The 248,565-nt window shown below is 41.2% G+C and overlaps 4 protein-coding genes and 1 non-coding gene across 18 annotated transcripts; 4 read left to right on the forward strand and 1 right to left on the reverse strand.

The window, feature by feature from the left end:
- Positions 1-22,618: 22,618 nt before the first annotated feature.
- LSM6 (LSM6 homolog, U6 small nuclear RNA and mRNA degradation associated) lies at positions 22,619-28,461 on the forward strand. The gene is made up of 4 exons (XM_065688183.1): positions 22,619-22,727; positions 23,917-24,029; positions 27,422-27,535; positions 28,198-28,461. Exons 2-4 carry the CDS (start codon positions 23,936-23,938, stop codon positions 28,230-28,232), a joined length of 243 nt encoding a protein of 80 aa, XP_065544255.1. The 5' UTR covers positions 22,619-22,727; positions 23,917-23,935; the 3' UTR covers positions 28,233-28,461.
- A 7,873-nt stretch (positions 28,462-36,334) lies between these two features.
- On the forward strand, positions 36,335-46,244 carry REELD1 (reeler domain containing 1). 3 transcript variants are annotated; one of them, XM_065665198.1, is made up of 7 exons: positions 36,335-36,422; positions 37,977-38,194; positions 39,099-39,321; positions 40,927-41,081; positions 41,784-42,072; positions 42,731-42,794; positions 45,175-46,244. In XM_065665198.1, exons 2-7 carry the CDS (start codon positions 37,978-37,980, stop codon positions 45,757-45,759), a joined length of 1,533 nt encoding a protein of 510 aa, XP_065521270.1. In that variant the 5' UTR covers positions 36,335-36,422; position 37,977; the 3' UTR covers positions 45,760-46,244. The 3 variants fall into 3 exon arrangements, with proteins under 3 accessions (XP_065521270.1, XP_065521268.1, XP_065521271.1); XM_065665196.1 differs by lacking the exons at positions 36,335-36,422; positions 37,977-38,194 and adding an exon at positions 38,651-38,666; XM_065665199.1 differs by lacking the exons at positions 36,335-36,422; positions 37,977-38,194 and adding an exon at positions 38,895-38,967.
- A 9,617-nt stretch (positions 46,245-55,861) lies between these two features.
- Positions 55,862-198,755, reverse strand: SLC10A7 (solute carrier family 10 member 7). 12 transcript variants are annotated; one of them, XM_065688235.1, is made up of 14 exons: positions 198,184-198,252; positions 196,735-196,880; positions 194,301-194,383; positions 189,006-189,142; positions 184,055-184,130; positions 148,017-148,055; positions 104,113-104,148; positions 95,129-95,212; positions 88,483-88,563; positions 84,160-84,325; positions 81,065-81,116; positions 79,464-79,537; positions 62,677-62,822; positions 55,862-59,321 (listed from the first exon to the last, which is right to left on the reverse strand). In XM_065688235.1, the coding sequence occupies exons 4-14, from the start codon at positions 189,122-189,124 to the stop codon at positions 59,277-59,279; spliced, it is 918 nt and encodes a 305-aa protein (XP_065544307.1). In that variant the 5' UTR covers positions 189,125-189,142; positions 194,301-194,383; positions 196,735-196,880; positions 198,184-198,252; the 3' UTR covers positions 55,862-59,276. The 12 variants fall into 12 exon arrangements, 8 of the variants coding, with proteins under 8 accessions (XP_065544307.1, XP_065544315.1, XP_065544267.1 ...); XM_065688243.1 differs by lacking the exons at positions 196,735-196,880; positions 198,184-198,252 and adding an exon at positions 198,437-198,755; XM_065688195.1 differs by lacking the exon at positions 196,735-196,880 and having other exon boundaries at positions 198,184-198,401.
- Positions 198,756-213,519: 14,764 nt separating this feature from the next.
- Positions 213,520-213,603, forward strand: TRNAL-CAG (transfer RNA leucine (anticodon CAG)). The gene has a single exon. It is a non-coding gene; the product is annotated as a tRNA-Leu (tRNA).
- Positions 213,604-227,493: 13,890 nt separating this feature from the next.
- Positions 227,494-229,193, forward strand: POU4F2 (POU class 4 homeobox 2). The gene is made up of 2 exons (XM_065665200.1): positions 227,494-227,790; positions 228,252-229,193. The coding sequence occupies exons 1-2, from the start codon at positions 227,494-227,496 to the stop codon at positions 229,191-229,193; spliced, it is 1,239 nt and encodes a 412-aa protein (XP_065521272.1).
- The last annotated feature ends 19,372 nt before the right edge of the window (positions 229,194-248,565 follow it).

Consider the following 248,565-nt stretch of genomic DNA (forward strand, 5'->3'; position numbering starts at 1 on the left):
TTGTGTCTGGCTGAGCTTGTTTGCTCTCAGAGGCTGGTATTTAAAGCAGGGGTGGTCCTGGGCTGCTGAGTTTCAGTGCCTCGGCTTCTTCCAAATCATGACTTTGTCCTTACATGTCTTTTGTAGAATGGCCTGCAGTCAGGATAGCACTGGCTGGCCAAGCTGCAATGCTTCATACTTTTCTCTTTCTGTGGTCAGCTTTGCTGGCTGACAGCCAACCGTCTTGTTCATATCTGCCCTCTCAGGGCTTGAAGACGTCCAGTTTACACTTTGGACATCATCAAGGAAAGTAGTCATAAACTCTAGCAATAAATTCTCCTTTTTTAATTTAAGGCCAGAGCCAGAATTTATTATATGGGCTGTATTATAAAATGGGGTGTTATAAAAAAGGATGTTAACTCTCTTGTATCTGAGGTACCTGGGACTAAATCTCCCCTAAATGAAGAAGTAGCTGCCTGAAATGAAAAGTATCTCTAAATCCCAGCAAAATCTGTTCAAGAGTAGAGACCTTGCTCCTTTGAAAAATTAATCTCCACCTAGCAGAGGGCCGCTGCATCTAAGTTCAGTGCAACTCCATTGCTCTCCTGTTGGCAAAAGGTATTCAGTATTCATACAACCAGAAATGCTGCACCTAACATAAGGTTTTGAACTGCACATCAGGGGCCAGGCATCAAGAAGTTAGGTAACATAATGCCAAACTTTTTCTTAGATGTAGATTAGCCTCCCTAGAGGATACACAAAAGCATCTAAAATATTAGGAAAACAAGTGTCACTGATGGTAATTTGTGATCTTAAGTCCTCTAAATGTTTTTGACCATCTTCCCATTTTTACTCACTTGCAATTGCGCCATGTGAAAAATAAATCTTTGCATTTGCAGAGCAAGCATTTATTTCTAACTCTCAAAGCTCCTTCCAAAGCTCAGTATAAACATTATTAGCTTGATTTTATAGCTGTCCTAAGCGGAGAGATAGGGACCGTTTACAAATGAGGTTCTATCAAGGATGTAGGCGTAACTTATGATACTAGTTTTCTGTTCCTGGCACTGCCACAGGCTTCTCTAGTGACCCTTGGCAAGACGTTCAGTTACCTCACTGGAAAACAGGGATAATGGAATGGGTCTGACCTTTTGGAAATGGTATGAACACAATCCTCATAATTCTTGCGGAGGATGGAGAATTTCAGTGGAAGAATCAAGGCACGAGTCCTGGGCCTAGCCCTGTACCTCAGGACCATTTTGGAAGAGAATGGCCATCAGTTATATCCTAGAGGTCTCTTTCAGTTTTCAAGGACATTTTTAAAACTTTTTTTTCTTCTTTTTTTTTTTTTTCCCCAGAGCTTGAAACCATCAGAGCAAAGCCCACCTTTTTTCACTGTTTTTGTATAAATGAAGACACACCTACTTATAAAAATAGCCACCATTTCTTTAAAAATCACTATCTTTGCCCTTTAAGCATGTCTTACATTTCAATCAGTAGTGGTGTAATATTCAGGAATACAAAGAAATAGGAAGTGCTTAGGAAAAAGATTAAACCAGCAATCTTGAGGCCCTTAATCTGACAATCTATCCCCTCAAATAATGCAAAAGTTTCAGATCACATTTTACTTGTTGATATATTTTACCCCAGAAGCTGAAAATATGACCATGTTCTTTTTCCTTACAATTGTCAAAAGGGATCATAGAATATGAAGAATAACAAGTTGTTCTGCATGTCAAACTGAAAAGAAAGACTGAATTTGTAGTGTGATTGATTAAAAAGCTGTGGCTACAGTTCTAGAAGAATGTTGGTTTTTTTCCTTTAAGTCAAAGTGAATTTTTGTTGACACAACTAGGACTGGCCATATTGATCAAATCAAAGGTCCATGCTACCAGGCACCTTTCCTCCAGCAGAAGCCAATAGAAAATGCCTTAGGAAGGGAATAAGAAGGGGCAAACATAAGTGACACATGCTCAGTATACTCCTATAGTTTCTAGTGATCTATGATTCTGGGATTTTTTCTTCAGTAGAGTTAGTATCTGCACCTTTGAAAGTCCCTGATAGGTTTTTCCTCGCATGAAGTTGTCTGATTACATTTTCAGTATTAAAAAAAAGTGAGATTCACAAAATACTGTAGCAGTGAGTACCATAATTTAATGACAGGTTATGTGAAATAACCCTATCATGATCTTTCTAGATTTCAGCTACATATCATGTGCCGGTATTCCTCTTCCTGCTAAATCCAGCAGAAAAATTCCATTGATATTAGGGTGTGCGAGATTGGTCTCAGAAGTACCCACTACTACTATAAAAGCAATAAATATGTTTTAATTGAAGCCAATCTATCTTCCTCAAAAATCTGGTTTAAGGGATTTATATGGCAAGACTGCAGAAGCAGTGAGCTACCCTTTTCAAGTAATGGAGGAAATAAATAGAATGAGATAAGTAGAAAATCTCACACTAACTTTACTGAATTTTTGCAGAAACAATCTGCTCTGCTTTCAGTGCGGACACAGAAATGTTGCAGCCAACATAATTTAAAAAACTGAGATAAGTATGTTTGTTAGGGGAGGGGATAATAGAGCTTTCTATTAATGGAAAGTAGTCCGGCTGCAGCCTGAACTGTCGTGTCTTCCCTCCCCATAATCATGGCATTAATTACTTCATAGGTCAAATTATGTTTCTGTTTGAAAGAGTTTGGCCGCCTACGTGAATCAGGGCATGCATATTTAGATCTACTGTATCCTCTAGCACGGGCTTTTATTCTTGTTTGCTGCATGCCGGCTGCTAATTTCGCTTTTTGCTGAAGATGGCCCTCTTTTTTTTTCACTCGTGTACAATGGTAGTCTGGTTCCAAAATATACAGAACAAGCACATATTAACTGAATCTGAGGGCAACTATAGTATCTCCTTTGGCCATATGGACAGGATTTTTCTTCAAAATAAAAAGGCCAAAATGTGACTGGAACAATGCCCAAAGGGGAGAATAAAGACAGACATTGAAAGGTGAGCTCACTAGATTTATAATAGCAGGGGACACTATCATCCTTCCCAGCCAGCTACCCAGTTAGCAGTAATGCTTATATCACAAGAAAGGCCCAGGAGATTCTTCTTTAGAAAATAATGGATACAGCTATTAATAAACGGGGGAAGCTGCAGCAATCCACTTCAGATATTGGTAATAAATTACAATCTTCAGATATGAGATTACATAATCCAGGCAGGCAATCAGAAAAGCACTCGGGTTTTTTCTGTGTGTATTGCTGTTATTTAGAGGAGCTGCTCAGAAAAATTTTAAGGAATTAGTGTGCTTCTGTCCAAAAAGAACCAAACAGCCAAAGCCAAGGGCTTTGAACAAAAATACTGCTGATCATTTAAGCATATGAAGAACCTGGATAAGACTCAGGGCTCACAAAGAAGTTGCTGCTGCTTGTGTTAACCAGATCCCACTGTTTGTGGGAACAGCTTGTGAAATGATTTTGAATGTATCAGAAGACACAGAGAAAACATCAGCATACTGTAACACATAGCAGGGCTTGTTCAGTCGATGAAAGCCCTTTCACAGTGGGCATTAGTATCACCTCTACAAGAGCCAGTAGTGACGCAGCAGCCTACCCACCAAAAACTATACGAAGACAAGCAGTCTGGGTCTCAGAAAGTTTTAGAGGATTATCTTATCGCCATGTGCAAACAGAGGTAGGAATCTTGTTGTCCAAAACTTAAAATAAGAAGCACAATGGGAAGACAGGAAATAAGCCTGAAAATCCCAAGATTGCTAACCCTAAACACATTTAAAATACCACAAGCTTGTTTAAAGAATTACTGTACTTCAGAGCCCTGTGATATTTCAGTCTCCTGGCTTGTCTGCTGGTGTTGAGATAAATGGATTCAGTGTTTTGACATTCTTCTCAGTCACAGAGGTTAGGCATTTATTTGTTTGTATAATGATAGCAAATACCCTCGTACTACCACAGCTATGGGAGCTGAGAGTTGTAGAAGCTCTTAAAAATCATGACCTTGCAATAAGATTGTGAGTGTTGCCATGAGTGAACTCCAAAGACATTTCTGAACCCTGTACAAGCTCGCTCCCTTCTGGCTCGTGCCTGAGCATATAGTACAAGAAATCCCACTAAAGCCAACAGAAGTTAAAATCCCCTTTACTTGAGGTGCTTGGTGCTTTGCAGGATCAGAGCATAAGCAAGGCTTATAAATTAATACAATCAGAGTGATTTTTTTCTTTAACTGCACCTTTTTAACTGTGTAGCAATCTTCAACACCACCGTTTAAGAGAAGTCTGACTTTAAGAGGATAAGCATAATACAGCAAATTTGAAAAATTCCCTGATTCCCCGGCACCACACATTCAAGTCTCGGGGTCACGGAACCTTTCACCTTTCTCAGATAGATAAGATGACTACTGCAATATTTAATACAAGATAAGCCACACAAGCATTTGACTTGATTTGACCTCTCAGACAGCTTACAGACCCAAGAGTTTGTGAAACCTGAACCTCTGCAAGGAAATGGATATTTCTGCATTCTCCTGCAACTCCAGGAAGTGGTGTCTTTGGAAACATGAAATACAAAACGTGCTAAAAGCTGTTAGACAGCAATACTCCTGAACACATTTCTTTAGCTGTATTCTCTACTATCAGTGGTCAAAGCTTATATTCACCCAGGTGCACTACCAGGCTGAGCTCTAGGCATCTGTACAACTACAAAGCTCCATTCCAGAAGTAGCAGCACATAAGAGGTAAATGGCAAGTACACCAGACAGCTCTACTAGGCCAGACCAAGGGCCACCTCACCCAGTGCCCTGTCCTCAGCAGTGGCCAAAGGCAGATGCCTAGAAAGCAGAGTAATAACAGAGCTAATTAGTCCTCGTTATTGGCACGCATGCTGCCAGAGACTGCTTGGGCCTCTGACAATTTATGATACAGCCTTCCCATGAGCCATGGGTGGTTTCCGCCTGTTTAACAACCATGTCCTCACTCCTCTGAGCTTTCATCACCCACCAAACCTGTGCCAAACAGCACCACAGAGCTTGCCTAGGTATTACATGAAGAATTGCCACCTCTTCTATGCTCTGACCTGCCACACGCAGCCCTCCTTTGATACTAGCTCATGTATAGAAACAGCGAACAGCCAACCCTTATTCTCTCCTTGAGCCAGTCACGGCTTTACAGACAGCTGATACATCCTCTCTCTACCACCCCTTTTCCAGACCAAAATGTCTTGTCTTGATGGCGGGTGTCTACCACTGGCTGTCTCCGATGGTTCTTGGGGGTATTCTCCGGCAGGAGGTGGCACCACGGGACACTCAGGGCGCTGGCAACTGCTGACTGAGGCAGCGCCCTGCTGGTGTTGGCCAGTTATCCCCCAGCTGCCATGGTGGCCAGGCAACCCCTGTGCTGGTGGCAGGAGCCCCCCATGACACCCCTTCACACAGCAGTTAGGAACCAGCCAGAACAAATCCCCCTCGGCAGCTAGGGCTGCGCAGGGCAGGCCTCCCTCCCAGCAGCGGATCAGGGTGGCTATGCCGGAGACGGAGGCCAATCACAGCTGCAGGAGGCAGCTGCCCCAGCTAGTGGGAAGCGCTGGGGGACACAGGGGCTGTGCCTGGGCAAGGAGGTGGTGGCAGAATGGCTGTCCCGCGCCAGCTGGTGGGCTCCTCGGAGAAGCCAAGGTGAGAGCTGGCACCCAGGAAGCCAGCAGAAGCCTTGGGTAGGAAGAAAAGAGGCACGCCATGAGCAGCCAGTATAGACAGACCCCAGGCTGGCTGCCTGCTGCCTTGGGAAGTCATGGGCTGTGCACCTGCAAGGTACTGGTAAGGTAACAAGGACCATAGTCCTTGCTCAGAAATTGTTTTGCATCCCCCACTTGCATTACATCAGCTTCACCCATGACACTTCCTTTTCTAACAATCACTCGTGTAATTTGCATTGTATTTGTTTTTCATTTGCTACTCAGCAATGAGCTGATACTTTCATTAATGATGCACTATAAACCTAAGATCCTGCTTCTAAGTGACAATGGGCAGCTCAGAAACAATTATTTTGTATGGAAAGTCTAGATGGGTTTGTAGAGGTATATCACTCTATTTGCACGTAACTTGGTGGTATGGCAAACACCCTTCCTGTTTGGTCGGACAGATATACAAGCATAAAGTTATTTTCTTCATTAGAAAACATGACCAGAGAAGAAAGATAGCTGAGAATATCCATCTCACACAATAGTCCTGATGGTATTTTGGGTATAACAAAAGCTCTGATCCACCAGAGAAGTTGGTCAGAAGACAGCGAGCTGCAGGTGGGCAGAAGGACAGCCACAGGCCTGGCCATGCTCCCTTGACTCTCTTACTCTCCCTTAATCAGCTGGCTGGGAGTCCTTAAATTTTCATACAGCTTCTGTACAAGTGTTTCTACTCACATGAAATACATACAGCTTCCTAGTACATTAACCCCGTCTTCCCATGTGACAAGATTTCTAGTAGTGGCTACTGTCACAAAAGAAAGCAATCAATGCCTGAAGAGAGGTACTTACAGCTTGCCTGCCAGCTTAGTTCAGGCTACAGTACTTCTGATGTACCAGCAGATGCTGTCATTCGTATTATTGTGTCATCCAAATCTGCTCTGAAAAAGGTTCTTACCTGTTGGTAAGGACATAAGTGGCTCCTCTACAGCTGAGGCTCTGGTAGTGCTACATGTAAACTGGCAATAGTGGAAAATTCCCCAGTGCAGACAATTTAAGACAGCCAGAGAAATAATCAGCCAAATATCAATAAGCTTTTGCAAAGCATTCCTATTTCAGAAGCAGTAATTCCTTACAAAAATATTTCCATTTCTTCTTTTGTGCTTCAGGGTGCACTACAAGTGCCTCTGAAACTCCAGGATAAAGATTTTTGTCTTAATCTGAGCATTCTCTAAATAGCAATGGTATTTTGAAATTGCCTGTAAATTGTCAGAAACTTGGGTATTTCCCCCCTTTCTGCTGTAGCATCAACAGAAACTATAGACGACAACAATTCAGACTGCATAGTTGGAACTGAGATTCTCATGCTAACCCAGTATTAAACAACAGAGACATGTGTATTGTTTAGAATGATTTATGAGAGCTTCTGGAGAAGCCAGGACCACTTCAAACCACTTTGAGTAATAAGAAAAAAAATCACTACTAAATAATTTTAGGAAAAATACTGGATGTAAATCAATTAAGAATTTTGATATGTTCTTAACGCTATACTTACCTGATAAAAAAACTTAGAAAATCTTTCATTTCCACTATTATTGGATTTGTTTATACAAATAGATTAATTCCTGTTCCAACTCAATTTATCCCATTGACAAGCTTGTAAAGTGTTTAAACTTGTCAATGGCATAAATGAGTGGTTTCCAAGCTGTGGTGCATGCACAGGTAGTTGTGTTTAAGCTACTTCTGGGTGGTATATGATGTAAAGTTGCCACTGGCAATGGATGGACCCTCTAAGACTGTAGTCTCCAAAGTAGGATGCACACAAGACCACCCATGAGGGTGCAGGGAGAAATAGTTTTTGTGTACCATTAATAAATATTTAAAAAAATGTTATTTCATCTATTTCATCTTTTACTTATCCTTTTTCTTATTTCTATTTTGTGTATGTTTTATAATGTACATAATGTATTAGCACATATATATAATTCATAAATAAATTATTATACATATACTGGGAGTACATGCTCAGAATTTTTTTCTGATAGGGGCACATGATCCAAAGATTTTGGAGACCACCTTTTTATGGATCAGTCCCTAAATGCTCAAAGTGGGTCCCATGATTTGACAATTCTTCCCTACAGAAATTGGCACAAAGACCACTGAAATAAATAGAAGCCTTTCCAGAAACTTCACATGGGTTTGGATCAGGCCCATAAGAGTTACAGCATGTAAGTGCTCCATCCCTGGCGGTGTTCAAGGCCAGGTTGGATGAAGCCTTGGGTGGGATGGTTTAGTGTAAGGTGTCCCTGCCTATGGCAGGGGGGTTGGAACTAGATGATCTTGAGGTCCTTTCCAACCCTAACTATTCTATGATTCTATGATTCTGTCATGGATTTGGTTTATTGTTGACAGCTATGTTAGGGTGGCATTGATCAGCACAAGTTTCTTGCTGACCACAGAGCCAGAGATTTAACAGGAGCTGCGCTTATACCTGATGCCAATCACACTGCCCGTCAAGCAGTTCAAAACCACCTTCTTTTCTCAGATCTGAATGATTAAGAAGGGCTCCTGAAACATAGCTGTTGCTGCTGCTGCACTCTAGAAGTGTTGCAGTGTAATGAAATTTCACATTGTACTGGATGCAAAAAGATGACTGATGCTTCCAGATCATCTTTAATTGAATAAAACACATGGTTATTAATAATATTTAATTATAGAGGATATAATTGAAATTACATTAGCTCTAGAAGAATGTGCAAATATAAAATCAGGGCAACATTTTAGCACTGACTCACTACTCCTCCACTTTTGTTAGTATGATCAATAGGACATTGACTGATGGGTCTGCACTGGACTGTTCTCTAGGTACTGGCACACTTGTACTATGGCTGCTGCTGTAATTTCAATCTATACACAAGGGAGGGACTCAGATGATTTCACAGGGTGCAGAGGGGCTCATTCGTTAGTCTGGCCTCATGAAAGCTTACTCTACTGCAAACATGTTACAGGCTACACCTATTTTAATGTAATTAAAAGACTGAATAAATCAATGTGTAGCAAGTACCCCCCTTTATATATGCACTAATTTTAGTCCCTACAAGACAGCTTTCCTTAGTGTCAGGTCACAACATCTGGTTAGCCTTTCAGTACTGCAGAGGCAGAAGAAGTTGGTAGCCTGAATAGCCCAGTGGCTACAAGGGCTCTATGGCACCACCAAGCTCTCGTAGCTGTGCCTGCTGCTCAACAGACCTGCTTGTTTCCACGCTCCTGGCAGAGCAGGCAGCGCCACTCTCAGCTGTCCTGCCTTAAAGATCACTGCTATTGTTAGTGTGGTAAAGAGCCCCTGTCACTGCCTCCAAGTGCTTTACAATGCCAACATATTTTCTTAGGGTAAGTCCCATTATGTGCTTTTTATAAAAGGCGAAGCCAAGTCACAAAATGTTTAGGTAGCTTATCCAAGATTACAAAGCAGCATTGAAGTGGTAATTCGTACGTAACTCTTAGGGAAAGCAGCATATTTCACCAAATCATGCTGTGTCCCAACCATAAATAATGATACCTGGATTCAGCACTCTCAGATCTGCTAGCTATTCTGTCCCTGACTGATGGCTAATGGAATGAACTGCTTTTATCCCCCCAAACCTGAAGAGAAATACAGTATATTTCAAGCTTATTTTATGAGTGAGCCCATTGTGGAACAGATAACAAGGTTGTGGTTCCCAGGAAATTTTTCATTATAATCTGAAATAGGCAATTTTCTAATGAATATAATATTTAAAAATAGAAGCTCCAAGGGAGAAAGACTGGTAAAAGCAGTCTTGCTTTTCACCACGCAGGACAGGACTAGCAAACTCATATATCCCTGTTCACAGCCAACAGCTCCCCCTCCCAAAGCGTTTGGCCTTGCACTTTAGGTAGGGTGAGGTTGTTGCGGCTTTTGAAGGTAGTCTGTCAGACAGAGACAGGGGGACCCCAACACACAGTGCACTCACTATCCAGGTTCATACATTACCTCTTCACCGGCAGCATCCCAATTCTACAGTTCACAGTGGTGAACAAGAAGAAAGGCACAAAGCCTACTGTACACCTCCAGTACACCTCCATAAGGTTTATGTTTATATGAATGTGTTTACTATTTTCGGTTTATAGTCTGTAGCATGTCAACAGGAGATAAAAAGGAAAGATGGCTGAGGAATTAAATTATCTATATTGCTGAGCAAGCCTATTTCAGTCCACTGTCGTTTAAATTCGCCACCTGACATGGTAAGGTAGAAAAGGTTATGTTACTCTTCAGCTCAAAATGCACCTGTCTGGGAAGCCCTAACATCCCTCATTAAAAGGGATAGTGCATGACCTAGCATTGAGGTTAATACTAATATGCACCCCTGGAGCCATGACTGTGGTCCTCATTACCATTATACTCTGAATGTTGTTCTAAACACTGGCACCCTAATTGATAAACAGACTCGGCCAGTTTCAGACCTCAGAGACAAGTGGCTAAAGTTGGAGATAGCTATCCCTTGAAATGGACAAGGAGAGAAAATGTCTATTTTTTCTGCATTAGGTGTCTGCAGAACTTTAATCAATCTTCATGTGATCCCCATAGTTCACAGATAGAGCTACAGTGCTTGAAGGAAATAGGTTATCTTTTCCCACTGTGAGCTGCTATTTCTGACGAGCATTTGATGCGAGCCTGAACTAACCATGCAATCTGAATTTGAAAGGACCATTAACCAGGAAAAATTAAGAAAATACTTAGAAATGACTGAGCTCGGATGGCCAGTTTTCCAGCTATGACCTTTAATTCTCCATAAAGAGAAGGTGCCTTAGAAAGTCAAACATTCTCACCAATCTGGTTATTTAAACAGAATGGTGAATGATACTGTGTGTGTGGAAAGAATCCAAAACCAGTCTGGGTGGAAGAAAAAAACTGCAGTTATAACCCAGCCTTTTTTAAAGAAGAAAAATTAATATTTAAAGCACATGGTATATTATTTCATCAATCTTACACAGTGCAACTAGTCTAAATATGTAATTGTACCAACCATATATATAAACAAACTGTGAATGAAACCTATTTTTCTCAAAAAAAAATCTATCAGAATACTCAACATATATATATGTACGAAAGATATATATATATATATTTAGGGAGAGAGTGTAAGCATGCAAACAAGGTCTTAAACAACTTGTAAGCCACCACATTAAGTTATTTATACAAGACTAAACCATCAAAAACTCAGCTCAGGCTTCATTTCAGGGGTGTATAGAGTCCAAATGGGTTCATTCATATCAAACTGCCTGAATAAGGTACACATATCCTCAGCGACAACTTTCAACACAATACGTGCTTGCTGGCACTGAATGTTTGCCAGAGCACACAGATGAGTTGAACTTCATGCACCACATATCAATGAACTAGTACTTACATTCACAGGAAAATAAAATTTGCTTTACAGAAGTGTTGTTCCCTTACACTACCTAAATTTTGTGAAATGAACAGATTTGTTACCCATCTGAGGGTACAATCCTTATTCTCTGAAAGGAATCACGTAACTGCTGAATACATGAAGAATATTACTACCTTCTGAGTGAAAAAGACGCTAACAACAACAAAACAAATCACTTATCAGGTATAGGTTTAAACCCAAGGCTTTTTAAAGCAGGAATTTATGAGTTCCTAGTCCAATATGTATTTATTAAAATTGTATTATCATAGCACCTAATGACCCAGGTCACTGGCCACCACACTCTTACACTTGCCATTGTATAAGCACACATCGAAGCAAAGTGCATTCCCCAGACAGTTTACAATTCAGTTATAAACAAAGATACAAGAGGCTCATAGCATGGAAAGCACGAACAAACAATAAGATTGGTTAATGTAATGCAATAGATTGAAAAATGTTGCTTTGATGTGGCTCTTCTTCCACATTTTGTCCTTCAAACAGTTATTAAAAATAGCTAAAATACCTGAATTTCTTTCCTAATAATACTTTCCCAGGTGACCATATGCCACAGGGATGCTACACAATCAGAAATGGGAAAAATGCCAAAGATCTTAAGGGGAATGAGTCATGAAGCAGTGAGACATGTTCTAAAAATATTTACAAATCCTTAGTTAGGAACAAAAGGGGATGCTGCAAATAACACTTCTTGGGCAACAGGATTCTTTGTGTGGACAAATAGCACATGTGACTTAACAAATAGCAAGCTTTTCAGTTGAGACCAATTTTCAAAGTGCTTATGAATGTCTCTCTCCTGAATTTCTTCCTCAATTTTCTATCATGAGTCTTACACGTGGAGGAAGAACAAACTTAATCGGGGCAACTGTAAGCCTTTCATCAATTCAATTATCCGTTAAAGGACTCACTCATTGAACTTAGCCATGAAATGTTAGAGTTGCAGGGCTGCTCCTGTCTATCAGCTTGTGTCCCTGAATTCTTTGTACCCTTAGGGATGTTTCATCTTTTGAGAAATGTGACAGTCTGCCTTTTGAGACTGCCCTCGGCACAGCTCCATTACCAATATATTGACAGATATAAGGTAGCATGGAAAGTGAAGCAGTTCACACCTCGTGTCAAGCTGCTTTTGTCTTCAGACACAGGATCTTTAAAAACTACTACAAGACTTTTCAAACCCTTAACTTACATTAACAGCATCTGATTTTAACTTTTGCCCAGGGATCTACGGATCTATAGCAGTATCACCTCACACTTATTTTCCCAGCATCTTTACTTTTTGGAAAATATAATTAGAATATATTATCGTATCTCCAAGCATACACAGGGCTTATCTCTGAAATGTTCCTTTGCTGTCAGAAGAACAGGCTCAGAATGGGGAGAAGGATTCACTGATACTGCCAGTATTTCTGACATTTGCAACTGAAATGTGAGTTGATTATTTCTATACGTAAATTTGAACTTGCAGTTTCTCTTCCCTCCATTTTGAAGAGGGATGAAGAGAGACAGTCGTTTCAGAGTAAATTAAAACCAAACACGTCACTTCTAACAACATACTCGTTTATAAAAATTAAATTCAAAATAATGCAGGACTAGCGGTGGAACATTACAGACATCTTCATGAGGTCAGCCATCATTTCTGATTTTGCAGGACACACAGATATGCAGCTGTACTGATAGCAACACTTCTTTTGGGGGATAACACTATACAAATTGGCCAACACTGGGATTTTCTCCTTGTTTTGCCTTATGTGAATATTATTGTCCTAGTGCCCTGGTACCTCAGCTAGGAAACATGATGGTTCAGATACTGCTGAAAAGCATTTTCTCTTAAAATAAAGGCTTCTGCAAAGATAGTAGAAAACAACAAAATTATTTTTTATGTTGTTCTTTTTGTCCCTGAATTCCTTCAAGATGTTCCTTTAAGATGCTTGTTCCTTTAACATGAAAATGCCAAAATACCAAAAGACATGATATTCAAAGTTAATTGTCTTGAATTTCAGTTTAGAGGAAGTAAATCTCCTGAGAGATAGATAGATAGACAGACAGATAGACAGACAGCCAGACAGATGGAAGCCCACATACTCTAATTTCCTGTCTTTAACCAAAGTCACCAGCCTAATGCTAACACAAGGTATTTACTGGACCTTAAGATTTCTTGCCATTTTATGGCACTTTCATCTTATGTTCTTGCATACAAGGTTTAAGAATGGTGCAGCTTCAGGATTACATGATAAAATTTTTTAGTCAGTAGTTGGAAGCACATTTAAGAAGGGACTTAAGAAATGCACATTGTACATCAGCCTTTAAAATCACCGACAAATATTTCCTAGTCAAAGTAGTAAATACTTGGCCTAATGTAGAATGAAAGACCCAGGGTTTGGTACTGGGTTGCTGTCCTTTCTATCAGTGAAGTAATCATGTATCCAGCTAATGGTAGACTATGTTGCTGTCAATATCACTTTGAAGTTATTAGGTCCAATCAATGCTGGATAAAAGGAAAAATGGTGGTCAACAGGCAATCTAGCTTTCAGTTTATCACTCCCTTGAGGATTTTCATTATCCTTTCTTTTTTTGTTCTCAAGGTTAGCTCTAGCTAGACTATTTCCAGCTTCAACTTCCTGGAGATAATGCACATCCACAATAGCCTTGCTCCTCCAACATCAGTGTGCCCTTCCACCTGAGTAAGCAGAGTCTCGTCTTTTTTCTATTCTTTGTGACCTTTTCTTGGGTTAAAAGGTCACTCCTGAAGCAGACAGGTTTCACTTCTTATGGTGATTGCAGTGCAGAAAGCAGGCTTCTACCTTGTTAGAAGTGACATCACTGTACATTAAAGACATCATATCTCCTCTCATATTAAAATGCCTGTCAGTTCTGCTGCTCGCAGACTGTAAATCTGCCACAGTATCCTGTGCTTGGGAGCTTTCATTATGAAAATATGGAAGATAAGCAATCTGCTTTGCTGTCAAAAGGAAAAAGTAGTCTGATAGTAATGAGGTTACTTTAAAAATAAACACACACTTTCTTAAACATGGATTATTTAATGTGGGGCAATTTTTGAAAGCGATCCCTTTTTTCCAATTCCTAAAAAAAATAAATAAAAGAAATCAAGCTTAAATGACAGTATGAGTCAAGCATGAACAGACAGTCATATAGAATTTATTAATGCATAGATTTTGCATTTGCTCATGCAGTAAATCATTAGGTTTTCCCTTTGACTTTGGCCCTCCAGCCTTGAGGGAAATAACATATGAGAATTTAACCTGGTTTCCATCCTTATACCATATAGATACAAAAAGACTTTGTATGTTCTGCAAGAAAGTAACAACATTCAGCTCTTATGCATATGACTTTAGAAAATATAGACAGTAGAAAAATACCTCCTAAACAGCAGAGAAAATAATAATTACTGATAATTTTCTCATCCTAATATCATTATGTTATTACATAATTATATTATGATATTATATATTAATATATATCATCTCTCATCATAATGGCATCCTTAGGATACTGATAATACCTTGCTATTATATAAAGTTTTCATCCATTGATCTGAAAGCACTTTAGATATATAATTCTCCTTGTTTAACAGGAGAGAAACTGAGACACAGAGAGGTGAGATGACCTGTCTTAACATTGAGAGCAGCTCAGCAACAGAAGTGAGAACAGATCCTACATCTCCAGACTGGCTGGTCCGACACTTGACTTGCTTATTTCAAAGTGGAAATTTGCATCATTTACTGGTGTACCCCTGAATTGTTCACACAGCATGTGATTATTTGTTCATTAATGGGCTAAAATTACCACAGGTATTTATTATTTAAAAGTTAATAAATCTCCTTAACCATTTTGTGCAAATTCCCCATTCCCCTGCTATGCCCCATTTCCATTAGAATTTCCTTGAATTGAGGAAACTTCAGCATAGTATGTGTATTTCAAATTTCACCTTCCAAATGACATACTCTGTTGTTGATACTCTGAATGAGGAGCTGAAATGAGTAGCTCAAGAGTTATTTATGGACGATGAAGCCCTTCACCTCCAAGGCATTGATTTTAATGTCTGAACCCTACATCCAGAGATAGAAATATATATTTAGGCTGTGCTGTGTGCATTATGTGAAATCAATTGGCAGTGTCAGTGTCATAAAAAAGAAAAAAAGAATCATACCAAAACAAAATCATTTGGATGAGGAAGGCAAATGTATAGGAAAAATGTAGTAGCTGTGAAGATAACATGGTTGGGATATGGTCTGATGAGGCGAGACCAGAGGATTCCACATATGTCATGGAGGAAATCAGAGCATGTGTCACTCTGTGGAGCTGGACATGAAATGAAACAAGAAAACAAAGAAAAGAAATTCATGGTATGAGCACAGCTTGCTTCTTCACTTTCCAGCTTCTCCTGAATATGGAGGGTATTTTCTTCCTGTTTTTTTTTTTTTTTTGTTGAATGAAGTCCTCTGTTTATGCAGATCAGAGCAGAGTGAAGTCATGAGAGCTGTAGTTCTTCAATGATCCAAGTCATAAGGACTTATAACCCATTTTACAGCAATGTTGCCAACTCCCTCCTAGCCACAGAAGCCTGCAAGGACTACTGATCAGGCTTTTGTATCATCTTTCTTCTCAGAAGAGTCTTTTGAACCTTTTCAGTTTCACAGCCACAAGTCTTGTCTATACTGCATGCTTTCTTAGCATTCTCTACTGTTCTTAGCACCCATGCAGGTCCACTGGCAGTAGCAAGGGTGCAATTTTGATGACAGGTGGTCTGGATTGCTACAGGCCCTTTACGCTACTGCCCTCTAAATCTTCTAGGTAGGATTAGATGAGTAAGAAAACATAGGCGTTGGTTTTGCCCTAGAGCTCCTACAATTCTTAGGACTAGTGGAGCTGCACTGATAGCACAGATGGCAGCTTTGCCTGAAAGCCAAAGAACGGACCACGGAACAGTGAGTCAGTCGCCCTGCATCATTCCCCTTTCCTAGAAGATAATATTCATCCATACCCCTTACCACAGATCTGGAACAGTTAGTACATAACCTTCAGTATTGTTTTATATAATCTTTCCAGCAATATATTTTTTTTTCTTGTAAAAACAGTCAGAACTAAAGTATATAGGAATATTTTCCTGCATGTGTGAACACCAGGAAATCAGATCTGAACATCACATTTGAGGTTATACTACCTTTGAAACTTTTATATCAGTCACAGGCCCTGGTGACTGGATCACAGTCAGTGATACTATACTGACAGATCTATATTTATAGATAGAATTCTTATTTTGGCTAGGGTATCCATTGGAATTATACTAAAGCTAAAAAGAGAGCTGTATGATATATTGTTATAATTAACTTTTCACTTAATATGAACCTTTATGATTTTGTTCTATTCCTAACAAAACTGTTTATCTCACATATATACAGCTTCTAGTCCTCCCTTTTGATTTTACATATTTTTATTGCTATGTTATGAAATAATCACATTCCAGTTTGTTCCCTTAACCTCAGAAATAATTATTCTGTAGCAAATGGCCAAGAATCAGGGCCATTGGAAAACAGCATCTCACAAATGCTCTTCAAGTGACCTAACATTGACATTAAATCACATTTTGCTTCTAAAGAAATTAACCTCTCTAGTTAGTAAAGGCACAGAAAGAACAGAGTGATTATGCCACAGTCTCCATTATTTTAAATACTTAATTGTTTCACTTCCTGGATTAACATGAAGTTAAATATTTATATTTAAAATTACTGAAACCAGGAATATTTGAGATTTCATACATGTATCTTCCCTATTTTTCCTCCACTTAAAAATATTTTATACTAATAAACCCAACTTCTTCCATCTAATCAAATTTCTGCTAATTGAATGCGGGAACTGAGCCACTGAGGATGCAATTCACCCAAGGTCGCCCTGGAAGCCTCTGGCAGAGGCATATGGGAACCCAGGTATTCCAAATTACAATGAACACCATCATTTTTGCCCATTTCCAGTATTCTCACAACAGTAATGGGTATCAGCAGAGTAAACATTGACTTTATAGTCTCCACATATGCCTTCCAGTCTGGCTAATATCCAGGAAGGTGCTCCTCACATAGGCAAACTCAGCTATCTGCATACTGTACAAATACACAACAGCAAAAAACCCTAAAGGTTTGCAAGCCCAGAGCTTGAAACCTTGATCTCTTTTTTCATGTCGTCATTTCCCAGTATTTTTTCTTAGTATATGTCAGCAAACGCTTTGAATTTCACAGTTATCTACACTTCTTTTTTATGTAATGTTGTGGCCTGTGTCAATAAAACTCAATTTGCTACTATTACAACTATTACTTAGATTGTGCTAGCTGCTCCACACAATGAAGTAGCACTGCTGGGTTCAGGCTTATGTCTTACAATTTCTCCAGGACTGAAATGTGTGGATAGAAAAAAACCTACTCAATTTATTTTGGGCTTGATCCCTAATCCGCTTCTGGCTGAAATCCATGGAAAGGCTCTTGGGATCTTTCTGAGGAGAGGCAAACACAAAATTTCCCTGTAAATGAAATATCTGTGGAGGGTCAGATAAATGGGAAAACTGGGTTGAGAGGGCAGAAGTCAGGTGATGGGAGATCCAGTCAGTTCCCAAAAAAGACTTCATTGTCCTATGAGTCAGATTACACTTCTTCCCCTGAGCATCAGCTGAAGCCTTAATTGGAAAGGGTCAGAGAGGGACAGAAAGGTGGCTGAACACTTTTTAATCTTCCTTCTTCACTGCATTTCAGAGCACGGTATGGACTGTTTTTACCCTACTACAGATTAAAGCTGCCTCATGTTTACTTCATATCCCCAGCTCTGTATCAGAAGGATTTCGTGTGAGCTGGGAACTAACTTTGCAGATGCTTCACACCAGCAGGTCAGTTTAAAGTAACTGCCTCAGCCCATGTCTGTGCTTAAACTTGACACCAGAGTTTTCAACCTTGAAGTACTGAATCAGCATCATCGAACTGGCTATGGAAAAGTTTGCATTGAGATGTCATCTGGAATTGATATTCCACACTGGAAAAAATAGAGAATGTGTGTTTCTTTGGTGTAAATATTTTAGAAAGTCTAAACACAAAAGGCTGTGTCCAATTCCATCATATTTTGGGTAGACTCTAGCCAAGCATTGAAAAAAAAAACCCAACTGGAGCTTCCAAACATTACTTAATAGAAAGCACAATTTTCACATGGTTTGTCAAACTGTATTTTAACTGGAGAGAAAGTAGGAGAGACAAACATGTGACAAAAGGTAATCACATCACTTAATCCATGAACATCCCAAGGTGGCAAGCACAATGTAAGAACTCGAAGACAGAGTTTTATTAAGCTCTTCTATCTAAAATCTGTAGCACAAACCCAATATTTTTTGATTAAGGTCCAATTTAAAAATGCATTAACTTTTTAATTGAGAACATGGCTGGGAATCAGCAGTTCTGATGATCTTAGCATAGCAGGGGAAATGATGTTGGCTAACTAAGCCTTCATTTAAGTGGAAAAAAATCTTTGCTTTTTTACTTGTGGGCACAGATAGACTATCATTCAAATCCTGAAAGTCTTGAACTCTCCCATCCAAATGCATGCAAAGCAGGATGTCAAACCTCTTAAGGCTCAGGAAAAATCTTGTCCCTTCAGGAAGCCAAGGAGAGCACTCCCAGGAACCTGCAGGGATTTAAGTGAACTCTGTAGGCTTCTGTCGATCTTCCTTTTCTTTACTATGGACTTGAAAGACTAGGAGCCGAGCTCTCACATCGTTCTCCCCAGCTCCCTGAACACCTGCTGACAGCTCCCTGTTTACCAGGAAGCTTCCAAGGTACCCACTAGCTCCTACTAGACAACAGCCTGGGGCCCACAGCAATGAAGGGAAAGATAATCCCCACTCCTCAGGCACAGGAGTTGTTTCAGGACCTGAAAAATCAAACAAGCCACTCATGTTGTTTAAGCTTTCTTGTCATGGAATCCCATGGGACAGCTGTGGAGAAAGCATGTGTGGTGCCTTCTTGATCCAAAGTGGATGGAAAGGATCTGCAGGCTGAAAGTCTTATCTTGAACCCACTGGAAGAACTCTGGATCAGGGCAGTGTGCTGTTTGTTCCGCAGCCAGGATCCATTGCTGAGGTTTCTAAACCCAAGCTGTGACAACTCTCAATCTAACAGTTATATTTTTGATACCAGCTCATGGAGATGGATTTGTTTTGAGATTTCAGGTGAATTTTGAACAACTCATAGATACAGCTTCAGTACAGAGAAGTAAATCACGCAACTTCCACCAGCTTCAGTGGGAGCTGAACCTCATGTTCCACCTCTCAAACTCCAGAAGTGGTAACATCATGCTTACTTCAGGGCCCCCAGGAAACCTGCAATAACAGTGCTAATCTTGAACTGCAGAGCTTCTCCACCTCGACAGTCTTTCATGGAGGCTGACAGCTCCTTCTGCCCCCACATACTCAGAGGCTCTGAAAAAGGTAAGTTTCCCCAGATGTGAAACTCATTCTTGGCCTCTTACTTTACTGCATAATTTTCAGTGACTTTTTGCCCCTTTTCTTTCTAATCTAGGAAGGCACCAGATTTTATTGTTAAAATCATGGGGTACACTGTGAGTGTGCCCGGAATGGGTTTGTCCTCTCTGACACAGTTTTCAGGTGAGGACTATTTATTACAGCTTGGGTTTTTTTCCTTCTGCTGGTTGTAACCGGGGATTAATTAGGATGAATTCAAAATCGGCCACAGACATTCTTTTGTCATCTCGATTGTTGTTCTTCTGTATTTAACTTACGTAAATGTGTGCACTTCACAAGAAGCAGAAAAACTGGGCACTCCTTTTAACACATTCTTCTGTACCACACATAGCCACCTCGCCCTATGGAAATTTTTGTATTTCAAGTAGCTGGGAGAGAAAAACCTTCCTAACTTCCTTGAAGTGGGCTTTACTGCATTAAAGAAAGAGAGAGACTGTCAAATCCTGTTTCATTTTTAAAGTTAACTGTGAGGTTTTAATTAGGTCCTCTGAACAAGCAATCTGTGATGCTTAATGGTTGAGAGTTAGCAATTGTACACGATCCACTGACTCCCATCATTAAGTTCAGTTGACAAAGGCCAACACAACTCTTTACTTTTTAACTTTGTCACCATTTATGTTTGAGGTGAAGATGTTAATATGGAAATTTTGTGAGCTGGGAATGACTACGAACTCTATCATTGTAAGTTACGACCTTTCATCTAAGGCCGAATGTAAAGGCAATTGCAATTGTTCTATGACTCAAGGCCAGCACACAGCAGATGTATGAAATTTGGAGTGTTAGACATAAACTTTTATTACCAAATTATAAATAATTTCTACCACTTACAATGTTCACCTTTCAAGTTCATTGTGATTAAAACGCAAGGGCAGCATCTTGCTGATTTCGATGAGTTATACAGCTGAAAAAGCTCTGTCATAGCACACTATGAAAGGATAAAGCAAAGCAGTATTTAAAAGAACCTGCTGATAACAAGGTATGTGATATTTTAGATCAAAATCCTTTTTCCATCTAGATGACAAACAAACAGAATCATTAGCTAATGAAGCCTTATTTTCACTCTTGAAGCTTTGTAATCTTTAAGGAGTTCACTGAATGTGGATTACTTAAATCCTTTGAAGACCACCGTTTCTGAGGTCATTGTGCTTTTGCCACTCTCAAATAACACATTCTTTAGGTTGCCTAATAACAGATGTGGTGACATAATCTTCCTGAATGTACAAGATGGGAATTGTCTTCCCAGGTGCAAATCATGCTACGCCAAAACGCTCAGCAGCATATGCCTTCCTGCATGAAGGTTAATTTACCACTAGGAACAGCATATGAGAATGCTTTTAGGCCTGTGGCAAACCAAGGGCAAATTACCTACGATTTGGGTTCATGATTTGGTCTCAAATAATGAAAGAGGGGAGCTAAGGGTACAAAACTTGCCAATCTCAGTGCCTGTGATTCAAAATAGATGTGTTTGTTAGGTTAATAGGGTAAGAAGCAGGAAAGTAGAACAGTTTTGTTAACTGACATCAAACAACTGAAGTATTCCCACACAGAAAGTATACCTAAGTATATGCCTAAGCTAGGTAAAAAGCAGCCTAGTGAGCAGGAGGCAAAACAGCTCATCAGGTTCTGAAGGCTAGCAAAACAAAACAAACTCTAAAGACAAACTCATGAGAAATAATTCAAAGAGGAAGGCTCCCAAATCACGAAATGTCCCTAGCTGGATTTGGAAATTCATCATAAAAATCTGCTGAGCCAGGTATGAGAAATCTATTTGCCCAACCTTTACCATGGAAATTGGTAATAATGAAAACCAAAATACTCCCTTATCAAAATATAATGCACTGAAGCCAGTGATAGCGGCAGCAATATAAAACTTTGCAAGCCTGCTCGCTGGAGTAACTACTTTCATGCTCCTTTTCAGCTTCAAGTACTGATACAATCAAGTGTACTTGGATGATCCTGATTAATGTGGTGGTTTCTTGGAAACATGGGCACAACATGGCCCAACTTCCCTGGCCATGCCTGCACAGTCAGGTAAGCTAGGTCAGGTTTGCAGGCCTTGCCTCTTAAAGCCTTTTAGCTTAAGCTTTGGGGAAAAAGATGTTACTGGATACGTGTTCAAAAAGAGAAGATAAACGGCTCTGAAAGGAAGACAGAGTACAAATCCAGGTTCTGAAGAGCGATGCTACATTTTCTTCACATCACAAGACTTAAAAATTGCACCAAGATATTAAATCAATAATGGAAGAATGAAAAAATACAGTCCTGAACCTTTCACAACTGATTAACTCCTGTCACAGCACTAAATCGCTTATAGAAAATAGGATGATATTTTCCAAGACATCAGGGGTTAGCTGGGGGAAAGGTGAGAAGATGGGTGAGAAGACAAAAATTGGACTTCTTCTTGTTCCGTATTCTTTCCAGGTGGTATTTGAAAAAAGCCCTTAGCTTCTATGTTCCCTCGTTCCTCTGTAGAACGAATGGAGTGACACCTTCCTGCCCAGCTCTGATAAGGACACCAACACCAGCCGCTGTGAGATGCTCACTTGTTTCTTCCACAAAGCCCATCTGAGACAAGATTTTGAGTGAACAGGATCTCAGTATAGCAGAATACAATTACACATGGGTTGTAAACACATCGATGTTATTCTGTGCGTAAGCCATAAAAAGGGCATCTCCGCGAAGAACCCGGCGTTTAGCTAAGGGAGAGCTGGCTGGTCCCTCAGGTGAGCCTCTCGCACCGCAGCCCGGTGGATGGGGGTCCCGTCATATAGCAGCAGCGCTTCTGCACACCACAGCGCTGAACCACACGGGGTGCCCCGCGCCAGAGAGCGCTCCCGAAGCCCCTGACCCGGGTGCGAAACGCGACCCGACCGACAGCTGCGCAACCCGCACACACCCCCAGCCACCGGCAGCGCCGCCCACAGGCCCGCCCACAGGCCCAGCCCCGCGCGTTCTGAGGCCCGGCGCGGTATGTCCCTGCCGCCGCGCCGTAGCCGGGCCTGTGGTGATTGGGCACTAGCGCAGCGGGCAGCGAGAGCCGGGAAGGGGCGCGGGAGGAGCCGGCGGGTGAGTGCGGGGCGGTCCCGGTCCCGGTCCCGGTCCCGGTCCCGGTCCCGGTCTCGGTCTCGGTCTCGGTCCCGGAGAGGTGACCGGGGATGAGGGTCCCGTGGCGTGCGTACCCCCCGCCCGCATGTGGGGCCGTCTGTTATAGCCGTTGCTGTAAGCCGTGTTGTTAAGCGAGCGACAGTGGAGCTTCGCCTCGCGCGTGGGGCTTTTCTCCGGGGCGTTCAGCGGAGCACGTTTCGCAACGTTTAGGCTGGTTTTGAACCGGCAGCGTTCGCAGCCGCGCGTAACGCCACAGCGTGTGCGCCTTGCGCCGGCGGCGCTGGGGCAGCACCCGCGGGCCGCACCGTGCTTGTTTCCCGGGAGAGCTTCGGGTGTGGGGGGCTGCGCTACCAACCCCGCCGGGCCGGCATCACGGGGCAGGGACAGCGTGTGTCGGTAGGAGACCAGCGGCCGTCCTTGCACGGCCGGAGTAGCTCATTTGCCACAGAAAGCGAGCAGCAACAAGCTGGCGCTGTGTTGGGTGTCAGCACTAACACCGTTTCCTACCGCTGATTTGAAATGCAGAGCGGCTGTTACTTGGACGCAGTGACGTTCAAACAGAAGTTAAGCAATACAGAGAGAGGGGGAGGGTCTCGTTCCAAGACTTCTGAAGGACAGCGTCTTTCAGGCCTGCACATCTGTACACAAGCCTTAATTCTAAGAGTAGTCCAACTTAATTGATTCAGTTGAAGGCATCCTTTCAAATCTATTTGCTCATATGTGTGAGCTGAGATCAAAAATCCTATTGCTGTTCCAGCACAGGCTTCTGTGTATAGAGCACATACTGGCTCCACACTCCACCCCCTAAAGATACGAATACATATTATGGCTTAGCTCTAATTTTAGTAAAACCATTTTAGTGTTCTAGAGATGATGAGACCTTTGGCTCTGTTGGAAGTTTACAAGATGTGCAATGTGACAAACAAGGATTTTTATTAGTAATTCCAGAATTTTTAAAGCTGCCAAAGGGAAAGTTTAATGCTGTGACTCTAGGACAGTCTCTCTACCTCCACCTTTACAGCTTTGCTTTTACCTCATTAGATACTTTCTCCTACTGAAAGCATTAAGAGTCAGGGGACTGCCTGTCTGTACTGTTTAAAGACCATATGTAAGCCTGTTGCTTATCCAAATGTTTTGTCTCACTTTCCAGCTTACTACAGAAGCTAAAGATGAGTCTACGGAAGCAAACCCCCAGTGACTTCCTAAAACAGATCATTGGCAGGCCAGTTGTTGTAAAATTAAATTCTGGAGTTGATTATCGAGGTAAGTTCCTCATCTATCTCACTGAGTACAATAATTGTTTGGGTAGGCTGGAACAGATGCCTTGCATTTGAAAAGCAAAACAGTATGATCCAGAATCTTGGAGTGTGTCAGTTATAGATCTCAGAATGGTGACAAATACAAAATCAGCTCTGGAGAAACTGATGAAAAGGAGGTTAATGGTGGATTTAGAGATTAAAATTACTTAACGAAATCATTAGTGTTCTTAGTCACAGATGGAGACCTAGGATTACTTTGAATTTCTAAACTGATACTTTTAAAGACTGGCTGAAATTAGAATTCCTGAAATGGCCAGGCAGTCCACTTTTCAGTGCTCTGATAGCAACCCTTCTTGGAACTACCTTTTTCTTCACCTTCCCGTTCTCCAATTCCTAGTATAGACCTTGGTCCAGAAAAATCTTCAAACAGTAAACTACTATCAGTCATAAGCCTGTTCATACACAAGGGATGAAACAGTTATTTACATTCTTGGTTGAACAGCTGCCTAGACATGTGTTGGATCAAGACTCACAGAGGTACAGGAGAAAGCTTAGTGTGGCTTTTGCTGCTGTACACCTAGTTCATTTTAACACAGAAGTTTTATTCCAGAACTCTTCAGCCTATCTGTGTACCTTCATGCACTGTATATAGGATTATAGGCTTTAACCAGTAAATAAACTTATCTGTTCAGTGAAATGTCCTGGTCCTACTCCCATTAAGATAAGACTGTTAGCCTGTCCATTTTTCTTGGTAGTATCCACACAATTAAAAATACATATCTCCTGTTTTGCAAAACTTAGACATTTTGTGCTGGAATGACAAATATCATGGTCCTGCTATAGATCACTGCTTCAGATAGGTTTAATTCAATTGGTTCATCTTAGCACTTCCCAAAGGAGACATTTTTTGTGGTGCAACAAGGAATCTTTGTATTAAGACAGTTTTAAATTGTTACTGTTTGCTGACAGCAAGCACTGCTTTCTTATCCTTTCCTGTTCCTCTTTAGTGTCTCTCAGCTGACAGAATTTGCAGTCTGTCATTTGTTTGAGATCCATATTTTCTGAGCACTTGAGGTGAGGTGGGGTGGGTGGCTTATAAACTTCACTGCTTCAGTCTTTGGCCTCTGTAAATTCTTTCTTGCAGGAAAATGTAGTGACAGCACAATAAAGTTAAAGTAACTTACTGAAAGGTACACACCAGGCAGGGCCAAACCAGATTTGGTGTTTGGATGCACTTTCTGTTTTCTTTGAGAACATTGGTAGCCTTTGCTTGGTAAGATCCATTTGTAACTGCTGCAGATAAACTACTCAGCTTTCCCTCCAAAAAACTTAGTTTCATATACCTACAGTCAGACCTGGCAGGAATTGAACCATAGTTCCTTTGAGCATCCTTATTTGGATAAAAAAAATCCTGGATTTTTTTCTCCTCTCCCTTCCATAGTTCCCTCTGCTCTCCTGCTTTCCAGCTTGCTGTGGTCCTGCAGTTAAAAACCTTATAATGCTCTCATTTGGAAATAAACACTCATTTTATTTTGTGTAGAAGTTTGGCCAATATTTGTAAAAGCCAAACATCAAAAAAGCCCCCATCTCAGGCTTTTGTTGCAGATCTATCTAGATTCTCTCTCTAGATTGCTATTTTATGTCTGTATCTCCACCCTCCAAGCCGTGTGTGCAAGCGTGGCCTAATACAACTGTTGATGGGTAACTATAAAATGTCTTTTTGTGCTGCTAAGGGCTGCGTACATCTAAGGGAAGAAGCCCTTGGAAAGTAATCAGTGACAAATGAACAGATATGATTTCTGTGTAGAGATGAAAATGTACATTAAAACATCTCTACATATAGATTAAACAGATAAAATACTAGCCAGGATATGCAATGATAGTATTTAATGCCATTAGTGGCTTAAAAAAAGCTTGAAAATATTGCTTTTATGGACTACTGAATGATAGCTTAAGAAAAATAAACAGTGCAGTTTTAATTTTGGACAAACAGGTTTTGCTCTTATATTGTTACACGGAGCACTGAGGATTAGAGAAAAAGAGTTCTGACTTCTGTTTGGTTTATTTGGTGCATTTTAACTTTGTGAGCAGTCAGTTTTTCCTATGTGTGAAACAGGAAAGAAGAACATAAAGGAAAATAGTTCTTAAACCATTACAAGTTGATGGAAGAACTTTAATTCCCAATTATTTAATGGAAGATATTACAGTAACACTTCTGAAAAATGAGAACGTGTCCTAGAGGAGGATTCTCAGACTGGAGTTCTCCCCCTCCCTGACTACAGCCAATACACTGTATTTCCAGTTTTAATGCCAGGTAAAAGAGTCAGGTGTTTTTCAAACAGAGGAAGAAAGTTTGTAGCAGTATTGTCTGTGTGTAAGACACAGGCAAGATTGAGATAACTAATGCAGCTTTTAAAAAGTGATATGTGCACAAATATCAAATCAGATGGCATTCTCTGAGCAATTCTTTGCATTTGCTAATACCCACATCCAGTTCCTTAGCCGAATAATCCATTTGTTGATCAGGCAAGTTAAATTTGTAGATGGACATGGTTCTGACCTTAAGGGTGGGAGTAGGCACCAAGGAGTAATTTTAAGTGAAAAAATGGCATCATGCTGTCAGCACATAGGAAGTACTGTGTGAACAAGGTGCAGCCTTCCACAGGGGCTGTTGGGAAGTGAGAACATAAATACTTGTCTAAAATCAAGGCTACTCAAATGAGTACTTTCCTGATAAAAAGAATAACTTATATTACACATGGCAGAGATTTCTCCTTTAGTTGCATTGATTAAACAGCATAAGTTTTTTTGTGGTAATATTTCAGTGTCATTAGAAAACCCTTTGTCAGTTGATGATGACATCAAACTTTGTTTACATCAAAACAGAGGCTTGCAGCCAATGTTCTTCCAGATCTTTAGGCATGAAGATAAATACAAAAATGTGTATGGTGTCCTGTATTAAAAGGGCTGGGTTTTTTTAGCTATATCCTTCAGAAGTTTTGATGAAAGCTCAGTTTATATAGCCTTGTCCTTAGGTTATCCAGTTACACTATGTCACAGATTCTTTTCAGGTGTGTGACTTAAAACACAAGTGAGAAGGGACAACTTAAACTTTCAAAGTGGAAATCGTCAATCTTTTGCAAGTTATATCTTAATGATTTCTTTTTAACCCCTACTCTTACGTCATCTGATAAAGTTGCTACTACAGTGCCTGGGGCTCCTCACTCTCAGCTTAGTTCTTTGAAGAATACTCTGTTCTGCTGACTTACCTGGCCAAGCTTGGGCTTTTAGGTTATGAAGATACAGAGTTTTTTCAGTACTATTCAAGCACAGTGCAGTTTTTGTTTATTTTAAAGAATTTTAGTTGATTCATTTTTAAATTGTCACTGTCTTCAGGTGTCCTGGCCTGCCTGGATGGGTATATGAACATAGCTCTGGAACAGACTGAAGAATATGTAAATGGACAATTAAAGAACAAGTATGGGGACGCATTTATCCGAGGAAATAATGGTAACTCCCTCTCCTTATGTTATTGTTCATTAGAAGATTGTGTTTTCATATTCTGATTTTGAGGAATGGCTGAGGGGCAAGCAAGCTGCCTGTAAGAGTATTAGTTTTATGCTTTCTTGGAAACTGTAACTTTTTATAGTTTCTCTTTTCAGTGTCTATGGTTTTCTGCATTCCTGTGGCACTTTTTGCCTCTGAACTTGAAATTCATTTAGAGAAGCAGGCTCTTTTCAAGCCTTCCTTGGAGCTTATTTCCTCCTTTATAGGTAGTTGTTAGCTTTCCCTTAAGTGCTTGGGTTTTCCAGCTTTTGTGGAAAAATCATAGCATTAGTGTCTGACACCTGTAGTTCTGCTGCTTAGAAATTCTCTCATGCCCTCCTTAGTAATGCTGCAGGGTAGCTGGCTTTATTCTTCCTCTGTTCAGCGTGCATTTGCTGGAGTGTAGTTTGGCTATCAATATAATAAATACTGAAGCAAAGTAATACATAATGTGTAAATTTGATAGCATTTTTTTAAGATGGACTTAAGAGTTTCCTGACTTTGTGCTGAATGCGATTTATTACACTGCCATTTTACAAGCCATGGAAATAAGGTATTTTAAATAAACAGCCTTCTGCACATTATTTACCAGGCCCCTCATGTGTGCTGCTTTTTCCTTTTCACAGTATTGTACATAAGTACACAGAAGAGGAGGATGTGAAGATGCCAGAAGGAGGCTGTTTTGTACTTGTGAACCTCTTTGAAACGATGAGCCCTCTTTGATGTGTATTTCATCTGTGGGTTATTAACTACAAAAGTGTTTAATTTTTTTTTTTTTTAAATAAATGTAAACCAGTGTAAACTTCCTGGATATTTTTGTTTCAAAGCACTGCTTGGTTACGCTGCACAGAAAAAAAAAATAAAGCAAGAAGCATGTAATAGTGCCATAAGACTAATTCAACAGCTTGTTGAATTTTTGCTGTTACAGGAATACGGACTGGAAGATAAGCAGGCATGGAGTTATCGCAAATCACAGCCTTGTATTGATGGCAAAACAATGTTTTAACTGATGTTGGGAAGGGAAATTATAATGTTCTGGTGACAGTGACCTGTCAGTTTTGGAAAACACAGGGTCACATTTATATGCCAATCTAGCAGCAGTCATCGGGTAGAGTGTTCATCTGTTCAAGAAATGTTGAACTGCAGACTGAGTCAGGGGATGTACCTGTGACACTTCAACAGTTAGAAGTGGGGGAAGAATTGAATCAAATAGAAGAAAAGCCCCAAGGGTGAAAAGAAAGATCTGTGCCAGCTGAGGAAGTCAGTCACAGGTTAAACATTCTCAGTTGTTATGCCAACACAGTGAGTAGCTGCCACACCTGCCTCTGTACCCCTACCCTACCTCACTCAGCTTGCAGTTACCTTTTCTCCTGCATCTCTACCAAACACAATGGACTTCTACAGTAAAAAGCAATTTTAACTAATACCTAAAGCTACTCCTGAAAACAGAATAGGAATCTAAAAGCTTTTGTAAACATGCCATATGTATTCTCTTCAGACAGTTCATTTTTTCCCATAACTTCACCCCCACCTAGTGCCATCTATATATTCCCTTTCTTTATGTGCTAGCCAGAAAAGACAAGTGCATTAAGCTAATCGTAAAGCGTATGCATTTCAGAGGAGGAACTTCTGTGCAGGCAGTGGAGTCAGAACTTGTTTGTTCATATTTTGCAACAATACTCCCAGATAATCAAAGCCCAGTGAGTTTCATATGAGTTTCACATGGGTATTTATTCCAATTTATATTATCTTTTCTCCTTTTACATGCAGTCAGACAAGGAAAAAACCAACCCTGAATGTTCAGGTATTTGAGTGTTACTACACATAATGTCCAGATACTCAGGATGTTTTCTTATTCTTCAGGGCAAAGTTACAAGGTAATGTAACTCTTAGTGAGGTTATTTAGCCAATACTTTACAGTGAGTTTTCTGACACCCTGCTTTATTCTTTGGGCAGTTTATAGTGCCTCCAGAAACAAAAGTACTCCTACTGCATGGATGAGCACATTGGCCCATTTTTCCCAAGTACCAAATCAAGCAGGGAGCAGTAACACATCAGTTATCCAAGGGAGAGAAATGTGGGTTTTGAAATAAAAATTATAAATAAAAAGAATTCAAAAATATTTTGCAATCAGTAGTTAACCTTTCCACATTAAACACTTCAGAAGCCACTATAGAACACACAAATACAGATGCTACTTTATAATATGCTTCAGTAATTTATCACTTTCTGACAAGGGTTGAAAAGGGTCCAGGATGTAAATACAAATCACCAACATGCTCTTTTCTAAAGAGCATGCATGCAGTTTCTCATTCATCTGTCACCTATATACAGCTGGCAGGTTACTGTGTGCTTTCATTCCTGGAGACTCTATTTTAATTTAAAATGGGGTTAATTTTTTCCCCTCTTCTCCACTTTTCCCTCCTCCTCCTCCATCTACCCACCTATAGCGACACATTTTGCCTAGACTTCTGTTTACTCTCAAGAGTTTGCAACACTAACTTTAACTGCAGTTCTTTTTCTACAGCTTTAGTCACACAACATTTTTCAGTTGTAATCTGCTCCTTCGGATGGTCTGATCACACACTGAACTTAGAAAATGCTACATGGTTTACATGCTAAGCATATGCATACCTTTTATAATGTATGCATATTTTAATGTGATAATACATGGATTTAATATAAATGCGTATATTTTTTAATGTCTAAATTGTGAAGTCACTATTCACACTACTATCTGAGGTATATAGCAAAATTTGCATTAAAGATGAACTGTTGTATATCATACTCCAGTTTCAAAGGTAGCTAAAAACCCTAAGAATTTCCACAATCACTGACTTTTATGTACAAGATTTCACCCTTAATTCAGTTTTCAGCCCCTATGTTTCAGTCAAGCGAACATTTAAGCTTGACTTCAGTTATGTAGCCCAGTATTTGGGTATTTCATTTTGAGCTGGATATAACATTCGTCTTGGATTTGTTTTACTCATCTTTTAGATTTTGTTTTAACTAAGTATATTCTGTAGGATAACATACTAGCTGCAAGCAAATCAGACACTGGTCAGACAGTTCTCAGAATAGCACGTGGAACACTAGTTAAAGTTTAAGGTAAGGCATCCCATTGTGTATATATATATATATATACATGTAGACATCAAAATACAGTGGTGTATTTCACAAACTCTTGATGCTTAAAAATGACTCGACCTGATTCATAAGATCTTTATCCCATTGGGAGATAGATACAAACACTCTTGCAAACAATACATCTTCACACACAAAAAAGTGTATCAGATACTAATGCTCACAGCCTTTGTGTTGCTTCATTTACCATATTCTAATGCTCCTGCCGCGTACCTGTGTATAAAAGTTTTACTTGTGGATCAGGCTCATCTAGATCAGGACTGACAACACAACATTCCTTGAACAACTTACAAGTTCTGATCCATCACTTGTCTTAGAAGAATGCACTCAAAAATAAGTAATCCAAAACTAACCAGCAAAACCTAATTGAATTCCAAAGACAAAAGCTGCATTCACATACATAGTACTTTAATGCAATGAGATCACTTCATGAAACCAAGGCTGTTCAAATGCCACCCCATCCCCACCCTCTTCCACACATTCACTCAGAGACAGACTCTAGGAGGAGCAGTAACTCTGGATTTCCTACATCCCCACATCCAGTGTAAGTTTCTTGCACTTGAAAAGTCAAACTAAGCCACATCTCCTTAAAAAAAAGCCTGGCTGAGAGCAGCAGCACAGCCTAGCCTATAGAAACTAGAGAAAACAAATCTGGAGAAAGGCAGTAAATACTCACTATACAGTGGGACAGCCAGGAGCCAGGTTACTCACTACTAAAGTCTGCAGTGCCCTGGAGTGCCCTATATAAGGGAGCAGAGCATGCTAGAAAAGTTTTTCTTTAAAGGTATACACTGATGACCACTCAGTTTTACAGTTTGTTGTTACCTGCTTCCTAGTTCAAAGGTAATCTAACATAAAAAACTCTTAACATTATTTATTTGAGTTCTATCTTTTTCATGATCCAATGACAAAACAGCTGTCCAGAGCCCTTTTGAGTACAATTGGCTCATTAAGTTCTAAGGCTCTTATTCAGCTCCAAAAAACCAGCTGTGCCCCACAGCTGTAGGTTTCAGCTGTGTCGTTCACAGTAGTCAAGAAAGCATGAAAGTGTTTGCAAAATGGCAGCCTTCAAACATTTGACTGATGGCACCAAAGCAATGCCTGGTCTTTAATGTGCCAACCTGTTTCCATGGCCAGCTCCAGCTCCAACTCCAACTCCTTGTCCATTTTGAAAGCAGACTAGAGCCAGCAGTTTCAAAGGTTCCTGTGCCAAACTGTTCTCCATGGCTGAGAAATGGGACAGGAGGAGGGTTTTCCTGAGCTGCTCTATTGATCCTGCCTGAGGGACCCTTGAACATTTATGACTCAGTGATCCACACAGCAGCTTCAGGCTGGGCTGAGCCGGGCTGCATGCTCAGCATGGCTTTCGGGTCTCCACTAGGCCACACAGACCCCTTGTCTGCAGGACACCTTCATCAGCTCAATGTAACAGCGGAGCTCAGAGGCAACTCCCACTCGGCACCACAATTGCACCACCTGCCTGGCCTTGCCCTTATCTGACAGCTGCAACAAGTTCTCATGAGAAAATCCTTAAGAAAGAGGGTTGTTTTCTTGTAAGGAAATTATCAAATAGCTCAAGTGATGGCAAGGGGGAGCTGCTCTCCATGGATGGGGTTGCATCTGCTCTGTGCGCTGTGGGAAAATCCATCTGGGCTCCATCCGATGCTGCGTGAGTGTGGGGTGCCAGCATCTGAAGGGATGTACAATTGACTTGCTGTTTGTATTCTTCATCTTATTCTGTCTTATTAAAGCAATAATTAAGGTATTTATTGCTGGGCCTTTCTTACTGAGATACAGAAAGAGCCCTGCACCATCTCTCTTTCTTCCCCTCCTCTACCCTTTCCTCTAGCACAGAATCACTGCCCAGGTTGCAGTGATATAAAATAAAGGGTTGTTGGTTTTTTTTAAAGCCTGAATTTGTAAGAGGGGACTCACATTGTATGTCATTCTCAGCAGTAAAATTTGTATCCACTGTCCCACTTCAGTAAGTGTGGTACAAGAATAGCAAGAACAGTCAACTGATTAGAAGTGGAAGGACATGACAGCACTTCTGCCAAACTTCTGCCTGACTAAATGTCAGAGAAACATCCTCTTTTCCCTGGTGTCCCCAAACACAGAGCCACAGACATCACTAGGTCAACTCTGAGATGCCAGTTTGTAGGCATTGTTCTCCATTCTCCCTGTGGGACTACAATGGGTTTTTACCACTCTCCTGCTGTGGGCTTTTAGCCACTCTTCTCACAGACTGCTCTTTGTTCTAAAGATGACATGCAGTCTTATCAAATTAGATGGTGCTGCCAGCTTTACTGGTTTAATGATCAGTTCCTTATGACCTGGACTCAACTAATTGTCGCCACTTTGAGACACTCAATCAACCTACCCACTCTAACTGCCCCCAGACTTTCTTCATAGGACTCAGGTGGCCGCTAGCTGATCAGGAAGGACTTCTAACTCATTATAACCCTTATTATCTTTCAGTAGCAAAGCAGTTCTCAACCTGTCAATGAAGCAACCAGCTTGCTCTTCAGTGTCAGACCTGGATTGCTTACATCCATGCCCATATTGCAAACTGATCTCCACTGTGGCTGCTTCAAGTCTGCTGTCCCTGTTGTGCCCCACTGATGTGGAGATGTAGGAGCAACAAGCAGGAAGGAGAAAGCTTCTGCATCAAAGAGCCTGGGATGTAACTAGGTTTATAACCCTTTTGTGCACTTTATTGATGAAATTTCAGTTATATGTTTTATAGCCTGTTTTAATTATCAAGTTATTACACAGCATGCACAGTTTTTCCTAGTGATATTTTAAAATCCCAACTGTGGGTTTTTTTATTCTAGAAATCCATGATACACAGGCTGCTGAGAAAACAATAGGCAGAGTGTAAGTTGTCTTAAGTCTCCTTCTCCTTGCTAGCTTCCTACTAATGCAGAAATTTATGACAGGAGGGAGGCAAACCTCTCCTAGTGACAGCAGTGCCACATAGCCTTCTTGTGTCTATCTGAGCCCCATCATCAGAGTGATATGCAGAACCTGGCTGAGCTCAAGTGACTGCAGCTGGTCAAAGCTCTGGCCAGAGGAGGCTGAGGCAATGCTGTCCTGGTGGGTGATGCAACCAGAGGCTATGGAGAGGGCTGTATTTCTTACTGGAAACATCTGCCTGTCACTTGGTATTTGAACACACAGTTCAAGGCTGCTCGTAGGTGCATGTGTCACAGTAATGACTGTGACAGGTTTTTTCCATCTCTAAGGAGATGACTGTGACATTTGGTTTGAGTGCAGCTTTGAAGCCACTGAGTTCTTCTGCTAGAAAGCAGGCAGTGAGAATGAACTCTGCATAAGGCTGTATTTCAGATCAGCCCAGCAATTAATGCTGCCTCCAAGTAGTGCCATGCAGTTCTGCTGACTGGGGCTGCTAACCCTGCACACAGCAGCCCCCCAGCAGCCCCTCCTGCCCTGCTCTGCCCTGCCCAGACACCACCACAAGCTTTGAGAGCCAGCAGAGCCAGTTCAGTGCAGCAGTACATCCTGTGCAGTTACAGTTGAGTTGTGTCTGGATCTCATTTGTTTGAAGCTCTTTGCCCTTCTCTCCATAGCTTTGCACAGAGCTCCAGGGAGCACCCAACAGTGCTGTTTCAGGGTCTGCACTCTGCTGCTTTTTCCCCTTTTTCAGATGGCAGCTGGTGGAGAGGTCTTCACTGGAGCTGGCATAATAAGAACATGTGCCCAAATCATGGCAGCAGCTGAAGAAGACCATGCAGGGTTGTTACAACATGCCATGATGCAAAGACTTACTTGGGTGGAATATTGCTTTCAGACCTGGCTGCTGCATCAGAATGGCTGCGATGTGTTTGGTGTTTCCCCTGCAGATTGTCAGAGGTCTGTTGTTTATTACACTGAATTACAAGCAAGTAATAGTTTGGCTTAGAAGCAAGTTAGTAAGGAAAAGCCATTAGAGACCAGTTGGTTTAAGGAAAAGATTACTCACTAATGTAGCATAAAGGTTACTCTCCCTTGTGTATGAAATGCGGGCAATTACAAACTGAAACAGAAGCAGTAATGCAAACTCTTTCTCCCTTCCCCTGCTACTCTCTGCTTCCATTGACAAAAGGAAAGAAAACTGTAAGACTTGCATTATATCCTGAAATTCAGTGACTGTAAGGCATGTTTCAAATGCAGACAGCAGGCTACTGAGAGCTCAGGACCATCAGTTCCCATACTTTCAAACCAGTTAAAGAGATGAAAGTTAGGATGTCAGTGGCAGTACCTCAGTGCCAGCCCAGCATCATTTCACTGCTGAAGTAGTGGCTGTAGAGCAGGACAGGCTGATGGGAATAGCACTAGTGAGTGAGCCTGCCTCCAGTTTTTGGGGGACACCCCAGGCAGAGGTCAGTGTGATATCTGCTCTGCACATACTCCCACACTGGTCAGGCCCCTAAGCAAGATCAAATGTAGGCACCCCTGAAGCTGCACAAAGAAAAAGTGGTGTCACCTATGTGTTGGTGTATCTATCTCCTTCAGTCATGGGACAGGACAGAGCTTTGTGGTATCCTACAGGGACATGAGTGTGAACTCATTCAGCTGTCAGACATACATTTATCTAAGGAGTAGTAGGACAAAAGGGCATAAGCACTCTTTTGCCCCTCCATCAATAGCTTTCCTGCACCACATGGCCAGCCCCGCTCCCAGTGGCCCAGGACATCTGAGACTGCTTTTAGATGGTCTGCTAGCTGAAGAAAGGCCAGCCAGCTGATGGGGCTGTTGCTCTGTTCCTCTATCCCTACTTGAGTCCACAAGCTACCAGCAGTTTGTTCATCGTCTCCTGACGGTGTCTTTAATGATGACAAGAAGTTGAACCCTAATTTCCACCCATTGTGAGCAAGGAGCTGCTGGCAGGGAGAGAAGTGAGCCTGGTGACAATGGCCAGGGTCAGGAGAGACTCCTAATGACCAGAACAGCCTGCAGAGATGAGGTGGATCCCAGGAGAAGCTGGGAAACCCAGGGATAGGATCAGCTCTGTGGCTGAGCACTGGCATGGCTGCAGCCCATCTCAGGCGAGCTGCAGGGAAGTCAGCCTGGAGTTAAAGGCAGCTCATGTGCCAGGAGACAGTCACACATATCAGTTACTGAGTCTCCTGTGCCAGCTCTGGTGGGTTTGTGGGGTGATGAAGGCTCCTCCTGGCAGGGCTGGTCTGTAGGAAGCACCTTCCTGGCCTTTCTAGCAAGATTCTTTTACTGCCAAAATAACTCCCATGTAAGCATGAGAGACAGGACACACTGCTCGGGGGTCATGAACTAGAGGGAGCTGGCTTCGCTTTGCTTTGCAAAGCTTCAGGCGGCAGGGAATGGGGGATGTATGTGGAGAGAAACAGGGCAAACGAGTCTGATCCTCCTGCATCTCTGCACAAACTCCATGGGTTGCTGCTGCCCCCCCCCCCCCCCCAGTTGCTTCGTTTTCGTTAGAGAAGCTTGGAGATGTGGAAAAAAAAACCCAAACCCAAACAAACCAGGGGGTGGGATGTGAGAAGGAAAACTAATATGATTAAGGCAGGATTCAGGCACTGGTGGAGAGCTGCCGTAGGTGGTGGGTATTAGCAGTAACAGCTGCTGCGCTTCCCATTAGAGGAGAAAGTGAAGAAGGTCCCTGAAAGGATGAGTCTCTGGCAGGCTGGGACAGCAGCGGCAGCAAGCCCAGCGGCAGACGTGTCCCGAGGTAAGAGCCAGCAGCACCAGCCCAGGTGGCCCCAGGGAGCACGCTCCTACTCCCTGTGCCTGAGCAGGGAGAAAGGTGCTGGGGTGGGGAGGGGGCAAGGAGGGATGGGAAGCAGGGCACAGCCTGAGAAACACCCATGGGAAAGAGCTGCTGTGCAGGGAGACTTTTGTGAGCTTCAGCAAGAAATCACATTCAGCAAGGGAGGCGCAGGTGTGCCTGAGGAGGAGGCACCCTGCCACTGTGCGGGGACTGGGGTATTTAACAGGACTATTTAGCTTGTGGGAATGTGACTCCCACAGCCACCTTCTGACACATAACTGGTTAGAGTGGCACGATGCTTGGCTGTGGAAGGTTAAACTGCATCCATCTGCTCCCTGCTTCAGGCTGGGCACAAGCTGTTTTGTGTGCAGTGGTGGTTCGTTAGAGTCAGCTAGCGAGTTTCAAAAGCGCTAGAGACGGAGGTGTAAGCTAGACCTCCTCAGCCTCTGTTTTCCTCCGATTTATTTAAATCTACTTATTGAGTAAGCATAATGAGATCTAAGCCAGGAAAAGCTGCATGTTGAAAAGATGTTAGAAAGTGCTACATTAAAAGCAGGACTACCTGCTTACGATATCCATTACAATAAATATGGGGCACTCATCCTTCAGCTTCACTTTCAAAAGTGCATTCTGAAAAATCAGAATAACAATACCCCAACTAATCTGAAAATGTGTTTTGTGCCAGCCAGCAAAGCTGAGAGGTACTAAAGACACAGAATGCCAAATACTAAACTTGGACCTTGCTGAGAAAAGACACTTGCTTTGATTAAAAATTGGAGAATAAGGAGAAATCTTGGCATTAGCCAAAATGGCTGCCTTTTATCTCAGGCTTCCAGTGCTGATTTCAAAGACCTTTCGTCAGCAACAGTGAGCCCTGACCCACAAATACAAGCTGAAATGCTGCTGGTGGTAGAGGATGAGTCCAATGGTCACAAGCAGCCTGGCACTTCCAAGCTGCAGCGTGTGGGCTGCTAAAAGATGCCTCATGCTCCTGCAGGCTGGAGTGAGGGGCAGCCATATCCTGTCCCTGCAGCGACACGGCTCTGTGCCAGCAGGCAGGGAGAACCTCTGTGCTGGGCACCAGCCCCATGAGCCATGGGGCCTGAAGCAGCTCTGAAGGTCTAAGGGTAAATGCTTCCCCCATTGAATAGGTTGTACATTTGGGCTGGGAATGGTGGTGGGTGCTGAGCACAGTCATATGGAGGCTCCTTCTAAATGCTACAAGACTTTTTAGAGCAAATCTTCCCCGGCAGCTCCCTCCATGGGCAACTTTGCAAGAAGTGCATCCTCTTGTAGGGCATTTCCCCCCTGAGTCTCTGCAATTTACTTCAACATGTGAAATGCTGTGGATAGCCAAAGTGGCTCCATGTGCCACAGAGATCACTTATTCTCTTTGGTTAAAGGCTGTGGGAAGGGCAGCTCTGGAGCTCACCTAATTCAAAGGCACCAGATGGGCTTACAAGGCTGTGGAAGCCACTACTTTGAAGTGAACCTGATGGTTGTTTTCCACCATAGGATGGAGGACAGCGGGAGAGCCCACATAGCCATTGTTGGCTGGGCATGCACGACCTTGTGTTTGGTCTCTTACGTGGCTGCCTTCTCGCACGGCGCAAGCCTTTCTGCCTGCACTGACATGATGCCCAGGCACCTGAGAGCACAGCTGCACCGCCCAAACAACTACGTTACCATCCACACCAACATGTCCTTCTACTCCCCAGGTGACAAGGTTCCAGGTAAGGAACAGCTGCTCATTCCTGCATCTGAAAAATATATGATGACTAATGTCAAGTGATGGTATTGATCTTTGTGATGGCTGGGAAGAGGGATAACTGCTCTGAGTGAGCTACACTACCTCTCTCATCATAGAATCAGAATGGTTTGGGTTGGAAGGGACCTTAAAGATCATCTACTTAAAACCCCCTGCCATGGGGAGGAAACAAATGCATTTACAGAAGGATTCCAGTTGCAGTGCTAGGCCTAAGGTTTCTCAGGTGGTGGCTGACTCCAGGTTTTCACCATGCTGCAGACCAGCTGTTTGCTGGAGGCAGCCAGTAGATTTGCATGCTTTGGGTGGGATTCATTTATCTCAACTGTGTCTCAACCATACCGCACCTCACCACATGCAACAGACACCTCCAGAGGGTAAAGTCGCCTTCCCTGCTCTGCACTGCACAAAGGGATCTGAGTGACTTGCTTGACTCTTCGGTATGGTTGGGCAGCATCACTGCTCCTGAGGCAGATGCAGACAGAACTGAGAGGCACTGCTCCTCAGCCAGGCCACTTGCCTGCTCATCCCCATGCAAAACAAAACCCCTCTTAGGGCAGCGCACGAGCCTTTCATGCAGCCTAATGCAATGTGGTTAGCATATAATCAAGGGGAGAGGCGGGAAAGACTCAAGCAAATTTTCCATGCAACTACATACTGCAACTACATACTGCAAAGTCAAAGGTAAAGTCTGGCCTCCTGAATCCAGCATGTCCAAGACAGACCATGAGGACAATGAGAGTAAGATGGTTTTGGTGTTGTTCCACATGGTTTTCTTTTGGTTTCAGTGCTACTACTGGAAATGATGTTGCAAACAGTTCACCCCATAACTATGAGACAAATCCATTTATGTCCTGTGTTTTGTCTTGCAGTGACAGTGAGGAGCACCAGGGATTTTATGGGCTTTTTGCTTCAAGCTCGCAAAGTGTCTAACGATGAAATCACTGGCACGTTCATCTTCATCCCTCCTGGCTCCAAGCTGCTGACTTGCTTTGAAGATGGTGACACTGTCACCCACTCGGACAAGTCACTGAAGAGAAACCTGTCCTTCGTATGGAAAGCACCAGACCAACCCATTGGAGACATCAAGTTTTTGTAAGTACATGTTGGTTCCTAACCAGGATTCATGTCTTCTTGGTTAAAGGCTTGACTTTATTTTTCCATTGTCCAGCACAGTGGTTTATGTATCTTGAACCCCATATAGCTAAATACATATCAAATGCTGCAACAGTATCCCAGCCGGTACATAAATTACTATTTGTATCTGCTGGGCAGTGCTGCTTTTTATTTTCATGTTCACTATTTTCCCAGAATAATCACACTGAAAGATGACAGCCTAAGCACTTAGGAAATAGGAATATTAGGGCACAAAGAGAGAACTGCGATCAGGTTGCATGTCCTTCTACATGACACAGCCCATGGGACTTCCCTGCCTACAGGATAATCTTGCATATCACTTCTGTTTAAAAATGAAATAAAAATGAATGGATTGTTTACATTTTGCTAAATGTAAACAGAATTATTGACAGTAGGAAGAGAGAATGAGCAGTGGGTCAAAACTTGACACCACTGTCCCGAACTACCCAATAATTTAGTTCTGATTTGGAATGAAATTAAAAATCTTCTGTCTGTCTTAAAGCAAGCACATTTCATCTCTTTCATTTTGAAAGAGATGAACTTATAACATTTTGACTTTACAAAACCACTTAGAAGCTGCTTGGCCAGATGCTTGGCTGCTTCCCAAAACATAAACATCCTGGTGAGTGCAGGGGCTTGTGCATCTCATTGTGATTCAACAAAAATTCATTGAAACAGAAATACTGCTGCTTGGCATTTCCAGTTTTTGGCTGTTGTTTTAGATAGGGAAATACTGTTAAAAACAGATAAAACTCAAGCAACCCAATAAACCCAACCCAAATTCAACAACACCTTTTCCTAGCCCCCCACTCTGATCTTTCCTTCACCCTCTGGCTTTTGCTGGTTTCTGGTAGCCTCTCCCTTTTCTCCGTATCACAGCATCTGGAAGAACTCCCTGTTATGTTTAAAAATGCCTTACAAGAATCATCTGGCACAGGAAAACCTAGGTCAGTTTCCTTTCAGCTAGTTCTCTTTCCTTTTAGCTAGTTTGCAGAAGCAGCTGAGCAATCCGAGCTGAAATTCTCCCCAAATCTTCAACTTAAATAGGGCTCTCTGGCTGAATAGTTAAAGGTTGGCCAGTGCAGTTTTGGCATCTGACAGAAAGCAGAGGGTTGGGCAGACCCAAATATCAAAGGGCTGAGAAGAGAGACCTTTTTTTTCCCCTACCTATTCTGCTGTTTGTACAAGTTACATTGACTTGTTTTAATTAGTAAATACCACTGTTGTTTCCCTGCCTACGGAAGATCAGAAGCAGAGCTAGTCCAAGTTTTCCAAATGTGCTTCTATCAACACAGCAAAGATAAAAGCTTTTTTTCCAATAACTGAAGTTCCTACACGGTTTTTCAGCTGATCTTAACTACAAGTGGTGGTTCTTCACCCCACATCTTTCTTTTGGGACCCGGCATCTTTATTTGTAATATGAAAAGTGTGACAGGCTAATCCTTTAGAATTTTGCATCACTTCTGTCTTCAGATCAAACCAGTCTTTGTGATTAGCTAAACAGTCAGATGTTTTATTCATGCCATAGAGTCAGTAAATTCTTGCCTAATTATGTTTTAACAGCATCTCCGTAGTCCAGTCATACTTTGTTTACTGGGCAAAGATTGAATCTGCTGTTGTGGCTCACCGAGGGCAAAACAAAATGCCTGCTGGCAGCAGTGAGAGGCCCGACCCTGTAACTGCTGTAACTCCTTTGCAGGGACCAGCTGACCCCACAGGTATGGCGAGCAAACATACGTGTTTCTTACCGACCGCTTCCCACAGAGTAGTTTTACAGTTTATTGCAGGCAAGCACTGAACACAAATGACCCAAACAAGCTGGAGGGACCCGTTTAACTCCTGTGGCCAAACTCCCTGAAGTGAGGGCATGGGTCAGCGTCTGAGCTGATGGAGTCAGTTCCAAGGAGGGTACCAGAAAGATAAACAGGATTACCAGATATTATGATTTCAATGCAAACCCTAAAATGCAACATACTTTGCCTATAATCTCAGCTCCTGAAGACAAGCAAGCGCAATTCACAATGCTATCTAGATAAAGGAATAAATTCATCTCTAAATCTGACTGCTTTCCTTCAGGTATGTATTTAGCTGTGTTTATGCAGCCTTTGGTTTATGAAATGCCCCAAGAATTTACTTATACCCAAATCAGATGTATTTCTCAGCATTTCTGGCATGGCCCCAAAACTGAGTCCTAATTATTTTACTTGGCCATAATTTAGGCAGCAAGCTTTGCTGCTTTGCTTTCCATCTGGGTTCCCACTTAAAGTTAAGTGACATGAAAACAAAAACCAAAAAAAGTCACTGCTACAATCCTTCCTGGCAAATGCTAGGACTGAGTGGGATTTGAAATAAACAAACCATGGACAATAGGCTTCTGCTCCTCTCACCCTGCTTCTTGTTTGGTTTCCATGCTGGACAAGGTCCCACCTCTCCTGTGGATGCCACTGGCTTCCCCCTGCACACCACAGTGCCTCCTGCCAGCCCCACCAGCACTGCAGCAGCACTGACACCAGAGCCAGATGTTGGCACCCATCCCATTGCTGAGCCGAAGCAGCTGGCCCGGCCCTCGCGGGCTGTGTCCGGTGGGAGCGGTGGGTCCAGCAGCCAGTGGTTGGAGCTGTCCCTCCCCACCCGAGACCCCAGCACCACAGCTGCCATACAAGAGCTCCTGCCCCAGGACAATGCCTCCAGCTACAGCACCCCCAGTGGGTAAGCTAAGTGGTGGGAAGAAATAGGGAAATAGGAAATAGAAAATAGGAAAATATTACTGGTTTCCCTGTGAATGAGTGAGGGTCCATGTTGGAACGTGTCTGTGGCTTGGGGGGAGGAAAGAGAGTATTCGCTTGATGAAATTTTGAGGAGTAATGCTTTGGAGATTGCACATGACAGTGACAGGGAGAAAATATAAAACTCTTAAAAACCAATGCTGGTCCAGCGAAGAACTGGCTGAGTGGCTGAAAACCATGATAAAAGCCATTGACTGCTACAGTATTTTTCTAAAAGCATGTAAAATATTCAATGACATGGTGAACTCAGCAGACTTATTTCTCCATCTGCAGCAAAAAGGAAGAAAAGATTCAAAGCAATTAGGAAATTTGGGCTTGAGGATGTCTGCTCTGAAGTCTTACAGGGTTTGGGCTGCATAAGCTTTCATGCAGCACTTCACACTGTGGGTGAAAACAATGCAGATAGGAATAAAAGATCAGGCATTACTAAGAATACAGCCCCATATGGTCTATGTCGACTGAGAGCATCCCGAGGCAGCTTTAGGGAGCAGCACACTTCTCTGGTTGTGCAGGGGTTCCTGCATGAGCCACAGTGACATGTCTCATCTACTAACCCTGCCTTTCCTCTGTCCATTTCTTAGGGCAGGGAGCACTGCGAGTGCTGCCACCCCACGCTTGTGTTTCATGTGTAAAGAAGATGGGCAGGTAAGCGGCCAGGTTGGGCAGGATGTCTTCTCCAAAGACAGAAGGTTCTAAGAGAAGAGGAGGCTGTCTTCTCTACTGCATTGAAGCATCAAGCAGCCTGTATAAGTCTCACAAGTGACTAAAATTAGACAGAGACTGTTAAGAGGTCTATTTTTTTTTTTACTTGAACTGGGAATTGGCTTTTATAGCTCTTTTGTTTTCATTTTGAGCCTGCTGCCCTGGTTTTTAAAAGTCCCGCTGTAAAAACAATCAAAAATAACTTTTCCATACGTAGACATGACTGCAGGCTGCTGATTGCTTCTGGGCTGGAATATAGTTTTATTCCTGTGGAAGACTGAGATCATAGAATCAGCTAGGTTGGAAAAGACCTTTAAGATCATCACGTCCAACCATTACCTCCGGACTGCCAAGACCACCAGTAAACCATATCACTGTGGGCCTCATCTACAGAGTTTTTAAACACTTCCAGGAGTGGCAATTCCACCACTTCCCTGGGAAGCCTGTTCCAATGCCTGCTTACCCTCCTTGTGAAGAAATTTCTCCTAATATCCAATCTAAACATCCCTGATGCACCTTGAGGCTGTTTCCTCTTGTCCTATCATTTGTTACTTGGGAGAAGAGACCAACCCCCACCTCACTACAACCTCCTTTCAGGTAGTTGTAGATGATGTTCATTTCCAGAGGCTCTGGATAGGTACCACCCATGTTGTTCACCAGAGGTCAAAGGCTTCAGCTTTCCTGGGGATGGCCAAGGAAGCTGTATGCTCTCTGAGGACAGGGTCAGCTCAGGAGGCTGGATGAACCAGAAAGGCAGAGGTGGTGTGGCGTTAGCCACAGGAGTGAGGTGCACTCATCAGGGGCAGCTGGAAGTCCAATATGCAGAGGATGGAGAGAATCAAACCCAAGGAAAATAAAGAACTAGATCTGGGTTGCAGGATGCCACAGGAGGAAGAGAAGTAATCTCACAGAAAATAAAAGAGGAAGGGGCCATGCAGCAGAGAATGAGGTAAGAGGGACTTGTGAGGCAATTCAGTTTTCTATCCCGAAGTCCCAAATCCAGCAGTATATCTTTACAGTATGGCATTTGCATTTGCATGCAATTCTAACTTTGCCAGCCAGCTACTAATTTGCAGTTCAGCCACCGAATGTCTTTTATTTGCCCCTGTACTTTACTAGCACCTTCAGAAAATATCTCTTCCACAAACGACGCTCTGCCCCTCCCCTACTTCGTTTCTCAGCTTGCCAGGGCTCCTACCTCAGCTTTGTGCTCCTGTCACACTGTCTTCCCAGCAAGCTTTAGAAATCACTAGTGATGGTAGAGGGTAAGAGTTTCTCTGGTGTAATTAAGGGATGTGTGAAAGAGCCTGCTGGGCTGGACAGGCTGGAGAGGTTCCAGCTACTGAGGGCCAGATCCAAATCTCAGTGGAGCTAAACAAAAAAACTCCAGCACATTTTGCAGGTTTTGGATGGGGGCTCAGGTGCACAGTGGGAATGGAAAAATTCACTGGGGGCCTCCTAAATTGTATGATTGTTTCACAGTTAGCCCTGGATGATATCTGCAAAGCCTGGGTTGCACAACTGGTGTGAAGCAGCTGTTATTTTGTGACAGATAAAACAAGGTGCATGGCACCAGACAGAGCCCCTAGGAACAGGAGCATGCAAGAACGGTTATTCCCACTAAAATAGGTGGTTAAGCAACACTGAGAGGCAGCAGGTTTCAAACTGGCTGTGTAGACTGAGAAAGCAAGATGGGCTTTGGGAAGAGTTCACAGGTTGTGTCTGACTGCCCCAAAACCACTGATGTCAAAGGCCATCCCAAGTCTCCTGGGTCCCTCTGCTCCACAGTTCAAGCCACAGCCTCAGTAGGGTCATATTGAATCCCTGTGGGCCTAGTGTGACCCTAAACATGAGGCTTGGCCAGGAAGATCTTGCCTGTCCTTTTGGCATGACCCTCACAGGTCATCACTTAAGGTAGGAATTGTTTATTAAGTGATTTTTTTGGGTGATAATGATGCCTGACAAAAATTCCACCACCACCACCACGGTAGTTGCAGACCTTTACTTAGGCAAAGTCATCACCTTCCTCTCCACCTGTGCACTTCACCTCTACTCCTTCAGTCCACTCTGCCTTGGCTCCCTGGGACCAATTCCCAGTGCCTTATCCCTTTCTTGGCTATTCTGATATGGATGGAGCAGGGTTGAATCTGCCTTATTTTCTAAAAGCTACTGAGCAACCAGGGGATGGAGCAGGGTTATTCCAAGGTGAGGGGATACCTCGGTGTGAGAACTAGAGAGCTGAACTGTACCATGATGTACCTAGTAAGAGCCTGATCATCCCCCTTCTCTCACTGCACATCTTGTTATGTTTTTGCTTTCAAAGGCCAATACCATGAATGGGAACATCTTGGAAGCCTCCCACATTGTGACAGCATCTCCTTCTGCCCCACACCTACACACTCACCTGGGTGACGCTGCTGTGACAACAGCCTGGTTTGACAACACTGATGCTGCCAGCAATTTGTCATCAGCTTCAAGGCAAATGGCAGAAAGAAAACTGGCACTACAGCCAGAGGAGGCAGGTGCCAGGAGCAAGGAGGAGGAGGAGGAAGTGGGAGGGAATACCCTGCCATGGGTAACCAGACCAGCTCCTGAGTTTGCTGTTCCTGGGAAAGGGGAAGACCCTGGTAGAGGGACCCGGCTCCTTGCAGCCCAGCTTGGCATCCTCCTGGTCTGCACTGCCGCCCTGGGCCTGGCACTGGCAGCTGCCGTGCGCTGTGTCTGTGCCCAGCACTGCCACAAGCGGACTGAGGTCTCCTTCAGTGAGCCAGATGCCGGTGTCATCACAGTCAGTGAAAACGGGGAGGTGATGCATTTCCGAAAGATCCGGGAGAACAGCTTTGTGCTGGTGCAAGCCGAGTATAACTGGGTCAGCCCCTCGAGCAGCGGGAACAAGACAATCATCTGAACGTCTGCAACTCCAAAAGCTGCTCTTCAGAGGCTGGTGTAGGTGAAAATAGCCTGGCCTGTACAGCACAGGTTATAGGAAGCAGTGGTGTAGTTCCTTTATGTGCTGCCATAGAGGTAGACAAACTCGAAGTGGCCAGCTCAGACAGACGTGTTAGTCGAAAGTATCTAAGCTACAGCTGCTAAGAAAATAGAAGTTGATAGATAGTTCAGTGTGTTACACTTACTGCAATTAATATTGTATATCTGCTCATTAGCTGTCACTGCAGCCATGACATACACTTCCTCTGTTGCCTTAAGGGTGTAGCCAAAAATAGAAATTCTTCCTCCACATTGTAGTACTGCCTCCTGTTTAATCTCAGCAAAAGTTTCTGGTGTTATGTTTCTTTCTAGGAACAAGACACCCCTGATATAAACCCAACCATTCTCAGTAAGGAGCTTACGAGTTTGATTCTGTGCACTTTGTACCTCTCAGATGACAAAATATTTGCCAGTAGATTTTAAGTTTCAATTTGAAAATAAAAAGCAGTAACTCATTAGTGGAGAACATTGATTCAAAAAACACTGAATTGATCTGTGGAAGTGAAACACAGAGTGGCGGACACCAGCTTTTGGGGGAGAAACATGCTTCCTCATCAGGTGCAAATGGAAGAGAACCTTTCCTGTCCATTTGCACCTGATGAGGAAGCTTGTTGAAGCCTGACAGCTGGCATTTACTTAGTCTTTTTCTTCGAGTCAGCTCAGTAACACTCTGTGCAGAAACATGCACTGAGAAGTACCCTTGCCAGGTCACTTTGGAGAACCCCAGCAAAGGCTGCATGGAAAGTTAACAGCATCCTTGTGCTCTGAGTTTGTGCAAACTTCTCTCCAACCATGTGTTTTGGCCTTCAGGAGGCCACTAAAACAGCCCTTGGAAAACATTAAGATACTTGACACCTTTTAAGGAGAGGTAACAACAGCAAGGGTAAAAGTTTGACTGCAGCTTTGAAAGAGACAGAAATGGTCCTGATAGTGATCCTCTTGAGATGTATATTTTAGAGCCCTCCAGAGTGCAAGAATCACTCCTTCTGTAGTCCTTTTCAGGGTCGGGGAGGGGAGCTAAGATGGTCCCCAAGCTACATAATGACTTAAACTTTGGTGCTGCAGCTTATTTTGCAGCCTGAAGCAATCCCCTGTGAGCTAAGCAGGTAATGATGTGACCCCGATGGCTCGCACATCCTTCCTCATGACAACTTTCCTCTCTGTCGGGAGGGCCCTGTGGTCATGTAAAACTGACTGTCTATCTTCATGCTGGACAGTCAGTCAAAGCTCTGCTCTCACATCCTCCCTTACCTTGCCATTGACTCCAGAGGAGACAGGAGGGACATACGTGAGTTCTTCTATTGAAACCCCTTCAGTGGGATGAATGTAGTGCATCTTTTGCTAATGGCACTGTCCATTAGCATTCAGAAAAGAGCTAGTTTCTGACCATACTACTGTGCTGTGATTAGTGACATGATGCTTTGCATTACACACACAGCCAAATTTCTATCAAGTTAACTTCTTGGGCAAAATAAATAACAAACAAAGCATACTCACAAATGCAGCTTGCAGAGATGAGCTTGATGGTCTTAACTATCGCGCTTTGAAGAGAAGGGCTGCTGCACCATGGCCCTTCCATTGCGGAGTAATCAAGGGTAGTGCTGTAACTGGAAAGACAGTAGTTTTAGGACTGAAAAGGATGCTAGATGAAAGGTTTTACGTTCAATAAGATGAGCTTAAGCACTACCTAGTAGGAAGTCCACAGGGTTTTAAGTACAAGTCTAGACATTTCCAATGGCATGCCTCTCTTGTGCAATATGCCTTAGAAAGAAATCATGTTCCTGTAACCCAGTGTAACCAAACTGCATAGCGACTAAAGCAGACTGCATTCAAGTCATTGTTAATGCAGCCAAAAAAATCCTAATTAACTGAGAAAATAGGTCAACAAACTCTTACATATTTAAAGAACTATCACATATTATTTGAAAAAGTTTCCTGTGATGGCATAGCTGTTTATGAATAAATCACAAATACCTATGGCCTCTTCCACTGTCTCTCTAGGCTTAATGTTACCAGACTGCTATAGCTACAAAACCATGACCTTCCTCTACCCAGCCCCTTCCCCATGACCCAGCACCACTTCCTGCCAGGCTGACCAGAGCAGCCTGGAGAGGTTTGATTAAGGTAGCCACACTTCAACAACACTCTGCCTTCTGCCAAACTCTTCCTTCTGTTAAATTTATGCAGCTCCAATATTATTAGCAGTAAAACCAGTAATGGTGAGCTCTGAGGGACACAGCTCCTTTGAATTAGTAATGAGTTTTGCTACTTTGCAGACTTGGCTGAGACCTAAAGTGCTTGGGTTTTTTTTCTTGAATTCTGAATGACGTTTCGTTTATTGTAGTTGCCATGACAAGAGGGATGGGGGTTTTATCTTTTCTTAAGGCTGTTAAAAACATGAGCACTGATTAATTTATTAAAAGGCAAACCATTCAAACACCCCCATTCTTCATTGACATGTCTTGTATGGAAATTCATCTGTGCTCACATTTGGAACAGATTTAGGAGGGGGAAAATAAAAAGACAGGATTAGGAAAAGAAAGGCACAAACCATTCTAATATTTAGTGGAGGGACAAGTGGAAGACTTGCCTCGTTTCCCTTTCTGGGTGCATCACTGTGTTGGTCACAATCATTCTGCTGGAACCAGGGGATAACACTTCCTCCAGCACAGGCCAACCTACAGCTGACTGTGACCGACTTTGGGCTGCAATCCCTCAGCAAAGTGACAGGGCGTTGGGTCACAATTACCAACCAAAGGTGTGGAGAGCAGCCCACATTCAGCGCTAGTGAACACCTATCCTCAGCCTGTCTCCCAACCAACCAAACAGGCATCAAACACAGTTTTTGCAGTGAAAACTGCTATGGCTTAAATCCTCTGCTACCATTACGGTGCTTGAGCTATCCTAACTAAAAGCCAACCAATCAAACAAAACAACTAGAAATAACTAACTTGCATACAGACATGCCCGTTCATCACCCCCTTCCTTGCATGCTCATTTTACCATCTTGTGTCACTGTGATTCCTGCTTTTCCTCTGCTCCACAAAAATATAAATCACTGCCCCTAAACTATCAGTCCTGCATGTTAAACGTGTAATACCATCACTGATTCTTACTGCTTTTCCATGATACCAGAAATCAGTTTGGTTTTGCCCGTCATCAAGTCCTTCCGTAAATCTCTGCTCCAGAGAAGATGTCTTATGCAATGCTACATCTGCTTTATTAGAGCTGCCTGCCCCAACTGCAGTTAGCAGAGAATGGCAGCTCTCCATTAGTGGCACTAAATGTAAAGTGGAGAGGTTGCATTACACAATGTAGCTGCCTCAAAGCTTGGTTAAGTCAAGTCATCACGTATGTTTCCTGTGTTGGTTGAATTGTCACTAGTGAGCAAAAAAAAACAAACGTGGATTGATTTGGTCCCCTCCATAATGGATGACAAGACTCACATGAGAGGCCGCAGGGCCCTGAAGGCCTGGCTATCACAGTCAGCAGGGATGTGCAAGCCCAGGCTCTCAGCAGAGGCAGCACTCTTCTCAGAGCAGCGTGGGATGAGGCCTCAGTTGCTATGGATGCTTGGCTGGGTGGCTTGGCCAACCCTTTCAGCACAGTTCCTGCAACTGCTTAAGACCATACGAACCAAAAGAGGGAAAAGCAGCAAGGCCAGGAACCAAGAGAGTAAAATATTCAGCACCTCCCCCAGCAAACTGGGCATGGGGAGATGACACCTGGGCTGTCTCGCTGAGCAGTGAGGATTCATCCGTACTCCTGACGGTTTGCCTCTTCTTTAGCCAGCTCCATGGTGCAAATCCACTTATATTTAAATAACGAGAAATGCCTGTTAAAGAACGAGGAGATGCTGTAACGATTCCTGCAGCATTCAGCTGCAGGAAGACAGCTGCTTACCAGCAAAATCCAACAAGGTAGTGACCCAACCTGCCCAGCTGGGGAGCAGCAGAACAGCTTCTCACCTCCACCTCCTGGCAAGCCTGACCCCCTCTGCTACCCCCGCCACAGCCGCAAGGCTCACTCCAAAAGTCCTTGTGTCTGGACAACTCAGCAGGGCTCCTTACCTTTCTTTCCCCTCTGTTTTCTCCTGCCAGCCTCTCCAGGGCGCGCCGTCACCTGCGGGATGGCAGGGAAGGATCTGGGGTCTCATGACTGCCCTTGGACCATGAGCTGCTCAGGGATCTTTCCCGCTTCCGTCCTGCCACCAGAATGTTTCCCCTTTACAGGTCTGGTTGCGGCAGCTTTCTTTCCTCATTAGTGCACGTGTGACTCTCTCAATAAGGCATTTTGTTACATGATGTATGAAGGCCCATGTCCCAAACCCCATTTTACTGTATATTCAAGTGCATGTTTTGCTGATTTACAGCTGTTCTAGAGAACATCTCCCTTCCTGAGCAGGGCAGGCTCATAAAGGATATATCAGTTCTGACTAATGATTATTAGTACATCCCAAGGTTATGTACCACAATCAAATAACGCGGAGGAGAGAAGTGAGACTCCAGCTTACTCGGCTGAGGACAAAGATCACAGATAGTCTCTTTCAATCTTCAGATTGCAATATCCATTACAGATTGCCACCTTCTAATGTCAAAGCATAATTTGTCGTCGAGAAAATGTGCTGCTGTTTCAAAGGCGAGTCAAAGAGCACCCTTGCTGTATATCAGTGTTGATGTACATTAGGACGCCATGGCCAGGTACCGAGGACGCGCGGCTGCTGGTGCAGAGGGAAAGGAAACACGACTTGGTGATCGTCATTATGCAAACACAGGGCCCGAAGTGGGAAAACGTTTAACCCAGCCAAGTGAAGTGTCACCAGCGACTCCCGGTGCCCAACGTACCACAGACACTGCCTGTCGGAGGAGTTAACCGCGACCTCCCGGGTCTGCCGGGAGGGCTGAGGGGAGAGAGCCGTTCCAAGCGGAAAGCGCGGCCCCTGCCTTGCGCTTCCGGCCCGGGGCAGGCGGGCAGGACCTCCTGGGGCCGATCCACGCCGACAAGCGGCGGCCGCCTCCTCGCACGCCCTTCCCTTCTCGTTCTAACAGCGAGAGGAAAGCCGGCCCGCACCAGGGCTCCCCCTCGCTCCCCGCCGCCCGCAAGGCCCCACGCCGCCGCCAGGGGGCAGCCTTGCCTCGAAGATGGCGGCGGTGCCCGGGCCCACCGCTTGGTTCACTTGCCCCCGGGACAGGCTCGGGGCGGGTAGCCCAGGCCGCTGCAGCGCAGCATGGGGGATCGGGCCCAGCCAGCCCCGCGGCGGGGACCGGGGTCGCCGGTTCGCCGCCTTCTTCTCCGGGGGACGCAGCGGCGGGCAGGAGGCTGCCCGGGGCGCAGCGCGGCAGGTGCGACCCGGCGCCGCCTCAGGCGGCAGTGCGCTGGGGAGCCCCGGGCCTTGGCTAGCCCAAGGAACCCAGCGGGCCGGGCCTTGGGCACGCACACTGCCAGAGGCGACGTGCAGCAGTTCAACTCCGCTGGCCGCCTCTGGCTCCCCAGAAGACACGGGGCAGCTCACAGGAACACAGGGCAGGGAAATGGCTGAGCAGTTTATAAAGTATACAGCGCAGTTACCTCCGGGCTCCGGCTGCGGGTGAGATGCAGAATCCCCACCAAAGCAAAGGGTGTCGAGAAGGGACAAATCAAATCCTGGAAGCTAAAACCGCACATGCCCCTGTCATTTTCCGAACTGCAAACAACAAGAAGGTCTGAAGCGACCATCAGTCTGAATTTTTCACTTCAAGTCAAAGGGCTGATTTGACTTTAGACTTTCAAAGGACAGCTATCATGATTTTAAAGCAATCATCTGTGAAAGAGATGAATGGCACACTTGGTGATGTGCATGATTTATTTGACAAAGACTATTAGTTCTTTCTGGAGCAAATTAATAGTAATTCTCATCTGTTTGTCACTGGGAATTTAACGTAGGCTAAAAAGTCATGGAGAGTTTTCTTCAGATGGAAGTCCATTCAAAACAGAACGAAAAGAGATGAATTTGAGAACAAAAGCTTTAATAAAGTCTTCTTTAAATGAAAACCACTCACGGCTTGACTGTTAATCAAAAGAACATTACTTACCTTAGCATCACTGAAACCAGAATCTGGCAGCAAGTTTTTTTTTTTCCTCTTTCCTTACAGTGATAATTTATAACAGCTGAATTATTTGCTATAAATACTCTTTTCCTTCTGCTCATGTATTGTGCTGCAAACGTTTTGTTGCTAAGACAATAAACTCCTAAACAGGGGGTTCTGAAAAAGTGTATTCTAATGCATTCCAAGCAGCAGCTATTCAACAAATAACACTATGCCATCTTGACAGACTAGATTTTATTTTCAGTAGTATTGAAAAATACTGAAATTTTTCACTAAATTTATTTCGTAAACATAGAAAGCTGCTGCTTGCAATACAGTGGAGCATATTTATGTATATACCAAAGCTAAAAACTTAAACTGGGATGAATTAGCAGAAAGAGATTGCTTGAGAAAGGAGTGAGCTAGATAAGCAAAATACATTCCTAAATACATGCAAAATATCATGGAACATAGAAGATAATGGTTTAACATGCATCTTGTTACACATGGAGTGCAGTTTTTCTACATGTAATATGCACCTTACTTAAAAAAACAAAAACCTGAAAACAAACTACCTAAAACTCTTCAAAAAACTGGTACCAGCAAAATTTGACTTTTCTTAGTTTTTAAACAATGTCCCAACAGATTCTTTCAAGGAGGTAAATGTGACAGTAGGGCTCTTTATGCCCTTTATAATCAGAGAGGTTACACAACTGTAACACATCACAAATACATGTTACCTGATCAGAAACATAATAAAAGTCAGGCTCCACAGAGTCAGGTTCCCCTGCCTCATGCAAAATCTCACGTATCGCAACTCGACAATGTCTTTATACTTGGAGGGGTCAGAAAGAGGGGAGTTTGGGAGCACAGTGTGGCAAGAACGCCAGTGCCCCTGGGAAGTGCTACTCCCAGGCTGCTGCTCACATAAGCTCCGAGGAGGAGGCTTGGCACTGGCTTGGGGAGAGATCCGTGCACTATGCTCACAGACATTCAAGCTGAAAAGATACAGACTTCCCACATTAACACTCTGTGAGCCACATCAGATAGTCATCATATTAGCTGCTGAAATTGCATCATACTCTTTACTTTTAGTATACTATTACGCCTCTGGGATATATTCTATTTATCAGGAAATTGGACCTAAACAGATGTTTATAGAGGTTTTCTAAATGGGGCTTTAGTCAACTTGCTGTGAGGTACCTGAATGACTCTATGTATGTTTTGGGGAAGGGGCAGAGCAGATGCACAAACTAAATACCGTACATGCATCTTTTTTAGTCCTGAACCACTATTTGGAAATCAGTTAATTTTTCAGACAAACAATGATCTAAAATAGTCAGCTGAAAAAAGGATTATTTTGTCATTTTTATAAATAATAGTATCAAGGTTCTCCCAAAATTTGTCCAAAGCAACATTATTAAACAGAAAAAGCAAGAATGGCTGAAGAACTTGCCAAAATATACAGGTTTGCCAGAGGATCAATAGTGACTACAATGAGTACAGCGCTGAGCTGCAGGACCACATGCATGTGGCTGTTTTCATCCAGGGGAACTGCGAGACCTAACAGAGAACATGAGAACCATAATTTGCATGGGTAATGTTCTTCAGTGGCAGCATGTAAAGCTGACTTCTGCTTCCCCAGGCAGCAGCATCTTGGAAAGCTGCCCTGGTTTCTCGGTCATGGTTATCTTGTCATGCTTCTGTGGGATGGTGTGTCTAAGAAGAGAGCATCTTGTTAGGGATGCTCTCCAAGCAGGTAGGAGCCTCTTGGGGATGACACCAACAGGTTCAGTTAGGGACAGGTAACTGGGAGAAGTTAAAACACAAAAAAGGGGGGAAGGGGGAGGATTTAGGTAGAAGATAGGGGAAAAAAGACATTTTATCACTTATTTAATCAAATGCTGTTGACAAGAAGTGGCAAATCTTACATGGGGAAAATACCAGGAAATAAGATAGAATTTTGTAACACCTTGGGTTTGGGCTGTGTAGCAGACAAAGGACACTGATGGGGAAGAAATCACAAACGCTAAGAAATGGAGGGAGCACAAAACTGCAAAAGCTTTTGTCAATAGAATTTCATACCCAATTATTGTCACAGGACTCTTCAATTTTATTTCCTGCAATTCCTCCGGCAAAAGGCCAGTTCTCATATGACCTCCATAATTCTTTTCAATCTTATCAATGAAATTATCTTTCCTTTGAGGCAGTCCATTTTCTTATCTTTTAAGAGAGATAATTTCCCTTTAAATTTAGAACCATTTCCTAAGAAAACTGACCATAAATAGAAAGTTTTCTTTTACAGAGATACACCAACATCATTATGCTAACATCTGCAAGCCTTTGATATTGTTGCAATTATACTAGATGGAGCTCACCCACACAGGATGCTATCCAAAGAGGCTTTTTTTTTAATTCTTAACTGGGTGAAAAATGGCACCAGCACAGGATCTTTAGGAGATGCATGTCCTCCTCTGTGTGCTGCAGCTGTTGGGTATCTGCTGTCTCTCCAAGCAGGGATCACAAGCAATTTCTAATCTCATGTCTGCTTCTGGGCTGGGCTAGCAACACAGAGTGGATCTGAACCTAGCAGATAGCCTAAGAATTAACAGGTTATACTATTACTTGACAAATCCTGGCGTTGGGATCAGCTCAGTGAGGCTCTTTTCTGTGTAACAGTGCCAAAGGCCTTCGACCTACCTGCCCTCCCTGCTCAAAACTGCTGTCAGTAGGGTAGGTGGCAGGGAGCAGAGCCTGATTCAACAGCAGCTATTGCTCATTTTCTTGTCACTCCCTAGGTCACCGTTGGCAGAAATCCCTGTGGAAATGCATCTAAAAATATTTTGAAAACTTGGCCTCAACTGATGAGAAAATTAAGTGGTGACTCATGCTCCCGTCAGCTCCAGGCTTGATTGCTGCAATTTGATGGACTGAGAAGCTGATATTCCACCGAGTTTGCAATTTGCTTAGGGGAGCAGCTGAGAGGCCTCATTGGCACCAATTGTTTCCAGCACATCTCTCTCATCCTTTTAATCACTAACAAATTTAATTTTACTTCTCACTGAAGATCTCACTCTCCACCTTTCTGGCAAGAGAACAATTCAGTGGCTGCTTTCATGACCTCTGTTACAGCTCTAGATGCCAGCATAAAGCATACGTGTCTGTAGCAGTGCCTTGCACTTGCATCTCCTGGCATTGCTTTCTCTAGTCCTGCACATCTAGAGCCATTGGACAGTCCTTGTCCTTGCTACTCCAGAAGATTACTTACCATCCTGCCGGGAGTTCCCTGCTGAATGACAATTTTACAGGAACTATATGCATAAACTTTGAAGAATTTATTAAAAAATGCCTCCTCAAAGAAGTCACAGTCTAATGAACACAACTGATAATGTGGTTTACGCAAGAAAACAGCAAAGAGGAGACAACCTCCCTCTGCTGACACTGTTCTGATACGATGCTCCTTTGGTCTGGGAGACTGGAGCTGTTCGCGGATAGGACAAAAGAGATTCGGTTTATTAGATACTGGAAAAGGCAGGCCATCAAATCTAAAGTAAAATACTCTTCATTTACTGTCATCATGGCTACATTATTACCAAGCTTTGTTAGAACAATGACAGGACTTTTCAAACAGCTTCCATGGGGAGACCGCTCTGCAACTTAACGACTCTTTAACTGGAGATGTGCAAGTATAACCAAGGGCAGAATTTAGTCTCTTGTCTATTTAACATGTTTGCAAGGGACTGTACGTGTTTCTGGCACTTTATAATAATAGAAATATAAATGCATTTGGCTTATAACAAAATAGAAGAACTATGATTTAGCCCTTTACTGTGTTGTAATCCCCAATGCATCTACATCTATTTAAGTGCAAAATAGTCGATACAGTTTACATATACAATGCTGCGATCATTTCCTCTAAAGGTTCTGTATGAAATTATGATTCAATACAAAACACAATTCAGTGTCTGAAATTTAATTTTTAATGTCAGAATAACATCAAAAAAAAGTAGCTCTTTCTCCATATGCAGTCTTGCAAAAAAATGTATACCAGGGACTCGGTCCTTTCTAGTGATTTCTACATACACAATTGCTCATCTTTTATGCACGTATACACTTGCACATAAGTAAATGTGTTATAGACAGACAATATTTCATCTTGCCTTCTAATCTCCCACTGTCAAGATATTGCCACCAAAAACCTCACACAAATAAAACTAACAGCTCCTCTTTCCCTGACTGCCAGAATAACGCAGGGGACTACTTCTGTAAAACCAAGCTGCTGGATTGCTCTCTGTTTGCTCTGTGAACAAGCACAGCCACACAGCTTCTGCTGAGATTGCCTTTTCTGTCATACAACCTATTCATACTAACTAAAGGATATGTAAGAAAAAGTAGAACCACAATTTTGATTTGATTTGACCACATAAAGAATTATTTACCTTGGACCAATTACTGGGGTCATCAGAAGCTTCTCAATTTAGTGCACAAAAAGGGAAATAAAATGTTTGAGTAACTCAACACAAAGTGCTAAGATTCCCTGTGACTTATGGTGTGCTCTTTTATTGTTTGGGTGTTTTATTCATCTGCTATCATTAGGTAGGATTATAGAGATGCCCAAGATCAGAACTGTTGATGATCAAGAAAATCCTTATGTTTTAACATAGACAAAGGTCTCGCCATCAGTTTCGCCTGATTATTTTCAATACCTCAGATACCTCTCAGTTAACTTTAAAGCCAAGAAGTTGAAAAGATTCAGAACAGTTCTAACTCTCTACTAAAACACTGGAGTTCAATTAATTAAGTTTCAGCTGGTGTTAATTTACAGCATTCTGAGGACTTTCTTTCCTCAAGTTTAGTTCATAAAATATTTCCATACAGTTCAGAGATAATCTTCCAAAAGAACAAGCAAACAGTTCAAAAGCTTACCCACAAAAGAACAAATCATAGGTAACAGAGGTAAAAAGTTGACCTACAGAATAAGTAATTTTCTCTTGGATTTCTAATAACAAAATTGAATTCAAAACCATTCTGTTTATTAAAGACATATAAGCATAATAACAGGTCACAGTTAAACATCTTAACAGTCTTTAAACGTAACAGAATTGATATGCATAATTAAGTTTCATGAAATATGAATTCAAAATATATACTTCAGTTTTGCTTTATGTTCCCTTTAGACCAACACCTCCAACACTTGTAAACGATATTTAGGCTGCCCCAAGCAATCAGAAAGGACTTTGTAAAGGCTTTAACAAAACTCCATTGTAAAAAAAAAGCTCAAAATATTCTTAAATGTAGAAAAAATTTAACAAAGAAAAAAGGATGTGTTCAGTGGAAGCAAGTTGTTGGGTGTACTGAAAATTGGAGATTCAGTACACAGAGGTAGCTCAGTAAGGATACTTGCAGTGTTCTGACTACTTAGCATTGACATGACCACTGTATGCTTGAACTCTTCCTGTGTATCTTAAGAAAGTGAGTGCTCTTGTTGGGCCTGTTTCTTTGCCATTTAAGACCAACAGAAACAGTCATCAATTTCAGTGGGATTGGGATTAAGTCTTTATATAGTCGGGAAATTCAGGTTTATGGAAACAGAACAAAAGAAACTGTCCTGTGTCTGGACTGTCTGCTGCAAGCAGGGTTGGTACGCCCAGGAATGAAAGAATTCATCATGTTGTCACATCATGTACCTTCATTACACAGTCATTTTATTGGTGATGACAATTTTGAATAAGATGATGCTGTCAGCTACCAATAGCTTCTCATGCAGATGACATCAGAGCAGTCTTGCACTGACTGACCATCAGGTAAAGCACTGATGATTGGTACTGGATTACTTTCCCATTGTTCAGAGGAATAACGGACTAGGAATAATAGACTAAGTAAACCAAACACAGTTTTTTCACAAAGGCAAAAGGATATGAATTTCACATGCCTATTATCATACAACAGATCTTTAGCTTATGTAAATGGCTATAGCATTGTTAGAGATATAATAATTTACATTTGCTAAAGATCTGCTCCTAGGTAAACTGTACTCAGCTGCACCATTAACTGCAATGTTAACCATGCCACATGAAACTTCAGCATTTATATTGATCCCAGTTTGACCTATTTCTTAAATTCTTTTTAATAGCTTAATGCAAATTGCCAGCCCAGTTTTTGCAGATGGGTATACCTCAGAACCTGGACTACAGCATGCTTCTGAAATCTTAATCTCCTAAATAAGATGCAGTGCTGGCTAAATGTTTAAATATATGCCTGTGTTCCTTTCTTTTCAACATTCTTATTAGAGATCGTATTTTATATGCTTTTTCTAGATATAAGTTTATTAAAAAGAGTAACATTTCCTTTTCTAAAAAGTGGTGGCTGATTGTCAAATTAGCTAAGATAGCACTTCTGTTACAAAAAGGATCCTTTCAACTGGGGGGGAAAAAAAGTCAACTTTCTTGTCCTCACAAGCTATTATTCATTACCAATACAGCAATATAGAAAACATAGCTTGGCTTACTACAATAAAGGTTCTGTTTCAATATTAGCATCCTAAATTCTGTCACTGCGGGTCTCTGTGCATTGCACCGGGGGAAGGAAAAGAAAAAAGAAAACGAAAAATTTGTGTTCTTCAGGGGTAAATTATAAAAGATCTGCTAGCTGCAAACACAAATACTTCACTCATAACCCAAGCACCAGACCATTTCTTTGAAGAAGCTTATGAGGCATTTAAGATATACAATGGCACAATATCATACAATGGAATTAAAAGAATTTTCTTGAGAAACCATTAACTTTGAAGGAATGTCTAGACAACTGTGTCAACAAATGCAAATAATTCATGCTTCTCAGCTTCTATCCAATGGATGGCCCCATGCTGAGTATACACAAACTCAGAAGAAAAAGGCATGTCACAGTCATATGACTAGGGAGTGTAACAGAGTCACACAGAAATTCAAGTCAATCTCAAAAAAAAGCCTTCAGAAAGCTCTTCCCCAGGGTAAGCCAGCAGTGGGATAAGCTTCTGGTCATTTTGGCTAGTTTAAAACAGAGACTTACAGCTGGTGCACCCTGGCTCAAAGCAGGCGCAATGGAAGAAACAGCTGTTAGTCATGACCATTCACTCGATTAGAAAAATAAAACCTAAAGGATTCCAAAATACTGTACAACCTCTTGTAGTAACCAACAAAGTGGCTTCTGGAAACAATGCGTTTGCCACAAATGCATCTGTAAGGCACTTAACAGGTATCTTTTTAATATATATATATATATAAAAATAAAATATGCACTGAAGCAACAATCACAAATACCCAGTTGTCTCATTTGTCTGTGTGTACAGTATAGTACATATATACATTCACTGTGACACAGGCCATCTCCGTAATTATACCTTCACAGGTGCTTTGGGCTGCCTGGTTAACTTCAGCGCCTGTGAACAGTAAACAAAACAGTCACTTTTTTATATCCTTCAAACACAACCAACAGCACAAGACCAGATTTTTATTTATAAGTGGCAACAAACGCTGTGCGGGCTTATGGAAGGCTGAGTGAGGGGTTGGCATGCAGCTGATGGGCCACTCTGGGATTTGTGATGATGTTTTTATCTCTGCTAGCTCATCACAACCTTCTCATACACAGATAGCCTTAACAGAGGAACCACATATGCTTACAGTGCCAGTGAAGAAAGCTGAGGTGGGTCTCAAATGTCTTTTAGAAAGCAGCAACTTGGAGCCCACCCAAACCACTTGTGGCATAGATACAGGAGCTTCTGATGCACTTTGGGAAACACTGCAGAGAAAATTTCTGCCAACACCTTTGTGTTCCCTGGCCTCCATCCATATGGCTTGAATCCTGCTCAGAGTATAGTCAATGCTGCAGTGGTAGGTGTCATGCACCTCTAATGTTTATACCTTCCTTTCTATGAAAAGGTAAGAATAAGCCAAAAACCATCAATACAGAGGTTATCTTATGCCAGGGGACACCAGATATCTTTGTAACTCTAGTTTACTCTCTCTGAAGAGGAGAGAAACCACACATTTGTGGTTTATTTATTTGGGGTTTAATTGTTAGCAGGGTCCAGCTCTGTGTTCCCCACACGAGTGGCCAACTATGGTAGCTGAACTTTGTATGCAATGTGTGACAGAAGTTCAGCTCAAGCTATAGGTGATCATGCCTCGAGTTTGGCAGGAAGCAGCTTGTCTAACTTTGGAGGCAAATGTGACAGGCTTAAAAGGCGTTAGGTTTTCAGCTGTTCCTGCATCCCGGTATGGTCACTGTAGAGGATGCCTGTTGTTGGTGTGCTCTGCATCAAAAAAGCTCAGTTCTTTCTATGTGGGATGAATTAGACTGAGTGAGGGGGAAATCAGTGAAATTCGCAAATTCCTGAGATTGGGAACCTCTTCTTTCCTTAGCCTTTTGGGCAAAGTGCCCTGACAGGCTGGCATTTGCCTGTTGAGTGAGAGACTTATCATTTCTGGAGGGTTGGCTAAACAAGCAACTTTTAGTCTGAGAGATGTCTGATGGGTCTTCTTATTGTAGATATTAACCTTTAATATTGTACATTTAAAGCTTGTAAGCACTGCTTGAAAAATGCTCCAGCACAAGTATAAACCCTTAAAAGAATCCGAAGCTTTAAAAATAAATAGGCTCTATTCCCCTCAGACACACTGGCTTTCAGAAACACCAGCATTTAACTGTTGTTAAATCTAGCCATCTGAGATTAGTCTTTTAGATATTATTCAGCAAGAGACTTTGGAGAGAGACATCATTCCACATTTTGTTTGGGGAAACAATTTTTTAACTTTGTAGTTTGGCAGATTCTGCTGCCATATTTACAAACTAGAAATACCTTAGTGTAGATGAACCTCTAAATATTTAAATTCAATTTCATACAACCAGATCACATGTACTATCATAATTAAGTAAGAATGTCACTGTAGTTGAGTACTGTGACTGGATAACCGTCTCCCCTGCAAGAGAGATGCCAAAATGAAGCCAAGGTGTTTATAGAAAATAAACATCAAGGGTGATGATGACATGTTTATTTTCAAAGCGGGAGACCATTATCCAGTCACAACATTCACTTCTATTATACTTATTGCAACTGTACCAGACCCAACCTCATTGATTTTTTTTCAAAGAGTAATTAAAATAACATTTGTGAATAATACAGAAGACCAACTAAAGAAACTGCTGCAACAGAACAACAATCCCCCAAAGTGGTTCTACAGTAGCATTACAGTCTGATTAGCACAGGAGGTTTATTTGATGCTTAATGAATAAGAAACTAGTGTGGGTGAACTGTAAATCTCTCCAGTGCTGGCTGACTTTTCTGATGCCCTGTTTAAAGGCCGTGTTAACTTGCAGCAGTTAATCTGACAGCAGCCCTTAAAGGCCATTACCACCCCTGAGTATTGGGGAGGTCTGGAACAGCTCCAGTCCCACTCCTGATCCTGGCAGCAGAGAGCAGTTAGATGCTGAAAAGAAGTCGCATTGCAGGGATTGTTCTGTCAGCGGCAGTGTCTATTTAAGGCTATCTTTCTGAAGGAATGGCATAGGATTTTCTTTACACAACCTGCGATGTCTCCTGATAGTGTCTGATAAAAAAAAGATCATGACTTTCAGACTGATGGAGAAATCACATAGGATTCTCAAATTTGCATTTCTGGGTGCTACAATAAGTGTATCTTAACAGGGTCTGATTTCTGGACTCAGTTCCTGAAAATTGAGAGTTGGTTTGTTTGGGGTTTTTTTACAATTCAGGTAACCAAAAGCAGTGCCACATAAAAATCACTGATTTGTGGAATTTTAGCATTCAGGTTAGCAAGGTGTCTCAGTGGAGTGAAGCTAGTAAAATGGCAGCTTGATGGGTTTTGCTGACAATTCGAAACATGGAAGTTATATAAAAACGCAAACATTTCTCCACTGATAAGTGGAGAATGCAGGGTACTGGTGGTACTGTCCTTGTCACAGTAGGTCTCAACTTTCAGCTAAAATGGCTGTCAAATACCGCTTCAGGTGCCACAGCTTCTTGATCCTTATTATCTCAGATCAATAAGGGCAGCATTACAGTCAGTTGCATGGAGTAGCTTTCTGTGGGGTGGTTACTACTGTTCTGAGAACCTGAACAAACTCATTGCAATTATTTCATATAGACCACAGAATGGCTGTCAGATGTCAATAGCTTCAATTTGAACTGAAATAACCATAATTTGAATCAGTGATATCAATGCAAATACCTCTCAGTTACAGCCTATTATCCTACAAGCTATCCCCTGCCATTATTTTGGCATGAAATGTGATACATCAGACTTCTGTAGGCTTCTTGCTATTGTAAAGAGTGGCCCAAGTGAAAAATCAAACCAGTTTTAATCCTGCTTCAATTCAGTTCAGAGAGTGCTCTCATTTTATGTGATCTCCCCAGCTTCCATGCCAGTGGACAGATCTTTGTCACTCTCCATATGGGAGAGCCAAATCTGTGATCATTAGCTAAAAATGGAGCCATTCTTACTAGGCATAATCTGAATGAAGTAATAATTTAAACTAATCATAGAAGTTTAACTTTGAGAGTTGAACCTTTTCAGAGCCAAGAAGAATAAAGTTCAGCTTTTTTTTTTTTTTTTTATACTGCTGTGACTATCAGTGCTGCAAAAGCAGTAAAGACACAGAAAAGTCCCTACCATGGGATCTCCAAGAAGGAACCTGAGGAGTTTAAGAAGTGTTTAGGTGTTTTTTTTTTCCTCATAGCACTCTTTCCACTATAAATAAAAACCGGCAATTCTTACCTTTTGTCTAGAAACCATCCAGGATTTTATTGTTGGTACCAACAGACTTCCAAGAAGAATCTGAGCAGGATGATAGATGAGTAAGGGGACGGAAATTAAGGACAGGTGCTCATAACCCGCAAATACTATCTTCAGCATTGGAATCCCTGCAGGCAGACAAGCAGGAGAGAGGCTTTCACCTCAGATTTTGAGCTCCAGATAAAAGCAAAACATTTCGTGTTGCATTGACATTTCACCAAAAAAACCTTCCAAAAGAAACAAAGTGAAGACTCAGGAGTTTTATGTAAAAAACCCCCAACACAAACAAACCAGCAAGAACATGAACAAAAAAAAAGAACACCTGGCAGAGAAAGTTCTGTGGCATTAAGGAAGGAGTAGCAGAATGCCATAAGAGATCTAATTAAGCTAATAGCTGTCAAACTCCTGCTGAAGACTTGATATAAAATAGATTCTGCTATAGCATGACTGTTCAGTTGCTGAGCACGCTTGTGTCCTGCTTATTTACTACTTTCTCTCACTGTGCTCTGTTTTGTATTTTTGCAATTGTCCTCCATCCAACCTGCCTGACTCCAGCTTGTATCCTTTCTTCAGCCTGTTCACCACTGGAGAAGGATTGTGCTTTCCTGGCCAGTTTTCTCCCTGCCAGTTGGTGAGTACCCAAATGACAGCTTTCCCTGCTCTGACCAAATCATGCAGTCACAGGGCAGTCAAGTACTCTGCAGGTCACTGCTTAGGTGTTAGAGAACAAAACTCTCTGCTCTACCTATGTGTTTAAGAAGGGATACAGCATGAGAGAGAAAAAGTTCAGTGAACCGAGTGAGCAATATAAAGTGATCATGCCTATGAAGAGTTAGGAAGCAGCTGGAGTACAGAAGTTGCTACATACTGGAAGAAATGAGTATTATTAGCTAGAGATGGGACATTTTTCCTAAGAGCTTGAATTTGCACTAAACACTGCTAATTGTGTTAGACAGCTCCATGCATAATTTTCCCACTTGATCATGTGATATGTAAAATTAAATTTGATTAAGTTTTGCAGTAAATAAATCAATTCTGTTTACTTTGAACATGCTGTTGTTCAAAATTACCTGTTTAAACCTTGGAACTTTGCTACCATGCTCTACAACTCACATACGTGGGCAAAACTTGCAAACATCTCTGACCAGACATTTGCACAGTTCGCCAACAAGAGCAGCTGTGATTCCACACCAGCCCCCTGACAACATACCTTATTTTCTCTCTCATCTTAAATGTCATTCTAGGAATCTTCTGCCAGCATCACCCTTGCACCAAAGCAGGCTATAGTTTTTAAAGAGCTCATTGTGTGTCTCCTTTCTCAGCAATGACAGAAAGCTGAGCTTTGTGACACATGTCCTCTATTCCTCTATTAGGAGATGTTTCAGATCAGCCAAAGCAGCCATGCTTGGGCAAACTTTTCTGTAAGTCTTAGATAAATTCCCATTTCCAACACTTTTTTAGGTGTGCCTTTATAAAAGTTCTCTCCCCCCTATGTAAGGAAACAGGGTTTTTGTTGAATATTACCATGCCATCAGTGCCTCACCATTTCTGACGCCTAAGTTTGCTGAAATCTTCATGATGTTTCCACAGCACCATTTCTTGCCATTATTTTGATTAGCTTTATCACATTTACCACTAACAATCTCATCCCTATACTAGTTGCCTTTACTTACATGGCTATTACCAGGGAAAGACTAAATCAAATAAATAAAGGCTTGCGTGCTAATTTGAATATTATAATTACCTTCAAAAGAACATCATGGATCTATCAAAGAATAGGGTTGTTTATTATTAACACTAATTTCTAGGGCTTGAAATAGACAGTATTTGTATAGAAATTAAATGGGCATTTGCATTATATTAAGGAGTGTAATTTACTTCAAATGCCCATCAAACTGTTTTTGTAAACTGGTAAGGGTTTTATTGCCTGTTTCCAGGCAACAATTTGACCCTTACGCATCCTTTTCTGTTCTCTAACCACAGAAGAATAAACTAGAGCCCCAACCTATGAACATGCTATATTTATGTTCCTAAGACAGTACCTGGGGTTTTGGTAGTGCAATTTCATCCATAGATCCAAAACCACTTTAGTAAGCTGAACAGGACTCCTACAGAGAATCAGAGAACACTAAAATGACTAGCCTAAGATCACACAGAAAACTAACAGCAGAGACGTGAACAGAATGGATCCAAAGTGGCTGAGACATGCTTTAAATTACTGTATATTTTCTGAAAGATGAGAAAATTGAGCCTAAAAGGTAAATTCTCTAGAGGAAAGCTATTTCAGTAAACCAGGAAAAGAAAATTAAAGTTGTCAAATATAAATACAAAATACTATAATTAGTGTGACAATGTAATTAGATCACTGGGTGGAAAGAGATTCTTAATTCACAGCATGTTTAAATACATGTCACAACAATAGGTTCCTGTAAGCTACTAATGCACAATTAAAGTGCCTGTTATTTACCAGGAAAAGCTAACTGGTGAAAAGAAGAAATAATAATCATTTCTGCATTATTTCATTGGAAATAAAAAGCCCTGTTGCCTTTTTATGCAGTTCTGATTTTTATAATTCCAACTTTGCCAGTATGCAGCTGTCTGAGAAAATATTTCATGACAGAGATCCAGAGACTACAGTCACAAATGCTTGCGTCAGTAATACTAACACAAAGCTAAACAAAACAGCAAACATTTTTGTAGCAATGCACAGTAACTGCAAGCCTCAGTACGACTGCTAATGTTTTCCAAATACACAAAGCTCATGCAAATTCCTAATTAGGAAAAACATTTTAATAGTTACTCTTCCCTCTCTTACAAAAAAAAATCCCAAAACAAAACCACAAACAAACTACGTATTGTTTATATACATAAACCAAAACCAAACAAAGTGAAAACCAAATTCCAGCTAAAGAAAGAAAAGCGACATTATAATGCTTGGCTGATGCTCGGGCTGATGCTGTATGCTGAATCTTAGCCCGTAAATCATTTTCAACATGCACTAAGAGAAGCCATAACAGCAGCACTGAGCCAAACAGCAGTGTCATGAACAGGTGTGGCTATAACAAAACTAGTAAAGTGAGACAAGTTTCAGTCTTTCAGATAGATAGCAAGGAATGAAAATGCTAAGCAAAATGGCTATGGTTATTTTTATTTCTGACTGTCCACTCTTGTTTTCCTCTTTTTTTTTTTTTTTGCACAGCAACAAATCACATATATTAAACCCCAGACCACTGTCTTTGTCTTAAGTTTCCTCAAAGTACACATCAGCTTCTACACCCCATTCCCCCCTCTCCTTCCCCCCCCCCCCCCCCCCTTAGTAGGGTATTTATCTGTCACCTGGTGCATTAAGGCTGCATTCACACATACGAAAAATAATGCTTGCAAGGATTTTTCATTTTGTTTTCATAGAGCCATTAATCATGCTTATCTGTATTTCAGGGTAATGGACTGACTTCTGTGGGTCTTCATCTTAACACTGGAAGAGGAACACTAGCATTACCAGTTTATAGACAATCTTTCTGTTACGTTTTAAGATTGCCATCATGCTCTGAAGGCTCATGCCACAAAACCCCATTCATGTTACTGTGGTTTATGAAGGCTTTATGAAGGTTTATTGAAGGCTTTCAGCAGCTTGGTTCAAGTCCTCTGCCAAAGACCCTCACTCACTGCCTGTCATGAGCAACGAATGACAAAGTGCTCCTCTGTGGCTTGGTACCAACTTGGACAGCTTTGCTCCAAGTAGAGGCGTAACAAACTTGAGTTGCCAAAGTCTTTTAAGTACCCGTATTGCACGAATACGCATCCAACTCCTGAATCAGAGCTGACCAAACACTGTGAAAGGTGCAAGTCAGGGTTGTACCCCATCCTCCCCCAAAGAAAGGAAATGTAGTACCCAGCTGGATTAGGAAATAGCATCTCACCTGACCAGGACTACAGAAAGCTGTAGCAGAAAGAAGGGAGCACTAAGTTCATCCCACAGATATCCCTTACGAACAAGATAATTAGTATTCTCAGCTTTTTACCCTGAATTTCCCTTTTCTCCTTTGTTTGGCTTTATTTCTCCTACCAGAGCTCCCCTGTGTTCCCATCTTCCTCCTTGCTCTTTGGCTCTGGTATTCAGGGGCTCTTTTTCTGTTTGCGTTTTCTCTCTTCCTCCTTTTTCCTCCTCTTCCTCACTTCCATGCTTCTAGCCTGCTTGGTTTTTTTTTCCAAGACCTTTGATTCTGCTCACTTGCAGCAGTGTAAATTTTGGGCACTTCCACTAAAATCATTCAGTTATACTAAGCCCAGTGGGCAGTAAAATCACAGTCCCAGTGCAACTGAGAGGAGTTAGGCAGTGTGGTATGGAGTGCATTTAATTTTTCTCCCTCTTTGTGTCCTCACTGTGCCCATTTCATGTAATAACTTTGCAAACCTGAGGAAAAGCTACCAAGAGAAAAGCTGCTCATCGTGACCTTCAACAACAACAAGGAAGAGAGAGAAGATTGCTATTACAGTCTGGTATAGGAAAGTCCTGTTTGCTCTCCACTGCTCCAGGGTATTCCAGCTTGCCTCCAAGGCTGTGTTTTATCAGCCCTGGTCAAAAGCTACTGTTTCTCTACTAGCCTGCACAACTCAAAGCTATTTATCTTTCCTCCAGCTTTGTACCCAGTGTAACCTCCCATATCCTCGCCTTTCCCCTCTGCTACTTTCACATTTTGTAGTCACCTTCTTAAAAGGCCCATGAAAATACTATGCTGCACTTCGCTACATTTAGTTAACTGTAAAATAATAATAATAAAAAAATCTTAAAAGATGTGAAGGTATTTTTAAGAGAATTTAAATATAGGACTCTTTTCATCTAGCTATCACTGCAGTAATATAAATGAAGCAAATTAATTTTAATGCTCCAAGGTACTGATTCTGTGTCACTGTCACTGACAGGATCCAACTAGACTTTATGAGATGGCATTTGACTTTATGGAAGTGAGCACTATGCACACATTTACAATTTTACAGGGACTTTAAGCTGTCATGCTGAAAAATGTTTATAAAACATTAATCAAAAAATGCCTCTTTAATACAATGCATTGTCTGAAAGATGTTAGAAGGCACATATTGTAAATGGATTCTTTTTCTGACTAAAGTAATTTCTACCAAAAGCCTTTCCCCACTGCTATACTAGTACACAGTGTGGAGAGATAAAGAGCACTTTCCCAGCACATTACTACCTGATCCAAACACTTGGGAAATCACTAATGTACAGCATGCCATATTTCCATGTCACACATGACACATTTGTCTAAAATTACCCAACAGAGTTTGACATTGCAGCACATTCCATAGCAGAGCTTTCAACTGACATCTGCCAAGTAAGAACTTCAAGTAGGAGCTTTCTTCTTCTAACAAGCAAGTAAGAGTTTTCTTTTATCCTATACCCATGACGGAAGTGATAAAACAATAAGTACTGGAAATCAGGGTAGGTTTTTTTTCTATTTTAATATGTTTATTTTATGCTTGCTGAATGTGTAAGCTCCCCTTAAAGCACTGTTTCATCATCTGCTGTTTTCTATCATATTGCAATGGGTTCAGAGAACTTAATAGAACATTTTTATTACCACTGAAACATAGGCCATTATCTCTCACACCCAAAGCAGAATTATTGCTAGATGCTCTACTTATGTACTTCACTGTATAGGTTTTTCCCCTTCAATGTCTTCATAACAAACAAATTATCCTAAAACTTTATTGCTTTCATTACTGAAACACATTCCAAATGAGAAAACACTGCAGCATTTACTTCTTCTTAGGAAAAGAGGTTTGGGGCAAAACAAAGAGGTCATCACTAGGTCTATGGAACAACCAGGCACTGAGCCAAACCACCCTCACAAAGCAATGAAAAGCCTTAGTCTCTGGATTTTCAGTTCTCCCTTCTATTTGTCTATACATTTCAGAACTCTCAGTTGCTATAATTTTCAAGTGCAATATGCAAAACTGAATCAAGTGTATGATGGTAGCTTCTGTGACACTCTCCACAGTACTCTCTTTCTGAAGCTTACTCTCAGGAGTTGATGTGAGGGGAACATTAGTAGGTCAAATAGCTATTTTTATTTTTTTTCAATGGAAAGAAGACCTGTAAAGAGCAGTGTATATTACATTAAACCCTTCCTAAGCTACCAGAGCGGTGTTTTTTCTGTGCTTATCCCTGCAAAGGCAGTGCCAAATGGGCACCTGAAATTTTATCAAGTTTCAGAACAGTATTGCATGCGGATGAGTGACTGCATGTTGGGAAAGGGTGCAAGATCTGAGCAAAATCCAGTTTAGAGGATTAGAAAAAGGTTGTTCATACAGGTGGCTACCAGAATGACAAGATACTGCTAATCTCCTGTTTGAAAACTTTCTTAAGGGTTTTCCTGTTTCTTCCCAGGCAAATCACATTGCTATGGCTAGTTTTGAGGAGATAAAAGTATATATACTATGCCTATCCTCAGTGAAGACTAGTTGGGCAAATGTTTCTTGCCCTTGTTCAGACTGTTATTACATACTGAGATCACAACAGGAGAAAATGCTTTTGACAAATTAACTGGTTAAGGATTCTTTTTCCTGTATGCATGCCCTCTCCAAAGCATGTACTGAACTCAAGTTAAATGCTTTTCCTTCAGGACCAATTTTTTTTCAGGAATGGGAATAGCTGAATGGTATCTGACAACACAAATACTTGCTTGCTACTGAATATTTCCATTTCAGCTGAAGAAAGCATCTTCTGATGTAATATGAAATCACCTTTCATTGAGGGGAGAACAGAATACTTGAAGCTGAGCCGAAAACAAGAACCAAGTTCTTCCCCAGGTGGAAAATTCCTTAGAGGATAATTTGGTAGTCCTTTTCCAGCCCCACTCCAGCTGTAACTCAAGATTTCTTTTGCCCTTAGCCTTAGCCAAAATAACCTAGACCTTACAGTCACTTTGTACTCTGCAAAGGAATGAAGGCTGAGAAAAGTAACAGACAACCTTTTCTACTCTCTTGTCCAGAAGAAAATAACAGTGTCACGGTAAGATTTCATCTGCAGTAGCTAGACAATAGTTTACAGAAGTAAAATGGTTTGTGGCATTTTTGGTTCCATCACACCTCGATGATAAGGCCTAGAGTTACCATGGAAATATAACTTTTGCAAGTAGACATAAAGAGATCATCCATCAGCACAACCACAGCTGTCTCCAGGTGATATGACACTTGGTCTCTGGCTGGGAAGAATGGCAGTGTTTGTTGCATTTGAGAGCACATTCCCCTTGCTTTTTGCTGACATATATGCTGTATGAGGACTTATGCTTAAAATATTCCCAGAGGAAAAAAAGACAATTTTTTTCACTATGTTTTCATATGTCACATCAATGATAAGTGTAATGGAAAGTGAAAAACAGGCTCATGAACTGGTAAAAACCAAATATCTGAGGGGGAGGCTTTACAAGGGACTGGTGAGATATTAAGGGAGTCTGGAAGAGCTGCAGGAGTAAACTGCAAAATGGAGCACCATCCTCGTTCAGTTTGGAGCTCTGCATGGATCCTGATCTTCAAAGTAATTCTTTCACCCCTCTCTCCTTGGGAAAGAAATATGATTTATGAGAATATTCAACAAGCCCTTCCAGTACGTTAACATCTAGTCCTCTTCTGGAGGACTAGAATTATTGGGAAGGCGTTGTACTGAATCAGAGTGATATGGTCACGTATTGGCCATATAATTATGCTAGGATGCAAGAATTTCGCTGAGCCCCACACTAGTTTGTAAAGGACTGGACTGGTCTAATATATAAGTAGAGAAAGAGAAGAAGAAACAGACAAATGAGAAATAAGATATTTCTTTTGCTGTAACTCTAACCAGATTAAAAAAAAAAAAAAAAAAAAGAAAAAAGAAGAAAACCTAATATGATTTGAATGTTTTTACTCATTCTTTGCATTTCTGGCTCACTATACGCATCACAGAAATCAGTAATTTAAGTGCAGTTAGTAGGACACAGCACATCTTGATACTATCAAAGTTTTAAGTAAAAAGTACAGTTCGTCTATTTCTGGGTTTTCAACGGGTGCATTTAGATTGGAAGTGATCTTTAATGAACAACATAGGCAACCTTACCAGCTGCTAACAATGAAACATTTAACACCAACAACTGAAGACTAGTGCCTTAGACTCCACCTGTCTGACAATCTGGTAACAGGGAATTCAAGAATGAACTGAACCACCATAAGTCGTATTTTATGTGTGACTTATCTTTAATTTGGCACCACAATGTGGGCACAGAAAAGCTGTAAGCTGATCCTCACACTTCAATGGCTTTTTCTGTTGCTCAGATGTCAGGTCACTCTTCATACACATAACATATGCAAGGCACAGGATAAATCGTTCCATGTAATTCACTAGCAATATCTAAGCTATGAAGTTTAAATGAACGGAATTTAAGCACTCATTCTCTTCTCTATAGTTCTTGTAGCCAACACTTTTTGAAGGCTTAACAGGTCAGACCTACTAATGAAAGGAACTCTGGACTAAGAGGTTGACCAGTGTCCTAAAACCACAAAGCTGAGATTTGATTAATTTGCTTATTTCTTTGAACATTACTGCCTTTGCACAAATAGCTGAGGCTAAGATTTCTCAGCATTAAATGTGAATTTTGTTTATACATATTAATAAAAAGTCATTATAAACATGTTTTATAGCTGTTCTTATTATATTTGTGAACATGAGCAGGAAAGGATTATGCTCCAAACTGTTTCATGCTATCTTTTAATAGATTTTTGTAAACCTGTTTTCCTCCTGAAACCTTGTTTCAAACGAAAATATGATACACAAATTCATTATAAATGGTGAAACAAGAAAACACTTCTTTTTATATATATAAAAAAATGTTAGGAATACTAGCATAATTTTTCTTTTAACTCTATCTTCATCTGATTTCAGTGGCCAAGAGAATACATGAAGCCAGACTTCAGGGCTCCAGTCATCTGGGAAGGCATTTTGAGAAAACAGCTCACTACCTAGAATAACTGAGGGATACTATTTCCTACTCTAGAACTCTATGGATACGGGTTATGTGTTTGCAAATGGTCATAGGCAGCTTTTAGAGGAGGATCTCTCTCACGGATTCCCAAGGCTATTCTGCAGTAGGGATTTCTAACTTTTGCTGCTGCTGTGGATTTTTCACATCTTTGCACCCGCTGTTTTAGAAGTGTCTGGAGTCAGCAGCTCAGACTGGCTGCCAGAAGGTGCACTGAGAGCAGCAAATGTAGATGCAACTTTCTCAGGGACACCCAACATCATCTTCAATACTCGCCAGCTTTAGTATGGGTGACACTTGTAGCCTCTGCCAGCTTGAGGTAAAAAAAATAAATCTGGAGTCATGTCCAAACGTGGATCTTCTCAAGGGTAACCTGTCAGGTGTCTGCTGAATACTATGTGGTTTCTTAAAGCAGATAAATTAACTTTAACTGTTTTTGGTGGGGAGGGAGAGCTCTTGTGTCATTATCATTTTACAGATGGATATGTGTGTTTGTTTATTTTTTTCTTTATTATAAAGAGGTATGAGCTTGCTGTCATAAGAAACCTGCAATCTGGTTTTTAGTGTCTGATCCAATTACATGTACATCTGGGAAGACACACAACCAAATAAATAATTGGAGAGGTGCAACTCTGAAATGACAATTGTTATTCATCGATCTCTTTCTGCAAGTCGAGATTGAGAGATGTAAACTTCAAGTGAATGAGATCTCCTGGGTGAGATTCTTCAGTTCAAACACAGCAAACAACTGTTGTCCTCTGATGCACATTTTAGTACTGCTGGAGGCAAACTTTCTAAATATTAATAAAAAAACTACACAGATGAAAAGGAAGCCCTGGGAGCTGGTACAGAATTTCTTGCCACATTCTAAGTCTAATCAAAGAAACATATGTTTCAGGTCAGAAAGGAAAGGAGATTCCCTAATTTACACTAGTATTTCCCCTTCTGGAATCACAAAATGGTCAAAATTGAGCAAACTGCACTAGATTAGAGATGCTATATGGTGAATATTGTGATTATAAAAACTCTGTGTCCAAAAGCCACTTTAACTCATTGGACTATGCCATTTCCTACTTTCAAATTGGTTTGCAGCTTACTTCCTTCCCGAAAGTATATCCCCTAGGGATGCTCTGGTCTGAAAGAGATAAACACGCGGTGCTGGCCCAGCCACGTATATGAGTAGCAAGGGAGAATAAGAGAGATGCTCTGGCAGAGACATCCCAGCAACCACAGCCTATTCAAAACTGTCAGTCTGACTTCTTGCAGAGATAACCCCTTCAAGTGAGTGGTGGCCTTGGTATTAGAGAAATGTCTGTGCAAACATTCATATTATTCCTAATGACAGAAATCTTCAGTCTATATTTCATTTTGCTAATATTCTGATATGGCAGCTATGCTGGAAATAGCAGCATTTCCCACACATTCTTTGGGGTCTACTGAGAACGAAGACATGCCAATTAGATGGTAATAACCTGAATGATAATATTGTTGAGTAGAAACCAAACATTTGTTCTAGAAGACTGCTGAGCTAGAAAAGGCAATCCATCTGCCCTCAAGCTGGGCTACAAAGAAAGATGTTAAGATGAGAGAAGTGCAGCAGATCCAGGTGATTCAGCTCTCTCTGCTATCATCTCATGTAACACAAATCCCTCTGTTCTTGTCTTCCAGGGACAGGGAGAAGACTAAGAGAAGGGGAATTACAGAGCTGAGGAAAAAGCCCATTTGCTCCTTCCAAGCAAATGCTGGGCAAAGACTGAAAAGACGAGAAAAACCTTTCGTTTTGGCCCAAACAAATACCGTATCAAAACCCATTGAAGGGTTAAATCCCTATGGATTTCAGAAGCAGGAATGGGAGAGAGTTTCTAACTCTTTGACAGTAGTGAGGGGTACATACTGACCCAGACACAGCCTCCACAAGACACTTACACTTTCAAGCATATTCCTCCCTTCTGCCCTACTAATTCTAGGCAGTGGAATAGACAGATCACTTTCACATCGCACTATTGGACACAGAGGGAAGAAATGAGAGTTAAAGTCAGTAACAGGTAAGAAAATACACAAATTCAAGGACTAGTAACACCAAGAAGTATGCTATGATGCCAGAAGTAATATCACCTGTTCAACACTCATAGGAAAATTTCAAAAGTGAAAGAGACGGTATCAAAAGTCCTTATTGGAAACTTTGTGAGAGCAATTAGCCAGGATTAGTATAGCCTGAATACTCACCTAGGGCAATGCACCTGCTTTTACCATCTTACTTTCTATTACAGAATTATTAAGAGATGCTTCCTTTTTAAAAATTAAAATTATCTACCTTATTTTAACACAAGTTAGAACATCGTGGCATTTTTCTGACTAAAGGAAAAAGGCGATTATCACCACACAATAAGAAGAGCCTGGGATGGATTAGTACAGCATTTCATAGAGTTTGGATGTAGGATAAAACAGATGAAGCAAAACCCCAGCTAATATTAAACAGCAGTGGTTTAGGCTGTGCAAATACATTATTTATCTCTGAAAAATCTTGTAAGGGGATATCTGTAGAGAACATGAGTAAACTATAGATAGCTGTGAGCAGATTGGAGCTATACGTGAGCACGATGCACTCTGTCACATTGTGCAGCTGGGGAACCCGGGGGAAGGCATGGGCTGATTAATCCATAGCCTGGATGATCTGCTCACAGACAATTGTGGTGTCTGTGACTGTGCTTGTGCATTACAGCAGGCTTTTAAGAATTGTTCAAGTACAGAATACCAGTTCCTGACTTGTGCAGTAAAAAGATGAGTATTTAAAAAATAAATTTGAAGGAAATGAAAACATTACAAAATAAAATTAGCACTTTGCCTTTTATTTGCAAATTTAATTCTATTCTTTCCTGAAAGTATTTGGTTTTTTTTAGCCTAGAAACTTTGATTGCATTACTTTAAGAATACCATGGTGAAAGAACTGCTATGCTGATAAATCCAAATGAGGAAAAATGTACTCTGCATCATAAGCAACACCCTGGTTTTATTATAAGATGCAGTTATTTTGGGTTTGTTTCCTTTTTTTTTACTAATCTGCTGTTCATCATACCCACAGCATTAACATTTGCACTTGTGGTAGCCAAACCAGGTAGCAGTACTGCACTTTCTGCTGATAAAATAATTTTACATTGTAAACACAAAGAATTAAAGTGGAAATATTTTTTTTACAATCCTGCATTCTACTTCTGGAGTTGTAAGTTCTGGCTGGCAATTCCTCTGCAAAAAACAGAATACTGTTCTGGACTTGGCTGCAACTTTTGTGTAAGTGCAAGCAACAACTGCAGTATTTTTTTACATGAGCCACACTGATAGCTTTGCACTTCCTTGAGGCCTCTTCTCTTCTCACTGAATGAACTCCAGGGAATGGCATCACGTCGGGCTTTCCAGATGGATTATGTGAAGCCATAGCTCAATGTCATTTTCAATAGCAAGGCTCATAATTAAAGGTCAAATAGTCACTTCATCTGCAATCAATCAATAGAAGAAGTACTAATACTAAGTACTAATCAATCAATGGCAAATGCACTAATAAAAGCCATGCATCAAATGTCCGCATATGTGTGTGCTCACATGTACTGTGCATATATGTGAGTAGGGAGAAGGAGAGAAAAAGAACAAAGTGTAGGTGAATATGCCAGAGGGCATTGTGAATACTATATTTATCTTCACTCCTTGTAACTTTATATCCTGTTTCAGTCATTGAGTGAAATACAAATAAACATTAGTTTTTTTGCATATGTGATGTATTGTATTAAAAAAACCTGCCAAAGTACCCACTTCTATGCAGAAATATCAGCTTGTGTTCCTAACTAAGAAACACAAAGGCATCTACCCTGTGTAATTTGTCCTTACACAAACATACCCTGCACTCTGATCTTTGAGACAAAAAAGTGTGTCAACTGTTGTGTCTACAAAATAAAACGCAGCATATGGGAACAGCACTCATCTCCGTGCAGAGCAAGCACTTATTCATGGATTCAACAGCAGAAGTGGCAGTTGGCCTCATGAGCATGCACTGCATGGGAATTAGTTGGTTTCATAATATGTTGTGGGAGAAAGTGACTTACAAAAGTCTTCTCATGCCTCTCCTATTACCACTTCTGAAGCTTTAAAGCTGTCAGCTCTTCTCCCACTTTAGTTGGTGCCATTCTAAGCTCCCCAGGGAATGGGCCAGACATACCTATTTGGAGCTTCACCTGCCAAGCTGAGAGAAATCAGTTTCAAAGTGAAAGAACAAGTGTTGGGGGGTCATTTATACACTACCACTGGAATCTTGAAGACAAACAAAGCAGAGTTCCACAATGGATGTGAAATCATATCCTTAGCTCTTGCTTTGAGGCACTGTAATGACAGAGGGAGAGGGAAAAGCACTCTCTGCCACAAGCGAACAGAAGATTTCTCATTGTATGGTTTATATAGTAGACAAATATGAACATATGTTCATACAGACAAATAGTAATATGACAGAACAACAAGAGTAATGGCCAAAATACCTGCATCTGTCCTTGTTTCTGCTAAGATCAGGGTGGACAATACTGTGCTGTGGATAGATTTAGTTGTCATTCAGAAATGGCTGATCCTTAAAAACAAATTGGATCTACTCTGCTTCCAGCTTCAGTGAAGGAATAAATGACAGCTGCTCTGGTTAACATTCCTGTTTACATCATCAGCTCAGGGGCATGCCTCATTGCACTACAGCTCCCTGTTTGCATAGAAATGTGTGTTTATCAGCTCTATTTTATCTGGACCTGGTACTAATATCAAAGAGAGTAAAATACCAGCAGTTTCAAAACAGCCAGCTTGGAACTGATACACAGGAGGCACACCTACATAGTGCATGCACTGTAGGGGTGCACATAAGAGCAGCAGGGCCCTAAGGCTTACCAAAGATGGGCTCCCAGGCACTGCCAAAAAGAGCATTTCCCCATTAGGAGTGGTGCTCATTCCAGGATAGGCTGCTGCTGGGCTCATGGCAAGACAAGCCTGGGATCTTCAAAGAAACCTCGACAAAGCTGAGCCCCAGAGATGGAATACAGTAAGGGGAGCACAGGTCCCAGCAACCCAGTGATCTCAACACAGGTCCTAAGCAGTAAGGAAAGGCACTGCAAAAGTGTAAAGCCTAAGCACAAATTACATCTAGCTTCCTAGGAGGTAAACTTGCTTTCTATGAAACACCAGCTCTTCAAGGATTAAGTAAATCAGTCTGTCCTGAAGCTGACAAACAGAACAATCAGTAGCTGAGAAGCAGTCACACAACACTGTATCTCCCCATTTCATTTCAACTTTCACACTTATTCATGAGACATCTGTATTAGGAGGGTAAAAGTATGCATGGTTGGGGAAAAGCTGTAGGAGTCCTTGAAGTCAAGGTGGCCAAAGTGGTTTTGTTGGTGTGCTTGGGCAAAGAAAGACGCAAAATAAAAAGCCTGACTCACAGGGCTGCGCTAATGAGAGCAGTAATTTGGAAACAGAAAAAAGTGAGCCAGAAAGTCAAGCAAGTTAGGGACCTCAAACTAGATTCTTCTAAAGGAAAAAATAAAATATTAAGAGGAGAGTATATGAGCAGAAGAAAGGTGCGCCAATTCAGCTGTATGTATAGGGTGCAGGTAAAGAAAGGCTGTGTGACAATGCTTGGTGGTAGAGTGAGTAAAAGACAAAGAGTCCCTTCTTCTGGGTGACGGCAAGCCCCTCTAGGACTTAAATATTTTTAAAAAAGGCTTTGTGCTTACTGTCATAGTGTCACAGCAAGCTGCAGAAGTATTCAATAGAGTGTATATAAACCTGTTTTCACCAGGCAAGGAAGACTTGACTTACACATTTGTGCTGTTAAGTACAACCAGCTTCCTTTCTGTATTTATCACAGTTGTGTCCTAAATTTATACACAGCTCCAAATAACAAGTACAGCAGTTTGTTATGACCTACGTGTAATGTTTCATTCTATAAATACAAGTGCAACTGTCCTGAATACAGGCTCATTTATTAGTTGAAGCTTCAGTTTCATAGAACATCTGGCTGAAAAAGACCTAATGTCATTCTATCTATGTTCTGCTCCAAGGCAGGATCAACTAGCTAATTCTTGTCTGAGGCTTATCTACAATGACAGGAGATTCAAGTCATCAATAGCCAACATATTCCAAAGCTAAACTGTTTTACATCAGATGGGTTTCCCCCATTGTAACCAAGTTCTTCCGTTTTCAAAGTCCACTGTGAAACAGTTACTTTTTGCCTTCTTTGCATCAACCTTCCATGTGTTTGAAAGTCACTACTGTATTTCAGCTATCTTCTCTCAACAATCACCATTGTTTCAACCTTTCTCTGGAGTTCCATTCTTGAGATCTATGATCATCCACAGCACTCTCCCCTGATCTCTTTCCAGTTGGTCCACATAATTTTTGAATTGTGGAGCCCAAACCATCATGCAACGTCAAAAGCCGTAACGCTTTCAAGCAATAAAACTTTTGCTACTTCTCTGCAACCCACAGGACCTTATGTGAAATGAGGTCAGGTTAGTTTGGTATGATATGCATTTGACAAATCTATGGGTCTGTTACTTATTTCCTTGTTTCTTCTTACTCTGTTAATTTATTTGTTTCAGTAGTTTTCTACAAAATGAAGTTAAACTCACTGATCTCTAATTCCTTGTCCCCTCCTTGCCTCCACTGTGAAAAAGAGCATTATGTTTGCTTTTTTCTTGTCTTCCAGGAACTCCTTCACTTCCCACAGACTGTCAAGGCCACTTGCTAACAGTTCTGCAGCACAGGCCTGGCTGAAGCAAAGAACCCTGAGATGAGTTTCACTGTATCAAACTGACTTGGAAAACATCTCACCTAAGTCCTGACTTGTTCTTCCCCTATTTCAGACTGAGTTCTTACCTTTGTTATTGACACTAGCAAATAACTCTCTTTGATGGATACAGTCTTGAAAAGGCATATATTCAGTCACATATGCTTTGTCAAATGCATGTTTTCATAGTTTGAAAACCAATAAGAAAATATTCTTGTCATTTCACTGGCTGAACATAATGGATGAGGCAGTAGCAAGTGTCTGTAAGCATAACTGATTTAGCAGTATTTTGTGAATTTCCATCAGAACCTCTTATTATCACTAAGGAGTCACAAGTGACAAGTATTTCAATGATGTTGTGATAAATGAATTCTAATAAATAAAACTATCCAGAATATCTGCAGACTTAAACACACACATTTTGCTCATGTTAAGCAAAAGACAGTATTGACTATTTGTGGTTTCTGAATACAGTACATGTTTTCATTTTCACTTGTACATCCCAGCCTTTAGATGTAAGATTTTATTGTAAGACCTTAGAATTTTTCCAGTAACAAACATAAAACTTTATCAATATTGGATTAGGCAAAAGAACAGGGGAAAAAACAACCAACCAACCAAAAAATAAAACCCAACCAAAACCCCCCAAACCAGAAAGAAAAGTCCATCTTTCTATAAACAAGATGCTCTTACTGTATAACCACCAAAATCTCAGCTGAGAAGACCATGTTGTCTGCCCTGTAATAAGCATTTATTTTATCTGTCCAAGAATATCATCTTATGTTTAGTATCATACTCGTATCATTACCTGTCACACTGAAACCAAACCCATTTAAGCAGAAAAGCCAGCAACCAACAATGTTATTTTTCAACACAGCAAGGTATGCATGTTACTGTTGTTTTGCCCAAAAGCTTTTCTCCTGACTTACCCAAGGTGAGCGATTTGTGTGTGGAACAGAAAACGATAGCCACTGTGTCTGCTGGTGTGAAACTAGAGTTATTCCTAGAAAAGAAAGAGTTTTAATAACCTCTGATAGCAAAAAATCTTCTTAAAACATCATCGATCAAATATATTGCTTTGAGGATCCATATGCACGTTCACATCACTTTGATCAGGCCTAGTGACAGAAATAATTCTACACAAAAATGAACGGTAGTGTTTGATTATTTTTTTTAAAGCAGAATTGTTTCTCAGTTGTGGCAAACTCTCTAATGAATATGCTGCCATGTGAAGGAGAGGAATTCCGAACACATGGTATGTAGGGGACAACTTTATCGCAGCCAAAGTTACTTCTTAAAAGTGCTGTACCAGAGTAGTGGCCAGCTTGCCTCTATTAATAAAAAACAGAGAATGATCTACAATTTCTTTTCCTCGTAAGTAATGTTAACAAAATGCTTAAGTGAGATCATATATCCAGTCTACACTATGAGTACTCCTTAGTAGTTATCTTCTACTTCAGAGAAAAACTGCATCTAAGGGTTTACGCACTGGGAGTAAGGCCAGGAAGGATGTAAAATTTACACAGAGAGAGAGAAGTGTGTGACTGGTCAATGGCTCACTCTTTGGTCCAACTTAGGGATCATTTTAAGAGATTCTAAATATTTGCCATAGCGATTTGGTTATTACTTAATGCATTTTACATTTCACTGTTAGGACATATCATCTTCCCCCCAGGTTAAGTTTAGCAGTTTAAAAGTTATTTAAAAATGCCTTCCAAGGTCACAGTGTGATCTTGTCACACAAAAATCTTCTTGTGGAACTAAAAAAGCATAAGTAGCTCCAAGACACTGCACTCTTCTTTGTGATTCTCCATTACGGATATTGTATAATTGATACAAAGCATATCTCTGGAGTCTGCTGTATTCTTCCCATTCAGGAGAGTGCTGCTAAGAAAAATACTCCAGTAAGCCTAAGTGAGAGGACAGAGGTGTATGATCTGACCAGCTCAAGTGATGCATTTATTAGCCACTGGCTAACACCATTCTCATGGTACTTTTTTGAGAAGTGAATGTACAACTCTTCTTCCTGGATGATATTGAAAATTTTAAAAAATTAGCTCTACCAAACACGAGTTCAGGACAACAGTTTTTTAAGAATCACCATATAAACATAACAAATTTGGCATATACAGAGACGAGTGAATTGCCAGCCCAGCAAACGTATCTTGAGATGCATAAAGTCAAACTGAGTTTCTCTCTCATATGTCATCAGCATGTCTGCAGGGCAAATTATACCTTCAGTGACATCTGTGCAAATCCATTTTTTTCAGTGGATGAAGTATAGCAGTGATTGATTGAGATTTAACAACTCTGTAATTAACACACAAGAAAGGACAGAATTCAGGTCCTGCACTCTTAGCCTATGAAACTCTAACAGAGAAAATGCAGTGAGGACAATACGAAATACCAAAATGAGGTCACCCCTATTCAGAAACCTGCCCTTACAAATTTGCATAAACTGTATCACCCAAACCAAAGATATCACACAAAACAAATACCTGAAGGGTTCTGATTCAGCACATTCAATTACCTTGTGGAGAAGAGGAAAGTCAAAAACATGAAGCTCATCTGAATGGAAAATACTGAAAGAGAAACACATTAAAATTAGACTTAGATCACAGAAGTAAAGATCACTTAAATCTCTGCAACTGCTGTGTACATGCCTTCTGCCCTCATACAACAGGTCATAAGCTAGACAGAACCAAGGCCAAAGAAACTTAATAACAGATAACCTTTAAATACTGTCTGGAAGAACAATACATATCATTACATCCAAGGAAGCTAGCTAATACTGGGGCCACACAAGTTCTTCCTGAGGTAACTCATCTGATCTAATATTTCTTGACACGATGAATAGCAGGAAAGTTTGTTCCTGCATGCTGCACATCTGTTTGCACTAGTTTTGCTTATTGTGTTGACACAATAAAATCTCTCAGACATGCTCTGGTGGCCAAGTATTTAAATTTACCCCCTTTCCATTTGACAGGAGAAAGTACAGTGTGTAAGCATGATCCAATCACAATAACTATTCTCACACACTGGGTATATTACTCTCCCAGTGAATTATCACAATGAAGGGAAGATCATCATAGATGTTTTCATTCTGAGACAAAGGCTAATTCCTGGACTGGCCAGTGTATATCAGACAAAGCAGCTTTCATTCATGCTCAGCCAGCTTTGTAAGTGCGGATGGTTTCTGAGCATCCTGAGGGGAGCTCTCCTCTCTGCCAGCTCTCCTGACACCCACAGACATTCTGGGATGCAAAGAGCCCATGCTCGGGCTGCAGAGATGTGGGGAGCAGGGAGAAGCTGGTGGCTTCCCTGCTGTGATGTGAGTAGCTGCGGGAACTGCAGAGACAGAGCATCACGCCACAGTGCAGGAACTCCCCACAGAGCTGGAGGAGAAACCCTGTGACCTGCACAGACCTTTCCAGGGTATTTGCAGGTTATGGGAGAACGGCTTTTGCTTACAGCCCGTCTGAGGTGGGTCCTCTCCCTTTTCCTTGCAAAACTTGTGAATGCAATAAGGCTAATGTGTCCCACAGGGTAGTGCAAGCTAAGACAATACATTTGATTTTGACCCCAGTTTACAACTGGGGAACATGGCAGGGATATTAGCTATTACCAGTGACATTTTCCATTCTCTTACATACATTTCCTAGGATGTGTAAATGTCACCTCAGCATGCACTTAATTCTTCCCCCATGAAGCAATCCATTGTTCATGAATTACAATTTTTCTGCAACTAAGTACATTAATTTAATATGCACATAAAAAAAAAAAAAACTTAATATGTATAATTCTTTAAAGCAATAAGCATGTGTTGCTACCAATTATCCCCTGTGCATATTTTGCTGTGGCTAGAATATTAACATAAAAATTACATAAAAACATTAACCAGCAGAATCATAAATGCAGTTGCATCTCAAACTCCTCATGCTAATTTCGCATCCTGGTGTAACACACATCCAAAGGCAATACAGAACCTTTTCTAGAATAAAATGTGCAAATTCATGTTCACGACTTCCTTGTTTTCTCTGTTTTACAAATATTTGAGAAAAAAACCAAATGTCTAATAAGTTCCAAGCAGTTTCAATGCTTACATTAATATTCTTACTAGGAAACTCCAGTTATGCACACCGGCAATGAAAATGTATACAGAATGATTTTCACAGTATTGCACTGCAAGTAGTATATATAATAACTCGTAGCACAAATGCAGAGTTGTCTTGCAGAGAAACAAAAGAAAGGACCGGAAAGGCAATGGAAGCAACCACTCTACATCAACTGTTCAAGGCAGAACATTCCTTTTTAACTGAAAAAGAGCATTTTTTTTCCAAGGGAGCAGCCAGTACAGTAACATAAAATTACTTCATTCTGAGTTCCTCTGCATGTGAAGTCGGAGTTGAAAATTTCCATATCCCTCTTTTTTTGCTGACAACTCTGCACTGATGTAAGTGCACCTGGGATGTGGTCCTTCTCAGGTGCCTATGCAAACAAGTATTTTCTTCATTTTGTAAAAACCTCCTTAGCATAGCTTTCTTCTGCTTTGCTTTCAGAATAAAGTATTTATACAGTACCATTTACAATTCCATGTAGTATTTTACACATGTATAGTGTTTCATAATCCAGAACACTGCCACAATTGGGATAGAATAAGAACTGATCCACAAATGGCAGGGGCAAATTTCCTACTTGAGCAGAGGTTAGAGTTATAGAAGGTACATTATTCTTATTAGACAGAAATGTGCACATACACACACTTCAAGGTAGATGATGCATTGATTTTGTGAAATCTGACAGCTTTTGAGTGTATGAGATGTGATTTATACTGTAGTATACTGTAGTTACCTCTCTCCCAAGCAAATTGAAACTCCTGTCTCTGGACAGTCTGAAGCAAGATGGGAATTCCCTACTGGGAGAGGAGACAGTGACTGTATACCCCTGCCTTTCTCTGGGAGGTAGTGATCTGCAAGTGTATTTTTAACTGATGGCAAGGATACCAGCAGTCTATTCTCATGTGCATGTTATTTAAGGCTGGATGACTAGAGTGCTTCTAAAACAAACTCCGCAAGAAATGCATTTGTCCACAGAAATATATCAACACATGCAAACTCCCAGCTAGTTTCTACATTTATAATCATAGGCTCACAGAATACCAGGTTGGAAAGGGACCTCAAGGATCATCTGGTCCAACCATAATATGGTACAGAAGAACGATTTAAAAGTTATCACAGTGCTTTTGAGTAACAGCTCAAACCCAAATATTTCCTTTCTGATTGGAATGCAACATCTGTTCATTTATGGCTGGTTTATAACAAAGAAGCCAAAACAGAACAGTTGTAAACACCTGGAAAGTAGTATGATGCCCCTTGAGAAAAAGCAAATACCACTGAACAATCGCATGCATACATGAATAGCAGGGTTTATCCCTCTCTAAATGCTTACTCAATCCCCTAGAAGTATCCAGCCCCTAAGAAGGCTGTTAATCTGATTTACTAGAGGCATTAAAAGTACAAGCTCTAGACCCATGCCAGTATCCCTGCAGTGCTACCCTTTCTAGTATATATAGCTCATTATACACCTGAAACACAGACGAAAGATATGTTTTAAGGCTGAACTTACTTATGAACACTATTATAATCAAGCTAAATTTATCAAGGTCAATATTTGGATTGGCGAAAGTATCACAGAATGTTGTATAGATGATCATCAGGAGCACGCAACTGCTGATTGCACCAAATGGAGGTTTCTTCCTTTCAAGCCAGTCCTTGATGTATCTTCGGACAATCTGAAACAGAAACCAACAGGTTGCCTCTTTTCAAAGATGCAGGGAGCCAAGTTGGGCATCACAAAGTGAATCTGACAGCGGAAAGACACAAAGAGAAGAGAGTAATTTGGATGACGGCCACAGTGGATTTCAAAGCTTCCCTGCCACACAACTCTTCTTCTGGGGAATTTAACATTTGTAGTGCAACTTCCACTGGGCGTCCATAATGAGAGTATATTTTCAAGTACATTCAAATCCATCCTTAATCATGCCAAATGTTCTTTGCTAGCTGTCACTGAGACATGCCCATTAAGCCTCCCCAAAGTTTATCTCCTCTGCTGATACTAATGGATGTATGTAATTATCACAGTCCCCTTTGCATCAACAGACAATTCCAAGTGCAACTTTGGGAATCTTAAAAATCTGACATCTTCAGGAATTTCATGACGGTAGATAATCGAAAGTGATCCATGGAACATTTTAATATTTAAATAGCTAGCAATGCACCAGAAGTTTTTAATTAAATTATAACTCAAGCTTGAAAAGCAAAAGTGCATGTGTTGTGGGAGTTTAAATAATTCAGACTCTGAATATCTAGAGTTTTTGTAAATCCAAAGACAAATGCCATTTGCACGCTTTTAGAATACCAGAATTAACACATGAAAACAAGGAAACCTACTGTACTTAGTGGAACTTTTGCACTTTCAGGAAACAGGATCTGAAGTTGTTTTTCAAGAATTTTTTAGAAACAACTATAAATTTTAAAGTAACCACTACTTTCAAATTATGCCAAATACTACAGGACTAAGCCTCAGTAGATAACAATGCATCTATTTTGGTCCTGCCTGGGGAGCTGCTTTTAGCTTTTCTCTTTACTTTATATGGTTTGAAAAAACTTTTTAAAGCTTTTATCAGACAGCTGCGACTTGTGTTAATTTTTCAGCAATCACATTATCTTGCCTAATTTCTCCTGAGACCTCACGATGTTCTCTGTTATCATGCTCTTTCAGCAATAATAGTATAAGATCCTGAAATACTTCTACCAGAGGGCTCTAAAGGTGTCTCGTTACTTTCCCATAGTGGTACCATTAATAAACATCGCCATTATTGGTTTAATAATACAGAACATTTTAGAGGTATTCAAGATTAATAGCAAAGCACCACCACCAGTGCTACCACAGGACCTTTTCACGCACTAACTGCCAAAGCTGTGGGATTGACCTCACAGCTGTCAGTTTTCCTCTCTGCCTTCCCAACTTGTTTGCAAGTCTCTCAATAGGGAAGTCCTGGAAGCAGCTATCCCAGTCACCCCAGCAAACGGACTTATTCGACCACATGGCAGGGCACATACTAAAAATCTGGCACATGGGGTTCATGCAAAGCTAAGCAGGCTGAAGACCAGCACTTACCTCCCAGCACTGCTAAGCTTCCTGCTGATGAAAAAGAACAGATTTACTGGAAACCATGTAAGGGAATGCTCAGCACCCCAGTGAAAACACTCGACTTTAAAATTTCACACTCGCCAGACGTTAAAGAGAGAACACGACCCAGAATATATGGCCAAACTTCTGAAAGAGCATTCAGTGAAGTTCCTTCAGCCACCTCTGTATAAGCCATCGGATAGGAATAAGAGACTGCACTGATGAAAGACAGGCAAGAAAGCTGAGTGAAGACTTGTAGCATGCAGTGTGAAAGACATCAAGTGGGAAACCAGATTAGTCTAATCTGAGTAGATTTGGGGCTCTGATATTATCAGAAGCAAAAAGCAAAGTCATTCACCTCTAAAGTGAGTATTTTCTAGGGAAGTTTAAAAGAAACCCTATTATCCCCTAAATTAAGGTCACATTGGGAAAAAGAAAAACCACTTGAGAACAGCTATTTATTTATGGTCCTTCCACAAGATTTATACTGAAAGTAACAAGATGTTGAAAAAGAAAAGTGATGGTTAATTATGCCACAGTGCAACTTATACTGGAGGTATTTATTTCAAAAAAAACCTATAACCTTGTGTCTGTATAAGGTATAACATACATGACAATAATAACTTTATACATATATTTATCATGACATACAAGAGACAGAAAAAAAGACTTGCAAATGAAACTGCAAGCAGTATTTCCTCAAAATCTTCAATCAGCTGATATCCCCCTTAAATATTCACCTCTAATCTGGAATTATTGTGAATAAACAACCCTAAATATCAGTGCAGTTTCTTACTGCACACTGTATTAAAAAAGAAAAAAGAATTTACACAGGGGACCCCGAAGAACTTAATTCTGGCTTCAGGAAATCATCTAATCAACCCAGTGTCATGCTAAATGTATACTGCAAAAAGAGTCAAAATACGTCCTCTCTAACACAGGACCCAATACATCCTGAGCTTCTCACGAGGTTCAAGAAGATCTATAATTCAGAGGCTGAGTCAGCCTGTGGTCACTCATTCAAGCTAATTTAAATTATCGTATAACTTGAGAAGTGAGAATTATAACCCTACAGGTATCTGTAAAAACTCAGCTTTTTCACAGGAAAGCTCATGTCAGCTGATTCACTCTGACTGAAAAACAATCCATTTGTTACTTATTCATGCCCTGAAGAGTTGTTTCAGGACAAGGATGCTTTGAAAGCCTTTTAATTCTTATCCCAGTTCTATAACTTTTCAGGGTTAACACAGAACTTAACTTAAAAAAAAAAAATTGCAAAGATTTGTAGTGAAATAACAATAAATCACACAAATACAATAAAGACAAGACACACTGAAGTACCTAGACAGCCAGCCGGCAAACCTTGTTGTTCTGTAGCGCTGGCACTCTCTGACAGGAAGTCTAATAGAGGTTGAAAAGCAATGAGCAATGCAGAGTGAAATGATTAAATAAAGAATCTCATAGGTAATATGCAGCCTGGGCAGAGATATTAAGCTTCATTTGTCTGCAAACACAGCCAAAGCTAATACAATCATTTCTGCATGTTACGGCTTGTATGAAGGATGCCAGACTCAGGCTCCATGCTGATGTGCCACCTCTTGGTTAAAATAACTAAGTCCAGTGTTTTTAAGTACGTATCAATGTAATGGGGGACAAAGGAGGGACAAGCACCGGATAGGCAAGTGGTTGAGAAAATGTCTGAACTGATACTTCTGTGAAAAGATGAACTTACAGCCTAGGGAAGAAATATGAATGACTGACATCCAAAATAGATGCATCAGAATGGCACCCTGATGGAAAAAAACAAAACTGGGATGCTTTAGGTTTGCATGGCAAGGTTTTGGAGGGGTGTCTTCTGTGAGAAGATGCCAGAAGCTTCCCCCTTGTCTGACAGAGCCAATGCCATCTGTAGGATGGACCCTCCTGTCAGCACTGGTGGTAGTGCCTCTGGGATAACAGAGTTGAGAATGGGAAAAAATTACTGTGCAGAAGCAATTGCAGACAGAGATAAGAGTGACACTTTGATGCAGATTCAAATGCCAGCCTCAAAGAGCAAGGCATTCCTGATGGTGGACCCAGAGGTTACACATGAAAGAACAGTGCATGGTAAACCCTTTCTTCAAACTGTAGTTTAGTGGAGAGAAGATACAAAGAGAAGCAAGACCTTGTAGGAGGTGATATTTCATAAATAACTTGTTGGAACTAGATGTTCTTAAGGTCCTTTCCAACCCTAACCATTCTATAATTCTATGAAAGATAGTGATAACTTCACAGAAAATTAGATGATAAAAGGACATAAATGTGCCCATTGGGCAACTACATCCTGGTGACTGTGTTCTGGCAACCCCCAAAGTTTTTTCCAAAGGCATCAGCTCAAATTTGCTTCAAAACGCAGTTCCAGGCTCAAACTTTCCTCTTGGCCAGGATTTAATTTTTAACAACAGAGGAATGTAATTACACACGAATTAACAGTAGTGTGCCGATTTCAATTTATTTCTTCTACCAGAATGGTTACATCCACAGCATTTCTCACCCAGACTGCTCCGTATCCTGCCCTAACCTCCTTGTCTAAACACCAGCCTCCCTAAACAAATGGGATTGCTGCTCATATGCTTAATTCACTTAACATCCCCTGCACAAAGAAACACAATCTGCTATTCTGGGAAAGCAGGTAAATAATGCTCATCTGTTATAAAATCATACAGGAAAATAGCAGAAGATATATTATAGAAAAACAATTCACTTATCTAATTGTACCTTCGTAACAGTCACACTGCATACCCAGAGAAATTTGTCAGTAAAATACAACCAGACTCCTTCCACCTGCCTGCTTGAGTGCTGGACATGCAAGATAAAAAATGCAATAAACAGTGTAATTCATTAATGTTCATTATTAATTAAACCAAATAGGACAAGGAGCTCCCCCACCCCCATTTATATGGAATGGAGTAATTTCTGACATCTGTAATACAGAACATCTTTTAAAAACTATCTAGATCTTCAACTTGGGGTGGGGTTTTTTTGTGTTGTTTTTTTTTTTTTTTTTAATCCCGTGATTAAAAAAAAAAAAAAAAAAAAGGAGGGGGAAGGGGAATAGTTATGAAGTCACTTTTTCTGTTTCCATTACACACACAGGAATATCTCTTGGTATTTACATCATTACATAAAGTCCATTTTTCCTTATTCTATAAACCGTTTTGGACTGATAGAATTTTTAACAGAATTTACAATATTTTTACTGCATTTCTGCTCCTCTTTTTTAATATGTATTGGTATGTACTTCCAAACACCTGGGAAAACCACCTGGGGTTTACCGTTTCAATGAAAAAACGAATGTTGAAGCACACAAGGAAACAAGATAAAACTATGCTGGATAATCACTATACCTAAATGCAGCAGTTACCTTATTTCATTTGTCTTTTAAGGTAAGATACCTAATTAATTCTTTACTAATATTTCTACTTATAGCAACAGACCTTTGCAATGAACTCTGTAATGCAAAATTTTCTCTTGGAAAGCTTTGAGTGGGGCTAGATATTTGCAACAGTTTAATATCTTCTCAATATTTCTTATTATGCAGTGATGGCAAACCAAGACAGACAACTGCATCAAATATTGGCAACTACTTTGGTGAAGCCTGGAAGACTTGAAAGGGAGGAAAAAGTGGAAAAACAAAGTAAACTGAGATGACAGCAACTGCGAAAACCAGCAGAAAGGATCAGATACTGGAATGGAAGGGAGATTATGTGGGTTGGAGAAATTACATAAATAAGATAGAACATCCTTCACGGATTTCTGCAGCATAGCCTCCCTCTGAATATCCAAGGTCTGCATCATGGTTCAAATGCACAAGACCCTTTTCCAAAGCAGAGCTCATATCACTTCAGCCAGACCCTGTCCTGTTATTTTCATAGGACCCTACCTGTGTGGAGGCATGCATTCTCACTTGCTCCTGTATACTGTTACATACAAAGTCCCAAACTGCCCTAAATTCACCCACCTCCCCTGAGCTTCTAGGACACGAACAAATGTCAAATCTACCCTTATTCTATGGTGTGTGCAATTCAGTATTTCTTTTCTGAAGACAGCATGGAAAAAAAGCCATTTTTGCAATATGGGGTTAATCTTTTTTTATAAGCATCTTGTTTTCTTTACTCAGCTTACCAAACTCCCCTCAAAGCTATCTTACTCCATTATGTCAGTCAGTTTACTCCCAGGAGGTAGCTTCTGACACATGTAAGCCCTCAATGCAAGCTTTACAAAACCCACATGAGGCCATTTTCAAAATTAACTTTCATATCATGGGGTAATTTACAACTGTTGCTTTAAAACCTTACAAACAGGTGCAACATGGCAAAAATGTGAAGGGAGCCCTTAGCAGTGGTACATGCTTTCTTCATGTTTTGTGTTTCTGTGGAGACTAGGTTCTGTTCCCTGTTTGAGTTGGCAGGCATCAGAAGGGAACAAACTGGTCTGAAGGCTGTTTATCTGCCATCTTTGTTTTCTGCAACAAGCTTCCAGAAGCACTCATCTCCCAGGGTACCACTCCTCCTCCTCACAGCTTCCCTGGACTTTGAAGAGAAAGCAGGGCTACTTCCTTGTGGATTTAAGTTACAAGAACAAAAGGATTTGACACTGTTCCCTTTTTATAACAGTTTCTTTAGCTATTGTTTCTTCCACCCACCCACTATAAACAAGCATTAGGCTTAGGGGAATAGTACCTTCTACTCCCTAATAACTGCCACCTACCTTTCCCTTTCAATTTCTTATTCTTTAAAAATAAATACACTGCAAACCTTTTGAGTTTCAATTTCACTGACAACTTGTATTGCAATGTAGCACCCTTTTACAGTTGTGTTTATAAGCACACCTCCCAAATGCTGAAAGGGTTCCTGTGGAACATTTTGGGCAATGATGCAGAAGGAACTTAAAATCCTTTACTTGTAGGACATCAAGATTTTTTTTGTGCGACTAGATTCAGCAAGGACTTCTGTACAACTGGCTTCATTTTACAGATTTGGGAAGAAGAACTACTTAGAATCATAACATTAATTTTAGCTTTAGTTAAGATCTGTTTAATGTGAAGTGCCCACTTTATGCTGGCAGACAAATTACCAATGGGGCAACTAGAGAATGCATGAATGATAATGTACAGACAAGCTTTTTATTATTTATTCATAGAAAACAGTGGGTTTTGGTGTGCTGCTTTGAAAAATGTTCAAACTAGTAGAATATAATGAAAGCACAGTGAAAATTCTATTTCATTAACATTTAATCATAAATCGCTCTTTAATATAAAACATAAAATAAAAGTCTGTCATAAGCACTTAGGTGCAGGGAATGGAGCAAGTCTGCAAAAATGGATAAAGAAATACTGCAGTGGTTTTCACTGTTCCTGTTATCTGTCACTTAAGAAGAAAAAAATACGCATAGGAACAACAGTCTTCACCCAAATCTCACAACTGGTCATGGAGAAACTGCCTGGACATTTCTTAAAACCTTACATTTTGCTGGCTAAAAGTATTCCAAGCATCTATAGACAGGGAAACAATTATTTTATCAAAATCACAACAGCCTGGAAGCAGCAATCTTCATCAGAACTCTGCTACCTAAGAATAAATAATCAGACCTTCAAGCTGCCAGAGTAAATTCAAAAATCTTTTCTATGAAATATCTACTACCATGTTTTTCATATAACAAGTATTCTCAAATTCCCCTTAGAGGTATACAAGAGTGGTACACAAACAACAAGCTCTTACACACTACAGATCTTCAAGGCTTATACAACATTTGATCTTTATAAAATACTACAGATATGTCTCTCTTCAAGAGCTCTTGTCAGAGAGGTCTTGTTGCTCCACAAATACAAATGCAGTATTATACTAGCAATACTGATTTGAGTAACATCATACTGTCAATTAGCAAAACACATCTGTAGACAGAGAGGATGCAGGTCACACTGGTTTTTAGCTTTACACAACCTGCACATCTCTGACGAACAGAGCAATTCTCCTTATTGAAGGCCACCTACCAGTAACTATCTGTTAGACTCCGTGCCTTTCTGGTAACGTAATACCTTCATCCTCCTCTAACAGTCCTTTCTTGACCTAACAAATGGCAGCCACCACCTGAACAGAGCCTGGTAACAGCAGCCTCTTATGCATTTCACTGTTAGCAGCTAGAAAACTGTCTTTGACTCCTGTCGAGGGCACTCTTGCCACGCTGAAAAAAATGTTCAAGAAACAGTAGAAAATAAGCATGGATTACAGTTTTGTGACTTCTTTCTCCCAGCCATCATTAAAAATTCTGACAAGTCAGCCAAGCAACCAAAACTCTCAATACATTTTGCCACAAAGCAAGCAAAAAACCCCAAACAAAACAAATCTAAAAGCACCTTCTCATCTGCTTTGCTTATACCTCAGGGGCTGCTGAAACAGTTCTGCAGCCTGCTCAGGAAATGAGCGTTTAGGCAACACAGGTTTTCCCAGAGGCAAGAGTTTTTTAAAGGAAAATAAAGCCCTTGGAGAATGCTTCCTTTAAGCTGCCTTCTCTGTTTAGCACTGATGTGGATCGAGCATAAAGCCTCTGTTGATCACAGCTGAGTTAGGAAGGCTGAACAGAAGCAACCTTCCAAGCAGGCAGGTTCCAATCACAAAGGTTTCTTTATCCCAGTCAAGCTCTTTGATACCAGGTAACCTTCCCAGGCATTCCTCCACTGACTTTTCTGCTGAACAGTATGACTGCATGTAAGGAATCAACTTTGTGGGCATGAAAAGATAAATTAGATGCAATTGCTGGAACTGTCATTCATGAATTGTGGGCCATTAACTCTTAATGCATCTGGAATCCCAAAGTGAGCAACTTGTGATTCACAAAGCAGTCTAACATTGTTGTGCTGCATGTGCAAACAGTTCACTAATGAGTCAGCGGTGGTCTACAAACTAAATGAAAAACTTCTCATTTAATCAGAACAGATCCATGCCACCTCCAGATAAAGGGCAAGCAGACCTATCTCTTTATCTCTTGGTGTCAGTCCTTTTCTTGCTTATTGCTTTTCCATGATCACTGCACATTATTTTTGCATATCCACCTTCAAAAAAGGCTTCTATTCCTATCTAGGGAAGTTGGTTTACCTTTGTACAGTTCTACTTTACCAAGACAATCAATGCAAACTACCCTTGGAATTTTTGATCTGTAGCTTCCTTAATATTTCTTCTCTTCCATATCCTCTGAACAACCACGTGCAATAATTTTAGAAACAAAATCTTCATGCTTAGAGGAATGTGAGCTATTTCTATTGACTGTTCATTTTCAGAAACTGTTTCAAACACATTTAAAAGGAGAATAATTCCATTTCTTGTTAAAGTATATATATGAAAAACAAACCCTTCAGTAAATTTGTGATCAAGTTATATAAGTTTTAAGAATCTTTTTTTTTTTTCTTTCAGTCTTTATCACATCTGTTCTCAGTTAGGTCTCATCAAAGTTCTGATTTTGAACTTACAATCATTCAGAACACTTATTTCATACACTTACTGCTCAATTCATGTTACTTAGCCTTCTTATTTGGTGCAGCCAAAAAAACTCACAACTCCACCAGTTAGCTCACATAGCAACTTCTTGGAACATCTTTCCAATGTAACATGCCATTATATATAGACAGAGATGAAAACTCTCTTGAAATTTTGCAATCACTTTGCCTAGCAATCTACCATTATCTTCAGACTTGGTACACTGCAGTACAGATTGCTGATACTCCATCACTATAGGTTACCTTATTACTAAATCTGCTGTCATGCTATTTGTTTCTTAGAAATTTCTAACTAAGGCTTCCAATTAATAGCTTCTAGTTTTTGAACCTTTCAGGATGAGAAGATTCAAGTACTTTTGCTTGTCCACTTTTGGTGGAGATTTAATTTTGACAAGCTAAGAATGTGGTACTCAGGTAGTCCATTAGCAACCCTTTGTGGCCTTAATTAAGAAAGACATTCTTAGGCATTTAAGCATGTGAGCAATTTAGCAGCTTGTAGGGACACAGGGATCATGTCTATTTTCCACACTGTACGGTTATAGTCAGGTTATGCAGGTACTGATGCTAGTGGCTACTGTCATGCTTAGCATGGCCATCTTCTTACTAGACTTTAGTGGGGTTTTTTGATCATGTAAGAAAAAAACTTTACCAGGACTTTGGTAAGTTACAGTACATGCTGATTTTGAAATATGCAATTACAGTTTGATACAAGACTGATCGACTCTTCTACATTGCACAGGCGCCGACAGATATTTTTAACCTTGTCCAGGGCGCTCCTTCTCAGACTCTGCTCTCATTTCCCTACATTCTAACCACACTTTCCATTTCAAAGTTTGCTAAAGGCTGACAAAATTCAGAAAGTTCCAGCTGAACCCAGATTTAAACTGCATGCTAGAATCAGCAATGGTACCCCTTGGGGAAGAAATACAAATCCCACTGATACTCCCTGAGCACAACAAATACTTACAGGTATGTAGGAATTATGCTTTGGGTGCTTTGGTGTCCAAGACTAGTGGACACTTCTGAAAATTTTTGGTCTTTATACAGAAATGTGCCACTGTGATGTGGCAGAAAAAAAAAAAATACATTTCTTAAAAAAAAAAAAAAAAAGAAAAAAAAAGAAAGAAAAAAAGAGAAAGATCCTACAGAGACAAGTGTCACAGCAAATCTTACATTGCAACTAGTGTCTCTAAATTCAGTGAATGATTTCTCTCAAATCCCATGAAAAACAAGGATTTGTGTTACAATATGAACAATGAGTATAAAACGAAACGTTGAACAGCTTCTCACTCCATGAATACTCCCCATTCAATGTAACAAGTGATAGAAGCCATGCAGAAAGGATAGTTTGCAATTGTGCAATTAAACCGTTATTTTATTTTAAAGCTTACGCAAAATGTCTCAAGCAGCCTTAATTTTATGGATTCTTGACTTTTGACTATTTAGGCCTTGTATGTTTTTTAATGTTGAGAAATTTTATTCCTATGATTAGTAGTAGATACTATACAGGGAGAACTTCCTTCATCATCCAGGCAAAGGGCATATGACAAAAAGACTATATAGTATTCTCAAAGCTCATTTGTATGGGGCTGGAATTTCTCACAGTCTGGGCTGCCATTTTTTCCACTTTATGTTCATAAACTCCCTTCTCGATATGCAGTAGCGTATGTTTGTAGTAGTGAGGGACAGATGCTCAATCTCAACAAAGATCAATGTGGCTCCAGGGAGCACTGTAGCATCTTTTCTCTGATATTACACTTCACTGTCCTGAGGCTGTTCCTATGTGGCAGCTTATCAGGCTGCCAGTCTGTCTTTAAGATTGCTCTCTTTATCTTATTTTTTTAAATAAAAATGTATATTTAAAAGACATACCTGTCCAATAATAAGTGGGACTACAACAGTCATAAACAGCTGAGAGAATATAGATGTAAAAGGCACAGAGGAGGACGATCCAAGCTACAAAATAAAAAATATACCATTAATATTGCACTTTTTCTTAGTGTCTGTGAATTTCATAAAGATATCACACATTAGTATACATTTTATTTTATTTTACATATAAAAACTTGGGAGTATGTGCACAAAGTTGGAAGCAGCCACACGCATCTTTAAGTCCTAATAAAGCATTTGGTATTCCATAGTAACAAAACTAAAACAAAATCTGGTTGATTATTTTATAGCCTAAGGTGATAGTTCCATCAATATTCATTTGATTGAAACCCTGCTACACATATATACCAAGTAAATCATATAAGCATCTGTAGGCTGATAATCTAAAAAGACAGGGAGTGAATCTTCCTCACTAAGCAGCTAGCCCAACTAACCTTACCATTTACACAAATATCAAGCAACAAAAATTCATGTAGTTGTTTCAATAAATAATAAAAAAAAGTGAAGACATTCACATGTTTTACTTCAATTAAGGTAAAAATATTTAATAAATTACAGCATCTCATCCCCATCACCTCCAGTTTTAGCAATGTGGGCACAGAAGACAGTTTGAGGGGACCTGAAAATGATGACTGAGACTTTTCGCCTGTAAGAAGGGTGCAAATGAGAGCACTGAGATTAAGGAGCCTAAATTCCCCATGAACTCAAGAGGGAGAAGTAAAGGTTTGCAGGGGAAGACTCAGATCACCCACATGAGTACCTGAAGTCAGGCAGTGCAGCTACTCTGTTCCCAAGGGACACAAGGCAAGGAATCTGCATGATGCCTTGCAGAAAGTGGAGCAGAAAACTCTATCATACCACTCATAATCTCCTTGTTGTTTTAATTCTTGTAAGGAGCTTCTGAAATTTTAAAAGGTTCATAGTTTTTCAAACTCTATTTGGATGTATATTTTGCTATGTGCTGAGGAGCTAAAAGCATTACTTACTGTGTATTCAAGGAAGCTTTTTCAAATGAAAGTGAAGATTTTTAAACTTTAACATCTGTCTGGGTCACAGAGGAGTGAAATCTAACCAAGCAGTCCACATGTCAGGCCCCTCTGCATAGCTTCACGAAACTGTGACACTTTGGCAGTGGCTCTTGTTCATTTTTATAAAAACCTTGGACTTCTCTCACTGCTTAAAAGTTTTATGCTCAGTGGATGTATAATCAGCTTCTAAGTCAGGAATGAAAAACTGTTCAGCAATATTGCACACTGCTGAAAAAGGCAGCCATTCAAACAGCAACAGTCTTGCCAGCTTTTTTAAATATTACTTAAATACAGTCTTCAAGCATTTGGCATATATTGAGGATATGTTTTGGCTTGGGTGTGGGGGTTTTGGGGTGGGTTTTTTCTTTGTTTTTATTTAGTTTTACATAATTAGAAACTGATTACAGGCACTGTGCTGGGATGCTAAACCAATTTACTAAGGAAAAGTAAAATTATTTTATTCAAAGAAACAATCTTCTCTATCAGGATATCAGCATATGGTTCTTCACTTTGTCAACTTCACTTCACCCTTTCAGGCTCATCTCACTATTACCTGGACCACCAAAGGCACACATTTCAGGTAATTACCTCACCCTGACCAGATTTTAAACAAAACAGAAATCCACAATATCAGTCCAAAATGAATAAATAAATAAATGATTAATTGGAGCTAGCTGTTTTCCCTTGAGTGCTTAAGAGGTCCTAACACTGCTATAACACACCTGGGAATAGAAGCTGGAAGCAGTGTGTATGCTAGACTCTGCCTGTCCTTCGTACGCTACTATGGCATTACACTTGCCTGTCCCGCCTATTATACTGACATTACTTCTTCAAAAAGACTTCTGAACTCTGTTTCCGTTCTGTATATTATGACTATAACTTCAGGGGAATGGTTTTTATCAGACTCTGTAAATTACACAACATGTATAAACTCTTGCATGCGTTTATTTTAAATCTATTCACAGAGAAAGACAGAAGGTAACAGCTGAAGAAAAGAGAAGGCAGGAACTTCTCAATCACACAGAATAAAAAGACTTTAACTCTGGAAATACAGTGGCTAACCATGAGGAATCACAAAGGCTAAACATAATGAACGTTAATTTGACCAGGACTGCCTCAACGTTTGTAGTATGCAAGCACATCAGGATCACAAACTAAAATGTCCCATGGACTCTCAGACATTGCCTGGGTTCCAAACTTCCTTTGGCTATGTTTGTCACATCCACTTTGAGAAAGAGAAGTGAGAACTGAGGAACAGAGGAAACAAATAGCTTGATATAAACGTTACTCAAACCTACCTACACATATATAAATGCAACTACTCTGTCTGAATGAATAAACATGATTTTACTCAGGTTTTAGTTGGATCAAGCTAAGTTCTGTGCTCCATTTGCTGTCATAAAATAATTTGTTTTTTAAACCACCTAGACAATCTGCATTGCACCAAAATTAGCATTATGCTAAAATGCCTGATTATATTTGGCTGTCCTCCTTGTTATAATAATCTTCATGCCTAAAAATGAACCTTTCTTCACAGGCAAACAAACAGAATTACTGCAAGAAACAGTGGAAAGACATCATAGAATCAAACTGCTGATTTATAGCTGTAAAAATAATCTGGGTCATGTTCAGTTTTGAGGTGAATTGCACAGAAGGGAAAAAAGGTAGACTGGGTGACTCAGGACAGGACCCTCCTGGTATCCTGGTTCTATGATCCTATAAAGATGTGTAGTTAGCTTCTGCATATAGAAGCAGGATGTGTACTTAAAACGCTCCTGTAGCATTGTATAGATGAAAACTTCAAGAGCATAACCACGTAGAAAAGAAAGTCTTCCAAAGAAACATTAAATTCTACCTAGGCAAATTTACAGTATTTTGTGTCAGGAAGAGGGAGAGGCCTCTTGTTATTCTCTAACTGCTATTTGTATTCAATTTGTATCCAATACAATTTGCATCCAATTGTACTGGATACAGTAAAAGGTGAATTTGAAAAAGGAATAAAATTTTCAAGTACAAATTTCATAGCAGTCATTAAAAAGTTCTAGTTAATTGTAAAGGGTTTGGATCAGAGAATTTTGTCTTCCTAATGATTAAAAAGAAAGAAAATGGTGAGGTAAATAACCAGGCAGGCATAACGATGCACTCCAAATCTTCCCCATGAAGGAGTTGATCTATTAATAGCTAATTTGCTATGCTGCTTTCTCCCCTCACAGTAATCAGCCTTTTGTCACATACTAGTGAAATCCATTAGCTGCAACTTCCTTATCAACTTCCATGGCTTTCTAGCTACTAAAATATTTGCATATTTAATGATTCATTTGACTGATATAGACTCTCATGTACCAAGTGCTAGAGGAAGAACAAGGCATAGTGTGTAGAAATCCTGTTGAAAAAAATGTATTACAGCTCCTTTTAATAAAAGGATTTACCTGAAATACATGGAATTGGAGAAGACTTGGCAAAAAAATGAGAAATAACTTTTTAAATGACGTTTTCATTTAAGGATTGTGACTATATGGGAAAGAATTTAACTGCAGTATTTCAATCAGCTTCTAGTTTCATTCATGTCCTTAGTCACAAGTAATTTTATTTCACTTCTTTCTGTGATACTTGCACAGAATTTCCTTCTCCTGTCTACTCCTGAGCTCTTTCAGCAGTGCTCCTTTCCAGTACTTAATGGCATCACAATGCCACCATAAAAATACCTACTATAAAATTAAGAAATCTGAGAGGGTACCAGGGTACCACAAAACAAAACATGACTGAATAAATCAAGAAAAGAAGCAAACTGATAAAGCCATAGAAGACTCCATTTTGACACAAACATCACAGTAGTCATCCTTGGTAAAAAAGCAAACTTGGGACCGATGTCTGATGGTTCCATGAAAGATTTTGATGAGTGTATTTTTAAAAATACACATGAAGTTTGCATTGGGTCTTTAACGTTTCACATTAACTCTTTTGCAGGCATGCTTCTAAAGAATGTAAAGTACATAAAAATGTAAAATACTTATCTCTAACACTGATGGCTTTCAATAAAGTTACATAGATTTGCAGACCTTGACTTCTGTTACTTTGATAGTGAACCAGCTGTACTTCCTCCTACTGACAAGACTGTATCAGTCAGGCACTGAGCCTCAGCAGCAAGGGCAATACCAAGAAGGTGGCAAGGCTGGAATACTGTGCCATAAAAACCACAGCATCACATTTGGTTCCAACAGGTGTGCGGATGACTGACTTCTTGTATTTTGATACTGGATGTAATCAACAAAATCATAAGCTTGTGTGGTTTGTTTGCACAAAAAATGTCACTCTGCATTATCCTCTTACATGGTAGTACTATCTCTATGCTCATTCTGCTTCCAGGGCAAATCCAAGTGACATGACCTTGCTGAGGCATCAATGAAAAGAAATCCACGTTCATATATATTTCTGGTTTTCATAACAATCTAAGGACATACAAGTAAGATGATACAGCTACAAGTGTTTCACAGTGCAGTGCTCCTGAAGTTGTGTATTTCAGATGAAACATCATAAAAAGGTGCTGACATCTCGAGGTTATTAAAGAGATCACAGAACTACTATCTTCACAGTATGATGACATCTTTTGTTTAACTGTCTTTTAGTAATACAAATGTGCCCAAATGTGCCATACTTAAGAATTCAAATCATAAACTGTCACTACAAATCACAAAATGTTAATACAATTACTAAAGGAAATAACTAAACTGAACATGGAGAACAAGTCATATAATCAAAGATGGACAGTCATACCCAAGTGACTAACCTCCTCAGGCATTACTTAACCTATTTGTAGTCATTATTTATTGATAACAATATAGTTACTTCCAAAAGCAAAATTTAGTCTACATTTCAATTTATTGTTGATGTGATTCTCTCCCTTCCTGCCCCTCCCTGTCCCCCCCACCCCCCGCCAATGCCTTTGAGAAAATAAAACTTATGTCTCTGCTTTAAAAAAAAAATCATGATCAATTACCTTTGGTTTCAGCTAAGTACATGACCAGAGGAGGAAGATGGACAGCATCCTCCTCTGAATGCTTTGGGACACAGCCTCCTAACCGTCACTAATGAAACACTGCAGAACGGTGCAAAGAAATGTGAACAGCATAACCCCGAGTTAACTTGAAACTGATGTTATCTTACAGCACTTCGTTTCAACACTCCTGCTCACCACATATATGAACTGTAATCAGTTACACACAGTTTATGGGACACTGCCCATTTATAACATCTTTGCTGAGAACATAACATGTTAACTGTTAATAATAAGGATTAACAGGAGGATGATGATACTGCCGATTAATGCATTTGGAAGACAGATTCAATAGCTTCCTAAGTAAAATGTTAATCAGAGGAATCTGTGGTGAAGGCAGCTATTCTTTAAAGTCTAGATGTGAATCCTCTCAAGGATAGAGTCTAGTAATTATGTGCACAGTATTTAAGGTTTTGTTAAATCCATCAGAACCTTTTAGAATGCTTCTTTTGAGTAAGCTTTACACCTGGTGTTTCACAGTAGAAGAGCACTTTTCAGAAATGTAACTGACAATCTTATGTTCAACTCCATTCATTTAAGATGATAAATTATTTGCATTAAATGCATTATTTATAATAAGCTTCAACATGCCTTTATCAATATTATTTAAACAATCTATATTTACATTACTAGACAATTATGAACAGAAAAGGCAGTTCAGAACATTATATCCTCTGGTGTACATAGGGCAAAATTTAAACCATAACTGCTACTGCAAGTTAAGCTATATAACAAAACCAAACTAATGGACAGGAACATATTTTATTTCTGGCAGCACTAAGGGTATTTCATGCTCCGTGCACCGGGAGATAACAAATACAATCACTAATACAATACAGCATTCAGACTACCATAGTATGACCCTGGAAGTGCTAGTGCTCGTGAGTACCAAACTTAGAAACTGAAATTCGTTGAAGGCGTTGGCTTCAAAGGTCCCTGAATGGTGTTCAGAAGCCCAGCTCAGCTACTGTTGAGGTAAATGCGGCTTTTATCTTGAAACCTGAAAATTCCGAATCTTTATTAACTAAGCCTTAAGGCTAAGTTGCATGACTAAATTACTCACTGCACAACAATTAATGTGCACTTTACACACTTCTCGTACAAGAGTCTCCAGTGCTGCTAGGAAGAACAGAGGTACCCACTTTGCCTTCCTGTTCTTGCACACAAAATTTTACCATCCCTTTTGAAAACTGCAACTCAGGGGACAGAATATCATGTTACCTGCCATAAAGTCACCAAAGGAAAGATCTTTACTTTGCTTAAAAAGGTATGCAGATCATTCCTTAACATTTCAATTTCTAAAGAAAATATCCCTTTGGCTATGTAAAGCACCAAAACTCAGTGAGGTACAGCAGGGTGAAAGTTGCCAGTGAGCAAAAGTTTAAAAAGCTGAAGTTTCAGTCACTTAGAAACAAAGGCACAAGTCTCTGGATGAATGCCTATAGAAGAAACAGGTTTCATACAGGAGGGAAGAGGACAGCAACAAATTCAGTGCAAAAATAATAAACCCCACTTTTTTTTTAGAGTAGTTATCTTTTTCAACCTACAGTAAGTCTATCGTCCCAGGTACATCAAGAAAACTTGGATATTGTGCATTGATATACACAATATGGTCAAAGGAGTTCTTGTGTAAACACAGCTACACCAGATGAATTACAATTTGTTACAGTAAAATAAGGATCTTCCCACACAGCTTTACTGAAGCAGTAGTTGATAATGTTACAGTCACTCTCACAGTACTATTTATCCCAGTTTAGTATACACTGCTATATTTGTGTACAGTACATATGCTGCTTAAGCATCCCTACCATAAACAGCATGCCACTTGTATGCCACTTACAAATTGTTTCAGACTAACTTCTTGCATGCCCTCCTTTCCAGCGTGCTGGCTTACATATAATGCAATTAGTACGATAAACATGAAAGACAATGTATACATCTGCTGAAATCGTTGAAGTGCTTTAGCCTATTCCCCTGCTCTTCACAAAGCCACGTTCCTCACTTGGCAGTCTGCACTGTTCCCTATCACTTAAGCTACCAAATCCTCAAGCACCAAGACTTCCTGACAGGGGACTGAAAGCACCACTACCCATCTGTTAAAGCATCTTTGTTGTACGCTGATGAATACCCATACCTCTATACAGTATGAAGATAAAACCTGGTCTTCTCCCTTTTCTTCTACCATGAACTGTAAGGCACAAGGCCCTGACTAAAGACTAATGCTTGAAAAGGAAATCCTGAACTAGCAGAAAGGAAGCAGGATCACATTTAGCGGTACACAAGGGCTCCAGTAATGTGTCTTGCTGCTGCTGCTCTCTCACTAACCTCACCACAAAAACACCCATGGGCTTAGTTGTCCAAAAGCACAGCTCTGTTTATCTGAACAATACTTTCCCAATTGGCCTGTCATCCATTTTGGATCAGTACAATATTGTCCAGCTCCTGCATGTGAAAGATCTCCAAAGATCTCTCAACTGAGTAATCAGCTTACTTGGCAAGTGTCTGTATTTCAGACACCCAGCCTGACTAATAGCACATGGCTTTATAATTCTACCAGAACAATGGGGTTTGGTCATCTTAGAATGAGGTACAGGTAGTGTTTGCATCCATTGGAACACATTCTGATGGCCTTCCTGGGAGACAGCTTATTTCAAATACTGATCAGAAAAGTTTTCCTTGTTATTTAAGCATTATTAAATCATCCAAATTTTGTGATCCTCGTTACAATTAGCAGGCAGGTCTCAAGGGTACTCGAAGGCCATTCAAAACCTTCAGAACTCTCAAATGATGCTGTAAACAGTCTGGCAGGGGGGCTGGGAGGGTAAGGGAATGTCTCCTTCACAGGTTGACCACCCGAGGAGGGGAAAAAAGATGTGTAATTGCTAAACACTTCTATTATATACCTCCCAAAGTATAGAGGAGGTGACCACACTGGGAACGAAAGCCAGGTCAGTTTCATGATCAATGAGTCTATTGTATTACAAGTCAATACCATAAAGTACAATGAAACAAGAACCTTAGCCCAGGTGCACCAGCCAGTGAACAATGACACAGCCAATACTGGCTGTAAGTAAGGTATGACATGCTGAAACTCCGAGATCAAGAGCAACAACTTTGAGAGCCAATAAAACAGCATTGTGATGAGTGACTATTAATCCAAAACAACGAATGCTTATCACAAATATGATTAGACACACTCTGTTCAGATCTGTCGTTATCTCAACCCTTCCTGCCCCATGTTGGGTGCCAAAAAGAACTGTCGTGGTTTAAGCCCAGCCAGCAACCGAGAACCATGCAGCCACTCGCTCAGTCCCCCCACTTCCTCTCCCCACTCCCGGAAGGATGGGGAGAAGAATCGAAAGAATGTAACTCCCACAGGTTGAGATAAGAACAGTGCAGTAACTAAGGTATAACACAAATCAATACTGCTACCATCAATAATAATAATGGTAAGGAAAATAACAAGGGAAGAGAATACAACTGCTCACCACCCGCCAACCGATACCCAGCCCAACCCAAGCAGTGATCTAGCCCTTCTGGGTAACTGCCCCCAGTTTATACACTCGGCATGATGTGCTGTGGTATGGAATACCCCTTTGGTTAGTTTGGTTCAGGTGTCCCGTCTATGCTTCCTTTCAGCTTTCCCTCCTCCCTGGCAGAGCATGAGACTCAGAAAGCCCTTGGTCAGAGTAAACATTACTGAGCAACAACTAAAAACATCAGTGTTATTCTCAGGCTGAGAGCCAAAAACACAGCACTACACCAGCTACTAAGAAGGAGAAAAATGACTGCTACTGCTGAACCCAGGGCAATTATCTTAAAAATATTGTCTAAGAGGTGCAAGATTAGCCAGTAAAAAGACATCTTAAAATCAAGATACTTACAAAAAGCAAAAGCAGAAGTGGAGTTATAACAATGCCCTGGAAGAAACAAAAAAAGAGTCTGTTAGTCAGGGAAGCAGAATAGTCTTTATTTCCTTGTACCTTAGTGCCTGGAAATATAAAAACATCTTTCACCATCATAGAAATTAAGTAACAATAAGTTCAGCTTTGCTCTTCATGGTGTATGCTCTTTAACATCTGTATGTCAAGCAGTTTATAAATTATACCCTTTTTCACCTCTAGCTTTCTCCATTTTGCACCTAAGTCCCTCTATTCTAAAAGATCCGATACACAGAAATATAGATCATTTATTTTAAAAATCATATTAAGGCTCTCCCCTCACTGTACTGCATCTTAACTTGACTAAGCTGCTCCTCCTTAGAGGGGTACTTGTGATCAAGTCCCACGCTACCCAGTCCCAGGTCCTCTTCTGAGCAAAAGCCGCATCAACCGTGATGAATTAGATGTCGTGACTGTGTAATGTAAACTGATATTCCCCAAGGAAATGAGCTGAGATCTCAAAACTCATTTCACTTGATTAGACTTTGCGTCTCACTGGTAGAAGGCAAGTCTTTCATCTGATTTAATCACACAGGACCACCTCAGCTTTTCAGATCCCCCAGGCAGACACAAGCAAAAAGATTTGTTGTCTTTACTGACAAGGAACAGGTTTCAAACTGATGATTGGACAAAACAGAGGATTTTAACTTTCATGAGAGCAAATCTTAAAATGAGTTGTTTGGGCTGGGAGTTAACATGACATGCATCAGTTTCAGAGCTGCAAACAGCAATTCCCCACCATCCTTCCATCTGACTTCAATATTTTATTATTGCTCAATAAAATGATTCTATCATTTAATGTATGCCAGTTCACAAAGCTTGCTCAGAACTTCTCTGACCCAAGACTATTCTTCATCCAGATATGTCTCAAGAAAAACTAGTCTTTCAGCTATTCACAAACTTTCTTATTTAATGGACAGAAGTCCAAAACTTGCTGACATTCGTCTATAAGGATGCTTATTTTCTATTTGGTTTTTTTTTTCTCCAAGCAAAAAAAAAAAAAACCAAAAAACAAACAAAAAAAAACACCAAAAAACAAAAACAACAAAACAGCAACAAAACAAAACATCAAACAAACAAAAAAAAAAAGCAGTTGTCTCTGCTTTTCATTTAACCTTGAGTAACACAATCTTTTGGAAGCTAATATACAGAAAAACCTTACATGACTAGTTTTGTATTTGCTTTCTGGGTCCATAAAAAGTCATGGATCCAGACAGCCCATTAGGCAGAGAGATTTCCTATTGTGTTCTTAAAACAAAGTGGAACAAGTAAATGCCAAAAATGGTAGCAGACAAGAAGAACTGAGGAGGAAACAGTTAAGCTGTGCAACTTGAAGGCTCTTCAGGATTTAAAAACATGTTTTGAAATAAATAATATATGCCATATCTGACTGCCCCACAGCCTAGCTATCCATAATAATTTATCTTTTTGCAAATGTCACAGCTGAGACAGATCATAAAAGACTAGAAAGACAAGAAGTAGAAGCAATAAGAATTGCTTCAGGGAGTCACTCACAGTTTACAGGGAGGCCTAGACCAAAATGCAGATAACAGTTACGAAGAAATGTAACTGTTAAACTATATCAGCTGTAGAAGAACAGAAGCTGAGGAAGGGAGGAGGCACCAAAAGCTGAACTGATACTTGTGTACAGTAGCATCTATGATGCTTAGAAGGAATAACTCACAGAAAGATCTGTCTAATGTAGATGCAACACAGTCACTTCATCAGAACCCAACTCCAACCTGTATGAACTGCTACTAAGAATACGTGAGCCAGACTTTCCCCTTCTCCCCCTTTCCCCATTGGCAACTACACTTCACAAGTGCCTGAGTATTCCCTAAGCGCCTTGTAATTTTGGGATGGCAGAACACTGCTGCAGCAGGGTTCCACCTTCAGACCTTCACAATGAGCAAAGAGAAACATGGATGGAGTGGAAGGCGGTATGCCAAAACACCCTGTAATCCAAATGAGCATTGAGTGTAGGAAGAAGAGAGCACACTGACAGCTGGTGAGTTTAGCCAGCTCTTCTCTAAATCTGAAGGAACTCATTGATTCGGCACCATTAGTCATTTCTTATGCGCTTCACGCCTCAGTACATTTTACAGCACTTTTATACGTTACAAAAAAATGCTAAGATAAAACAAAACCAAAACAACCTTCCCCTTTCTCTTGATGATAAACTAAGATGGTGTTCTTCCTCTTTGGCATGGGGCCTGTGACTTGGTGTAAATTTGCTTTAGAAGCTTGGCGATATTAACGCAATGGGCAGCTGCCACTGCTAAATCAAAGCATACATCACAAAAGGAAGCATTACCAATTTGACAATAACACTTCTTCCTAATTCTGTAAGCAGAGAGGAAGACAATCATGGTATACATCCTAAATAGATTACTGGCTAAGCTTCTTGAAAAGCTAAGCTTCTTGAAAAACTAGCATTCTATAGGTCAATTCTAGCAATTCTTTACAAAATTTTAATGTTAAACCCAGTGATCTTAATAATTAGAAGCAAGCTTCCTGTTGCTTCACCACAGAAAGGATTTACAAGGTTGAATTCTGACATTTGCAACACATACACAATCCTCTGGGAAGCTAAACAAATACCCGACAGAACAGACAAGTTCATATTAAAAAATAGATGCTGTTGCCAAATCAGATTAATTTGATGTTAATGTTTTATTTTGATAACGAACACCAGTTTGAAAAACCACAGAGATTACATTAAAGCAGTCAGTAGTGCTTTGGTGACTGTAATGGTTTACAGGTGCAAGCAAGGCAAGATTTGTTAGGAGAGGGAACATCTCTTATCAGACAGACTAACAGTTAGTAAAGAGTTAGTAAAGAACAAACTTTGGGCACGTAAAGCTCATTTTTATGTTACCTGCAAACACTGACATGCTTTTATGTGCAAAACTCCTACTCAGGTTTCTGTTCCAGATCTGAAGAAGGGTTTACATGACTAGTTTGTCTAACAGATACTGCCTTTCTCTGCACACACCACCTTGTCTTCAACACATTATGTCTTCATTAGAAACATGCTCCTCAATATGCTCATAAGAATTATGTGATGCATCTCAGTTCATAACCACTAAAGAATAATATAGCAAGCACACTGAGTCTAAAGCCTACTGACAGAAAATACAAACAACTGTTTATGTTTTGAAGGTAAAATCATAATCTGATTCACTCAGAATAAAGAAAAAATTGAAAAAAAGTTAGTCAGCATGGTCCAGCTCAGGCACTAGCAGAGACTTCAAAAAGATGAGGCATCTTCTGACACTGGCAGTGTGGTTGCTTTCTGACAAGCTGAAAAGGAAGGATAAAGGAAGCTAAAAATTAAAATAAAGGCTAAAATTTCTAAGTCCACTGGACACTAACACCATCAGAGCAGAAAGAGTAACTAAATTTGACTACACATTTCCCTGCCTTGCTTTCCAGGCAAGTACTGTCAAATACATAGTGTATGGAGATAAACAGATTGTAGATTAGCACTTCCAGCAGAAGCTGAGCATCTGCCCTTGAGAATGCAAGGTCACTACACAGTTTTAGCATCTTCAAAGTTCGGGTGGAGTGTTAAGCTTTCCAACTGCTGCCCACAATGGAGGTAGAGTTGTAAAGTGACTGCCCTTTGCTAGCAGCAGAAAAACTTTCAAGAAATCCATTTACACCTCTGATGTGAAAGATTGACTGAATACATTCCAATGATTTTAGCGGAAGCGGAAGAAAAAAAATCTCAGCCTGACCTGAGACACTGATGTGACATAGGAATCTGAACAGTCAGATATCTGTAAACACATTTCTTTTTACAGTAAAGATCACGAAACACGTCTTAATAAAGGGAGCTTAAATACAGCTTTGTGAGTGTGAGCACGTGCATAAATGTATACTTTAACAGCAGGGATGTACCAGGAAATCCATTTAACTGTTATTTGTCTTGCATAGATAAAGATGTTAAGAGATTTTCTATAGTTTTCACCCAGTACAGCATTGCTGTACAGCAGATATTAAAAGGTGTCTATTCTCCAAAAGACTATGTAGAATCAATACACTTAATTGATGGCCAAATCGGACAGCAAAAGGAAGTAACATAATGGATGTGAAACTATGATGGCAAATCATTAAGAAAGAAATTATGCAAATAGGAAGAGGAAGGTGGGCACAGATCCAGAGGGACACATGGTAGAAGACGAGTAAGGATTATTGTAATGAGGCATGAAATACATGTGAACTTTCCTTCCTTTCCTTTACACACAAATTTCCCATGCAATTTTTCTTCATTCTTACAGGTCATCAGTATGACACGCTTGTGGCAATTACTAGTGGAAAAAAACAACCAACAACCCTTAACCAAAGCCACATCTGATTTATCGTAAGAGCTAGGGCTAGAAAGGAAAACTAACGGTTTGTAATCAAGGTTCTGAACAAACATGTATTTTCTGAAATCAATTATCTACTTGTGCTTAAAGCTACAGATGTTCTTGAACGCTCCCCACAGAGCAGGACAAAAACGAGCACCAGCGTAAACATTTTTGTGTTATAAACTGAACAGTGAAAAGTTAACTGGGCAACATTTCCACTACTACTGATGGAGCCATGTGCAAGAAAAATGGCTATGACCTGCGGATAACAGAAAACAAGCACGAATGAGAACTGAAATTAAATCTTCATCTGTGTATAGCACCATTTCTCACATGGGTTTATTTCAAGCATCCCTGGCACTTTTTGGTAAAGAAAGAACAAAGAAACTCAGCCTGTCCCCACCCCCTAAACAAACAAACAAATCCTTGCAGTTTTTCTGACTACAACATGAGAGAGAGAGACTTTATCTTGAAGCATTTATTATTTCTATTTCTTCTTATCTTTTGTTTCCTTGCTTTTGAGCTTGCAATAGTGGGGTTTCTTCTTCTATAAATAAATAAATAAATAAATAAATTAATTAATTAATTAATTTTCTTCATTTTGACAAATTTGCAGACAACTTTATAACGTTTTACATTACAAAATGAGACGCCTGCCCCTAGAAAAGTACTTCTAGGTCTGAATTCAGTATGTTTGTGAGCAAGAGAGAGCTTTGACAGAAATACAGATAAAGGCATGCTCTCAAAAGATCTGGTACCATCACAAAAAGAAAAAAAGTGGGCTCTTCTAAAGGTCAAGGAGCTATTGTTCAGTGCTTTCAAGAATATGACTCAGATTGTAAAGACCATAACAGCACTCAAAGCCAACTCCCAAGTCTATTCAAATGAAGGAGTAACAAGACTTCCCCCTACCCTCACCCCTCAGACTGGCCACAGATCCACAATACCACATCACAACACCCGTGTATTATGTTGATTATTACTGTAATACTACATTATGCATCCTCTTGAATAAAAATGTATGTATACATATATATATACTCGATTTATAGTCCCATGCCCAACTACTATGCAGTAACCTTAATTTTAGATATCATATAAAGAACAACTCCTACTGCTGAAACAGGGCTTTCACATACCTGAATAAACAGCCAAAGGCTGGTTCCAGTATCATATTGAGAGTTAAGCCAAAAGTATGAAAAGAGTATTTCAGGAAGGTAAAACTCCATACAAGCCTAGTTTGCCTGGCTTCCCAGCAGAGGGCATCTTTAACACATTAGAAACGTTCTTATACAGCAACAGTGTATTTCAGAACACAGCAGTAATGCACCTGAAGTTTTAAAGGAACTATAAAAACTTCTTGGGACTTTGCAGGTGATACTGAAATAATATCTGGGATGATGTACAAAATACAACAAAAGTCTAAATCAGAGTTTAAAGTAAGGGCTTTCATCAAATATCCTGAAACCTCATAGCCTGTATTAGCAATATTTTAAGAACATCTAAACGAAATTCAGTTAGATGGGAGTGTAGGAACCGTCTGGCAGAGTGTGGAATAGCTCCTACAACAGGTGGGGGGCTGCTTCTGGCTGTACTTCCCAAGTGCTGCAAGCGCCTGCTACTGCAGCAGCTCTGCTCAGTCACTGTGCGTGACTGAGGGAAATTTTGGTGGGCCATGTATCTGGAATGGGATCAAACTGTATTCCTCATGCAAACTTGTAACACTTTCCTGCAACTTTTTGTTGTTTCTCTCTTGTGCAACACATTCAAGTCAGCTGTCTTGTTAACATCTTCAGTGAATTCAATGATACTGGCAAGCCTGTAGCTCGAGCTGTTTCCAATTTCCTCTACAGCTGGCTTTTGCTGACCGTAATTCCTGCTTCAAAACATCCTTCCTCTCCCTTACCTCTCTCCTCAATGAGAATCTTTAAAAACTTCCTCGTGCACAATACTTTTCCTAATTCCAGCTCATTAAACCATTGTCTCTTCCTATTCAAATTTATTTCTCATGTGGTGTCAGCAGAGAACAAGATCTCCATTATTCTGTATGTCAGCATAAGAGCTGAATTTATAAACTGCTATTAGGTGGGCCCTCCCTAGAGGCAGCATAAAAGGGAGAAAGGAACTTCTCAATCAGTCACACCCTTTCGTTTTTCAGAGCAATCCCCCTGTCTTTGCAAAAATCACTTTGGCACAGTCCGGCCATTTATACAATGCAGGCAGGTTCCCACACCATATACCATGACCTCAGTGGGACTGAGGAGGGCACAACTTGTAAGATTAGGGCGTCTGTAGGTTTAAGGATGGCCCTTTCTCAATAAAGCATTTAACGTTTAATAAGGATATAATAAACTTGCAGCTTTGGGGTGTATGTTTAGTGCAAGGTATGTTAATGCAGTGTAAAGGATGCACCGCAATTCCTATGTTGTTATATATGTAAAAACCAGAAATGCAGTAACATACATATTTTAGAAATTATTTTTCCATCTAATTTTTAAGTCTATTTTCTTGCAGAAGACAGTTAAAAAGGATTTAAATTTCTCCTGCATTTGGATCTATGTCGAGTAACCAGAAAATGCTAATTTTATTTACTAAGAAGACTTTACTAGTAAATCGTGCCAGCCTCAGCACCTCTGCTGCCATAAAACCATCTGGCAGTACAAAAGGATGGCACACTAGATGGTGCTGTGGGACCTTCCAGGGGAAAAAGCCTCCTAAAATCTAAGCTCTACTGTTAAATTAGCCACATAGTTGTTCCCGTATTTTCAAACACATTTAAGAGTAGTGAGTCACAGCAAGAGAAACCAGAACCACAGGAATGGAGGGAATACACTAAGCAAACATTCTGCTTCAACTGACACTGCTTTTTGGAATAGCTAAGCGCTTCTCTTCCACTGGAATAGCTTCTCACCTCTTTCCCAAAACAAGAGAAAACAGTTTTTATGCTTTACACCACTCTTACTTTAAAGGGTTCTACATGTAAAACAGAATTGAAACAATGATGTCCGAAGACAAAATGCCCCTGAAACCTCCTCTGTCTTTCCTTGTAAGCTGGACCCAATCACCCTCTAGCAGCCAGTATTTTATTCCATTGGAAAGTTTTAAAAAAATAATATTTTAACACAATAACCTTTGGATTAACTAAACTGTGAATTAACTTTTCCTGCCATGATAATCTGTTGCACGGAAGAAAACAGAAACTTGTTTGAAAAATTACAGAAATCTGATATCAAAGCTAGGACAAATACTATGGAAAAATACCACAGTTGCCAACATTGATTCTACTTATGTCTTTCTATGGCTTTCATTGTAACTTGAAACTATTTAAGTGTAACAGTTTCTGTATTAAAAAAAAAATAAAAATCAATATATGAAGCAAAGCACATTTCATTTTTTTTAATGTAAACACTATGTTTGAATAAACCACTATCTTCCTCCTTTTTCTTCAAGCCAAGAACCTCAAACAGCGCAAGTACAAAACACTGTACAACCCCTTCCTTGACATATGGAAGAAAATAAAACTTTACATAATGGGCAGGAGTGTGGTGGCAATAAAAAACTAAAAGAATTAATTATGAATCAGTAGTAGTAAAACACTTTCTTAGCATTGTAAGGGTCTCCGGGTGACCTGCTATTCAGAAATACCACTTAAAACATACCACTAAAGTGCAGGCATAATTCTCACACTCACCCAAACTGCTGGTTTGCTCTGTGGTGTCCATGAAATGAGATACCACCCGACCCCCTTCTCCCTCTCCCCTGCACCCTCCAACAAATCAACTGCATGATTATTCTATAACTATTGTTACAGATAAATTAGCTTACAACGGTGGTGTCGTGGTGCCAGGAAAACGTCTCATCAGCCAAGGTGCTAACTACACTCTGCATGGTAAGGCATGCCCTCCAAATCCCCCAGGGTAAAAGATGCTCAGGACCCTTCAGGATTGTTTCCAAGTCTGCTGGAAAGTTAAGCTATCAATAACTAGTTTGAGAGTGAGCACACTCACACATTTATTTTTTCCTTTAGTCTTAGTGCCCTGAATTGTTTTACTAAAACATATCAGAAATTTCATTCAATCTGTTTCCAGTATTATTCCCAGATATTATTTCTTCTCAGAACTGAGGAGTTCAAAGCCAAACCCAGCCAAAATGCACACATACATGTGTGTGTGTGCACACGTGTATACACAATCCCCCCAAAACCCAGCCCCCAATATGGTAATCTATATTGCCTGTGTTCTGTGCTGCCTGCCTGGCCCCAAGTCATCAATAATGAATAGAAATGTACAGCTACAGCAGTAGCCTGTGTCATGGGCTTGTCAGGGATTTTTGAAAAGGAACAAAAACACAGGTTTGCCATTTGATTGTGTCTTCTTTTGCAAACACAGTATAGACAAAACAAAGGGGTATTTAAAAAGTGGTAACAATTAACCCTTTTCATACTAATTGACAGTTTCGTGCACCATACAGACTGGAAAATTATTTGCTTGTAATGCAACCAGTATTCTCCTAGGCCTGGAAATTCAACAATAATGTTGATTCTGAGCACAGGGAGGGGAGGTTGTTTCTATTTTAAGATAATGAATACATACTCAAGAGGAGTCAAATACCATGGTTTAAATAGAGGGAAGAAAAAAATTGTTTCATTTTGTTGTTTGGTTTGGGGTTTTTTTCCCAGGAATCCGGTAAGTTCAGTCTCAAAATTGTTCTTGAATAAGAAACTTAATGAATGCAAATACATACACACAGAGTCAATGAATGCCACGGCATTATTAAAAAATATGCAGATCCTAATGAATGAGTTAGACAATGTTTAATAAAAAGAGATGGCTCTTGTATCCATTCTTTCTTCTCAGTGTTCCTGAATACATTTCTACAGACATTAGGACGGCAGTCTTACAGGAGTGATTATCACACATTTTACAAACAGAACACACCAGCTGGTATACCACCAATCTACCCCCCCAGGGAGGGTGGGTGGCAGACTACAAAATGTCTACAGGACACACACAAACTAAACTGATTGAAAAGCCAGTTGTAAACTCGAATCTTCCTTGCTTCCTACACCTGCATAAATTCCAGAGTAAGTCCTACAGTTGTAAAATTAATTAATAAAAGCATTAACTTCCGTAGTAGCTTCTGTAGTAGATAAGTAAATATTCTCCACTTTGGAAGATATAACTGAAGAGACAGCCTTGCCTTCAAAAAGCCTGGAACCAGATAATTTGTAAACAAAATGAAACTCTCTAAGCACTTACTTTGAACTGGGCATCAAAACCAAGACATCTCAATTGAAAACATGTTGCCAGGCCATCTTTTCTAGAAGTCAGTAGCAAATAAAAGTGCATGGTTTAAACATAACTGAGGAAAATCTTCACAAAGCAGCAATCAATAACACGATTTAAACAGCCTACTTTGTACTCTGACCTAATGTTATCTTGTGATAACTGTTTTTAATGATTAGAATGGGATATTATAGTATTCAGCTGAACTGAACTGTGCATATATCGGTGATCATTCATGGGTTGAATATGTTATTAATGACTGTGAATAAGGAAAAAAGGACCATAAACCACCTTTCTGTGGCAGATAGTAAAATAACTGCCTCAAAAATTACAAGTACACACTATAGCACACTAAGGTAAGAAAAAAAAAAACAACAAAAAAACACCAAAGAAATGTTATTTAGATTAACTGGTTAAACAAAGATAAGTTACTTACAAAATAAACTTTATTCTGTTTAAAGACTTACCAAATTATTTTACAGCAGAAAAGTTGTTTCTCAATTCTAACCCCAAAGGTACTTCAGCATGACTAGACTGATTATTATTCATTCTATACAATCAGTAAAAACTGCTTCTTTTCTCCTACTGGCATGCTTTTGTGGTTTTGCAAGTGCTCAGCCACCCTTCTTCCAGCCTAACTGTCTAAATGCAGGGTTGACAGTATGAAACTTCTGTTTTGTTTGGGATATCCCCTATAGAGTAGACAGCACATTTTTTATGTGCTCAAAATACACACCTGCAACAGGGGGTTGTTTATATGCAGTAGAATGGGCCAAACCCCCTGCCCTTGTTGTCAATGCCATATGAGTCGTGGAATATTTCAGGGTTTTGTTTGTTGTTTTTTTTAAACCACCTGCTTCAAGGATATTCATTTTTTTATGTTATTCACTAGATACAGATGCAGATCTTATATTCAAGACAAAAGAATGGTGCATTTGTTCAATTGCATGCTGTCGCTCAAGTCATAGATGACCTACTGGGCAAAGGTATTGCTTATAGCAGCCTATTCCTCAGCACAGCATCCTAAATAGCCCATTCCACCTGCTGAAGCAGCTGACATCCGCTTTGAAGCATGCAGGAAACTGGTTGAATCTACAGTGCTGTCACATCAAAAGCACTCTGTCTGCACTGATTTTGAGCTGGCAGGTCCAAGGAAAATTCACCTCCCTGAAACTCACCTCCACAAGGCCACACTGCCTGGCTCACATCTATCCTTGCCAGGAGACAGGAGTGCCACATAGGAAGGTTCTCAGGCTGACCAGCATTGCCCACATTACCCAAACAGGGTAAACAGAGGCAGGGTAGTGCTATGAGGTTGCGCATGGCAACAAGCACTGAATCCCGTGTCTATTGCAGTGAGCTTTTTGAGGAGTGTCCTCTGACAAAGATGGCACACCACGGTTTACCTGGGAATGGTAATGTCAGCACTCTCTGGGAGTACCAGAGCAGGTAAGCTGTAGAAAGGTAAAAACCCGGGCAGAGACAACCTAAGGAACTAACTACGTTCATATAGATATATATAAAGATAGATAGATAGATAGATAGATAGATAGATAGATAGATAGATAGATAGGAAAAGAAACATAAAGAGGGGGCAGCAAACAAAATTTGGCTTTGTACTTTAATTTCCTGCATGGGTTATGCTGCTTCAGCTTGCTGTCAGAAGAAGCCTACTTTTCCCCTGTCTGGTGTGAATACTGGTTTTGCATTTAAATCATCTGCTCTAAAATGTGGATCTTTGATTCAGCAGCATAACAGAATATTTCCAGAGGGGAAAAATTGTTTCTGAAAACAAAACAGTCCTAGTCTAGCAGAAACTGCCTAGGCATGGAAGGCAGCTGGCATGGGAGACTGGAACTAAATGAAGAGAAAGTTAATTCCCTCCCAGCCCCCGCAAGAAAGGCTTTTTTTATTTGAGCCCCCAAGAGCTCAAACAGCAAGACAGTACTAACTTGGAAGGTGTTTCCTACTTTACAGGAAGTAAAATAAGGGAACTACAGGATGTTACCCAAGATTTCTACCCTCCCCTTTTCAGGGCAAGAGCCTTCAGTCTACTCTGTCCTCAGGCAATCCCAAGCTCCCTAGGTGCCTCCTTTCTGACTTCTCATAAGGCTTTGCCGCAGATCTTCCCAAAGAACCACTGCAAGGCTGGAAGTTCACAATATGGGATTAGACCATTGTGTACTTAAATTTCCAAAGGCCCCAGTCTTCTGTGTCCAGAATAAATCTCATTCTACAAGCAGAATACATGCCTTTTAAAAAGTATAATTAGCCAGTTAAATGACACCACACACATTCACAGAACCTTGCTAGCTGAAGGGCCAGAACATACCCCTGAGGACCTTAGTTTTTACTGAGAATTTCAAGGATTTTCTAACCAACAAGGGATTTGCTTGTGTCTATTTTGTATATCTAACACTTTTCATGCACTGTTTCACCTGGGGGGTGGCAGACAGGACTTTTCCGCAGAAGTTGCAGAATAAGTCACCTGCTATCTCCACCCTGAACATGGGAATTGCAGAGAGAGCAGCAAGATTTAACCCACCCTGAGATTAACTGACCTGATTTTCAAAGTGGTTCTTAAGTGTGCTGTCTGCCTGATTGATCCAACAGAAATCAATGACATATAACATAATAATTAGCATTATACACCATTGCAATCTACCAGCTGTAGCCATTTTGAACCCAGGACACCAACCCATCGTCCATCCCAGTATTAGCTGTTAATAAGTAATAGTTGTTACCCACCACAGGCCACATATACACAGCATACACATAGCATGGAAGGGTTAAATAGCCTCACCTTGGTGTTAAATACAGATTCTGCTTGTATTCTGCAGACGATACCTTACAAATGAGAAATACAACAGCTCCTGGCTGCCTAGTTATGAAAAGTGTGCTTTATCAGAGAAGGGATCCTTACCCATCAGTTTACTATCAGCCTTTTTTTTATTCTAAGTGTGATTTCCAAGTGAAAAAGACTCAAGTTCCTTTTCTATTTTTTCTCTGAAGTTTTGCTGCATACTCTCACACAGATGATAGAGTGAAAAAATTACTGCTTTGATTATTTACAATTACACATAACTCTTTCTTTTACCTATAAAGCAATTATGGGCAATGCAAATGCACATAATGCAGGCTTGCATAACACTGCAGTGGGCAAATCAAGGCCCTATTACGAAAAGCAAAAATGCCATCATCCCTCTTATTTCTGGATCAGACACAAAGGGCATCAGCCTAGCTCATACACAGAGGAAAAATAACCATCCTGTAGGCTAGAAGTAACAATAACTTGGGATGGTGGTTCCCAATATTGGTACTACAAGCTATCTAAAGACTTTAAAAGGTTTTTTTAACCACTGTTTTACTGAGAAGATCCATGAACTAAAGAATTCCAGGATCAGTTTGCCAGATGCTTCCTACAGCTTTACACACACACACACACCCAAAAATAAATAAAAAAAAAATAAAAATAAAAAAAGCAAACCCCACATGACTGCTTACTTAGGTACAAGTTTTTTTTTAATGTAAATATTATCTTTAAATTAGCATTTCTGGTTTGACTACAATCAAAAGCCTCTAACATCACAAATCATGACAACGAGGTGGCCTAGCAACCTAGACAGACAGACACAGGAAGTTCAGTCAGTCAGTAATAAAAAGCTTTGGCTGTCTGGCTTCAGGGAGAAGAAAATTGCTTGGATGATCACTTCAGTACTCTACTAGGTGATGCACTATTTTATTCTTTCTGATAGCTGCAGTTTAAAAGAACTCAAAACAGGAAAATGTACATGTAAAGGCTGAGCAAAGATGTGGACTGAAGCTTTATGTTGTTTGGTTTCAGATTCACACTTTTGATAGAGCCTAGGGAGCCAGAGAGAGAAGAAAGGAAATTGTCCCCAAGCGCCTGACAGTATCAAAAGTGAACACAGCTGCTTAAGTTGCAAGCTACCTGTAGAGTGGGTCTAGGAGCAGGGGGCTCTGTTGGGAGGGGGAGGAAGAACAGCTTTTGCAATGTTAGCAGGTATCACTGCAGCGTACTTGCCAGCAAAACAAAACATATTTATCAAGTCACACTCACACTTACCATGATTCACCTTGGTACAAGAAAATGCACTGTCATTCTACTCACCAGACACTTTGTGGTAAATTTACATTGCTGCACATTATGGACCCACGCCTGAAGGCATTGAGCACTGACAGCTCCTCCCAGAAACAGAAGGCATTGTGCACCTTCCAGAAACGTGTATTTCAAAAGAGAGGTGGTGTCAGAGTTGAAGATAGTTTCTCTGTCCTTCTTCACTCTAATGATATCTAGGCAGTTACAGAGCTAAACTTTATGCTACTTTATGCTTTACATTCTTCTTTCAACATGATTGGCTTTTCTCTTCCCCAGTCTTTTCAAGGCTCTTTCTTTTCTGTTAATCTCTTTTTTTCTTTTTTTCCCCTTCTTCTCTTTTCCCTTTCTCCAAAAAGATTAAAAGTATAATCCTCCAAGGAGCTGACTTACAAGTGTACTTAACATTTAAGCCTATACCCATCGGGACACAGCATTTTTTGGTCACAGATATGTTTTTTCAAGAACTCTTACTTGATGAGACCAAAAAACACCTTGCAATTTCAATGCTAGCATCAACATTAAAGCAACCCCAAACATTAGCCTGTCCAGTCCCTCACAACCACTGCTTACTTGCTCAGACCCTGAGCTGCAGTGACAGCAAATAAATCTGATTTGGTCATTTATCCGTACAGCACATAGCATCAAGATGAACACTTCCAGATTTGACAAGTAATTGCTGTATTAAATACCATACATATACATTTCTCAGAAGGTGATGGCCCATCCATAGAATACTTACTTCTAGCAGCAATAACAATTCTGAAAAAGTGACTGTTCTCTTCTAAGGGTAATAGTATCTGCTTACATAAAGGGGTATTTTTGGCACATTCTCAAGGTCTTCTTTCTTTCTGCCCTGCTGTCAGAACTCTAATCAGGTATGCATGGCACCTACGGTGTTCCTGCATACTCCAGGTAATTAGCCTTTCCACTAATCACAGAGCATCTCTCATTGCTGCAAACATACAGTAAGCTGCTTGTTCCTTAACCCTCAGGTTCCCTTTGCTCATTTCTTAAAGAAATGACTGAACACTGCTTTACCTTGAACTACTCTTTCAATGCACACCATTTAGGGCTTTCCAAATAAAATCATTTCTGAGCATTTTGCTTGGAGCTGAATTTAAAGACATGAATTATCGATGTTTCAGCTAAAACGTATCCCTGATCTTTCCCTTTTTCTTCTAATAGTTAAGAAAATAAAAGCTCACGGTGTTTCCTTGTGACCATCCTCACATGCCTTTCTGCTTGAAAAACTGATCACCTTAGATAAAAACTAATTTACGCTTCTGATTTATTAAGACAAGAAACCCATGTTTAAATGGAAAAAGGCTGTAGTAAGTGTCTATGCTCTGACAAATGGCAAAAAATACAGCTGATTTAACAAATGAGTGCTCAATCAATGATGCACTGAGGCACATGACAAAGGGAAGTCAAAATCCATTACACTGAAGAACCTCCTTTAAATTCCACTTCAGTGCACTGACCCTGTTGCTCAATGCTAAAGACTTTACAAGGTTTTCGGAAACATTTAGAAGAGCTTTTGTTTTGGCATTCACTCAGCTGCACCTCACAATTAACACCGCCAGACTTCTTTCTAATCAATTATTCATTAAGATTACTAGCATATCTTTTGAGCCCCTTAACTTCACATCAGAAGTGTGCGAGGAATGATACATGCATGTGTACTTTACAGAATAAAAGGCAGACTCTAAGCAGGTTTTAACGCTAAATGAGAACAAGGCTAAAAGAAGCGAAATCAACACTTTTAGTCAAAGTTGAGCTTCAGGCGAGCTGCAGGCAGTGCACAGCATGAGAGAATTTGGCTATAGAAAGTACCCATGTGTTGACAGCTGAATAAGAGTTTGAAGGCTTAATAGTACGAAATGTTCCATCAATGATAATGTTACACATTACTTACTCAGTTAACTACTCATCTTCTGCAGCCCTGACAGCTAATGACGTAAACCCCGTTTGACATAAGTTTTACCCTTTGCTATACAAACACATTTATTGCAGTTACCATGGCTAATGTTTTTTCCTGTCAAACAAAAAGAGGGAAATAATTTTCAGGAAATACATATGAAACACAACTGTGCTGAGAAATTAAGAATGCAGAATAATCTGAAAAGCTCCTTGAACTATGGAAAAAACACAAATTAATTAGATCCTATTTCTACAACTCTAATAATAGATGTGCAAGATAAATTATTAACTATTCATATTATGGTAGAACCTACTCTGTTAAACACAGTGTTAGCAGGGAAGGATATCTGACCCCTTAATATTAACACATATAACTTCACATATGGTTAAGAGAGCTTTCTTTTAAACTCCATCAGAAATCTAACTTGGGTGCTGAAGTTAGATGCTTCTCCACATACTATACGGAAGACCCCTATTATCACAGATGCAATTAAGTGGAAAAGACCTTTCAGATCATCCAGTTGAAGTTATGAAGATTTCAGTATTGGTTTGTATTCATCTATTTTACTTGGGTCAGAAGGAACCACCAGCTAAGACACAAGGCAAGATGAGCCTAGGTAGCGTAACACATGCAGAAGCACTAACTCTTCAAGAGTACAGAGTTGGCTATGAGGTTTTGTGTTTGGCTGCAGTCTGAGTAGTATTATGCAATGTAGAAGCATGCATAGATATTCAGGCAAATACAGCCTAATTGCCTAGCACTTGTGTATTTTCTAAACATCACAGCACAAGAAAAGTCTCAAGAAAAAACAAGAAATAAAATTAGCCACGACAATCAAAGGGTAGAGCCGTAAGTGTTGAAATGCCTACAGTGCTATCAGAGTAGAACTGAGTTTCTGAAGATGTATTCAACAAAATCTCATAATCTAAGTGTGAGAAAGTCTGTAGCTACCAAATAACGTTTTAGTAAAATGAAAGAGGTGCCTAATATTTTTCAATTCTGCACACCCAGAGCTGCTGCATCTTGACTGAGAAAAGCACCTCCGCATTTGCTTTCTACACATAGTGATGAACACTTGCCTCATCAGGTCATTTACCAAATTATGGATATCATGTTCTAGAACCTGTTTTTGCATTACATAACCAATTAAAAAAAATTCATCAGCAGTTGTAAGCAAGAGCAAGGGAATTAATACCTTCGAACACCTACCACATATTCAAGCACTTCAAAATGAAGTGAAATGATACTCCTCATGACCACACCTAGCTCCTTAGATTATCGAGGATCAAGTGTCTTAGATGCAGGACTCCCACTGACTGGATTTTTTAAAGCTACTTATTTCACTAAGGACAGACAGAGGTGTCTAGAGGCATTTAAAATAAATAAATAAATAAATAAATAAATAAACACGATAGTAAGGTGCTTAGGAATGAAACCCCCATTGAAATCAGATTAGGTACTTTAAAAAGTTTTACCTAGCATGACTTTGCAGAGCAGGCAGAAAGTTAGTAATGCATACTTAAAATGGCAACTGCATTCCTGAACTAAGACTCATTATCTCACATGCTGTAAGTATCTGCAGAAAGTCTCAGTGTATCAAGAAGTATGCTTGAAATCTTGACAGCAAAACAGCTTACTTTTATCAGACCAGCAGTACTGCCCATAAGCCAGCAAAAAGATTTAAATTGTCCTTGGTAGAGCCAACACTTCACAAAATTATTTAACTGTTCAGCTAATTTTGAATGTCATCCACAAACAGAGGTAAAAGATTAAACGACAAATCCAAATCTGGCATTACTGTTCAGGGCTCTCACTGGAGTCAGTAGGCACCACTCATATACAGCTACGGGCAAACAAATGAAAATTGGTATTTCACTTTTGTGATGTTCCTGCTTTACACCACTGCAAATACACTTACTCCAATGGATTTAGAATAGGACTGAATTTGAATTGTGGAGTGCTGAAGTTAGCCCTGTCACTAACTGTACGAGTCTACCAAAAGTTATGAATTCACTATGGTTCCCATGATTGGGACCGTACACAACACCAGCTTTTCAGATGTCTCTTGTTCTGTTAAACTTCCAGTCATTTCACAGGATTTGGCTGCTCAGAAATAATTGTTTCAGCAAAAATAAAATATTATGATATCTCCCAGCAAACAGACTAACATTCAAATTGAAGTACAGCCTAAATCCTGAGAGGATTTCCTTTACTATCCTGATTTGATCAAATAATTCAGAGATAGCACTTAACAGCAATGTTACACTTGCACAAGTTATCTCTGCTTTCCAAAGAGAAAATAATCATTTAGATTTAAAGGTAAATTCCATGTTCCTTCATGAATCTTCACAGCAATACATGACAGACTGTACTGTACTGTAATCAAATATATAGTATCTTAGAGAGAAAAAAAAAAAAAAAAAGAAAAAGAGAAAAAATCCTCATTAACAAATTCACATTATCAATATTCTGTTCAGCATAGGAGGCCTGAAACACAAACTATAGCTCTGCAATGTAAAGCAACCAACCAACAGCCCTTTTGGACAGTTGTGTGTCACTTATTTCTGCTGTTACCACAGAGATCTATTTCAATAATCAGTTTTACAAATGGTCATTGTCGAGCTCACCATCATCTGTAAAACAGATCAAATGGTACCATTAAACATCCCCCCACACTGCTCATAACTGTGCATGTAACCCTGTCCTCAGGGTGTATATGAACAATGTTTAAAAAAAAGCAATATGCACAGCTGATCAGACCAGCAGCTGATCAGTATTTAATCACCAAATCCAATAAGAAAACAAATGAGGCAGAGCACAGGGGTGGAAAACAAAGGTAGATGGAAAATGTTAAATGAGCCACCAATTTATAGAAGATAAAAACACCCTCAGAAACAATTTACAAAACAATTTTCTTTTTACACATTTAATAAACATTCTGTCAGAGTAAACGAAATCTCAGAAGCTGGAAGTTTAAAAAAAATCAATTAAAATGAAGTCACGGGGAATGGTGGGGAATTGTTCCTGGCAGTTATTTGATATAGTATGGTTAATATTTCTAGTCAGGCAAATTAACAGTTCTGCTGCTGTAGACTTGCACTTGCAAAATATATAACCTCTGAGGGTTTGTTCTGAAAGTTACAGAAATATATGCATAAATATTTTTACATAGCTACCTATTAGATGTACAGTAACAGTCATTTACTCTACGAACTTTTATACGGAGGAATTCTACGCTACTAAATCCAGCTGAAAAGAACATCTGCATCTAAACAAGTAACAAAACACACAATTCATTCCATTCGGTCCCATTTCACTTGTGAAGAATACTTTGAAAGCTCTTAGATAAAAACCTGCTTCTCTAGCCATCTGTATCAATAGATAACTTTTCTTTAACACTGTTCTACTGTATAATTTGTATTGTGCCACACTCATATTGATTGAAGAAAATTCAACTGAGGCAGTGTCAGTTTCTGTTTCTATAGGGAAACCACTGAGCTGAACAGTGATGCACATAAGGTCAAATCAGGATTCAACTTGCTGTGTTGCTGCCTTAAAATTGTACAGGCTAAGGGAGAAATTGGTAAGCTTTGCAGACACAGTATAAATATCACTAATTAAACTTTTTCGTTATCCTATTAATGTATCTTGAATTACAACATAAATTCAGGTTCTTACATTCCATACCCTTTCATGTATTAAGTCATTTGAATTTGCAAACGATATTTTCTTCATAGGCTTCAGGCCAAACATTGCTTTCCCTTCTGTGCTACCAACCATGGCCACAAAAGGAAGTTCAAGTTTATTTAATTTACCAGTTTATCACAACTTCTGCAGCTCATGTTTGCATTACAGATTTACCCACCTGGACATCATGTGCAGGAAATAAGAGAGAAAGCAGCTTATCTTTATCCCAGTGCACTTTGCAAACACATTCAGGTTCACCCGGATGGTTAAAGTGTGGATAAGCAAACTGATGCAACCTTGCCTTGTTCAGAGGAATGAAAGGGGAAGAGATGCAACTGTTCATATGTTCGCTTTTGTTTATGTTTGATCTGTACAAGCTGAAAAAATTATTCTCAGCTGTCATTGGCCCCTGCCTGCAGATACCGGAAAATGGAATACAGAACAGCTCCAGTCTATGTGTTTAGACACCCAAATGAGTCATCAGTAAGTGTGAGTTTTAGTCCTGCCTTGTCTTCAGAAACTAAGACTCCCTCTATGCTGAACCTTAGGCCCTTGTAGCCACATCTCTATTGCGATCATCGGGCATCCCTTCATCCCATTTCTTAACCAGATTACACACATGCTAGTTACCTACTCTTCTAGACCAAAGCGCTGTGCTATTGCTTACACAACTTCAGGCTTTCAAGCTGTAACATAACATGTAACATTATGAAAATTGAGCTGACAATCCAATGATACAAGGGAAAAATATCAATAAAACTATTTGTATTTGAACTAAAGAATGTGCAGACTAAAACACTACATTGGCATTAGGTATTTCATAGAATTCATCCTCTTTGTCCCCTCTACAGATCATACAAGTTATGTGTCCTGTTAGCACACACATGCTAAAAATAGTAAACATACACTGAAAGGATCAGAAATGATTTTTAATAAGCACTGTGCTTAATTTCATTTTCTTTAGTGACTGAAAGATTTAAAAAAAAAAACAACAAAAAAAAACCAAACCTATTATCTCAACTAGCTTATAGTGGTCCAGAAAGACTAAATATGCATGTATCTGAAAGGTATTTCCCATCCCAACAACAGTAAGAATGTCAGAAGTAATGCAATTAAGAGGATCCACCTATTAAAAGAAAATAATTTCTGAACTAGTTAACTTTGACTTAAATGAGAAAAATAATTTAGTAGAGAAAAATGCACACTTGCTAACCTTTCACATTAATAGGTGGCAGTGCTTTTTTCTTTGATGCTTGTTGTGAAGTCAGAGAGCCTGTTTAGTTATTCTTTGTTACATTTGTATTCCCCTCTCCTACCAACAGCTGCATTAAGAAACAGCAGAAACTCCCCACATACTTTCAAGATTATGAGATAAACCCATCAGTGCACACATTCATCTTGTGACTTCTTTTTGTTTTTTGAAGGTACAATTGAAATTACATGCTTTTGACCACTGAAAGATGTTTTGCACAGAAGTTCTGTTTAAAAAATTAAGATATGCAGCTGAAACTATCACAGAAGGAGTATATTCAAAGCAACAAAGGGAAAAAGCAGAGAAAAGACAAGTTACCTATATACGCCTTTGCCCAAACAGTTCCAGGCTGTTCCTTATCCTAAAAGTGGAACTTTGAACCAGCCTCCTGAAAAGAATGATCTCCTTAGAAAATGAGACCTAACCAGACAGCAAAAGAATGCACGTTTTTCTGATGTCCATCTCAAACCAGGAATTAAAGCTGTGCCTTGCTCAGGCAGATAGCATTTTTTATCTTCGAAGATTCATAGTCTAAGAGCTATCTGATTTCCATTTGTTGTGTGAGCCTCTGATAAATTGATGCCCTACTATTTTAACAAAATAACCAAAGTAGTAGCTCATAAGAACAGTCAAAAAATATGAAGATATGGCAAAACCATCTGCCATTAAACCTAATAGAAGAATTATATTTACAACCACATGCATGTGAGTTGAAGAGAAAAGACGAGAAGCTCACACAGATATACCTGCTGAAACTTACTCCATACACAGAAATTACAGTTCAGGAAATACAAAGATGGAGAGTGTGAGAATTTTAGAGGAAGTGTCATATACAAATTCCCTGAACTTGAAATACAGTGTTCCTTAAATCATTGCTTTTGGCCACTGGAAGAGAAAGAATAGCCAGTCAATCCCAGTATAACAGATTTTATTTCGCTGCAATAGTCTCAGCCACCCGTGTCTAAATTTATTTTCATCGAAAGTACGTATTCTTTGTTTCTATCCAGACTCACAGTACAACTGAGCAGCCACAAAATCTGTTGTTTTATTACCTACACAGTAGGAGAATTTTAGAAATTAAGATGACAGATTAATTACACTGTTCGATTTAATTAAGTTTTTGAAGAATAATGGATCCAACAAAAAGCTCCCTAATAAACTGCAGACAGAGCTATGAAAGAACAGTGAGTTCACAAAATAGGCTAAAAGGCCAAAGGTGCACAAAAACTCCCTTTCCACTGAAGTTATCTTCTGAGTAACTCAGGCACAGAATCTAGAAATAAATACCTCCATAGTACCAGCCTCAGTGAACGTATGTGCAGCTACAACCTCCAAGACCACTCGGTCAGTCTGAATATTGTTTGAGACAAGTCATCTCTGTTAGCAATTAGATGCTTTCTGCTGACCCATTGCCTCAGCACAGTGCATAAGCTTCTTACACAGACAGCTAAGACACCATAATGGACACTGCTCTCTGAGTGAACATTTCCAGGCTACAGAGAAAACAAAGCCTACCCATTCACTGTTTTCTAATGAATCAAGATGTACTGCTGGTGGCTGAGTGATGTAAAATGTCCAACAGCTAGGAGAATAGCCCCAAGCTCTTGCCAAATTATGCACTTCAGTATTACAGACCTGCTAGCAAAATGTATCAGATTTTCCTCCAACATGATATTTATTCTTTCGGACAAAGAGGACAGATAAAAATAAATTGTTGAACAAAATCTGATACCCAATGGAATAATGCGTTCAATGGGGAAAGGTTTTCAGGCAGAACAAAACATTACAGAATCTCAGATAAGCAGGACACACACAGAGTAAATGCAAATATATTCATTGACATTAAGGGTAGAAAACTTCAAAAAATAAAATTCATTAATATAAATATAAAATCTTGTTCCATTGCTGAATCTACCTGAAAAAGTTAACTATCCAGCTAATGGGTATATACAAGGCCCAAACCACAAACTGCCATAATTTTCAGAAGTGGTATTTTGAATCAAACATGATGAAAATTGCATTACTTCACTGAAACTGTGTGGCCATCCATGGTTAACAAGATACACAGAACACAGCCACCTGCATATCTTATTTGTTTATCCCCATCTTTGGACATGCTGTCTCAATATTAAGGACAGTAGTAACTTGTTTAAAACAAACCAACAAAAAGACCACAAACATATGCAAAAAAACCAAACCAAACCAAAAAAAAAAAAAAAACCACAACAAAAACCCAAAAAACCACAAACAACAAATGCCCAAACAACAAAAAGCCCCAGTACATTACTTACACTATCAATTAGTTCTATATTAGTGCATCTGGATTAGGGGAAATTCTGCAGATAGATCTATGTGTGTTTGTTGTACCAACATCAATGCAACCCCATCCAAAAAACAGGATTTCACTTATCATATACTTGCAATCATTTGAAGAGAAAACCTATGAAGACTTCTCTAGTAGCCATCTGTCCTTCTTATGCCAATACCGTGTAGACAATTATGGCAATATTCCTTTCAACCTTTTCAACAAAGTACATTAAAAAGGTTTGATCAAATCCTCTTTATGCAATATATGTCACATTCAGTGAATACAAATTGATGACCTTGCCCTTTGCCCTGGCAAACTCTCTTTGTCTTTCCTCTGAAATGGCATATTTAAGCACAATATTTTCTTAAATGTTGCCTTGATTTCACATGGAGAGAACACAGGCAGCTGAATGTTAATTAAATGAATGAATGGGGTTTCTTGTATACCCTTCTTGTACATAATTTTGACACTCATGCTCCCATCTCAAATATTTTCTGTATGATGAAAAGCCAGAAAGGAGTATTATCCAAGTAGGCTAAAAAAAAAAAAAAAATAAAAATAAATAAATAAATTAAAATGGCACAACCTCAAATAATTTAATGGTACAGTGAAAAAACACAAATCCTCCTTTTTGTACCAAAGCACCAACCGACAATCTTTAAAGGGAATATAACAAACCCTTAAAAAACCCCTCAAGAACAAATTATGTTTAATAACTTTCATAGCTATGGACAATTCATTAGGCTGCTGTGCCTGAAACACAGACTAAAGAGCACCTCTCCTTTTTGTTCAGTTTAGTATGCAAATGGTTGTCAACCAGCCAGAGTAGGTGGTTTCACTGATTTTTCTCTACACTGCCAGCTAATCAGGCTCTTATTTCATCTGTATGCAGCCTTCATACACACATACAGGAGAAACGAAAGCATAAAAAGGAAGATATAAGTGCTTACCTACAAATTAACAGCAACTCTCAGCATTAGAATAGTTATTTGCATTATTTGTTTTACAGTAGTGCTAAATGGTTAGACAACCCAATGTGCAGCAAACTGTATGTATTTATCAGGCAGGCTCTTCCTCCGAAAGTCTATAACCTGGCTTATGAGACATACATTAAAAAATCCCAGAGGACAGCAAAGAAAGCCAAGAGACAGATAGATATATGAGGGAGGTTGTCTGGTTTGGTTGCCTTTATTTTTTTTATTATTTTTTTTTACTTGATTTTTAACAGTAATCCTTAAAGAGTCACAGAAGTTAACAGCAATGGCATGAAGTGAACAAGTGCACCTATCTGTTCATGTGCCTCAGAACAGAATGGATTCAGTAGATATTTATACACTGAGTTCAAGGTATTGAGATCTAGCAAAAGATGAGACTTTGTGAAGTACACACCCAAAGCATTTAACATAAGATGTAAGAGACTGACAAAGATTAAGAAGACATGTTAAATATGTGCTATATTTGTGCTGACTGTCATTGCTTGAACACTGGGAAGGTAAAGGGCTGCTTACTAGAAGGAGAAACAAAGAACACTGTCTGTGTCACATGCATGTCACAGTTCATATTAACAATGAATTAGACAGAAAAGACTGGTTCTTTATTCATCTTTTGGGGGATAAGATGACCTATCCATACATAAATGAGGACAGAAGATTCCTCCATTTAGCTTCATCAAGCAGCCCATAAGATAGATAAGAGGTCCCCTCTGGAGTAGAGTAGCCCACACTCCACTGATACAACACTGGTACTCACACAGGGCATTTCTCCTCTGATTTCTCGCACAAAAGCCAGAAGAGCTCAGGCTCCATCTGATTAGCATACTCTAGCAGGCTTTTTCCAGACTCTTTCCTGTAATATCCATGCCCCTCAGAAGCATTACCAAATCTTAACTTCACTATCAAACTGTGTGACATACCTCACAGATATTAAAAATGGCAAATGGAAGATCTTCAACAACTAAAAAGCCCTCAAAAGTGCAGTGTTCATAATATACGAACAGAATTAGCGTATGAGCTTATAGCATTTCCATTTTTCTAACTACACTCAGATTTCAAAACTGGAATGAAATATCATAGAATCATAGAATTGTTTAGGTTGGAAAAGACCTTTAAGATCATTGAATCCAACCATTAACCTAACACTGCCAAGTACACCACTAAACCACTTTCTGAAGTGCCACATCTACACATCTTTTAAATGTCTCCAGGGATGGTGATTCCACCACTTTTCTGGGCAGCTTGTTCCAATGCTTGACAAACCCTTCTTGATTAGGAAAAAAAATCTTCCTATTTTTTCCTAATTAATAAATTTTCCCTAATATGCAAGCTAAACCTCCCCTGGCACAATGTGAGGCCTCTTGCCCTACAGCCTGTTTCTTGGGAGAAGAGACTGACATCCACCTTGCTACAACCTCTTTTCAGGTAGTTGTAGAGTAATACGGTTTATATAAGGTCATTAACAGTGATAAGGGAGCAATATGAAGCACACATAGTTGTTTTTTTTTTCCTGGCTATAGCTTGCAGCACTTCAATACTTGACAAGATAAACTTCAAAATATACTATCCAGAAAAACAAATAAACAAACAAAAAACCCCACCACCTAAAAAGCAACTTCTCTTTCTAACCCTTCCATTTTGTAGCAAAACATTTACTGAAGAAACCTTACACTTTGGCACCAGAACAGCTTCTTCCATTTATTTTCATCAGGGCAGAATTCTACCTTTTTAAGTCTAACAAGGGATAGCTTCACTTCAGTCTTCTCCAGCAAAACAGACTAATAAATCGTTACCCTTAGCTCCTCTCCTTTGGCCACAGTTAACCGTCTTCTCTTCTTCACGAATACATGAGACCATTTCTAAAATGGATCACAGACACGAAGTGGGGAAAATAAAACCTAGGATTTTGTTTTCAAACTCAGCTCATGTCTCTGCACAGATCTAAAACATGGCCCAAGAAATCAACATGTTAGCACCTTTTTTTTTTTTTTTTGCAGCATGAGAGGAATGGAAAGCAGGGTTGTCACCTCTTAAACTGTCTTTGTCACCAGAGAAGTCAGTGAGGAATTGCACCTCAGATTAAGAAAAATCCCATTTTACTGGATCACACTTCCCTTTCAGAAGTGGTGTAAAAAAGGAAAAAAAAAGTTGCTATAAAAAAACCCTGCCAGTTGCTGGACAGGAACTTTTGTCATCCTGAGCTCCCTGTCTTTATCTACCAAAAGAACTCTCAAAACCAGGGCAACCTGAAGAGAACCAGTAAACACATTTAGCAAAATATATCCCTTATTTGAAATGCACTATAAACCCAGATGACTGCAGCATTGGAAGCACACTGCTTGCTTTATAAAAGCAGCAGAGCAAGCAAAGCAAGAAGCTTAGTGTTCTTCTATGTTGACAACCGCATTAGCAATCAACTGTGAATGGCTGGGATGTCATCACTGAAACACACCAAACTGCCTTATGCCCATATTGAGTCACTTTTGAATGCACTTTCCTGTCCTCTCCCTTTTTTTCTTTTCAAACAAGATTAGCTCCCAGATGACAAAATTTCTTTTAAAAGGTCAAGTTCATTTTTTAACTTATTTGATGTATTTTTCACTTTTTAAATTCCATCCACCTAAACAGCCTATCAAAATCAATGCATTTGTAATGATCACAAATCCATGGTAAAGTGACTCTGGTTTGACTTACTACAGAAAATCTATCCAAAGCATCCCACAAAATACTCCTCTCCCAGCCATTTCATCATTGTTCAGGGCTGTATGGAATGAAACTTGCACCATTCAAGTCTCCTGCAGGATCCCACATAGAGATCTTACTGTGTCAGGTATAAAAACCAGCAGCCTCCGACCTAACAGCCTATAGTTATACTGACAAGCAAAAGATATAACCTCAAACCTGCTCACCAACCTGAAGAGGCTACTATATCTTTGCTTGACAGAAACAACTTTTAATCACAGTTACAGTGAAAAGATTAACAGTCACCTAGAAAAGACATAAGACATCTAAGATGTCCTTTCCAGCAGGTAAGTCTAACTCCATCTCTGACTTATTTGAATTGCTTCTCTCCGGTCACATAGTAAACCCCTGCATGCTTTTCACACTCAGTTTTACCCTTTCAGTCCTCCTTAAGAGGAAAACTTCCATTAAACATGGAAAAGTAATAAAAAATAAATCAAGTGTATAAGCTTCAAAAATAAATTTTCTTCTAAATTTTCTCCTGTCATACTCAATAACTCTTGCAGTGGTTCTGGAGTCTTTGTGATATGCTTTTTTGTCTGTGCATTAGGGATGATTGTGAAGAGAGATGCAGTTCCTGATCCACAGTGCTACCACCGTTATGCTGACCACCACCACCTTCTGCCAGGCACCACTAGAAACCTCCATGGATGCCTGACACCAAGCGAATGGTGTGACCAGAAAGCAAATAAAACACACCAGTGCAGAAGAACTCCTCCAACGCAACAGTGTATCTTCCACTAATTGTGGTGTGGACTTGGAATTACATAGAGGTGGAAGGCCTGAGAAGAGAATACTAGGAATGAAGACATGGGTTGGGAGCTGAAATTACCACCCAATTTGCAGCAAAGTGAGATTTGGGAAACAGCCAGTTTTGAAAGGGCTGGTTCTTTTGTAAGCAAGAGAAGTCAAACAATGCCAAAAAAAAAATATGCCCACCGAGCCAAGAAGGCAGGAAAAACTGCTTGGCACAAATGCAAGACTCCCAGAAGCAGTGACAGACGAGCAAAGGAAAGGCAGTGTTAGACACTATTTTCCAGGGGGAACTCTCTTGCTGTGTAAGACTTGTGAATAAGAAATTAATTTTCTGAAGTCCATGATTCTTTGCTTTCCTGACAAGTGGTTCCTGCAAAGGGTAATTAGAAAATCAAAGCTTCAACTCATCACTAGATAAGTGCAGGGTATGTGTGAGACAGATTAAAACAATGAGCGTAGAGAACAGGTTGGCTATGCCTGGGCCAAAATCCTTGCAATGATGTTCCCTCAGGCTGCACTTTTGAAATCAGAGGCTAAGCCTGCTTGCAGAGATGCAAGTCTGATCAGAAACTAAGCAGCCCAAATCTGCCTGGCAAGAGCAAGGTGCTGATAACTCTACTTTTTGTGTGAGGTTCTTGCAATTTCTATTAATTGCAAGTTTTACTGGGATACAGAAACTGTGAGTTCCCACTTTCCACAGACAGCTCTCAACTTTACCTTGTCCGTGCCACTCAAATTCTTCTTTAGCATCTTCTTCAGCACCCATGTTATGTACTGGTGATCTCTGGACTAAGATGTTGGTTCCACAGTCTGGGGTCCAGGTTTCTTCTATTCAAGATCAAGCATAACCTGACATGTAATACAGAGGTCCTCTGCTAGGAAGCAAAACTAACCACAGTCTACACCCAGGGGTACATAAGCCTGTGGGATCCAGAGACTGGATCCAATCACAGCATGTCTACCCTGGAGACTGCAACCCAGACTTATTCCATTTTAGTCATAGGCACAGATCAATCACCTTGTAACAGCAAAACATAGTGCATGTTGTGTGCCAGTAACACAAGTATTTATGAACAGGGAAGTGGAATTCTTGCTTTCTATTACTCGTCCTAGAAGACAATTGTTGTTTTACATTTAACCAGGCTGTTTGTATCAGCTATCTGTGCAATTTTGGTTGTCCAAGCTAGCCCAAAGTTATGAATTCAAATAACAGACACCAGCCTCTGCAATGTTTTAGTCTAAAGCATCTGCATACACTCAATACTTTGAGAAGGCAATGATAAATCATGCTAACAGAGTGACAAATTAAGCCTCTAATTTCACAAACTTCTTCTGGAAACTGTGCCACACAGTGGAAGAGCTGGCTCCTCCTACTAAAGACCTGAAATAACTTCATGAATGCCTTTCATTACCACATTAGCAGAATTAGCAAATAAATGTGAAGCACATATAAATATTATTAGTAAGATACTGAGCTCAGTCTTAAGGCCCAGGGTTTGTAGACCATGGAAATAAAGTAGTATACAATCTTTCTTATGGTCTGATTACCTAAGTGTTGTCTTCAGCTATAAATGAGTTCCAGAAGCTGCCATTCTCTTTCCTCTTTCATCCAACCTTTTACTTCTGTTTCCACATGCTGGAACAGCATCTTTTCACTCAAGACAGCTGTATGATAAACCAGACTACTGTCATGGTCAGAATTTAAAACAGAACAAAGCACAAGAAAGCCACAACAAGCAAAGAAGGGTTATTTTAATGCTCAGACCAGGTCTGTCTTCCAGCCCACTCTCACTCCTAGTTGCACTAGGACAATAGAAAGCATGGCAAGCTGCAGGGATGCGTGGGAATGAATAGCCCTGAGTGCTGGAAAACAGGCAGTTCTTATGTTACCTTTTGCTTCTCTGGAATTACAAGAAGGCTTAACTTCCCATACCAATACATGACTGTCAGCAGCAGGAATCAAAACAAAGAAAGATACCTCTAAACAAAACTAGTATATGAAAGTGAAGGGGGATGGGCAGGATATAATCTTTAAACTGCCTCTTCCTCACAAATGTTAAACTGATCTTTCAGTTATTGATAGCTCACTTTCTCAAGTGACCGTTAAACTGGAAGCTGCCCAAATCTGTATTTATATTTAAAGATGTCAGTCAATGAGAAGTATGCTCACAGCCTTACTTACAAGAAAAACAAGCAGGCCCTATGCAAAGCAACTTTGCAATCTGGGACTGAGGGGACTTGCTGTTTTCCATTATAATTAATCTAACTGAAAACTGGAACTAAGATTAAACCTACTCCTATTTAAAATCGACAGCCTTGTATTAAAATATCATTTATGCCAGTACATTAAGGGAAAATGAAGCTTTCGTAAATGTCTTTGCTTAACATGGCAGTGACATATTCAGCATGAAGGAGAGTTTTATCTTGTTATATAAAACAAACACAACTTGTATAACATCACTCCAAATACTAAATTACTATGGAAAAGAACATGCAAGTATGTAGACTTGAATTCAGAAATAAAAAACAGTGACAAATGATACCTCCTGAACTTAAATTAACTGAACAAAAATTCTCCGTGGCTACATGTCAGCAGCTTCACCAGTCAGCCTTTCAGTTGTGAAGGCTGGGGGAGGAAGGAGAGATATTGCATAAAGTGAAAATAAAAGTCTTCTCTTGTGAAAGCCAATACATCATCTTAAGATAGAAAAAAAATGGTCCCTAAACATCCGCAACTACAATCAGTAATTGTCATTAAAAGCTTTCATTATATAGAGTAAGTGTAATTAGAGCCTCTTGCCCGCACAGGGTGCAGCACACAGAGAATGCTAGAAGGATTCATAAATTAATGCCAAATCAGTCTCATTCCCATCTACCACACAATCTGCTGTAAAAGAGAAAAATTGTATTTACACACATTAGGGCAAAGCCCACTGGCCTCTACAAAATTAGCCTAAACACAAAATGTAGTTATTTGAGGGACTCCCTATTTCATTATGTGTCTTAGGAATAAAGGGATGAAGTTTGCCATCAATAACACTGAACATATCTGCTGAACCCCGCAGATTCCAGGGCATTAATAATTTAAGCTCTTATGGGAATTTTGTCATGGTGGAGATAGGACTTGTCTGCAAACGGAGCTCAGGGGATGTTCAATATGATCTATTCTAGTATACACACACAATTGCTACATTTATCATGATGCAGAGGAAAAGAATGGTTCTTTCTTAAGGACTTCAGGAATGCTTCTGTAATTTACACAATAAAACCTCTGAGTATTCCTAATAAAAAAATCACAGGTTCTAAAAAGATACTGTCATAAGAATTATGCTGAAAAGGTTTCTTCTTTTCACATTTCTATTACTCATGCATGTACGGTGGTGTTCAGCACATTATAAAATCAAATGGAAAGTCAGCAATCCAGATCCTGATAGCAGTATTGTCTATGTAAGGTGCTACTGTAAGCATGGATACTGTAGGAGATTACGGCCTAAGCAGATAAAGCTGTGTGCTTGTCTCAAGTGCAAATCTAATAGTTCTATATGTAAACCAGTCAGTTCTGTTCATGACTACTAGGTCACGGTGCGAAAATACCCTTTGCACACGCTAATGGTAAGCACAGAAACAACACATCCTTTGAGATGCTTATTGTATTTAACACAGTGAATTCAGACATTTGTGCAACAGCTAATCTAAGGGAACTCCAGGTACAGACACATTTACACTGCAACAAACGTATCTGTGTTCTAATTTAAAATAATGATTTACACACTTTCACTCTAGAATGGAAGTAAGCTCAAATGGAGTTAAAAAAAAATAGGCAAGAAGAAACTTCTTTCAGAACCAAGTCCTAATTCTTAAAATAGAATTTTCAGAAAAAACTTCAAAAACCATTTCTGTCTGCATACTATTAATACACCCACACTGCACCTTCACTATGCTAGGCATGCACAAATCAATGTGCACCACAGTTGCAGGTGGCAGAAAGACCGATGCTCCATTACAAAGCCCAGGCACTAGAGCAGCTAACGCAGTACTCATACACCCAGGAAAGTAGCTTAAAAAAATTCTTGAATTTGCTAAATCTTCATTGAAATAACTTTTCAGTCAATGATTGTATAGGTGATCGGAAAGAATCTTAATGGCACAAGGTTGCCTCAGCATCTTTGTCCTGCTGATGAGCTTTTCACCATGATTTTATATCCCATAAAACCTGGAGGATAGCACCCAAAGGCCCTACAAGATTATTATCCAATTATCCATGAAAACTAACTCCCTATGAGTTCAGTTCAAGAACTTTATCATATAATGTCATAAACCAATTATTTTTCTATTGGGGTATTTGTAACAGAATCAGTTTTTAAAATCTAATTCAGAAGTTTACAACTATAGCAGCTTTCACTTGTTAACACCCAGAAGAGCTATGCTCCCATCTCAGCTTAAACATGTTATGTTAGCGTTGGCTCTCACATGATTACTTGGATGAGGCCTCCTGTATTTCTGATGACAATTAGAAACCATGGGAGCGAGAAGAACAGATAGGCAGAGGATGTGGCAATCGTGCAGAAGGAATGTGTGCAGGACAATTGTGGTATGTATACCCTCCACCTGAAAAGGAGCTCTCAGGCAGGGACCCTATCCAGCTATCCACCCTATCCAGACGCCTATCCAGCCTAACCCAGAACTTGCTGTTCTTCCTTGTGCACTGTTGTTTTGTATGCACCAAAGCCAGCACAATCCAAGCACTCCCCAGAGATCTGCTGATCCTCTCTCAATTATGCTTCTCCAACATATCATCTTAATTTAGACTTTGCACTCCCCAGGGCTCTCCTTTCCCAAAACCCTTCTCCATCACAAACTTCTTTTTAATCTGCTTGGACATGTCAGTGTTTGACTGAACTCCAATGATTGCTGGATCTCTCTCTCTCTCTTGCTAGTTCTCCAAAGAGGAAGAAACCACTCCTTACTCTGACAGGGCTTTAAGAAACCCTTATACCAAGTATATAACCAAAAATTTACCTGGACAGCCTAGAGACAGTGACTACCACTGTGGACTATGGACTAGCTCCTCTAGTCAGAGCACAGCTGCTGCCAGTACAAATATCACTCCCCATGAGCTGAGGGATAAAACAATACTGACTATTTAAAAAAAAAAATCTTTCATGACAAGATACTTTTAGAACTAAGAGATTTGGGAAATACTGTGAAAAAATCCACAGCAAAATCTGTCTTTCCCTTGCAGTCATTCTAGGTTATGGAGGACAGCACCACATCCTAGTTACTGTCTCCCTTGCAAGCCAGATGTTAGGCAGGGATCCTGCCACCTTCTTCTCAAAACAGCTGGGAGTAAGAAGAAAATTGACTGTCCCTCATGCTGAGCAAGGGCCTCAGTACTGCTCCTCACTTTCCTTAAGAAATTGCATCTCCCAATCCACTTCCAATTCTGATTTATCTGAGAATTAGACCTCTACAGATTGATTACTAGCTCCAGGCACTTGATAAGTCATGACAAAATTAAATTCACAGGCTAGTACAGTTTATTAGCAGGTTACTGAATTGCTGGAAGGAAAGAAAATACCCTTACTCATCTCCCAGTGCCCTCCTACCAAAAATCTAACATACTTCACACCACTCACGTGAGTAAGTCACACGTGTGTCTGTTGTGGTTTAACCGCAGCCAGCAACTAAGTCTCACATAGCCACTCACTCTCTCCCTCCCCAGTAGGATGGGGAGGAGAATCAGGGAAAAAAAAGTAAAACCCTGGGTTAAGAACAGTTTAACAATTGAAATAAAGTAAAAACAAACAAACAAACAAAACCCAACACAAAAACCCACAACAACAACAAGAAGTAATAGAGGAGAGAGGAAAGAAACCCAAGTGATGCACAACACAACTGCTCACCACCCACTGACTGATGCCCAGCTTGTACCGGAGCAGTGATCAGTACCACCTGGCCTCAAGAGAGCTCCCTTTCAAGAGAATGACGTGCTGTGGTATGGAATACCCCTTAGGCTAGTTTAGGTCAGGTGTCCTGTCTCCGCTCCCCCCTGGCTTCTTGTGCACCTCCTCACTGGCAGAGCATGGGAAACTGAGAACTCCCAGATTAGGGTAAGCACTGTTCAGCAACAGAAACATTGGAGTGTTAGCAACATTATTCTCAGACTAAACCCAAAACACAGCAGTGTACCAGCTACTAGGAAGAAAATTATCTCTATCCCAGCTGAAACCAGGACACCATGAAGCATAATGTCCACACAAAGCCTATGAAGTCCAGAAAAGACCAACATGTAAATTAACACCTTACACTATTACAACAGGAGTGTGCTGAAAGACCAAGCACAAATTTTGTACTGTCTGAGGATTTGTACAGCAACACTAACATTCAGCCTCCTTAATTCACAGAAACTGTATTTACCCTCAATGGCATGTTTGCACTGCATGTTCCTGTAAAACACCTAATTGGCAAATAAGCTTACATTGTTGATTTATCTAGCTGCATTATATACTCGCTTTCCACAGCAAAATTCCACAATGAAGTAAATTCTGTCAGCAGCTCATCATGTACCATTAAAAAAGATTACAGGAAAAAAAACCCATCATAAATGCACAAGGACCTTCTCCCTAACTGCTGCACTATCTCACACAATACAATTAATAATTTAACTATCTGAAACTTCACATGTGCAGGGTACTGCAAGTAGACCAGTGGCATTTTCACTTCAAATTTATATAGTCTTTAGTCAGTATACTTAATCTGCATTTCTAACACCTGCTTCAGTCGGCTATGAAGTGCAATGTTATCTATAAAATTTTCTTTCATCTTTGTACTGTCCATCTAACAAAAAATTATGATCGTGGATAATTATTTGACTTTAAAAAGGATATGGAACTTTTCACATGTTTTTTGATCATTTCTTGAAAGACATGCTCATATACTTGACATTCCATTTTATTAGAAGGTTTGAGCTTTTTTAAAAAACCCTGGCTTTCACATTATTCATGTTATCTAATCCTATGTAATATAGCTCTCTTTCAAACAGTTAACAGTCACTTTCCATACAGTAGTAAAAAATGTGGGAAAGAAACTAGACCACAACTAAGCAATGAGGCACCATGAGGTATGTATTTTCAGGCTATTAGCACATGCCTCAAATGCACCTGGAGGAATAAGCTACAATGACTTTCCTACTCAAGTGGGTATCAACATTAGCATCTGCATCATACCACACTACAAAGTGACATCCCACCTTCACATATTAAGATACAAAATTCTCTATTTGACATGGAGTGGTCACCACATTTAGATACAAGTAAAAAGAATTCTTTTTATCGGGAAGAAAAAATAGTAAATTTTCAAATTCTTCACCCTGTCAGAGTTCACATACAGTCTGTACAACATACTGAGTTTTTTCATAGATAAAGTCAGATGATCATCTACTCTGATCTTCTATCAGCTAACAGGGAAGAGGCAGAATTAACCATTCTTGCAAAAAGCCCTTAAGCTGGAGTTGACCAAGAAGATACCTTCAGAAAATATTTTAGAAAAGGAATTTTGTGATACAGCCTTCTTAAAAAAGTAGAAGTAACAAATAAACAACTTATCAGTATATGAAAGTAACCAGTGATAAGTGGCAGGAGAATGGGAATGAAGGAGAAGGAAAGAAGATCCTAGGAAGTGCACAAGTGTCATGCAAGAAAGATGATAAATTGTCTGAGTAAGCCTCAAGGAAGAAGAAGGAATTAAAGATGGTTTGGGCTGTGGTTTTTGGGTGCTTTTTTGTTGGTTGTCTTTTGTTTTACATAAAGCAAAATGAAAAATCTATACAACTGACAGAACACTGCTAAAAGAAGCCAGATAATGACAGACCATCAATTCAAGTATTTCCCTCCCTTCCTTCACAATAACTGGTATTTCCAAATGTTTGAATTAAGGATGAAAGCTGAGGGTTGCTTTGATACTTTGAAAGAAGCTAAGACAAAATAATAATGAAGGAACCTCTCAGCAACAACACAAGTACAGCCATTCAAAAAACAAAATAATGAACTACTGCTGTCCCACACTGAAGGGTCATGATGGTTTCCCAAAAGTGCATTTTAAAAAGCTAACAGCAAATAATAACATGAATTTCTGAAGAAGCTCCAATTTTATGCTAACCATGCCTTCTAGCTGAGTTAGAGACTTCGCGAAAGCTTTTGACCTAACCTCTGGCACTTCCATTAAGACAGTATTTGTCACCCTGACAGCAAGAGGAATGGTTTCCAGCCACTCAACTTACAGTAATAACGATGTCCCTCTTGTTTTTATCCCAAGAGACTGAGGGCTGCCGATTCACAGACTGCCGAGTTTTGAACAAGCACTGCTAGGTCTGATAGAGAAGAACCACAGAAAAAACCCATCCAAATCCAGGCAGGGCTTTAACCTCTTCTGGGCCAAAAATCAAGAAGCATAATAAATTAATGTGTTTTGGATTAGAAGGTTTGCATAGAACAATACAGCACTGGTACTGCTGTTTGTAAAGGGATGTCATGAAACATGCATTCTGCTTTCTAGAATTCAACTCTTGCTAACTGCTGAATCCACATTTGGCAGGCAGAAGGAGAAAGAGGTCCATGCTGCATTCTGGATTATTACATGCATGTAGGTGACCCCTCAGCATACCAGGTTGTATTTTATAACATAGAATCATAGAATAGTTAGGGTTGGAAAGGACCTCAAGATCATCTAGTTCCAGCCCCCCTGCCATGGGCAGGGACACCTCACACTAAAATATGCAGATGCCAGGTGAAACTAACTCCTGCTTGCAGCAACCCTAGCTCAAAGTGCCAATGAAGCAGAAGACAGGGGTTTATATACTCCTGTTCTAAATGAAGCAATGATTTGTCTCCACTCCTCCTCACCCAACACACACTCTTCTCATGCAGGTGACTAAAAGCTGCAGCACAGAAAAAAAGAACACTGGACCATTTCCATCAGAAGCTAAAACGTTGGGAGAGAATATAGTCAATTCTAAAAATATTTTCATTTTCTTTTGATGAACTTTTTAAAAGGAAGGGAGAAAATTACATATTTTGTGCATTTCCAAATCTTTCTGCAGGGAACATTTACCCTTAAATCAGGCCAAATTACTATATGGTTTTTTGCGTACAACCACAGTCCTAGAGGAATGCAGTTTTGCTTCTTCTGGTGTTAAAAGATACTACGGAGAGGGCAAAATAAAAAACAATTATCTTTCATACTGCCTACCTTCTCAATTTCTCCTTCAACCTACCTAATGTAAAGAACCAATAAATGCAAGCACTTTTTCCCACAGACACAAGTAATTATTTGCAAGAATTTTAAAACTTGTTTTACAAATGAATTGTTCAAAGTTTTGTGGTGAAAGTTTTCACCTTTTTAAATTAAGCACAGAAATATTTCTCCAAGCATTTGTCATAAACCAGTAAAGCAGCTTTTCAAGGCAACCATTTTTAAAACTAATTTTAAGTAAGTGATACGACATCATTCGATGATACAAGAGTCAGTGACTTAACCAGAAATAGAACATCTTGATCTTACTTTTTAACAGAACTAGTGAGAACTCCTCCTGTTAATTTTATTTTCTTTGTATTGGAGTAAAACGACAGGAAACCACCGCAACACAGAAGACCAGAAAACATCACAAACCAGTACCTGGTCTTTTTCAACATTACGATCTGCACACAAGTTCTGCCCTAATGCAATTGTGGGTTTTTTTCCCCAAGTACTGACCATTAACAGAAAGTAAGTAGAAACAGAAAAAAAAAAAACAAACCAACCCAAACCAAGTATATTCTTCTGATAAAAAAAATATATTTTTTCCACAGTAAAGAGGACAATGATGAATTTTACAAATTAGGAAAAAAGTAAGGGGGAGAGGGATTAAACATACTGTCTCAGAGGCAGTCACCAAGTACCACACCAAGCAACAGCACTAGATAGAGTTGCTGACAAAAAAAGGTGTAACCTACTGTTAGCTGTCATATAAGGAAGTGGAAAAAGAAGAATACAAATATATTTATGTTTTAAAATACAGTATTTCATTATTTGGGGGCTGCAAAGAGAATACAAAGTGATATCTTTAATAGCCTACTTATTGGTACCTTTAAATAAACTTTTTTCCCCTTTTTGAAGACCTGGCTGCTTGAGACCCATAAGTCTGATGGAGATGAATTAAATGGCCAGTAGCAAAAGCTAACGGGAAAACTAAGAAAGTACTAAGACCAGCTACAGCCCACATAGTTTATAAACATTTGACAGCTAGCAGTTTCATTTTCTGTTTTTATTTAGATCTCAATGCATTTTCCTCTTAGACACTGAAAAATAAAATACAGGGACTGATCATCGGCCTTCTAGAGGATACACTTTTCTGAGTACTTCCATAGCGTATTTTCTTTCATCGTCAGGTTACTTTTACCTATCCTCCATCTCCCTAACATTTCAAAGATAACAAATAACAGCCCTGCTGTTGGTTAACTGGTTCTCAGTCTTCACTGGCTGGTCATGTCAATCCCTACTGAATTCAGTCTTTTCAAATCTGATGGACCACACAGTAGGTGCTGTAATAAGCAGATTTTCAGTTATCCCCCACCTGATTCCTCTCAGTCCCTTGGGAGCAAGATCTCATTTACTTCTTTTTAACTTCCTGACTATTGCACCTTTATATTTCTTCTATTTTAAAAATGTCTGGAAGGACTGAAGCGGGGGGGGCACAAAGACAGAATGAATGACTACTGGGATGGGTGCACATGCCTAGCCATCCCTCAAAATAATCCTGTTATCAAGGGCTCTTTTCTTAAGCTCACAGTAACAGTAACAGGTCGTCATCACAGTGAGTTTTGTTACTCTGCCTTGCTTGTACCAAAATAGAACAAACTTACTCAAACTTAGGAATTAAACCGAGCATGCTGTATACTGGAAGCACAAATACACAATAACAGTGAAGGCCTACGCATTTTTGACCTGGAAACTGATGATGATGCCCAAACTTACATTGAGATTTCAAATAAAGATAGCAGAAATCAAAATGAGGATGTTAAATAACAATGAGAAAGCTGGGCACCAGGCACAAAATATGAGAAAGTTACAGTAAAGCATCATAAGTGGATCCCAAGACTACTTATATTCCACAGAATCCAAACTCTTCCTGACAGGTACATAGTATCTGGTCTAAAGACTCACTGCTGCTGAGACCTGCCATCCCCTTTCACTCATGCAAAACCCTGTCTTTCAAGGCTGAGGTGGCTTCCCAAGTGGCTGATTAGCAGGGAGAACTTGCTCAGGATTTTTAGAACTACCCAAATCAAATTTGGAGCACAGTCCAGCATCAGCACTGTACTGCTTCAAAGAGGAAGATGAGACCTCTTCTAAGAGTGAGGTGGTACACCGTAAAGCAGCTCTGCTTTGAAATTAAACAAGAGTGAATCTGGAATTCAGCACCTGTTGTGAACAGATTTCCTGGCAAGATCTTCTTGTAAACAGCTAGCACAGTAAAAAGAGAATCCCAGATGACTATTCTGCCCCTTCTCATACTGTAAAGACACAATTAAGAGGGAACAAAGGGGTAAACTAACATTTGCCTGGGTTTAGAAAAATAGTTACAATATTTGTGCTAGAAATAGTTAAGCCAGATAAGAATATTTATCCTAGAAATAACTAATACTAAAAAGTGATAATAATAAAAAAGAAAAACAAGAAAAAGACACCTAAAACATTCAACATCCATTAAGGTAAAATAAAGTAAATAAATTCAGCCAATTGGTTATTTCCATATGTGTGGATTTCTTTAAATAGTAATGAAATCATTGCTAAAAAATCTATTGTTATTAAAACAAAAAAGTTGGCTCAGCCCACCAAAATTAGATTTGTAAGTTGCTGGTCATTCCCATAATTAAATCTGTGTCACAAATTTGCAAGAAAAATGGACACTATGACTAATGCATTTACTTGCTGCACTAGTGCTGTCAGGCTGTGTAAATCATTATGCCTGCTAAAGCAGAGTAGGTAAGAATTCCATACATTTTCATTAACCAACTAGGCTTTGTGTGTATGTGAGAAACTAACTTTTCTATTCCCTGATAGCTTTAGCTTTCATTTGGAAAACAATGTAATTAAAAACATTAGCCTTGATTTGATCAGCCAAGTGGCTGCTTCCAAAAATTATTTAAGTTTTGGACAATACGAACCATCTCTATTGCCTTCAAAAGATGGTCAGATAAAACAACAAACGCAATATATCCTTAATTTGGACAAAGGAGGTTAGTGAAATGATAGGCACTTAGACTAGGTTTCTTCCTTCTGAGTGACTTATGTAGCCTGAACACGACTGATTGCATCCCATAGGTTTCAACAAAGAAAGCTAACCTATTCCTAGACAGCATTGGAAGAAGTCTCAACCAACACTCATTTTCGGCCACCCTTTGCTCTGTTTTCTCAGGAATGCAATGCTCACCAGAGCAGAGTCCTCCGAGTCGATTTCATGTCACAACAGACTTTCACATCTTGGTTACAGTTCTTTGTTTAAGGTGAACCTGATGGTTGCTCCTTTCACACTTACTTTTCATAACCCCAAGGCACCAAAGAATAAGACAACTGGCTCACATCACAACCTGGATACTCTTCGGTTTCCAAGCCCACTCTCTCAAGCAGAAAGGAGATTAATGTGTGGAAAAAAAAGGTTAGACAAGACAGTTTCTAGTTTAGCAGTGCAGAGCATTTTGAGGACGTTCTCTTCTAGACTTCAGGCCCCCTCCTTCTTCCATGCACATGTAAACGGAGTTATTGTCACTGTAAACGGAGTTTAGCTCTCAACTGAGCACGTGTCTCCACTTCAGTGCAAGAACAGCTCAATGATGGGCAATGCCTTGGTGAACCTGAAGTCGAACAAGCTGAGCCACTCAAGCAAACACCACGAGACAATCATCAGTGAAACAAGTTTTGCAGTATCCTGCCTATTGCTTTGCCCTTTAGACATTAACAAGCATTGTTTTTCTGTTGAAGCACAACTTTTAGAAGCAGACTAGAAAGGCTTAGGAAGCACAGTAATGCATACATTATTAAGAATCTCAGCAGACCCATACTTAACATCCCAAACAATTTCTTTAGCCTTGAGGTGCAAAATTATCCTCTCCCACACAAGTGGAAACAGCTACCTCAGTGCTTTCTTTCTCTCAGCAGACCTTAGTATACATTTACATGCTTTACAGTAGCAACCTTGCTGATAACCAACCAGCCAGTGTTAGTAAAACGCTACCAGATTTTATTAAAGCCCCATTAAAAGGAAAAACTGAAATCACTTATTATGTTCCACAGTTATTGTAAACCAAACTGTTTAAACAAGGGGAGGAGATAATGACATTAACTACCCAACTCAAAGCAATCCTCAGTGGTATGATTCTAAATATCCTCTTGGCTGAAAATTATGTAAATTGAATTCATCTATTGTTAGTTATTACTAATCTAGCTACATATAAATCCTTTTCTGTAACAATTAGTTCTTTGAAACACTGTGTTTTAATTAGACCCAGGACATTATTAAACTAAGTGTAAATATGTACATATAATTCCATGCATTGTTTTGCCTGTATATTTATAGGAGTATGGGCTTTGGTGGAGTTTAAAAGGAATTACTTTGTGATTGGATTGGTATTTTTTGTAAATCTCCTTACCAGTGAAAACACCTCCAGATGCTTAATATGTGTGTTTCTGCTTATCAAGACATATTTGGCATTTCTACATTTTGCTTACCACAATGTGTTCTGTTTCATCTAAATAACTCATCTCAGTATCATACTAAAATTAGGTTCTTTTCCTTCAGACATTTTGTTCCATGGCTTATTTTTCTCAAGGCCCATTTTCTAGTCTAAAAAAATGAGTAAAGAGTTAAAAAAAAAAAAAAAACAAAAACACGCCCCTCCAAAAAACGAGTTAAAAGCCTAGCACATCTTTCAGCCCTTTCAAATCAGTTTGCTTCTCACTATCATACACAAGCACTGGCCCACAGGACATAGTCTGAGTCAGACAACAACATACTGTCCTCCTGGCTTTGTCAGGGCTACACACAATTGCAGCAACCTGCCCATGTGCTACACACTGTAAGACAACGAATGCGAGAAAAATTGCAACCTTGCAAATGGTCAGATACTTCCAAATTATCTCTAGGACATGCATATGGTTATGGTCACAAAAGTATATGGCTACATCTAAGCATATCCACAGACACACATCATCAGACCAACAAGACAAACGCAAATGTGATTTAGATTCATCATAAATTAAAGATACAGGAAATAGGATCTCTACCTATAGCCCAGGCTGTAAGTTAAGCACCAATATAAACTGACAGACTTCCAAAAACATCACCACAAGCTTCCATTATTTTCTCAGAAACAGGCCAATTATTCTTATATTTTATAGAACAGTTTAGTCTTCAGACAAGAATATTTATTTATTTATAACTCACCAGCTGTCCACAGAAAAGTTACAAAGTAAGTGACCCCATGCTAGTGACATTCAGAAGCCATTCAATCAAAGACCAAGTAGACCTATAGCACAGTGAAACCGGTAAACAACTCTGGCTACTTATTAAAGTCCCTGGCCTACCATCAGCCCATTCTTTGTAATTTTATTTTGTTAAGCAATTAGTAATTAGGAAAAAAAAAAACCCAGCTGATCCTGTGGTTTGATTCTAGCTAATCTTTAATATTCTTGACAAGTTCTTCCTGGAAATTATTTTTAACACAAATGTTTTCTTCAATGCTGCTCCAAGATTTCAAAAAAAAAAAAAAAAATCTGAAGTGAATAAAAAGCAAAATGAGGTAATTACGTGTGAATAGAACTTTCCAATGAGTAACAGAACTAAGATTAAAACCAAAATCATAAGTATTACATGAACATACCAACCAGCTCAGCTTCTTTAACTGAGATTTCTTTGAAGAAAGAAGAAACAGGTTCTAGAGATTAAAATAGGTTTATGTTGCTTTACCAGGAGCTGGCATTGTAGTCAGATGCTCTGGGGCCTAAATTCTTATTTTAAGTCAAAAGACATTCTCCTAATGACAGCTGAACTGAGGCCTTTGGGTATTCACGGAAACCTCCTGAACCAAAAGCTAGGGACAGCAGAGAAACAGGAGCTTGTGCCAAAAAATGAGAGAAAGTATCATGCACATACACAGACTTAAGAGTTGCTCTAACACTGGGACTCCACAATTTGAGGCTGAAAGTACCTTCTTCCCATTGGAAGAGGACACGAAAGGTGACAAAAAGGAACAACTATCTGTGAACTGATATTTTAAAAATGTGAATGGACATCTATACCCACAAAACATACATCCATCCTCCAGACCTTAACCTAGTCCCTCAAAAAAGCAGCAGCACAAAGCATAACTTCAGAATGCCATGCAAGTTTCCCTCTTGGCAGTACGGTTTTACATACTTAAACTCCAACTCCAGCTTTTCGTAAAATTAATATGCCTATAGTGAGTTATATTTTGTACTTGCAGTTTTCATTTTAATTTCCTAATTTGAATTCTTTTGTCATTCATTCATTTTATACATAACAGTCTTCCTCTTGGGGACACAAGACTGGAATCACAAACACACACATCTAAACATGCACACTTCTAAACATGCACAAATTTTAATAAAAAAAAACCAAATTCAATTATTAGCTGCATAAACAAAACAGTCACAGTAGCTTGCCTACATATAAAATAATTTGTATTTAATATTCATTAATGTCTCTCTAAATGTATCAATAAAAGAAATCTATTCTTTCTTTCTTCATACATATATTTATTTAGTGCTCTTTCTGAATCTTTGTAGACCATTAGGCCCACAAATACTGGTCTTGCTTTTTTACAGAAATGGTTATATTTCCATCTGGATTGATTGCTTTGCCATATCTAGCTATTTTAGTGTGCTCCTCAGAGACATTGAGTGGCTTCACTGACAGTGAAATATGCTAAACAAATGACAAGTCACTGAGTAAATTAGCATCTACTCTCTGATCAGCTGGGTCATGTTTTCTTTTCAAAATCCATGGCCTCTTGATAGAAAATAATGAGTATTTGATGGGCCTTATTAGAAAAATCAATATATTGATGCTCATGTCTGAAACATCTGCATAATAATAGATTCTGTTAACCCATTAAGGAGAAAATTAAGATGTGTTTACACATTATTAATCTATCATGAGCAGAGACAATTTATTCACTACTCAAGAGTTCAACAAAAAGAAAAGAAATTGTAGTATCTGTATTTAATGGCATGGTGACATAAATTGAAAGATGATTCAAATTTTTGCCAGCTAAATGGCACAATTCCACCAACACTAATGTGAAGAATACAAACACACGTGATACTGTTAATGTAAGACTATTAAAGCACTTGCTATAAATACTGCATTACTTACCAAAAAACTTCCAAAAGCAGAATTAAATATAGCAGCTGCCTGAAGAGAGAAAAAGACAAATATCAACAACGGTAAAATAGCGATAGTACAAGAACAAAATGTTATTCCCCCGCCCAAAAAGCTATTAGAGGCTCCAAATACACATATACACAGAGACCATTAGGCAGTTAGCCACTGCTTAAAAAATTGCCAGTGGCCTGTAATTTATGAAAACTGATAGATTCGAGCTTATGCATTCATAAATAGTCGCTGAAATGGACAAAAGCAAGAGGAGAAGAAAACCCTTGCCGGTAGACTTAAGAGGAAATATTGAGAAGAACTAAGAATATTACACAGCAGCTTGGGCTCACTGCTTTTGCTTTTATTTGGCAGGAGCGTTTTCACATATTTACCATTAATCAAAATAAATATAACCTGATTTAACTAAACCACTGCATTTTCAGAGACTTTTAACTATTTAAATGGAATAATCATCAGGCAAACAAACCAATTTAATTGTTCATCATAATAAAGGATTGACAAAGTCAGGCATTTCTGTAGACTGACCAATAAACATAAATAGGAACAACAACAACAAAAATACCCCAAACATACAAGAAAACCACTCACAATGACCCCACACTTTTGAGGCCAAAATGTTTACTCCATAAAGTCTTTTAAAATAAGGAAATAAACAATTTTGATAATAACTTTAAAAGTGTTTGTCCTTACCTAAATATCCAGGAAATATAAAGTAGCAGTGTTAGTTCTTAAGATTAACTCTTTAAATTCCAGGAAGTTCAAACCTGAGTCTTGAATAATAGTTTTTCCCATTTACCAAGAAAGAACAGAAATCCTTGTATGGCAGCCAGTCTGATGATGAAAAGCCACACAGCAAAGGTAAGAGGAAATGAAGGAGGGAAATCTACCATTTACTTGAAGATTTAGAGCAGAGTCAAATTAATCACTCTGGACACTTCCAGCCACATATTAATAACAAGTGGATGCTAGCAAGTTTAGCAAGTTTGAATAAAGTCCAAAATCAGGGTAGGAGCTGTAGCTGAACCTGCCTTCTGCTCCATAAGAGGATGCAATGAAAATGAATGGGTAATGAGATCCTTGGCTCTAGAGAGCTTAGCTTTCTTATTCAAGTTCATAATTAATTCAAAGCTTTGATAATTTCATTAGATTCCTCCTCTGCTGGCCCTATCAATAAAAGATGGCACTGGACCACAGCTCCTCAGTGGCCCAAATACAAAAACGAATGCAGACTGGGAAACCTTTGCTGACTTGCTTACTAACAGGGACAATGGCATATGGCACTCCATGTTGCGGAGGGAGCATCTGAATATATATAGCTAAATAAAACATTATAGTTGACAGTTGTAAAGTACAATAACATATTTTAACACCTCTCCCTCATCAGTATTCCTTTTTTGAACATAAAAAAAAAAAGGCACAAGTCCAAACAGCTCCTCTTGATAGAGATCACAGCTGAAAGCCAGACTGAGTACTACTTAAAACAATTCCTCAACAAGTGTGAATGACATCAGGATTTTCTACTTGCATTTGAAGCTGTGCAGCTGATCCTTTCAGGTGGCAAGAGAGAAACACATTACACCCATGCACACAAACCTAATGCAAGGGATCAGTTTCAACACAGGACACGTCCTTGCAGGTATCTTTTGTTAATCAATTCCTTTTAAAGCTGCTGTTATTATCATGTTAATAAAACCCATCAGGTTTACCAAGTCTCTGGCATTTGCTGGGCACATGCCATTCTTACACAGACTGTATTTCACCACTTCAGTCTGGTCCCATTTATTACACTCTGTCTCTGAATCTATGAAGGAGGATGTAGACTTCCATTTTTAAGCATACTTGAAGATCTCTTCCTTGCAAAACAATCTTTGCTATATAAAAAAATGTAAATCAACTGTGAAGGTCTGAAAGACAGAAGCATCTGGGCTTCACTTCTGCAGCAGAAGGCTGGGAGGAAACTTAACGGTCCCCTCCACCCCATGCAGATTTTGTGTGCAGAGTGACAGCTACATTTCTGCCTGCTACCGAGTGCCTCGTAATTCACCCTTTTCAGGAAAGCTGGTGAAGCTCATATAAAATGAATAGAGAGCATAAAATGTAGCCCTTCCCTCCCCAACATGCCAAACTTACCCTCCTGTCTCAAAAATATCTGGCTTTACCAAAAGTTGGGTTCAAGCCAGGCCTTGCTTGCAGTGCAGGTGAGCCTACCAGATCATGTCTACCAATGCTAGAGAAACAACTTGAAGGCCACACAGCCCCCAGCTGTTTCCCTGGGCATTTCAACAAAGAAGAAAGAAGTAGCTGGAAAGAACCGATACCCTCAAAAGGACACGCTGCATCCAGTTCTAGCCACATCAGTGGCTACCAATTCTGATTTGAGGATCATTTATAGACATGAAAATTTTTACCTAAAATACGCTGCAATTCCACTTTCAGGAATGCACCTGGAAAGGTGGTAGGGAGAGATTCTAGATGGTTCTGTGGTGGTGATACTAGATGTCCTATTTTGGCCATCAACAAACTTCTCTTTTTACCTTCCTGATCCACTCAGAAGAATTTTGATTTTTTAATATTCTCAAGAGTCTAACAGGTACTAAGACAACAATCTCAGACAAATTTTATGCTTTAGGTATTTGGCCATCATGTGCAAAAGTCATAACTCACAATGGTCCAGGAGTACACTAGTTTGCAATTTTTAATTCCCTTTCTCCAATGTGTCAGAAATCTTCCATGGCAGCTGATTTAACACTCATTACAGGCAAGAGAAGAAAAAACAAATAAAGCAGGAAGATTGGAAATTAAGCTATAATCATTCGGATGATTTGCCTCAATGAGGGAGAACTTACACATGTCAAGTACTCGCAGTTTTCTTCATAAACACTTCCCCTGCAAAATAAACTTAGAAGCAATTTTTTCTGATACCCACAAACCTGTGGATTATGTTTGTGATTCTGGTGCAGCTTAAAGAAACCTGTAGTAAACTGAATCAACTGCTCTAATTTGTAATTAAATGTACTAGTACATGACCCTGCAGAATTTAAACACTCTGTGTGCTTCCAACTCCCTTCTATCAAGAGGGATAATATTGCCTACACACCTCACAGGGCATTGTCAATATTAATTCATTGCTTAAAAAGCATTCTGACATCCTTAGAGGGATGATACAAATAAACATTAGTGCTGACACATGATACAGCTAGGCTCCTCATTTGCTATTTGAAACATTTATTAGTCACTATTACTGTATAACTTCTTTAGTGTTTGCTCCTTTTGTACATCAACAGATATCAGACTGTTTGCAGTCAACTTAAATGAAAAAATAAAATATGAAAACATTTACATGTCCTTATAATACTCCAAGTTCAGATTTGCATGTGTTTGAAAACTGTTCATTGTGCTTATGATTAATATGAGGGAAGCAGTCTCTATAAAATCAGTAACACGATCCATTCAAAAGGTAAATGCATGTACTGAAAGGTCAGACCACATTCAAAAGCAGCAGTAGTAACAACCAGGCCAATTATTCAAGTTTACATCAAGTCAGAGACAAGACTGAAAGTCACTGCCAGTACTCTTAAACGGGCTAGTGCAGAAGACCATGTGTGTCTCCCCTCGAGTTCAAAATAAGTCACACTAGCTCCACTAAACAACAAATTTAGTTAATATTCAGCAGATAAAATTTCAGTCAACTCTGTATGTCACTGGGCTTGAGGGAACTCTCTTGCTGATCTGTAATTCCAGGAATGATCATTTAGCCTGGAGCACTTCGCAGTGAGAAGTAAGCAGCCCACCTCTGAAGGAAACCTATCTGTTAGAAACTTTCCTTTTTCCATACCTGTACCTAACAAAAAGCTTTTTGGTATTGAACCAACCTAAAGAAAAACCTTTTGGTATCGAACTAACCTAGCCTGGAATTTATTAGACTAGAATTTTTTTGATAATAACGTAGCAGGACTACATTAAAAAAAAGAGAAAAAGATACACTGGCAATATTTTAAATATCTGGGTCAAACCCCAATATTTTACCATTATCAACAGGATTTGTATGAAATTGTCACACACAGCTCAACTGGAGCTGTAGTTTTCTTTACTGCAGAGCCACAGGGAAACAAGGTGCCTCACGGCTTTACATGTGGACTATATAAAACAGTAAAGGCTTTTTCACCTATAAATATGTTTTTAACTCTAAAATGTTTGATTCTTGAGTGTCATTTGGCAGCCATTAGGGAGGTAACCTTCCTAAATATACTTAACCCTGTGCTTACCCCCAGGCACCCCATAGCTGAGAGAGCACATGCTATATACATTAGGACCTGCCTGGCCCCAAGTCATCACCAATCTGTGGAAAGGACATTCCGGGGCCAAAGCTACAGATGCAGAGCAATGAAAGTAAACAGAAGGAAACAACCTAAGCATCATACAAAGCTGCTCTGTGTATACCCACCATTACCTGAGGTTAAAACCTTACCATTTTCAGACATGCACTAGTAGGATATACAGCTCAAGTACCAGGCCCAAGACTAAATATTCCATTTAACACACATAGCACAATGAGGAAGAGTAGAAAAGAACTGGAGAAAGAAAAGTACTCTAGCAGTACTACTGCAGGATTATGCAGTAGAAGGCATAGAACACAATGTGGTAGTAGAACATTTCACAGTGTCCATGTAACTAATGCAAAATGTAATAGATATATCTCCTATTTAACAGGAAGAAGAAAACAACAATTAAAAAACCAAAAAAAACTGCAGTGATGGAAATGGTTTGACCAAACAGCACAGAAAAGAAAAAATTATCTACCCAAAGAGATCAGTGTAGATCAAGAAGGTGGAGGAAGAAGGCAGGACGTCAGAAGCAGCTTGAATGAGTTGGCAGAGTCCCTTTAAACAACTCCTTCAATCTCCTATTTAAAAATAAAATCTCATGTGAGTGTTACCGCAGCTCATGTCTTAACTGCTGTTTCCATTAATAAGATGCTACAGCTCTGTAGAAAGCTATTTGCCACAGCACTGTTACTGCAAACGGAATATAAATATACCTAATAAGGTTTAATCTGTATTGCTGTTCATAACTATTCATCTGAGTTCAGACGGGAAAAACACATATATATTCAAGTTCCTGGTTTTGAGCACTAAATTGAATCAGGTGTCCTCTTCTCTTAAGAAAATTAAGTTGCTTTTGTGCAAGAGTGTTTTAATGAGAACAGAGCCTGCCGACATTGATAAATGGGAATGACACCAGAGAGAGCATGTAAGCAGGACAATATGTGCATGTTACAGTCTTACAGGCTATTTTTCACTGACTATCCTGAATGACTTTGCTGTTTCTTAAGGGGCCTATTAATCTCAAATTTAGTTATTACACAACGTTTATTTGAACATATATTCTGTGGATGATGACAGTTAATAAAGGAAATCTTTTACAAGCTGTATTTTTACATATTGTTCGAACTGCAGCTCCCAGTCATTCTACTGTATTGACGAAATAACCTAGTTATGATGCAGCTTTAAAAAAGGCACATATATTCAGATTCTTTTCTAAGCATATGGGGACTCTTAAATAACTGTTAAAATGCATATAAAGTCCTTCTACAGCATGGCAAAAATAAAAGAGGTAGTGTTAACTGCTCCACAAAATCTCTAGCTGCACAGTTGCCCCCTCAGAGGCAAATCACATGCCTTTTTAACACTCCAACATCATCTCTGAGAAACAAACAGGGCCTAGATTTGACTACTGGAGATGTACATACACTCCACATTGAATTCATCAGAAGTTGTAGTATGCATCTTACACGTGAATTTGGCCCCATGTGTTGTATACGTGATAGGCCACCTCAGCAGTGGTATTCCATTGAAAAGAAATAAAAATTTACACACCAACCCACACCAAACCAAAACCACCCCCCAAAAAAACCCGAAACAAAAACCCCAACATAAAAAACAAACCAAATGCAGCCTTTGATAATAACTATATTTTGAGTCCAAAGAAATCTTACAAAATATGAACTGATGTTCAAAAAGTCTCTTTAAAGACAAATACTGAATCACTCTTGTTTTTGTAAAGGAGTAGAATATATGCATAACCTTATCCTGTTAAAAAACCAAAGCCACCAAAAAACCTACACCACACAAAAAAACCCTACACCCAACAACCAAGGAAACCCCAGAACACCAACATAAAACCCCAAGATACAGGGGAGATTTTGTTTTAATTCCCTGCTATGTTCCCTGTGGTTCAACACAATTTGTTGACCATGAAATAGATATCATCTAATCCCCAACCTGCCTCTAGAGCTGTGCTGACATTGTGAAAACATTTCTTTATTTTCACTGTGTTCAATAGGCATCAGTTTTATGAAAATGATCCGGAAAAGTCACCAGAAAAGGAAAACAGTAACTAATATGCTGTTTGTTTGCATTTCAGCAGAGGAACGTCATCCAGAGAACACCTCTCATTGAACTGTGCATCTGAAGCTGTGCACACTACAGATTTGTTCCAGACTGGCAGAGGTTGCCATAGCCGAAGTACAAGTTTGTGCTGCTTCAGACAGGCTCAGCATTCTGCCATGAGCAGTGCATGGAAACAAGCTAGGGGCTCTGCTAGCAGAGTTATTGCCTCCTACCTCTTACTAGTCAAGTTCTTTCTGTTAAAAATCAGTCTTTCCCATTTTTGTAGTTCCTCATAACCACCGTCTGTTGGTAATAACATTTACAATACAAAACCATCCATCAAAAGGATGTCAAAAAGCAGGCTTTTTAGACACACTTACTTAGTGTATGTAGTGCTCTCAGTTGAAGGATTTCTCTGTTTCACCATAGTTTCAGCAGTACTGAGACAGAGAAAGAAAACTATCCCCCTTTCTTTCCTTTCATCAGAAATGGTAACTTCTCCCTACCATGAGTAACTAGCACAACTCAAGGGAATTCTGGAGGGCCAGCATGCCATTTCTCATTCAGAGGCAGTGGGAGATGAAAACTGAAAGCCAGGAGAGTATTTACATCACAGATTTTTTTCCAGAGAGTAAAACCAGAAAGTAAATATTTGTTGACAATTCAAATGGCAAACATTAAGCATTCAGGTCTCAGGTATGTTTATGTGTCAGTCTGAAAATTTTCACTAATACTAATACATAGATTAGTAGCAGGAAATCCATTTTGAGCAAAGGTTGGAAAGCAACACTGTCCTGTATGACTGGATCATTTTACTTGAGATTACTTGTATAATCAAGCAGAATGAAAACAAAAGCCTTCGTCGTCAGTGTCAGAATGATCACATGAAGGAAGCCAATGCTCTTTTTCTTAATCTCTTTCAGGAGTTGGAATGTCCATGTCCACACTGAAAGAACCAAGACTTGGTCTCCTTAGGTACAAAAGAGATAAGATGATTCTTAAGACACAGTGCACAGTGCCCAACTATCCCAGACAAATCAGATGTACAACACTGTCACTTTGTTCATGCTTACTTTGCTTTATCCAAAATGCCCCAGATCCACCCATAGCAGATGCTTATGTGTCTGTGTACCATTCAAAACCAGTGTAATGCTCACAAGCCTAGCATCAGATGAAAAGGCCTATCTAGGACCTATCCAGAAACACAAACATAGACAACACACACCTTTTACAACCTCACATCTATCCCTCAGGATGCTAAAGTCAAGAGATTTCCTCTTTCTAACAACCATGGTCTGTTTCTTTTCAACAATGAGAAGGGCTGTCAGCAAAGACGCCACCCATACTCTCATCTCACCCTTGTGTAAGTCACTGACCAGCCATACCCCCAAGCCCAGTGGTACCCTGAAGCTGTAGCTCAACCTTCATGTCCACCCTAAGTTTGCAGTATAAAACACAAAACCGAATAAAACATTGTGCCTTCCAGTGCTGGTTCCCATGTCACACACCCCAATGGGGTGGCAATGTGAACATTTACAGCGGACTTTTGAATACTAACATGAACATACAGACACAGTTTCTCTTTTTCTCTCCTCTACTTAAAAACTGTAAATGCAAACATTAAGATTACTGCCCAGTGCCAGTGTAAACACTCAAGCTAGCAGTGTTCTAAAGCTGACAGACTCATGACAACACACACGTTCTCATACTGAGTACATAACGTGCATAACTATCTGCAAACTTCATGCTCTAGCATCTGACCTCTTCCTCCACAAACTTCTTAAGGCTCTGCCATGTCAGAAAGCTCTAGGTTCCTGGGAAGGCATATCGCCAAACTTCTTGTATTTTTCCCTAAATGGAAAGCCCATTTCCCTAATATCCTAGACACAGGGAAACATGGCAACTTCCTCCTGCTACCTACATCCTTTATAACATAAGCTTTAGCAGCCATAGATTTGACCTATGAAACAGACCATGCTACACAATTAGAGGGCAAAAAGGAAAGATTCTAACCAGCCACTGACACTTTGGTATGAAAACTACCCACAAACCTTACATCATGAATTTGTTAGTGACACAAGGCTTATTACCTTAGCAGTGAAGACACTAGCTCTCGCACCAAAACAAATGGACTGCTGAACAATGATTTAATAAAGGAGGCTCAGCTGAACTGCAGTATACAAGTAACTGCCAACTTGATCCTCTCTCATGGTCAAGCACTTCATAACTGTAAGTGAGTTTCTCTCTAAAAAAAAAAAAAAAAAAAAAAAAAAAAAAAAAAATCACTGTAGAAGGTATCCTCAAAAGGATACAGAGCAATAACAACCTCCCAAATATACTTTTATTTAAGTTCACATTTTCTGAGATCTTAAGCTGTGATAAAAACACTTAAAGGTCTTGTCCCCTGATTCTCCTGGAGACACATCATCCATAACATGATTAGAGGTCTAGTTAAACAATGCATCCCACAACTCCAAAGAGTATTACTTCCCTGCTGAAGTGAAATGAAAGCACAAGGCCACTTTTTAAAAGGTGCCCTTTGCATTAACCGTAAGGCTGTGCCTGCACCAGTGTTTTTCTATAAATATCCCACTGTCATATTGCTTTCTGGGCAGTTAGTAGCAGAACCAAACACTTTAACTACTATGCCATCGAAACCAGCTCATAATGGCATTGTTATTAAAGTCCCTGTCACTACTACCACTGAGAACAGCCTCACTATTAGTTGCGCAATGACAGGAGATGGGAAACAAAACACTACTGCAAGGAAGGCCACATCTTGGGGAGGCTGGCTGAAGTACTAGCTTTGTAAAATAGAAAGTAGGGTGGCCCACTGAAGAGATCCATGAACCCTGACATCTGGAGCTCGTGTCAGAATGTGTCACAGGTAAGAGGAGATTTTAGTCTCATCAACAAATGTCTGTCTATATCTCAAAGTACAGTTACTTTTTTTGGTTTTAAACCTAGCCCAAAGCTTAGGCTTTACTGTAAGCCAGTATTGTATGGTGCTGGAAATCCCCTTTTTATGAGACCAGCCAAAGCTTTGCATGCTGCAATATTGTAGCAGAGGTAGAAAGAGAGGGGAAAGAAAAGTAGCATACCATAAGAAAAGACCAGCACTATAGTGCTTCACTTCCTTCACTGCCTGAAAGAAGTGAAGAAAAGGAACAATCTTTATGCATGTAACTGCATTCTTTTAAATGCTGCTCAGATACTTCTGTCATCTATATTAACAATTCATATAACTAAAAGTTACACATACACGAAGTAAGAAAGTGTATAAATGTGTGTCTTTACATATAATGTATCCCCAAAATTTGCCCAAGGAGTTCAACAACTTAAGATCCAAGCTTTTTTTTTTTATCTGAAAGCAAATTAACTACAACATTGCTATTTGCCACCACCCTTCTTTTGAAGCACGCCCCAAATATCTTTAAATTATAATCAGGTAGTTGTCCCCATTTTCTTCCAAGAGGACTGCTATACCCCCTAATCCAAAGAGGGGATGGATGGGGGCAAGCAGTCTTCATTAAAGTGCAAGGATTAATACTCAAATGCCAATCAAGTTGAGGTCAGGGACATGCTTTTACAACTACTTGGCTACCAGCATGAGTACACCATAAACCACAAAAATGCTGAAACTGCCCTTCAGAATTTTCATTCACATATATGTATTTATTACATAAATACATATATAAACATACAGACTCAACTACATTAAAGATACATTTATTACTTTCTTGAAGTAATTTCCTTTATTCTCTAATAGGATAAAATACTATATAACCACTACTTCTCTGAAGAAAAGGTAGAGAGAAAACTTTAAAACCTATGGGTTTCATATACGGAATTCTACCAATGTTCTGCGGATAGCAGAGGCTCACCAAAGAACTGTGCTGGGTGCAAGCCTAAAAAATGCACAAGCTGTTTTACTGCAAAAGGTCACAAACTTGCTGTCTGCATTGAACATGCTCTTTGTGGTAGCATTCACTGAGCTTCTACAGTTTCCATTTATATCCAGAGTTGGCTGAAAAACTGGAATATCCGGCATAAGGGATATTCCCATACTTAAATATTTGCTTTAAACCCAAGATCCCCCCATCTCTAGAATCACCACTTCTCATACAATGACTGAAATTTTCTTATTTAACCATTTCATTTTGGTATTTTGCTGCTTTCAGCTGAATTGCTCTTGTGCCTAACAGAAGATGGCCTCTCTCTGTGTTTGCCACTGCACAAAGCTTTTCAGCTGGTCCACAATGCAGCACTGTTACTAAATTCTTATGACGCACTGAGAAGATTCAGGTAGGGAGATCAGCTTATCAAGAGAAATGAAAAGCATAGAGCCACCTAAGTTACGCTGAAAAATGTGGCAGACATCAAAATTATCTCTATGCAAAATTAACCTGATCTGAAACAAAATATTTACACATCGATCTTCCTGAAAGAAATTGGACACATTTCTACAAAGCCTAAATTGCATATACAGGGGAAAGAAAAACAAGAATGGAGAAGTTCCCAACTCAACACAATTTGTAGCCCAAGTAATGTATTTGTAAGGCAGTTATTAAAGAACTAGGCACACATACAGTATGAAAAAAAATAAAAATGTAATTATTGGGAAAATACTCTTTCTACTGGAAAACACTTTCTTTATAACAATATGCCTATTTTTCAGCATTTTGTGGTTAAAACTATCTTCTTACATTACTAATAACCTGTACAGACAAGATCAACACATTCCGATTTGCCTACAAAGAACTCCAAGGAGAACTCAATAAAGAAATCAGTAATTTTGTGTTAATCACAAAGGCTCCAGCAGAACACAGATGCTGTTAATATCTATTCTGTGATGGTTGTTTATCATGAGCACCCAATGAGGCAAGGGGCATGGATGCAAAATTGTACTCTGTCATGCCATTTAAGTCCAGAACATCTGTATCTACACAGTCAGACCAAACTAAGGTTGCAGAAGCAATCTAGATCCAGAATTCTTTTCCACCTTAAACTACTTCAATAACATAAGATGCCCTATAATATACAAGTGGACAAGAGGGTATAAGAAGCACATTCACAACTGCCAGGTCAAAACAGGTGAAAGCAGGAGGTCCCTATGCTAAGACAGGCACACCTTCTTAAAAGCAATGCAGAGTAGCAATACATGTGAACATAAAACTTAAGGAAAGGAACTGGGATATGCGAACATTTGAAGAGTAGAAAATGTCACCTTATACACTAGAAGCAATCAGAAATCCCATCTTAAACAAGCATCCAGTGCCAGCTAAATTTACAAGAAAAACACTTCACCTATCACAACTGTATACCTGATAAACTAAACACACAGCTGCATTTCATAAAAACAGCTCTCACTTTAAACACTTTAATTTAGGTTAACAGCTATTTCTTTAAGTGATCTGTGATCAGCACTTCAGGATTAAAATAGACAAATAAGGATCTTAGAAATCATGTCTGGCTGGTATTTCAAGTTTTGCCACTGACAGAAGCTTGATAAAAGGCAGAGAAAGACTCTGTATACCAGTCATATCATCATCACTGGGGGGAAGGGAATCTGTTTATGAAACAGATTTTTATCTCTCACATACATTCATTCTAATACCAAGTCACTGTTTAGTCAATCCTATTGCAAGAAAGACCTCAAATATCACAACGTAGTCACCATCTCTTTGAATCAAAGTTCAATTTGCTCTAACACCATAACAAATATATTTCTGTAATCTGTATCTATCGCCTACTCTTGTGGAAGTATCAACAAAATTCAGAGTGATATACTTATCTATAATATATAAAAGAATCACATCACCGCTATAAGCTGCAGCATAGCAATATAGTGGCAGAGCATGAAACAGTAATCAAAGTCCTGAAAAATACACCATTGTCAGCACTGTACACTGGTACCAGTGTATTATAGCACCTTCGTTTAAAATAAATCAACCTAAGTGCCTGCTTTGGTAAGCACTTCGAATTCACTGTACATCAGCATTAGGGGGGGTAATGCACAAAGAAACAAATCAGGAAATGGGACTTGTAAATAACAATTCAATTAGCAGATTTATATTACTCTTTTCCTAATAAACTTTCTACACACACCTACACGCAAACCCTCCTACAGCCTTCCCCCCTTCATTTACATGTCTGTGCAGGCCTGCTCTTTTTTCTCGTGAGCCCCTTTGCCCTTTCAATCATGAAGTATATTACTCCACTGTCAGAGCAAAGCAGTTCCTAACAACAGGGAGCCCAGCTGGGATAGGAAGAGGGCAGCAGGCTCAGGCATTAACATAATAATCCAACTGTGTTCCCCCAGGCCCTTAGGGCAGACAGCATATTAGGTAGGCCTCCTGCGCCATCCGGGTGGAAGCCGCCGGATCACCTGCCCATCAACCTGTGGCAGTCGCCCCTGCCTCTCTGCGCCAGCTCCCCCCAAGCCCCGGTGCCCAATTACCTTCCCACAAAAGGCACACATCCATTTCTCCACGTCTGCTTAATGCACCTGCTGCATGTCCTTATTTGTGATTCGGATGTACCTTGCCGCGTTGTTTCCAGCGGACTCACGCCTTGCCTTTTAACTTCTGGGAAGACCGAGACTTTTAACAAGGCCTACTGCTGCTGCCAGCAGGAACCAGCCCTTGAAACGAAATTTCACATACAAAGCACTGCTCTCCAGATGCAACTTTCAGCCCTATCTATCCCTGAAAGAAAGGGAAGGAAAACCCAAAAAGGCAGAAAGGCGGATGCATGTCTTTGTTATGCCTGTGCTGTGCCATCCAAGGGAACCGGTTCAGGGCTGGCTTGCTTATTCCTTCTGGGGTTTGCAGCACTGGAGTATTTTCAGCAGCAAAGCTGTTCCACAATCTTTAGGACAAGGCCCGCCAGCATGCAGGACATGGCAACTGATTAAGGAATGGAGCTGGTGACAAGGCTTCAGCTGTACAAACACGTAAGACATTTCCACGAATCGCCATATACAATGCTGATTTCAGATGAAGGACCCACGAAACCATCCGATTTAAAGAAGGCTACTCGTCCCAACTAACATTTCTTAATACCTAAGAATTTTTCCCGCATTTCAAATGCTTTGGGTAGCGAACTGCAATTCAGAATACTAATATGCATGTTCCCCTATACTGAGCCCTTTAAAAAAAAAGAAAAGAAAAAAAGTTTACATGTATTATGCAGCATATTTCAATGCAGTTTTCTTACAGACTCTTTACAGTATATATGCTGCTTGTACAGAGCACAAGCTCAGGTACTGAACCAGAAAGAAGAATAATAAACACACTTGCCAGTAAAAGATACTATTTTCTTCATATTGTATAAGGCAATCTCAAAGACTACTAGGAAAAAAAGGCTTTGGTTCTGATATAACTTTTAATTTCATTTAAAAATACATATTCTCCAATTCCCCTTAACAATGGAAGGCACAACAGAAATGCAATACTGTCTCATTAAAACAATGTTTTGCAGACTATGCAAAGCCAGATCTACTTGATCACTTGTGAAGCAAAATTTCCCTAACCTCATTAATTTTCATTTATCTAGCCCTCTCAAAGAAGGAAATATTCAAAAGCAATTTCATATTTTATTTTAAATGCTTGGGTGTTACATTGTCAGTACAAAGAAGTGTAATGCATAGTAATCCATGTCACAACTGTCAGAGAAAGACCAGGTGAATAATGCTACCCATATAACTTAAACATTTTAGGAAGTAACTGTTAGGCAAATTCTGCTATTATAATTCCTTGACTACACAGTGGTAACAAAAACTATACATTGTGAAAATCAGGACACACTTAAAACAGATTTGCTTACAAGCAATTCATTTACACAGCACAGACATTCTCTCTTGCCACCGGTGTCATGATAACTTGTTAGCAGCATGCCCCTCTGAACTGGGAAGGGGGATGCAGTTAAAATAGCCCTTTGCATGGGATTTATTCTAGGTCACAAGGTCACCAATAAAACACTAGAATAACCTACGGGTTTGCAAAGTATTTTAATATAGTCAAGAGTCTTCTTACACAGGCACACACTCATATCTACGACTTGATTTAGACTTTTAGGGCCTGCAATTTAGAGAGGAAGAGCTTTGACAACTTTCTCATGATCCTTCCAACCATTTCCTTTGCTTCACAAACCAAATACCATCACACTGACGACATAAAACTGAACAGCACTTGGAACATTAACTACACCTCTTGCAGCACCTCTAAATTATTTGTTTATCCATAATCCAGAAAAAGGAGCTAACATTTTTAATCACAAGAGATTAGTATAAAAACCCCTTGAACACTTGTAGTTTTCTAGAGGTTTTGTTCCAATTCATTTCCTTCCTTCTCCAAATTACAGGTCAAAAACTCCACAGACCAAAGTACACATAAGTTGTACCAGACATGCTGGAAAATAAGAAATTCAACGGCAAGAATTCTCAACCAAGAATTTGAGTATAATTAAGTCACAAAGTACTTTTGGCTGTTGTTGGTGAACACTTTGTGCTTACAGACATGTTGCCACAGGATGACAACAGGAAACCGCAGTGTTAGTTACATCCATCATTTTTCTTATTAATTCAAATGTTGTGAATAGAACATGTGAACAGAAATAAACTTGTGAATGGAAATATAGGGTTTTTTAATTATTTCATGGCATCATCTTTAGATCAGATCCATGCCTCAATTAAGTCAATAGGAGATTTTTAGACTTAATTTTACACAGCCCAAGGTCACAACATTGCAATGGCTCAGATAAATAAAAGCAAAGCTATGGCTTAAGCTTCTGATATGGGATATGCCTGGATTGCAGTGGGCTGTTTAGAACAGTGAACAGTGCTGAAATTACTAAATACAAAAGCTGCAGTATGGAGAAAAATATATACTTGCTGTTTAAAATATCTTTTATATGACAACACCACTATAAAAAAAAAAAATCATATTGCCTTGAAGTAACAAATTGTTAGGTCCATGCTGATGATCTACTTTAATTTCCTTCATAATTTAGCCCTTATTTCAACCATCTTTTTTTTATTTTTGCACTGACTACAACTCTTGCTCTTTGATAGCTAACACAGTTCCTACGGTTTCATTCTTAAATACCAGAGTGGAGTACATTAGTGTAACAGACAACTATTTTCTTCCATACATAGCTGTGCCAGCAGAACAAGTAAGACTCTCTAACTCCTAGATGCTCACCAGCCCTAACTAGAGAACACTCCTCACAGAGATTTGTAGGGAGGACACCTATGTCAACAGTAAAAATCTAAAAACACAATATGCTTTCAGGCAGATCAGTTTTGGGGGTTTCTTGTACCAATAAAATGTTTTTAAGAGAGACTGTCAAGAGTGAAACGGATAAATAAATTCAGTCCAGGGATCTTTTCCTCACTCACTACTCACTCAAAAATGCCTCTTAGAACTGTTGAACACATGTAATACAGGCTGCAAACACATCCAGTGTGACCAGAAACTTGCACCCTCCCATTCAAACATATGCATGCAGTATTTACCACACATTAATGTTAAACCATGTTAAAGAAAGTGAGATTTTAGCAGTCATAAAAGACAGGTATCTCTGATAACAAGAGTTTATTATTCAAAAGTGAAGAAAAATTGTTCTGAGTCTTCAATTCAACAACAGCAAACAATGTAATCATTTAGTAAAATTGACATTCCACTCATGACCTTGGTATTTTCATCTGGAGGATAAAAAAAAGAGCAAGGAAGTCTTTTCTCTCTCTTCAGAAGCTACTCATTCCAAAACCACTACAAAAATTCAGACAGCACTTACAATCTTAGTTATGTCAGAGTATAACACAAACAAGTGAAGATCAATAAAAAATATTAATTAGCATTTCATTAGAAATATCAATAGAGAAAAGCAGTGATGTGCAGACATCCTGCCTCTGGGATTAGATTCTAATTCATTTTAGATCAGGAAGCAATGAACTAAAACCACTGCCCTGACAAGTTAACTATTCTTATTGACACAGCTCTGGGTAGAAATAACACCAGCCCTGAGGATGGCATAGTAAACAGAAAGAAATGGTGCTAACTTCTGACATTTACAAACAAACATGATAAAAAGAATCTGGATGGGTTACATAAATTTGCTACTATGAGAGTACTGCCTTTTTCTTTCTTTAACTAACATGTACTTATGTAACAGTACCAAAGAGAACAAATAGTTATTACAGACAGGACTGTACTGGAAAGAAAATTTAACCAACAAAAGGGTTAATTAGGGATACAAATTTTCTCAGACTGTTAATAATGGGAATGACACATAGTATGTGCCCATAAGTAATTCTCAGGTATCTTTGATCTTCTGCCCCAAGCGGTTACTGTTGCCTACCATACCCCGGCCTCTGGGACTCTCTCAGAACCAGACATCTGGCTACTTTGTTGTTTTAGACTAATCTCATCCCAGGAGAGCTCAAGAAATGACACCAGGCAAGGAGGGTCCTGGCAAGGGAAAAAACATTACAGTATCAGCAGATTTTTGAGTGGACTACAGCATCAAAATTGTCTTCAAATTTCTATAGGGATCCTGTGGCTTTTCTGCTCTCCAGCTCTGCTTTCCGAATGCACATGATCCTGTTTTAAGGAACTGTTAATCTCTTTGGAGAAGCTAATGAATGATAATCCAGGAAAGCGCGTGTGACAAAGGCAAACAGAACTAAGAAAACAGCAAGGAATGGGTGGATTTAATGAAGATTTTATTGAAAGGTCAACACACTGCATGATCAAACAGTGTTTTTAAAAGCCTACAAAAAAACCTGACTCCAACATCCAAACACTCTATTTTTGACTAATTCATGGGGTTTAGCTGCCAGCAGTGTTATCCCAGAAGTATGACCCTCTGACGACTGCAACAGATTCAGCCAAGTGCTCTGGGCTTAGAAACAGGGCAACTCAGTGCATGGAGCCCACAGGGGTAAGATGGGCTGCAAGCAGGGAAAAAGAAAGGTTTAATTCTAAGGCCAGACTCTCTTATCATCTAAACAGGCTATCTGGGGTTTGCCACAGATTCTGGTCCATCAGATTCCCATCCTTCTCAAACCACTATAGATTAAATCAGATGTGACACTGGCAGCTGAACAAGAACTGCTACAGAAGGCCCTTTTCCTATATAAGGATGTTCCTGTGCCGCTCCTGCAGCAGTGCTCCTATATCCTAGGTGTCCCCAATGCACGCTTACTGCCTGCAATTGGTAACAGAAAGAATCAGGACACTTAGACCTGGAAGAAATAAAAATCACGTGTATTTTTCTGAGGGCAATAAAGCACACCCATACGATGAACATTTTCCCAGCCATGTACTTCCAAGCAGCATTTTTTTTAAAACCCAGGGGTGGCACATAATAACAGGAGTAAGGAAGAGACCAGTTCTATGCGGCTGTCCTTTTTGTTTCGTATCAACCACCACACCTTTTTTCCCCTTCCATTGGCAAGAGCAACTTAAAAAAAATGGATGCTAAATACATTCAGATTCTAATCCTTTTCTAAGGGCAGACCTGTATGATTTAACTTTGCCTCATTTCAGGATATTTTCAAAGTATCCAGCACAAAGCTTTGGAGAAACCTCTAACTAATCTGCTGTATCACACCAGCTCCCCAAAAAAACAAATCTTTGTCAAAACTGTTAAAAAGTGCCACAGACAGACACAGCTTGAAAATCGTGCACTAAACTTTACGAGGGATCATGCTGTTACAGATCATCCTACTTCCTTTTTCTTCCTATTTCTCACACCACAGCTATCCTTTCTTCCAGCCACAACATCCCACTCTCGGTAGGAGAAACAATACTAAAAGTTACCCTAATGTATTTTAGCAGTTTCCTAATGCACTGTAAAAAGCTAGATCAAGACAAAAAGAACCTGTGCTTCACTAGCTTTAGTTACATCATAGCAACAGTAAACAAACCCTCCTGAACAGTTCAGCATACTTCAGAGATTCAGAAAGATGCTATGCAATTTTTTTTTGAGTATGAATCAAGCAAATTCTCCTTTGTTTTCTCACCAAGCAGGTATGTTGTTAGAATGAATGTGGGTTAGTCCAAATAATTAAATTTTTAAATACCAGCCGCACCAGGACAACAAACTGTTTTGTATGCTCTTTGCACGCAACACACACTCAATAAATACTTCTCTTGAAAGCTTTGCTATAATAGCAACTTGTTACAGTTTAATTAATGACTTCTCTGACTACTGCAGCTTGTAAGCAGCTATGCAGCTTTACTCAACAGAATCAAAAAAGTCATAAAATGTTCCACACTAAAAACTCACATTTATTTATTAATACATCATCGACTGCAGAACAATACAGAGTGCAGTGTGACAAGAAAAGTGTTGCAAGGTAGAACAGGTCAAACTTGTGTGTTTAAAAAACAGCACATGATTGTTCCAGTGGAGATGGCATTAATACAAGTAACACCAAAAAATTAAGTAAAAAGTAGGCAGAATATTAATTTTGGTATTTTATGCACTGGACAAGCTTAATTATACACCCTCTGTTGTCACTTGCCATAGAATTTGAATGGTGCATCCCACACACTTACCTTTCCCCCTACTCCTTTTAAATCAACAAAAAAAGAAATACTCCACATATGAATATGTAAGATGTACTTTACAAAATACACAGAAAACAAGCAGTTAGTCAATAAAGCAAACAAACCCCACACTAATTCTTACATATTAAAGATAGAAATATACATAAGATATAGGTTCTAACAAGCATTTCTCACCTTGTCTAAAAGCACATTTTTGTATGAGTATCTTAAATATGACAGCTACAGCTTAGATATACATATTACAGACTTATTTTCAAAGCCATATGCCATCACCAGGACTCCAACAGCAAATAAGCAAACATATCAGAACATAAATACTCTTCTGTTTACTCTAAGTATTGATTTATGTTATATGGGTATCCAAACACTGGTAACTAACACTGCCTTGCATTACCTATTATGAAATTACAGCTATTCAGTGAGGTTTTCTAACAGTAAATAAAACTCCCCACAGCCATTCTCCAAAACTTTAACAGCTGGAAGAAGCAAGCACTGCAACATGAAAGGAATGCCAACATATCCATACAAAGGTAAATCAAATATGAAAAACTCCAGAGAAAAAAGGTCTTCAAACAAAATCCATGTTAACACTTCTCATAATTTGGAAATGGAATGGAGTAGCTCCCATTTATCTGCCTTTACAGTAGGAGAGGAAAAGCCATTTCAGACATTAATAACAACACCTTGAACAACATCTGGAATTCCTCCAAGAACCTAGTCTATACCCAAAAGAGTTAATGAACAGTATTTTAAATGACATACAGTTCAAGCATTGATCTTACTGCAGAACCATTAATTCTGCCCAAGAACTAAACTCTAACTAGGACTCCCAATTTCAACATATATATATATAGAAAGGCTGTACATACAAGCCTTGTATATAATATATATACACATCTTTTATACAACAAGATGCATACTACATCTTTCTTCTTTCCTAATCTAGGGCACTTAACAGTATAGCTCTCTAGTTCACTGCTGACTATATGTATAATAAGCAGTTTTTCATGATTTAAATATCTTATTTATGTTTTCTCCTAGGTTTGTTTATACATTGTTTATACATCTCCTAGGTTTGTTTATAAGCCACTTTGATTAAATTCACCCAGCTTTTGAAGCTGCCTTTACCTCCAGTGAAGGCCAGAGGAAATAGGCTTCTGAATGCACACAGAAGAACTCCACATTTCCTCCACAGAGCAAAGCTCTGTTTCTTATCATGTAATTAAATAGCTCATCAGCTAATAAAATTACTTTATACTCCTTATATATCTGCATAAGGAGATGGTAGAGGGAAAGCTTAGTGATGTTTCCCAATGAACACACTTCCTAACGAAAGATAAGCATGATGACTCTAACTTCAAGATAATGACATACACTTCAACTCACATTTAATGCTCCATGTTTAGAATAATTAACAGCGCAAACAATACTGATACTTGTCTTCACTCTTTAAAGTTTACAGGCACAGTTTCATTTATTTGAAACAAAGACTGTATTTTCAAAAGATAGTAATTATGAGAATACAGTGGACAAAAATGCAGTACTGTACTTATTTATGTATCTACTTAGCATTTTATATCAACTATACACTTTAGCGTAAGGACACCAGCTAGGACCAATTACTGCTTCTGGAATCCATCTACTACAAATTGTATAGACCAGATTTTCATTTGTGACACTTACATACACTTCTCCAGTCCATTGCTTCGATTTGAACAGAAAAATGTCTGATTTATACTAGGATAAAAAAGAAAAATCATGCCCAAGTTCCCAGGTACCCTCACCAGCAGCACAGGTTTTCTTTTGCTGGTAGCAGCTGGCATGTGCTAATTAGAAGAAAAACAAAAATCAACTATTTCTAGTTTTTTAAAAACATCTAAGAAGAGAGAGAGCTCAGAATAGTCTCAGCCTATTACAATATGCTCTACAGGAGGAAATAACCTGACAAAATGAAATTTTCCATTGCCTCCCATCACATAATTTAGAAGAAAGGTGAAACCTGAAAGACGGGTAATCTCCTTAAAATCTGTTGTATGGCAGATCTGTATTAGGTTGCAAAATATTCTTAGAGTAAGACACTCCTTCCTCCCACAACCCACAAAACAAACAAAAAACCCACAACTGCTGATAAAGATATAATGAACACAACCTGCTGGAAGTACTGCTAAATGAGCCATCTACTTCACAAGATACTGATAAGTTAGTAAAACAAGTGATTTACCTGACTAAAATAATGTCTTGCAATTTAGAAACACTGACTGCTTCTACGACCAGGCAGCCTGGGAAACATAACACTACTGCAGATTTCAACATGGTTTTGTATTAGTAAGGAAGATGACAACATGCTGGAACTGGCTGATGATTTGAAAGAGGAGGGAAATTAAAATCAGTGTGATCACTTACAGACATGACAGGATGCTTACACAACGGGCACAGTGACTTATATTATGCACAGATAACAGAGAGGGGAAGAATTAGGAGTGTAGTAAGCATAACTATACTGCTAAGACAATGAGAAAGACATTTTACACATTCTGAAGACAAAAATGCATGTCTCAATTGTGTTCACAACTTGGAGAGCTCAGCTGTCAGACTCATAAAGTATGTGGGTACATAAAGCATCGTTATGCACTAGGATTTCATATTTACATAAACCAAAGTAAATCAGTAGTGTAGAGGTTACTGTTCTGAATTTATGTACGTCTAAAAAGAGACAAAACTGTCACCTATAAAACTGAACTCATTTCAGTGTAATACTATAAAGAAAAAAGAAAACGCAAACGAGTCAACTAAAAGAAATTAAGGTTACAAGGTAGGTATTTTCTTGTTATTTGCAGAAGATGACTGCTTTTGAGTTTTATCTACTGGGTGTATCAGGAAGGTTCAAAAAACCAAATGTAGCAATATAGGCATTTGTTACTCAAAGGGTCATGACAGCAGACCAGTTATGAAGCAGAGATGCCCCAGAAAGACTCATTTTCAGAAGGGATTTGAGTACAGCACTTTACAACACTGCATATTTTATTGCGTATTCCATACTTACAAATAACATCTATTGTTCCGAGTTTCTCAGATCATACATTGCAGAGAATCAAGCCATGCAGAAGTCATCAGCATGGAAGGTACGAATAGCAAAACCATCCTAGCATCAGTAGGTCAGAGATCTTTGTGACTGTGCTTAGAAAAAGAAATCCCTCACAACTGTACAATAGAGGTTGCACTGCTGGTTGCTTGCAAGAAAGGCCATTGACTAAATTATTAAAATACACACCTTACAGAACATAGCCTATATAGAAAGGCTCACTCAATACAGATATTCTAGACCACTTGGATAATGAAAGTACAGAAAGTATTTCTGAAATAACACATATGACATTAACATTACAGAAAAAAATGTTGCAGGATATATTTTCTAAATTGCATGATCACATGCCATTTTAAAACAGAAGCATAAAATACATCCATAGATCAGAACTGAAATTCCATGTCCAACTTTAATGTTGTCATTTCTTGAATTACAGGAAACCTATCATAGGTTAAAAATCATAGGACTTTTAAGAAATCACATATATGGAATACAGGAAAAGTTTCCCTAAAAAACACACATATTTTGAAATGAAGTACTTTAATAATGGCTGTCAGGTTTCATTCTACTTAGAGCTGACTTTCTCTAGTTCCAGTTTTAAAACCTTCCTACTGTAGAACTGGGGGGGGGGGGGGGGGGTGTATATTTTCAAAGTAATCAAAATAGCACTTGACAAAAATATGTCTGTACTTGTTATTTGTAGTTGTAACTCAGACAACAAATGAACCTTTTAACAAATACCTCTTCTTATAGTAGGCGGAAGGATTTAAGAAAACAAAACATCAAAACCTTAAATCTTACCTAGAAGTGATAGGAAAACAGGACTAAACAGACTCCTCCAAATAAAACCACAACTGGAACTTTTCCATAAACGTAATAACCTTCATGACAGTGAAGGCACAAGTATGAAGGGATTAATTTTTGCCAATGGTTGTTTAATACTCTACTTTTAAATGCAGCACATCACTGGCAAATTTCAACACTTCTGTAAGCAAACAGACTGAGCACTGTAAACTCTGCGAACAAGCAAGTGCTGTTATTGGCAGGGATATTAGCAAAACCATTCCCAAGATTCAGGCACAGAGTTCAGACTCTACTATCAAGCAGATCTCTATTGCTCATTGAGACCACTGCAATGCATGTATGCACACATGCAAAATCAAGCAAAATGTAAAAGTATGTTGAATAAACAGACACATGAATATCCATTTCCACTGGCAGGATAATAGTCTGGGTCACTAAAAACCTTAGTTCTATTTACGCTTATCCACTCTTGTTTCCCTTCAACATCTTTCTGGTTTAAAAGAAATATCGACAAATGAGGACAGAGACACCATACCACTGCATGAAGATGTGCTTTGATTAATTCATTAGGGACTGAAGATCATTCAGGTTTAATAAACTACATTTCTATAGGAGTATCATTATTAACCAAGGAAAGTATTGCCTGTATGCTATGACAGACTGACAGAGCTGAGAAGATAGGAATTTTTCTAAAAGTTGTAATAATTACCAAAAAAAGTTTATTTTAACCTAAAAAAGGTGGAAATAAAGCCATAATAGACAGCAATTACAATGATTCTGAACTTCAGTATCCAGATGAAAGGCTGTAAACTCCCCATCGATAATGTAAAAACCTCAGTGAATGTTTCATGCCCCACTATTATGTCTGAGAAATAACTTTTCAGACTCCATTATGTCCGCCATGAACTTGATCTTTCACCTCTAGTGAAAATCCTCTTATAACTATAATTCTAAAGTTAATGATGAGAGATTTCATTTGCTTTCCAAGCGCAGATAAAACCTTTTTGAAATACACTCTCACTGCCATGACCTTGGTCTGTGACTTAAGAGTTCACCACATGTAATAATTTACTTTGCCCCATGGGGCTCATTGAGATTTCCTTTTAAGAGGTTTTGGATATGCAGTCAGAGCTGAAACACTCACACAGTATGCATCAAAGTATACATCCCCATATACATTACAGACATTTTGCAATAATATCAACAAACAAAAATAATACAGATCATTACAAAATATAATAACAAAAAGGTCTAGCTAAACAAAGTCACACACTAGAAATACAGTGTTTTGGGAGTCTTGCTCTAATAATCCACAATACCTGCTAGAACAGGAAGGTTCAAAATTTCATGGAAGCAGTACATATATGTAAATTGGCAAACTAATTTGCTCTGAACTTACCAGCTCAAATATAATGCAGTTCAAACACAGTAATATTCTTTTCAGTTTATGTGTCACATCATTACCAGAATTACTGCATTAGACTAACTGCTGTTCTATGGCTGCTGACTTCTTAGCTGATCAGCAGTGTATTAGCTTCGTTTGCTCATGTATTTCTTACTAAACATTCCTTTATTGTTTAAATAGATGAAGTCTGAACTCCTATTTCCACCTCAGTATAAGGGAAGTTTTTTGTTCCCCTGAATCTTGGGGATAACTGCTCCAGGAACATTTACCTTAAATTAAAGCACTGACTTGCAGCCCTAGTCAAAAAGTACATAGCTACTGCCTCACAATGTTAAGTGCACACCAATGAAAGATAACATACTGCTAAGCGCAACTGTGTCGCCTACCAGTTCCCACTTTGTCACTGCTTCGCACTGTCTCACTTAGCGGCGAGGCTGTTGGTGCTAACTCCCTGGGGATGCATACAAGAGCCTGAGGCAGGGCAGGATTCAGAGGCAGACAGCACGGACCTTGAGAGGTCAGGCTGAGGGTGGTGAGGGGACCTGATATGTCACAGAAGCAAACAGTCTGGAAACACAGCTTGCAGTGGGGATGTATATGATGAGGTACTCAGTGGATTGGTAGAGATGGTATTTAATGGTAAAACTTTTGCCCCATCACACAGATGAATAATCGGGGGCTATTGTGCTTTCAGGGCACCTATGGTAAAGTGAACATCTTAATGCCACTTTCCCAGTCTCCTGCCCCTTAAAATTTCCCAAACTCTACCACCTTCCCATAGAGACTTCCCATGTGAGTACAAGAGTTTAAGCCTCTGCTACAGCTACTCTGAGTACTACTGTTTCCCCTCTATCCTTGTTAGTTTAGAAGTGGCAGCAGTAGTAGCGGACTGCAGACAGAAAAAGCCATATGCAGAAGGGAACACCTGCAAATATCCTCACTGAGCGGGAAAGCACCCAGCTGTAGGGACTGCACCTCTGAAAAAGGGTTCCCAGGACACATGTGGCTTTTCTTCAACACATCCAGAAAGAGTCTACCAGCAACCTGCTGTTTTCAGACTCTGTGATAGGCCAATATTTTCCAGAAACTGAAGCCTAAATAATGCTTTGAAATCAGAGAAAATCTGCTGCTCTACTGCTCTGCACATTTTTTGCCAAATGCTCTAACAAATGAACAAAAAGTTTAACAGAAAAATATAAACTGCAAACAATTCTGAAATATCCCATCTCCCCATATGAGTTCTACAAAAGTATTTTAAATAAACTTAGGCTTGTTTATTTTTTTATAAAGGAATTTAGAAATTTCTTCTGTCTCTTCACTCAGATAAGGCTTTCCTCATTGAATGCAAGACACTTTTTCTTAGTATGTACTGAATATAATCATTTGACAATTTAGAAGTCAAAACCTTCACAATCTTCTTTCATAATCATAATGACGAAAAAAGGATAATAAAATCAATCTAATGTCCTTGAAAAATAATGAAATTTCAAGATAATCATTATTCTAACAGAAAATCCTGCTTCACGTTTTACAGATATGATTTCCACAAATCAGGACTTAACACTGCACACCCAAAAGGAGATCTAAAGAAAACATATTATAGAAATATTGAATTTGCAAGCCTTATTGCTTTCTTTCCATATATTAATATTAGCCACTAAGCAAATATATTCACACCAGATAAAAATGTGCTTGGATAGAAACGAAATATAAATTGTCTGAAGCTTGGATTTTAACACACAAAAGGCAAATTTAAGAAAGGAGAAACAACGTAGCATGATCTCTCTATAAGCCAGGGTTTAGAACTTGAACATTTCAAGAACAGTAATGCTATTCCTTGACTAAATCCACTAAAGATATTCCTAAAGGGCACTCTGTCTTCTCAATAGACACATTTAATTTGGATTTATCTACAGTCAATACCAGTAAATGGTATTTTTTCAGGGTTCAAAGTTTTAAGAATGCTTTGCACATTACCATTATGAATGTTCTTCATAGAAAAAAAATACTGAAAAATTTTTTTTCTTTTACAATCAATACTGTTGCATATTAGCTTTTGCTGGTTTTATAAATACATGTTTTCATGCCCAGTCACAACGCTGGGGCCACCAACAGCCATGCTCAACCATTTGCAGTAGTATCCCTTTGTGCAAGAAGGTTCAGGTCCACAGAAACAGCTGAACACATGTACAGAAGGAACCACCTTTCTTGTTCATGGCAAAAAAATAAACCACTTACAAACAACAGACAAAGCTGAATAGTTTCTGTTCTGCTCTATCGGTGACTTACAAATTGTAACATGCAACAATTAAACACTTCACTTACTATTGAAATTAATATTTTTGCTTTGAAAGCCAGGTGAGGGACAGCAGAACCAGAACATTGCATGTTGCTAGGTTTCAGTGCCAGCAAACTGCGCTGCTCTACTAAAAGAAAGCCATTAGAAAATGACCATAACACAGTGAATGCTGGCATTGCCCAGGCATTCACTGGAACTAAGACTGCATAAAACACTCCACTGCAAACAAACCACTTATAACTTTTTGAAACTGTTACCTTCAAAATAGTATTTCGAATCTTCACTGCTCTCCAATAAATGGCTGAGATAGGGAGAGTGGGTAACACTTCCTCCACTAGTAAAATAGCTGCAATCTTTCTTTCAAAAAGCCATAAAGATCAAGCAGCAGAGAGTACAGAAGCTGAATTTTAGAGGGGCAGTAGATCCTCCACTCTGCAAATATTTTAACAGAAGTATTACCGATTTGTTCAGTTACAAATGCTTGCTTTGCATAGGCAATGTATTTTGTACAGTACTTCCTGCTCTTGCACACTGCAACTTTACATTGAATTAACCTGTAGACCAAGACAAATACAAAACCACCTTGCTTTAAAAGGCCATTTTTGTCAAGCATGAGAGCAAGATGTCTTCTGCCCTGACTTCTTTATGCCACAAACAGCTTTCAGGGTCACTGAATATCCCATAGCAGACAAAAAACTGATCTCCCCAGCCAAGCACTGTAGAACAGCAACAGTAAAGCCTCTGAAAACATTCTGGTTACAAAGTCGGATCTAGGACAGCTGGGCAAACACACCTGTAAAAATATAAGGCTATGATGATTCCAGGTAGTTTCTGGCCACAGCCCAAGCAGCTTAGCATAATTTAAACAGGCAATTTTATAACTTTCTAAATTATGGCAGAGCTGCTACAAGAATCCCAGAATTGGGAACGACGAACATGCACAAGGCTGCAAATTCTGTGCCATACATCTTAGAGTACATAAAGTTGTGCAGTTCAGAGATTTAATATATTTTTTGCATTTCCCTAATCCCAAGAATGCAAAAGGGTCTTTTTCCACTGGACACCTTATAAGCCATGTAGAGGCACTGGCAGCCAGGGAAAAAAATATTTTATTGCAAGTCCAACTCAACCACTGACAACTTAGGTTCATAAATCAGCTGCTTTTCAAAGGTGCTGGGAGAATTTGAAACCTCATACAAACTAAGTAAGGAGTTTGGAGGTAAAGTGCTTGAAAAATCAGGATTTCAGAAGCCTCACTGTTAGCCTGAACTTGCTTCCACTCAATGAAGAACAGAGCTGACTGCTTGTGAAAATCCTGTGCATTCTGAACTGTTCAGGTAGTGGATCTCTACTAGAAACACTAGTGATAAAGAAGAACAGTGATAGAGGGGAAAAAAAAAAAAACAACAGAAGAAATCACAGTTGCTTTGGGTTATAAAAGACTTGAGAAGATGATGAACTCTAGAGATATCTAATGGAGCTGCATGACTGGGACACATTGTAGTTGTGAAATTCATATTGTAAGTAATAATTTGGGCTACTCCTATGCATTGATGGACATAAAATGCACTCACCACTCAGGGAAGGAAAAAACCCTAAGTATCAATAAGTAGTTCAATAAAAACCATCTGCTCAAAGCACAGTAATGATAAAAGAAAAGTAAACTCTTAGGATACATAAAAAATTAGACTGTAATACTAGAATAGAGTGAATTTAATAGCACAACAGCCCCTATGTCCATACAAGGCTTACGCTTACAGAGTTTATATTCGTACATGTGAAGTACAGACATCTTCCCTAAATTTGTCCTCTGACACCCACATACATTTCACAGAGGCTTCTGTGTATATCTAATGGTAGAATTAGTCACATTTTCATTTAGAACTATTTGATCTGTGTGGGCAGACAAAGTTTATTACTTGGAAAACAAAACAAACCAAAAAAAGAAGAAAACCCACCACATTTTCATGATAGGCTTTTTCTTTTTACAGTACCAAATTCAAAAACAATAGAATGAAGTTACCTTTTCATAAACAAAACCTAAAAATATTAATATTTCGAGTGCAATTTAGAAATCAAATTTTACAGAACATCACTGTAAATTCTGACATATTTAGAGAAGAACAATTTTACAGAAGATAACTAAGCATCATGACACAAACAGCTTTCTTGAAAATCTTACATGATTTTGTTTCATAATGTTCACGTTACCTTCCAAAGGTAAATACCCCCGGTACACCGGTGCATCAGCGTACGCATCACAAACCATTAGAGCTTGTACTTCTTTTTATTCATTTTATTTTGCTTTGTTTTCAAAGGTTAATGTACGTGTATACACAGATCAAAGAACTTTAGGTATTTTTAGAGAAATCAATATCTTTCCTGTGACTTTACAGTAGTGTTAGGGTTCACATTTTTGTTTTTACTTAAAAAAAACTCCACTGCTCACAAACAGAGGAATTTCCCAGTACTCATTTCTCAGTAAACACTCACAGATTCTTTATTTTAAAATATTAGTTAAAACTATTGCATATAAATTGTTGGCAAAATGTTACTAATCTCCCTGTGGACCTTACAAAATCAGTTTTATGTTCTACATCTGCTTCATAAAGCAAATCTAAAAATCAATACTAGAATTCCTTTCTATCTTATTTTGTAAATACTCCCCTAGCTTTCTTCATTATAGTCTATTTTCTATTATCTTTTCTTGCACAAGCAACACCCTGTTATACAAAAGGCATACCAGATCCACATAAAAGTTGCAAAAAAATAAAACAGCACATTGATTAAGCGGTTTTGTACAAGCTACAGCTTAACTGAACAAAAAGCCACCCTCGATGGTTTTGTTGTGCATGATAGCAAAATAGCCAAAGTATTCTTCAATAAAATGAACTGTCTGCCACGATTTATCTGTACAATTCCATCACAGCTCTTGCCTGTTATGTTACATTTTCAAAAATACGTCATTAAGCTGCCATAAAAGTCATCGCAAATTGTGTTTGCTCCCAAACTGATAATAGACTTACAGATCTAATTTTCAACCTCTTCTCTTCATTACTTTGATTCTTAAGGAGAATATGACATTTGCTGTCTGAATACTTTGTAGTAATATCTGGCATCTCTACAGCATTTCTGTCTGAGATCTCTGAGCTTTTAATCGGTTTGTCTTTAGAGCACCTTGAAATGCTGACATATTTATTTATCTCTCTCTTGCAGAAATGCATGGCTAGACGCAGATTAAAGAAATCTGTTTTATAATTTCAATGAAAAACTATGAGACTTTTTGAGAAAAAAAAATAAAGGCATAAAAACCTTCCGTGCTCTCAGACATTGCAAGGTCATTAAAATCCTGACCATTCACACTGAACAGGAGCAAAGAACAGAAGTGAGTCCTCCTGGTTTTGATTCCAAGTTTTTTTAACTACATGGACTGTCATCTTCACGAATCAAGAAACTTTGTAAATGCTACTGGTGACAGAAACAACTGATTAATTGACAAAGGATCGCCAAATTAGATTCTGATTTCTCATAGCAATTCCTCCTTATTTTTTGCCAGTCTACATATGAACATTTTTTTTGTTCACATAGGGATCATATGCTTCTAATTAAATTCACTACTTGAAACTGGACTTGTTAATGAACTAAATGTATTTGTGACAAAAGCTAGGAATAGGCTATTTTAGAAAGTTGTTTGCAGGGTTAATGAAAGTAACATCATACAGGAAGTGATCACAAGAACAATGATGGAAAATTGGGATGAAGAGGGAGAAACAGAAAGAAACAGCAGAAAGACAGGTGAGAAAACAAAGCAACAGATCATACACAGACCATGGAGAGGAGTTGAAGAATGGGTCACAGAGTCAATAGGTGTGAATTTGTAGCCCTACTAAACAAGTTAGATTCATAGAATCATAGAATAGTTAGGGTTGGAAAGAACTTCAAGATCATCTAGTTCCAACCCCCCTGCCATGGGCAGGGACACCTCACACTAAACCATCCCACACAAGGCTTCATCCAGCCTGGCCTTGAACACTACCAGGGATGGAGCACTCACAACCTCCCTGGGCAACCCATTCCAGTGCCTCACCACCCTAACAGGAAAGAATTTCCTCCTCATATCCAATATAAACTTCTCCTGTTTAAGTTTTAACCCATTACCCCTTGTCCTGTCACTACAGTCCCTGACAAAGAGTCCCTCTCCCCAGCATCCCTATAGGCCCCCTTCAGGTACTGAAAGGCTGCTATGAGGTCTCCACGCAGCCTTCTCTTCTCCAGGCTGAGCAGCCCCAACTTCCTCAGCCTGCCTTCATGCGGGAGGTGCTCCAGTCCCCTGATCATCCTCGTGGCCCTCCTCTGGACTTGTTCCAACAGCTCCATGTCCTTTTTATGTTGAGGACACCAGAACTGCACACAATACTCCAGGTGAGGTCTCACAAGAGCAGAGTAGAGGGGCAGGATCACCTCCTTCGACCTGCTGGTCATGCTCCTCTTGATGCAGCCCAGGATACGGTTGGCTTTCTGGGCTGCGAGCGCACACTGCCGACTCATGTTCATTTTCTCATCGACCAGCACCCCCAAGTCCTTCTCTGCAGGGCTGCTCTGAATCTCTTCTTTGCCCAATCTGTAGCTGTGCCTGGGATTGCTCCAACCCAGGTGTAGGACCTTGCACTTGTCATGGTTAAACTTCATAAGGTTGGCATCAGCCCACCTTAAAAGCATGTCAAGGTCCCTCTGGATGGCATCCCTTCCCTCCAGCATATCAACCGGACCACACAGCTTGGTGTCATCGGCAAACTTGCTGAGGGCACACTCAATCCCACTGTCCATGTCAGCGATGAAGATGTTGAAGAAGACCGGTCCCAACACCGATCCCTGAGGGACACCACTCGTTACCCGGTCTCCAGCCGGACATCGAGCCATTGACCACATCTCTTTGTGTGCTGCCATCCAGCCAGTTCTTTATCCACCAAGTGGTCCATCCATCAAATTGATATCTCTCCAATTTAGAGAGAAGGATGTCGTGTGGGACAGTGTCAAACGCTTTGCACAAGTCCAGGTAGATGACATCAACTGCTTTACCCTTGTCCATCAGTTCTGTAGCCCCATCATAGAAGGCCACCAAATGGGTCAGGCAGGATTTCCCCTTAGTGAAGCCATGCTGGCTGTCACCAAGCACCTTGTTGTTTTTCATGTGCTTTAGCATGCCTTCCAGGAGAATCTGCTTCAAGATTTTGCCAGGCACAGAGGTGAGACTGACTGGTCTGTAATTCCCTGGGTCATCCATTTTCCCCTTCTTGAAAATGGGGGTTATATTTCCCTTTTTCCAGTCATCGGGAACTTCACCTGACTGCCATGATTTTTCAAATATGATGGACAGTGGCTTAGCAACTTCATTTGCCAGCTCTTCAGGACCTGCATTGTATTTCTGCTCATCTCACCAAGAACAGCTACTTCCACTAGAAGAAAAGACTGAATATCCATAAATCATCTTCCTGTCCAAGATTTTCAGAGAGCACAGAGAGGTTTTTCTCCCCGCTGCTTATATCACTCATTTGCCAAAACCCCTCTGGACAGAATAACACTAGCTACTAGCTCCTTTGGCAAGGAATTTTAATTTTTACTGTACCTCCTTCAAACAACCACAAGTAAGTATTTTACAGTGCTGTTTATCAGGCAATTTTGAAACATGGTACCTCTATCACTACTGGTACACAAGTTATACTGAGGCAGTACAGAAATACAGTCTTGAACAGCTAAACACCTCTGCTGCTACCATATTACCATTAATGGCAATATGTAAGGAAATGAGATTTGAAAAGTCTGTCTTAAGTCTCATGTAAAAAGCAGTACTGGCAGTGAGCTAGTCAATCCATTATTCTCCTTGCAGCAAGTATCTTTTGTTCTTCCATTCTGCTAACACCAACACTATTCTCCTACATGGATTGTGGGAAAAAAAACCAAAACACTAAAACCCAAAACCAATTCACCCATAAAAATCTGCTACTGGTTTTCAGTGCGATTATTTCTTTGGCTGGTTCTTCATGTCTTTCTTATAAAGCTGCAGAGATTGCCCCCCTCCCATAACTCCTATGATGTGTGAAGGAGGCTCTTTCCAGTCCCCTACAACAAGCCACCAATCATCAGAGATAAGTGAAGATGTAAGTTTTCCTCCTCAAACACCAAAAGACTTGGAAGCCTTTTGGCTTCCAAGTATAATGCTTCTCCCCAACATAATGCAGTGGATACAGCAAGAAAAAGCCACTACCTGCCTCGATTGCCTTCCCTTATTAATGGAAGGCTACTGTTGAAGGGATTTTGATAAAGATTTATTTCCCCTGCAATGTCCCAAACTTCAAAACCAGCCCCCACCTGCCTCATCCACCAGGCATACTGTAAAGTAGTACCAATGGCTAACGTGGTAGCTTTTGGAAGGCATACCTAACAGATGCTAAGATTCCAAATTTGAAAGTGATACAGATCACAGGGGTGGTGATCAAACAATGTATAGGAAGAAGGAAGACAGATTTTTGCTCTGGACAATTATACATTTCAACTCTTGAGTAACTGTTCAGCTGTTGTGCTCTTACAGATCAAGAGGACTTAAAAACTTAGATACACTTTTTTCATATACCACACATTTGAACCATCAGGAAAACAAACACTGGTAAATTCTACAGTTGCTATTAAACACTGACAGTTCAATAATAAATATTTTTATCTTACCTGGGTTTGCACTTACAACTCCAGAACATCAACTTTTAAAATGACGAACACAGTTTAATCAGAATTCTTAGTATCAGCTTTGATGACCATACCTTCGTTAGCCAACAAAAGCAGAGCATTTTATTCTGTGCCTTCACGCACGTATCAGTTAACATCTACAGATACTTGTAAGATTAAAAAAAGGTCCTCCTTTTGTTATCTCACAAACAAATTTTCCAACTGATATGCAGCAAAAATCTCCCATCCAAAGAGCTTCTAGTAATGTAGACTCTCTAAGTATTTGACCAAATACTTCACCACCCTGTCCCAGAACAATAAAATATAGCTCTTACATAAGGTTCTTCAGCAGTGATCTTTAAACACTTCACAAAGTTGCCCTGATCCATTACTGCTAACCCCAGAGACAAAATATCCCACTGTTTTACCCAACAGGCTAATGACAGAGCTAAAAATAGAATCCTTGTTTCCTCAGCCCAGGTGAATACTATTTCTACCATGCCATAGCGCCTGGCACTTCTTTGAAAATAACCTAGGTCCAACCTGACATTTAACAGTCACTTCTACATAGATAAAGAAAACCGAAGACCCTCTATACCATCATAACACAGCCAACTACCACAGCTCTCATGTGCTGTGTTTCAAGAAATCCAAAGAGGTCTTCAGAGCACTTACTGAGGGCATGCCTGTACTCTAGAGCAGCAGGACACTTCTCAGACTAATTAGTTCATGTGGAGCTTCCTCACTATATTGCTTCTGAGCAAGCTCATTTATCTTCATAGTGCATTATGCAGCATAGATATGCCCTGAGACAAATCAATTTCTCTAGGTAAGGAATACATGCTTGATGAGGCAAATACCATTTAAGAGACATTATTATGAACAAATGCTCTCACAGTACAATCACTTGTATTTCCAGTTGACTCCCAGGTTTAAAGTCTTTGTAGATCAGAATGGATTTAAATAAAAATGGGAAAAAGTGACTTGTCCTGCTCATGTAGGAAAGAAAAAATATATCAGTAATGGCTAGGTGAAATTCGATTAGGACAGATGTGAGAGGGTCTTCTTCCCTAGCATGAGGGATATGATTTGCTATACTTCAGAAGAAAAATTAACAATAGTCTGAATGACAGAGAAGCACCAAATTCCAAAAGTATGTTTGCACTGGAAGCTTGCCCAAGTTTGGCAATAAATTTTTCACATACTGAGCATGTTTAAAGGGTGTTTCTCTTGCATATCTTCCTGGAGGACTGAGGACTCTCAATTCTCAAGACCCAATTCTCAATTCACTCTGTCTCTGCTCACAGCAACTATCTTTAAAAATCACTAACAAGGTATGCATTTTCACATTACTCCAACACCAGTTTGGTACAGAAGAATCAGAGGTTCAAGCTTACTTTGTCAGTGTTTTATGCAATCACTTACACAAGCCTCACATGATAGAAAGTTTCTGGTTTTCATCTGATATAAAATACACACACCCTCACCACTCCAGAAGAAAACTACCATAAAAAACAAAAAGTGAACTCGAATGGTCAAGAAACCAAAGTACTTCTCTCCCTCCTGCACACAAATGCTGTATGATATTGCCTTCAACTAACCAATCACACTATATTTTTTTTTTCCAGATGATCTTTTCCTTGTTCTAAGGATAGGACAGACAATGCTAACACTGAATGAGCACTCATTCAGTACTCCATTTCATCCTCACTGGTCACTGTAGAGTATCTCTGCATAATTTACAGCACCTACATCTAAAATCGTAACTAGAAAACATCTCATTTTTCTGTTGATTACTATTATGCACCTGAATTGTTTCTTTATACTAAATACTCCACAGCACCTCCATCAGATAATTTTATGACTCTTGTTTTCAGGTAGCAAACCAGGAGAGAGCAATGTGCATCAGGATTGCCCATAATTAGAGATGCTTGAGTTGAGATGCTTTGGGTCTCTCTTCAGAGGATAGAGCAATTAAACAGCACTTTGTCAGTACAAAGTACAACTTCAATCTATTTCGGTGCTATCATGTGTTTTCAAAGCTGACATTAATCGGTCCCAAGAGTCTGAACTCATAAAATGAGAAGTACCCAACTAATGGCCATATTTAAAAAATGTAATTGCAGTGTCTCACCCAACCTCACACAGGAGCAATATGGCTGAATTCAGATTTGGCTCTAACCCTCCAGAACAGCATCTAAGCAGACCTACCTCTAAAAACAATCTCTTTTAGTGTTATTCTCTCCCTTCCTCACCTACCGGGTCTCATCCACCTTCAGCAGTTCTGAGAAAACAGGTGTAAAGGAAACAACCTCATTGATTAGGATCTCTTAATACTAAACATCATTCAAGCAATCACTGCAAAGGCAGATCTTCACCACAAAGCTGCTGGTCTACAAGGTAACCAGTACACAGCACACAAACATTACAGGATTAGGAATTACAGTGCAGCAACAAACAGAAATCTCCTACCACCAATTTCTATCAGAATGTTTTCTATCACATCAGGAAACTGAGTTTCTTTCAGTTTGACCAATGCCAGCAGACAACATACCACTATTTTCCTTTTACAGCAGCACAATACCCAAGCTTAATTACAGAATTTTTACAAAGCACAATAGTATCACACTGCAGTCAGTGTTTTGCCACAAGCTCATCATAAACAAATATTTGTTTGAACTTCTGTTAAAAAAAGAAAAAAACCAAAAAAACATTCAAAAGCAAAATGAAAACTCACCTCATTTCCACCAACAGCTTTGGTTAAAATTACTGCTGAAGACACAGGAGGAGGCATGCAGCCTACTGTCTGCAAGCTGAAAACAACAAAAAGAGTTGTTACATTCCTCACATGATGCAAACACTATGCAACCTCAAGCCTTAAAATATGAAGTAGCCAAGTAGAAAAAAATTATCACCTGTGCAACCCAGTTTGTGTTACAGTTACAGCCCTGCACCAGCTGGCAAGATTTCTCTGCCACCTCTTACCAACCACCACAGTCAAGAGTCATGTCACCATCTAAAAACACAAACACGTAACTTGTCTGTGACTCCATTTCCCCTGTCTGCAGTACTGTATCTACCATTCCCAAAGATATTGATATATCTGTCACAAAGATAACTGCATCAAGTGTCCTGATGTAGTAAAGTTTGTAGTGTGTTTTGAGATACCTGCAACTACTTGGGAAAAAGAAAAAAAATAATAAGGATGTAAGTTCCTATTTTCTTGAAAAGGCAAAAAAATAATGCAGTTAAGCTTTTTATTTCCTGAGCATTAAAAGGCCATCAAATGTTTATTTTTTATGCATGTTTTCACTCCCTAGTAAAATCACTTGACTTCGATTAATCAAAACATCGAAAGCTTTCTTCTGCATTTTAGAAGCCTAAAATACAAACTATTATTATCTGCCATTTTTTCCATTGTTTGTGCAGCAAAACTATTGATGTATATAGTAAACGCTGTTGCAAAGTAAGACAAAACGGTGAGTTTTCCTTTGTCTTCAAAGACAGTCTGCTAAAACTGGCTATTATAAAGAATTAGATGTATCAAACGTACTTAGAAACAAGAACATACTACAGTACATTACAATTAAATTTAGGGCTGAGTAATATAGAATTTGTGAGTAAAAAGTGTTTTGACTTAGAAGGAACAGTAAGGCATGGAATAAAACAGTCTACAAAACCCCAAAAGCATGGAATCTGTGTTTTCAAGTACTGGAGTTTAAGACAATATTCTAGTTCAGGACAATCAATTACTAGTGGTGAACTCCTTTGCACTTGTAACTGTGTTAGTCCATCCCCAAGAAATGCAGTGTCACAAAGCTGTAGCAAACCGAAGTGCTAAATCATAGAATTAACCAGGTTGGAACAATGGGGAGCATATTACTGTGCAATTGATACGCTGCAAATATACAAAAAGCTTGAAAAGAAGAAACAGGTAAATGACAATGACGGTATTCAGTTTGTCAGCTACAGACACTGTGGAAAAGGAAAGAGGCAACTGATGCAAGCAATATATAAATCTAATCACAACATGCCAAGCACCACCTTGGAATTACATAGTACCTTTAGCTTATAGTGAATAAGCTATGGAAGCAGAGAGTTGTCAGCACTTAGCAGGATAAGGTTATCTTGAAAAGGAATACAGGAAAAAGAAATGGTGTGAAAAAGTTTATATATATATATGAAAATACACAGTAGATAAACACATGGCGAGTCTGATGTCCATCCCCTACATCGGCTGTGACTCTATGTGGTCTCTTGGCAGGCAGCTCCTAGAACTTCTCACCTGAACTAATAAGGGGTGGATTAAGTTCAAAGTTATCCAGAGAGGTACGAAATGTGTGCAAGGGCATTCCTCTCAGCTGGCAGAGATTTTCCATACTATAAGGGAAAGATTTAATAATACAATCTCTGTGAACCCTCACAACTTTAAAATAATACATCTGGAATTAAAAACAAAAAACCAAACTTAAAATCGCTATCAAACTGCAGTTTTCAGCATTCTTCATATGAAAACATTAATCTACAAAAAACTTGGTACACACTAAATGGAAATTCTTTTAATCAAGCGTATCAGAACATGCACCTGTGAACTTTTTTCTTGCTTTGTATCAACCACATACAATTCTACCAGTATAGAAACAAATTTCGCAAATGGCCAACAGATTACTACAGATAACCAAACAAATATTTCAGTGATATTTCAGGCATGGTATAAGCATGAACATCAGGGGTCCAAACACTTGCTGAAGAGCAATAAATAATACCTGTTCTGCCTTAACATTACAGACACCTGAGTAGTAGGGTCCACAGTACAGCATTTTAGGTATGGAATTACCAAACCCACGTCATATACCAGATCTTTGTATCTTGTGCCTTACCACCTGTGCTGTAAATGCTATATGCTAAGAGTGGCAGAAGAGGGGAATCTGTGCAAACATTAATAACCTGCTTCATGCACCTTTTGTCAATGCAAAACCTAGTTATATAATCATAGAATCATAGAATAGTTAGGGTTGGAAAGGACCAAGATCATCTAGTTCCAACCCCCCTGTCATGGGCAGGGACACCTCACACTAAACCATCCCACACAAGGCTTCATCCAACCTGGCCTTGAACACTGCCAGGGATGGAGCACTCACAACCCCCCTGGGCAACCCATTCCAGTGCCTCACCACCCTAACAGGAAAGAATTTCCTCCTTATATCCAATATAAACTTCTCCTGTTTAAGTTTTAACCCATTACCCCTTGTCCTGTCACTATAGTCCCTGACGAAGAGTCCCTCCCCAGCATCCCTATAGGCCCCCTTCAGGTACTGAAAGGCTGCTATGAGGTCCCCACGCAGCCTTCTCTTCTCCAGGCTGAACAGCCCCAACTTCCTCAGCCTGTCTTCATACGGGAGGTGCTCCAGTCCCCTGATCATCCTTGTGGCCCTTCTCTGGACTTGTTCCAACAGCTCCATGTCCTTTTTATGTTGAGGACACCAGAACTGCACACAATACTCCAGGTGAGGTCTCACAAGAGCAGAGTAGAGGGGCAGGATCACCTCCTTCGACCTGCTGGTCACGCTCCTTTTGATGCAGCCCAGGATACAGTTGGCTAACAAAAAATTAACTTAGAAGATGCTTAGGCTGGACACCCTTGGGAGCATATGCCTTTTTTTCCAGGCCTTTGTGAGGACTATCAACTAACTCTTACTGCAATTTGTGCTAAACCTGCGTGCACAGAAAGTGACTTTGCCAAAGTCGGTCTTGTCTCCCTGTTTTTCATCAAGGTACTTCAGTGTTTCTAGGGAATAAAGGCTACAGCTGTGGGGCATTAGGATGAACTTCTGGTTAGCAAGAGCGGCCAAAGCACAGACTGTTCCTCGCATCCGTTCCTCACTCTCAGGCACCAATATAGAGACATATAAGTACTTGCCTTAAAATGTGTTATCCAAGAATGAAGACAGAACTTAACATTTTCTGCACCTGCATAGCACTGAAGGTACAGCTCCCACAAGGCTCCCTTTGCAATGGATGTCTTCAGAGCCACAAAATGGCTGCTGCTCTGAGCATGTCTTGAACAGCAGTATTTATCAAAAAGGTACTTAAAAACCTCACACACAACAGAAAAGCCCCACCTTCATTTAACTCCTCAACCTGACCATTCTTTAAATGAAATCTCAATACAGCAATTACTGCACTGGAAGGTAAAACACAGCCAAAACAGAAACAGTACTCAAGGAACAAGTGCCTGCAAAATCGAAACATTTGGAAGTATACTAGCTCACTGGTAAAATACAGACACACTTTCATGAAAAACGAGGCTGGTTTAGGCTCCGCGTTTAAGAAGATACACATACAAGTGGTTATTTTTTAAAAAGATACATACACATGTAGTTTTAAATGCAGTTTTACAGGTGTGCTTGTAAACACATTCAAATATAGTCATCCATGTCACAGATTATCCCTTAAATAGTAAGAACCAAAGTGTTGTAAGAGTCATAGGAAAGAAGGGATAAGAAGTGCTGCAAGGAACAAAAAAACCACCAAAACACTCTCTTGCACTTTGCACTTCAGAAACAGATCTCATGGATTAGGAGGGAATTTTGGCTCACTGTGGAAAATCATGCCTTTGCTCTAGCTCAGGAAAAACTTCGCAACAATTTAACTTTAATGAACAACCTTTACTATATATAGCTAAAAGCAAAAGGACATTGTATAGCAACCTTGCTACCTCCTTGACATAATGTTAAGCAAAACAGTGCTAACATTTAAATTATTCTATGATCTCAGTTTCACCTTCCCAGTATCATTTGGATCACTCCACATGTGGTGGAACACCTGGAGAAGCCTCTTAAAGGCAGAACAAAACGTCCTTTTTAAGTTTAGGCTTTGTAGAACATAAACAGCTTTATCACTGAACTTCTAAGCCAGGGAAGTCTCCCCAAGCTGTGTTTCACCAAGCAGTAAGAAACAATGGAGATTCTTTAAGTAGCTTTCTAAAACAACTGATTTTTGCATTCAAACATTCCAGTGTAACTGCATGGTGCCACGTATTGACCTCTGATTGTGAAAAAAAGCTTTTTCTTTTTCATAGCATCTATCACTACTGCACCATCAATGCAGCTTTGGAAGCATGCATTGGCAGAGTACACCAAAGATTAAAACCACATTATTTTCATGGTAACAGCTTCTGCTCCCCTCAAAGTTCTCCTCCTACAGAAACTTCATTCTCTCTTTCCCACCCTTTCCCCATAATTTAGCTAGGAGCAGATACTGAATCCCAACCTGGACACATGCAAAAGATGCTCAATAAAGACTAAAAACAGAATTGAACACCAGTAAGTGACATACATAGTATTTATGCACCAATTCACTTTTTTTTCCTTCAGCACTCCTCTTCCTTCCTCCATATGGAAAATAAGACCCAGCACAGCACTTGAACTGTGCTTTATGGAAGAGAAAGCTAATTTGATGAAAGCTCCCCATAGATGAAACTAACTGACCAGACTTCCAAAAATGAGACCAGTTCCTGAAAGGATAATCTTGTGTGTGTACCATGTTTCCGACAGCAAAGTGCTGAAGCACAAAATCAACCAGCAAAATCCATTCAGAATACAAGTCTTAAAGCACCCACTGCAGGATAAGCAGTCCTATAAGAAGACAGATACAAATATATTTCACTCCATTATGCTTAAACATACCCTTTTAAAAGCCATTCATTTATAGGTGTGATTGATAATAGCTGAAGAAAGAGCCATATTGCTGTTGGGAAGAACACAAGTGTAAAAATCTGGACAAAAAGGTGTAGTTTCACATGCATCAAAGCACTTGTCAGCTCCTGCAAGAGAAAAAGAAGAGAGGAAGTTGCAGTCATAACAGCCGAAGTAGGATCACGTTTGTGCTTTTAAAACTAGGATCATCTTTATAATACAAAGAGAGTGCATGTCAAAAAGACACCTTTAGGGATCATCTGATCCCTTCTTTAATAATGAAGTACATCCAGACAACATAAAAGCTCTGGCAGCTCCTGGGCATTTTTCCAAAAGAATTGTCCACCATTTAAGTAACAGTATAGCTCTCATAACAGTAGCTTTCCAGCAGGCAGCCTTAGCACTTCACCACTGCTTCAAAACCTGCGTTAGAATCATAGAATAGTTAGGGTTGGAAAGGACCTAAAGATCACCTAGTTCCAACCCCCCTGCCATGGGCGGGGACACCTCACACTAAACCATCCCACCCAAGGCTTCCTCCAGCCTGACCTTGAACACTGCCAGGAATGGAGCATTCACAGCCTCCCTGGGTAACCCATTCCAGTGCCTCACCACCCACTATGCTGATGGCCTGTTTATTTACTGCTGATATCAAGAGGAAGGGAAATTTGTAGTGTCCACATGATTTCAAAATCATGTCTAGTCTAAAGACAGCCACAAACTGTGATTCTCATTTATACATTACAGTCATAATTTGTGGTGGGTTTTCTTTTAAGGAAAGACTAACAAATACAAAAAGCAAAGTAATTTGTAGCAAATTTTTATTATTTATTGTACGAACAAATAGGAAATATATAGAAAAAATAGGTGGATGATGAATAGCAAAGAAAGAATAACAAGAGCATAACAAGCTAACAATAGCTAAGCCATAAAATTCACAGAAATAAAATGCAAAACACCACTGGAGACTGAGAAAACAAGGAAAATTTTAATTTTAAACAGTGTAAGTGCACTCCTGTGTGGTGATTGAGTATTCTTAGCAATAAAATCTTCAGTTAGCTCCATGTCTCCACTTTTGTCTTTTGGGCACTCCAAGGATCTTTTACACAGTTTTGAGTACAAGGGAAAAAGCTTTGTACATTTCAGCTCATTTCAAAGCTCATAAGGGAAGAAAAAATCCTTTTCCACTCTCTCAAAATAACTTGCTCTCTTTTCAAGTAAACAATGCAATAGGAAAAGAACTGATGGCACTTTTATTCAAAACCTAATTTGTTAGGGCTCTCCAGCTGACACCCCAAAGGCATTTAAAAAAAAGGATTATAAAAAAAGTATATTTCCATGTGTAGTAATGCAGCAGCCAATCTTCAAGTGCCACCCTCTTTCAGCTTCAAGAAAGAAGAACATTTATGAAACAATCAAATATTGCATTTTCAACCATCCAAATGCACACAGATGTAATTATATATCTGGAAGTACTAGCAATTCAGCACTGTGTCCTTGTTAGTTTATAACTAAATAAATAGATAATAAAACTATCTCCCAAATTTGGGTTAGGGTTAAAAACCTTCCACAAAAAAACCACAAGTTCTTTCATTTGTATTCTTCAAGTTACACAAAACAGAGAGTTGAAACTTACATCTTGATCAGGTTTCATCAAGAAAATATCACTACATTCAGCACTTGGTTAACAATGAATGCATGTTTCAAACACGTGAATGAAACAATTATTTTTCAAGAAAGAAAATTCTTGAGCAAGCTAGTATCACTCAACATGGAAAAAAAATAGGTCTTCACACATAACTGGTTACAATACCTAAGGCATTATGAATAGCTTAACTGTAGTATTATTTCATCTTATCTCAAAAAGAAAGCAAAAATTAAACACCTAGTAGTAGAAACACATCCTGTGCCGGAAGGCAAGATACCTGGAAATAACTATATATAAAAGTGCATGTATTAAAAGTGAATAATGGCACTGAGAAAAAAAGCAAGTGACTTCTTTCAGCAAAGCTGCTAATGCCTCCTTCTTCCCTGCCAAGTCATGTCCTGCCCAAGATGTCTTAGTGGCCTAATCTATGCAGACACCCCCAGTCAAAGCACCATCACACATACAGAAGTGCACTTCTGATTAAATATTTTTTACAACTGGAAAAGGCCTTAAAAATATATGATTTGAAGAAAGCTCCCATACTTTCAAAAGCAAAATCCAAGACGAAAACTTGGACAAGACTGGTTAGAGGTTCCAGGGAGCAAGGAAGGCTAGTACAAGAAGGAATGTCGTCTTCGTGGAAAAGGTCTTTGCAGATAACAAATTAGCAGTCTTTAGAACGTCTCCAGTGATTGCCTGTTAGAATAGTTATTCCTAAGACAGTGTCATCATTTAACAAATACCAAGGCAAACAGCCTTCACCCTCCTAAGTTATTTACAAAGGCATCTGTCACTGCAGACCTCAAAAGCAGAAGTCTCAGAAAAGTTACTGGAAGCTTCTAGTTATGACTTCGTTTCTGCATGCCAGGTAGGACAGGTTACCTTGTCCTTCCCAGTATTCCAAACCCTTTAGAGAGCTCATCCTAGCTTCTCACTGGTCAGCATGAGGCGTGTTGCCATCCGGCCATGCTTAGATGGTCATAGCTGGACTCCTCTGGGAAAACACCCACACAGAGCAAACAGTGTTTTCAGTGTCTTGCCAAATTCCTCATGGAAATGGATAACTCTAGTATGTGATTCAATTTCTGGGGCCCTACAGGAGGTATTTACTCTAAAAAAGCAAGCTATCCAGTCATTGAAAACTGAAAGAGGATTATATTAAAGTGAAATCAAATGTTCTTGTCATTTCTGGACTCAGACACTTTCTACAAGTATAAGAGGACCTCAGTCACCTCTAGATTTGAAAATGTCACAAGCCCATGCACAGGCAGACTCTCCCTGAACAGTGCCAATTATTTTGTAAAATGCTTTCTGAATGCATGTTAGCAAATTTTTTTGAGCATGAGCTTTCACAGGAGATAAAACCTAAAGCACAGCCTTAAAAGAGCATCAGCTATTTCTAGTTTTGTCATATTTATCAGAAGGCCTCTGTTAACATGTAATTTTTTATTATTTCATAAAGCATACCAAACACTAGTTTCAATCTAACATATTAACCAAGGTAAACAGCCAACACACGGGTCAAGAACTAATAAAGACAAAAGCAGAAGCTATTTCCTTTGCAATCCAATATTAAAATTATATATAATAACAACTTCAGGTTGTGCCTTAAACAATTAAAACATGCCTCAAAATATATTTATGAAATAATTGCCAGGCCTCCAAACACATCTAAGTATAGTTTTCAACATACATTTTAGAAAGTAATAGCGCAAGGTACAATGACTGAAATGTTTTTCTTCCTTTTTATCTTTTGCCTCCATGGCAGAAATTCAGGAAAGGCTAAGCTTCTTGATGGAACATAAAGCTGGATGTACAGCATCAGTCCTAATTAATGGTTCCAAAAGAACCTGAGGTCAGCTACCTAGACATAAATATCAGCTCCTGTAAATCTGTGTTTGCATCAATATATTGCTTTTAGAACCACAGGTGAAAAAAGTTATGAAAATTCAAAGTAAGACATGACACATTGCCCAAGAACTTGTAAGTCATATCATTTTAATTGGAAAAAGTCAGATGGACACTGGCATTGATAAGGCTACTGATTTCACACTCACAGCTGCTTTACAAATACAAAGCTTCAAGGATACAACTAAGTGAAAGAAGTCTGACTTTTTTTCTCTACATGCAAAGATTCCTAACACTGAAAGCAGAAAACTCCACTCCATTAGTACTACTCAGGCTTTGTGTTTCAGGTTTCTCTTCTCTGTAGAAGAAAGTCCCTCTCTGCAGCCTGTTTCCACTAGGATTAATTACTGTCCCAGACAAATAGATAACATGGCTCTTCCTGCTTCCCCACAGGGCCACAAGGCTCCAAATAGCTACTACAGAATTGACTAAAGCTACTCACTTCACTTACACTGTGTCCCAGCAGAACCAGAGGCCAAAACTGCCAGCAGACACAGGCAGAAGGCTGCTGCGAATTCAAACACCACCTCCTTTAGAAACTTTATCTCTACAACCATGATACAGGTATAAATACTTTTTGTTGTTGTTGTGGAATGCATACAATTTGTACAGTTCCAGCTGTTCCCAGTTTGCCTAGAAGATTATTGGACAGTATCATGGTGATTCCTTTAGGCATCAGTATCACACAACATACGAATGACATCACCTGTTAGGACAGCCAACAGCATAAAAGGAATCAAGAAACTAGACTAGGAGAGACATGCAGTGTTTCACTTCAGACTCTGGCTGCTCCATCTCTTCTTGGCAGGTAGCCACCATTTCTTTCCTCCATGCCTCCTCTACACATCACCAAGTTCTCCCCTTCATCTCTTCTTACTCCCTAATTGTTTCTCTTTGAAAAAACGTGACAAAATTTGAAACAAGTCTCACTGTTCGCAATGTGCAGCTGCGCATAGGCACTTCAAGTCCAAGTGTCTACAACTAAATTCTATAGGAAAAGATTGCCAAGACTTTGTACCTCTATTGACCTTGCATCTGCAGAGGAACCCTTTTGTGTTGATACTAGCTGCTGCCCTGTGCCTACCCAACATGGTAACTTAAAGCAAACAGGTCTTTTTGCCTGTTATCAATCCTGTCAATTGACTAGCCTAGTGTTATTTAGAGATCACATCAGCAGGAGAGATGAAGGAGAGAGGCATTAAGAGCTCAAACCTTCTGTTTCTGTCCTACAGAGGCATGGAGACTTCACATAGCCCCTCTCTACCTAGCTCACTACAAACTTCAACCCTATGCTGGTTTCTATCCCAGTTTTCTGGCCTGTATCTCACCTGAACAGTGGGAAGCCACAGAGCAGCAGGAGTGGCAGAAGGCAGGTGCTGGTGTTCTCCTGGGTCTCACTACAATTTGGGTTTGGGACATATCCAGGGCGTAGACCCGGTCTCAAAATTGTTCTCAACACTTTCATTTAGTCAAAGCCTAAAGTCAACTAACCCTCCCTCTCTATGGATGGGTGAAATTTATTCACACTTTCCTTCTCATCATGGTCATTGCTTTGTGAAGAATTTTCTGAAATCAAAGAGGGGTCCATAAATGTCTCTTGTTAGCCATTTTCCCAGCATCATCAACAACAGCACAATAATTAAATATTCCAACTACATTCAAACCTGATCAAAAGCAACACAAATCTTTTTAGAGCAAAACAAGAATGAAGCAATGAGAAATTACAGTACCTCAGTTTTTAAGGAGAGTCCGCTGTTAAAGAATATAGCTGAAACAGCAATGTAAGTTATGGTAATTTCTGGTTTCAAGGGTCCTAAAAAATACAGACATAGAAAACAGAGTGAACTACCATCAAAGAGGTAACAATACACATATATTACATTAAAGTAAATGAGAATACTTAGAAAAATATCTGGAGAAAATTTAATCATTAAAGCCTCTAATAAAAATAATGGGGTTTCTATTAGGTTACAGAAAGCATGCTATCTGGTTTTTAATAAAAGCAAGCCAGTGAGTGGAGAGTGAGGTATGATGGCATACAAATTTGGCTTCCATGATTACAGGCTACTGGTAACTAACGGGCAAATTGTGGAAATGTGAAAATAGGGAATTTTTCACAGTTCTGTCATCAGAGTGTCCCTATAGCATCAACAAACTCAAACCATACACTCAAATAAAAATATTAGCTGCTTCTTCCCCAGGACCATCCATATCATTCACATATCTGTGTCTCTGTCCTTCCCCCACAACACACACACCTGTCCAGCTGCCTGCACAGAGGAAACTCAATCATACTTTGCAACAGTTTCCTTGGGCAATACAATTCTGCATTATTCCCCTACAACAGGGCTGTGGCAAAATGGTTTGTTCCTACAATAACACATTTCAGACACACTGCTGCAGTGAGATCAGCAAGGGCAGATGCCTGCACCTCTAAGGGTTCCACTATATTTAAGGCTTACATTTGTATATATTTGTATACTTTTTCCAGGGATATTAAAATAAAATACTTTTTATACTCCTATAAAAATGATGAATTCTCTTGATACACTATGCCTTCAGAGGCCACTGAGCACAAACTGTATATACTCATTTTTCCACAAGCATTCAACCAGTCATTAGAAAGAAATTGTTAGCAGTCTACTTAGGCCCAAAGTAGTATCCTAACTCTACAAGTGACAGTAACTTGTCATGAGCAAAACTGCAGCAGCAGACAAACAAGACTTTACTTGACACTCCAGAAGAGATCCTTTCTGTTCTTTCAGATGAATGATACATTGATGATCACACTGGAGTAAGGTACATGATCCTCAGAGAGATTTGATCGTACACTGAGTCTAATCATATTTGCATCTGAAGTAATTTAAACCCAAATCCTACCCCCAGAGAGGGCTCTGTTGATGAGACACTGAAATGGTGTGTGTTAAATACAAAAAAAAAAAAAAAAAAAACAACCAACCAAACCAACCAACCGACCAATCTATCTGAAGTGTAAGGTAAAAATAAGCCAAGAGATGCAACAGTTAAAGTTGCAACAAAGCATATGGCTAGTTGCAAAATTATGGCATGTTAACGGAATAGCCAGGGGAGACAGGGCAAAGGTAAAGAGAAAAACTATACAAATATATGTAAAATTATACAGAAAACTGTGTAATACATAGAACTATATACTTTTTCTAATCTTTTAGAAGATTAGAGCATATATGTACATGCATAAACACAATGGGCAGAAAGGCAGTGGGTCAGTTAGTCTGGCTAAAACAGCAGTTCTTCCAGGACTCAGTTTTTCTATTTTAAGGGTTTTTGCTGGACTGCCTGAACTCCTTTACACAGGAGAAACCTCTAAGACTAGAGCAAACACACGTTCATGGAGCACAGGGAACTCTGCTCAGAACAGATCCCCTTCATCTCTTGTGTGAAAGACTGGTCAGGAAAGCTCTGTTCACAAAGGAACTAAATAGGCTCATTCATCAAATAGGAAAACACTCAAAAAGGGCTTGGCTCATGCCCTGAAGGTGGCAACAGCACAAATCTTTGTTATTTGTGTTCCACTGGTAAGGATGCTGGACCACCCATACCATTCGAAAGGCTCTGCAAATTACACTGCATGGTTTTGTCAGCTGGAAGATGACAAACTAAGGGGTTTTTTATATGCTGATATTTCCCACTCCCCTCCTCTTCTTTCTTCAGGCTTTAAAAAGAGAAAAAATTTATTGTTTTTTCCTCAGACCACTGAGATCACACAGCTTCAGAAGAGGGATAGATACCACTTTGTGGAACATGTGCTCATGAGTTTCAATCAATGCTTACAAGATTTTTCAAGCAAGTTGTCCCAGGAACAATATCATGTCAAAGCTTGACATCTCTTTGCAGCAGGATAATTAAATGAAGTGCTCCATCATAGTGCTTCCACGCAGGAAGTAAGTTGAGGGAAAATTATCTCATATCCTAGTTAAAAGGGTCTCCCACATTGCTGCTAACAATTAGCATGACAATCAAACAGAAAGGGACAAGCCACCTCATACTATCAATTTTAAGTTGTCTTTAAGGTCTGCTGAAGACACAGCATGGATCCTGCAAGAAGCTCCATGTGGGTCCTATTCACCTATGCAATACAGCACACAGATGTTAGAAGGGATCCTTGCACAGCAGAAATTTGCCTACCCTGAACTCCATGAAGTACTGGAGCCTTAGCTGCCACAGCAAATGTTCAGAGCCATATATTTTTTAATCATTTTCGGTTTTCCCAGAACCTAAAGGGGGAAAGGTTGGCTCCTCAGTGAGAAACCATTTATCCCCAAACTTCATCTCTGTTAAGAAAAAAAATACAATTAAAGAAAAAAACCTATGCATATAAAAGAACAGCCAGATTCTTAATCCCCTCCCTTAACATGGAACTGCTAGAGGAATTCTGTTCATAGGTTCTATATCCCTCTTCTTAAACCTTCAAAGACCAGTTGGAAAAAGAAAAATATATACATAAAATTAAATTAGTTCTTGAAAATTATAAATATCTGGAACTGAAGTTACAATAGAAACTAACCAGCACATGCTGCCAGCATTTACTTAAAGATATACTGCTTATTTTTAAATAACACTGGATGTTTCATCAGCTCTTGTTCCAAGAAACATACATGTCCTCACTGCTTAGAAAAGGGCAGCTCTTACTTCTCATTTGTTTACTGTGAGCATTTGGCACCATTTTGCAATGAACCATTTTCACTGTTTTCACTCATCTTTCATGATGAATTAAGAGACGACAATAACAACAACAACTCTTTAAAATACATGAGTGTTATTATAAAGTAAAAAAAATCATCTGGCTGAAATACAGCACCTGAGATTTTGAGGCAGTATACCAGAAGCTACACCTCTCGAGAAGCTCACAGATAGCAGACATTCATACACCGACCTGCAATGACTTCATGACCATCTCAGAGTTCTTGAAGTTATTACTTAGTTTAACAGGAGTCCATGCAAAGGAAGTTGCTATCCAGCTTTCACTACTACTAACCCAAAGAGAGTAAGCTATTATTCCCGCAACTGGCGCAGTGCCTAGCAAACATACAGGAACACACCCCAGACTATTTCTTCGGTAGCTGAAAAACACTGACTGACCGCCCGAGAGGCGAGCTGCTGGTGGTGCAGGGACCACCGGAGGGCCCAGCTGTGTCCCGGCCCGCTCCCTGCGGCTCTCCCTCCTGCACCACTCACAACCCGAGCTCCAAACTTTCTGCGCTGACGCCCCGACGCCAGAGGGGCACCCGAGCAAGTCCCAGCGTCCCCGGCAGCGAGGCGGCCAGCACCCCCGCCCAGGGACCCCAAGAAAGGCCCACAGACCCCCCCCCCCCCCGCCTGCACCCCCAGCACCGGGGCGGCCCGCTCCATGCCCTGCCTCTCCCCGCAGGACCCGTGCAGCGCAGCACCAGGTCCGGCCCGCACGACCGAAACGCGCCGGGGGGGGCAGCGCCGGCGCCGAGAGTTGACAAAGTACGGCCGGACCCCTGACGGCGCCTGTGCTCTCGGGCGGCGGCTCCGGCGGCTCCGGTGGCCCCGCTGGCGCGCCGAGCTGCCGGGACGAACCGTCCCCAGCGGGGCAGCGGCCGGACTCACCCCCTTTGACGCCGACGGCAGGCTCCAGCCGCGCCACCGCGATAACCAGCACGATCCCGAGAATGAACCACTCCTTCCGCAGGCGCTCCAGCAGCCCCATGGCGCGCTCCCCGCCGCCCGGCACAGCACGGCCCGGCGCGGCGCACCAGGGCGCAGCGCCGGGGCGGGGTGCAGCCCCTCCGCCCGCCGGCAGGGCCAGCAGGATCCGCTGACAGGAAAAGTCTCACCCACTGCCGCCATCACTACCACGCACCTCCTAATAGACACGCAGCACCCGACCGACGGCCCGCCCGCAGCGCCGATGCCCGCTTCTTCGCCCTCTGGCTATGGCTGCCCTCGCCCCACGCTGCCTTCCAGCACCGAGGCGGGGGCGCAGGCAGTCACAGTGGGTCGAGGCGGCGCGGGGTGGTGTAACGGGACGGCGACGCCGCCGGCCGCCTCCATTGCTGCTATCGCCGGTCAGGCCGTGAGGGCGGCCCTCAGAGCCGGTCCCGGCGGGGGGGGCTCTCCCTGCGGGCGCGGGTGCTCGGCGGAGGCGGTGGGGCAGGCTGCGGGAGCGCGAGCGGATAGGTGCGCGCTGTTTTGGTACATTACAACGTCTGCGTGACGCCCCGCGTTTGACGCGCGGGAGGGCGGGCGCGATGTGGCGGTCGCGGCCATTGGGCGCGGGTGGGCCGGCTGGAGGGGGCAGCGGCGTTCCTCGGGGTACGGGCGCTCGCCATCCCGGTGCAGGGGACGCGGGTCACCGTGCAGGCCGAGGCTGCCCGCAGCGGAAATGCTGTCGGTTAATACCCCGCGGCCCTAACTGCGGAAGCGATTTGCTCCGGGCTGGCGGCGACCGCTGCATCACAGACGTGTCGCCGGTGCGCGCGCCCCCGTGTCCCGTTACGGAGCGAGTGACCGGCTGTTCCCTGATCACCTCTCTGCTCACCCTGGTGTTGCAGCAGGAAGGCGCCTGCCTGGCCGGGCTGAGCAGACCCGAAAGCATCTGCCTTGCCCAGAGGAAAAGCGCCTATCGCGACTTTGCCGACACCGGTCCGCTCCTGCGGTCTGCCCCACGCCGCCTTGCGCGGATGCCTGCTGAGCTAGCCGGCTTCCAGACGGGAGACGATCTCCTGCGCGGAGACCGGGGGCTTGTTTCAGTGTTAAATATATTTCCATTAAAACAAAGTATGGTAAACCCTCGCTGTGGTGCTCGCCCGCGCGTTCCTTCTGTGCCTGTCTTGTCGCCGCTTCCCTGATGGATTCCTTAGCTCAGCTCCTGACCGGTCGCAACCCCCTCGCTCTAAATCACATCAACAGGAAAATGATAAAGCATGAAACGCTTAAAACGCTCAAAACACGTGAAACTCAGGACTGCCACGGCTACCTTGGTCCGGCAGGCTTAGAACACCCAGCAGATCTGCTGTGTGCTTTCCAGACACGTAGGTAAGTTTATACTTCGCAGCCTCTGTTGAAGATACATTCAGGCTTCCAAGAACAGCCCTGCTACATGCCTTCTGCTCTCTGATACCCAGTAAATAAATGTTTATAGCTCAAAACTCATTTGTGAGCTCAGCTACTTCAGGAGGCATATGATGTTGTGCATCCTGCGAGGTTCATTTATCTAAATGTGTCGGTCATAGCTGAGTTTTTTTAATAAGGACTGAATATGCCTTCCCACACCCACAAGGGGATCCAAAACGTGCACTTAAGATTGCAGATTTCACTGCTTCACTAAAGTTTACTGGAGCGCATGTTGATCCTTGCTCCCTTCTTAGATACAAGTGCCAGATTGCAAAACTTCACTGCATTTACCTGAGCAACTGCTACAGGTTGACAGCTTTTGGAGAAAATAAATGCGTAATGGCTGTTATAAAGCTGTGATTGCGTATAGAAGTGTATAGAAGGATTTGATTACTGCGCAGGAAGGACAGGGTGATTCAGCTAAAGATGGAAAGTTAATGTTTATCATCTAAACTGTATGAAATGTTTGTGTGGATACCCATTTACAGGTGAGGTGGGCCTAGTTCTAGGACATGGCACAATTCATAGATCAGAGTTCTTACATCTTTTCCCACGTGGCTCTGAAAGCACACTAGCAAGAGCATAGGCCCTCTGACCTGAATACAGCAGGAGACCAGGCAAATGTCCAGTGTTTCCCAGGTCATCATGCCATGGATGTGTATGCGACCCTCAAGCTCCTAACAGGGTTGCAGCCCAGCTGATTCATTACATGATGCAGAGGCCTCACTCTGCACCAGCAGGGCTGACAGGTGCAAACAGCATTAGCACAATTCAGGAAAGCTTTACTAACAGAAAGTAAATCTATTGAGGCTGAAAATTAAGCAATCAGAAGTTAGAAGCAGCCAAATTTCAGTGAATGCAGTTGCTGCAGTGTCGGTTGCTGCAAAAGCTGTAGATGGATGCAGAGAAGGAGTGGGTATGGAGGTTGCTCAGTCTGGCAATAAAATTCAGTCCTGCAGTTAAGACGGCAGCCTCTCCCTGGTTTTGCATCATAGTTTTTACATGGTGCTAATTCTGCCCCTCACTTTTTGCAGGTGGATACTAATTATGAACTTCTAATCTTGCCTGCCACCCAAGTTAATTCCATGTTCATTTCGCCAGCAGTTGTCAAATGTTTGATCACAGCAGATCTAATTGGCTGAAGTTGGAAGCCTCAGGTTCAGTCCAAGACTCTGGAAGATTCTTCTAATTTTCCCCTCCAAAGGATCATCCCTTGTGTGCTGTCCCAAGCCTGTCTCTCCTCTAGAGAGACAATCTCACCATGTATTAGATTAAGAACAGTTAAAGAAAAAAGTGTAAGAAATATAAGAAAACCCCTAGTGGTTTGCCAGTGGTCATCAGATATGACAGAAGAAGTAAGCTTTATTTATATTCACTAAAGAAAAAGAAGCTTTAATAAGGCTCTGTTGCTTTGAGTGGATGTTTTGCCTTGCAATATGTTTCCAAGAGATCTGAAGTTTGTAACAAATTTCTTTTGCCAACTGAGTTACAAAAGACGTGGATTCATGTAGCTCTCATCTTCTATAATCTTTAAGATTGCACACAGATATTCTAAGATGTGCATCAAAAGACCTAAACCACCAGATGTTTTAGCTGATTTTGTTTAAAAGCTGTTCTTCAATTATTATGACAAACATGTAAGTCTCAAGTCAAAGAAATGAAATTGTTTCTGCTTTTAAATAAGAGAGCACTTTGTAAGCCCTGCCCTGCCCCAGCACAGATGAGGAAGGAAGAAAACACTGTAAGTGTATTGTATAGTGTCAGGACTCTCACGTGTCCCAGATCTGTTTGCAAGACAGTATCTCTTTTGCTACAAGGCAACTTGTAATCCATATTGAGGCATTTGGTCAGTATTAGAGAGGGACAATTCAGTGTCTGTCATCTGAAAGTATATGCTGCAACATGTCACTTTCCTTGTCAGGTTTCCATACAGATAATATACATATCCTAATTAACCACTGGGACTCAACCAGACCCCAGAATGGTCTGCCACATGCATACATACATCTCCATTACATCACCATTTTGTGATATATTTAGCTGTGGCTTAGACAGTACAGGAAAGAGAATTTAACTTCTGATTTCACATGACCAAATTCTCATCTTTTTTCAACTGCAAACATACCCCGGGGCTTCCAGATGCTTTCCTGCCTCTAAAGGCCTTTGTGCTTCCTTCTGCATAATACAAAAGCTTCTATGGCATCCGTAGCTATGTGACACCAAATCTTCATTGCTCACAGGTCATCTGTTGAAATCAACAGGACTGTTCATGTGAGCAATGACTGGTTTTCATGTCTGCAAAGATGCAGAAGTGGACTAGGTGTTTCTGGGCTTCATGTAATGAGCAATCAGTCTTATGTGGTTCGTAACTGATGCCAAGACATTGGCTCCCCTTTGTGCCGTATGGAGCCTATTTCTTTTGTGTACCCAGCTTCTTATCTGCCCAACATACCTTGCTGCCTAATAACTACACAGTTAAATTATTTTAGGGAATGTGCTGGGATTTTTAAGTTCCATAGTAGCAGATGTCATCTGATTATGCATTTAGACAGGAGAGATTTCAATATAAAGGAGAGGGGATCATGAGATCAAGGGAGCTTAAATGAGAAGAAGAGATAGTATTAAATAATTTAACTTGAAAAGAACAAAGATATTCAGAATGAACAAGATAAAGAGAGGTGTTAATTATAAATAGGAAAGTTGAGGAGAAAAAGTGGAAATATATGGGACGGTTTACAACGCATTTATATTTCTCACAAGCACTTAGTGGCATGATCTCAGATTTTTTCAGGTGCTTGAAGAGATTGATATACTGATCCCATTAGCTGTTTTTCCTTATAGAAATGGAATTCACAACTGTTATTCCATCCTGGCCTAGATCCTTACAGTGTTTCAAGCATCTGCAAGGGATCTTTCAATTGTTGCTACTGGATGTTAGTAAATACCTGTGAGCACTTTGGTATTGCCAGCTGTGGGACTTACTACCATTAGCAAAATGCAGTAATAGGAATTATGTACAAGTTCAATTTAGAACAGTGCTTAATGGGACTTAAACACACATATAGGTATGCTTTTCTACATAGAAGCTTAAAGATGACAAAAGGCTTTGTGATTATTTGGGTTTATTTCTGTAATAGTACTATTTCCCCCACCCTCCAACTCCAAGGCTTTAAATGCATAATGCTGAAGGGATTTTAACTTGTGATAAAGGGTCCTCATGTTTAGGTATCTAAAAATAAGCTTTTTTTTTCCTTTACTTAAGAGCCTATTGTGAAATTTTCATGCACTGATCTTAGACATTAAGAAAATTTAAAAGGCAACAAATAGGACTTTGCTGATCCCTTTCCTAGAACCTGCTTGTTCTTACAGAGAAACAGAACCTGACTTAGTGATGCTCAACTCATTATATTCTCTTGCCTCCTCCTCCTAGACCTCTAAGAGACCATATAGATTAGAGAAATTTTCATGTTTGCACTTGAAATATGGTTTCCCGGTAGACAGCAGAGCTATAATGGATTCAGAAGGTTGGATTAAAAAAAGGAAAGATTAAAAAAGAAGAAAGAAAACCAAAAAGCAACTGGCATAATAAAGCTGTTCTCAGAGCACATTATGGGCTTCTTTAGCTGCAATTTAAAAACATTAAAAAATATTTTTTTTTAGTGATGAAAAGCTGTCCATATTTAAACCTGAAAAATGAAGCTGAGAACATTAAATTGCTTCTGTGGATGATTTCACAATAAACAACTGGAATTAACTGAATTAACCTGTTAATAAGACACTTCAGAGACAACATGTTTTTTTCTCGTTACACTTACAAAAATAACCTTCTAGTATTACAACAGTCATACCAAAACACCTAAAAAAATGAACAGTCTCAATATAAAAACCTCTGCTGTATTTTGCAGTATAAACATCTTCCTAGAGGAAGGACAGCCCATGCTCCAAATTTCATATTCACTTAGCTGAATGGAAGATGGGGCTTGATTTCTCTTGTGTCTGTCACTTCTGAGTTTTTAACATTACAAAAGAGTTTAGAGGTGCAGAGAAACAGGGCAAATTCACTAGTTTCTGCAAGGGAAAATGCCAGAGCAATTGTCCTTAAACTTTCACAGATTTGTCAGTTTGACTTCATCCTGCTACAGCACCTGTTCCTTCATGCCTCTTGGATGTTTGCATGTCATTGCCATGGCATGTCTTCACCACGGGCCAGGACCCAGCTCTCCATCAGTCTGGAGAAAAGCCAAGTACATTCCCCAGACAGAGTAATGGTGAAATTTGACCATGGCCAGTTTGGTCATTCAGGAGACTAGAGTCTCAGGATCAACATGGTATGCAACAGAAAGACCGTGTTCATAACTTTACAGCCTGACCATTTAGTCCTCACCAGCCATGATTTCCCCCTGCAGAATGGAAACCAAGCAGCTTGTTATACATATTAGGGTACAGATTTACAAAGGAAGGTTTTGCCTGCTTTTCCCTTAGTAAATCAGACCTTTCTTAAAATGCTAATAGGGGAGCTTACAGTCATACTTGCGGTCAAGTAACTGTAGTGCATATACACTTATCAACCTCACTTTACCGTAGCCCTTATTAGTACCAACTGCAGTGATTAATACCATAGATGATTCAGTACAAATGGGGACCACCAGGCCAAAGCTGCCAGGAGATCCCCACTAGCAGTACTCTGAACTGAGTTAAAGCTCAAACTCCTCCTCTACTTCCTGCAGACATCCTCACAAGTCCTCTCCTAGAGAGGCATGAGGACACATTGATAAATGGGTCTGATATGCCGGATATTGATCAGGCTCACTTCTGCCTCCACCACCCCACCCCCACCCCCACCCCACCCCCCACCTTGAGGTTTCGGAACTTCTCCCCCTCAGAGTTAATGAGAAAAATTATATCAAATGTGGAAGAAGACTCCCCCCAAAAAATGAGTAGTAAGGTAGGGAGATAAGGTATTGGGAAATACACCAAATAGGAAAAAAATATAACCAGAAAGGAAGAGATTCTTTAAAAGCTATCTAATAACAAATCAGCTATTATATCTGTCAATACAGGAAAAAAAAAAAAAAAAAAGAGGATGCTGAGAACTCTTCGTCCTGCAATCTGTGGCATTAATAAATGATGAAGTATTAAGAAAACTGGGACACTTTGTACTTAAAACAATATCATATAAGGACAAGGGAATAAAGCTGAACTAAAACTAAGGACATGACTCTGTATTGCTGGCAAATAATGACAAATGAAAAACAAAAACATGGAAGCAAATACATGGAGGCAAGACTTTTACATCTCTGGCAAATCGAGTGCTTGAACACCATCACTTGTTTCTTTGGCAAAGCCACCGAAGTTGCTAAACCCTCCGATTCCTCCCTTCTCTCATGCTCAGCATCTGTTCTATGCCTTTGCAAGAACATTGCTGAAGAGCTCTACCGCTGGGATACTCTGCCCTCTGCTTCCCTTTCCCAAGGAAAGAAAGAGTTATTATTCTGTGAACTTTAAATATTCCTACAACATAATCAGGTTTCACAAAGACTTCCAAGTAGCACTCTTCACTGCCTAACATCTATCCAGCTTATACCACACAACTCAGGTCGATTTTGTGTTGTTATTTTCACAAGTCTCATCCAATCTCACCCATTTCTTTCCATATAAACAGCTTTAATGCCAGAGCCTGTGCTTAACAACAGAAGGAAGGAACTCTTCTTGTAGGTGCAAGTTATCCAGGAAGTGCAGCAGGGAAGCAAAAAACAAGAACAGAGATGGGGAATGATCATCTGGTTGCTGTTTTCTTTTAGGTTGGTTTTTTTTGGTGGGTTTTTTTTTGTTTTTTTTTTTTGTTTTTTTTTTTTTTGCAGCAGAACCTAGGGAGGCTGTATTAGGTAGGGCCTTATATTTCCTTTAGAGGATGTGCATTAAGCAGAGTTCTACCCTGATTCCTTTAAGGAAGTGGGAGAGTTACGATGGTGCCTTTTCCCACTGAGAGCATTTCTAAGCTTTCCTCACAGGAAGATTTCCATTTGGTGCATTTTTAAGTAGATCAAATGTAAAGGAAAATCCCAGTTCAGAATTAATTGGCATACATTTTTTTCAGAAGCTGGAGGGATTTTGATTTTTTTTTCCTTCTAGATGGACTTACTTCTGCAATCCCCCGTTTCAAGTTGTACCTGTCTGTGACAGCATGCAGGCACAAGGCCTGCAGCAAAATACCTCTTTCTGATTTTACCTCTACACCCTTTTACTCAGACAGATACTTTACAGTGTGGTGTCTGTGGCCCATGTTTATTCCAGCTTGTTCTTGCAGTCTTTACTTCCTTTTGTTATGTTCTTACTGTGGTTACAAAAGCACAGGAAACAAGTTGTGTTTGGAATTAAGTATTCTCAGCATCACTGCACACTCAGAGTCAGCAACTGAAGCAGATGCTTTGGGGGTGTAAAGACTCCTTGTCTAAGGGGGTCCAGAACACTTGAAAATGCTTCATACCTTTAGCTCCAGAACCATCCACACCATGTGCTTGCTTCCCCTTATTTTTATGAAAGAAACTGAAGGTTCTTCTACTATGACAGTCCACTGTCCCCTTGAGTCATGCTTCTGCTCTGAGAAAATAATTTACTTCTAAACATAGCTGACTGTCCTGGGCTTAAACCATGACACTGACCAAATGGCACATCCTCTGCCTGAATGCCACCATTCTTCCTCCAGACAGGTATTTGCTTTTCATCTCCCATCCAGCAACTATCTATGTCTACAGCAAGCTTTATCAGAGTCACACAGTAATAATCATTGCTTATATACAAGATCCCTTGTGTACTGTATATTAATGTCTGGCTGGTAATTTAATGGCACCTCTAGGCATAAACAAAAGTTTATTAAAACAGTAAGAGAAATGTTCCTAAAGACTGGCCTGCATTTTTAATTTTCTATTCAGCACTCCAAAATACAGAGCCAGCCTTCTTATGCATAAAGCAAGCTACGGAGTTAACACCAAGTAACACCATTTTGCACAACCTAGAGGAATAGGATAGTTCATTTATATTCAAACCCCTTCTTTTCTGATCATCTTTAACAAAAGACAGCCAAACAAAAATTCAGATTGATTATTAGGAAATGTGTACAACTCCAGGAAGCAGCAGCATATTGATTAATGTTCAAATTACTTGTCAGTTGTTAGATAGGAAGGCACATGGCAGCTAAAACCTTAAATTCTAGTCAGTAGTTGGCAGTGCCCTCTGTAGTTAAGATTGAGGCATGTTCTGAACTTCGGGCATGTAAAAGTGACGCCATTCTTTCCCTGGGCTTATCTCTGTATTTGTATGAGCTTATTTTATAGATGATTTTGTGCTTTAAAAATCAGCAGGTTTCTTGAACATAAAAATTCCTTGAAGTCAGTAAAATACACATAATATGTGTCAGCTGGTACATTATTACACATTTACAGTGGGCAAGTAGGTAGACAAATTCTTTGACAATATTTAAGGAGAAACATCAACTGATTTTCCCGTTTCAGGTTAAGTATTTGAGACATGAAAAAAAAATCAGCTGAAAATTTGTCCATGGAGAAAATTCACTGTGGAGATACTAATGAACCATTGAGGGGCTCTGCTTTTACTGAGTCTCATTTCTGATTCCAGCCACATTTCCAGACTGCAATGACAGTTCTCCTTCCATTCCTCCACTGTAATTTAGCATATGCTAAGGACCCTGAAGCACTACCCAGCTCCCAGGGCACATGACCACCTATCTTCATACGGAAACATGACAAAGTCGTGCTCCGTTGCCCACTGTACCGCTTGTTCCACAGAAAGGAAACAGGAGCATTCAGGCTGAAGTGAAGGTAGACAGACAAGCTCCAACAGATCCCACTGAAATGATTAGAGCACTAGGACTTTGAGAGCCCTGAGCAAATACAAATGTTGCCAGCTCTTTGCTCAGAGCATTGATGCTTTTGTCATAAGTTACGATATTTGCCTACTTGCCACCATCAAGGGACTCAGGCAGCTGAGAAGTCTCTCGCAAACAGCACCAGCAAGAGCTAGCAAGGAGGAGAAAGGCTGCAAGTGTCTCAGAAGAAAAGCTTACAAAACAAATCTTTTAGTGCCGGCGCAAATAAAAACTTGTCTTGTAAAAGATAAAAGCATTCATGGCATACCAGCTGCTTTTTTTGTGGCATTCTTCAGTGCTACACACAGGTCAGGTTCTTTTTATTTTAAGTGTAAGAAAAATGTGTTTTAAAAACCCAGTCAAATACAAATAGATTTGCTACTTCCCTGTTAACCTTAACCTGCAGAGATTGGTGGCGTTCTTTATTTATAGCAACATGATTTTAGCATTTAAAAAAAACAGACTCTCATAGGTTTTACTGTCTCGTTTAGGAATAGATGTGAAAGCTTTGAGCATTCAGCAGTAAGGACAAGATCCCGTCTTGCGCAAATATCTTTTTGTCTATGACAAATTGGTGCACTATCAGAAATTAGCCACAAAATATTCAGACATAATGGACTACATATGCAAACAAGAGCTTGCAGGATCTGGCCCAGAACTTAAAATCAGGTACATTAACAGTGCCTTTGGCACCTTCAGATCCAACGTGGCAGTAAGTCCCCAAAATCCTCACGGAGGTCAAGGGGTCTTCCACATAGGAGAGGAATTTTTATTCAAATCATTCCCCCACATGGGACATTAACTGTAAAGCTCTCTTGTATATTTTTTCTTCTAGAGAAGAGGATAACAGTTTAGGACCCTCACCATTAAAGGCAAGGGTTTGTTCCTATTATTATCTCCATAGTTGTGACCTAATAAATTTTTAGCATTGTACCATCTATGCAAGGTGCACTTTTCATCTCCCCTGCATAACAGCTGTGCAGATACAAGGGCTGAAATTTTAGCCCCGGTTCAACAGAGCACTTGCACACATATTTAAGGTGCTACAACTGGTGAAGAGGCTGATTTACTTAAATGTTCTACTGAGTTAAGGACCTATGACCTTATACCATATGTAACTTTAAATTGAGTTAGTAATAGTTATATGTATGCAATGACAAACCACTGCCTTTTTCATTCCAGGAATAGAAAAGAATACAAGAAATGTTGGTCAGAGTCTGGAAGTTTTGCATATTCATACTTCCCACAGTTGTTAAGTATTTGAAAATTCAAGTAATGAGCATACAATACTCTAGCTGCCTTTGTATTGCTTGGGGGTTTGATATTCAAGTAATATCTCTACAGAAACCATTCTATCAAGTCAGGTTTTTTCCCCTCAAATTGAATTAGCACTTGTACATTGAAGTTTTCAACATCACCCATAAGATTTTTCAACTTGTCAAAAGAATCTGCATGGTCTCTAACCATGAATAAAAATGATTGCAGATATCATCTTTATTTCAAGTTTTATTTTCTGGGATTAATTTAATTGATTGTGCTGGTGGCTTATTAAACAGCTGCTGAAATAAACAGACCATTTGTCTTTCTATGTAAACATATGGGTACCTAGTTCACACCAGCACTGGAAAAAAAAAAGAACAAAAAAACAAAGAGAAACCCAAAAATACCCTGTTCTCCAAATTGCCACCATAGACATGAAATTGTAAGAATCCTATCGTAGCAATAAAACCTGGCTCATTTTCCTCTTGCTGATTTTATAATTCTTTTATCATACTGATGAAGAATAAGGTTCAGTAGATTATATATACCGTAACTTTATATGTATCTATATATGTACATATATATATCTGTATGCTTACAGAAGACATCCATGGTTTTATCCTTGTCCGATACAACTAGGAGTAGCCCCATAAATCTTTACTTCAATATAACTCTCATTTTATGCTTTGCAGACCTAACCCTGATTTGCATCCATTATTACAATCACATTACCCCTGCTTTATGGCTGTGTAACAGATCAGGATCTAAAACAAAAACTGTAGGTAGAATACAGTGGAATACACACACCTTTGGCTTTCACACACATCTTTAGTTCCTCAGACAGCTCTAGTAACAAAAATAGCGTTGCCAACAAGAAATAAAAGGAAGAAATCATTCCAAATAATTCTTAAACTCTTTTGTAAAAATTATTTAGTTCCTTTAAGATCCTTGGACATCGTGATTTTCTTAGCTATTCTCCTTATAAAATAAAGTAAAATAAAATAACAATAAAATAATAATAATAAAAAAAAAAAAAAACCCAACCAAAACCACAGCAATAAAGTAAGCAGAAGTAAACAGAGCCTCTAGCACTGCAAGTAGGGAAAAAGAATCACTTCTGTAATAAGATTCTGGAAACCCACAGGTACATATAGGATCTGTCATTAAGAGCCTTTTTATGCCTAGATAAGCACCATTCTTAACAGCGTGCATGTGCAATACAAATGAAATATTAATAAGCAGCACACAATTGCATCCAAACAGAATGAAAGCTGCACAGATAAGACTTGTTCTGTTACACAGAGCCTTAGCTTCTCCCCCTCTACTACCCTGCCCCCGTCAACCAGACCACTTCTTGAGTTTCCTATCCCAAGCTTTCAATGAAATGAACCACACATACACGATTTGCTACAGGTCAAGGAGGGGAGCAGAGCTCAAACAGCTGCCATGCAACACCCAACAAGAGTCGGGATGAGCAAGTGACAAAGTGAATACTTTATGACTAGCTCCAGTTTTGAGGCTGACAGAAGACCTTGGAAAAAGAAGAACAATATCAATGTAACCAGGGTATGAGAGATGTGAAGAGCTTTTGGGAGCCAGACCAAACAAAACACACCACCAAATGAACAGGTATTTCAGAGCCAGGAAACCAGGGTCCAGAGTCATCTGTGCCATCCACAGCTGCTTAGATGACACCATTTACCAGCATGAAAGGTCTCCAGCAGTACAACCTAGCCTTGCAATTGCTCTCAGAGGGAAAAAAAAAAAAAGGGGGGGGGGGGGGGGAAGGGGGGGGGAAGGAGAAAAAAAGAGCCCTACAATTTCATTACACAGGAAATATCTGACCAACAACAACCTGAAGCTTGAATCCTGAGCTTGAATTCAATAAATATTCGCTTTGCCCTACAGTATCCTGGTGCATCATTGTTTTCAAAAACAAAAGCTATGCCCTAGAGGTTGCACATACACATATCTACCCAGACACATACAGATGGCCAAACTACTTCAGCTCAGTCTCCTCACTGGGTTCAAGCTCTGCTCCTTGTGAGAGCTGCAGGGGAAATTAGAATAGCCACATATGTAAACTCTCTGCTGTTCTCAGTCTCATACTACATTTAGAAAGCAAACCAAAGGTTTGCTTTTAAATGATACATGGATGAATATCCTACTTCAAGTAAATAGAATCTGGTGTTGGTAAACTTACCATTAAAACTGCTCAAAACTTCAGAAAGACAGCAAAAAATTCAAAAATGGCAACACCACACCACTGGCACCAGTTGCTGAAAGTAGTTATTCATTTAATGACAAAATTAAGTTATTCCCATTTTCTCAGATCAGTATATAATTTGAGGAGCTGTCTACCTTGGGATAATCTATTTTTACCCCTAACGGAGGAACATAAAAATTCTAATCAGTTTTCAAATCTCAGTAGTCCAAAGAGCATTTGCATTTCTGCATAAAGAAGGACCTGCTATAGAAGAATAAAATGGCAGTGATTTGGGCTATATGAACTCGGGTACGATGCTGTTGTGGTCAGTTCCTCAACAGGATTTGTCACGGTTGGTAAGACCTACCTTCTTTCAACCCCTCCTCTGGAATGATGCCAGCTGTAATTATACATTATAATGAGCAAGAATCTTGAATTCACAGTAGAGCAGTGAAGTTGTTTTTCCTCACCTTTAGTAATGTATTTCTGCCCTTGTTTTTCATCTTTCCTGTGTTGTTTTGTAGTTTGTGTCAAACAAGTCTCATTCTTCTCATTACAGACAAAAATCTCTGCTTGTTGAAGTGCTGAGAGCGCTAATTCTTGTTGTTCTCACTTGTTACAGAAAACCTCCTGCCAAAGGAACAGTTTGGCTTAAAATATTGTAAACAACCTCTCCTCCTTTACCCACTACCACAGCCTGCTTTTAAGAAGTCTGTTTTCATAAACAGTACGTCTTGTCTGTTCAAAACAGCGTAACTAGAAGTTGCCATATCAAATACATTTATGGAAGACAGCAATAAAGAAATACCTTGACAGACTAATGATGACCTCCCACAAGCCAGGCACTTAAAAAGCTTGCTTTCCTGCTTAGCAGATTAAAAAGTAATAGCTGAGTGTCTCAGTTTCCACTCCCTTGTCAAGTGTAATACCTGCCCTATGGGCTACCATGAAAATAAAAATCAACCTCAACATAGAGATGGCTACCAAATAAGCTAGTCCGACTCCACGGGACATGAAACGGTCAGGTTAATGTCAGCTTTTAAAGGACATCAGAAAAGACTGGGAGTACACAAGAAAATGCAAACTTTTTATTTTCTTTTTCTGGATTTCTATATAATTTCTTTCAGTTTAAAGACAGGGTGGAAAGAACCAGTTTTGTTAAGGAAGAGGGACTGGCTTTATATCTTAGTATTTTGTCTGGTGCCTAAACATTAGTCTCTTGCACACTGCTTCCCATTTGACTAGCAAAGGCAAGTTTAAAGACAAAAATTTAAACTAGAGAGTAGTACACTCTAAGCAAGAGTGCAAACGACAAAGAGTAAGGAAGGCTAATTTCAGTAGCACTTTGCAGAGAAATAACACCTGGACCAGCGTACAGTTGGAGCTAGAACTTTGCCACTGGGTTCACTGGATTTATGACAAACTGCCTGAGAGCCTGCAGGGTTGTTTGAGTGGGTAAACACTGGCAGGAGTAAGCAGCTATACACTGACTGCATGGCTGGAGCTACAGGCAGTGCCCACAAGCACACACCAGGTCCAGTTTTGCTTTGTGTCATATCTGTAGGGGCTCAAGTGCTGCCAAGCTAAGCCCAGAAGGATTAGAGGTGGTACTATCTCCTTCCACATATCAGCTGGAACTTCTCATTTTGCAATGTATTATATTCTATAAAGATCCCACTGCATTTCATATCACATAACACAAATAGAGAACACCATTTTTTTCATAATGCAGCATATTCATTTAAAATTATTTTACTAGCATAATGAACAAATACAATTTAAAGCTAAGTACTAACCTCTTAAAATACAAATGCACTTAAGCATGAAAGGGCTAACAAGAACCTTACGAAGTTCAACAAGGACAAGTGTAAGGTCTTGCACCAGGGTAAACACAATCCAGGACTGCAGAACAGGCTGGGATCTACTCAGGTAGGGAACAGCTCTGTGGAAAGAGACCTTGGAGTCCTGGTAAACAAGGTCAATAGGAGTGAACAGTGTGCTGCTGCAGCAAAGAAAGCCAACAGGGTGCTGGGTTACATCAACAAGGGCATCACCAGCAGAAATAAAGATGTCATTATTCCATTCTAGTTAGTTTTGGTCCCCACTAAATGGAAAAAGATGTGGGCAGGCTGGAGAGGGTCCAGAGAAGGGCCACAAAGATGATCCAATGACTGGAGATCCTGCTGTATGAGGGGTGTTTGAGAGAAGTGGGTTTGTTCAGTCTTGAGAAAAGAAGGCTCAGGGGAGACCTTATCACCCTGCTCCAGTATTTAAAGGGTGGCTACAAAGAAGATGGAGACTCCCTTTCTACAAGGAGTCGCATGGAAAAGGTGAGGGTAATGGGCACAAGTTACTCCCAAGTTGATTCTGACTGAACACAGGAGGAAAATTTTTCATAGTGATGAAAATCAGCCATTGGAATAGCCTCCCTATGGAAATGGTAGATTCCCCAACATAGGACACTTTTAATATTCAGCTGGACAGGATGGCCGAGCGGTCTAAGGCACTGCGTTCAGGTCGCAGTCTCCTCCTGGAGTCGTGGGTTTGAATCCCACTTCTGACAATTGTGTGTTTGAGGCCTTGTGTGGGGTGTCCCTGCCCATGGCAGGGGGGTTGGAACTAGATGATCTTGAGGTCCTTTCCAACCCTAACTATTCTATGATTCTATGACAGGGTGCTGGGCCATCTCGTCTAGATTATGCTTTGCCAAGAAAGGTTGGACCAGATGATCCTTGAGGTCCTTGCCAACCTGGCATTATAGGATTCCATATATTAAAAAATATGTATTAAATAGCTACTAAAAAAATACATATTAAATAGCTATTATAAATAAAGCTAAAATTAAAAACAACTAAAAAACTGTAATCATTATTTAAACAAGCTTATACAATTCCTAATAAAAGTAGAGGGGAGTGGAAAACAGCTTATGTCCCCCACTTAGAAATTCACTGCCCTATGGGCTTCCACTAAGATTACCATCTCTCAGTCCCGAGCATGCAAACTGGAGGCAAAACGAAGTTCACTCTTTGAATTTGACTCATTCTTCCAGACTTCAAAGCTGGGCAGAAAGCCTTGGTAGAAAAAGATGAAGAGTGAAATCTTACTTCTGTTCAGGTTAATAAAGTGCTATAAACAAATGAACTTAATCTTAGCTTCAGTTTCCTATTCAAAGTCCTGACCTCGCTGAAGTCCTCTTAGCATTTCCGAAAGTAGCAGAGACAGTTGCATTTCTGCTAAAATAACCTCTGCATTAGAGCATGCGGGTTTCTCAAAGGGGTCCCAAACCCACCCGCCAACACTGCCAAAATGAATTTAGTTGGACAAAACTCCTGCTGATGCCTACTGAACTCCTCCTCCATATGGGAATGAGCAAAGCCATCTGCAACAGCTGGGCTTGGGGCTTTTACCCGGAGATCAGGGTTACTGTTTGAAAATGGGAAAGCAGAAATCTTGCCCTAAAAAGCTAACACTTTCACCACATGAACTGGGAAAAAGCAAAACCAAAAAACCAAACCCAAACCAACTGGAATGATGCTAGACCAAGCCATGGTCAAAGCAGTGTTGTGCTTGGTATCTGACACTCAACAATGCCATTAACTCCCAGGTACCTGTATTCTGTTAGGAAGATTTGTGATTGTTTATTAGTAAGAACACAGCTTTTGTCACTTCTGAGTGAGATACATGGGTACATGTCCTAGAGGGTTTAGAGGTTTGGGTTTTTTCCACTAGAGTGTTTAGAGAAGTTCCTACCTTTGTTTTCTATTTTACCAGCTGTATTTCCCTGCACCAGTAGCATGGACTACTATTTATTCATCACTTTGCTTTATTAAGATGCAGTTCAGGTTTTCACCTGTGTTGTATGTTTTGCAACCATGAAATATGGATCTAAGATTCAAAAGACACAAGAGTGTAAAGAACCTTTCACACACTCTCTGCTTTCTGAAGAAACTGCAGCAGATACAAGAGCAGTTCAGCAGTGCAGGTCTATTATCTGTGACCTAAAATAGCATCTAATACACAGAATTATTTTATATTTCAGCATTGTTACGCTGAAATAAATATAGAGCTCTTTATATTTTCGTCATGTTCTGATAAAATCCCAGGTCTGACAGTGTATCTCAACAAGAGAGTCCACATGAAATATGTTGCTAATTATTTATACACCTCTTCAAAGGCTCAGTGCTTCTACTTGTACTTCTTGCTACTCTTACCTACCCAAGCCCTAAAGCTGTTTTTCAATCACTGAACTGAAACCCCTTAGAGTAACAAGTTTATAATAGAGGTTCATAAACCTGGCAGTGATTAACAGCATGGGTTAATCAAATGAGTGTAGAACAGCCTTTTCCCCCTTTTCTTTAAAGGAAACTGGCCCCAAGTGTTTTTCCCTTATTGCTACGTGGAAATAAATTTGCAATTAACTTTTACTTATTGGTGTCGCAGCAGCCTCTGAAGACCCGAGCCAGAAGCAAGCACAGTTGTGCTTTTCAGCACGTAAAGGCATACCACAAGACAGCAGCCACTCTGAAGAGCTGACAACCCAGCACCATCCTGCAGCTGAGCCCCAGTGATAGCCCAGGGGACCAGGCATGGGTAGAGCCCAGCCCTGCCAGGACCCACCCCTGCCTGAAAAGGAGCAGGCAGCTGCATGCTCATGTGTCATCCTACTTACTAAATAAGCTACCTGATGATTTACAATTAAGAGGAATTATCCTCCACCAACATCTGTCATTCAGCTTCTTATGAAAATAACAAGGACCAAATCCACCTACTGCCAAACCTACTGTGTTCAACTTACTCCAAGAACAACAGGACAGTTTCCAACATACTCCACACAGGGGATTAGTATCCAATTTCAGCTTTTTGCAATTAAACTCCCACTAAACATGAATTCATGATGGGAAAGGTGGGTCTGTGGCCATTATGAGGCTGAATGGCAGCTGGGCCAACACAGCCTGAGCTTCCCAAAACTCGGAACCAGCAAGAAGATTCAAATGGAAAACAAGGTTCAGTGGCTGCTTTCTAAACCCCAGACACATTGTTTGTAGTTCACTAGCCACAGCACATTTGTTCAGAGTTTTCTGGAGCATGGTCTTGACATAAGTGGGACTAAAATCTTGATTTAATTCAATTCTGATAGAGAGAAAAAAAGAAATTCCTGGACCAAGCTAGCCAAGTGCAGGGATGAAAAGTAACTTTTGAGTAAGTACTGAAATGTATGATATTTGCTCCACCTCACTGAGTCAGTGTTCCATTTTCTTGTGTTAACTGCTTCTGGGAATTGCAAACTCAAAACACCCACAGTCACTGGAGCTAACAGACTGAACCCAGATTCCTGACACCATCTCTGGGGACTCTCCCTTGCAGTTACGAAAACCCATGCTTGATTCAGACTTACTGTTAGCAGCTGAGTTTATGATAATAAAGCCATCACATTAACCCAACCTAAACTCATCCTCCTGCTTGACAGCTCACCCTTCTCACAAGGTCCTTATGGCACACACCGGCAGCATGCGTCCTGAAACCTCTGCCCATCAGGAACTTCTCCAGTCATCATACTGGTGCTCAGTGCTGGAGCATCCAAGTGTCACTACAGGGGGTACATTAAGCAGCGCAAGTAATGATTAACACAGGGTGATTATGCTCCCTTACCTTCACCCCAACCACTCAGCTCATATTTTGTCCTCCTACCTAGATTGTCATGTTTCTTTAGGTCTCTTCTGTTTTGTTTCTTTGCAGAAGTGGGTATGAGATTAAATGCTTCAGCTGAACACAAAGACAACTTTGTATCAGCAAGTCAACTAAGTGTGTGGGACCTGAGGTAGAAGGTAGTAAGCATCAGTCACCAGTTCCTGGGTGTGCTTATTCCATACCCTAAACCAATCCTGAAGGAAGATTTTCCTTTTGCAGAGGCAAGGATTAATGAAAATAGAGTTTAAAAACACCATCCCCCGCAGCACTAACTTTCATTGCACCTGAGGAACAAAAGTCTTCATCCTGATGACTTAGTAGGCTATTTTTAACCCTCTAGCACCAGATTCTTGCTCTTCTCTACTGCTTTTCCTCTGAAACATAGACCTAATTAAAAAACAAGTCATCTTCAGAAGGCTTGTGCTCCCTGCTCACACCCTGCACTGCCATCACCTGAGATCCCACTATCCCCTACCTGCTTTAAAATGCTTTGTCTTCATGACAGATTATAGCAATTAAGAGCAGATAAAAAAAAAAAACAAAACAAAAAACAACAGGTTATTTGCAGATAAGCATAAACTATCAGTAGAGTTCAAGCAAGTTCTGAACAGTACAGGACATTTTTAGCAATCTGAAGCTGACATAGACAACTCAGGCCACAGTTACTTCTCTTCGGCTCATCACAGAATTCATACTAGCATGTGCTAACATAAGACAGGAATTTCTGCTTGCATAGTATAAAGAGGGATAACATTTTCAAAATGTAACAGTGTGTATATACACTAAGCAACTACGTTTTTATGGTCTCTGTTTTCAGTTATTTAAGAAAAAAAAAAAGAAACAAAAATGCATAAAAAACCACCCTAAACCAAAACAAGATTGTAAATTTCACTTAGCAGTGTCTTTATTTTAGTAGTACTAGTACAGCCTAAGTCCCTCTTGGAGTTTCAGGTGAAACTCATTTGATGGCTGGTGTATGACTTGGAAGGAGCTTTGCCACAAGAAGAAGAATGCACCACCCCAGCTCTCATTTATCATTTCCACAGCTTTTGCTTTGCAAATGCCTGTAGCACCTTAAGTGCATGTAGTCACTGAGTAAGGGGAAAAGCAGCCACTATTCATACAGATACAAACATCTCTTGTTTTCCACCACTTCATGTGTAACAGTTTGATTTGCACACACACACAAAAAAAGTTACCGTGATTAAAAATTAAACAAACAGGTATGGCTATACCATACAAAATGGAATAGTGAATGCAGCCTGGCTTAAAACCAGCTGTAATATTGGACTGCCTCTTTAAAATAGGCAGTCTTGCCAAACAACAGTACAGGAGGTGGTGTATCTCTCAGAAGAAAGCTACCCAGCTATTCCCAGGATGGTTGAATTTCTTAAGAACATTGAAATGTTCAGAGCATTCACATATGTGTTAATTCAGCAAAGATGCTTCAATTCACTCAGTTATTGCTGGCTTGAAGGGAATCAATAAAAGCAAAACCTAGCCATGTACCTCTGCTGAATGAGTGTTTCTTCCCTCCCTCTTTATCCAGCTTGACCACTTTATACACACATAGTGGTATTGGTAGGTTCAGAGTCAATGCAGCAGCTGCTACCATTGCCTGATGCACTGTCACCACCTCTCACACCACTATAACGCACATATAAAATCATTATCAAAATGCTACCAAGAAAGACATTGTGTAGGTACAGAAGTCTGCTGTCCCCTCAAAGATCATCCATTTTTATTATGTCACATTATGAATGACATTTTTCATCATGTATCTTAGGCATAGAAAATAAATTCACCAACCGTCTAAAAATAAGATCCCTCACTAAACTCCTCTATGGAAAACACCAGTCCAGAGCACACATTTACTGTTATATCATAAATCTTTTGTAAAAATGGGATTTGTAAGGGCTGTGCTGATGCAGCTTATCTACAAGTCTGTGAAAACAACAGCCACAGGTAGAGCTCACCCCTGCTAAAACACGGTAATAGGGAGAGTGAACATCTACAGGAATCTTCTGTCTTTTGCAGTGGGCCCCAAAACAGTGGTGTTGCAAACCAGCCCTGTCTCCTAACCAGGGTTCTCCCACCCAGAGAGCACAGACTTCCCCCCAGCTGGAGCACAATTTGGGATCAAATAAACCCAAACTCTTTTGATGACCCTCTTCCCCTCACTTGCCAGCAAGATGATGTTCTTTCTACCCACCTGTTTTGTGGTCATTTTCACACACGCCTTTTCACCACACCTTTTAACATCTAGATCAGCTGGGCTTTGCTACTATGAACTTAAGTTACTCTGGCCTCCAAAGACATAGCAGTTACTTGTCAGGTTTGTGAGCTTCTCTGGTCTTTTGGTTAGTGTATAAATATTCTAGGCAATTGAAATCTGTACGATTGAACTATCTTCTTTCTAGACTGACATGTCTCTTGCCTTTGGGGCATTTTTATTTTTCTTAATAAATTAACATGCCCACTCTTACATAAGAATCACAATATAGCAATCTGCAACATACTATGAGATGCCGTGAGGCGTCATACTGGGGACATGGAAGGACATGAGGTGTAACAGAGAAACAAAGTAAGAACTAAACCACGTTTCATTCAAAGGCTTACCTCTCTCACATGATCCTTGCAGCGGGTGGGTTGCAGTGCTCTCCTGGAAATCTCAAAGAGGGTTTGCTTTTGGCTCCGGTTGAGAAGGCAAAGGAATTTCTCTTACTCCCTGGAAACCGGCAGCAAGGAAACTGTCCCGGGACACCCCGTCCCTGTCATCCCAACCGGAGCAAACCTTCGGCGGCTCCCCAGGGTCTGATCCCGGTTTTATCCACGGCAGCACGGACGGGCGCCGGCTGCCGCCAGCCCCTGCCACCCTAGAGCATCACCTGGGACCGCTGGGGGAGGGGAAGATCCTGGTCCCGAGCCCATCTTCCCGGCGTCTGGGCTGCCTCGGCCTCCAGGGAGAAAACAGGGAGCAGCCCCCTGGAGGGTTCCCCAGCTGTGTCCGTAGGGATGGAGCAGCCATCCGCACCCTTCTCACCCTGCGCTGGAGACACTGGCGGCTTCCCCGCAGCTGATGCTGCACTGCCGGTCACCACCACGGACAGACTACGGGCAGGACGCGCCCGAGTCCATCCCTCCTTATTAAGAGCCATTCCATAGCTATCAGCATTTAAAGCAGACAGGTTTTTAACGATGGTAAAAGCTTTGTCAGATCCAGCACTCTCATTCAAAAATACCCATAAATGCTATTAACAAAATGTATCAAGCTAAAATAAATAAATAAAAAAAAAAAAAAAAATCCCCTCCCCCCCCCCATCCCGAAAAAATAAAAAAACACACAAAAAAACCAGCCCCATCATTTTGGCCTACTTTGGGGCTAGAGTGTATGAAGCCAGCAGGAATATTTCCAGAAACAGGCAAGCACATTGGAAGCCCAAGTCACTGGGAAAGACAGGGATGCTGGGACCTGTTAGAAAGTGTTGCTTCCAACTCCTGGATGCACAGCAGCAAGTTGACTTGCTCCAGGAAAACGTGCTGGCTGAAACAAGAAAAACGAATGCATTTTGCTCAAAGAAGTTCACTGTGTCAGGGTACCTGCCAGGCAACATCACCGCTAAGGGTTAACTAGTGAAAATACTATTTGGTGCTATATCTACCATATATACATAGCAACAGGCATGTGTGCAGACATATGCAGCTTGATATTTGAAAGTTTTAAAATGACAGCCTCTTTGGATTATCCCCTGTCTCCCCGGTCAAAACAATCAGTAAACAGGTTAAGCACAAGTTTAGTTCAGCCTAATTCAGCAAGATATGTATACCAGGATGTGTGGATAAGAGTTCTTCTGAGTAAATGCCTCTGCAGAAGTCTGTGTTACAGACAACTGTGCTGCCTGCGTTTTAAACTCTGTATTAGATTGGCTACTTATGTCAGTCAGTTTCTAATCTCTTGCCCCCTTTTTTTTTCCTGGGTATCATTTATTTTCTGTCTTAGTCTTTATTTTCGTAGTCCTGTTTTCTGCTCTGTCCCCTTTTCTGTGTGTGTATTTGGAGTTCTTAACACAGAATCATTTCATCAGGTTTGATGTTACTGCCAAACTTCCCATTGATCAGTTTGATTGCCTTTGGTAAGAGATTTCACTGGAATTCAATTGCTGACTCAAGACTGGAAGAGCTACATAACAACATACTCCTAACAGGCTGTTTCCGATAGGAAATGTCGGTAGCAGCTGCAGAGGCATTTCACAATATGATTTCATCATATGAACAGTCTTCAGAACATACAAAATTTCATTTATAAAAAGGGATAGGAGAAGAGAGGCAGATATCTGCCCATGCTCTGTGTGTGAAGGGAAGGGCTTTGATGTGTGCCCAAAGGTTGTAGGGAAGGTGGAATGCAATTCTACTGAATTTTAACCTCCCAAAAAAGAAGAGGATTGTGATTAGCTTTGAATAAAATGTAGACAAGTGTCTATTCCCACATGTAAGGTGGACATACCCCCACCACCATTACCATTGCTCTTATGCACAGATGTATCTTTTGAGAATTTACTAAAATCTGGTTTTCAAGGAGGCTGAGCCTGTAGACTAAGTCTGAGCTCAGCGTGCCTGGTCCTGCGGGAACAGATGCTTCACCATGTGTCTAGTATTTCTAACAAACACTGGTCCTAGTGGGCCTTCCTTCTCACCAGGGTCGAGTCTCATCATTGTCTGATCATATGGACGTAGAGTCAAAGAGAGAGAACAGGACAATTCATAGTTTCCACTGCTTTTTCAAGAAGCAAGATGTGTCCATGCAAAACCTCACCAAAACTGCCCATGGAAAGCATGGAACATGCCACGCTGCACACCAAATACCACAGCTGTACCTTATATACCTCTCACATGAGGCCACAGAATGCTGTCTAGCTAAGGGAGTATTTTATCACTGTTTAGTGACTGAGTTACAAACACCAACCCAGTGACACAACTGTTGAATCACTTTTAAAATGGCATCTATCCATTGGTGACAGCCTTCTCAGAAATGTGATGTTTTCATCACCATTTTCAATGGTTATCACCTGTCATAGTTTTTCTGTGATGGTGCCTAGTGAATTGTGGGCACACATAAAGACATCAGCCAACATCTGTCATGAAGGAAGGAGCAGAAAAAGAACTCAGATTTACCTTCAAAACACTGTGGAAGAAGATAGAGGACACAGAACATTTGGAAGGGCTGAGAGCTCTGCGGTGAGAACATGCCCATGTCAGTGACCAAATGGAAAATCAAAATGGTTTCTGTGAGTTAGAGCAAATCTCGAAAGATCACTGACATATGAACACTGTCTTTTATTGCACGGACTGCCTGCCACCAGCCCCTGGGCACCAGGCTGAACACACAAGTTCTCATTGCTCCGTTTAAATGGCATAGAGAGGTGGAGAGGAATTTTTTGCTTAATTAGGGGATGTGTTTGGAATATGATTCGTGATAATACATCTATAACAAGGGAAATTGATGAAAAACATTAATGAAGAGTAATCTAAGATACCAGGGTTTTGTCTAAATCAGCAAGAGTAGAGTCCCAGGGACATCTGCAGTGTGATTTAGAGGATTATTTTTTTTTTAATGATCCCTGAGATCTTAATGTTCGCAATGCAAGGAGTGGTTGTGGAAGTGGTTAGGAAGGGATCCCACCTGTGAGACTATTTGTAAGGTAGGTTGCTGTGAGAGTTAAAACTGAACTTCTTACCTACTTCATGTTGTCCAGTATTTCTTTTCCTGTAGTAGACACTTTATGCCTGTGAATTTCCCTCTTTACAATTTTTACTTTATCTGTAAGGAAAAGCAGTGAAGTTTGCTGCATATCCAGCTGCTTTGATTTCACACGGTGTTTGGACAGCAGGTGTATCTCAAAGAAAACCCCAACAAATGAACAGAAACACAGGCAAAATCTTGGCTTTGCAGGATGCTCAAGGCCCTTGAGCTATAAAGCATATGATGGAAACTTGAATTAAAATGATGCATTGAAAATAACTTCTGTATGGAGCCATGGCAAGCCAAACAGATGATGTATGGTGCTGATATCAGCTGTCGTTTAATAGTGTGGCACAGCAAGGAGTCACCATTGCCACTAGTGTTAACCAAAGCTACGGATATAAAAAGGCCTTTCCCGAAGCCTCCAAGGCTGGCAGAGCTTCATGAGAACCCCAGGAGGTGTGAGAGCATCCTTGGTCTCCCGTGCCAGACCAGGCCCACCTCAAACAGCAGCTCCAGTGAGAAGAAGGGGTTGACATCCCTGACATATACCTGCCAGAAAGCCCTGCACAAAGGTAGGACCTGCCTCCACCTCCAGCCAGCTTTCACCCTCCCTCCTGGAAAAGTTCACCCTCCCTCCTGGAAAAGTACTTTTTGACTGGTGCCCTGGGCACCGTTTGGAACACCCCATGTATGTACGTGGGCAGAGGAGAGGCAGTGTGACCCAAATGGCTCCTGCTTAGCAGTCTGCTCACATCTTTCTCCCACAAAGAATGTTCAGCTTTCTTTGTCTAAAATGTTGAGTGGTTATGAATAGTAAGGATAGACTATCTGTAATTATTTTTAAATTATTAATGGTTTTGTTAGATCCCTTCACTTTTACATTAGGTTTCTGTTAATGTAAGTTAAATCAAAATGTACTTCAGTTCCAGGCAGCTCCCAAATGTATTTTTCATTCTTTCATAACATTACTTCAACTTCTCGATGAGGTGTCTATGATAAAGTTTGCTCCTGAGCCGGCAGACTCCCAGTCCTAATGAATTCAGCAGAAGCCCCACCGAACAGGCTCCCATCAGTCGGGCTAGATGGCAAACGAGGAGGCCAGAGCTGCATTGCCAGTTAATGTAGTACCCCCAGCTCGCAGGTGTCATACCCTATTCATAAGGAAGACTGCAGAGGCCACGGGAGCATCATTAAAGACAAGGGGGGAGTTTATCAGCGTAACTGAGTTACTTTATTGGCACTTTCCATTACACCAGACACTCCTGATCAGGAAATATTTGCCTAGCGCCTCACTCAGGGCTCAGACGTCGCAGGCGGTGAGGAGTGGGTACCTCACACCACCCTGCCTGCATTCCTGCCCCCGGAGATGCTCTCAGCTGGGGCGAAGGACTCAGCTCAGGGCCGGGCGACCCCGGGCTATATTCTGTCTCCTCCAGAGAGCCCCCCAACTCCTTCCGTTGCCCCTCGGTTTGGCGGGGCCCGGGAGCCCGGGGCTCCGCCGGGACGGGCCGGCTTCTGGCCAGCCACTGCCCGCCGAGGGGAGCGGCGTCGGGGAGGGAAGCTTGCGGAGTTAAACGCATGCATTCAACACAAAAGCCACGAAAATGCCTGGATAAATTATGCAGAGGGATTTCTGGATTTCTTTCAAGTAATTAAGTTTCGATTTCTTGCATTTATTTTAGTGCCAGGAAGCACGAGGCGCCACGGACGGCAAAAGTCTTCATTGATCGTTCCGGGCTTTAAGTTTGACTTCGTGACTTGACTTTGCCTCCGGCGGCGGAGCGGCCCCTGCGAGGCCGAGGGGCGGCGGGGCCCCGCCAAGGTTGCACCCCCGGCGGCTGCCCATCCAGAAACCAGATTTGGAAGGAAGGAGAGGGGAAGCGGGAGCCGCTGCAGGCAGCGGCGCCGGGCTGAAGGGGGCGAGGCTGCAGGGGGTGCGGCCCGATGGGGCGGCCTGTTCCGGTAGCTGCCGCCGCGCCGAGGGTTGCAGCCACCCGTCTGAACCCACGGAGGAGGGACCGGGTGTCCCCTCCTGAGCACCAGGAGAGCGGCAGGGAGGCTGCAGGGGCAGCCCCTCAGGTAGAACTGGGGCTGGTGCTGCCCCGTGCTCACAACAAAGGTAGAGTTTGCTCGAAGTGTAGCCCGCATCTTCATGGATTAAAAATTCATAGGGCGCATTAGGTTCGGTAAAATATGAATGTGCGTCTTTAAATTTTAATCGTAAATCAGAACATGGATACATGAGAGGCGACAGTGATTTCTCCCCAGATGTCTGCGTGGGTCAGGCTGTGGGCGTGGGTAAGGAGGGCGAGGGCTCTCCTTTTATTTAGGAGGCCCGATGGTGCTCAGAGCCGGCTGTGGGGCCCGAGGCCCCGGAGGACCGTCGATGTGCCGGGGGGCGGCGGGGGCCCCGCCGCTGCTGCCGCTCTCCCGGGCTTCCCTGGCCAGAGCGGGCAGAGGGTGCAGCTGGGCAGCAAAAGCGAGCACCCCCAAAACCACAGGAAACGGGGGCAATAGGGAAAGGCGGCGGTGGCGGGGCCGCGGGCAGGGCGCTGCCGGCAGCGGGTTACCAGGGCTCCGCGGGGCCCGGCCCTCCGCCAGTCCCCTTCGCCCGGGGTGCCACCGGCAGGAGCGGCCTCCGCGGGGACGCCACCCGGAGCCCGACACCGGGGAAAGTTTTCCCAGCTGTGCCGCCGCGCTGCTCCGCACCCCGCCGCACCCCGGTCGCGGCCGCTCGGGGCGGCGGTGAGCGCTCGGCGTTTCGGAGGACGGGTTGTCAGCTGCTATTAAAATCAAGATTAATTCATATTAACGATATGCGTTCTCAATTCTCCCGTGTGACAGCATACATTAGAACAACTATTGCGAGTAATTAAACTCCGTGCGGGAGGGGTTAAACGTATAGCGTGGAGGGGGTTTATCCTCGCCCTTCTCTCTGCCGAAGTTCAGCGGGGGAGCCGGGCGGGCAAAGCCCCTCCTCGGCTCCGCGGACCCGGCGCCAACGAGGTGTTTTCTTCTTCTTTTTTTTTCTCTTTCTCCCTTCCATCAGGAAGCGGGAGGTTTCCCTCCTTCGCCCGCACGCACCTCCTGGCACGCCGGGGCTGAAGCGCGAAGGGCTGCGGCAGGGGATGGAGTGCGGGAGCGGCCGGGACCGCGGAGGGAGGCGGAGAGGCGGGGGGACGGGCAGCCTCCTCCCCGCCAGCCTCGGCGGGCCCCGCCTGGGCCCTGCCCGGGTCTGCTGAAAATAAGGCAAAAATATTCTTGATGGCTTTTTCTGTGGCGTTGGAGATGCTCGGTGCTTTCGAGTAATTAGACAAGCCAAAAGCCTTTTGAAGATGAAGCAAATTGGACAACCCTTGTTAATTAGAACATAATTTAAAGTTTGAAATTATATCACTCATGAAGTAGCCTAATTAAGATGACGATATGTTAATAGCCTACTGAGACGCGAGGCGCGGAGGTTTGGCATGAACTCCTTAAAGGCTTGCAAGAAAATCCTCTTTCCTATGTTGTCATTAATAAAAGATTTCTATAGACTTCAGCCTTTCAACGGTGACATACAATTTATAGTACACACAATGCATTAGCCCATAGTGCTGCTCAATTTTTTTACTATTATGAAAACTAATAAATTCGTCAAGCTGAATTAAGCATACAAATCAGATGAGGCATAACAGATTACATATTGAAGCGCTGTGTCTCCCGAGCCTAAATGAAATTTCAATCTAATAATTCCTTCCTGGCCCGGCCATAATTTGTTTAGAGATGTTGTTCTACTTCTTTCCAAGCGCTATTCGCACCATAATTAAATGATACTCAAGCTTTTAACTTTGATTTATTTCATTTCTCCGAGCTGGCGACAGTGAGAGCTGATACAATGTAATTTTTTTTATTTATTTCCCTTAAAATTACCAAGTCTGCTGTTTAGGTGAGAAATTAAACACCTAAGCACTTATTTTAACCTTCCCCCTGCAAAGTGAAATTCATGGAAATAAACCCGGCCGCCGCCAGTAAAATTGACTTTCACCGATTTCTTTTCTCTTTCTCTTTTGTTTTTCCCTTCTCCTTTTTATTTCTTTTCCTCTTCTCCTCTCTTCAAGACTGCTGCAGGGGGAAGTTGCCGGGACAGCGCTGCCCTTCTGCAGAACGATCCCTCCTGCTCCCCGCCTGTGGGGAAGGGGGACACCAGGAGGGAGACATTCCCGAGACGCCTCTCCCTGTCCTCCCCTCCGCCGCCCCCCGGAGCGGCCAACAGGACCAGGGCAGCGCCCGGGACACTCCCCGGGTGCGGGGTCGTTGTGAGGAGCCGGGACAGGATTTCTTTTTGTTTTGTTTTGTTTTAGTTTTTTATTTCATGGAGGTAGATTTGAGGCGGGGGCTCCTCCCCCCCCCCCCCCTTTTTTTTTTTCCTTCTTTTTTTCCCTTCTTTTTTGGCTCTTTCCCTCCCCTTTCCGGGAGGCTGCGGGGCGCGGCGCGGCGGTGAGTGCCGGAGCACGCGTGGGGGGGCGGGGGGCGGGCAGGGAGCGGCAGCGGGGGGGCCGGGGCCGAGGAGGCAGGCGCGGAGGGGCCCTTCCCGAGGAGTTGGGCTGTAGTGACAGGCGAGAGGGGAGGGGAGGGAGGGGAGAGAGTAAAACCCACCGGCGCGGCGGCGGGGAGGGCACTTCGCGAGAGGCGAGAGCCGGCGCCGGAGCGGAGGCGGCGGCGGACGGCGGCGAGCGCCGGGGCGGAGGGCGGGCAGGAGGCAGCCCGCGCATCCCCCGCGCATTCCCCGCGCATCCCCGGCTCTCCGCAGCCGCCTCTGCCGGCAGCGTCCCCCCGGCGGGGCTCGTGCGGGCGGCGGGGGCCGAGTCGGATTTTTATAATTTTTATATTTTTATTTTTTTGGGGCGTGGGGGCGCGGAGGGGGGGGAGGGGCCGGGGCTCCTGTGGCTTTTCCGGGGGGTCCTGGCCCCCGGCCCCGCGCCCCTGCCCTCCTCCGGCGGCTGCCTGCAGGCGGGCCGGGCCGCTGCAGCGGCGAGCACCATGATGATGTCCCTGAGCAGCAAGCAGCCCTTCGGCCTCCCCCACGGCGGCGGTGGCAGCGGCAGCCTCCACGAAACCAAGTACTCGGCCCTGCACAGCGCCTCGCCCTGCCCCTCCGCCGCAGCTGCCGCCCCAGCCGCCAGCTCCCCCAGCAGCAACGGCACCAGCGGCTCCGCCGGACGCGGCTCCGGACCCGGCAGCAGCAGCTCCGGCTCCGGCTCGGGTTCCGGCTCCGGCCCCGGCGGCGGCAGCGGCGGCGCGGAGGCGATGCGACGGGCCTGCCTGCCCGCCCCTCCGGTAGGTGCCCGCCGCCCGCCGCCCCGCTTTAAGGGGAGCCCCTTGGCGGCCCCCGGATCCGCCTGATGTTTTTTTCATGGCCGCGCAGCAAATCACCCGGCGCCGCCGGGCTCTCGCCCAACTTATGCATGCGGCGGCTCCTGCCGCTCGTATTAATTTTTATGACCTGAGATGCTGCGTGCGGCTCGAGTGTGTGTCCGCCCGCCCGCCCGCCCGTCCGTCCGCCCGCCCGTCCGCCCGCCGCTGGCTGCCTCTGTGCGAGCGGCTGCGCGCCGCGCCCGCTCCCTCGCCCCGCTCGCTCCCTCTTCTCTTCTCCTCCCCCCTTCTTCAACCTCCCCCCTCCTCCCCTTCTCCAGGATTTCTCTTTTAACATGCTGGGAAGGTTTTAGTGGCACGGCGGAGTGCGCGGGGAGGCGAATTCCCTGCTGAGCGTTATGTGTGCCTTCTATTTGCAATTGCAGAGCAATATATTCGGCGGTCTGGACGAGAGCCTGCTGGCCCGCGCCGAAGCCCTGGCAGCGGTGGACATCGTCTCCCCGAGCAAGAGCCACCACCACCACCCGCCGCACCACAGCCCCTTCAAGCCGGACGCCACCTACCACACCATGAACACCATCCCCTGCACCTCGGCCGCCTCCTCCTCCTCGGTGCCCATCTCCCACCCGTCCGCCCTGTCGGGCACCCACCACCACCACCACCATCACCACCATCACCACCACCAGCCCCACCAGGCGCTGGAGGGGGAACTCTTGGAGCACCTGACGCCGGGGCTGGCGCTGGGGGCCATGGCAGGCCCCGACGGCGCCGTGGTCTCCACGCCGGGCCATGCTCCGCACATGGCCGGCATGAACCCCATGCACCCGGCGGCGCTGGGCATGGCCCACGGCCACGGGCTGCCGGCCCACATGGGCTGCATGAGCGACGTGGACGCCGACCCTCGCGACTTGGAGGCCTTTGCTGAGCGATTCAAGCAGCGCCGCATCAAGCTGGGGGTGACCCAGGCCGACGTGGGCTCGGCGCTGGCCAACCTGAAGATCCCGGGGGTGGGCTCCCTCAGCCAGAGCACCATCTGCCGCTTCGAGTCCCTCACCCTCTCCCACAACAACATGATCGCCCTCAAGCCCATCCTGCAGGCCTGGCTGGAGGAGGCCGAGAAGTCCCACCGCGAGAAGCTGGCTAAGCCAGAACTCTTCAGCGGCGCAGAGAAGAAGCGCAAGCGGACCTCCATCGCCGCCCCGGAGAAGCGCTCGCTGGAGGCCTACTTCGCCCTCCAGCCCCGGCCCTCCTCCGAGAAGATCGCCGCCATCGCCGAGAAGCTGGACCTCAAGAAGAACGTGGTCCGCGTCTGGTTCTGCAACCAGCGCCAGAAGCAGAAGCGCATGAAGTACTCGGCTGGCATCTGAGCCGCGGCCGCGGGGAGCCAACAGCATCACCGTAACAGAAAATAATAATAATTAAAAAAAATTATAACTAAACAACAGCAACGAAAAAAGCAAGGAAAGGAGGAACCCCCCTTCCCCAGCCCACCCCACAGCCCGCCCCGTGCCCAACTTTCTGGGGGAATCTCCCTGCGGAGCCGCCGCCCGGACCCGGCCCGGCAAGTACCGCTGGTTTTTATTCTTACAGACCTCGCCTGGGTGCAAGCGCGAAGGGAGCCCCTCACAGCGGCGTGGCCGCAACGCCAGGGCTTCCCCGGGACCCAAACTTGAACCTAGAGTGAGGCTTCGCGCTGCGAGAGACGTCTCAAAAGTATTTTGATTTAAATGATGATGATGATGATAATAATGATGATGATGATGATAAAAAGGCAGGTTTTTTCTGCATTTACACTGCGTATTATAAATATATAAATATATATATATTTTTACTGTGGTTATAATCCTTTTCCTTCTCTGAAGTTATGACGCTTAGGGAAAGAGCTGATCCTGCTGTGTTCACTGGTCTTCAAAAGCTATTATTAGATTACTGCCAAACAAGCCCTTGTAAATTATTAATTTATCTCTCTAGCAACTTCATTTCGTGCTCATTCTAATTAATTACACCTCTTTAATCTAAGTCTTCATACAAGTAAAAAAAAAATGGATAGTGAGAATCAAATATTTTGTGTTGGTAGGATTTATGAACGTGAGCTTTTTCTCTTCTTCTGAACGTCCCTTTTGGCCATCTGTAAATTGTCACCTAAACCTAAGGTATTTCTCTGGCAAGTATTTTTATTCGTACGGCGTCGGCACCCTATAGTAGATGTCCTACATTATTTGTGTAGCCTGATTCACTGTCCAAGGTATTTGTTTACCGCGTTACATATTTAATGGGGATTCCCACATTGTCCCCACCACACGCTGCTCCCGGAGCGAGAAAGGACACGGCCTCGTAGGTGACAGAGGGAGGGAGGGAGGGAGGGTGTTGGGGTTGTCGCTTCGGGTTCCTTGCCAGCACAATATCCGTCTATCTCGATTTCAAAGCTGTATCGCGACGGGATTCAGACCGGTTCGGTTATTTATCTATCTATCTATCCGGTTGCTTATATATTTATTTATATGTTTATTTATATATTTATTTATTTGGTCGGTCGGTTATTTATTATCTTTGATCACAATGCTTTTCCACGGAGGAAAAGTCCCTTTTGGAGGTCTGGTTGTAGCGAAGCCAAATTTCAATTCGTAGGAAAGGGAGGGAGCGAGGCTGCACTGCTTGTAAATTCACAACTGGTTTGGTACATTTCTTTTTGGAACGACAACAATAAACAGAGGGTACTCGGTTGGGTCCCTGTATGGACTGTAAATATTTCATTGGCGTTGAAGCACATATAGATATATTCTTACAGATTCCGCTGTACCGCTGTTCTATCCGAGGCTGTTTTGAAGTCTTAAGTTATGTACCTGGCCCGATTTCGTTCGATTATTTTTGTTTTGGTTAATAGGAGCTTTATTTATTCTAGTAATGTACTAAGTTATTTTTAAATGTTGTTGAATCGTCTTTCATTAAAAAAAAAAAAAAAGGAAAAAACGGTTTTAACGTTTTCTTGTCCAAGTGCGTTTGCAGCCTCTTGCTTTAAAACCCCTCTGCCCGAGCTCACCGCCGCCTCCGGGCCGGGGCTTCGCTCAGGCCTCGGGGCCGAAGGGGTGGTGTCGGGGTCCCCCAAATCGCGCAGCCGCGGAGGGGGAAAGTGGGAGAGCGGCCCGGGGGTGCGGGCAGCACCACGGACAGCGCCGCGGCTGTCGTTGGTAAGCGTGTGAGTGGCCGGGATTGTGCGTGGAGGTTGATGGGGGATGCGTGTGTGTGTATGGGGGGTATGTGGGTCTGGGGGTGCCCCGCCGCGCCCCCGCTGCCCGACCCGCTCTGCCTCCCGGCGCGGGGCAGCCCAAAGTGCCACGCACGAACACGCGCAAAACCCCAACAAAAACAAACAAAAAGAGGGGATGAAAAAAGTGATTGCCCCGCGTGGCGCTCACAAAAGCCGGGGAAACCCGACGGCGGCGGCGGGGAGGGGGAGAGGAGATCATCCACCAACCGCTATTAAATATTCATATTTCCCCCCAGTCACCAGCTCCAGCTGCATCTTCAAAGCCGCTCGGGCACGCCGAGGGTGCCGGCCTGCTGGCACGGCAGGGGCGGTGGCTCCGCGGGCGCGGAGGGCCGCAGAGGCATCGCCTCATTCCTTCCCCTCCCAGCACGGCCGGCCCAGGCAGGTCCCCCTCAGCGAGGCCGGAACGGCCAGCGCTTGTCGCTTCGTTACCGTCATTGCTACGGTACCGTAAAATCCCGCGGGCACGCAGGGCTCCCGCGGGTGCTCAGCGCAGCTTTTCTTCTCCTTCAGCCGCTGCCGGGGCTGCAGGCGCAGGACGGCTTTTTGGGAAGGGGCGGTGCTGCCCTTCCATGGAGCCCGCGCACTCCTGCGCGCTTCTGCGCGCCCCGCTGAGGGGGCAACCCCCGGGCTGAGCCCCCCGTCGAACCCCTCTCCCACTCCCTCCGCCGGGAAATGCCCCCCTGCCCCCTGCCGTGCAACCTCCGCGGGCATGGGGTCGTAGGGGTGGGAAAAGGGGGTCGGGGCAGGCCAGCCCGGCAGGGGCCTGGGCCAGTGGGACCCCTGAAAGCAGCAGAGAGCCCCCCAAAACCGTCAGCAGGTGCAGGCAGCGGGCGGCGAACAGCCCCTGAACTGCTGCTTCGCCCTCTTAAATGAGCCATTCACTTAAAGGCTATTACGGGCGAATTAATAAATTACACAGCGAATTATTAAATCCAGATAATTACAAGGAATAAGTAAGTAATCATTAGTTATCTCAGCTAATTACTGTGGGTCAGAGCGAGCGAGAATGTGAAATCCTCCTCGGGAATTGAAATTAACTTTGCACAGTGAGTCTCTCTGCTTGACATCCCCAGTCTGTAGGCACATGGCAGCTCCCCTGTGAGCTCGGCTTTCTATTTAACTTGGAGAGAATGGAAATAAAATTAAGTGGCGATGTGATAATAGGAAGCTGCTTAGAAAGCAAACGCGGTGGGTTTTATTTTTTTTTCTCCGTTTTACTGCCTGAAGATCGACTGCTCTCTGGTTTCCCCAAATTAAAAACCTGAGGCAATTGGTCGACTTCCCTCAGTACCTGCCTGTCCCACACATGCAGATTATAACAAACCAAAGGGCAGGAAGGAGCCGGAGAAGGGAGGGGGGGGGGGGTGTGTGCGCTGCTCCGGGGGAGCCAGGGCGGGCACCGGGCATCCCTCCGCTGCCGCTCGGCACCGCTACCCTGGCCAGGAGTGGCTGAGGCCCCGCCGCGCTTTGTTTTGGGAGACAATAAGCTGCCGAGCGCTAATGAGGGTCCCTGGCTCTTTCGTTGATCTTTCGCCAGATCTCTGCAAGAGCTGATGTGTGTGTCCCCTCCATCATCCATAACATCACTTCCCACTTTCCTTCACGTGCATCTTTTGTATACAGCAGATCTATAGGAGGAGGCTCTCACGCTGCCCTCGCCGGGCTTTGCCCGCGTTAAAACAACAACAACAACAACTGCTGTGCCTCCACGGCGAGGAAAAAGATCTCGGCTTCCTTGCCTTTATCAATTGCAATTAGGTGGACAGTCTTCCCCCTCTTCCCTTGCTCCAGTCTGGGATGTTAATTAAAATTTAATGAAGCCTGGGAGTAGCAGAGCTCTGCCTGGGGACGCTGGAATAGAATATTTTAACTGTACATTTACACCAAGTGTCTGGCTTCAAAGACGTGACTGCTTTTAATCTCGAATTAGAAAACCACAGACCTGAAATTAAATATTAGCCACCCTCGGCTCCCCTTCCTTCCCGACACACTGTCACACCCGTGTTTGCTTGCCTTGCCCCACGACACGCACACCCCCAACGTCTCGGGTCTGCAATTACCCCCACGTTAATAATGGATGGCTTCGGCGGGGCGCGGATTTTTTCCCTTTGCCTTTTTTTTTTAATCGGGTTAATGCAATATTAATTGCTCGCGGCTGCTATAAGAATGCGCCGCGTTTTCCAGGAACAAATCGATGGATCGGGGCAGCGAGCGCGGAGCAAGAGGCGCAGCCCCGGGGTCGCCCGGGTGAGTACGGCCGCCAGCGGGGCCCTCCGCGCCCGCGCAACTCCTGAGCACCGGCGGGTGGCAGCGCGCCCCGGCCTGCAGGGCACAGAGGGGGGAAATATAGGGGGATCAGGGGTTTTCCCCCAGAACCACTTCCCCGGAGGGGGTGGCTGGTCGGGGGTGGTGGGGGGACCCCGGCCCCAGGTCCCCGTCAGCGAGGAGGCGGCAGACCCCAGCAGCCACCCTGCTCCCGGGCAGCCCGGTTGGTTTGTGGTCCCGGCGCGTCAACGGGGAGGGAGGACGGGGACACAACACTCCCCTCCCGCCTTTATCGTTGTTGCTGTTTTGGCAGGTGGTACCTCGGCCCTCCCGGAGGAGGGAGCCCGGACCCGCAGGAGAGGTCCCTGCCCCGCTGCTCGGCTCGGCTCACCCGAAAGGTACAAGCAGTGTTGGGAGGGAGGAAGACACCCCGCAGGGAAGAGGGAAGGGGGGTGGAGAGAAGGAATCCCAACCCACCAGCCAAAAACAACCCTCAGGCAGGCTCCGAGGGCTTCCGCAGAAAGCCGGCCTCTCCTCCCAGCGGCGGGGCGATGCTGACCTGCTCACAGGACCCCACAGGGTCGGGGGGTGTCACAAAACCGGGGGCTGCCTCCGGCTCCCGGACAGGGTGGGTCAGGCCTTCCCTGCCCTGCCATCGGCACTTGTTGCCAAAGAAAATTGAAAGCAAGGAAAAGAACATAATCAAACCAAAGACCTACCCCAAAACTCAACACAACCCCCGAAGTGACACAACAGAGGGAGAAAAAAGGCCGGGACAGCCCCGGAGCGTGTGTGTGAGAGCAGGAGCCAGCCTAGCAGCTGGACCGTCTTTCCCGGCCCTGCCCCAGGGGTAGCGGAGGGCTGGGGCAGGGCCGGGTGGGGGCCCAGAGGGACCAGCGCCGGAGCCGGACCAGTCTTCGGCCTCCACCTTCTCCCCCCGCAAGCCCTCTCCGCTGCCCGTGGGGGCCGGTGCCACCGTGCGCGGCGCGGAAGGGGCTGTGTGTGTGTGGAGAGGGGGCAGAAGCATGCGCGGCGCCCCGCGGTGTTTCCGCAGCGGGCGGAGCCGGGGCTGCGCACCCCGTCCGGCTGCAGCACAGCTCAGCGGCGCGGCGGGGCTCGGCTCGCTTCTCGCCTCCCCGTTTATACAGAACAGGATCATTTACATAAAGTCCTTAAGGCAAATAACTGTTGGGGCTCTAATTTATATCTGATCGAAAATTAGCCGTCATTATGCGCTCCATTAGCAGCGTCTTTAATGTGCTTCTAAGCACCATTTGTCAAGCGGCTTGTTAATATCCTTCAAGTCTTTAAAGTTGAGAGCTCATTAAAGAGTGCGCTCTGTTATTGATGTAATTTAGATGAGTTTGGAAGAGCGAGCGCGTCGCGGACAACCTGGAGGAACGGGGAGAGGCTGGGGCCCCCCCCGGGGCAGCACCCCTCACAGTGACGCCGGGCCCTGGTCAGGGGCGGCCCGGGGCACCTTCGTGGGCTAGGGCGCGGGGCATCCCCCGGCAGCGGGGGTCGAGGGGAACCTCTTTTGGCCGAGGCGGAGTAAACCCCCTTAATGATGCGCAGACATGACTCCGACGCCTCTTCCCCGTTCCATCGGAAGAGCATAAAGGCCAATAAATCACTTCTGCCGCTCGCCTGAAAATCCACCTACTCCGTCGGGGTTTTTCCCTCCGTTGCCGCACATCGCTTTGGTGCAACACGGCGAAGCCTCCTCAGGCGGTGAGGAGCCTCCTCCGCATCATCCCCCCCTCCTTCCCCCCCCCGCCCCGAGGTTCCCCCAGCCCTGCTTGGCTGCGAGGCTCGCAGACCTGCCCCTACCCGCCCGCCGCAACCCCTGTGAAGAGCAGGCGGGGAGGGGGGAGGCCCGGCTGAGCCCTCCCCGTCCGCCCCGGGCGGAGCGGGAGCTTGCGGGGACGGTCCCCCCCTCCTCCCTGCGCCGCGGTCCCCGGGCTTCCCCCGGGCGAAAGCAATAAAGCGGGTAATTAGACTGCTAAAGACGGATGTAAATAACGGGGAGGAGGCGGCGGTGACAGCCGTGCGGAGGGGCCGGAGCCCTCGGGGAAGGGACACGGAGTCCCGCAGCGCCCGCCCCGAGGCCCCGGAGAGGGGCCCCCGCTGCCCTGCCGGCACAGGCAGAGGTGGGGAGGCCGCCGGCAATCGCTCTCCTCGCAGAGGGGGGGGGGGGCTCTCGCCACGCATCGGAAAGTCCCCTTTGCCCCCGGACCCTCCCAGAGCTTGCGGGTCAGGGTCCAGGGCAGAAGGGCTGCGGGGAGGGTGGGGAGGAAAGTATCAATGCTCTTTAAAACCCCGCTGCAGCCTAGCGCAAACACCTGCACCCCGAGAGGCTGTAACCGGCTTTCTGCCCAGGCCTGCATCAAATGGGTATTTGCCTCACCACAGCCCTAGAGACACACTGACACCCATGGGAGCACCCATCTCCTCTCCAGCTGGGAGCGAGACGTGTGAGCAGCCTCACAGCCGCATCCAGCCCTCCCTGCCTCTTGGACAGCGAGCCCGGGGGGGCCATCTGTGCTGGGTGGGGTGCGTATAGCCCTAGACCTACATGCAAGAGGGCTGGTCCTGAAGAGCTGGACACGTCTTCTTCTGATCACAGGGTTGCTGCCGGCAACGTGAGCCCCCTCTGAGAGCCATCACTGCTACACCGGTCCCAAATACTCTCTGAGCAGCAGAGGATAATGTCTTTCAGGACAACGAGTGAAAGCATCAGCCCTGGTAGGCAAAACCAAGAGGCACAAAGAGCCACCAGAAGGCCCAAGGCTGACACGTTGAATGGTACTCGCAGAAGTGCTCGTAGCTGTTGCCACCAGGAGCATACAGGAGATGTGACACAATGGCACATTGCTGCGCACGTGGCTAGCATGTGCTTTCCTTGTCTGTTTGCATGTGGGATTGAGTCCTCTCAGGGTGTGCGTGGGTGCACATGTGTGACCTGCTGGATTTGAGAAGGGCTCACGGCATGGTGGAATGCCTTTTCCTACCCATCTGCTCACTTGAAACCCTTGTAGCTTTTCTCCTGCCTGTGGCACCATGTTATTTTGGATGGAAAACTATGGAAGTAGGTGGGGTAAACTTAGCGTTGAGAACAGACACATATTTTGGGGGGGGGGGAGGAGGAGGGGACAATTTACAGGGAGTTAGCTTTGTCTGTATTTAACAAAGGCATTAAAAGCCATCCTGTCAAACACATCTGGGCAAAGCAGGCCATGCCAGACAGGGGGAGGGAAAGCCCTGGAAAAGTCTTGTGTTACAACGATAAGAACATTTTATGGCAACAGCACTTACAGCTTTTAAGCAAATGAGAAGCAGTTCAGGTTCTTGCCTTATTCTGTGGGCAGACATAGTAATGTGCAGCAGGGAATGAGCCGTGTACAAGTCCCGTTCCCGTCCCAGTAATGACTGTGACTCTTGGGGTAGGCTTCTGGCAGCTACACGTGTGGCTGCGCCCACCAAGCAGCAATGCAAAGCACCATGGGGCAGAGAAGAACGTGATGAGGAGGGCTTGAACAAACCTTATCATAATAAAAGTGTCCACCCGGCAGCTGCTCACAAACACACACATAATCACAACAGATATTATGCAAAAGATGTAACTTCTGAAACTGTTTTTACATCCTGAGTTGTAAAATTCCTGGCCTGATTGCTCTTCATTTTGGGAATACAGATTCCTTAAGAATACATTCTTAAAATGCAGCATCGCTAAAAATGACTGTTAATGGACATGCCTGGTGCCTTGACACACAACTCTCCCAAGTTTCTTGTACTTAAATACCTTATGTGAAGATGCCCTCAATCTTTTCCTACTGGACCTTCCTCATGGAGCAGAGGAAACCCAGCTAGGATCCTCTTGCTAAGTGCTGCAGTTCATCCATGATGGCTGGGGTGTCTGCCTGTACCCCATTACCCTCCCACCAGGCTGCAATTTAAGCCACTCTTTGTTTCAGCTTCCATCAATAGGCAGACACAGGGTGGGCGTCAACAGCGGGCTGGGGCTGGTGGAGGGTGACATGCCCAGTTCTTGTCTCTGTGGCCAGGTTGATCCCTGCTCTGCTCAGGATGGTTGGAAACACTCACCTCCTATGGCTGGGTGGCTGTGTTCAGAGAGGGGTGATGGCTGATGCAGCCCGGGCTGTGTGATTGCTGCTGGCCCTGGTGAGAGCACTACTAAAACCCAGTGCTAGGGCTTGTGGCAACACCTGTGCTACAAGAAGAATATCACCATCTGTGCAGTATAGCTGAAGGGGTGGGATCCTGGAAAGCCACCCAGTGCAGCTCTCGCTGGAGCCTGGGTTAGTGTCACAGGTCAGCACCTCCTGGCTGTGCCTACACCAGGAAGTGAAGCAGGACAGGGGCACCAGCCTGGGCACAGACAGCTCTGCCTCTACTGGGCTGGCCAGAGGCCATAAGCACCCTCCAAGCAATGCCTGGCCATTGGCTGGGGACAGTATGTGCTCCAAACAGGCAATTCGGTTGTGCCCCTGTGGTTTTGGGGCAGGAAGAGAGGAGGGGAATCAGCAGCCACACAGTGCCTCTTGGCCCCAGGGCTGGAGAACATTTCCCAGCTGGTTCTGCAGACTGGTAGGGATGCAGCCACCAGAGACCACCTACCACTTACCTAAAGGTTTTTGTCTTCCGTAAATCCTCTTCCCTGCTGGAGAAGTCAGGCTGTGTTTGGCTTGGGTATGAAATCCAGCCCCTCTCCCCATAAGATGCTGAGCAGCTTTGTTCCCCTGAATTAGCCAGCACTACTTTTAAGTCATTGAATAGTCTGGATTAGAGCCAGCCAGCTGATGGGCTCTGGTCCAGATGCAATTTCTATAGAACCATAGAACAGTTTGGGTTGGAAGGGACCTTAAAGATCATCCAATTCTAAACCTTCTGCTGTGGGTGGGGACACCTTCCACTAGACCAGCCTGGCCTTGAACACTGCCAGCGATGAGGCAACCACAGCTTCTTTGGGCAACCTGCGCCAGTGTCTCACTGCTCGCATAGTAAAGAATTTCTTCGTAATGTCTAATCTCAATCTCCCCTCTTTCAGTTTAAAGCCATTCCTCCTTGTCCTATCCCTATGTGCCCATGTAAAATGTCCCTCTCCAGGTGTCTTGTGGGCCCCCCTTAGGCACTGGAAGCTGCTCTAAGGTCTCCCTGAAGCCTTCTCCAGGCTGATGAAGCCCAGCTGTCTCAGCCTGTCATAGGAGAGGTGCTCCAGCCCTCTCATCATCTCATCATCCTCGTGGCCCTCTTCTGGACCTTCTGAACAGGTTCACATCCCTCTTGTTTTGGGGGCCCTAGAGCTGAACACAGTACTCCAAGTGGGTCTCACATGAGTGGAGTAGAGGGGTAGTTTTATGAGTCAACAGCACCAGGATATGGTAAGGTCTGGACCTTGCCCAGGATCTTACTACTCGTTCTTTAGGTGAGCCTTGAGCAGCCCTGCATGCTTGGTAGCCCCTGCACACATGCTGGTGAGCAGACATGGGGCAGGCGCAGGCTGGAGCCAAGCAGCCACTCTCCTGGGGTAGCCCATGGGGATGGTGTACAGCCCCACGAAGATGGGGAGAGGGGTTTACCTTTTTAGACAGCTGTTAAAATGTTTTCATTTAATCAGCTGCAGTATGTACACCTCAGTTAAGCAGCTGTCATCTGAGCTGATAACGTGGGGATGTGTAATTTCAATTCCTACCTTTCTGTTTCAAAGCTGTGTCGTTTTGAGCACTTTGATCCAAAGACTAAACTTATTGTGGCATATTTATGTAGATGACATTTTCATTCACTCCTTTATTTATTTATTTTTGCAAAACACATCACTCCCAAGGTTTCTAGTGCTGAGGCACAGGTGCTCTGTGAAGCAAAACACACAGTCCAAACTCCAGTGCTTGTGTGTGCTGCAGTAGTCCCATTTCATATGTGCTGGCTTGAATTGCAGGAGGAAGAACGCAAGCAGAGAAGGGAAAGCCACAGTGGGTATGAGTGACAGTGTATGTAACACCGTGTCCCAATAGACTGGCTGTTGTTTTGGTTTATTACAGGAGTTTGTTTTTTTTTTTCCCTAGAGTTTTACAAATCTTTCTGGGTCTTCATGGCAATTCAGTGCTTTTGCCCCTCTCTCTGGTAGTATCAGAGAGCCTTGGGTGACATGGTCTAGTGCAAGGTGTCCCTGCCCATGGCAGGGGGCTAGAACTAGATGATCTGAAGGTCCTTTCCAACCCGAACCATTCTATGATTCTATGTGCTGCTACTCAGCCTTACAGTAGAGGAAAACAGACGTCTGGGATGGATGAGAAACTGTAGAGAAGTCTCCCAAGTCCTAGGAGAGCGCTCAGACCAGGAACCAACCCTGCTCCATCTGACAGCACCTCCAAAAAGCTGAACCAGTAATGCCCTTGCTTATCTCATTGCCAGGACACTGGTAGCATGACGTACCCATCGAAACACCCATTCACCTCCAACCTCAACCTCCAACATGGCAAGATGTGGTATATTTCCACAGCAGCAGCACCACAGTCATTTTTAAAGCTTAGTCTCAGGTACAGCCGTGGGGAGGCTGAGTGGCAGTGGAATGGCAAAAGCGACTTCCCTAGGTCTTTTTGTTGGGTTCTCTGGTGTCAAATAAGGCACAAACTCTGACTGATGCTTTTCCTGAGGACTGAGCATTAATAAAACCTCTTGCCTGGGGCAGTCTTTCTGGTACATGTGTGATTTTCTGCCTTTTCCCTTGTGTGGGATGCACATGGGGTCCCCTCTGTCAGCTGGTTCACTGCACAAAATCTGGGGGGATATATTCACAGAGAAGCCCTTTCTGTGTTTCATTGGTCTGAAGTGGATTTAAAGCAGTTTTAAAACCAGCTTGAGGCTGGTGGAGGCACAAACAGAGGTACAGACAGGGACAGCCATGTGGAGTGTGGTCTCCTGAAGAAGCTGGGCTCCCATCTGGGACTGAGTCACCTGAAGAAGAAGAGATGCTGCTTGGGTGAGCATTTCAACACCCGAGGTACCTCCTTCACCCTTTCCTGCCCCCTAGACTGCTTCTGCTGCAACAGCCCTCATCCTCCCAAAGCCTTAATGCATCTGCTGTCTGAGGCTACCTTTTATTAGGTGGGTCCTCCTGCACATGGACATGCATGAACATAAACAGCCCCATTATCCACATGGAAATGGGCACTTAATTCCTGTAGCAACATTTTAAACATCCTCACCAGTAGTTTTAGATGTCTTGTCTAAAGATCACATCAAGAGAGCTCTGACTGATAAGATTTAACTGGGAAAACTCAGAAGGTTAAATTGAAAAATAAAGGTTACTCCTTAAGAAACAACAGAGGTACAGAACTTGTCTAAAATTCTCACATTTACAAAAGATTCTTTGATTCATACATCCAAACCCTGAATCCTTGGGAAGGCAATACTGATACCAACCCTTCCTTCACCCCTCCATATCACTTCTTCCCTCCTTCACCCTTCCAAATTTGCCTATGGGCATCTGTGAGCAAATTTTCTTGACCAGAGGAAATCAGCTGCTGGCCTGGCTGCTGGTGCTGGGCTGCTGTTAGGTTTTGTGTCAGATCTCACCCAGGGAGACCTCAACTGGGTGTACGTTTTAGGCATGACAATCTTTAAACTGCCCTTGCTCCAGCAAAGAAAAGAAGCTGCTTACCACATACCCTGCATGCCTGAAGGAAGAAAACCACCTTCAATTATAGAGAAAGGACCAATATAACAACTAATGTGGTTCATTTTCAGTCCAGGCTTTGCAGGAAGAAGATGCTGCTCCACCTTTCCTCTCATTTCAAGATTACAAGCCTTTCCTTGACCCAGGGAAGCACTGTGATCAGATTAAGGCCGAATACGACAGACCAACATCTCAGTACATGTGTAGTTCTTTATTTTGAGGTATCTGTAGGCGCTTTTGGCTGGCATTTCATCACACCTCAATCTTCTTTCTACTGAAGCAGAATCACTCATACACTGTAAAACAACGTTCCTACCTTACACTCTAGGCAGTAAGCTGTAACTATAACATGCACATGCAGCCCAATCTTTTTTGTGCCAAATACCTCTGCAGTGCCAGCTGTAAAAGTGTCACATGTATAAGGCATCGTATTGCCCGCTGACACCCCCAGGTTAGAAGTACTCTGCTTCTGAAGCTGAAAATACCCCTGGAGTACAAAACCTCCAGAGTAATATCAATTGCAATTACAAGTCTCAACTAGATACGCAGTGCTATGGCCTTTTCAATACTACATTTCTGGGGCAGCTTTTCCCATTGTGCATCATTCAGTCACGTTCAGTCACAATTTGTTAAATAACGCAGGGGCACTTCATCATGGAACAACATTTGAGGTGATTTACAGTTCCGTCTTTTAGCAGCACACCTGTAAATTGCCATAAATAATGCTAACCCCTATTAAGGAGACATCAGGGTGCTTCCACGCTGAGAGAATAAATGGGGAGGCAGTTGTAGATGATACTGGGTAAGAGCACTACCAGTTTACAACTCATTGTGTTACTCTGATGTACAGATCCATTAGCACACCCCACAGCTAGGTCTCAAGATGAAAGTCCGAGTTTCTCATTTAGCAGCAGGCTGGCATACAGAGATCAGTGATACTCTAGGCTTAAATACCTTTGTTTTTCTTGAGGTGTGATTACAAATCAGCTATTTGCAGCAAAGCTTAAGTAGAAATAATAGCTCTTCATCTTTACTCCTCCTCTGGATCAAGTATTCATTCAACAGGCATACAAGGCTGACAATGAAGGAAGGCTGCAAAGCAAAGCAGACAGACCAAAATCATAGGCTATAGTAGAACAGAGCAAATCCTGCTGTTTCAAAGGTTGCTGACACCTGAGAACTGGGGAAAAGTTGTGAAGTCAAGAATAAACACAGATAAACAATTTATCCACTTTTCATGTGCACACATGAGTTTACTCATTTTCAGCATTACAGGGCAGTTTCATTTCCCCTAGCAGTGAGAACAAGTTCGTGATAATTTTGGAGATGTGACTTACCTTTGGTTAGGGAGCGGTTTCAGACAATCAGAGGAAAGAGACGGTGGTTCCTCGTAAAGAAGAAACTGCCCACACCACCTTTTTGGCAAGTGGTGTGTGGGGTGGGTGAATGAGCTTCTGCAGCACCCAATGTTCATCAAAATTGTGAAGACAGAGGGGAGGATATGAATGAAAGGGAAAAAGGAAAGAAATGAGCACAAGAAAGAGTGGGGAAGAAAGTGCAAATGGGAAATGAATACAGCTCAAAATCTCAGTTTTACTGGCATTTGTATTTGGGTTTCAACCCAAAGCCTTTCTGCTGGGGAATGAGATTCCAACTTAGTTGTGGTGTGAATATCCACTTACCTCATGAACAGATTAATTTATTTTTAATACTGTGATGCTGCATGGGGAAAAGGATGAGGAAAGAAGACAAAGCTCCTAACCAAGGAACTGGTCATGGCAAAGTCATGGAAAGCACTCCCCACTAAAGGGTGATCAATACACAGAGATGTGAAAGAACAGCTAACTTTAAATTATGAAATAAACTTTTTCAGCACATAGCACCATTACAAACACTTGTGTTTCCAAGGTGTTGAAGATGATATACAGGAAGAAATTCAAAAGGCCTGAGTACAATCATCAGGAAGCAAAGGTGCGAAGACATGTAATTCAGGCCTACCAACATGCAGATGTTTATGTCAGCTTGCAATATCTGGGGAGGCTTTGAAGCCTTTGCTTCAGAAGTCAGGACATGACATGAGAATTGCAGCTTCCATTACAGGAAAGCTGCTGCAGGAAAGAGCTTTTGCATATACCCTGAATAGACTTCAAAGACTCAGAAACAAAAGGAAAAAGTAAAAGGACTTCAGCTTGTCTTCATTGAACACAGCTCCCAGGAGGACTTCTTGACCTATACAATGATCTGAGACAATGAATACGATGACCATATTTAAAGCAGACTATGTACATGTGCTGGTCTCACAGAAGATGAGAAAAAACCTAAAGTATTACATGAAGCTTTTTGCTCATTCATACAGATCTGTGGAGCCACTGTAGCACTGCAAAGGCAGCGTAAAGCCTTGCTGTGCTGCAGACGAATTCATGCAGCCTGTAGCTGGCGTAAGCCCTATCTTCTTCATGGGTATAGTTGTTACTCACCAGATGTGGCCACCTCCAGGCAGGTGCATGCTGGGCCAAATGCTCTGAACTACATGTGGCATTCAGCTGAACAGAACTGGCTCTAGAGGTGTGAAAGTCTCTTTCTGGCTGGCTTGCTTAGTCAATACCATGACAGGCTCATCATGTGCAGCCCATCATCATGTGCTCTTTCAGTTGATGAAGACCACTATATATTTCCAGCACCTTTTTCCTTTAGAAAAAATAGTTAACTCCACTCTTACTCACAGTCCTGAAGATATTTCACTCATGTCTGATGTTATGAAATGTGCAACAGGGACTGCAGAAATGAATCACACCATCAGATGGTGAGATTAAACCCAGCAGCTTTCAAGGGAAAATACATTGTCTCACTGATGGAAATACTGCAGCTCCCTACAGTGGGATGTGGGATCTGGAAGAAACAGAGGGGGTTACTTCTTGCGAATATATTAGTTTAGGGTTTTTATTCTTTTACTTTGTTCACTTTCACAGCATGTTTTTTTATTTACTTTGAATAAACTACAAAGTTTTCTGGCACAGACTTCCTAGCCAGGTCCCACTATCCTGCAATTTTCTAATTAGGAAGGAGGAGGAAAGCAAACCCCTGGAACATGACTTACACCAGTAACCCCAACCAGCAAACCTTGATTGAACATCACCTGCTCTGAGGCAGTTTGGCATGTGTGCATGGGCACAGCTTGTGCCAGCACAGCACTCCTGGTCCCCAACTACTGTGCCAAGCCTGTTATGCACAAATTATCTCAAAGATGGTACCTAGTCCCAACATCTTACAGTCTAACTGGCTCCTACTGCAATTAAAATATTCACAGTGATCCTTGACATCTTTCTTGCCCCTGCCAGAGCCACCTTTGCTGGCTGGCAAGTTTGTGTTTCAGGAGGCTGAGCTGGCTTGGTCCACACTGATTTCACACAAGGGTTTTCAACTGTCTGGCTAATGAGAACTTCCCCTACAGGCACATCAGTGAGCCTTGTTTGCGGTGTTCCCCCTTAGTTATTCAAAGTATGCAGTGCCAGCACTGATTGTACTGCTTCTGTGGAGCCCCAGGCTCCGGTGTCATGGCAAGTACACAGCCGCTTGGCTGACCTACAGCCATTATTTAAAAACAAACCCAACGCACTGCCACATAAGGGAGCTGCTGCCTGCCCTTAGAACCTCCACACAACCAGCTCAGGAGCAGCTACATCTTATAAGCCTGCACTGGTGTCCGTGCATCGCTGGCTCTGTGCACATGATCTGCTCTGTTGCTGGCAAAGCCAGATGCACCCTCCCCTGCCCCCATGTAAACAGAGAATGCAAGTGCTGGATTTCAGTGTGACAGGAAGAATTTAAAGTGCCATAAATCCTCTCCCCTTTCTCTTTAACTGGCCCCATCTCAAGCAGTTGCTTAGCCATTTCTGCCAAATGCACTGCAGAATGGGAATGCATTGGTGATACTGCTCTCCCAGAACAGAGGCTGGTGGAGGCAAAGTAAAAGCAAAGGCTCTAATTCATCAAAATATTCTAATATCACAGAGCTCCTCTGAGAGTATCAGGGCTCAGCAGACATGAAAGCTCATTGCAATTCAGAATGTAAAAGTTAAAGAGGCTGCTGTGAGAGAGTGGGGCCTGGAGACAGAAGCCAGGTAATCCTGAAGTTCCCTTACCATAAATAAATTTCGTCTTAATCTGTACTGTGAACCTAGCATGAGCTTGCCCGGAAAGCAGAGAGCAATGCCAGGGAAACTGATTTCCTGGTACTCCCACAGAAAAGGGAGAGTGTGTAATTTTCTCAGCCAACTGATGCTGAGGAGCCGGGAGGCAGACAACTTTTATGAAAGAAACAGGGGAAAATAACAGTGACCACCATGCTTCAGGGAGGGCTCTTTGAAGACGTCTTTAGAAGCACTGCTGTGTTCGGTTCAGATTCAAGCCACTTCAATTACAAGCAGTAAACTTGTGACCAGATGGGGCAATGTTTTCTGAAACAGTCCAGGAAGACCAAGGAACAATGTTGGTGGGGATAGAATAGCTCAGCGTAGGAGAAATCAACCTTTCAAAGGTGATTCACTGCTGTAACAGGGGTATGTATATCCCAGATCAGGGGCTAAACATGCCAGTTATGACTGCTTGTATTGAAAGAAGCTGCCTCCTACAGAGAAGGCTTATCTCTCACCAGTCTGGGCAAGAAGATCTCAGTCCTATCTGGGCTCCAAGCTGAGTACGAGCCAGGATCCACTGCTGGTCCGTGTGCCACTGAAAATCTGCTGTCGACCCTTCTGCCCAGCCATACTGCAGGCAGCCAGGCTGCAGAACTGAAGAATGGGAAGCTGATGGAACAGTTTAAGACTTTCCCTCCTGCCCTAATCTACCATAATCTTACAGAGAGCTGAGCAATTCCTTTGGGGCTGTACACCCTCAACTCCCAGAGACTCCAGGTAGGGCCATCACCAGTGCTTCAGATCTCACCCAAGTCAGCTGTGCTTGAAAGCTGCTCTTGTAGTAGAGTTGTCTGTCAGCCTCTCATGTGGTAATGAAACAAACAGTGTTAACCCATGTGAAACAAACCTACTAATTCAGCAGAGATGGGGACAGGGGATTTTGGTTACTAAATTGCTTTTTCGCTTGTTGAGATTAATTCCTCCCACACGCTGCTGGTGAGCTAAGTTTAAACAGCAGACTTTCAATTAAAAGCACACTCACATCTCTTTTTCTTTCTTCTCCTTTGCTAAATGGGCTTGAGACCTCACTTGACTAACAGCCATTCTGGGCTTTTATTCTGCAGTTTTAAAAACTAAACCTTACACGTTTAGGAAGAAAAGTTTATCTCTTAAGATTAAACTGGCAATCCACTTTACCATCACAGCGGCTGGGCTCCTTCATGCTCAGCATCACTCTTCAGTGTTATGCCTGTGTCAAAAGAAGACTCACAAATGGAAATATTTATTAACATATTTATTTATCTTCAAAGACAGCTTATACATACTATCTGCTTGTAAGCACATGGTAAATATAGAGGTACTATGAAGTTATGCTGTCAAACAAGACACAGTTTTGGAGAAAAAAAAAATTGTCCTAATTCTCTTCTTTGTAGGATCTGTCTTTAGAAATACCTGACTGAATCTCAGGACAAAGGGCTTGATGTACACCACTTCTGAAGGCTGATGAATTCTCATCTCATGTGTAATAGCTGAATCTCACTTAACTACGTAAGACTAACATGTTTCTTGTATTTTTACATGTATATTATTGTTTTTTTCAGTTATACTCTACTTCTTCATAGTAGTAAGCTTTAGTAATGCCTGTCATCAATCTTATTTATTCCATCTATTTCTAGGTAATTATATATAGTGTATTTCTTAGTCTATATTTGGATGGCCTGTTTAGAGATGAATAGATTCTTTCCAGAATGGCAATAACCTTTCTGTGACTCAAACATTAATTTTCTAAATGGCTTCACAGGTGAAATACCTTGTATAGTATCATAATTAACAAGATATACCCTATTAATGGCCATAAAACATGATTTTCATAAACAGAATTCTTCCTGATATATAACCTTCCCCTCTGCTATGAATTGTTAGTCAATACCATCTGACACATCCACAGGGAAGCCTACTAAAACCCTATTCAAAAAGCAGTCTTAATTGCCAGTCTTGCATACCTTAAGACAGAGATTTTAGAGACATCAATATTACACCTCAGAACTGTTCAGAGATCCATCTGCTATAATGTGCTTGACAAGCTTTTCTTTTGAAACAGACAACTGACATTATAGGCTAAATTAATGTAGCTGCTTTCCTAACTTCATCAAACTATGCCTATAATTTCTCAGGCACACTAAAATTTATAACTGCAATGCATATTCTCTCTGGAGCCCTCCTTTCTGATTGCAAAGTCTTAAGGGTCAGGGGATTAGGGGCATTCTGGAAAGACTTGGAGAAAGGGTTGCAATGATAATGAACCAGGCATAGTAGAGAATAATTCTATTCCATATGAGGAGCTCCTTAAAGAAATTAGAGCATCTCTCATGTAAAGAGACAAAGGACTAAAATTCCATTATACTAATTTGAGCTCTAATCTCAGCAGGACTATGTCTGAGAAGAGATCACCAAAGAAAGGTGATGTTGGAAGAAGCATTGGTAATTCAGAAAGTGTTGACTAAAGAAATACTGAGTCGTTACTGCAGCCAAGTATCAGTGAGCACTGTACTTCACACTGGGTCACATGTGGTGGCAGACCAAGGCCTGCCCATGACCCATGGAGTTTGGACTGTTTTAACAGCTGACAGGTTTGTTCCAGGATCTTGTCCAAACAATAAGGTATGGAACAACATTCTGCCTAGCCTCCTTGCCCCATTAATTTGAAAGAGAAATTAATTTGAAAGAGAAAGCAGAGCCTTCATTTACACGCTGAAAAAGTCTGTGAGGAGCAGAACAATGCCTGAGAATTTAGCTCAATAAAGATAATTTTCTTTCAAAGCTTCCTGATGCTAGGGAACACAACTTGCATGTACAGGATGATAAAACTTCCCTTATTTTCATCAAGATTTAGGACTAAAAAGTATAATTAAAAAGTATGGGAGAGTTAATGCTCTAGAGGATTAACCTGTGACAATTTTTTACACAACCATATAAAAATTATCACTTAGTAACATGCAGATTGGCAAAAAATAGTGATTATCATGGACACTGTTTAGTATAACTGCATAATAACTTTTGGGACATGTACACAGAATGGTCAGTTGCTGCAGAAATGTACATGAGGTTCAAAACCATCAAGAATATAGAAACCTGTCCTCCTTGAAAAATTGAGAATTGTCTTTTCTAGACTGTCTGCTTGGTTTATGTTGTTTATTCTTACTACGAAGGATAAATCAAAATACACCATTTATTTTGGCAATATTCTGATAAATATTGTCAAAAGATTTTGACAAGTTCTTTAGTCAAATTTGTCAAAATTTGTCAAAATTTGTCAAATGAAATTCCAATTACCTAGATAGCAACTTCTTACAAGCAGTCATACTATACTT

Source organism: Lathamus discolor, chromosome 1, assembly GCF_037157495.1.
Source record: "Lathamus discolor isolate bLatDis1 chromosome 1, bLatDis1.hap1, whole genome shotgun sequence".
Lineage (NCBI taxonomy): Eukaryota > Metazoa > Chordata > Aves > Psittaciformes > Psittacidae > Lathamus > Lathamus discolor.

What these genes read in the sequence shown, in the direction of transcription:
- LSM6 (XM_065688183.1), top strand. Translation starts at nt 23,936, where the DNA reads ATGAGTCTACGGAAGCAAACCCCCAGTGACTTCCTAAAACAGATCATT. An exon ending in TTCTGGAGTTGATTATCGAG is followed by an intron (nt 24,030 to 27,421) that starts GTAAGTTCCTCA and finishes CACTGTCTTCAG; the next exon opens with GTGTCCTGGCCTGCCTGGAT. An exon ending in ATTTATCCGAGGAAATAATG is followed by an intron (nt 27,536 to 28,197) that starts GTAACTCCCTCT and finishes TCCTTTTCACAG; the next exon opens with TATTGTACATAAGTACACAG.
- POU4F2 (XM_065665200.1), top strand. Translation starts at nt 227,494, where the DNA reads ATGATGATGTCCCTGAGCAGCAAGCAGCCCTTCGGCCTCCCCCACGGC. An exon ending in CCTGCCTGCCCGCCCCTCCG is followed by an intron (nt 227,791 to 228,251) that starts GTAGGTGCCCGC and finishes TTGCAATTGCAG; the next exon opens with AGCAATATATTCGGCGGTCT.
- REELD1 (XM_065665198.1), top strand. Translation starts at nt 37,978, where the DNA reads ATGGAGGACAGCGGGAGAGCCCACATAGCCATTGTTGGCTGGGCATGC. An exon ending in CCCAGGTGACAAGGTTCCAG is followed by an intron (nt 38,195 to 39,098) that starts GTAAGGAACAGC and finishes TTTGTCTTGCAG; the next exon opens with TGACAGTGAGGAGCACCAGG. An exon ending in TGTGTAAAGAAGATGGGCAG is followed by an intron (nt 42,795 to 45,174) that starts GTAAGCGGCCAG and finishes TTGCTTTCAAAG; the next exon opens with GCCAATACCATGAATGGGAA.
- SLC10A7 (XM_065688195.1), bottom strand. Translation starts at nt 198,283, where the DNA reads ATGGGGCTGCTGGAGCGCCTGCGGAAGGAGTGGTTCATTCTCGGGATC. An exon ending in AAGCTGTTGGTGGAAATGAG is followed by an intron (nt 148,056 to 184,054) that starts GTGAGTTTTCAT and finishes TTCTCTCTTCAG; the next exon opens with GCAGCTGCTATATTTAATTC. An exon ending in ACTTTCCTCTTCTCCACAAG is followed by an intron (nt 79,538 to 81,064) that starts GTAATTGAATGT and finishes TTTCTTTTCTAG; the next exon opens with GAATAACTCTAGTTTCACAC.